The sequence below is a fragment of the Pinus tabuliformis genome, chromosome 8, assembly GCF_031772625.1.
Source record: "Pinus tabuliformis cultivar Carrire ecotype Pingquan chromosome 8, CPIR1, whole genome shotgun sequence".
Lineage (NCBI taxonomy): Eukaryota > Viridiplantae > Streptophyta > Pinopsida > Pinales > Pinaceae > Pinus > Pinus tabuliformis.
This window is the reverse complement of record NC_142294.1, coordinates 1,894,383,986-1,894,672,343: the sequence shown is the minus strand read 5'-3', so window position 1 is coordinate 1,894,672,343 and position 288,358 is coordinate 1,894,383,986. Positions and strand designations below refer to the sequence as shown.

The 288,358-nt window shown below is 40.3% G+C and overlaps 1 protein-coding gene and 1 pseudogene across 2 annotated transcripts; both read right to left on the bottom strand.

Moving 5' to 3' along the window:
* Positions 1-62,228: 62,228 nt before the first annotated feature.
* On the bottom strand, positions 62,229-284,544 carry LOC149243957 (uncharacterized). 2 transcript variants are annotated; one of them, XM_089374681.1, is made up of 7 exons: positions 284,192-284,544; positions 204,113-204,222; positions 93,059-93,272; positions 92,699-92,808; positions 92,251-92,386; positions 63,406-63,498; positions 62,229-62,757 (listed from the first exon to the last, which is right to left on the bottom strand). In XM_089374681.1, exons 1-7 carry the CDS (start codon positions 284,429-284,431, stop codon positions 62,527-62,529), a joined length of 1,134 nt encoding a protein of 377 aa, XP_089230807.1. In that variant the 5' UTR covers positions 284,432-284,544; the 3' UTR covers positions 62,229-62,526. The 2 variants fall into 2 exon arrangements, with proteins under 2 accessions (XP_089230807.1, XP_089230808.1); XM_089374682.1 differs by lacking the exons at positions 204,113-204,222; positions 284,192-284,544 and adding an exon at positions 104,192-104,741.
* Positions 284,545-285,819: 1,275 nt separating this feature from the next.
* On the bottom strand, positions 285,820-286,098 carry LOC149243956 (large ribosomal subunit protein eL43 pseudogene; annotated as a pseudogene).
* Between the last annotated feature and the right edge of the window lie 2,260 nt (positions 286,099-288,358).

Sequence of the window (288,358 nt, the reverse complement as noted above, 5' to 3'; positions counted from 1 at the left end):
TTGGAGTGCATGATTGGAGTTTTTGAAATATTGATGGCACTTGTATTATCACATAGAATGGGGATGGGTGGAGTATATGTGATCTAAATGTCTTTCAATGTTTGCATCATCCAAAGTAGTTGTGTGCAGCAAGATGCAGCAGCCACATATTCTGCTTCAGCTGTAGATAAGGAAATCGAACTTTGTTTCTTGCTGAACCATGACACTAACCAACAACCCATATAGAACGCACATCCACTAGTGCTCTTTCGATCATCAACACTTCTTTCCCAATCTGTGAAGAGTAAGGTCTATATCTTTAGGATACCATAGTCCAAGGTCCTGAGTTCCTTGAAGATATTTGAAGATTATTTTGACTGCCAGGAGATGTGATTCCTATGGATTTTCTTGGAACCTTCCAACAATTCCTACTGCATGCATGATGTTAGGTCTGGTACCTGTTAGATAAAGCAGACTTCCAATCATAGATCTGTAAGTTGGTTGGTTTACTATTGGTGATTCATCGTTAGAGCTGAGACTGCATCCTGTTACCATTGGAGTACATACTGGTTTAGAATCTTCCATCCCGTACTTCTTCAAGATCTGCTTGAGATATTTGGTTTGTGAAAAAAAGATACCATCTTTTGTTTGTTGTACTTGTAGACCAAGAAAATAAGTAAGTTCACCAAGTAAGGACATTTCAATTTTTTGTTGCATTACTGAAGCAAACATCTAACTCATGGATTCTTCATTGCTACCAAAGATGATATCATCAACATAAACAACAATAATTAGCCATTTATCATTTTCAATTTTTGTGTATAAATTTCTATCAGCAGAACCTTTTGTGAAACCTTGTTGTTGTAGATATTTGTCAAGGCGGTAATGCCAAGTCCTTGGACCCTGTGTCAGACCATAGAGAGTCTTTTTGAGCTTGCACACGAGTTTTTCATCATTTCCAAGAATGAATCCTTCTGGTTGTTCAATATACATTTCTCCTTCTAAATCTGCATTAAGGAAGGTTGATTTTACATCCATTTGATATACTTTGAATTTTCAAAAAACTAGAAAGGGCAAGAAACATCCTTATAGCTTCAATTCTAGCAACAGGTGCAAAGGTTTCTTCAACATCTACACCTTCTTGTTGAGCATACCCTTTACAAACAATTCTTGCCTTGTTTCTAATAACTTCTCCATTTTCATTCAACGTATTCTTAAATATCCATTTTGTTCCTATAACATTTTTATCATGAGGTCTAGGAACTAATTCCCAAGTATCATTCTTTTAAATCTGGTCTAATTCTTCATCCATGGCCTTGACCCAACATTCATCTTTGCAGGATTCATATACATTCTAAGGTTTTGTGGAGGATAGTAATGCTAGATAACTTGTGGTCCATATAAGAGTTCTTCTTGTCTGTACTCTAGACCCCTTTTCTCCTAGAATTTGAGGTTCTGAATTATTCTTCTGAACATACATGGATGGAGTCTTCTCCCTGTCTGTTGTATCTTCTTCTAGTGCTTCATTGATTTCTTCTTCAATATCATTTTGATTTGATGCGGGAAAGTATTCCCCATCTTCCTCATTGTCATGTTCATCTGTTCCGAATTTTTGCATGCTTCATCAACTACAACATTAATGCTTTCAACAATTTTCCAAAGTCTTTTATTATAACATTTGTATCCTTTACTTCTGGATGAATAACAAAGAAGAATACCTTCGTTTTCTCTAGGTTCAAACTTACCAAGTTTTTCATCAGTCCTTTTGATAAAACATTTTCTTCCAAAAACTCGAAAGTGTTTTACAGTAGGAGACTTACCATATCAAAGTCTATATGGAGTTTGGTTGCTATTTACCTGAACATTCGCTTTGTTGAGAATAGTCATGGCAGCAAATGCAACTTCAGCCCAGAAGGTTGCAGGAGTTCCAGATTCAATTAGCATAGCTCGAGTCATTTTTTGAACTGTTCTGTTCATCCTTTCTACCACACCATTTTGCTGAGGAGTTCTTGCGGTGGAAAATTCCCTTTTTATTCCATGTTGTTCACAAAATTCAAAGAATTCATCTGATATGAATTCTCCCCTTTGATTAGATCTGAGACATTTGATTTTTCGATCTGATTCATTTTCTACTAAAGCTTCGAAGACTTTAAAAATTTCAAATGCTTCATCTTTATGCTTTAAAAGACCTATCCAACACATCATAGAAAAATCATCAATAAACAAAATAAGTATTCTTCTCCTTGAGGAGACTTTTTCCTTGTTGGTCCACATAAATCAGTATGGATGACTTGAAGAGGCTTACTTGATGACCCTTCCTTTTTGATGAAGAGAACTCTAGTTTGCTTACCGATTTGACATGGTTTCAGATGGTATTTTGTAGGATACTGATATCTAGAAGATCATGAACTGCCTTGAGCCTGCATGCTTTTCTTATTTGAGAAAAGCTTAGATGTCCCAATCTTCTATGCCACAACCAGTTTTCATATGTTTTGCTCAGATAGCATTGTTGTTGTCCTCCTTTGAGTATGTATAAGTTGTTTGGAGTTCTTGTACCTTTGATCACGATTTTTCCTGTATCAAGCTCATGAACGACACATCTATTTGATGGAAACACCACTTTATTTCCTTATTCACACATTTGACTGAAACTCAACAGGTTGTGCTTTAAACCATCTACATACATGACATTTTGAGCTTTAACCTTTTTTTTTCAAGAAAACAGAACCTTTACTTTTAATGACAGCTGGAGTGTCATTTGCAAATGAGACATTCTTTTCTTTTTCTAAAGAATTATATGAATGAAGTTTCTCTATATCACCTGTCATGTGTTTGGAGCATCCACTATTGATGTACCACTGATTTTTTTGTCCTTCTGCATACAAAGCTATACCACATCTTTTTTATTGAGATTCCTTCCTTCTCCATATCTTGGGATTTAGTGGTGCTTGCTCATTTTGAAGTGTTGGCTGAAACTTGCTTCTGCATTCAGATTCTTCATAACCAAAGTTGTTACAAATTGAGCATTCTATTTCATTTTCAAGAGGGGAAAAGTTATTATAGGAATTTTTCTTGATCCTTGTTACATCCCTTTGATTTCGTGCTTCTCTAGTCATGATGGTTTTGTAAGCAATGCATTGAGCAGCCTTGTGCCCAAAGTTATTGACATGAAAAACATTGCCCATTAAAGAAATTTCTGCAATCATAGGACCTTTTGCCATTGTTTACCTATTGGTTGCGATTTCTACCGATATTCATTATTGGAGTAAATTGAGTATGATTTACCTGATGAGTAATTTTATGCCTTTGCTAACGATTGACATAATGTTCACTGGTCTTTGCTGCATCAAGATAGCTTCTGGTGGAGGTTGACAGCTTTTGTGATTGAGATGATTCTTCAGTAGATCCAAGACTTGTCTTTATCAGAGGAAAACGCTGAACTTTGATGATTTCATTTAAAGTTTCTGATCCTTTAGCAAATCTAAGATTAAGAGATTTTGTTTTCTCAAGATCTTTTCTTAGACTCACAATTTCACATTCTAGATTTTCATTGTGTTTTTCTCTTTCAACAAGTTGGTGTGTCAAAGTATCTATGATCATATTCTTTTCTTCTACACAGAATTTGAGTTTAGTGATTTCTTTAAGATAATATTCTTCTTCTAATGCATCCAAAAAATCATCATTGTCATAGGCCATGAGTAGTCTATAATCTTGCTCAGTTTCAACTTCATCACTATTAGATAAACCATCACTATCTTCATGTGTATAGTAACTCCTTTTATTCACAACCTGTTTTTTATTGCCTTTAGCATATTCCTTTCCCTTTTCATATTTATCTTTATGAGGACATTTTGCGGCATAGTCACCAAATCTACCACAAGAAAATCTTTTGAAAGGTAGCTTACCTCTGAATCTTCTAGAACCCCGTTGAAGCTTCTTGACAAAATTTACCTCATCCTCTTCTTCTGAAATGTGTCCTGATTCATTGTGCTCCTCCTTTTCTTTTCCCCTTGCTGATGCTTTAAAAGCGGCTTCTCTCATATCTAATGGACCTCCTTTTCTCATTTCAAAGGTAGTTAGGATTCCATGGAGTTGAGTCACTGTAATAGTTTGAAGATCCTATTTTTCCTCTATGGCAGACACTTTTGACTCAAATTTAGAAGACAAAGATCTCAAAATTTTCTCCACTAATGTAACTTCCTTTATCTCTTCACCCAGATTCTTCATACAATTAACAATCTCATCTATACATAAGAAGTAACTAACAACACTCTCATCACTATGCATCTTTAGAGTTTCATACTAAATTCTGAGAGTTTGAAGCTTAACACATTTTACTTGAGAGTCTCCTTCGTAGCTTTGAATGATTTTGTCCCATATTTCTTTGGTTGTCTTGAGCTGCATGACTTTGACAAATTATGATTCTGACAGGCTTCCCAATAATGTGTTGACAGCTTTGGAATTGGTTTTGTATAGCTTCTTACCTGAAGAGTCTGTAGGAATTGCTGCTGGAAATTGATATCCTCCTTCAACAATTTCCCAAACATCTGCTCTAAACGATTGTAGATAGGTTTTGGTTCTTATTTTCCAATATACTAGGTTGCTCCCATTTAAGATTGGTGGTCTGACGGATCCATGCCTTATGATTATTCATCTTGAAAGATCTTCCTTCAATTGATCAAGCTTCTTCAGAAGGATCTACTCTGATACCAATGGTTGGAAATAATACTAAGAGGGGGGTAAATCAGTATTATTTGATCAAAAAAAATTATTTTCTCAAACATATTTAAACATGCTACTTCTGTGAAGTGAACTAGCGTGTACACACAACTATGATTAGAAAAACCAGCGTACACCCAGAAAGCTTGTGATTTAGATAATTTAACATGTGTTGATCTTTAACCAGTGCATCAGTAACTTATTAAACAGAGCAATAAAAACAAAATAAACCATCACACATAAGCAACACACATGAACACCAAGATTTAAGGTGGAAACCCAATGTGGGTGAAAACCACCCACTGTTGTCGTCTTTGTCTTCTTTTAATAGTAAGAAAATTTGTTTACAAACTTGTACTGGTGCAGAATAATACCAATATGCAGGCACCCACCTACAAAAGGCTACAACCTTCTCTCGTTTTCTAGCTTCTACTGAAAGGGAGCTGCAACCCCTTAGCTCTTGTACTAGCCAATGTGATTACTAGTACGTAAGGGTCAGCCTACATAAGGCTACAACATTCTCTCTTCCTCCAGGGACCACGTTTCATAAATTTTCAGACTGGATGCTCCTGGTACACAACAATACACATAAAGTCCTCATTTCATCAAATTTTCATATTAGCCCCGTCAGACTTTGAAACTTAATCTGCATCAACCAACATTCAGTTAATTTGAACAATCAGATCACTGTCACCAAAACATTATGCTGAACCTAGAAACTTGCATCATCATTCAGAACCAGTTGTAATCTCAAAAATCATGCATCAGAATGTACACACTACTTTACTGAACCTAACCTACATGTATACGCCACTTCCTGTACTCAAACATGTGTATACGTTCAAAACTATTGAAACATAAAACTTCTTAATCAAGTTTGTACCAACTAGCAATATACTGACCATAAGTTGTCTATTTATAGAGATTTACACAGGCTACAATAGAGATCACCCTTCTCACTTATATAATCAATCAATCAGACACCAAACTCCTTATGCATTCAATTTTACATTCAAATCTAAGAAAACTTCATTAACAAACAACAGTAAAACAACAGAATTGAACAGATAGATCAGTCAAATCTATAGAAAAAGGATTTTCTTTTGTATACGCTACTTGGAAGAGTAGACACTGCGTGTACACGCGCTTTTACCGAGACAAACCAACGTACAGATCTAAAAATATTGGCTCATAACTTTGTTGCAATTCTGGACTTCAGATAAACCCAGATCATGACATTTAAAGAATAAAATAGGTGTACATAATCATATCTAGCCCAACCGATATCAAATCATTCAATGATAAGTCATTTCAAGTCTCATGATCCTGATCCAACATTGAATTCAAGGTGCACATAAATATTTTAGATCAAATCACCAACATAGCCCCTACAACATAAAATATACTTCAGATAGAAGTATTCCTTAGAAACCCATTCACTTGCACACCCTGGCCTAATGATCTTCTCCTCCTTATATATTTTTAGGCCTTTCTCAATACCTCGGACCAAAACCACTTAGGACCAATACCTTAGACCAAATATCTCAGACCAATACCTTGGATCAAATACCTCGAACCAAATACCTTGGACCAAAACCTTGATTTTCCAACCTGTACGCACTTTTCCTCTTGTGAGAGTGCGTGTATACGTATACGCTCTTCTTGTTCTATGTACCAACATGTATACACCGTTTTGACTAAGTGGCCCTGCGTATAATTCTTAAACTACTTTACATCAACCTTTTCCTTCACCTTCTTTATTCTGATTAGTAGACCTTAGTTCCATCTTCATGTTCTTATGTATCACTGCCCTGTTACCTCTGAATATTCTTGTTGTACTGTGAGTTGCCTTTTATCAAACCTGAATTGCCCTGTGAGTGAGTTGCCATCAAGGACAACACTTATATCATAATGCCAACATGGACCATTGGCCTACAGACTTGCGCTGTCGTTGACAGTGAAAGCCCATGATGTTTTCTATGTTTCATTGCTTAAAAAACATGTGAAGGATGTTGATCATGTGATTGACTGGTTTGTATTGCAGGTGGAGCCAGAAGGAGAATTCCAGCCACAACCTCAATGCATATTGCAGCAGAAACAACTCTTGCTAAGGAACCGAGCAATCAAGCAAGTTAAAGTGCAGTGGAAGAACTTTGGGTCTAATGAAACTACATGGGAGATGGTTGATCAGATACGGGCTATGTATCCTTCATTATTTTCCAGTTGAGGCAAAAGAATTTTGGTATATGTACATATGTATGTATAGTTTCTATTGTAAATACCATAATGAATTGTGTTATAAAGCTCCAATAAGCGGTATGGTTGTCATGTTGGTTTTGCTTTTCAGCAGGTTGTTCATTGTAAACACTACATCAAGCTAAGTTCTAAAGTTCCATAGGCAGTATGTTTTGGTTTTTAGCAGTTTTGTTGGTCATATGTGTCATAGAACATAGAGGACGTTGTTCCCCAGGGGGGGAGTTGTAACAACCCCGTGTTAAAAGTTCATGTAATAAAGTTAATAAAGGAAAAAGAATAAGACCAAATTCTGTGAAAAATTAGTTACCCGATTCCTAATGCAGCAACTGATGCTAATTCTTCTAATTGTTAATTCGATTAAATAATTTACTTGTTGTGTGTTGTGGAAAATATCGAATTAAATACATTGTTGTTGGCATTATGATACATATGTTGTACTTGATGGCAACCCACTCATCTCAGATGATAAATTATAGTGCAGCAAAGTTCACGCACTTTCATGAAGATAAAAGTTTCTTTCATGTAGAGAAAAGTTCACGCACTTATATGCAGAGAAACGTTTATGTAGAGAAAAGTTCACGCACTTTCATGCAGAGAAAAGTCCCTTTCATGAAGAGAAAAGTTCACGCACTTATATACAGAGAAAAGTTTATTTCATGTAGAGAAACGTTCACGCACTTTTATGCAGAGAAAAGTTTATTTCATGTAGAGAAAAGTTCACGCAGTTTTATGTAGAGAAAAGTTTATTTCATGTAGAGAAAAGTTCACGCACTTTCATGCAGAGAAAAGTCCCTTTCATGAAGAGAAAAGTTCACGCACTTTCATGGTTGGCTCATGGTATTAGTTCGACAGTTTTTGATCCTATGGTTTTGGTCCGTGGTATTGCATCCAAAAGTGTTGATCTCACACACTTTCATGGTTGGTTTATGGTATTAGTCCTATAGTTTTTGATCCTATGGTTTTGGCTCGTGGTATTGCATCCAAAAGTGTTGATCTCACGCACTTTCATGGTTGGTTCATGGTATTAGTCCAACAGTTTTTTGATCCTATGGTTTTGGACCGTGGTATTGTGGAAGGCCTAAGACTATAAAAGAGGAAGGAGATCATTTGGCAAAGGATTATCGAATAAATTGAATATCTAATAAGTGCTAGATCTGAAATATTTGTGATTGGGTTATGGTGCAGATCTGGATCTGAATGAAGGAGGAACCTTAGCGCATAAAGAAGGATAAGTTCTATTGATGGGTCATAATATTTATGCTTGAATAATAGTATCTTTTCATGATTTTGATCTGTTATATGAGGCGCATGCTTGATCTATAAATCTGACAATCTGGGTTAATTAGTGTATGAATATTTGAAAGAAGGAATTATCCTTTATAGATCTGCACGCAGGTTTCAGGTTGTTGAAGTAGCATATATCTTTAAATTATGATCTAGCTGCCTCTGTCTATTGCTGCAGTATTCTGGGTTCAGAATTTGGTGTGTGGTTACTGTTACTATGTTCTGGGTACAGCTGTCAGAGAAGTGTTTACTTGATTCAGTGCTAATTGGGAAAAGGAGATTGTTTGATGCAGATATACTTGATGATTGATTGATGTTCATGGATCCAGTCTGAAAATTTATGAAACGTGGTCCCTGGAAGAAAGAGAAGGTTGTAGCCTTCAGTAGGCTAGCACCTACGTACTAGTATCTTGGCTAGTACAAGAGCTAAGGGGGTTGTAGCTCCCTTCCAGGAGAAGCTGGAGAACGAGAGAGGGTTGTAGCTCTCTGCAGGTTGTAGCCTGCGTACTGGTAAAGGACTGCACCAGTACAAAATCATTGTAAAAAGAGTTTCTAATTGAAAGAAGATAGAGACATATTGTAGCAGGTGGTTTTCACCCACATTGGGTTTCCACTTTATATCTGGTGTTCTTTTGTGTGACTATTTGCTTTTCTTGTTCCTGCTCATTATTTTATGACACTGACATACAAAGTAATGATCAATATTTGAAGAATTATTCAAAGTATAAATAAGGAAGATAGATTGAAAAGAATTTGATAATACTGATTCACCCCCCCTCTCAATATTATTTCCAACAATTGGTATCAGAGCCAAGTTCTTCTTAATAAGCTTGATCGCTTGAAGGAAGATCTAACATCATGAGCAACTACGAGAGGGAAGCATCAATCAGGCCACCGATATTTGATGGAACAAACTTCGTATATTGGAAGGTAAGAGTTACTACCTATCTTCAATCTTTGGGTAAAGAAGTATGGGACATTATAGAAACAGGGTATACTTTTCCATCAGTTACTCCTACAGATTCAACTGAGAAGAAGAAATATGAAACAAATGCAAATGCGGTTAATACGCTTCTAGGATGTCTATCTCAATCTGAATTCGTGAAGGTTATGCAATATAAATCCGCAAAATTAATATGGGACAAGATTGTTTTGAGCTACGAAGGAGATGAACAGGTAAAACGTGCAAAACTTCAAACCCTCAGGATTCAGTATGAGAATCTCAGAATGTATAATGATGAAAGTGTGGCTAACTATTTCCTTCGGGTAGATGAGATTGTTAATTGTATGAAAAACTTGGGTGAAGAAATAAAAGAGGTTGTTGTGGTTGAAAAAGTCCTAAGATCATTGTCCCCCAAGTTTGAATCTAAAGTGTCTGCAATAGAAGAAAAGGAAAATCTAAGAACTCTTACTATGTCTCAGCTACACGGAATTCTAACTGCTTATGAAATGAGAAAAGGAGGTCCATCAGATAGGAGAGAAGTTGCTTTTAAGGCTTCAGGCAAAGGAGACTACTATGAATCAAGTCATGTGCCAGAAGAAGAAGAAGAATCAAATTTTGTCAGAAATCTTCAACGGGGTACTGGAAGGTTCAGAGGTAAGCTACCTTTTAAATGCTTTGCTTGTGGAAGAGTAGGTCATTATGCTGCCAAATGTCCTCATAAGGATAAGATTGACAAAGGAAAGGAACCTGCCAGATGGAACAAGAAACAGAATGCAAATAAGAAAAGCTACTACACTCATGAAGACAGTGATGGTCTATCAAATAGTGATGAAGATGAACGAGGTAATGACTATAAACTTTTAATGGCATTTGAAGATGATGATTACATGGATGTTATAGATGTGGATAGTTTTTATGAAGAGATTTCTAGACTTAAGACATGTATAGAAGAAAAGAATATGATCATTGATACTCTACAATTTCAAATTGATGAAAAAGAAAAATATCTTGAAAAGTTAGAAGGTGAAATTGTTGGCCTTAGAAAAGAAATTGAGAAAACAAAGGCTATTAATCTTAAGTTTGTCAAAGGATCTGAAACTCTGGATGAGATCATCAATGTACAACATTCTCCGCTAAACAAGACAGGTCTGAGGTATAATGGAGAAACATCTCAAGCATCCACCTCAAAGAGTTATCTTGATGCAGCAAGAAGGAATGAGCAAAAGCACAATGGAGATCACCAGGTAAAGCAGGGACGAATTACATCAAGAACGAACAAATACTATCAGGTAAACCAGGGGCAATTTGTCTTAAGGATGAACAAAAGCTACAACCAGCCACAAGTAAAATCTTCTCAATTTGCTTCAAGAATGGATGACAATAGAAATTACAATCATTTGGCCGGTAGATTTGATAATCGCAGAAGTTTCTTCAATGGGCAATGTTTCTCTTGCCATAACTTTGGTCACAAAGCAGCTCAATGTGTTGCATATAAAACAATCATGACTAGAGAAGCTCAAAAACAAAGAAGTATGATCGGGATTACAAAAAGGACCTATAACAACTTTTCGGCTCTTGAAAATGAAGTTGAATGTTCTATTTGCAATAACTTTGGTCATGAAGATTCTGAATGCAGGAGCAGGTTTCAGCAGACAAAGGAACAAGCCTCAAGCACCAGAACATGGAGAATAAAGGAACCACAAACAGAAAGATGTGGGATAGCATTTTATGCAGAAGGACAAGAAAATCTATGGTACATTGACAGTGGATGTTCGAAACATATGACAGGTGATAAAGAAAAACTTGAATCATATTCTGCTTTAGAAAAGGGAAAGAAAGTCTCTTTTGGAAATGATACTCCTGCAGCTATAAAAGGAAAAGGCATTGCTCAGTTAAAAGAAAAGGTCAAAGCTAGAAATGTTTTGTATGTTGATGGATTGAAGCATAATCTTCTAAGTGTCAGCCAGATGTGTGATCAAGGAACCGAGGTGATATTTAGATCAAACGGATGTCGTGTTCGTGATCTTGATACAGGTGAAACAGTGATCAAAGGTAGAAGAACTCCAAATAATCTATACATATTTGAAGAAGGACAACAACAATGCTATTTGAGCAAGGATGATGAACACTGGTTATGGCACCGGAGGTTGGGGCATCTAAGTTTTTCACAAATAAGGAAAGCATGCAAATATCAGGCAGTTCGTGGTCTTCCAGATATCAAAATTCCAAACAACACCATATGCAAATCATGTCAGTTTGGAAAGCAAACTAGAACTAACTTTCCAGAGAAGGAAGGATCAGCTAGCATGCCTCTTGAGCTAGTCCATACAGATGTATGTAGTCCATTTAGGAAAAGGACACCTCGAGGAGAAGAATACTTGATATTATTCATTGACGATTTCTCCAGGTTTGTTTGGTTAGGACTTATGAAGCACAAAGATGAAGCATTCAAGAAATTCAAATCCTTCAAAGCCTTGGTTGAAAATGAATCAGGTTACAAAATTAAGTGCCTCAGGTCTGACAGAGGTGGGGAGTTTACCTCAAATGAATTTTTCGATTTCTGTGAAGAACATGGGATAAGAAGAGAATTCTCTACAGCTAGAACTCCTCAGCAAAATGGAGTGGTGGAAAGGATGAACAGAACAGTCCAACAAATGGCTCGTGCTATGCTGGATGAGTCTGGAACTCCCTCAACTTTCTGGGGTGAAGCCGCATATGTTGCGGTTGTTATTCTCAACAAAACAAATGTCCGAGTGAACAGCACTCAAACTCCTCATGAGCTCTGGTATGGTGAGACTCCTTCGGTAAAGCACTTCAAAATCTTTGGGAGCAAATGCTATATTAAGAATACTGATGAACAACTTGGCAAACTTGAACCTAGAGCAGATGAAGGCATTCTTCTTGGTTATTCTCCACACAGCAAAGCATATAAGTGCTACAATAAAAGACTTGGAAGAATTGTTGACAGCATTGATGTAGTGGTTGATGAAAAGGATACATTCCTAGGCAAGTAAATCATGAAAATATCGAAGAAGATGAAGACTACCCTCAAAGACAGAATGATGAAGAAGAAGAACCTCAAGAAGCACCAGAGGAACAGATAAGGATAGAAGAGAAGACTCCATCCCGGTACGTTCAGAAGAATCATCCAGAATCTCAGATTTTGGGGCAGAAAGAAGCAGGTGTACAAACAAGAAGAACAATTGCAGAAGCTTCAAGCTATTTGGCATTACTCTCCTCCACTGAACCACAAAATGTAAAAGAGGCATGCAAAGATGAATGTTGGGTCAAAGCAATGGATGAAGAACTTGAGCAGATCGAAAAGAACAACACTTGGGAGTTGGTTCCTAGACCAAAGGATAAGAATGTTATAGGGACAAAATGGGTCTTCAAAAATAAGTTGAATGAAAATGGGGAAGTAATTAGAAACAAGGCAAGACTTGTTTGTAAAGGGTATGCGCAGCAAGAAGGAATAGATTTTGAGGAAACTTTTGCTCCTGTTGCAAGACTTGAGGCCATCCGAATGTTCCTTGCTCTCTCAAGCTTTCAAAAGTTCAAAGTATTTCAAATGGACGTGAAATCAGCCTTTCTGAATGGAGACTTAGAAGAAGAAGTATACATTGAGCAGCCAGATGGTTTCATTCTTGGAAATGATCCAAATCTTGTATGCAGACTGAAAAAGGCTCTCTATGGTCTTAAACAAGCTCCAAGGGCTTGGTACTATCGTTTGGACAAATATCTTCATCAACAAGGTTTTTCAAAAGGATCAGCAGATAGCAATCTTTATATAAAAGCTGAAAATGACAAATTGCTAATACTTGTTGTGTATGTAGATGACATTATCTTTGGCAGCAATGAAGAATCTATGAGTCAAAGCTTTGCCTTGGTGATGCAGAAAGAATTCGAAATGTCCTTGCTTGGAGAATTGACATATTTTCTTGGCCTGCAAATCCAACAAAATGAAGGAGGGATCTTCTTGTCTCAAACCAAGTATCTCAAGCAGATTTTGAAGAAATATGGCATGGAAGATGCAAAACCAGTATGTACACCCATGGTCACAGGATGTAGCCTCAGTGCAAATGATGAATCAGCAGCAGTACATCAACCAACCTACAGATCTATGATTGGAAGTCTACTTTATTTGACAGGTACCCGACCAGACATCATGCATGCAGTGGGAATAGTTGGAAGATTTCAGGCAAATCCAAAGGAAACTCATCTTCAGGCAGTAAAGAGAATCTTCAAATATCTTCAAGGGACTCAAAATTATGGCTTATGGTATCCTAGAGATACAGATCTCACACTTCATGCTTATACTGATGCAGATTGGGCCGGAAGCGTGGATGACAGGAAGAGCACAAGTGGTGGTGCATTCTTTATGGGTTCCAGATTAGTATCTTGGTTCAGCAAGAAACAGAGTTCGATTGCCTTGTCTACAGCTGAAGCAGAATATGTTGCTGCTGCATCTTGCTGCACTCAACTCCTTTGGATGATGCAGACCTTGCAGGATTTTCAAATCACTTGTACACCACCCATATCCATCTTATGTGATAATACAAGTGCAATCAGCATTTCAAAAAACCCAGTCATGCATTCAAAAACCAAGCACATACCAATCAAGTATCACTTTCTCCGGGAACAAGTGCTTGAACAAAAGGTCAAGTTGGAGTATGTTCCTTCTAAGGAACATGTTGCTGATATACTCACCAAACCATTGCCTAGGGAGACCTTTGAATACCTCAGGCAAAAGCTGGGGGTTTTTGATGCATCATCTTGTTGTTGAATCTCTTCTGATTGTTGGTTGTACGCAAGGTTCATCTGAAGTATATGCGTACATGTGCTGGGTTGCGGATTGGTCAAAGATCGAATGGCACAGATTCAGGGGGAGCATATCATGCATTGTTGGCATTATGGAGGAAGTACAGAAGGAGATCATGGACTCTGGTCTAAATATTGTTGCAATACATCTCTATCTCTTTCATGGTCATTTATGGTGTTTGATGGATTATGGTTCTTCTTTGCAGATCTGGTTTATAGTCAGGGGAGCATGTTCTTAGGGGGAGCATAACCCTTTGCCCTTGATGTCAAAGGGGTAGAGTGATTGGTTGTTGTTGCCATCAAGTCCAAAGGGGGAGATTGTTGGCATTATGATACATATGTTGTACTTGATGGCAACCCACTCATCTCAGATGATAAATTATAGTGCAGCAAAGTTCACGCACTTTCATGAAGATAAAAGTTTCTTTCATGAAGATAAAAGTTTCTTTCATGTAGAGAAAAGTTCACGCACTTATATGCAGAGAAAAGTTTATTTCATGTAGAGAAAAGTTCATGCACTTTTATGCAGAGAAAAGTTTATGTAGAGAAAAGTTCACGCACTTTTATGCAGAGAAAAATTTATTTCATGTAGAGAAAAGTTCACGCACTTTCATGCAGAGAAAAGTCCCTTTCATGAAGAGAAAAGTTCACACACTTATATGCAGAGAAAATTTTATTTCATGTAGAGAAAAGTTCACGCACTTTTATGCAGAGAAAAGTTTATTTCATGTAGAGAAAAGTTCATGCACTTTTATGCAGAGAAAAGTTTATTTCATGTAGAGAAAAGTTCACGCACTTTCATGCAGAGAAAAGTCCCTTTCATGAAGAGAAAAGTTCACGCACTTTCATGGTTGGCTCATGGTATTAGTCCGACAGTTTTTGATCCTATGGTTTCGGTCCGTGGTATTGCATCCAAAAGTGTTGATCTCACGCACTTTCATGGTTGGTTCATGGTATTAGTCCTATAGTTTTTGATCCTATGGTTTTGGCTCGTAGTATTGCATCCAAAAGTGTTGGTCTCACGCACTTTCATGGTTGGTTCATGGTATTAGTCCAACAGTTTTTTGATCCTATGGTTTTGGACCGTGGTATTGTGGAAGGCCTAAGACTATAAAAGAGGAAGGAGATCATTTGGCAAAGGATTATCGAATAAATTGAATATCTAATAAGTGCTAGATCTGAAATATTTGTGATTGGGTTATGGTGCAGATCTGGATCTGAATGAAGGAGGAACCTTAGCGCATAAAGAAGGATAAGTTCTATTGATGGGCCATAATCTTTATGCTTGAATAATAGTATCTTTGCATGATTTTGATCTGTTATATGAGGCGCATGCTTGATCTATAAATCTGACAATCTGGGTTAATTAGTGTCTGAATATTTTAAAGAAGGAATTATCCTTTATAGATCTGCACGCAGGTTTCAGGTTGTTGAAGTAGCGTATATCTTTAAATTATGATCTAGCTGCCTCTGTCTATTGCTGCAGTATTCTGGGTTCAGAATTTGGTGTATGGTTACTGTTACTGTGTTCTGGGTACAGCTGTCAGAGAAGTGTTTACTTGATTCAGTGCTAATTGGGAAAAGGAGATTGTTTGATGCAGATATACTTGATGATTGATTGATGTTCATGGATCCAGTCTAAAAATTTATGAAACGTGGTCCTTGGAAGAAAGAGAAGGTTGTAGCCTTCAGTAGGCTAGCACCTACGTACCAGTATCTTGGCTAGTACAAGAGCTAAGGGGGTTGTAGCTCCCTTCCAGGAGAAGCTGGAGAACGAGAGAGGGTTGTAGCTCTCTGCAGGTTGTAGCCTGCGTACTGGTAAAGGACTGCACCAGTACAAAATCATTGTAAAAAGAGTTTCTAATTGAAAGAAGATAGAGACATATTGCAGCAGGTGGTTTTCACCCACATTGGGTTTCCACCTTATATCTGGTGTTCTTTTGTGTGACTATTTGCTTTTCTTGTTCCTGCTCATTATTTTATGATACTGACATACAAAGTAATGATCAATATTTGAAGAATTATTCAAAGTATAAATAAGGAAGATAGATTGAAAAGAATTTGATAATACTGATTCACCCCCCCTCTCAGTATTATTTCCAACAATTGTAGCCTATAGAAATAAAAATTGCATAAAATAAATACAACACAGGAGAGAAATAATCATCACACACATCTACACAATTATTTTTGGACAAATGTCCCCGGAAAAACCAAATGTGGGAAAACCAATGCAGTAGTTGAGGGTTTGTATTATTAAGCAATAGTTTTCTGAATACAATCTATGGATGCCTTGCTGGCTATCCAGTACAAAGAATATGGCTAACAGAAGACTAGTGAGAAATGCCTCACACTGTCACTAGCGATCCCAACTGATCCATCCACAGAATGGCTTGTCCCTTGTTGCTTTTGTATTGCCTTTGCACAGTCACTGCGTAGGCCCAATGTCACAACTGCTAGGGATAGCGTCACCCATTCTGCTAATCGATTTTCCTCTCTGAGACTTCGATTATGTCCTCCCGGTCTCACACCCTAGCTTCTGACTTGAGAAACCGATCTCTCAGGCAAAAATATGGATCTCTTCAAGGCTTTACATTGTCCATCGTAACCTCGACGATGCCTCTCCTGAATCTCTCTCTGCCTCCTTTGTTGAGTATTCCCAGATCAAGAGAAATATCCAACCGGAACTATCCATGCCCCTCACTACAAGAAATCACTTTGAACTTCTTTCCCGCAACTGTTGCACTGCTCTCTTCAGAAATTCGATCTTTGATCTCCCACTCGATGTATCTTCCAAATGCCTAGCAAGCCTCCTCTTATAATCTTCTCATTGAGAACCAACAACCCAGATTAGATTTTAATCAATGGCTCAGGTCATTTTGGCTTGATCCTCATCTTCTTCTAGAATTTTCACCCACATTTTGATTAATACCCTTTAATTATTTTAATTTCCTAAGTTTAGACTTAGGCACCCATTAAAAGTAATTAATTATTTTAATAAAACCGATTCCGGGTGGAATTTCGCAAAACAATTTCTAAGCATTGTGGAATACTTGTGTCCAAGCTTCCCTACAAATTTTGAGGCTTAGAGCACATTCGTTGCTACCAGAAATCAACACTCCCTCTTGGCGATGAATGTGCTCTAGTAATGCAACCATGTTGAAGCATCACCCTTCTCTGTAACATCTCCCTCTACGATGTTGATGTCTGACATCGCCACCCACCAACTATTACGCAAATGTTGCATCTGTACTATTGCTGACACTACCACTGGCAACACTGCATCTGTACTACGACTCTCTCAAATTATGCATCTGTAATGCTGCTAGCACTGCCAGTGCCAACACTGCACCTTCACTGCAACCTTCTCCAATTGTTGTTGCTACTACATCAGCAATGGAAAATCATCCAAAATTATTGAACAAGTGTTCAGCATGATGCATCTTTTGTTGGAGTTATGACTATTGCTAGTCTCTGCGTTGACCCTCTGAAGCCTCTGTGTTGTTGCTAACTGTGCACTATGCCAACTGCACCGCTGCCAACTTTGCTCTGCACTACTCAATCTCCGGCGCTCCTACCCATTGCAACTGCCACTTTGGCACTGCTCTGTGCCAACTGACATTGATCCATCCTGTTACTTCTGATCTAGGCTCCCGTAGCAAGGTATTAATCCATGAGGTGGACTCCTTAAGGATCCTGCCCATCTGTAGTTATTTCGAACTACAATTCTATATCACCCCATCTCTGGGTAATCATGGCAAACTCCTCCTCCTCAATCTGTGTGGATGCAGCCTTTGGATCATGCTCCTTGCCCTTGTACTTCTTGAAAGGACACTATGTAGCGTAGTGACCAAGTTCGCCACACCTGAAACACTTGATCTTCGAAACATTTTTCTTCTTTTTCCGCTACTCCTGTTGCCCCTTAGATGCGAGGGTTGCATTCTCATCCTCATCCTTTGGCTTCATCCCACTGCTACTATTGCTGCTATCAATTTTGCACTTGACTAAGTCTATCATCATCTCTTTCTCCTGAAGAGCAACCCACATCCCTTCCCAATCTGGAAATCTCTCTCTGCCTAGGATGCTCTGGAAAAACACTTTCCATTCTTCTGAGACTGAAATTAGGACCAGCTTCACCATCTCGATAGGCTGAGGTGTTGACCCCATAGCTGCCAACGAGTCTTTGATCTCTTGAAGCTTCATTAGGAATGGATCAATGCATTCCCCCTTCTTCATCTACGTGGATCTCATCTTCTGCTCCAAGTACATCTTCCGTTGTTCGAAAGATGCTTCGTATAATGTGGCCAAAGCTTCCCACATCTGTCGGGTAGTATCCTTGTCAGCAAGTGACACACTGCATGATCCCTCACTCTGTCGAGGATCAATCTCTTGGCCTTCGCCATCTTGGCCTTGTACTTCTTGAGTAGATCTAGATCCGCGAGTATAGCTACCATACTATTGGCGTATGTCTTGAGATCGTGCTCATCCAAAAGGCACAAGATCCTTGCCTTCCAGATCATTTAGTTGGATGCTCCCTCCAACCGATCCTGATCTCGCAACCCATTAGCTGCCATCTCTACCAAAGAACTGTTGAACTACCTCCTCACTCCTCTGCACAATACCAAGTTAGCCTACACACTCTGCTGGAGTTAGTAGATCAACTCCTCTCTGTTTCTGCTCAGCACTTGCGAAATCGGACTTCTTGGCTGGAAGTCCTCTAAGGAAGAATTCCCTCAACAGTTTCTCTCTCCCCCACTGACGTTATTCTTCCAGCAACTGTTGCAAAATATTTGCATCCTCGATGAATATTTTCTCTACAAGGAAAAATACGATGTTTCCTTCAGCCTCTAGAAAGCTTCGATCAGGAGATTGAATTTCTCTATCGACTCACTCAAAGAAATCGATTTCTCCTCAAAACTTCGACCTTCTAGCCCAAGGACTACGCTACCTGCTAGGGATTCGAATTGTTGCCTCCACAGTAATTTCGAACTCTTCTTCCTTCCTACTTCTGAGCTCTTCTACTCACGATCTGTGTTCTAATACCATGTGAAAAAACGATTACCTGATTCCTATTGTAGCAACTAATGTTAATTATTCTAATTGTTAATTCGATTAAACAATTTACTTACTATGAGCTGGGACAAATATCAAATTAAATACACTATAGTATACACAAATAAAAAATGCGGAAAATAAATATAGCACAGGAGAGAAATAATCATCACACACATCTACACAGTTATTTTTGGACAAATGTCCCCGGAAAAACCCAATGTGGGAAAACGGTGCGGCAACTGAGGGTTTGTATTATTAAGCAGTAGTTTTCTGAATACAATATCTGGATGCCTTGTTGGCTATCCAATACAGAGAATATGACTAACAGAATATTAGTGAGAAATACCTCACACCATCACTGGCGATCCTGACTGATCCAGCCACAGAATGGCTTGTCCCTTATTGCCTTTACGCTGCCTCTACGCAGTCACTACGTAGGCCCATCGTCACCCATTATGTTGATCGATTTGCTTCTCTGAGACTTCGATTTTTTCCTCCCAGTCTCACACCCTGGCTTCCGACTTCATAAATCGATCTCTCCAACAAAAATGCGGATCTTCTCAAGGCCCTGTGTTGCCTCCGCATCAATCTACACTTCCCAGCGTAGCCTCTGCGCTGCCTCTCCTAGATCTCTCTCTACCTCCTCTGTTGAGTATTCCCTGATCAGGAGAAATCTCCAACCAGAACTATCCCTGGCCCTCACTGCAAGAAATCACTTTGAACTTCCTTCCAACAACTATTGCGCTACTCTCTTCAGAAATTCGATCTCTGATCTCCCACTCGATGTATCTTCCAAATGTCCATCAAGCCTCCTCTTCTAATCTTCTTGTTGAGAACCAATGGCCCAGATTATATTCTAATCAATGGCTCAAATCATTTTTCCCTGATCATGGTCCTCTTCTAGAAGTTTCACCAACAGTTTGAGTAATACCCTTTAATTATTTTAATTTTGTAAGTTTAGACTTAGGCACCCATTAAAAATAATTAATTATTTTAAAAAAATTGATTCTGGATGGAATTTCCCAAAACAATTTATGGGTATTGTTGATATTTAATGTAACCTGGGACAAGTGGTTTCCCATGGGTTAGTCTCTACCTAGGGAAAAGTGTCCAAAATAATTATTTTGCTAAGGGTGACTTTATAAAGTGAAAGTGACTTTATAAGTGGTAAAGTCAATGTTAAATTATAAAGTGAAAAGTGCCTTTAGACATAAAGTGCAATGTGGGTACTTTATTTAATGGGTGAGTTAAAAAATAGAAAGTGAGAATTAAATGCACATTTATTCTTATCCCTCGATCTAAATGAATCTGAGCCATTAAATCTCAGGGTTACCCAAAATTCATTTATGGAAATGAAAGGGGAAAAAGAAAAGAGAGATTGCATTCATTCTTCATGAGCAGATTGGAGAAAGGAGGCTGAGAGCTGAAGAAAAGTTCTGAATGAGAAATTTGTTGCAGTAAGTTGAAGGAGTGATTTCTGAGCAAAGATGGGCACAAAAATCAAGGCATATAAGACAATAAACGGTACAGTACGAACACCATTTAATTTTCTAAGCTACACGTCATTCGAGAGAAGTTTTTGAAAAAAAAAATGAAAAATTTGTATAGAATCCATACAATACAGTCCGTACAGTATGTATTTGTACAGTACATATTTTCAGCTTCAAGTGGGAATGGAAATCGAGACAAAGTGGGCATGGTTTTCAAGGAGTATTGGGCTAAAGAGATAAGTTGTATTTTTTTGTTTTGTTTTGTCTACAAATGTATTTTTCCTTAACTTGAAAGATAAATAAATTTGAAGAGCTCTCTAACAAGGTTTCCCCAAAGAAAATTGAAGGGGTTTTGTCTAGGTCTAAGTTGACCAAAAATCTGTGTATTTTTATGTGTGGTACTAGTTTGTTTATGTCCATATTTATTTTCAACATGTGTTGATAGTCCCATGTGTTTTAATCTAAAAATTTCATTTCCAGAATTCTATATGTTGAATGTATGTTTATGGGAAAGGATTGGGAGCGATAAGGTGAAATTAAAACCGAGTTGGGATTGTAAGAAACTTTTGTCATCAAATTTCAACATGGTATCAGAGCTACAGGCTGAAAATTGCAATTTGAACAACAGACAGTAGTTTGGGACAAAAAATAGTGGTTTGGACAACAAACTAAATTTTTGGACAGCAAACTAATATTTTGGACAGCAAGGTGAAATTTCACACACACTGAAATTTTGGGACAGCAAGGTGTGCTGGAAAGTTCATTTCTCCATTTTCTTGTTTTCGTAATTTTTGGACAGCAGTCATGGCCATGTTCTTAATGATAGATGACAGACTGGATGGGATATCCAACTATGTCGTTTGGAAGGATAGAATTCAGACAGTGTTTGAGGAGGCAACAGTTTGGGACATAGTGTGGAAAGTGGTTGTACCTCCGACTATTGCAGATGAATTTGCTGAATTCACAACAAATAATGCAAAGGAAAAAAGGATTTTGATGGGTAGTCTAAAGGATCATGTGGTTCCTCAAGTGAGAGGAAACACATATGCATATCAAATGTGGACAGCTCTAACCACTCTCTATCAGAGTACTAACGAGAGCAGGAAGATGGTACTCAAAGAACAATTGAAGAACATCATGATGACAAAGGTTGGAAGTGTAGTTCATTATCTTAGCAGGGTCAAATAGGTACGTGGTGATTTGACTGCTATTGGTGAAGTAGTTTCACCCACAGAGTTAGTGAGGATAGCTATAGCGGGACTTCCTAAGTCTTGGGAGGTCTTTGGAAATGTTGTTACCTCTAGGGAGAATCTTCCCAATTGGGACAGATTCTGGAATGATTGTGTGTAGCATGAGATACGGAAGACTAGCAGTGGTGGGGTGAAGATAGCGAATGAGAAGGATGTAGCCTTGACAGCCAAGGGGAAGAACAAAGGGAAGGCCAAGAAAGGGGCCTCATCAAATGGGTCTAAGGAAAAGGAGAAGAAGAAGAAAAAATATACGGATATGTCCAAAGTCAAATGTTGGGCATGTTAGAATATGGGACACTATGTTCCTACATGTCCTGAGAGGAAGAACAAGGGGAAGAACGGTACTACAACTTCAGCAAAGGTGGAGCAGTTTGCTTCACATTTTGACAAGGAATTTGCATTTTTTACTTCTACATCTAGTAGGAGTACATCATCTGATGTGTGGTACATAGACTGCGGGGCTTCCTACCATATGACAGGTGCACAGGAGTTCTTTTAAGAGCTTGCAGAGAGGGCACTCGATATTGAGATTGTACTAGAAGATGACCGCACTGTGAGAGTTGTTGGTGTGGGGATTGTGACCTTTGAGAGTGAGTCTTTGCCTCCTTTGAAGGTCATGGATGTTTTGTATGTTTTGGGGATGAAGAAGAACTTGATTTCAATGTCTGTTATGGAGGAGAAGGGGTTTGACGTCACTTTCTCAGGAGGGCAGGTATTGATGCATCCTAAGGGAGCTTCCATCACTTTGGCCAAAGTGGTTGGAGTCCGCTCTAAGAAACTATACATGTTCAGTTTTCAATCAACAGGAGCATTGGTGAGTAGCACATCTAATAGAACTCACATTAGTACCACCAGCATTAGAGACTTGTGTGAGTTATGGCACCGGAGGATGGCGCATATGCATCATGGAGTTTTGAGAGTACTGGGGGAGATCACTACTGGAGTTCCTGATTTCAATGTCGATCATTATGAGGTTTGCAGAGGGTGTGCTTTGGGAAAGTACACCAAGTTACCATTCCCAGTGAGCGACAACAGATCTATAAGTATAATAGACTTCGTTCATACTAATGTTAGTGGTTATATGTCTCGTGTGTCTTTAGGTGGTTATGAGTATTATGTTATATTCATCGATGACTACTCTAATAGGACTTGGATATATTTCCTGAAGACCAAGGGTGAGGTCTTCAATCGCTTTAAAGAGTTCAAAGCTCTTGTGGAAAAGCAGACAGGTAGGAAGATTCGGTTCTTGAGGTCAGACAATGGTGGTGAGTACATCGATGGTGGGTTTTCTGACCTCTATGTATGGGAGGGCATTAGGAGAGAGTTCATTGTTCCTTACAATCCTCGACATAATGGGGTGCCTAAAAGGAAGAACGAAGCTATTGTTGGGGATGCTAGAGCAATGATTCATGATCAAGGGTTGTATTTGTTTTAGTGGGTTAAGGCCTACAATACTGATGTTTATCTTCAGAACAAGAGTCCTCATAGAGTATTGGGGAATATGACTCCGGAGGAGGCTTTCACTGGAGAGAAGCCTCATGTGGGACATCTTCGTATCTTTGGATGTCTCACATATTCTTATATTCCCAAGGAGCAGAGGACAAAGCTGGAACCCATGGCAGAGAAGGGTTCTTTATGGGATACGAGACTTCGAAGGCCTATCGGATCTTCATTCTTTCTAAACGGAGAGTCGTGATTAGGAGGGATGTGAAGCTCGAGGAGGAGAGGACCTATTGGAGATCACGGGAGTATGATGAGAGAGAGTCACAAACTTCTCCTCAGTAGGGAGGTCAGATATAGGGAGCAGGATCTTAGGGTCCTGGATTGACTGGTACAGGAGGTACTTCAGTGTCAGTGATATCTTAGGCACCAGCGGCAAGTTCACCGAGCACTTCTTTAGGGAGTCCACTGGTACAGAGTTCACATGGCACTTCAGCTGACACAGGCACAGGTGCTGGTATAGGTTCTTCGAGGACAGGTGTTGGTACAAGCACACCAGGGTCAGTTAGCAGACCTTCAGGTTCACCAAACTAGGGGCAGAGGATGAGGTTCCCTATGGGGAAGCTTCTTCAAGGAAGAGGAGGCCCAAGTGGCTTCAAAACACTTTGAAGGGAGCAAATTTCATTGGTCCTCCGAAGAGGGTGAACAGGGAGAGTGTGCCACCTGAGCGGTTTTGCAATTATGTAGCCAAGGCTACCAGCGTTGTTGACTCTAAGCCTACTATCTATGAGGAGGCTGCCAGCCAAGAGGTATGGAGAGAGGCTATGGTGGAGGAGTATGTCTCTATCATTAACAACAATGTCTGGGAAGTGGTGCCTAGCCTTGAGGACAAGTCAATTGTGACTTCCAGGTGGCTCTAAAAGATCAAGCATGTTGCGGATGGCAGCATTGAGAAGTTCAAGGCGAGGTTTATGGCTAGAGATTTCTCACATATAGAAGGAGTTGACTATGATGATACCTTCGCTCCCGTAGCTTGGTACACTTCTATCCAGTCTCTTATTTCTATTGCTGCAAAAATGGGTTGGCAGATCCATTAGATGGATGTGAAGACCGCATTTCTGAATGGAGTTATAAAGGAGGTGTATGTTGAGCAGCCACAGGGATTTGAGGTACTTGGGTGGGAGACCCATGTATGTCAGTTGAGGCGAGCATTCTACAGACTTAAGCAAACTCTGAGAGCTTGGTATTCGAGGATTGATACTTACTTGCAGCATATGGGTTTCATGAAGAGTGATGCAGATCCGAACCTATACTACATTATTATAGGGGATGATCCACTCATTCTTGTGTTGTATGTTGATGACTTGTTCATTACTAGGGCAGAGAGATTGATTAGTGGTTGCAAGGAGGATCTTTCTATGGAGTTCGAGATGAAGAACATTGGGTCGATGAATTACTTTTTGGGGCTTGGGGTGTGGCAGGAGGAGGGGCATATCTTTCTAGGGCAAGGGAAGAATGTTGTGGATGTGTTAAGCAGATTTCCCATGGCATACTATAGACCCATGTCTACACCTATGATCACCAACTGGAAGAAGCTTCATGCTTCAAATTATAGTCTGGTGGATCCCACATTGTATAGGAAGCTTATTGGGTCCTTGATGTATCTGGTCAACACTGAGTCAAAAATATGCTTTGCAGTGAACACACCTAGCCAGTTCATGGTTGAGCCCAGGAGGGTGCACTAGGTAGCTGCAAAGCACATTCTTCACTATGTGCAGGGGACTATTGATTATGATCTGGACTATAGGCAGGGAGATGGAGTGAGGTTGGCAGGTTACATAGATTCAAATTGGGCAAGGTGTGCTTCTGACACGAAAAGCACTTCAAGGTGTTGCTTTGGATTAGGTTCGGCAATTGTCTAGTGGTTCAGTCAAAAGCAAAAGTTAGTTGCTTTGAGCTCTTCTGAGGCTAAGTATATGGTTTCTAGCCATGCTAATTGTGAGGCCATTGGCTTCGCACGTTGTTGTATGGCCTATTTTATCAGGAGTTGAGATCGATGGTTATTCACTATGATTATTAGAGTTGCATTAAACTCACGGAGAATCCAGTGTTTCATGACAGGTCTAAACACATTGACATCAAATATCATTTCATCAGGGACTATGTTTAGAAGGGGGCAGTGAAGTTGGAGTATATATCGACAAATGAGTAGGTGGTCGATGTTCTCACGAAGCCCATGCCAAGAGGCAAGCATGTCCATTTCAGGGACAAGATGGGTGTGGTGAGAAACACTTTTCTCGGTAAGAGAGAGTGTTGATTTTTAATGTACCTAGGACAATTGGTTTCCCATGGGTTAGTCTCTACCTAGGGAAAAGTGTCCAAAATAATTATTTTCCTAAGTGTGACTTTATAAATGGTAAAGTCGATGTTAAATTATAAAGTGAAATGTGACTTTAGACATAAAGTACAATGTGGGTACTTTATTTAATGGGTGAGTTAAAAAATAGAAAGTGATAATTAAATACACATTTATTCTCATCCCTTGATCTAAATGAATCTGAGCCATTAGATCTTAGGGTTTCCCAAAATTCATTTAGGGAAACAAAAGGGAGAAAAGAAAAGAGAGACTGCATTCGTTCTTCATGAGCAGATTGGAGAAAGGAGATTGAGAGCTGGAGAAAATTTCTGAAGGAGAAATTTGTGGCAGCGAGTTGAAGGAGTGATTTCTAGGCAAAGTTGGGCACAAAAATCAGGGCATAGAAAACAGCATACGGTACAATACAAACATCATTTAATGTTGTGAGTTGCACATCATTCGAGAGAAGTTTTTGAAAAAAATAATTGAAAAATCCGCACAATTCGTATTCATACAATACATATTTTTAGCTTCAAATGGGCATGGAAATCGAGACAAAGTGAGCACAATTTTCAAGGAGTTTTGGGCTAAAGAGATAAGTTGTATTTTGTTGTTTTGTTTTGTCTGCAAATGTATTTTTCCTGAACTTGAAATATAAATAAATTTGAAGAGCTCTCTAACAAGTTTTACCCAGAGAAGATTGAAGGGGTTTTGCCTGGGTCTAAGTTGACCAAAAATCTATGTGTATTTTTATGTGTTGCTAGTTTGTTTATGTCCATATTTATTTTCAGCGTGTATTGACAATCCCATGTATTTTAATCTAAAAATTTCATTTCCAGAATTCTATATGTTGAATGTATATTTATGGGAAAGAGCATTTAACTGAATGGGAGTGATAAGGTGAAATTAAAACCGAGTTGAGATTGCAGGAAACTTTTTAGTCATCAAATTTCAACAAGTGTTGTGGAATACATGTGTCCAAACCTCCCTGCAATTTTTGAAGCTTAGAGCACATCTGATGCTACCAGAAATCAACAAATTCAAGGGACACGTATTCCAAGTTGAATGTTGGGGAAAACATCCAAGTGGGTGTCACTTTCGGTTTCTTATGGCTAAGGAAATTGGCAAAGGAAAAGAGGCATTAATTGGCATTTTATTTATGAAAATAAAAGAAAATAGGAGAAAAGGGAGATGAAAGGTCATAAATTTGCATGAGAGGAAAATTGAAGGAAAATAAAGGTCTCAATGATAAAAAAGATAATGATGATCAGTTCACGGCTTTTTCCAGTTCATTTTTGGAGCTCTCTCTATTCTCTCATACTATTGCACACTTAGAGCATTCTTGGAGCACTCTAGCATTGGAGAAAGAAAGAAAAGGAAAGACGAGGAAAGCAAAGGACAAGAAAGGAAGGTTGGATTAAGAAACTTCAATAGGAAGACTTGCAGGTAAAAGGTTACACGTGTGATTTCCTAGCTAGTTTGGGAATGCATGGCACATGTGTTTGTGTATTTGGTTCTCTTGTTGTCATTGGAACAAGTTTTATTGGGTGTGATAGTGGTTCCAACCTTGCCTTGCCATTTTCGGATAGCCATGGTGTGATGGGATTCTTTTCTGGTTGAGCTTTGGATTGACAAAAAGTTTTGGAACCGAGTGAGGTGGTTTCGGGAAAATTCCCAAGGCTTAGGGGTGGAGGTGGTTTAATCTCCATGAAGCCCTCAACAGGTTGGTGAAGACAACAAAATTCCTCAAGGTATTGGTGAAGAAACTTACCTTAGTGAAGAAACTCTGAGGCATCCAAGCTTGTTTTGGGTATTGTGATCACTTGACCAGTTTTGGCGAGGTCGTGGTAGCCTAAGGGTGGAGAAGGTTCAATCTTCAGGAACCCATGGTTGTTTATGTCTTGAGATCCCAAATTAATGCTTGGAATATGGCATGGAGTGATTGGCTGAAACAAAGATTTGGTTCAGCTAAATATATGGTTGGGTGGTACGTGGAAGTCCTTGACTTGGTTGGCTTTTGCACCAACTAATAAGAGTTATTTTCCTATTGTATTTTATGAGCATTTGTACTTATTATTATGGTGATTTGATGGTTGCTATGTCATGGTTAATAATTTGGTTATATGTTGGTTATAAGCATGGATTTGCAATGTACTCTAGTTATGTCTTGTTCAGGATTTGATAAGTATCTTATGGTTAATGAATGCATGGGCTAAGAAATGTCCTACACCTAAATGAGTCTGTGAGCTTCAAAATAAAAGTGGGACTAGGGAGAGGCACTAACAACTTCGCGAAACTAAACAGTCTCAGACACCTCCTTCTCTTTGCCAAGGAAAAACACTGCCACAACATTCAAATATTTGGAGACTCTCAGCTCATCATAAACTGGATAAATGGGATCTATAATTGTCACTTGCACACACTCAGAGACTTGGTGGAGGAAGCCATTGATTTGAAATCACAGTTTGAGTCTTTTGTCTGCTCTCATATCTACAGGGAAAGGAATGAAGTCGTTGATCTTCTTTCCAAAGAGGCCACGCAGCTGACCAGAGGACAGTGGATGATTCAGGAGTACAGGGATGGAGACTTTTTCCAGATCTACCATAGGCCTTTCATCGAAGAGGCGGTTCACCTACAGGACTGATCAATATGATCATCCTAGTTTTTTGCTTTCTGTTTATTTTTGCTCTACAGTCTTTAACATTGCAAATACAGTCATGGTTTTTTGACCCTTCAAGTTTAATGAAGGAAATATGTAAATATAATGCTCATAACATCTGGACTGACTTACCTGCTGATAGTAGTGAAAGCATTGCTCTAATGTTGGCATACAACTTGTAATTTTCTTTAAAATCTTAATGAAAATTACGCATTTTTCCGCGGAAGAAAAGAGGGGTATTAGACCTTCTTGGTGATTCTCAGATAAGTTTCAGACTCCTATGTTCAGATATGCATTCATGACCTGCAGATTACATGTTCACTATGTGTTTGACAACATGACTATCATGGTTAGGCCTGGTTAGGTCAAGTATTTGATCAAGTTTTGAATGTTTAGTATTTTCTTCAAGTCTTTTATCATTCTGGAAAGCCTCAGAAAGTTCTGGGTAGTGGTCTGGAGGCTACCCCGGAATTGTGGCTTAGATCTCGGGATCGTGAGCAATGAATAGAGGATTTTGGGCCACAACCGCACTCAGGAAACATGCATGCAGTTGGAGGGTCACAACCAAACTCATGCAGGCTTGTGCATGCGATTAGGATGTTAGGTCATTGAAATAGAAGCTTAGCTCAGGTTTTGGTCACCTGGGGTGGTCCTCTAGCCCTTGAGTGTCCTGTAAGCCCTGTAGGATGTCAAGTTGTGGTCAGTAAGTTTCAGTTGTTAGCCCCACTTCCATAACTGAAGTTTGGAGGCCGGCTCATGTCATAGTAACTCTTTGTCTCATGTTTACCCTGGAAGACCAGTGAAATTGGTTAAATGTGGGAAGGGGTGGCTACAACATAGAACAACCTCAAGGTTTTGAGGTTCATGGAAGAAAGTATCACATTTGTAGATTGAAGAAATATTTTTATGGACTTAAGCAAGCACCTAGAGCCCGGTACTCTCGAATTGACAGTTACCTAACAACTCTTGGTTTCTCTGAAAGTGATGTTGATCCAAACCTATACTTCAAGGTTGAGAAGAATAAACCTATGATCCTATTGTTGTATGTTGATGACCTATTTCTAACAGGTGTGGAGCATCTCATTATTCGATGTAAGAGGGAGTTGGCTTCTGAATTTGATATGAAGGATCTTGGGTTAATGCACTACTACTTTGTTGAAATTGTAACTAGGTTGGGTCTTCATGATGCATATTTATCATTAATGTATTTATTATATTTTTGTCATGCATGTTCTTCATGCTAGAGTTAAAAGAATTTGTTTTGATTCAAAATAAAAATCATTTGTATCATCTCCCATTTGGACATTTAAAATAAATAAAAATTATGTTTTTTATTTTAGAGTCTATAAGTCCACAAGATGGCTAGGTCGACCCTTCTTGGACAAGTCGGCCTAGCCCTCCAAGTGGCACCTATTTGACCCTCTTGGACAACTATATATTGGAGACCTATTCAACCTACTTGGAGCTCACTCAATCATCACATCACAAGAAGTATTTCTGAACCATGCAAAGGAAGAAGACGCTGAGTCAAAAGAGAGAGAAGACAATGTGAAAATTTCTAAAACAAAATTCTACTACAGTAACTGATTTTTTTCTCCTACTTATTTCCCACAATAAGTTATTTATGAAACCCTTCAGTAAATATTAAAATAAATTCTATTGCAATTATCACATAATTACATAGACAAAATAACAGTGATATACAAGCACAAGAATCAATCACATCAACATAGTTGCTTTTGGACAATTGTCCCCGGAAAAACCCAATGTGGGAAAACCCATGCAGCAGATGTGGGTTTATTTATTAATCTTCAGCAACAATCGCTTTACAAGGAATGATTCTACAAAAAATTTAGACACTTCTGAGAGAAACACCTGAGACAAAGTTTCTCCTCCTCCTAGAGAAATTCTAACACCCTGGAGACCCTTCACCCACTTCTGTGTCAGCCTGGGTGAGGACTGTGTCTCCAATGGTGTTGTCTCCCTGCTCTTCCCTCTGCGTTGTCTCTCAAATTCCCTACGTCACCTCCTCCTCAGTCTCTAATTGTTGTTGATGCCCTCCTCTTCCTTCACCCTGCAACTCTGCCTTTGAAATCGAGCTCCTTCTCCTTGAGAATTAATTTCCCTCGAGTTACTGAATATTTGTCCAGTGTGTCTCCAAATGACTCTCAAGTCTTCTCTTCTACTTTTCCTGTTGATGAATCAACGGCCGAGATTAAGTCTCTAATCAACCTCTAAGAGTAAAATAGACTTGATCCTCATCTTTTAGAAGCTTCTCACCCATATCTTTATCAATACCCATTAATATTTTTATTTTCCTAAGTTTAGACTTTCGGAACCCATTAAAAATATTAATTATTTTAATAACTCCTCATCTGGATGGAATTTCTCCAAACAATTTCTGGGTCTTGGAGATCTCATGTGTTCTAGTCCATCCACAAAAATTTTGGAGCTAGAGCACATCAGATGCTACCCAAAATCAACACTCCCTCTTAGCGAGGAATGTGCTCTAGCAACACATCCCAATAGAAGCATCACACTGATCCATAGCATCGGTCCTCTTCATTGTTGATGCTCAGCCTACTACCCCTCATCCACTACGCTACTGCAACCTGTATTGTTACCCATGACATTGAAATTATCACTGCTACATCTATACTGCAGCTCCCTCTGAATATGATGCATTATGTTGCCCAAAGCACTGCCACTACTAACTGTTGCACTGTAACTCCTTATACTATCTGCTTCTGCTATTGAAACGGATTCTTCACCATCCCCATCTTCTCCCTGAAGTAAACAAACTTTGTTCTTCCTAGAGTCTTGGTGAGAATGTCTGCCACCTATTCTCATGTTGGGGTGTACCTCAATTGTATTGCCCCTCTTTAGACACAGTGTCTGATAAAGTGACACATGATATCAATGTGCTTCAACCCATCATGAAAGACTGGATTCTCAAAGAGCTTGATGCAACTCTGATTATCACACAAAATACTAGTCGCTTCCACCTTTCTCCTGAATAAATTCACAAGCAATTTCCTAAGCCATATGGCTTCGCATGAAGCTGTGCTAGCTGCCATATATTCAGCGTCAGTTGAGCTCAGAGCCATAGATTTATGTTTCCTACTACACCAGGAGGTCATTCCTGATCCAATGTTAAAACAGTGCCCAGTGGTACTTTTCTGATCTACTGAACTTCCAACCTAATCTGTGTCAATGAACCCACTCAACCTGATGTCATTGCCTTGGGTGTACATTAGTCCATGCTCGATTGTTCCTCGTATATATCTGGGAACAGGCTTGCCTGTTGCCCAGTGCACCCTCTTTGGTTCCACCATGAACTGACTGAGGGTGTTGACAATGTAACAAATGTCAGGCTTGGTATTGACCAGATACATTAGGGACCCTATGAGCTGCCTGTACAAGGTGGGATCGACTTCTTTATCTTCGAATGCTTCAATCTTCTTCCAATTGGTTCATTGGAGTAGCCATAGGTCTATAGTCCTGCATTCTAAACCTTTTCAAAATATTTGTAGTGTATCTCCCTTGCCCAAGGAAAATTTCACCCTTTTGCTACCAAACTTCCAACCCAAGGAAATAATGCATCCGTCCCAAATCCTTCATGTCAAATTTTGTGGCTAGGTTCTTGTAATCTTTGATGAGCCTGGATGAGCTTATCAGAAAGAGATCATCCACATATAAAACTAGGATTAGAGGCTCATTCTCTACAACCAGATAGTAGAGGTTAGGATCTTATCACTCTTAACGAATCCCATCTTCTGCAAGTAGCCATCAATTCAACCGTACCATGCTCTAGGTGCCTGTTTAAACCCATACAGGGCTTTCTTCAACCTGCATACATGAGATTTCTTCTCATGTGTCTCAAAACCCTCTGGTTGTTCAATGTATACTTCTTCTTCTATCACCCCGTTCAAGAACGTCGTCTTGACATCCATCTGGTGAATCTCCCACCCCATCTGTGTTGCAAGGGATATCACGGATCTAATAGAAGTATACATGGCTACTAGGGCGAAGGTTTCTTTGTAGTCTATCCCTTCCTTCTAAGCAAGCCCCTTAGCCAAAAACTTGGCTTTGTATTTTCCACACTGCCATCTGTAGAGTATCTGACTTTGTAGAGCCATCGGGACCCTATAACTAACATGTCCTGAGGCCTAGGTACCACTTCCCAAATATCATTGACCATTATGGATCTCTATTCCTCCACCATAGCATCTACCCATACTTGATGTTGAACAGCCTCTTGAAAACTGGAGGGTTCTCCAACCTGAGCCACCAAAGCTTGGTATTTGTCTTGCTGTCTATGCTCCCTATTCTCATTCTTGGGCACCCCGACGAAATCCTCTACATCTCGTAGTATCTGTCGAAGTTCTTGGCTCCTTCTACCCTTGGTAGTGGGTATATCTATCTGCTCCTCCTCTTCTTGAGGCTCCACCTCTGGAGTGTTTCCTTTAGGAGAAATACTAGTGCTAGTTTCTGTTGGTCGAAGTGGCTGAACCAATAGATCATCCTTTGACTGCTCTTCGAAAGGCATTTATCGGGATTTCTTGAAAGCTCTGTCCTCCATGAACTTTACATCTCGTCGAATTACGATCTTCCTATTCCCCGGAAGATAGACTCTATATGCCTTAGCATTCTCGCTATATCCCACAAGATATCCTTTCTCCGCAGTCTGATCTAATTTCTTCCTCTTTTCTTCAGGTACATGGCAGTATGCCAAACTCCCAAATATCCTAAAATGACTCACCTCTGGCTTCTTACAGGTGAAGACACTCTCCGAAATAATCTTACTTGATGCCCTGTGAGGAGTCCTGTTCTGGACATACACTGTCATGTTGGATGCTTCTGCCCATAGAAACTTGGGCATATCCTGATCATACAACATCGCCCTGGCTGCTTCAACAATAGTCTGGTTCTTCCTTTCTGCTACTCCATTCTGCTCCAGATTATAGGGGGTTGTCCACTCTCTTTTCATGCCTTCCCTTGCACAAAAATCAATGAAGTCCTTGTCGATGTATTCTCCACCATTGTCTGAGCGCAATATCTTTATCTTCTCTCTTATCAAATTCTCAACTAGAGCCTTGAACTCTTTGAGTTGATTGAAAACCTCATCCTTAGTTTTAGAAAGTAGATCCAAGTCTTTCTAGAATGGTCATCAATGAAGGTGACGAGTATTCGACACCACTAAGAGCTTTTGTGGACATGGGTCAACAGATATCTAAGTGTATCAATCCCAGAAAAATCTTAGCCCTATTGTTGCTTCTGGAAAATGTTTCCTTGTCGTACTTGCCTAATGTGCATCCTTTGCATACATCATCTCGTTCAGTACTTAATTTTGGAACTCCTAATACTTTTCTCCCGAGAATTCTTAGAGCCCCATGGTGTAAGTGTCTCATCCTCATGTGCCATTCAAATATTTTTCCCCACTGCTGCCTATCAGTGCCATTGGAGATTCTAGTTGTAATCTATACAACTTGTTACTTCTAACTCCAATCTGGGCCTTCTTTTTCCAACTCGGGTGTTTAACATATACTTTCTCCTTAATGAAGAAAACTTCATAGCCCTTGTTTTGAAGCTGAGATACAAAGAGTAAGTGTGAAAATTTCTAACACGAAATTCTACTACAGTAATTGATTTATTTCTCCTACTTATTCCCCACAATAAGTTATTTACAAAACCCTTCAGTAAACATTAAAATAAATTCTACTTCAGTTATCACATAATTACATAGACAAAATAACAGTGATATACAAGCACAAGAATCAATCACATCAACACAATTGTTTTTGGACAATTGTCCCTAGAAAAACCCAATGTGGGAAAACCGGTGCAGCGGATGAGGGTTTATTTATTAATCTTCAGCAACAATCGCTTTACAAGGAATGTTTCTACAAAAAACTAAGACACTTCTGAGAGAAACACTTGAGACAAAGTTTCTCCTCCTCTTGGAGAAGTTCTGACACCTTGGAGACCCTTCACCCACTTCTGTGTCAGCCTTCATGAGGACTGCATCTCGAATGGTGTTGTCTCCTTTCTCTTCCCTCTGTGTTGTCTCTAAATGCCCTGCGTCACCTCCTCCTCAGTTTCTGACTATTGTTGATTCCCTCCTCTTCCTTCACCCTGCAACTCTCCCTCTGAAATCGAACTCATTCCCTCTGAGAATCGATTTCCCTCAGGTTACTAAGTATTTGCCCGTTGTGTCTCCAAATGACTCTCAAGTCTTCTCTTATACTTTTCTTGTTGATGAATCAACGGCCAAGATTAAGTCTCTAATCAATGGCTAAGATTAAAATAGACTTGATCCTCGTCTCTTAGAAGCTTCTCACCCATATCTTTATTAATACCCATTAATATTTTTATTTTCCTAAGTTTAGACTTAAGAACACATTAAAAATATTAATTTTTTAATAACTCCTCATCCAGGTGGAATTTCTCCAAACAATTTCTAGGTCTTGGAGATCTCACGAGATCTAGTCCCTCCACAAAATTTCGGAGCTAGAGAACATTTGATGCTACCCAAAATCAACACTCCCTCTTAGCGAGGAATGTGCCCTAGTTATACCTCCCAATAGAAGCATCACACTAATCCATGGCATCGGTCCTCTGCGATGTTGATTCTCGGTCAATTGCCCCTCATCCACTGCGTTGTTGCAACTTGTACTACTGCCCATGATACTGCAACTGCCACTGCTACATCTGTACTACAACTCCCTCTGAATATGTTGCATCATGCTGCCCATAGCACTACCATTGCTACTTGTTGCACTGCAACTCCTTATACTATCCGCTTCTTCTACTGAAACGGATTCTTCACCATCCCCATCTTCTCTCTGAAGTAAACAAACTTTGTTCTTCTTATAGCCTTGGTGAGAATATCTACCACCTGTTCTCCTGTTGAGGTGTACCTCAATTGTATTGCCCCTCGTTGGAAACAGTCTCTGATAAAGTGACACCTGATATCAACGTGCTTCGACCAATCATGAAAGATTGAATTCTCAGAGAGCTTAATGCAACTCTGATTATCACACAAAATATTGGTTGCTTCCATCTTTCTTCTGAATAGATTCACAAGCAATTTCCTAAGCCATATGGCTTTGCACGAAGCTGTGTTAGTTGCCATATATTCAACTTCAGCTGCGCTCAAAGCCATGGATTTGTGTTTCTTACTACACCAAGAGGTCATTGCTTATCCAATATTGAAACACTACCCAGTGGTACTATTCTGATCTACTGAACTTTCAGCCCAATCTGCGTCGATGAACCCACTCAACTTGATGTCATTGTCTTGGGTGTACATTAGTCCATGTTCAATTATTCCTCATATATATCTGAGAACATGCTTGGTTGTTGGCCAGTGCACCCTCTTTGGTTCCACCATGAACTGACTAAGGGTGATGACAACGTATCAAATGTCCAACCTGGATTGACTAGATACATTAGGGACATTATGAATTGCCTATACAAGGTGGGATCGACTTCTTTATCTTCGGATGCATCAATCTTCTTCCAGTTGGTGATCATTGGAGTAGCCATAGGTCTACAGTCCTGCATTCTGAACCTTTTCAAAATCTTTGTAGCGTATCTCCCTTGCCCAAGGAAAACTTCACCCTTCTACTGCCAAACTTCCAACCCCAGGAAATAATGCATCCGTCCCAAATCCTTCATGTCGAATTCTATGGCTAGGTTCTCCTTGCAATCTTTGATGAGCTTGGATGAGCCTGTCAAAAAGAGATCATCCACATATAAAACCAGAATTAGAAGCTCATTCTCTACAACCAGATAGCAGAGGTTAGGATCTACGTCACGCTTGACGAATCCCATCTTCTGCAAGTAGCCATCAATTCGACTGTACCATGCTCTAGGTGCTTGTTTAAGCCGATACAGAGCTTTCTTCAACCTGCATACATGATATTTCTTCTCATGTGTCTCAAAACCCTCTGGTTGTTCAATGTATACTTCTTCTTTAATCAACTCTTTCAAGAACGTCATCTTAACATCCATCTGGTGAATCTCCCACCCCATATGTGCTACAAGGGATATCATGGGTCTAATAGAAGTATACCTGGCCACTGGAGAAAAGGGTTCTTCGTAATTTATCCCTTCCTTCTAGGCAAACCCCTTAGTCACAAACCTAGCTTTGTATTTTTCCACCCCGCCATCTATAGCATATTTGACTTTGTAGAGCCATCTCGACCCTACAATTGACCTATCCTAAGGCCTAGGTACCACTTCCCAGACATAATTGACCATTATGGAACTGTATTCCTCCACCATAGCATCTACCCATACTTGATGTTGAACGACCTCCTGAAAACTGGAGGGTTCTCCAACCTGAGCCACCAAGGCTTGGTATCTGTTTGGTTGTCTACGCTCCCTTTTCTTGTTCCTAGGTGCCCCAACAAAACCCTCTCCATCTCGTAGTATCTGTCGAAGCTCACGGCTCGTTCTACCACTGGTAGTGGGTATATCTATCTACTCTTCCTCTTCCTGAGGCTCCACTTCTGGAGTTGTGCCTTTAAGAGAAATACTAGTGCTAGTTTATGTTGGTCGAAGTGGCTGGACCAACGGATAATCCTTTAACTGCTCTCTGGAAGGCATTTCTCAAGATTTCCTGAAAGCTCTATCATCCATGAACTTTACATCCCATCGAATTACGATCTTCTTATTCCCCGGAAGATATACTCTATATGCCTTAGCATTCTCGTTATATCCCACAAGATATTCTTTCTCCGCAGTCTGATCCAATTTCTTCCACTTTTCTTCGAGTACATGGCAGTATGCCAAACTCCCAAATATCCTGAAATGACTTACCTCAGGCTTCTTACCGGTGAAGACACTCTCTAGAGTGATCTTACCTAATGTCCTGTGAGGAGTTTTGTTCTGGACATATACTATTGTGTTGCATTCTTCTGCCTATAGAAACTTGGGCATATCCTGATCATACAATATCGCCCTGGCTACTTCAACAATAGTTTGGTTCTTCCTTTCTACTACTCCATTCTGCTCCGAATTATAGGGGGTTTTCCACTCCCTTATGATGTCTTCCCTTGCACAAAAATCATTGAAGTCCTTGTTGATGTATTATCCACCATTGTCTAAGTGCAATATCTTTATCTTCTTTCCTATCAGATTCTCAACTAGAGCCTTGACTTCTTTGAATTGACCGAAAACCTCATCCTTGATTTTTAGAAAGTAGATCAAAGTCTTTCTGGAATGGTCATCAATGAAGGTGACGAAGTATTCGGCACCACTATGAGATTTTGTGGACATGGGTCCGCAAATATCTGAGTGTATCAATCCCAGAACACTCTTAGGCCTATTGTTGTTTCTCGAAATTGTTTCCTATACATCATCTCGTTTGGAACTTAATTTTGGAACTCCTGATATTGTTCTCCCAAGAATTCTTAGAGCCCCATGGTGTAAGTGTCCCATCCTCTTGTGCCACAGTTCATTCAAATCTTCTTCCCCATTGTTGCCTATCAGTGCCATTGGAGATTCTCACTGTAATCTATACAGCCTGTTACTTCTGACTCCAATTTGGGCCTTCTTTTTCCAACTCGGGTGTTTGACATATACTTTCTCCTTAATGAAGAAAACGTCATAGCCCTTGTTTTGAAGCTAAGATACAGAAAGTAATTTCATCCCCAATCCTAGCACATGCAACACATTGGTTGCTCGAAGCCAATCCCCTGCTTATGTTTGAAAGACTAAAGTACTTGTTCCTAGGGGGGTACATTTTGACTTATTTCCCATGGTGATCTAGAAGTTCATCCTTTCTTCCTAATAATTCGAAAAACATTTTTGTATTCCTATCATATGCCAGGAAGCTCCACTATCTATATACCAAACCTCAGAGGAGGCAGAACTTACTAGGCAAGCGAATTCTTCTTCCAGTCTGGAAGCTAACATAAAATAATCATGATCCATATTCTTTGTGCTCTCTTCTTTCTCTAGAGATCTACGTGAGTCCCTCTGAGTAGATGCTTTGACATCATGCTTTTGACTCATAGAAAATTCTTAATCATGTTGCCCGATCTTTGCTCTGATACCATGTAAAAATTTCTAACATAAAATTCTACTTCAGTAGCTAATTTATTTCTCCTACTTATTTCCCACAAAAAGTTATTTACAAAACCCTTCAGTGAACTTTAAAATAAATTATGTTGCAGTTATCACATAATTACATGGAGAAAATAATAGTGATATACAAGCACAAGAATCAATCACATCAACACAGTTGTTTTTAGACAATTGTCCCCGGAAAAACCCAATGTGGGAAAACTAGTGCAGTAGATGAGGGTTTATTTATTAATCTTCAGCAACAATCGCTTTACAAGGAATTATTCTACAGAAAACTGAGACACTTCTAAGAGAAACACCTGAGACAAAGTTTCTCCTCCTCCTAGAGAAGTTCTGACACCCTAGAGAGCCTTCACCCACTTCTCTGTCACTTCTGCGTCAACCTGCATGAGGACTGTGTCTCCAATGGTGATGTCCCCCTGCTCTTCCCTCTGCGTTGTCTCTTGAATGCCCTGCGTCACCTCCTCCTTAGTCTCTGACTATTGTTGATGCCCTCCTCTTCCTTCACCCTGCAACTCTCCCTCTAAAATTGAATTCCTTCTCTCTGAGAATTGATTTCCCTCAAGTTACTGAGTATTTTCCCTGTGTGTCTCCAAATGGCTTTCAAGTCTTCTCTTATACTTTTCCTGTTGATGAATCAACGACTAAGATTAAGTCTTTAATCAACAACTAAGATTAAAACAGACTTGATCCTTGTCTCTTAGAAGCTTCTCACCCATATTTTTATTAATATCCATTAATATTTTTATTTTCCAAAGTTTAGACTTATGAACACATTAAAAATATTAATTATTTTAATAACTCCTCATGCAGGTGGAATTTCTCCAAACGATTTCTAGGTCTTGGAGATCTCATGTGATCTAGTCCCTCCACAAAATTTCAGAGCTAGAGCACATCCGATGCTACCCAAAATCAACAATAAGTTCATCCCCAATCCTAGCACATGCAGCGCATTAGTTGCTCAAAGCAAATCCCCTGCTTTTGTTTGAAAGACTACAATACCTCTTCCTGCGAGGGTACATTTTGACTTATTTCCCATGGTAATATGGAAGTTCATCCTTTCTTCTTGATAATTCGAAAAACATTCTTGTATTCCTGTCATATGCCAAGAATCTCCATTATCTATATACCAAACCTCAAAGGAGGCAAAACTTGCTAGGCAAGCAACTTCTTCTTCTAGTCTGGAAGCTAACATAGAATAATCATGTTCCATGTTCTTCGTGTTCTCTTCTTTCTCTAAAGATCTGCATGAGTCCCACTGAGTTGATGTCCTAGCATCATGCTCCTGACTCATAGCATATTCATTAATCTTGTTGCCCGATCTCATGTGAAAATTTCTAACACGAAATTCTACTACAGTAACTGATTTATTTTTCCTACTTATTTCCCACAATAAGTTATTTACGAAACCCTTCAGTAAATATTAAAATAAATTCTAATGCAACTATCACATAATTACATAGACAAAATAACAGTGATATAGAAGCACAAGAATCAATCACATCAACGCAGTTGTTTTAGGACAATTGTCCCCCGAAAAACCCAATGTGGGAAAATCAGTGCAGCAGATGAGGGCTTATTTATTCATCTTCAGCGACAATCGCTTTACAAGGAATGATTCTACAGAAAAACTGAGACACTTCTGACAGAAACACATGAGATAAAGTTTATCCTCCTCCGGGAGAAGTTCTGACACCCTAGAGGCCCTTCACCCACTTCTACGTCACTCTGCGTCAGCGTGCGTAAGGACTACATCTCCAATGGTGATGTCTCCCTGTTCTTCCCTCTATGTTGTCTCTTGAATTCCCTGCGTCACCTCCTCCTCAGTCTTTGACTGCTGCTGATGCCCTCCTCTTCCTTCACCCTCCAACTCTCCCTCTGAAATCAAACTCCTTCACCTTGAGAATCGATTTCGCTCGAGTTACTAAGTATTTTCCCAGTGTGTCTCCAATTGACTCTCAAGTCTTCTCTTTTAATTTTCTTGTTGATGAATCAACGATTGAGATTAAGTCTCTAATCAACGGCTAAGATTAAAACAGACTTGATCCTCGTCTCTTAGAAGTTTCCCACCCATATCTTTATTAATACCCATTAATATTTTTATTTTCCTAAGTTTAGATTTTAGGAACCCATTAAAAATATTAATTATTTTAATAACTCCTCATCCGGGTGGAATTTCTCCAAATAATTTCTAGGTTTTGGAGATCTCATGTGTTCTAGCACCTCCACAAACTTTTGGAGCTAGAGCACATCCGATGCTACCCAAAATAAATAAACAAGTCAAAGCATAGAAGAATATTTCCTCGTTGATCGAATTTCTGACCTATTACACCTCACTGTCATGCGGAAAGAGTCAATTTTGCGGACAAAACCAACCTCCCTAGAAGCTAAGGCTTTCTAGTGACAAACAAGACAATCAAGCACTATCTTTCCCTAAATATGCATTTAAAATAAAAGCAACCAGGTGTTTAAAGCATACCTTTAGTCCAACGCTGTTTGTAGCAGTCCAGCCTCTCCGATCCAGATGAACTCCTCCTTCTCCTTGAAGCCTGCATTCACTAACAAGCAAACGATTACATAGCACCTGAATAACTCATATAATAAAACATATTCATCATAAAGACCAAGGAGTATATGAAACAAATTATATATAACAACTTGTTGAGAAAAATGAACTTAATTGTATTAATTGGAAACAAAAGAAACCATTACAACCAGTGCCTTGGTGTTGTGCAGGTCCCTCCTAGGGTCCAGCAAGAGTTCTCCTTTACTTTGATCAGCTCACCCACTTCCAAATGAAGCTAAGAAAGGATGGGAATCTCTCCTCTCAAGCTCTATAAGGGAGTCCTAATTTCAGCAGCATCTACCCTTAGGAATGTTCAGCTTTCAACCTCCCCTCCCTCTGGCCCAATGCCTGTATTTATAATGCTTTGGAGGAAGTTAATCAGGTCCACCATCAATGGGATAGGCCCCTCTTTCAATGGGATAGCTCCCCTCTTGATGGGATAAGTTCCTCTTTCATAGGGATGCATGAACCATCTGGAGGCGCTCAATACACGTCAAACCATCTTCTAGAATGCTCTAGAATCGACCACAACTAACTTTTTTGAAGTAAAACTCGCGCCTTTTGACCTTTACAGGAGTACGCACCCACCCCTTTACAGACAGAGCGTACAAGTACGCAGGTATTATAAACTTGAGGTGCGTACACGCAGGTAAGGGTAAGAGAAACTGCGTAACCATAGTTAATTGACTTTTTAAGGACTTTCTCTCTTTCTTGGAGTTTGACATGAGGAGCAGAGGTATAAGACTTGCCAAGGAGGACAGTATGACAGTTGATGGAGCCATACCGACTGCAAATAGTCATGGTGACAAATTTTAGTGTAACAGATTGCCCCCTAAAGTGCGAAGCCTGTAGTAGATTAGGGTTTCATATCATCTAGGAAGGGTGAAGCACTTTATCATTTCAAGGATTATCTTGTGGAGAGCCCAGTTGGAACCTGCAAATATTCAACACAAAATACATATATAAGATCATATCATCGCTGAGGTAGGCATTCCCATACTCAGATTGAAAACTTTAACTAACAAACTAACTACTGCTCTGATATAGGAATGATTTCGCAGTACATCATAATCATAGACTCATGTAGACACAGTATGGACGCAGCCATCTGTTTATGATTAGTCTACTGTATAATGAATACAAAACTCCTCGCAGCCTGGATGGTGGAAACTAGATCCAGGGTCTTCATTTCTACTTCCCGAAATAGTACGATTCTATCCATGCGAATAAATGAGTTGATGTCGAACATGGTAGAAACCACTTGATTGCCAGTCGATGATGTAAACTGTTAACAAGTGTGAGAGAGACCACCAGTGATGTCAATGGTTCCCAAAGTACCCAGTACAATCCATGAGATATGAATGAATGTGTTGATGTCGAACATGTCACGGATTCCTTCGATCGAAAGTCAATGATGTAAATTGTCGTCAAAGGCGAGAAACCTGCCATTGATACATGCAGATTTCAAGGTACTGACGATTTCTAGGTCATCTTTCTAGATAATGTGTTGATGTCGATAGAAAGCGACCCGTTGCAGGTAAGCCCACAACACGAAATCATAGATCAAGTTGAAGAAATGTAGCTGTAAGGACTGACTCAGGGATGGTCAAGATAGATGACGGGTATTTTGCAGATGAATGGTTTATTTGCAGTGACCTCTTGAACACATAACGACACTACAGATGGCTTGGTGACAATTGACCCAAAGTTAATACCCGGAAACCGGCTGAAGATTTTCAATGTGGTTTGATCAACTGTTAGGCAAAGGATTTCCCAACCCAAGTGAATGAAAAGTGTCGTGTTCAAGAGTGGTGATAAGGTTTTTCTGAGACAAAGGATAACAAATAGGCTCATTTTCCTCTCTTTTCCCCCACCATTTCTAGCAAGTACCTCTTTATTTTTTACAAGCTTGAGGAGGATAACATATGCTTGATTATAAGCTCATCCTTCGGATGAGCCCAACTTAGTTTAGATTCGAACCCTAAGAAGGAGTGGTTCGTTCCTGTTTGTAATCGAACAGGTCCTTTACTGTGAAATTTTAACGAGTCCAGTATAGGAGAAACTCGGCGTTTTTCAATTTTAGAGAGTCTGAAAAACTTAAGAAGACTCCAGGGTTGACCTTTTTCGTAAATTTGTGTCTCCCAAGCCCGAAAAAGTATAAAATAATACTTGAGAGAACCGCTTGATCTTTATGACCAAGGAGTACTTTCATGATTAGTGTCTCTGATCTGAAAAGTAAAAAGCGATCAAGGACACGTCGTTTTATTTCCAATATTGAATTTGAAACGACAAAAATCCGGCAATCTTTTCATGTTTTTACGGTCAGAAAAGGGCTGTAAGAGGACCGTCTTTTAATTTCGTTTTAACGAGTGTAAAAGAAACGCTCGGCAATCTTTTCATGTTTTAGGAGTCATAAAAGGGCTTAAAGATGACTCTGATGTTTTTGTTTGTAAAAAATGACAATTTTCCTTGAAAATCCTTTATCCTGCACAAAAACCAACACATTACTCATACCTGTTTAAGATAGATAAAAATACTTTGAAAAATACATTTTCATGGTGAAAAATAAACAAATTTACCATTTATTTACCCAAAAAACCTATAAAAAGGGCTTTTACCAATTCATTTTTACCATTTTACTGTTGAGGAGAGAAAAAGGGCTTTTGGCAAGAAACTTCCCGTGGACATTGCGGAGAATCCGACCGTCGAAATCGAACGCCGTCTCTTTCAGGTATTCTACAACATCCTCCTCTTCATTTTCATCCGTTTAGAATTTGTTTTTAGGCCCTAGATTTTATTTTTGGAGGCTTTGGGGTTTCAAGATCCGCCTTTCGGGATACGCAGGTGCCACACTAGGGACCCGTGTACCCCGACATTTTCTCAGTTGGGAAAATGCCGGGCGTACGCACCTTGCCTTAAGGGAACCTGCGCACGCACGCTCTGTTCCTAATTGGACCAAAATTTTTTGATTTGATGGATTCTAATGGATATTTTCTGGTGTGTAGATTGTTCACCATGCTTGATTGGCGCGAGAGAGAGCACGAAGATGTTGATTTGGCCGCCATTAGTCATCAACCGTCAATTGATGCTTTGAAGGCATGCGACCTTTACAAATATTGGGCCATACCTGGCATGAGGGCCCAAGTGCACTTTCTAGAGTGGCTGGTAGAAAGATGGAACGTTCACAACCAGTGTTTTTATATTGGAGGGCACCAGCTCGAGATAGAGCCCTCAGATATCTACTTTCTCACTGGTTTGCCCAAGAGAGGCGAACACTTGACTCTATTCGGGACTAGGCCGGGTGGCCAGTCCATCGCTAGTCTCCGACTAGAGTGGTGTAACACTCAGACTCAGGAAAAGGGGATAGAGATCAAAACTATATCCCGCCCTGAACTTATGGTGATTGCTTTTACAGTTACCAGACTTTGCGGGGCTGCCGCTTTACACATTGCCACTAGATCCCAGATGCAGATGGCGATTGATTGCTATCGAGGTACCATTTTCAACTGGTGTGATGCTGTGTTGGCCAATTTAAAAGGCCAACTGACTAGAGCCAAAAACGGACAGCTAAAGACTTTTGGTTATGGGCCTTTAGTTGTGAGTTTTGGCTTAGAGAGGGTTCCGATGCTGATCCCACAGCAGCTCACTGTTGAGGCTGGGCTTCCCCGAGAGCCCAAATTGATGCGATGGGTTGCGGTTATGGCCCGTCATCCTGATGAGGGCATGGAGGTTGTCCGATTTACTCCGGAGTACTTTCACTGGTTAGAGGACCAGGTCTTTTCTATACAGGATTTTCCTTATGCCGGAGTTGATTTTCGTGGAGATTCGAACATGGTTCTTCCACCGGGAGAACAATGGGATGATACAGGTAATTCATTTTCCACAAGTTTTTAAACTATCTATTTTTTTTTGTTTTTATATCGTCTCAAAACTGATAGTAATAATTTTCAAAATGCAGATGTAGGCCCACGTCGTCCAGCCAATCTCCGGCCTTTCGAGAGGAGACTACCAGTTGCAGCGGCACCGGCCCCACAGGACGAGGCCACAGAGACTTTAGCTGAGTTGGAACAAGACCTAGAGCGTCTTACAGCAGATATACCGGAGACTACTATAGACGATATTCCTATCAGGCTTCAGTGCTATGTAGTCGCAGTCCCAGGACCTTTTAGAAGGTTCTTGTGTAGGGTAGCCCGTGCAGTGGTGTCATATAGAGATCATCACCAGTGATTGGATGGTCGTTTTGTAGACACATGTGACATTTTGGTTTTTTGTACTTATCATTTTTGCCGATCATAAGGTGTTTTTCAACCTATGATCGAAAACGATGTATTTTTTGACACTCTCCTATCTATATATATCATTATTACCGGCTTATCTTGTTAAACATATGTGATGAAATGTTTTTAAATTTACATGTATGATTATTGCAAATCTCTATTTAACATTCGAGAAGCAATTGCATCTGCTAATGTATTTAAAGACCTTGGAATATGTTGATATTCAATGTAATCAAATTCACGTTCCAAGAGACGCACTCTCAAAAATAACCATAATAACACTAGATTTCTGATGGCATATACTCTATTAAGCTGTAATACAACGAGTTCAGAATCTAACCTCACTATCAAACTCTGAATCCCAAATGAAATAGATTCAGACAATAACTCAATCACTGCACTGTACTCTGCAATGTTGTTTGTTGTTTGACCGAGGCTCACCCCATGCATAGATACTAACTCGTCAGAGGGCGAATAGATAACCCAAGCTGCGGAAGAGATATTCCGTGTACTACGACAAGCACCATCAGCAAATCCAATGTATGTTTGGAGAGGCATCGACATCTGCAACATCAAGAGTAAAACCAAGATAAGCAGAATAACGACGAAAAACACACTCTCTAAGCTAAGCACACTGTCTAAACTAACAAACACACCAGCTAGAAAGAAAAACTAACCTAACTAAAAATTCTCCATACCCATCTTTTAAGCATAATACCTCTTTAGGTAAAGTCCATTTCTGGGTTTACCCAAAGAGTCCCCGTCAAAGTCTACCAGCTCATAGGCCCCTTTTGCTAGCTTTCGCTTGACAATATAGGGCCCATGCCACATAGGAACGAATTTTCCAGCACCTAATTTATCATTATCTTGATCATATAATAACACTAGGTCTCCTTCCGGAAAATTTCGAGGGGTCACATTTCGATCATACTAAGCTTTCATACGTTTTGCGTGAGTCTCGATCGCCAATGTAGCATCACGTCGAGTCTCATCTAATTGAGCTAAGTATAATAAACGCTTTTCCTCTTTGGAAGTAACTCGATGGCCATTTGCAGTGACGGGATTTCGCATTCAATGGGCAGCACAGCTTCCAAACCATAAACTAGTTGGAAAGGAGTGAACCCTGTTGATGTTTTCACTGAGGTTCGGTACGCCCAAAGCGCTGAAAATAACATGTTGTGCCAATTCGACCGATGAATACCAATGATTCGTCGAATCATGATAACTAAAACTTTGTTGATTGACTCAACCAGACCATTCGCTTGTGGATAATAAGGAGTTGAACTATCGTAACGCAAACCAAGCTGGCCTGTAAGTTCTGTCATCATAACGTTTCGAAAATGGCGCCCATGGTCAGTGATTATCACTTGTGGGACACCAAACCTAGCAATTATATGATTGAATACGAAAATTGCAGCTGTCTTGCCGTCTGCCTCAAATGTAGGCATCGCCTCGGCCCACTTAGTAAAATAATCTACCGCAAGGATGATATACGCATGCCCCCCGGCCGAGTGAGGGTTACATGTAATAAAGTCGATACCCCATTTGGCAAAAGGACCAACGGCAATTATAGGGTGGAGAGGAGCAGGTGGAGCGCGCATCTTTCGATCAAACACTTGACAGTTGTGGCATTTTCGGACCGCAGTAATACAATCTTTAAATAAAGACGGCCAGAAGTAACCAGCGCGCAATATCTTTTGGGCTGTGGCATACACAGACATATGACCGCCACACGCTCCAAAGTGACAGTCATTCAGAACCCTTTCAGCTTCTTCGTGTGTTAAGCAACGTCAAAAAACCAAGTCTGCCCCACGGCGATAAAGAGTATCTCCAATAATTTTGTACTGTTGGGACTGGAATCGAATTTTCCGACGTTCCGACTTTGAAACTTCGGGCTGAAAGGATTGGGTCTGGAGATAGACAATGATATCCCCATACCACGGATCTAAAGTGCTGATGAGAAACAAAGATTCGTCCGCAATGGGCTCCTCTGCCACAGTTTCCGTGTCAGCACGCGGGAAGTCACACATTAACTCTGCAAAAACTAAAGATTTTTTAGACTTAGATTTCTCAAACTCCAAGTCGAACTCTTGCAGGATAACGATCCATTTAGAGTACTTGCCCCCTAGCAATTGTTTAGTCAAAATATAGATCATAGGGTTGCAATCCGAAATGACTATAGTTTTACGGAGTAGAATGTAGTGACGAAAACGTTGGACAGCTTGAACAACTGCTAATGCCAATTTCTCCACATGTGAATATTTGAGCTCAGTTGGATTTAACATCCGACTAAGGTAATATATCACATGTTCCGTTCCGAATTCGTCTTCCTGGACTAAGACCATCCCAATGGTGGAATGGGAGGCGGCGAGATACAAAAAGTAATCTTGGTTGTAATTGGGAGGATGCAGCAACGGTGCATGGGTCAATGCGTGCTTGAGTGCATCAAAAGATTTCTGAGCTATCTCATCCCAAGAGAATTGAGCATTCTGTTTTAACAACCGTGTAAAACCCTTTGTAACCTTGGCGTAGTTAGGAATGAATCGTCGTAAAAAGTTTTCTTTCCCCTGCAAACTTTGGAGTTGGCGAAGACTCGAAGGAGGAGGCAATTTGATGATAGCTTCTACCTTCAAGGGATCGACGCGAATGTCGGCTTTCGAAACTACAAATCCCAGTAATCGACCCACTTCTATACAGAAGACACATTTGTGTGGGTTCAACCGAATACGATAATACCTACACCTCATGAAGATTGCTCGTAAATGGACAAGGTGATCAGCTCGACGTAATGAATGAGCGGGCAAATCATCGAGATACGGTTGAACAATGTGTTTGATGTCATGAAACGCATAAGACATCGCCCTTTGAAAAGTTGCTCCGGCGTTCTTGAGCCCAAAAGGTAATTTGCAATAAGCAAATGTCCCCCATGGACAAATGAAAGCCGTTTTCGGTTGATCGGCAAGTAGAATATTGATTTGATTGTAACCAGAAAAACCGTCCATAAAGGAAAAAATTTCGCTGCCGGCACAATCATCAATTATTTGATCGATATAGGGTGTTGGGTAGTTGTCCTTTGGACAAACTCGATTAATGTCCCTATAATCGATGCATATTCTTATTTTTCCCTGTTTTTTGTTAACCGGAACAATATTCGATACCCAATCCGTTAACGGGATCGGATAAATGAAACCTGCTTTCAACAGCTTCTCAACTTCTGCTTTAATTGCAGCCGCTTTTCGTGGGTGAATCTGACGCAAACGTTGTCGGACGGGTTTAGCGTCCGGGTAAGTCTTGATCTCATGAACAACAATCGCGGGATCAATTCCTGGCATTTCCTCATAAGACCAGGCAAACACGTCACGGAATTATTGAAATAGGGCCTTGTATGTCTGAATTTCGTCATCTATACACGAGGCACCTATATGAATGTTCTCAACAATTCCAGGCTTGACTGAAATGTCAATGGGAATAGTTCGAGAAATGTTTCCTAAATTCAGCTCTGAATCAGGATGTGTCATTGGATTCTGAGCTTCTTTGACATATTCAGCTGTAAAGATTGATGAGAAATCATTTTCAAAACGATCATCCTCAGGTAAAAATGAAGATCTATGATGGAGATCTTCCCATGGTAAATCATCTACACACAGGACTTCACGAAGTTGCTCGTCAGATGACACAACTTCGGGAAACGTTATTAACTCCGAGGTTGATGTGAAAAGTGATTCCTCACGAACCACATTCATTTGGTCGATTTTGGTTGAACGCAGGTCGGTAAAAGACTGCACAGCTTCATAGGCAATTTCATGTGGACTCAAAGGCATAGCATCACCAAATGAGTCTATCTCAGATTCAGAAGGAACAATCCAAGGATCGTCATAAACAATGGTGTCTGATGTAATCATATGAATGGATGCAAACGAAGACAATGCGTTGATTGGAGGAAAAGGAAAAGTTCCCAGTAAACCGGCATCTTTCACTAATCCTACTCCAACATCCTTGTATGGGATAGTCGTTTTACCGACATGCTGAATACTCTCGGAAGAGGCTGGGTCAGATGAAAAGTAGGCCAGCTGGTCTATTGTTACGATCTTACCATTATGTGGAAACTTTATTACTCGGAAGACCGATGAAACGACCGTTGTCATAGCGTAAGACCAACTTCGACCCAAGAGAAGGTTGTAGTCTAGAGGGGCATCAACCACCTCCACATCTAGACTAACGGTTTTTCCTTCAACCCCTATAGGCAAATCCTGTAGAATGCCAAAAGGATGGAACCCACGGCCATCAAAGGCCTTAAGAATTGTCGGGGATTGATTTAGTGAAGGAGAACCAAGCGATCTCCAACACTGTATCGACATAATACACGTGGAAGCTCCCTCATCAATTACAGTCCGATGAATAGGCCTGTTTTTTACTATCACTGGGATCTGGAAAGCCATTTGATGAGGTAAACGCGGTGTACTATTTTCTAGATCGAAGATTATTAGGTTCGGGTCCTGAACATCAACAGCTCCTATAGCCGACAAAAGTAATTTGTGTTGTGCTGGGCATGATTGCAGCACTTCCAAAGCCGACATTGCTGAGGGTGAAACAGCTAAGTCCTCAACAATGTTATAATTCTGGGCCGCTCTCGCATGTGGATTGAAAGCAGACTTTCGAAGTATACCCTTGGCGGGCGGTTTGATTACTAAGTCCGGGTTAGGTTTCTCGATCTGTAGTGGATCGGAACCGAGAGCTGAGGTTGATGGATTAGAATGAGAAGATTCTGCTTCTTTGCCATCAACAGGACTTTTACTACCATAATCTTGTGATCGAGTCGCAATCCTTACATGAGACATCATCAATATGGGTTCTTCACTGGCACTCGAGGAAGAACCTATCATCTTACTCTCCTGCTTTGGAAATGGATCTTTCAAAACAGCAGGAGTTGGGGAACCTTTGACGATTTTCACAACCTCTGCCCGATGAGGGCAATCTCTTGTAAAATGATTCTCTTCACAAATAAGACAAGGATATCGAGGTTTGCGCTTTTCGTCATTGGTTTCCGACTTTTCAGTTTTCTCCTTTGGAGTTTTGTCTGCTTTATTCTTCTTCTTGCCTTTCTTTTTCCCACCGGATTTTGATTTAGCCGTAGATGACTCTACAGCGTGAATATCGGCGGAAACCTCAGCAGAAGAATCTCTTGTCGGGGAATCAGGTAAGGTTATAATAGGAGAAGAGTTCTTGGAAGACTTCTTCTTACTTTTAGTGTTCACCGTACCAATCATGCCATCAGCAGCATGAGATCCCGAAGGAGCAGCAGCGATTTGATTTGACTTAGGAAGATCTGGGATCTTTTCGTGTAATGTACCTGACTGAGTGTAAACTAAGTCAAGGTACTGCGCTTGAGCAATCACTTGCTCCTCAGTAACTACTCCGGCCTTAGCTACGTCTTCAGTAATCTTCGGTAACAATGATTTAACAAACCATTCAGCTAAGATCTGGTCCAGGATAAAAACTTTCACTAACCACCTTCGACGTCTTCATTCATGAATATGATCGGAAATATATGTGGACGTCGATTGTTTTAATGAAGTTAGTAACTCGGTGCCATTATCATATCTGACCGGCAACTGAAAATGAGTTAAAAACGAGGTAGCTAACTGGCTAAAATTATAAAAAGAGGCCCGTGGTAACTCAATGTACCACTTGGCCGCAAGACCAATGAGAGTACGCTGGAAAAGACGTAAGCGAATCGAATCATCCAAGATGGAATTAGAGGCACACCAGAGGTGGTAAGTCATCACATGATTCGACGGGTCCTCTCCAGACTTACCTTCGAACTTGGGAATGTCACTGTGGAACTTATTTGGCATTGGCGGCCAAAACGGAAGATAATTTATTGGATCGTTCGTTAGGCGCGACAAGTCTGGTAAATCCAAAGTTGCGATAAACGGTAACTGCCGATTAGGATCCCTAAAACTCTGGGTCATGAGACCAGTCCCAGGAGGAAGATATCCAGGATAACTTGGAATAGGAATCGCGTTCGGGATATTGTATCGTCCCGGAAAACCAGGATTAACCGGACCGTACTGGGGTTGTTGTGATTGTTGATAGGTGTACCCAGGATACGGTTGATACTGGTAAACTGGTTGCTAGACAACAGGACCGAATTGGTACTGTTCCTGGTACGGTTGATAAGTGAATTGCGGTTGACTAGTGACAACCGTACTTAAACCAGGTTGTCCTACAGGCATCTGAACCGTAGTTTGAATCGTGGATCCAGACGATGGTAAAGATGTCTGAGGAGTGGTTACAGAGACAGTAGAAACCGGAGCTGTCGATACTCCAGAAGTAAGTGGGGTAGATTGAACAGATGTTGCGGTAGTTGTAGCAGTCGTTTGAGATGGAGTACTAGGTGCAATAGGCCCAGACTGAGAAACTACCGAAGGTACAGAAGTTTGAATATTAGACTGGACTGGTTGCTGGGGTGAACCAGAAACTAAGGGTTGTACAGTTTGAGATGACAACTGTACGCTTGGCTGCAACACCTGTTGAATTTGCGATGGATCCCACACTATGTTCATTCCGGGGTATTGACCCATAACAGGTTGAGGATATTGAGATCCATAACCGGATTGAGGGTAGGATTGATAATTGAAAGGTACGTTTCCTATACCTTGAACATAAGATTGACCTTGGGGTGGCTGGAAACCTTGACTCGAGTACTAACCTTGGGGTAGATACCCTTGAGGTAGGTACTGATACTGGGGTTGACCTTGAGGTATAAATTGATACTGAGGTTGACCTTGGGGTACATATTGAGTCTGGGGTTGACCTTGAGGAATGTATTGTACCATAGGCACATACTGTCCTTGAGGTTGCCCCCCAGACACAATTTGTGTACCTTGAGGTTGCCCCCCAGGCGTTAATTGAGGCTGCCCCCCAGGCGGTAACTGGCCACCTTGAGGTTGAGAACTGGGAATTGAACCTGACATCATGTAAATGTCTCCTACGCTCAACGGTTTATTACCATTGTTTCCAGTTAATAACCCATGTTCAATGGGTTGAGGAGATGCTCCCGCAAAAGTACCAGAAAGTGACTGATACCCAGAGGGAACAGAAGGACCGCCGTACAAAAAAGATTCAGGCGATTGAGTAAACATGGACGACTGACCAGACATATTTACAGGAGTATAAAGACCTCTAGGTGGATAAGGAGCACGAGGTGGAGAAAAACTTAACCCTGAGTTGTCCAAATAATTAGTTAAAGAAAGATACCAAGTAGTACTTCTAGGTGGACTATAAAAAATGGATTCACGCTCCCTTAGATCAATAGTAGGTTGATTTTCAGGGATAGGGACGCCTATTTCTTCTTCTGGAGCAAGTCTTCAATAGCTATCAAACCAGAAGGAAGATTTTCGATGATGACTCTTTCTACCCTAGGTGAATCAGGAGCTCTAGAAGTTGGAGAGACTAACCCCGATGTTGGAGTAACAGGTTCAGATATCTCAAGTTCTTCGCCTATATCACTAGTAGATGAGAAACTACCAGCAAGCTCGGAAATTGCAATAGCTTCAAGATTATAACCTGTTTCTAGAGTTTGGTAATCAGGATGAACTACCAACGAAGACTCTTCTTCTTCAGGTGAACCTACTTTACTGCCACTGGGAGTTACGAGAACTTTCAAACCTTCGTAATGACCCGGGACGTCTTCAGGAGGTTGGCCCCGAAGTCTACGGGACTTCCTCAACAAATCGGCCACGGTTACAACCTCAGGAGACTGGCCCCGAAGTCTATGGGACTGTCTCGGTAATTCAGCGACAGCTAAAAACTTTTAACTACTGCACACGCAAACAAAGTAAAATCTCAAAGCAAACCGCCTAAAGTCTCTAAAGAACCAAACAAATTCGAATCACGCCTAAAGAATCTAGGGCGTCAAACCATACACAAATAGTAACCTTCCGGACCGAAAACACTAGTTGGTGATGAAATCCAACATCGCAGAATTCAGTACAGAAGTGGCGGGTGGAACAGTTACCATGGCAACCTGCTTAATGAATAGACTGGCACAAGTTCCTCCACTTTAACTGTCTCGAGTGAAGTGAACCCCCCAGAAAATCCAAGTGAGTCTAGTCGACGTCTGCTCCAGGTACAGTGGGATCTTCCCTCGTCACCTCGGGTAGAATCCTAAAAATAATAGTCACTAAGGTCACCAACAGCAACAAATATACCTGGGGGAACAGTCTACGATCCAATAGCACGCAAGGGCAGAGTAACAAGCTCAATCCCCTTGCCGGCTCCTTGACAATAATCCAAGGTTTACCGACAAGTGACCCCAGGCTCCTCGACAATGGTCAATCCGAGGTTTACCATTTGTAGTACGTGCGTATCTGGCATCGTTCCCAATGAAGGAGGATTGATCCCCTCACTAGTTCGGACACGATCTCGTGCTTCTCCTTTAAGAGGAGCTTTTCCAGAGCATAAATGTAACTATTAGATTTATCCTACCACAAGATGAACTACTTGTTTGGTTTTGCTGTCTTGGAGAGTTAATTACTCTCCTACTCCAAGACACTAGCCTGATCTGTCTTGGAGAGTTAATTACTCTCCTACTCCAAGACACTAGCCTGATCTATATTGGTGTTTCAGAGCCCTAGTAAATAAAAAGTTACTAAGTAAATTTTACTTTAAGCATTAATTTTATGGCTTTTCTTTAGGACAAAAGGTAGTGGAGATGAAACTGATGGTGTGTAGACTCGACTCAAATCCACTAAAAAGATGCACCTAGGATGATTTAAACTATTTTTCCTTTTCAATGAATTCCCTAGCTAAGAGAGTTGGAGAATGCAAAATTTATAAAGACAACTTTCTTCGCAATGAAAATCAAAGAAACAATCTCTTTATCTTTTCCAAAGCACACAATACATGATCACTAATTATTTGCACGAAAATTTCATTTCTCTTTTCAAAGACTTCAAACGCTACTTAAACAAACTTTCCTCAAAAGAGATTTTTGTATTTTTCCTATTTTAACAAAGCATGTAAAACTACTTAACAAAAATCAATTTTAAAATCTATGAAAATCTAAGAGAAATTTACCTAAAAGCAAATCTAAGAGAAATTTACCTAAAAGCAAATCTAATGAGGTAAAAGCCTACAAAATATAATTCCAAAATGTTTTACTCAGTTAAAATTCAACCAAGGACTAATTCATGCAGAATCATAAACCAGTCAAAAACAAAAATAAAAAGCCTTTTGTTCTTTTTCTTAAAAATGAAATTCACAGCTTTAACCAACAAGCCTTCTCGAAATTCCGCAAAGAGACAACACAAAGGTAGGTTTCTCACAAAGGTGGATTTTATGAATGGTCTGACTCCTAAGAAGACTGAAAAGACCAGGGATATCCAAGGTTTTTACAACTTCTAAAGCCAAAGTCACTACAAGACCAATACAAAAATCAAACCTAGGGCTAGAATTTCTATGAACTTCACTAAAACCCTTGATGCTAATGAAACAAGCTTAGATGAAAACTTTTGACAGGTAACCAGTGGATCTGGGCAGCAAAAAACAAATTATAAACAAAATCTAAGAGGCAAAAAGGAAAAAAATTGAAAATTTCTAGACTTTTGACAGGGTACGCAGGCAGCCTGTTTGCACAGGTGCGGCCACGCTCTGTGTACAAAGCAGAAGTGCGTACAGGTACGCACTGTGTTTAACGCAGAGGGTGCATACTGCTCTCAAAACCAAGAAAAATAAAAACTAACTTAACCCTAAGCTATTCCACCCAAATTCACAGTCAATCAGTCAAAAACCAGAAAGAAATCAACTTTCTCAAATCAAAGTATCAATCAAAAGAGAAATCAATCAAATCCATGGATTCCCCAGCGGAGTCGCCATTTTGTCATGCGGAAAGAGTCAATTTTGCGGACAAAACCGACCTCCCTAGAAGCTAAGGCTTTCTAGTGACAAACAAGACAATCAAGCACTATCTTTCCCTAAATATGCATTTAAAATCAAAGCAACCAGGTGTTTAAAGCATACCTTTAGTCCAACGCTGTTTGTAGCAGTCCAGCCTCTCTGATCCAGATGAGCTCCTCCTTCTCCTTGAAGCCTGCATTCACTAACAAGCAAACGATTACATAGCACCTGAATAACTCATATAATAAAACATATTTATCATAAAGACCAAGGAGTATATGAAACAAATTATATATAACAACTTGTTGAGAAAAATGAACTTAATTGTATTAATTGGAAACAAAAGAAACCATTACAACCAGTGCCTTGGTGTTGTGCAGGTCCCTCCCAGGGTCCAGCAAGAGTTCTCCTTTACTTTGATCAGCTCACCCACTTCCAAATGAAACTAAGAAAGGATGGGAATCTCTCCTCTCAAGCTCTATAAGGGAGTCCTAATTTCAGCAGCATCTACCCTTAGGAATAATGTTCAGCTTTCAGCCTCCCCTCCCTCTGGCCCAATGCCTGTATTTATAATGCTTTGGAGGAAGTTAATCAGGTCCACCATCAATGGGATAAGCCCCTCTTTCAATGGGATAGCTCCCCTCTTGATGGGATAAGTTCCTCTTTCATAGGGATGCATGAACCATCTGGAGGCGCTCAATACACGTCAAACCATCTTCTAGAATGCTCTAGAATCGACCACAACTAACTTTTTTGAAGTAAAACTCACGCCTTTTGACCTTTACAGGAGTATGCACCCACCCCTTTACAGACAGAGCGTACAAGTACGCAGGTATTATGAACTTGAGGTGCGTACACGCAGGTAAGGGTAAGAGAAACTGCGTAACCAGAGTTAATTGACTTTTTAAGGACTTTCTCTCTTTCTTGGAGTTTGACATGAGGAGCAGAGGTATAAGACTTGCCAAGGAGGACAGTATGACAGTTGATGGAGCCATACCGACTGCAAATAGTCATGGTGACAAATTTTAGTGTAACACTCACACATGTGGATTATTTTCTGTGTAGGAGGCCAAATTTTCTGAATTTATTACAGGTCAAATTTCAGCCCTAATTATAGGACCAAAATGTTTTGAGTTTGACCAAATTGGAGCAGATTTTACCAGCATTGACTTTGACTTTTTGGAGGTGACTTGAAGGAGGGTTTGACTCGGTATCTTGGTGACAGTCTAGTATTGATTCTTGGCTCAGATATCTCTCATTTTGATTTGATTTTATAAGGAAAGGATCGTTGGGTTTTCCCCTTGTGGGTTCTGCCTTGGCCACTGGCCTAATTTCCGGTGTCCCTTGTCTCATTGTGATCTCTATTTTTCTTGAATGATTGAACAAATGTATAGTTGTGTGATGAAGAAGACATAGAGAAGTAATAAGAAGGCATCTAATTTTTCACAAGTAATTATCAAGAAGAGGAATTAAGTGTTAGTCAACATTAAACTTGGTTTCTCAACATATTTGGGGCTAGAAGTATGGCAAAAGCCTAGTGAAGTCTTTCTTGGTCAAGGAAAGTATATTATCAAGATTTTTCAAAAAAATGGAATGATGGACTATAAATCGATGTTGACTCCCATGATGAAAAATATGAGAAAGTTGAGAGACTCTGAGTCAGATTTGGTAGATCCTTCCATGTACCGAAAGTTGATTGGCTCGCTGATGTATTAAGTTAATACCATGTCAGACATTGGCTTTGCAATGAACATGTTGAGCTAGTTCCAGTTGGAACCAAGACATGATCATTGGATTGCAGCAAAGCAAATATTGAGATATTTGCTTGCTAAGGTTGACTATGGTTTGAGATATGTCCCAAACGATGATATATAGTTGCGGGGCTATATAGGTGTAGATTGGGCAAGAAGTGCTAACGATAGGAAGAGTACATTCGGAGGTTGCTTCATTTTAGGCTCCATTATGGTTTCGTGGATGAGTAGGAAGCATGCATCTATTGCACTTAGTATTGTCGAGGCATAATATATTGCAGCTAGCTTAGTGAGTTGTGAAGTAGTGTGGCTTCAGAAGTTACTCATGGGCTTGTTTGAACATGTTTAGAATCGATCGTGATGTGTTGTGATAATCAAAGTTGTGTGACACTAACAGAGAATCCAGTTTTCCATGACAAGTCGAAGCACATCGAAATCAAGTATCACTTCATTTGTGACATGGTACAGAAGGGAGCAGTGAAGCTCTAGTATGTCTCTACTGATGAGAAAATTGTTGATCAGAGAAGCACTTGAAATTATTAAGCATCCTTGTAATCTGAACAGAGACAGTGGTATGGAGATTAGGGGGAGTTGGCTTCCCCTGATCATGGAAATCAAAAAGCGTCAACCCATCCCCAGGTAAGCCTTCAAGCAGGTAAGTTTTCCCTCCCTCTCCTATCCTATTATTATTGGTCAGTACTTTTTATCTTTATCATAATTAGAATTATTAACATAAAAATACTTTAATATATTAATTTCTACATAGCGATTAATTAATATATTAATTATTATATTAATTAATTATAAATATCAATTATTTAAAATTGTTAATATAATTTGGTTCATATATTAATTTAATTTATATATAGAAATTGATATATTCCCTAGTATTTCTTTAATAATTAATTTATGATCCCTTCATTTTATTAAAATAGCTCCTTTAACCTAATGATATATTCCCTAGTATTGATATATTCCCTAGTAGAAATTGATATATTCCCTAGTATTTCTTTAATAATTAATTTATTATCCCTTCATTTTATTAAAATAGCTCCTTTAACCTAATAATTAACTTTTTTAATACTTTAATATAATAATTTCTATATAACTATTAATTATTATATTGATAAATTATAAATATTTATTATTTATAATTATTAATATGAATTAATTTAATATATTAAATTAATTTATATAGAAATTAATATATTTTAGTTCAATCTATTATCGGAAAATTTTAGTATCAGTTCATTTTCCTTTTTAATCTATAGGTTATAAACCTAATTATTAAAATTAAAAAATTTTATAAAAATTTCAATAAAATAAAGGTAATTTATTAAAATTAAAAATAAGAATAAAATTAAAATAATTTCAGATTCAAGCCGACCATGTGCTGTTCCTTAATCCTCTTAAGTATTTATTCTATCCATTATGCTCTTCTTTTATCATCATTCTCAAACCCTGATGATGGATCCCATTTAGGATTTGAAACGTTGGTACAAAAATACTCATACTGTGGATTCTCCGGTCAATGATTCGAAAAGTACAAACCACAGATCTCTTAAATCCAAAATTGTTGATATTCTTACAAACCCTCTTTCCAGAGCGATATTTGTATACTTCAGGGACAAACTTGGACTTGTTGAGAATGTCTCTCTCATTGAGAGGAAGTGGTGATCAAATAACGTCGTGGGCTAATATTCTCCATGTTCCATATATGACCGAAATTAGGGAGAATGGTCTGACAAAGAACATTCATTCTTCTTGTGTCAAGTATATTATAACAGCCTCGAGTTAAAAGTTCATGTAATAAAGTTAATAAAGGAAAAAGAATAAAACGAAGGTCATGGGATACGTATTCCAAGTTGAATGTTGGACAAAACATCCTAGTGGGTGTCATTTCGGTTTCTTATGGCTAAGGAAATTGGCAAAGGCAAAGAGGCATTAATTGACATTTATTTATGAAAATAAAGGAAAATAGGAGAAAAGGGAGATGAAATGTCACAGGTTTGCATGAGAGGGACATTGAAGGAAAATAGAGGAAATTAAAGAAAATAGAGGCCTCAATAATAAAAAGGTTTTTGAGGATCAGTTCACATCTTTTGTCAGTTAAGCTTTTGTTGGTTTAGCTTTTGTCAGTTCAGTTTTGGAGCTCTCTCTATTGTCACATACTATTGCACACTTTAGCATTCTTGGAGCACTATAGCATTGGAGAAAGGAAAGCAAAGGAAGGGCAAGGAAAACAAAGGATAAGGAAAACAAGGGACGAGCAAGGAAAAGTTGGATCAAACAGCTTCAGCAAGAAGACTTGCAGGTAAGAGGTTGCATGTGTGATTTCTTAGCTGGTTTGTGAATGCATGGTACATGCATTTGTGTATTTGGATCTCTTGCTATAAATGGCATGGGTTTTGTCTAGTGTGACCATGGTTTCAGCATTGCCTTGCCATTTCCGGATAGCATGGTGTGATGGGGTTCTTTTATTTGGTTGAGTGTTGGATTGCTTGAAGGGTTTGAAACTAGGTGAGGTGTTCTAAAGAAAATTCCCAAGGGTTGGGGTGGACGTGGTTTAATCTCTAGGAATCCCTCGACAGGTGGTGGAGACAAACAAATTCCTCAAGGTATTGGTTAAGAAACTGAGGCATCCAAGCTTGTTTTGGGATTAGTGATCTCTTGATCGGTTTTGACGGGATCGCGGTAGCCTGAGGGTGGAGGTGGTTTAATCTTCGGGAAACCCTGATTGTTTATGTTTTGGTTTGCGTATGTGATCTCTTAACCGGTTTTGGCAAGATTGCGGGAGCATGAGGGTGGAGGTGGTTTAATCTCCAGGAAGCCATGTTGTTTATGTCTTTAGACTCCACATTCATGCTCGGAATATGGCATGGGGGTAATTGGTTGAAAGAAATATTTGGTTCAGCTCAATCTATGGTTGGGTGGTACGTGGAAGTCCTTGACTTGGTTGGATTTTGCATATGTTAATAAGAGTTATTTTCCTATTGTATTTTATGAGTACTTATACTTGTTATTATGTGGCTTTGATGGTTGTTCTATCATGGTTATTATTCTGGTTATATGATGGTTATAAGCATGGTTCCATAACAGGTTCTAGCTATGGCTCTTGATATGTTTTGATTAGTTGATGAATGGTTAATGAATGCATGAGCTAACAAATGTTATTGCAACTATTATGAGAGGGCATTAGACCTTCTTGGTGAATCTCAGATAAGTTTCAAACTCCTATGTTCAGATATGCATTCATGACTTGTAGATTACATGTTCACCATATGTTTGACGAAATGGTTGTCATGGTTAGGCCTAGTTAGGTTAAGTCCTTGATCAAGTTTTGTATGAATGGATTTGTCCTAATGTTATTTATCATTCTAGAAAGTCTCATTGAGTTTTGGGCAGTGGTCTAGAGGCTAGTCTTAAATGGTGCCTCAGAATTCGGCACTGCACGCTCTAAACTAAAAAATTTGGGCCATAACCGCACCTTGGTAGGTTTATGCATGCGGTTGGAGCCTGTAATAGCATGGAGGCCTTGTCATGCATGCGTTTGTGGGCCCAGGTCACTAAAAAAACAGTTTAGCTCAAGGTTTGGGCACTTGGAATGGTTGTTTAGCTCTTGGGTGTCATGTAGCTCCTGAGGAAGGTCAGTAAAGTTCCATTTTTTCGACTCCACTCCCTTAACTGTACTTAGGAGGTTGGGTCATGTCATAGTAGCCCTTAGGTCATGTTTACCCTGACAGGTCTATTAAAGTGGGTAAATGTGGGAGGTGGCATTACAGATATTGACCAAAATTAAGAAGAATGGTCTTAGAGGCCCAAAATTACTCAAATAGAGTGTGGCCTTTCAACATCAAGATCCTTTAGCATTAGGCCCATAATTACTCAAGTAGAGTGTGGCCTTTGGGGTTCACCATATGTCAGGTACCAACCAGAATGATGGTGAACCAAGACTACTCTATGTACCATGTGTCAGATAAACCAGAATTATGGTGACTAGTTGATGCTAATGATGTACCATGTGTCAAGAGTACTAACCATAATTATGGTGAGAATGCACCATGTGTCAGAGGTATTGACCAGAATTATGGTAGCCTGTTGATGTTGCTGATCCACCATGTGTCAAAGTTATTTAGCCAGAATTATAGTAGTTGAATGATGCTAATATTATTGATGATTTGTTATAACCTTTTTCTTAGAGAAATTTGTCAACATGAAGAATATTTGTCTAGTCATTATGAATACCTCCCTAGCTAAGAGGGAGTGTTGAATTTTGTAGCTATGGTCAGTCTTCATAATTTCTATTTTACCCCTTGTAATGTACAAGGTAAATGTAAGACACGTTTTTCATGTCATTTTTATTGATTATCCCTTGAAAGAATTATTGTAAAACATGTTCTTCATGTCATATTTAAAAAAGAAATTTTTGAATTTTGAATTTTGAATTTTTGGCTCCAAACTAGTCAAGTTTCCCCTCCCTCAAGTCAATTCGGCTCCAGTGAAGAGAGACAACCATTCACAAAAACACAACACTATATAAAGGCATTAGAATTCCTCCACAAAGACATCATTCAAGGTCACACAAGAACGACATCTTCTAGGCATCCAAGCAAAGGACAAGAAGGAAAAGAAGGAAGAAGATCATCTCTCTAACTTGCACATGTGGATTTCTCTCTCTTCTAGCTCGCACGTGTATTTCTGGGCAGTTTTTGGGCAACATATTCTGGGCAGGCCGAGTTACTGGGCATATTCTGGGAGGCCAAAATTCAGCCTAAGCATATCAGAGAGGGCTGAAGTTTTTGAAAGACTTGACTTGACTTGACTAGAGGGCTGCTTGACCAGGTTTGACCATAGCTTGTTGATTAGTTTGATCTCATAGTTGACTAGTAGCATTAGATGTATCTATTGTTGAACTAAAGAATTTCTCTAAGGAAAAGGATGTTGGGTCTTTCCCCCAAGTGGGTTTTCCCAGGGTAAATCTTGTGTTTTCCTTGTGAATTGTGATCTCTATTGTCCTTTATCTTTATGGTTGAATTTATGAAGTGTAATTGCTTAATGATAAATTGGGATTGTTAAAAGAAGATTTACATCATTATAAGTAATTATCGGTATTTCAAAAATTTGTGCAAACATCTATTGCACTTGAAAAATCAACAATCCCTACCCTGTGTGTACCCATCTAGCAAGGTTGCTAGGACCTTAGCAACCCTACTAATTGGATTGGTAACACCTCCTATGACAAATATTGTAGTCTTGAACTTTTAAATTCAGTATAATGAAAGATAAGAGACTTGACATTTGAATTCATGAGTAATTATTGTCAAGCACGAAAAAATAAAATAAATTGGATGAAAAAGACCATATGGCATAAATCTAAGGAAAAAATAAAGTAATACTAGAATCTCAGATATTTTTAATTGCTACTAAATATTGTAGTTTGGCATTGAGTCAATGCTCACATTGTGAAGTAGAAATAACAATAACAACTAATTTTCAACTATTATTTTACATCTTTAACACATCATTACCCATATATTCTGCAATTACATTTCTTTTTTAAAAAAGAATCTCCCAAGCTTATTTAATTTAGTTTGAATAAGAAATGTCAGTCAGCTCCATGGTGTGGGTCACCAGAACCCAGATATCTACTAATCTCTTTTGAAAAGCTTAATAGGTTTTCTGTGGCCTTTATTTGGCTGCATTCTTTTGAGCTGATTTAAGCCTTTCTTTTAATGTATCCATCCTTCCAGATGTAGGAAGTTCCCGAGCTATTAAAGCTTGCCTTATTGAAATCTTGTCCATTTGATCAATCTCTTCGTGTGTTAAGAATCTAGATAATGACTCTGGTAATGGAGGTGGAGCAGGCTCTGATCCTCCTGCAATGCGAGGAGGTGCTTTCCATGGTATTCTTTTTCTAGCCTAAAATTAAGAAATTCAAAAAAACATGCTTATGTCAATTCCATGCTAAAAGATAATCATAACAACAATCCTCAAAATATAAAAAGGAAACCCTCCTATTATCTCCACATTGATGTTCGAATTACTTGTAAATTAAAGACAAGGGAAACCTGGAAAAGTAAATGAGAGAATCCGACATGAAATACAGATCAATAAAGAAGAAAAAATCATAGTAAATCCTACTTATGCTTCAATCAGTAGTTTGTAAACCATATGCATACATACCATATACAGTTTCTAGAATAATAATTTTTTATAGTCCTTGATATGGGCATATGTAGTGACATATACAGAAGGCCTTAAGCACAGATGTACTTTTCAAATAAACATGAATTGCCGGGAGATGCATAGTTATTGATAATGGCACTGCACTATATAATTCAAGTATTGAGATAATGGCTTCGCTTCAGCACTAAACTCAAAGAAAACATGCGAGTATATGGGAGAAAAAGATGATAAAATACAAGGTTAGATTTCGTTTTAGACCCAAGCTTTGGAAAGAAAGTAATCTCTAATCAGAATCCATGTCAATCGCATTATTATTTTCTTTCTATTGCACTAAAGTGTATGAAACTAGAAACTAGTTATCACACAGAGCTGAGAGCTCACCTCAGTAACAAGTTGTTCCAACTCTTTATAAGTCGGTTGCTTTGTTGTTGTGCCAATTAGGTCACTTGTCCCATCCCATGCCATTAAAAAAATCTGCAGCAAAGGACCAACTCTTAATTTCACATTCTTTGAACCATCTTACAATGTCACTGATATCACAGTTTTCTCCTTACTGCTGCGATGTTCAATATCGACTTTCTCACCAGAAGGTTATTGGTTAGGTGTGTTCACAGACAAATCTTAAAATTATACGACATAACGGAAATAAAAAATACCAAAGGTAATTTTCAACATTACAGACATCCAATGATTATGTGAGAGGTGGCAGGCCATGGCCACTACTCAATTCAGATGTTATCTTGTGTCCTGAATTCAGTGAAAAAACACATAGTACTGGACCATACCAATGATACCATTGAGTCCAAGCAATATTTCCACATATAGAAAACCGAAATTCATGGTGACAACATGCATGGTGATATAAGCACAAAAAAGCAATGCGAAATACAACAGAAAATCGAAGAGATTCAAGCAAGCAAGTAGAGAAGATATTGCAGCAATGTACACATACGTTGTACATTCATTTGCATCAATGTCTTGGATATCTGCAATTTTTTTCCAAGCTTTTCAGGTGGTCAATTTCTCTGAGTTTTTAAGTGTTTCTCAGGTCCAAGTTCTTGTTTGCTATTTTTCACTATATTTCCATTAAGTTTCTTTCTAGGTTAACTGTAAATGGCTCTTCAATTCAATTAATATAGAGTAGACATTCCATTCACACACACATAATAAACAGAATAACTATGAACCACTTCTCTTTGCAACCAACGAAAGTATGACAACTCAACACTCGCTCTTCTTTGCATCCAGCACCTAGATAAGTAACTCAGCACTCATAGCTAATCAATGTATGTGTTTGAACATAAAAATAAGAGTGTAGTACTCTATTCATGTTGAGTGATAACATTATCATGAGCAGAGACTATGAAACTTACTCTGGCCAGCTAAAGGCAACTCCCACGCAATCCAATACTAAGGAGGACACTCAATCAGCAAAAAATTATGTTGACCGGCAACAAGGAAGTGCCCAGCCAAATTAATTAAGTCAACCAGCAATAGGAAAATGTCCTGCCCAGCAAATTAAGTCAACTAGCAAGGGAAAACATTCAGGATGAGGAATGTGTGGCCTTCAAGAGAGAGAGAGAGATGCATATGAGGCAACATATGGCCTGTGGGTTGAGGAAAGAACACTCAGGAAGCATCAGAACACTGTGTATGGTCTGTGTACAGCCTATGGGCAAAGGAAAAACACCCAATCAGCAATAGAACACTGAGTATAATCTGTGTACGGCCTATGGGCAAAGGAACAACACCCTGGCAGCATTGAAACACTGTGTATGGCCTGTGAGCAAGGGACAAACACCAGCAAGCAAAAGAATGTTATGGATGGCCTGTGGGAAAAGGAAAAATGCCCAACAATACCGATTTAACTCAAGCAGTGAGACAAACCAGCATTCTCTTAAATCAATGAACAAAACAAGGTGCCTACACAGTGTTTACAAGACTGAGACTGGTATAGCTTTCATGAAAACATCCATAGCCCAGAGTGCTTAAGCACACAATAAATTAATAAACTCACACCAGAGCGATGAAATTGAAGCAGTTACACAGATTTCAACATTTAATGTGCATTTTATTAAGCTCAGGAGATAAATATAAAGGAGTGAGCTATATAGTATTCACAGATGTGATTATTACTCAGACAAAAAAAAAATTATAGATGGCCATGGCTTAAAGGCACCTTCACTCATCATGGACAAGCTCCTTGACTCCATCCATTGACATTCAAGCAGGGTGACCTCTTCAAGCCCTCACTTTTACTACTATTCTCCCTAGTTCTCCTTGCATCTCCTTGTGGATTGCTTCACTAAAGCCTTCATTTTTTTGAATGGACTGCCTTTGGAAGGCCAACCATCACAATGGTTTGTTTTACGTTCCAATTTTGCCAAAAAGACAATAAATAAAACAAACAAGTTAATGTTTATTACAATTTACAAAATATTTTAGGCAAGGATCCAATTTGGATCACTAGGTCCTCAGCAATATATTCTCCATATGATATTTGCTAAATTGATTTGTATTAATTGTATATAGAGTACAAAATTGTGGGAGTGTAATCAAGTTTGACCATCTCTCCAATAATAGACAATAAAATGTGAACGATTAAGCATTTTTTGGACGATGCTTCTTATTACACTGTAATGACAAGCATCTACCACCCATCAAGGGATGGGATATTGCTTACATTGTTGGGTGTCCACCTGGACTGATGTAAACGACCATGATGGCTCAAACAATAAGACAGCCCCTTGTGAGAATGTGCCAATCAATTTTTTGAGGATTCAAACCTTGGTGAGGGATATAACAACACTCCACTTTAACCAACATGACTTACCTGTCATGGCCATGGGTGATTGAGTTCAACCAAGTCACCTATGAATTATTTACAATGTGATAGGAGAAAGATAAAAGTTCAAGGTGTAGATTACAATTAAAATATATAGTCTATCTAATTCCATTAGGAACTTACAGACTAAGTCTCATCAATTTCACCCTACTAAGCAAAAATCGGCCCCAATTTCTATTGATCGTACCCGCTTTCTAGCAAAGGACAGTTTATTCAATAGGAGAGCTGTGTGTTGGCTGGAATGTCCCAATGGAATACTAAGAGGTGAACTGCTGTTGGAATGTGACCAAGTGCTGCTTGGCAAGAAGAAGAAATGTCATTCCTATTGAAAAGTCATGCTAACTATGATTTGTTGAAGGGTAGGTACAAAATTTATAACCTGAAGATAAGCATGGGAAGGGAACCAAGAACAGGGGGTTCGGGAGAAAGATGCAATGTCATTTGCTTCAAAGATAATAATGTTTTCATAGTAGCAGATGCGGCAACATGAGGAGTGGGCTGTGGATGCAATGCTTGGAGTGGAACCTTTGTTGAAGTCTAAAGTTTGAAGCCTATGTGAAAGGATGGTAAGGTAGACATAGAATTCAGAATTTGTGGAGATCAGCTTGCTTAACTTGTTCCCTTGTCTAAGGAGGAGAAGATGTGATCTAATTGCTTTTATCATCTTTGTGAAGTCAGTCAGTGTTGAAAAGCCCATCATACTATGTCCTTTTTACAAATCAATAAGGCTTGCCAAGAAGCATGTCACAACAATCCAATGATGTGATACTACAATCAACTATATCAATGAAAGGTTTAATGGAAAAAATGACATAACAGTACAGATGAGGTGTGGATGGCTTTACTTCCTCTTCCCATCCAACATGATATGGTCAAGGATGTGGTGTGGTAGGGAGCTACAATGAGTTGAACAATTGCTGGAGAAACCAAGTGCTTTTGGTTGCCGCTATCATAAGTTGTTTAAATCTTTTCCTTACCCACCATTTTGGTTGGGTACTAAAATTTTTGCAAATAATGAGGAAGCTAGAGAGGCTGCTATCATGATGAAGTTACAAATGCTATAATTCGCATCTCTCTCATCGCACACTTGGTGTTATGATCCAAATGTTAATTTTCCAATGTTCTATGCTTAAGACTCACTTATTCCAATTCTTCTTCAATTAGTAATCAATTTATCCATCATAATTCAATCTTTCATCAACAATAAGCAATTGTAGATAGAACAGTAAACCAATGCACAACAGAAGACAGCCAAGAAAGAGAGACATAGTATTTGGTCAAAAGCCAGGGCAAAACCCCGCAAGGGGGAAAACCCTTTTCAAAATTCTTCTTCTATTAGATTGTCATCAAATGTTTAGCAGAGAGATACAATGTTCCAATTTATCAACGAGTCAAAGTCAACCCTTTGACTATCCCAAAAGTCAACCAACCAATATCCAATGAAAGATTAGCCCAATAGTCAAATCTGGTCAACAAGTCAAATCTGCAATTCTGGTCAAAGTCAACAGCAATAGCGGCAGCCCTAACCAGTCCAGATGTCAACGGTTAAACTTCCTTCAAATCTGATCGGTCAACAGTCAAAAGATGTGGCCTTCCTTACTGATCAAAGTCCAGTCAAAACAGTCAAAATTCTGCCCATACAAATTTGATCAAAATCAACCTTTAACCTGTGGAAACCCTAGCTGTAGGTCCACATTCAACACTGGTCAAACAGCCCAGAAAAGCTTGGTCAAACTGCCTTTGACCTCGACCTCTCAAAACAGATCCAAATCCAGTCAAACCAAGTCGAAATGTGCCAAGTCAATGTTGGTCAAAGGTGCCAAACAGAAGATGAATTTTGGCCAACAGAAAAGACTCTCTTTCTCCTTTGCACGAGTGAAAAGAACCTACAATTTCAGAAGTAGTCGAACCAATCCAAGAGAAGACGTGATGTGATGATGATGCTCCGAAGTGATGTGACATGCGCTCTATTTATGTGTCTCAAGGGGGTCAAATTAGCTTGCCCAAGCCGACTTGTACTATTGTGCACGTGGGTTTCACCTTAAAAAAAAAATTCTTTGACCAAATTAAATTCTTCCAAGGGCTATGAGGGGCTTCTCAAGATGAAAAAGACTCTCCAATGGAGGGAATTTATCCATGAGCTGCCAAATTAACAGTGCCCATCTCAAATGTCTCATCATTGTCATCAAGTCATATCTCGTCTCTGCTCATCTGTTGAACATTCTCGAATCTAAAGAAGAAGAATCATCATCATAGGGGAGTTCCAGCTACCACCCTATATGCAAGGACAATAGGCGAGATACAACTTACTGAGTTACTGAGTAAGGATCACAACCAGCCCATTGTCTAAAGAAAATAGGTGAGGTACAACTTGCCATGAGAGGTAAGGATCACATCCATCCTATCGTATGTTGATCTTCCCATCTTGATCCTCAAGAATCAAGTGGTAAAACACTTGCATCCCAACACTTTAGCGAGATACCACTTGCCATGAGAGGCAAGGATCACATCCATCTCAAGTATCCTCACCCATTGGCCAAATGGGTCGTAATCCCAACAAGCCCAGCTTTTGGGTAGGATGCATATTGGGGTATATTATGTCAAGTCAAAACATGATAGGGGGAGATACCCAACTTGCCATAAATGACAAGGATCACACACACCCTATAGTGACAATAGGCGAGATACTACTTACCGCAAGGGGTAAGGATCACAACCATCCTATTATCCAAAGATCCCTCAACCCCAAGAGTTGACCGGCTCAATTCCTCTCCCTATGAGCTCAAACAAGGAGGAAGAGCATAGCTTAGTGTTCTTGATCAACTGTTGGCCTTACCCAAGAAGGTCACATCCATCAATCTAATCTTCTCTTTGAAGACCAAGAACTTCCCTTTTGGCAAAGCCTTGGTAAGAATATTTGTTATCTGCTTTCCTGTCGAAATGTGATGGAATCTTACGGCTTCTCTCTATACCATGTCTCGAATATAGTGCTCCTTGATCTCAATATACTTGGACTTGTCATGGAACACGGGATTTTCTACCAATCAAATCCCACTCTAGTTGTCACTGTATATCATTGTCATATCCAGAACCTGCTCAAACAACTCTCCAAAGAGCTTCCTCAACCATACTGCCTCATAGCTAGCTATGCTAGCCGCAATATACTCTTCCTCAGTTGTGCTAAGGGCAACGGACTTCTGCTTCTTGCTCATCCAAGATGTCATAACAAAACCCAAACTAAAAAAAAACCCTGATGTGCTCTTCCTATCAATAACATTTCCAACTCAGTCAGCATCATTGTAACCATGAAGTCTCACATCTCTAGCAATATATCTTAGACCAAGATTAATCGTCCCATGTAAATATCTCAATACATGCTTAGCAGTGACCTAGTGTGCATGTAGAGGATCAATCATAAATTGACTCAGTGCTAACTGTAAAACATATGTCTAGATGAGTGTTCACAAGGAACATCAATTCCCTAATCAATTGTCAATACTTAGAGGGATTCGCCAAGTCAATGTTGATTTTGTATAGCTTGGGAGGTACTCCAAGCCCTAGGGTTTGGGGTTTGGAGGTTGGAGCACCACAATAGGGCATTGTGGGCTTGGAACCCAAGGTTGGCGTTTTGCACCCATTGATGTTTTGGACCAAAACCATGAGGCATTTTAGGCATGTGATGGATGGAGATGATAGAGGACATTGAGGAGAGTCCAAAGCAACAAAAATCATCAAACTCCGAGTTGTCTATGATGAGTTATGAATTTTTGAAGGTAATGATTGGTTTTTGGGCATACAAGTCATGTAGGCTTGAGGTAGAAATGTCCAAAAGACATGTTGCTTTGTGAATTCATGGAGCCCTTGTAAAGAGTATAAATACAAGGTGATTTGAAGTCATTTTTACACATCCAAGTGCAACAAAATCACAAGGAACACATATGTTTTGGGCCGCATATCTAAGGAGAAAACTTCAAAAAAGAATAGAGGAGTCATGGGTGATCTCTTGTGACTGTTGAGGGCCGAGTTTGATCTGTGGAGGAAGCCGAGTACTTCTGGGTCAGTTTGTGCGTAGTTTTGATGGCAGATTTCCTATTTTGAAGGGCCGAGATACTCTATGTGCAGGCTGAGGCAATTATGGGTAGACTGATGTGTTGTTAAGTGTGGACAGATCTCCAAAAGGCATTGCAATCCTATACATTAGTTGGATAGGAGGGTCAAAGCCCTGTACCTTAGTTGGAAGGTGGGCGAAAGGCCTAAATAGTGGTTGGAAAGTGCCTTAGATGCCAGCGTATTGGAGCATGAGCATAAGGAAGGGAGGCCGCAGTATTTAGGAGGTTGTTGGAGCATTTTGGAGAGGGCTAATAGGCTGTTGAAAGCCCTAACCAAGAGCAAAGGATACAACAGAGAAACATCAACCCTAAGGTATGTATTGATGATGTGCTCAAGGGTGATTTGTTGCTAGGTGGATGATCCAAGTGTGGACAAATTAGGTAGCCTATGGAAGCCAAGTGGAAGAGGGATAACTAGGGTGGTTAGAATTCCTTTCCTAGGAGTAAATTTCACAGTGAAATTTTGACAGTTGTATTGGGCACTTAGAGGTTGGAGGGCAACAAGAAAGTGTCCAAAGTATCCCTAGGGCAGCAAACAAGGACTTTGGACTATTGCATGTTTGGGTGAAGATTTGAGCCTATGTGTAGCTCTTTGATGGATGAAGGAAGCTACTAAGAAGGCAGTTGGATAGCTCAAGTATTGGCCGACCTAGAAGAGCAAATTAGATTCACCCATGTTCATTGTAGGACAAGTGACTTGCATCAATGATAGGTGGCAGCCCTCCTGAAGTCTCTATGTGTTGTTTCTTGATGGACTAAGGGGTAGCTAGAGAGCAGATCAAAAGCGAAGGACCAACAAGACGAGATACAACATAGATGTTATGATTAAGCGAGATTGTCATTGTATCTTGTATTCTTGTACTTATGGATATTTGAGGGTCATTATCCCTTGTACGGGAGCCCTAGACTGTTGTATTATATGTTGATAATATAACGAAGTTGGGTTACATATATTGTTGTTATTATTCCTCTTCTGCACGCAATTGATCTACTGCATTATATTGTTCTGCTACACAAAGCAACTTTGTTGAGATTCTTGGTTTGGTAGCTCAGAGATTTTAAGATTCTATCCCAGACACCAAGGTCGTGGAAATTCAACAATCGGGTCCAACAACTTCTCCACATAGCTTCTTGAAGTTCATCTCTGTGGGTGTAGCCATGGTTTTGCATTCTACCATTCCAAATTTTTCCAATAGATTCACCACATATTTCCCTTGTGAAAGGAAAATATCACTGGGTCTCTGCCACACTTCTAAGCCTAAGAAATAGTGCATCAATCCAAGGTCTTTCATTTAAAGTTCAGAGACCAACTGCCTCTTGCACTCGAGCATCAGAGGCTCACTACCTGTCAAGAATAAGTCATCAACATATAATACCAAAAGGGGCATACCTTATGTTACCCACCACTAGTGGGTGACCCCATAGGAGAAATTTTCTCCTAGAATTGTCTTTAGTCAGCAGCTAGCAGCCCCTTTTCCAGCCACCTGATAGCTTTGACACGCTACTTGTCTCCACCACTTGAGCCAGCCATCATGTACCCTCGCTCATTTGTCATGATCATATGTTTGTACGTGGGAAATCTAATCCCAAAGTTAAGATTTTTTGTTATGTAATTGGGTGTTTATGCTTGTTTTTCTTGGGCACACTTAGGCATGGATTATTGGGTGACTTGGAAGAAGGAAGACCTTCGACTGTATTCTTGTTCTCTTACCTCAACTAGGGGGTTAATCTTGTATCCTAGTCTCTTGGGATCTCCTTTATTGGCTAATTAGCTTTAGGAGGGGAACTAAATGGGAAAACCTGATTTTTGGTGCATGGTCCTACTTCCCAATACCATTTATCTCACTCCCCTCCCTTCATTACAATCTTTTTTCACATTATCCTAGCTGGGTACACATTTGTCCATTGGGTATGTTTTTTTTGGGACAATAACGGTTATATTGAAATGGGCGGTAAACCAGCTACCGCGTGCTTTACAATTCTGAAGAGTCCATTACAGAGAACAGGGGAATATAAGAAATTGCAGATCGAATCCGATAGAGATGCTGGTCAAATCGAGGTTCTGAACTGAAGAAATAAGCTACTTCGGTATATTGATGGTTGTAGATGAGACGGCGCCTCATGCAAAGTCCTCAAGCGGATCATGAGCTAACTATAAATCAAACTTCGCTTCAGATGGGCTGCCTGCGAATCTGTGAAGTGCCATTCCAGCAGACATCCTTGGCTCAGGACTGAATGACCGCAGAATGAAGGGAAGGCTTCAACAACTGGAATTGCCAACGCAGAGTTTGGGAGAAGTCACCGATGCTGTTTCCCAGGGAAGACCGACTCTGAGATTTCTGTTCCAAACCGTCAGAAGAGAGAGACATAGGTAAAGCGAGACTGAGCTTGGATACGCCCTTTAGGAATCGTTAAATTCGCTAGGGAAACAGAGACAAATCAGTTAACAGAAAACAAGCTCGGAATCTGGATTCAGTTTTGGATTGTCAGATTACAAAATTGATTGAACAGAGAGCCCCTATTTCAAATAGGAAGGGAGGATCGAGCTGGAAATTTAAGGGATTGAGCAAGATGATTCGGATGAGTTTATTACCAGGGATCTTCGAGAGCAGAGGACACCAAGGTTGGCCTCATTATCGGCTAGGGAGTTGAGGTTCCTTAAGATATGATAGAAGGAAATTTTGTTAAATTTGGGGAGCAGAAGTCTGATTTTCCTAATGATGGGGGCTAGCTGAACCTGGTGAGAGTTCTTAGGACGAAGCATGGCCTGGATGATGAGTCTTGAGTCTCCGAAGACTGAGAGAGAAAGGATATTTCTTTTGATCGCCTGTGTCAGCCCTTGCCACAATGCCAGAGCCTCCGCTCTGTTGTTAGTTTCAATTCCTAGACCCCAATGGAATCTCAGTTCCGGAAAGCCTCCAGGGCTCAATAGAACTCCCCCACTGCCAGCAACCCCAGGGTTTCCTTTAGAAGCCCCATCGAAGAATAAACAGTGATCTTCCAAGGCCGATCTCCACTTGATAAACTCTTGTTCTTCCAGCCTAATCTCCCAACTGGAATGAGCGGGGATAGAATGAGGGGGCCTTTCCTTTAGCTTTGGAACTAATTCTTTGAACCAATTCTCTTCTTCTATGAGCAGTCTTGTTTCGTTCCTTGATGAAGTGTTGGCTTCCAGAGCCTCTCCCAACAAAGCTTTTATTTTAGAGATGACTCTTATTGTAGTGCAACTTTCTTCTCGAAAAATTCTGTTGTTTCTTTCCAGCCATAATTTCCAACAAATAAACTTGGGGATCCACATCCAGCTGGTTTTGAGAAGACTTTTATTTTTAAGACAGAAGGGAGATAAGTTGGCCCAAGTTCTGAACAAGGCAGGAATGTTGTCTGGGAGAGCAAGGATAGTGGGCTCTAACAGAAGCACCCCCCTCCAGACTTCTTGAGCAAAGGGGCATAGCAGCAACAGGTGATTGGTAGTTTCTTCATCAGACCTACAGAGGGGACATCTGGAAGGTCCTTCCATCCCTCTTCTTCTCAAATTATCTCTGGTGAGGATGCTTTGATGTGCCACAGTCCAACAGAAGAAGTCTATTTTTGGAAGAGCTGGAAAGTCCCATATAAATTTCCATTGGGCCGGATTTGGAGGAACATGAGGAGCAGCCATAATTCTTTTATAACCTTCAGCAACAGTATATTGGCCAGATATGGACCCCCAGCCTCTTTTGTCTTTAGCAGTGGCTTTTGAAGGAGATTTTCCTTGGAGCATATCTAGAAGTAAAGAGGCTTCCCCTTGCAGCATTATGGGGACCTCCCCCAGATTCCACCCATCCCAGGTTCTGTCAGGAGCTTCTTTCCAGTTCGAAATGTCCCACAATGTGTGCAGATTACGAGACTGAAGCCAATCTTTGATGTTTGCAAGACCATTCACATGCTTCATTGGCTGGTCTCCCAAGATCGAATCATCCCAGATATTGATTTTCCTTCCATTGCCAGGGATCCAATATAGGTATTGGCTGAATTGCTCCCTTGCAGCATTGCAAAGATTGAATATTGGTGAACCTTTTAGAGTTCTTGGGGGCTTATCCAGGCATCTCAATCACTGCCCATGGAAGTATTTCTTCCAAATGACTCTTTTGCTCCAGCTAGTATTTCCAGAGACTAAATTCCATAGGATCTTGGATCCCAAAGCAAGATTTTGAGCAGCCAAATTGCGCATCTGGAGGCCTCCTTCCTGAAATGGACTCTTGAGGATTTCCCAGCTCACTAAATGGATTCTTCTATCATTGTTATTCCCACCTTCCCACAGAAATCTTCTCAACAGGCTATCTAACTTACTAAGAAAGGTTTTTGGGGCAAGGAGGATTGAGTTTTGGAAAAGAGGCATGCTTATTAGGACCGATTTCATGAGGATGACTTTCCCTGCATTGTTCAACCATGAGGCACCCCAGGCTTGGATTCTATTCTTTATTTTGTCAAGCAGCGGCAGCCAGTGAGCAACTTTAGGCTTAGTTTTGAAGATTGGTATCCCGAGATATTTAAATGACTCCCAATTTCGGATTCCTTCCATTTCTAAAAGTCTTGCTATGTCAGACAGTTCTTTAGTCGAGCAATTCCAGCCATAGATAGAGCATTTTCTATAATTGATTTTGCTGCCCGAGATCAGCCTGTAAATGTCCAGTTCCCTCTTGAAATGTCTGGCAGAAATCAAGCTGGCTCCTCCAAGCAGCAGAGTGTCGTCAGCAAATTGGGCATGATTAATGTCTTTCACCTTGTGAGTAGTTCTGAGGCCAGGCAGTGTTTGAATTTGCTGATTATGATCTAGTTGGAAACTTAACACCGAGGCTTGGACAGCATATAGGAGCGGAGACAATGGGCATCCCTGTCTCAGGCCCCTAGAAGCTTGGAAGAAATCAGTAGAACGGCCATTAACCAAGGGCGCAATCCAAGGCGAGGCAATACAGGCTTTCACCCAGTTGATGAAGTTTGTTGAAAAGCCTAGCTTCTTCATCACAGCAAACAGAAATTCATGTCTCACCCTGTCAAATGCGTTAGCCAAGTCGAGCTTAATCACCATGCCTTTCTCCTTTCTTTGGCAACTAGAGTGGACTGCTTCTTGGACCAGCACAATATTATCCAAAATCTTTCTGCCTTTTATGAAACCGCCTTGATTTTCAGGGATGATGTCTGGCAAGATGTTTTTCAGCCTGTTGGCTATTATTTTGGAGACCAACTTATAGCTGGAATTGCACAATGATATTGGCCTAAATCTACTAAAGTCAGATGCGCCTTTCTCTTTTGGGATCAGAGCTAGGAAGGCTGAGTTGATGCCACCACCTATCTTTACACAATTCTGGGATTTTCTGACCATCCTCAGTAGATCTTTTTTTATTATTGACCAGCAAGTCAAAAAGAACCTGACAGAGAACCCATCTGGCCCTGGGGCTTTATCAGGCTCCATGTTGTTCAGTGCCTCCTCAAGCTCTTCCATACTAATCGGAGCTGTCAGCATATCGTTATCCGATTCCTTGACACAATTGGGAATTAAATTGATCGGATAAGAGTGGGGATCAATATCTGGTTCTTCAGGAGCCGAATACAGGTCTTGGAAGGAGTATGCAGCTCTCTTGATGCCTTCGAAATCCTTGATCACAGTATTTTGGTGTTGAATCTCTGAGACTGATTTGAAGTTCTTTCGGGCTTCCGCTTGCTTATGAAAAAAGCTGGTGTTCTTATCGCCGGATTTCAGCCAGAGCATCCTAGACTTCTGCCGCCAAAACTCTTCCTCCTCCCTGCTTGATCTATGAACCTCTTTTTGGAGCTCGACTTCTTTTAGTAGCATACTTTGAGAAACAGGATTTTGCTCCATTTCTAGTTGATGGGCAGCAAGCCTATTTGTATTTTCTTTTCTTTTGGATGTGGGGGATTGCAGTCTTTTAGCCCAGTCTTTTAGATTTCTTTTTAGAATCCTGATTTTCTCTTCCCACACAAAGAAAGGAGAACCTTGGACGGGCCTATTCCAAGAGTCGGAGACCACATCTTGAAAGCCTTCTTGCTGGATCCACAAAGGGCTGAACCGAAAAGGGATGGGGCCAAGATTGCAGTCAAGGGAAAGCTCGAGAAGAATTGGCTTATGGTCAGAGGTGAGATTTGGGAGAATTTTAGAGGATGCCATAAGACCGCTGGTTAGGAAGGAAGAATGGACAAGAAATCTGTCCAGGCGGGCAGCAATATGATTGGGGCCTGTTCTTTTATTGGACCAAGTGAATTTTCCTGAAGAAGGTTTAATATCCTCCAGGTCCCAGCCCAGCATGATGTCTTCAACCCATTCTCTGGCAGGATCCCTGACAATGGAACCTCCCTTTTTCTCATCAATATCAAGGGTGACATTAAGGTCACCTGCAATTATGATATTCTCGGGGTTTTGCTCTAAAAGAAATGAATGAAGCGAATTCCAGCAGATTTTTTTCTCACTTGACAAAACAGGAGCATAAACATTAAACATACTTACTTGCTGACCAGAATCCTTGTGGAGTAGCTGAGTGAAGAGCCAGTGAGGGCTGCTTTTTTCTTGAATAAAGTCATATATGGTGCTGTTCCAGAAGGTGGCTATTCCACCAGAGGCACCTCTTGCACTGACCGCTTTTCCATGGCCTTTGTTCCAAAAAACTTTACTAGATTTGAGGAGGGAAAGATCCTCCAGCTTTGTCTCCTGGATGAGGAGGATTTCAGGCGAGTATATTTTCACTAAATCCTTCAGGGCTTCCTCTTTCGACCTGCTGCCTAAACCTCTGCAGTTCCAGGAGACGTATTTCATTATTTACTTTTGAGGGGAGAGGAGGCTCCCATTGGAGCCTTGTTGCTTTTGCGTCCAGATCTGGTATTCATCATTGATTTGAGAGTTTTTTGGGATCCCTGAAGGACATCTTTGTAAGTTTCTTCCTCTCTCTGTTTCTTCTTGGATTTCCGCCCTCTAGTCGTCTTGATTGGAGTGGCCAACGAATTGTCAGATTCAGAATCTCTCTCTTCTGAATCGCCTTCAGAGTCTGAGGCTAGACTAATGTGTTCTTCATTGCCTTCATTTCCTCTCTGACACTCCTCGGGTGTGGGAACTGTTGATTCTACTTCATTTGTTTTCCCTTGTTTCTCCATATTTCCGGTTTCTTCTTGGTTCTCCTTATCATCCATCCTTTCTCCAGATGGAGATCCGTCTTTAGAGGCAGCAGCGGCTTTTGGGTTGATGTGAGGATTTCCCGATGGGGCGGTAGTTTTCTGTCCGGGAGGCTTTGGGATAGCCTTTCCCTTTCTGATTTCTTTCCATCCTTCTTCTTCAACTGTGCTCCCTGATGGGGCTTTTGGGCAGTTTCTCTGGAAGTGTCCATGCTCATGACAAGTTCGACATTTGAAAGGCAGCTGCTCGTAGTCCAACTTCTGGTAGTGCTGCCATTCTCCAACTTTGAGTTTAATCGCTTCTGGTAGCCCGGCTTCCAGATCGACTTCTACGCAGATTCTGGCACAAGTATATTGGCCCTTGTGATCAGCTTTGTCAATGAATCGACCCAGCCCATTACCGATCTTCTGCAGAGATTGATAGCTCCAACAGTGAAGAGGGAGATTGGGTAAACGAACCCAGACCGGCGCCTCCTTGGGGACATCAACGGATGGATCAAAATCAGGACTCCATTTATTGAGATACAGTCCCTGGTTTCCCATAAAGTACGGCCCGTTTCTGAAAACCAGGTCGCGATCTTCCTTGGTGGTAAATTCAAAAATGAAATAGCCTCGCCCTACAGCATAACAGATCACATTATTTTCCAGCTGCGGTCTCCAGTTTCGTTGTATCCAATCGTCCGTGGTCTTAGTGGACGGCCATCGGCCCATAAACTGCCCTACCAGGCCTCTGTCAGACAATGCTAGAGCGATTTTAATCGATTGCTCCTCTGGGAGAGCTATCTCTGGAATTTCGTCAAGCTTTTTAATGAATTTCGGCACTTCAACGTGCTGGTGCTTCTTCCCTTTCTGTGTTAACAGCCTTCTGAAGGCATCTGCGGTGGATAGAGGAGGGGTGGGAGCAGACTCCCCACCCCCGGGACCGCTCATGGCAGCGTCCAAGAACTTGTCGGCGGCAACCTACAGGCGTCTCCAGAACAGCAGCGCGCGCTCTAGATATCAGGAATTATACTCTTCCAATCATTACTTTCAATAAACCTAGTGTTATCTAACTTTGTCCATTGGGTATGTTACCCACCATTTTGTGGGTAATATCCCTAGGAGAATTATTTTTTCTCCAAGATGGTCCTCAGCCGACAACCAACAACCCCTTGTAGCCCCCAGCTAGCTCATTATGACATTTCTCCACCACCTAAGCTAGCCATGTGGTCCCTTGCCCATTTGCCATGATCATATGTTTGAAGGTGGGCCTCCTAAACTTAAAGGTATGCCTTGTCATTTGGAAATTGAGTATTGTAGTTTGTTTATCATGAACACTTCTGGGTATGGATTAATGGGGGGATTTGGCGGAAAAAATGGGCTAGGTCTGTGCTCTTGTCCCCTAGATCCCTTTTAGGCATTAACCTTGGATTCTAGTCCCATGGGATCTCTTTAACTGACCATTTGGCTCTAGGGATGGTATTTCACAGGAAACCCCAATTTTGGTTGTGTGGTCCTGCTCCCTTATCTGCTTATGTTACCCTCTTTCCATTTATTACTAACCCATTCATCATTTCTCCCACTTGGGTCCACATAGGGTTAGCATGCTCCTTGCCCACACCTTGGGTCATGGCCTGGAATGAAGCCCAGAGGTTCATGGAGCTAAAAAGAAAGACAAAAGCATATATGGCTACATTCAATAGGAAAATGTACCACAAAATGCAAAAGATGGTTAGGAAAAACACATTTAGCACATGGGCAAAAGCCAATACATGAGCTCTACCGCATCATCATGGCCATCACCCTAGTTCCTACAAGTTCTATAAACCTTCTTCATCATATAGGAACCCATGATTGTCCCAACCCCTGGTGGGCGATGAACCACCCCACCTTAAGAGGGAGGGATTCACTGCTACATCTTAAACATCATGCTCTACCCCCTTGAGCCCCGAACAACTAATCAAAGAAAATCATAAAAATGCAAGAGGCATATAAAGAAGGGTGGAAAGATCAAGGTTGGGGCACCTCATGTACCATGATTTCTCCCTCCTACACATTACAAACCCAAGTGTGGGCTTCCATCTTGTTAGCTACCATTGTACCCCAGCATGTGACCTAGTGTTGCCACTTCTCTTTCCCTACTTCATTCACCTATTTGTCACATGCTACCACCTTTTGAAGGATGTACCTTGACTATATTAACCCTTTAGAAGTAGAAACCACCTAATAGGATTATTGGTTAACCCCATTTGGAGTTTAGGAGACATTGGCACATCTCAAAGCCCATTATGGAAGGGCAGGCCATTATGAAATCCCCACCTGTGATCCATGATTAGGTAAGCTCATTTACTCGATTTCCCTAATGACTTGTTGTACTGGAAGGCTAGGGGACGCATTGGATCTTATGCAATATTGCAAATGGTTTCCATCTTGGGTTTGGTCTCCCTATACGAGGTCCCAATCCTCCAGAGGGCTACAATGGCACATGTAGGGTGAGCATTGAGAGCCATGAGCCTCCACAGCAACAAATCGCAACCTATGGATCCCCACAGTCGTTCATAAATTGCTCGTGGTTCACTCATTGGATGAGGAGGATGCACCTAATCCATCATGCCCAGCTGGCCCCATATTTACAACATACACTTGGCAGATAATCCAGGACTTACACGATGATGTGGCATCACCTACACCATCATCCTAACCCTTGCAGGCGATCTACAGGCATCTTCAATTTGTTTGGAGACCCATGAGACACTTGTGTGCCCCCAGATGTCATTTGGAGCACCACAGGTTATTACAAGGGGCCAACCCCTAGTCCACTGCTTTTTAGGGTCCTATTCTTCATTATGGCACCCATGGACCTCATTAGGCCTCTTAGAGGGCCCTATGACATGCATAGATTATTATTTGACCTCTTGAGAGGCTTACTTTTTCATTTATGAACTACTTTGGTGAGTTTGTCGCCAAAAGTTGAATTATTAGAACATTATTTTATTTTTGGGGCTTATGTAGGCCAAGGAGGCTAATTCGAACTCCTAAGTTGTGTATAAATACAAGTGAGATGAGCTCATTTGCTCATCATCACTTTGGATTGGATCTCTTCTCTCTTTTGAGAATTTCGCACTTTTTCTTAGTGGATGAATTGGAGCTTTATAGATGAATTTTGATGTGTGGATATTGGTCTATCTTCTCTTGGAGCTTCTCTCTTGTCAATTGTGAATGGTTGGATATACTCTGTTACATGTAAGTACATGTTTTTTGAAGTTATGCTAGTTTACTTTTGTCATATACATTTGACTTGGATTTTCTTTGTTCTAGGGATAATTGCTGCATGCATTTACTACTTCAAATTGTGGAATTTGTCTCCATTATAGCATCTCTCAATGTATGGGCCATGTAATATGAGCGAAATCTTCTAGGGGTAATTCTATTAATGAATTTGACCTTGATAAATCCATTCCTTTTTCGCATCGAAGTATAAAAGTTGCAAGGTTGCTTCTTCTTGACCTAGAAAGGCTAGCGAAGTGATCTTGAGGCCTCCTTGACTAGAAACCACGAAATCCTACTCATATTCATCATATACTCCATTCTCCCAAAGATTAAGGCACTAATCTACCAAGGGTGGTCACTAAAAATCATATTCTTTCACCTCCTTCTAGGTCTAGCCAAGTTGGGGTACCTAGGGCATCAATTTCCCAACAAGCTAGCCACCAAAAAAGTTTGATCTCCTAGGGTCTCCTGCACTGGCCTTTCCTCAAGCTCTCCTCCAATTTTGAAGCCATTCTGATGATGGAATTAGGAGAAAAGCCAAGCCCTAGCTCTGGGATCAAAACTTGCCCTGCCATCCCCAAGGCTAGTACCTCATAGGGTCAAAACAACATCTTCAAGTGAAAATTATTTCTTTGATCCTTTCCCCACCTTTGTCTAGGGTAATAATATCGCTGGTTGCTACATTCTTTCCTCATACCCTAGACTAGGTCCACTTGGCCCCGTGTGGTCCCATTCCTTTGAAAGATCATTCTTCAAAAACCATTCAGGATACCAATTCTAATAAAGATTTTAGGGATTGGGGAACTCCTTCACAAGCCATATCCTATAAACCTAACCCTCAAATCCTCCCTTCCTTTCCTTAGAAGGCATAGTACCTTGCTTAGAAAGCAAGCAAGCTCTATCCTTCTGACTCTTCTAGGAAAGGGATTATTTGAGTCACTCCACATCCTTTTATTAACTTATCCTTCACCGGTGACTCCATAATATACTGGGTCTCCTCCCATCGGTGAAAGTCCATAAATCGAAGGGAGCCTTAGCTGAGGTGACAGTGGGCTAAGTCTCCATTTGTTTCCCTTGCCTAGCATTTTCCCTTTAGGGATCCCCCTTAGGTCCCCTGCTAGTTTGAACAGTAACAAGGTCCAAAAGGTGTTAGCCTCCCCTTTCCCTTGTCCACACCCTGGGTCAGGCCGGGAATGATGCCCTGGAGGTTGATGCAGCTAAAAGAAAGATAAAAGATACAACAAGAAATTTACCACAAAATGCAAAAGATGATCAGGACAATAAAATTTAGCACGTGGGTAAAAGCCAAACATGAGCTCTACCCCCTATCATTATGGCCATCACCCTAGTTCCTAGGGTCCCTATGAGTGACCCTTGCATCATTAAGCAACCCATGAATTTCCCAACCCTTGGTGGGCGATGAACTACCCCACCTTAAGGGAGTAATCACTGTTATATTTTACATATCATGCTCTCATCCCCTTAAGCCCTGAGCAGTAAAATGTAGAAAAAACAATAAAAGGAAAAAAAGAAAATAAAGAAGGGTGGAAAAATAAAGGTCGAGGTAACTCATGTACCATGATTTCTCCCTCCTTACATTCATATACCCAAGGTGTTGGCCTTCCTCATCATAGCTATCCTTGTACCATGGCATGTGGCTTAGAGCCTTCCCTTTGTCCCCACTGCATTCCATCATTATTTCACATGATACCTACCTTTTGAATGATGTACCTTGGACTTGTCATTCCTTTAGAGGTTGAAACCACCTAATAGGGTCCTTCATTAGCCTCTCCTACCCAAGAAGGTAACACCACTACATGTTCAAAACTTCAAACCCCAAATTTGGAAGGGAAACCCACTACGAAGTGTCCACTTTTGTCCTTGATTAGAAAGCTTATTTACTCAATTTCACTAATGAATTATTATATTGGAAGATGAGACACATTGGACCTTATACAAGATTGTGGGCGGGTTTTCATCTTGCTTTTGGCCTCCCTATGGGATTTAAGCCTTCCAGAGGATCACAATGGCATTTGTAGGGTGAGTGTTGAGATCCATGGGCCTCCATCCATGCAGAGCATTGATTGCCACACCATGGGCTTCTTCAGCACCACCATTTGCTTGCTCGTGCCCTAGTTATTCAGAGATGATGATGCACTTGGACCACGTTGCCCCAACTGGCTACACATTGCACCCAACACTTGGTAGTTGTTCCAAGGCCTAGAGGAGGTTATGTCTTTCCTAGGGAGACATGGGAGGGAATGTGTCATCTTCTAGCCCTCATTGATGGAGCATCGACTTGATCTTGAGCCACTTGGAGACCCATGAGACCCATTTGGAGCCCACAAATCCCAAATAGGGGTTTGGAGATGTTTTGCAGCATATGGAGGGCATCCCCCTCTTCATCATCATTTTTTAGGCCCTCTCTCACATTTTTAGCACATGAGGCTTCAACATTGCCCCTCTAGGCCTCCACACATGCATGATGTCAGCCTTGCATGGGCTTAAGAGGGAAATTTGATTTAATTTTTGAGCTATCATGGTTGGCTTGTAACCATGGGTGGGTTACTTAGCACATTAGGCACAAAAAGGGGCTTTGTCTTTCATAATTTGAACTCTTAACATTTGTATAAATAGGAGAGACCTTGTCTCATCCTAGCATCACACTTGGGATTTTCGATACCTCTTTTGAGATTTTCGGACCTGCAATTTGAGGACGAATTTGGATGCTTTGGATGAATTTTGATGTTGGATAAATTCGCTATCTCTCTTGGAGCTTCTTGTTAGAATTGTTATGGATGGATATGTTCTTCATTATCTTATAAGTGTTATTTGATGATGAATTTCTAATTTTTTATTATGTCTAATGCATGGAATATTGTCCCATGGTTATTAATGTGCCCTAATTAATGAAATATTGTCTATAAATTATAATTATTGGGAAATTTTGCATGTATTACTCATAGATAGTGAATGAATGAATGTTCCTAGGGGATTTATTACATTTGCATCCTTGAAACTCCATTAAAAATTGTCATCAAAGTATAAATACTTAGAAGTGTTGTGAAGCTACTTCCATTAAGGGTAGCAAAGCTGCCTCTAGGTCTCTTTGAAGAGTGAGTTGCCATATTGAGATCATCTTCGACTCCAATTCTCCCAATTGTTAGGAACTGGTATTAAATCCTATTGAGAAATCTAGGGCATTCAATGTTAACAATTTCTCTGCTTGATCATTGCTTGTGATATGCTTGTTTTGTCTTTGACTTATCATCTTTTACTTTGATAGCTTATTAGAGTGTTCTTTTTCATCAAGACAATTATCAAAATAAAGACAAGTGACACAAAATATAGGCTTCTCTAGCCAGGGCCAAAACCTCTCACCTCTAGAGAGGAAAACCCAATAAAATTCTTCTTCTAGATCTTCAAATGATAAGTAACAAGACCATGACACTAAACCCTTGACTATAGTATCCTTCCCCACAAGGACTACGATGCCTCTACGTCAGCACTGCGTAGAACAACGTCAGCCTTCCTCTAGACGTCTTTCTGTTCTACCTCTGCCTTGTACTCTCCGGAAATTCCTTCTCCCGGATTCTCACTGCCCCTCTACTGCAAGATCTCCTCAATTGATTTTCCTCCTGAGAACTTCTCACTTCAGAAAATCGATTTTCTCAATCTCTCTGTGTGTTTTCCAAATGACCCTCAAGCCCCTTCTTATATCTTCCTGTTGGACAACCAACGGCCTAGATTAAACCATAATCAAAGGCTTAGATCGTTTTGGCTTGATCCGTGGCTTTTTCTATAAGTTTCACCCCTGAATAGATTAATACCCATTAATATCTTAATTTTCCTAGGTTTAGACTTAGGAACCCCATTAAAAATATTAATTATTTTAATAAAATCACTTCTGGGTGGAATTTCCCAAAACGCTTTCTGAGTTCTTTGGAATACTTGTGCCCAAGCCTCCCTGCAAAATTTGAGGCTTAGAGCACATCCGATGCTACCCCAAATCAACACTCCCTCTTAGCAAGGAATGTGCTCAAGCAATACATTGCCTCTCTACATACTGCTCTGACTCTAAAGCATCGTCTCTGCACTACTGATATTTGACCTGTTGTCCACCAACTACGTGTTGTTGTTATCGTACTGCTGCCTTTGACATTGCCACTGCCAATGCTACATCTTTACTGCAACTCCCTCTGCATCTGTGTTGCTGCTGGTCCTTCCTCCCAACACTGCATCTGCACTGCAACTCAGTAGCTGAGAGAAACAATTGAAAATACCCAAAACTAGAAAGTATCCAGTGGATACTCTTTAGTGCTGAAATCTTGACTGTTGCTAGTCCCACTCTGTCTCTGAAGCCACTACGCTGCTGAAGCTTTGCACTGTGCCTCCTCGCACTATTGCCTCTCTACTCTGCATTCCTCACATTCTGGCTCTACTAACCACTGCATCGTTCGAATCAACACTCCATGGCACCAACTGAAACTCCACCATCCCGCTACTACCGATCATGGTCTCCCTTAGTAAGGTGATGATCCAAGAGGTGGGCTCCTTAAGGATCCTGCCCATCCATAGCTTTATCAAACTCTAGTTCTATATCAGCCCACCTCCCTCCTGGAGCTATCTTGGCTGTCATGGCGAACTCCTCCTCTTGTTCAATCTTTGCGGTTGCAACCTTGGGATCATGCTTCTCATCCTTGTCCTTTTTCTTCAAAGAATATTGGGATGCATAGTGGCCCATCTCGCCACATCTAAAGCAGTTCACCTTGTAGACATCCTTCTTTAGTCTCTGTTGCCCCTGTTGTCCCTTTGATGCAAGGGTTGCGTTATCCTCTTCCTCCACTTTTGGCTTCGACCCACTGTTGTTGTTATGAAACCAGCTCAAGAAAAGATAGAAAAGATAGATCAACACCTTAGAATTCAGCCTCTTCGAGGGGGAAACCTCCTTTACATTACATAACTGAACAATTCTTGGATGATACAAATGAAAAGACCTCCTTTCTATATATAGGAGTCTAAGGGGTCATAACATAATCAGAGCCGACATAACAATAATAATGTAAGGGCACAATAATAACAATAGTGGGCTTCTATGTGGCACAATAGTAACAATATGGGCACTACATGGGTACATCAATATAATAAGTGGGTTGTACTAATAACAATAAGGGGTTACACTAGTAGTATAGGGGCCTAACAGTTGTTGCTGCTCTCGTCAAGTTTAACCTTGAGCAGGTCTCTCCTCAGCTCTTCTTGTTCCAGAGCTCCCACATCTCGTCCCAATTTGGCAATCTTGCTCTACCCAAAATACTCTGGACAAAGATTTGCCAATCATCTGAGACGGAATTTAGAGCCAATCTCACTAACTCTTGAATCCTCAAGTGTATGTCTCGCAGCTGACAGCTCATCACGGGTCTCCTTCAATTTCGTGAGGAACAGATCCACACATTCTCCCTTCTACATTTGAGCAGATCTCAACTTGTTCTCTAAGTACATCTTCCGCTGCTCGGAAGATCCTTGATACAATGTGGCCAAGGCATTCCACATCTCCTTAGTGGTCCCTTTGCTTGCAATATGACACACCACGTGATCCTTGACTCCATCCAGGATCATCCTGTTCGCCTTAACCATCTCAACTCTATACTTCTTCAGTAGATCTACATCCGCTAGGACAGCGACCACATTATCAACATAAGTCTTGAGGGCATGCTCATCTAGAAGGAAGGTCATTCTAGCCTTCTAGATGGCATAGTTGGAAGCCCCGTCCAACTTGTCCTGATCCCTAAAACCACTGGTTTCCATATCCTCCGAAAACTGTCGAACAGTTCCCTCTTTCTCCCTACTGCGTAACTCCTAGGCTGACTTACGCACTCCTTGATGGACTTGGTAAGCTCCTTACGCTGAGGCTCAACGCTTCTCCCTCTGCCACAACAAAATTCGAACTAGAAGCTCTTCCTCTCCGTCAACTCACTCGGAGAAAGACTACCTTGAATTTTTGGCCCTTCGACTAGAACTGCGCAAATCCTCTAGGGTTTTGACTTACTGCTTCCTACAGCTTTTCGATTTCCCCTTCTGCTCAGCGTTGGGGTTTTTTGTTCTACTCTTCTTGTCTCGCCTACACTAGCTTGGGTACCATGTGAAAAATCCTAAGCCGGAATCCCTACTACAACAAACTGATGTTACTTCTCCTACTTGTTAATTCATTCAAGTTATTTATTGTGTTCTATGGTAAATATCAAATCCAATACCTCTGCAACCTTCACTTAATAACATATATGCGGAAATAGAATATTGGGCAAGAAAGAAAAATACAACACATAGGACATAGTTATTTTTGGACAAATAGTCCCTGGAAAAACCCAATGCAAGAAAACCAGTGCAGCAGCTCTGAGGGTTTATTATTATGCAAGAGAAATTCTGAGTACAATTCTAGGATGCTCAACTAGAAATCCACTACAAAGAGAATACTGAACAAAATACTAGTGAAATGATCTCAACCTGTCACTAGAGAATCAATGACTGATTCTGCTACTCTAGAGGCTCGTGTCACCCTATCTGTGGCCTCTGTGCAGAACTGTGTCACCCCAGGCAATTTTTGCGTCACCCGTCCTGGGTATTATGCTACCTCTCCTCTGGATCCTTTGTTGGCTGATAAATCGATCTTTTGCCTCCCAGACTCACACCTTGGCTTCCAGCAACTGAATTTCGACTTCACTCAACAGGAACTCGACTTTGTTGATTTGGGGTAGCACCGGATGTGCTCTAAGCCTCAAATTTTGCAGGAAGGCTTGGGAACAAGTATTCAAAAGAACCGAGAAAGCGTTTTGGGAAATTCCACCCATAAGTGATTTTATTAAAATAATTACTATTTTTAATGATGTTCCTAAGTCTAAACTTAGGAAAATTAAAATATTAATGGGTATTAATCTAATCAGGGGTGAACCTTCTAGAAAAAGCCATGGATCAAGTCAAAATGATCTGAGTCTTTGATTATGTTTTAATCTAGGTCGTTGATTGCCCAATAGGAAGATATAAGAAGGGACTTGAGAGTCATTTGGAAAACACACCAGGCAGATACTCTGTTGCCCAAGAGAAATCGATTTTCTCACTGGTCGAAGTTCAACAAGATAAAATTGATTCAGAGGGAGAATTGCAGGTGGAGGAGAGATAGAGAGGGTTCAGCATCAGTCAGGGAGACAGGGACGAAGACACAGAGCAGTAGAAGGAACAGCGTTGGGCAGATCGATGTTGGGAGAGGTAGCACTAGCCTGAGTGGCGCAGGCATTGCGCAAGCCAATCCAGAGGCTGGAGAAATTGACATTGAGCAAGCTAGGGAGATGCAGAGGGTCAAGGAACCTCTCTCTCAGTTCAAACACTCGTTCAAGAATGTATGTAAATATTTCTCAGTTCTATACTGCTGGGTGAAATTTTGTACATGTTGATTTTTGCTTAAGAATAATAAAACCCTCATTTGTTAAACCGGTTTTCCCGCATTGGGTTTTTCTGGGGACAATTGTCCAAAAACAATTGTGTTGTGGTGTTTGTATATGTGCTGGCATTTTTCTTACAGTTAATTTCTGCAATGTTTTAATTGTGAAGACTGCAGTAGAATATGATTCGATATTTACCGTAAGAATACAGTAGATAACTTATCTCTGAAATAATAAGTAGAAGAAGTCATATTAATCACTACAGTAGGATTTCTATTTTAGAAATTTACACAGACTTCCCCTCAAGGACTACGTTGCCTCTGTGTCAGCGCTGCGTGGGCCAGCGTCAACCTTCCTCTAGACGTCTTTTTGTTCTCCCTCTGCCTCGTACTCTCCGGAAATTCCTTTTCCCGAATTCTCACTGCAAGATCTCCTCAATCAATTTTCCTCCTGAGAACTTCTCACTTCAAAAAATCTATTTTCTCAATCTCTCTGTGTGTTTTCCAAATGACCCTCAAGCCCCTTCTTATATCTTCATGTTGGACAACCAATGACCTAGATTAAACCATAATCAAAGGCTCATATCGTTTTGGCTTGATCCATGGCCTTTTCTAGAAGTTTCATGTTAGTTTTTGATAGCATCGGATGTGCTCTAGCCATAAAAATTGGTGGAGAGACTAAGACACGAATTCTAAAGAACCCAGAAACCATTTGGTGAAATTCCACCCGGAATGTATTGTATTGTATTAAAATAATTAATATTTTTAATGGGGTTCCTAACTCTAAACTTAGGAAAATTAAAGCATTAATGGGTATTAATTAAAATATAGGTGAAAATGTTCTAGAAAGAGGATCAAGTCAAGATTTAATCTTAACCATTGATTAGAGACTTAATCTCAGTCGTTGAAGTCTCAACAAGAAAAGTATAACAAGGAGGCTTGGGGTTCATTTGTGATACATAAAGAGTTGGTCAGTCAGTTCGATTTTCCTAGGGCAGGGTTTGCTAAGGAATTCAAACAAGTGATCAAGTAGTGAGGATCAGAGGCAGTACTAGAAGGAAGTGATTTCCAGTTCCAGTGAATATACTTCAGAGAAGACAGTAAAGGATCAAAGAGCCAGTGAAATGCCAAGGAGGGACAGCACAGCAATTGGAGTAGGTTGACGTAGAGGTTGATGAGGAATTGTTGGGGGATTGCAGAGATCAGTGCCAGGAATCACTGTGGGTAATTGGCAGAAGAAATCTCGATTTCTCAGCAGCAGAACCAGCAGCAACTAGGGTGACGCAGTTGGAGGGAGTCTCCACGCAGAAGCCACGCAGTGATTGTGTAGGCGCATGCAGAGGCTGCGCAGTGGGTCATCCACAACCTGGGGCCAATGTAAAATCTCCAGATTCAATGTGAGAAAATTCTCACTATTTATCTATTAGTTATCTTATCTTAGTGGATTGCCATTTTCTCTAGGGCATCCAGATTGTATTCAGAAATTTACTTCCAATAATAGAAACCCTCAAATCTGTTGCATCAGTTTTCCCGCATTGGGTTTTTTCGGGGACGATTGTCCAAAAACAAGTGTGTCAATATGATTGTTCATATGCTGGTGTTTTTCTTGCCTATTTAATTTTCAGTTCTTAATTTGTGAAGTCTGCAGCTGAATTTATTTTGATATTTACTGAAGCGTTGGTAAATAACTTATTATTGTAAATAAGTAGGAAAAATAAATCAATCATTGCAACGAAATTTTCACATTTCACCCCTAATTAGATTAATACCCATTAATATTTTAATTTTCTTAATTTTAGACTTAGAAACCCTATTAAAAATATTAATTATTTTAATAAAATCACTTCTGGGTGGAATTTCCCAAAATGCTTTCTGGGTTTGGAATACCTGTGCCCAAACCTCCTTGCAAAATTTGAGGCTTAGAGCACTTCCGACACTACCCCAAATCAACAATTTTCAGTTGTTAAAGATTAGATTTAATCATGGGTATTTCTGCTCATAAAATCAGATTGAATGTGTTTAGTTTAAAATGCATTATGAAGTTTTTATTGGAGATAGGAATCAGAGTATTGGCTAAGTGTTTGACAAAAGTCCTACAAGAGAAAACTAGATTGTAGGTGAAATTTCAACACTTTTTCCAGTGATGGACAAGCCTTCTAGGGGGAATCTCCATCCGAAATCATGGGCTATTGGTGCTATACTTTCTACTTTGGTTGGCGCATCTCAAATGGGCAGGTCCTCCTAGTGAACAAGTTCAACGATAAAAGAGGGGGATAGTTTCACCCCCCAACTCCTCACTATTTAATCGCAAAAGACAAGGATTGACAAAAGAAAAGTTGTGATCATGACTTTACAATATAGTAAAGAAAGAAGGCAACGTTAAAACTCCCTCTTCAACCCCATCTATTTTTAAAAATTTTAAAATAGGTTTTTCTCCCTTTATTTTATTTTATTTTACTAACTTGCTCAAATTTTCATATATTTTAGCTAATACAACCCTTGAAGTAGGGGTTTAAATTCATATTTTAGCCAACGGAAAGATATATCTGTTACCTTGAGGTTTATTTACTACATTTTACATGGGTATATCTAGTTTCTGTGTGCAAATCTGTAGGGATACCTTTCTGTAACAAAATTTCATATTTTCAGTGTCACCAAGAAGGTATTCAACAAGACTACATCTTTCAAAAATTTATTTGCAAATTTGCAGCCCTGTTAAATAGGATAGCAACCATAATTGTTCAACAACTCTAACCAGGTATCAAATCATAGAATAGATTAATTTTCTGGTTATTATATTTCAAGTACATTAATTTTGATTATTTACTTGCTAAATTTAATCAAGTTTTGGTGTACTTGTAGGATAGTTTAGTTAAATTCATATTGCAGTTTTTTACATTAAGCCAATAGAACAACAATATAAAACTGCTCCCTTCAGCCAATTAGACCCCATTATAAGGCACTAGTCTTGTTGTGGGTTGGTTGTAGTATCTCAAGGGAAGCCTCCCATGGCCCTGTGGTAGGAGTTGAGGCTTAAAGAGTGGGAACTTATGCCGAGGTGACAGCGGGCCCTTGTCCTCTGCGTGCCAACCATAATGGATTGTACAATCTTCAGCAATTCACTGAACGGAGTGGTAACAGGACCAAGCATAAAAGAGTGGTAAAACTCTAGAAACAGAATATTAGTAACCAATGGCCTCTGCAATGGAGATTACAATGTAGTCAAATAAAATTTTATGCATAAAGATTGATGGACAAACATTTTCATTTAGTACAAACTTCAAAGCAGCCAAAACACAACGAGAAGCAAGCAAAAAGTTATTGGATAGGGTCCAAGGAGTCGGCAACTAAAGAAATGATCACATTTGAGGAAAGACAAGTCCATATGTAATATAGGTCACCTTAATATACACAAAAGGTAAAATATATAGGAACAAAAACAGAATGCTGAATCACATGATGATGAAGGCTATTAGTGAAGAAATGGGATGCTTTAGGTCTCATTTCAAAAGCTTAATATGCTATTGTCAACATGATCAAGGTATATGTGCCCAATACATGGATGTTTCACACCAGACTAACCTAGATCTGACCATAAGAAATTCAGTCAATTTACTAGCCAAATATTTGTTGGACCAAACATGCTAGCATTGGCATTATGTAACCATTTTAGTGGTTGTGTCATATAATGTTAGTGTTATCATATGTGACCAATAAGGAACACTAGTTAGTGACAAGTGCCACGTTGTTAAACTGCCATAACTTCCTAAAGTTGCCATAAATATGTAATATGAGATGGCATATGTGAGAATGTGGTGTGCCTGTGACTTTATTGCCCAATTCACAAACAATTCATTAACATGGGATAAACACCAAGTTTTCCCTCTAACAGCACACTGGAAAGAATTTCAATGCCAGAAGCACAATCAGCAAGTTTAAGTATGCAAAATGAGTGCCAAAATCAGGTTTAATAAGGAAATAATCGCGCCACAGCAGAGTTTTTCCAATAAATTGTAAATAACTTGCCAGGTTTGCAAGTTTGCTGAAAAAGCCATGCATGAGGTGAGTTATTTAAAAAATTACAATGTTTTCACTTTGATTTGTTGTTTTAGGTTGTACTCACCGAAAAATTGAAAACTCACTGGTTTTTTGGTGATTTTTACAGAATTATATAGTTTACAGTGAAATAGCTAAGATTATTGTAATTTTCTGTTAAATTATAATATACAGTCAAAAATGAGGTTTGCAATGCCCCTCATAGTAAATTCCCCCCTTGTTTAAATGTCAAAATAGTACAATAATTATTAAATCTATTATTAAAAAAACCAGTGGAAATAGATCCAATGCAACCACAACTCAATCTTGCTCTGAAAGCTCTAACAGTATCTGAAAGGGTTAAGGTTGGAAGGAATATCAATCTTCAAACTTACATTCCAATCTGATGGGTAGCATCTTAATATTCTCACAACCCCTCCTGATCCTGAGACTATATTTGATGCTTCACCAATACGCTGCTCTAGCAGCACATAAACAGGTTCAAAAGTGGAAAGGAATTCCTCCGCTTGTCTGTCAAGACAGAATGTATACTTAGATTGTTTCTTCTTGCTTTCTGACTTCTTGAGAAACACTTTAATGTTTAGAATCTTGAAAGAATGTATAGAAGAAGAGCTCAAAGGATATCTCTATAGATCCAATCTAGTGATCATATTGTTCGTGCTGATTTGATATAAAAACTCATTCAGAATAGTGATCAGTAATAAAGATTAAAACATATAATCTTTTAGTGTAATCCTCTAAAGACTACACTCCTAATTCCTGTCTAGTATATATAAATTAAAATAAAAAAACAGTTCAGAGTTTGCAAAAATAACCAATGACCTCTTCCAAGGACCAATGCCAAAGTCAGAAACAATTTGACCAGTTGACCTCCATTGTGGGTTGACTAGAAGCAAAGGCCTGCTCTCGTCATCTTTTGCAAGTAGTCTAATCTGAAAAGAAAATATTAATCATGAATTCAGTAGGTTGTTACAAGGTCACCTAAAAGTAAAATATCAGTTTATCATCTTCCATCTAATCTCTAGCTAGGGAGAATTCTCTATTTTTCATTTGCATAGGGATGGCATAGAAAACTGAAATATAGGAATGGCAAATTAATACTACCCCAAGGCAAAAGGAACAACCTTATATAGCTTGGCACTATTGAAATTCAGGAAGCTGGTTTGTAGAGAACAAAATAACCTGTTTCAGAGTATCTGAAATAGGAAACACAACAGCAGCCACTGATTTATTTGAAGGATACATCACAGCCATGGGGTCCATCTCATTGTCAATTTCTCCAAAGGGTTTTGACAGTATCTTAGCATTCTCCCCTGCCACTTGTAAACCTTGAAAAATGGATGCCACAACCTTGGAGCAAGCATTAAATTCCTCTCTTATGCCACAAGGATAGTCCCTGTAACAGACCATGTGTGTATCAATCAATATCTGATTAGACACATAAACCAAATACTATACAATGATCATGTGGATAGGCAACCAGATAAATCACATGTCAGAATACTAAACATAGTTGGAAAAGGAAAGGGAAGAAAAAATGCATGAAAATAACCAACTTGTGTAGTACACTGTAATTATTAATATAAATACGGGTGGTCAGTTTTTCTTTCCACAATAAAGCACAAACAAAGCTTGGAACATTTAGAATTTAAGAAATATAAATGTGGTGAAATTAGGCCTGTCAATCTGTACATGTGATGAAATCAACAACAGGAAATGAAAATGCATAGAGACTTGAAAGAGGTGGAAAAACAAATTCATGGTGAAGCTAGCTTTCAAATGAAAGAGAAGACAAAACTGAGAATTCATACGTCGTTTTCAGCTTCCTCCCAAACTTGCACTCAAAGATATTCGAGTCCCTGAATGAAATGCAACCCTTGAGACAATTGGAAGGTTGTCCATTATCACTACAACAACTTCCTCTCACTTTAGGCCTGCTCTCCTCCAACACAAAGGGAAAATCATAGAAAAGAATGTTTCAAGATTTCTTTAGAATAAAAGGGATGGCAGATTGCCAAGACCAGTGCCTATCCAATGGGCAATAGAGTCAGAATCAACAACCAACGGAATTTGAACATGAATGGAAGAAGGCATAGTTAGATTGTTATAAACATGCTCCAACCAGCCACATGAGTTTACTTCAATATGCAAAAGATTAAAAGAGGGCCCTTCCAAAGATGTTTCTTACAACAAGCACAAAATCATTCAAGTAATAATGTGCAACAATGAACAATTAAACGACAACTACATATGAAAGCATAAATGAAATAGACAAAAGCAGGATGCCCTCTTTATAGAATGAACAGCCAACAATAGATAATTATTCAAGCATGTGTTCGAAAAAGGATCAATGGGATCTAAATGTGACACACCTAAATTTCTTCATTAGCTAAAACAACCCTCCACCCAAATTTTATTTAATGATAAAAGCAGAGTTGAAAATATCGGTATCGGCAAAATATCAGCGAGGGTCCTGAAAACATCTTATCGGCAATATCAGCGAGGGTCCTGAAAACATCTTATAGGCAATATTGGCAAAAACGCAAAATATCAGAAACTATCGGCAAACATAAAAAAATGCATAATATATTCAGATTTTCAGATTTTTAGACATATAAAACAATAACAACATGAAATAGGCACATTGGCACATAAATATGAAAAAAGCATTGTTATAAATGATGTAGTGGATGCAAAATAAAAATGATACATCAAAGGCAATACCAAATCCTATTGATCTTTGATAATTGTCCAATCAAGGACTTAAATGTGGAGAACCAATACAAAATAACATCACATATATAAAAGTATCTTATCATCATGAGTTATATGTAGCAAAACAAATAAAACTAGCAACTAGTTATCTGAGATCAGTGCCCTCTCCCCCTTTTACAGGAAAACATGACGGGTTATTTGCTAGGCCTACCCCTAGAAGTAGAAGGCCTTGACCCTGCACCTAATGTCAAATAATGATTGTTGGGAATGGAGTTGTTCTCTCCTATATCTAGAGCAGATGGTGTTGACGTTGGCGCTTCCACAGTCTCCTCCTCCTCCTGCTCCTGCCCTGAGTCCTCTTGCTACCCCTATTCTAATGGTTCCTCTAACCATGTAGGTGACACCTCCAAGATGGGCACCTTAGACTCCACCCTCCACTGAGACAATACATCAATATTGTCTAAGGAAATGGCATCTGGATCCATTGCTTTTTCTATTTGCCTCACTCGAAGTCGGAGATTTTAGGTCCCTATAATACTAGTGTATCCCCCTTATTGTTATTGTTAGAGTAGCCCCCTATTGTTATTGTTGTGCTCATGTATCCCCCATATTGTTATTGTTGTGCCCCACAGAAGCCCACTATTGTTATTGTTGTGCCCATACATTATTATTTTATGTAGGCTCTGATTATATTGTGACCCCTTAGACTCCTATATTTACCAAGGAGGTCTTATCATTTGAATCATCCAAGAATTGTTCATTTATGTGATGTAAAGGAGGTTTCCCCCTCAAAGAGGATATTTCTCAAGTCGTTGATCTATATTTTCTTCTATTTGGTGAGCTGGTTGCATAACATTTGGTATTAGAGCTTTAGATTCTAGGGTTTCGCTACTGCAAACAGGTCATCTTGGCATTTTCGCTATAATTTTTTTCTAGGAAAGTTCAGACGCTAAAATTGCAACCACGTGAAGGTGAAATCTTGATGCACTTCCTGTAAAAGTTCAGATCTTGGTTTGCTATATTTTATGAGATATGGTCTGAATAAGTTAGGGTTTCTGCATGCTCCAGAATTCAGTCTCAAACAAGAGACCTTGGGAAATTCGTCGTTACCTCTTCTACGAGCATCGGATTTAAATTTCGTAAAAAGTAACTAAAAGTGCATGGGCTGTAGTTTTTCGTGTATAATTTTCAGGGCCAAAGGTTGAAACAGTGACACGTGGAATCCCTTACAAATTCACTCTACTGAACTAGTCCATAATCAAGTCATTGTGGGAGATTGGGAATAACATTATTTTGAAGAATCCAATTTTGGTCTGACTTATGGCAATGGAAAGATGACTCAAAGGGCTACTACAGGACAGAATTTCAGACCTTGGAGATATGAAATTACAGAGATACAACAGTTTCAATAAGGAGCTCATAAAAAGCAAGAAAAAGGTGGGTATTTGGACAAAATTTCAAACCTTGGAAATCTGAAATTACAGAAATACAACAGTTTCAATAAGGAGCTCCTAAAAAGCAAGAAAAAGGTGGGTATTTTTTTTTTAATTGCATAACTTTTGTTTGAAAAATCAGTTTGATATGATTCAAAAGGCATAGTGAAGCATAGATATCATTGTTTAATTCCAAAATGCCTCAAAACAAAAAAAAATGGACACATCTAGTAAGCAACCTGAAAGCTCTAATATGACGCATGTAGAAGAGGAAGAAATGTAACATGATATATCAAAATTACAAGACCAATTGCAACAAATTTTGCTCTCGCAAAGAGTAAACAAAAATGAATTGGAAGATAAGATGGATGGTTTAAAAGCAAATATGGGATTTTTTAAAGTAGACATGGATGCGATGAATGTCAAATTGGAAGGGTTGACAAAGTTGCTGCAAGAAAGGCTTCCTAGTGGTGACAAGGTAATCCATGAAAATCATGATGAGGACAAAAGGAATATGAATTATGATTTTAGAGACTCCAATGTTGGGTTTAAGACCCACCACATTCCAAAGATTGACATGAGGAAGTTTGATGGCAAGGATCTGGTAACATGGATACTACAGATGGAGCAATTCTTTGATCTACATGATGTGTTGCACACATAAAAGGTACGCATTGCATCTTTATATTTAGAACAAAATCAGTTTGTGTGGTATCGATGGCTTTGTTCTCGTAAATCAATTGTCACTCAGACAATTTTTGCAAAAGAATTGGTATCGCATTACGAAGATACAAAGAGCAATACCTTCTTTAGCCAATTGATTAATCTCAAACAAAAGGGTTCAATGGTGGAGCACATTGAGGACTTCCAAGATTAAATATCAAGGTAAATGATATTTCAGAGGAGCATAGAATTGATGTCTTCATAGGGACTTTAATGGATAACATCCAACATGAGGTTCATCTTTAGGAACTGATTCATTAGAGAAAATATTCAAGGTGGCAAGAAAAGTTGAAAGCAAAATTATGGCAACAAGGAAATCTACCACTCGCAACTAAAAAAGATGGAAATGTTGTTGCTCCTAGCCTCCCACAATCTACAAGGTTGACACCACAACAACTAGAAGAAAAAAGATCAAAAGGACTTTGTTACAGTTGCGATAGAAAATATACTAAAGGTCATAAGTGTGCTGAGAAGAAATTATTTTACATATATTGTGAAGAGGAGGAAGAAAAGGAACAAGAAACATCAAAAGAAGAGGATATACACCAAGAACCACCCTAGAGAAAGAAGAAATGAATCTGACCATATCTTGTAATGCATTGGCAGGAATTACCACTCCTCAAACTCTCAAGATAGAATGAAATATCAAGAAGAAAAAAGGTAATAGTGTTGATTGATTTGGGTAGCACCCATAATTTTATTCATTGTAAGATAGCCAAGGAATTGAATTGCTTCCTATATCCAGCACCAGAGTGTCAAGTGATGGTGTAATACCCGCAAATTGGAAAACAGAAAACATGTAAATATTCATAAACTGGAAAACAGTAAGCTTAAAAACTTAATTTTTGCACTTACCTGAACTGCTAGCTGATCCTGTGAAGCTGTCGATACTGTTGCTGTTTTGTTCTGCTGCTGTTTGCTCCAATTACTGCTCCAATTACCCAGGGAGACCAATTCCACCCAACCTGATTGAGCAGAGGCTGGCTGCTCAATCCAGCAAGCTTCTCACAGAAGCCCACTGTCCCCCGTGCCCAGAACCTCAGTCGGATTAAAGCTCATCCAATAGTAAATCTCTGTCACTGCTAAATTCTGCTCCACCTCCTCTGGTTTTACTGCTCCATTTTTTTCTGATCTCGGTTCACAAATTCGGTTTTAACCCCGGGCCTGGCGGTGGCCGCTCTCCAGCATGCAACCACCGCCTTCCCCTGTCCCGACATGCCTTCCACGCTCTGAGTCTCTCTCCCTGCTGTCAAAGCACTCTGAAGTTTATCCTGGAATTAAACGTCCCCGTACATGAGGGTCTTTATTGTTATATTATTAACTTTTATAAAGGTCACTTATACCTCACAACGTTTAACTTATAATTTATATTTTATAAAGTTACTTTATATATTGTAAGGTTTAATATATATATATTTTATAAAGTTTATAATTATATTTTATAAAATTAATATATATATATATATTGTAAAGTTTAATATTTATATATATTTTATAAAGTTTAGAATTATATTTTATAAAGTTTACAAAAATTATATTTATAAAACTTTAAATAACTTTATTATTTAAAATTCATCACATTTGTTTTTATTATAAAGTTTGAAACTTTATATAGTGGATTAGTTTAGATGGGCCGTTACATACACTCCCTCTTCTGTAAACTTCGTCCCGAAGTTAGAGTTTTAGGTTTAAGGTTTTAATGGATATGACTTTTTCTATCCAGGTCCCCAAGCTATCCTCAAATCATCCTATCCTTCCTAATCTCTTCCGCTCCCATCCTATCCGTCCTCTACTGGAGTATGCCATGGCGCCAGTTTTACTGACCCGACCATTCATAAACTCTAAGGTGACAGCGTCGGTTATACCGACCTGATCCCTAGTAGGCATCCGGCAGTCATCATCACACGTCTAGGGGAGCGTGACTCGCACAGTCCTCCCATGACTCCAGGGTTCGGAGGATAAACGGTGGGTAACACCTCCACCCCTCCCAATAGAACTCAGGGTTAACACCCTATCATAGAATCACTTGGAGCTTTAATTTTTCTGAGGTTCTGTCATCACGTGGTCATCCCGGTAACTGTCTATTACCTGCAATCAAACGCTTATCCATGCATTCGTAAAACGTGCATCAGCATATTCAAGTAGCTCACTTATTATCCCTTTATGAGTTAATCTATGATACTATAGTACAACATATTTTTTTCATATTCCATGCATGTCTTTGGACGTTTATCTAGAATGTATTCACTTCCTGATTTCTATCCCATTGATCATATTGACATAAATAAATAAATCAGATCTATAATATCTTAATTTCTATCAGAGGAAAACTTATTCAACTGTCTTAACTTTACTTCAACAATTTATGATTTAGTAAAATAAACCACATATATTGTTTTGGTATCCATGTACCAGCAGGAATTAAACATATATTACTTTGGTATCCATGTACCAGCAGGAATTAAACATATATTATGCCACAAAATTTCATGTTTATCCATAATCATTCAAAATGCTTTTGAGTCTCTGATTGTAGTGAAGTAAATATATACTAAACATAGTGTAAGGTTCTTCAAAATGGACATAAATTAAGGTATCTCTAGCATATGTCCTCTGTATCTTCCCAAGTCGTTGATCCAGGGCTATACTTGTCCCATTGGACCTTAACTTGGTCCACCAGGCGGTTCCTCAGCTGTCGAACTCTACGTTCCAGTATACGTAACGGTTCGACCGTTACGATTCCCTTGATCCATACCTGAAGATCCCGCTATAGTAGGTTGATGCGCTGCTTGGTCGTTGCTGATTACTGCATGAATTCTATGATTATCTTGATTTCTTGGTATTGGTCCCTCTCCAGTCCAACGCGACATATTCGACGAAGCTTCAGGGCAATCCCGTTGAAAATGCGGTCCCCCACATCCCCAACAATTTAGCAGCATTGATCCTCTTGACTCAGGACGTGAATTTCTAGAGAACAAGCTTCGTCCTCTCATGCTGATTTCTCTCGAATTTCTACCTCTGCTGGTAGTCCCTTGAGATAGCCATGACCTAGCGTTCGATGGTTCCGAGGCTATAGTGTTTACTGCCATGGGAGCTCTTGTTACAATATTTCTAGAGGTAGACCCGTTATCGTAAGGTGGCCTTGAGCTACCTCCGTTGATAAAGTTTCGAGGAGTCTTTCCAGGAAATCCTGATTGTAAAGGTTCTGCTAGCCCTATCTCATTTCTGATTCCAAGGTGCTCTTCTGCATAACGACCACACTCAACCGCCTCGGCTACTGATGACGGTTTCCACATGCTTACCAGGGCTCTAATGCGAGGATTTAACCCAAATATGAAGCGTTCAGCTTGACGTTCATCAGAATCTAAGTAGTGAATGTATTTTACCAGCTCCATAAACCTTATTTCGTACTCTTCCACCGTTTTATTTCCCTGAATTAATGTATGAAAGGCTCTCGCTTGCTGTTGTTGAAAGTATGGAGGTAAATACTTTGCGCGGAACCTTCCCTCAAATAGCTCCCAAGGGACATTATCCGATGTAAGGTGCAGCTGCTTCTCCAGATTTCCCCACCAAATTAAGGCACTCTCCTTTAATTGAAACACGGCAATTTTTGTTTTTGCCGAAGGCAAATATTCTCTTAACCTAAAGCATCGGTTCATTCCTTCCAACCATGCTTCAGCGTGTTCACCTGCTCGACCTCCTGAAAATTCTGGGAGTCTAATTTTCTGAAGCTCTCTAGAGATGTCTTCTCTTGATCTTCTGGGCTCCAAATTATTTGGTTCCGCTGAACTGGTGGCTACATGCTGAATTTCCTCTTTGGTTTTAGCCTTAGCTGATTCCTTTAATGTCTCCAATAAGGCTTCCAAAGAGTTCATTATCACAGTCAACTCTGGCGCTGGAGCGTTTGATGTTGACGGTGGTCTTGGTGGTGATGAAGGTGATGGGGATGATGATGGCGACGGTGGCGGCATTAATGGTGATGATGCTGCCGGGTCACGTCGTCGTCGCTCATACTTCCTTACCATTGCAATGGTTCCTGAACACACATAATAAAATTCCGTCAAATTTTGAGGTGGATAACCGAATTTTAACACACAATTTTCTTTTGCAACATCACATTCCTAAACGGGTATAGTTTTGCTATTTATACCCGCTAGGCGGATCTTACTGGTACCGAGGTCAAGGAGGGTGGTCTCGCGACCTCCTTGTCCTAATGCAGGGTATTCTATCCTAATATGAATAATGCAGAAGTAAGGTTATTAGCTCCAAAGGTAAGACATCTAAGGTTTATTTACCTAATAACATCTACAAAATGAAAATGTTAGATGTCTCGTTTACAATGCACATCGGTAACACACATGTCATACCTCAATCTGACTATTACTTTTAAGGGGGTCATATATATCTATATCCCGAATATATTACTTGGATATGGGTTAAATCCATAAAATAAGGGTTGTTTTGTTTCCATTTTAGATTAACCTTTAGATTTTTACCATAGACATGTCCTGGTTTATGATTTCGATACTTTAATGGTTGATGCAAAACGCTTTTTGACTGTAATAGGATTTATAGAGGATTCATACACATTTATAATTCTAAAGTAACGAAATCCTTTTATTCACATTCAACACTGATGTACTTAACAGTCCCAGGAGACTCACTTTATTTCTTCTTTACAAATCTGGAATCACAGAAGTTCACCCTATTCCAGATCTGCCCTCAGAACTAGAAGTCTAGATACACTGTTTTCATACCTAAATCCTAGACTAGAGTTTGAAGCTATAAAACTGCAAGTTGAACCTTCTGACAGCATACTTTAAGACTCAAGAGCAGATTTATATGTGTGAAAAAAATCTGTCTGTCAAACAGATAACAGAACCAGAACCTTGAGATCGTACCTTCATCCCTGATCATTTTTAGCCCATAACACAAGTCATACTTATCATCCCATTTGAATAGGTTGATACATATATATACTGAGCTAAATGTCATTCAACCTAAGACCCATTTCATAGTACCATCTAGATGCATGCAAGTTGTAACTACGAATATTTTATGACCATGCTATTGACATACTATAAGATGAATTATATTTGTCATCAAGAAAATGTAACCCAATTTATTCAAGTGTCACGCACCAAAGGGTTATTCCATTAGTGTTTGTACCCTTAAGGGATTAGAGCATATATATAATTGTATCAGTTTATTTCTTCTTGCTAAATCCAATTTTATCCAGTCTTAGTACCGTCAAATTTAATTGAATGAAACATGAATAGGACTACTGGCAGGATCAACCAGGTAATCCGCAGTTTCAGAGTATGAACTAATATTTTATAAAGTTCTCTCAACTCAGTCACATTCTGGGGGTTGGCCAGTGGAGAAATAAGGAGAAAAAATTCAAGAAATAAGGAATGAAATGAAACAAGCTCTGGGTGATTGAGAAAATTACCAGGCTTTAGGCTCCTTGGCACAATTTGATAGGAAGCAAACTAGCCGCTTTTCATTCTAAATATATTGTCCTTTATACATAGAAAATAGTGAGAGAATCAATTGTAGAAAAACTTAAGTTACTAATAAATTCATTCAGGTTCATCTTCTGTTATAAGTATTTGACAGATGCTTGAGTGTAACCCCTCTGTAGCCTCCAACGATCCTTATTAGTAAGATCATTGAGATGTGCCATGGCTTTCAAAACCCATTGGACCATTTAGTATTATGCGGTTCACTGTACTGTTCCATTATGTTCTAACTTCTGGTCTATGCCATGGTTCCCCACGGATTTAACATCCTTAAAAGGCCTATGTAAAATAAAATCAGTATTTACATTAAAATCTAAAGCATCATTATTACATTATGTAATAATAATAATTGTTTACTTTCAATATTAAGAAAGAAGAAGAAAACACAAATTGCAAATATGAGTCTGGATTTGGCATACAGAAGCTCTATTAAAAGCACATAATGCCAATGACTTCCCTGGAACCATTTCATGCATGCAATTTAAGATAACTTTTGAATGAACCTCTACACTTTCTCTGTTTCCCATTATTCTGTTTAAGCATAAGGCAATTATGAAGGATAAATTCAGCCAAATTTTATTAGTTTTCCACATTTTTGTCAAGGTACATATTGACGTTCTTTAAGATAATTTGTTACTGTTGTAAGCTATCTTGCTTAACCTATCTTTAGTATGTTCAAATGTAACAGCCAGTGCAACATGGCCATTAAAAGAATACGAAAGCACTTCAGAAAATTTATCATGCTTATGGTTGTTATTAAATATATTGTTATAACCGGATAAGAGCCCATGCAAAATGACCTTCCATTGAACTAAACGTATAGCCAGTTATAAAGCAGCTAATAACCAGCTTTAGCAAATATCTGAAGTTATATTGACATGAAATACCTGAGTCTCTTTTACCAGTTTGTTTACTTAGTTGAAGGTCCTAGCAAGTACAAAAGTGGTCCTAGATCAAGAACAACAGTGATAGCATAGGCTAAACACTAGAAGTTGAGAATTTATAACTTTATAGAAATAATATATTTTTATTAATGTTCACAAATAACCAAATTATAGATCAATGGGACTACAGATTAAAATCACTAGACAGTGGGAGTGTCTAAAACACTCATAGAGCTAAAATGTTATTGACATACAAGAGATATAAATGACAATAAAGAAAGAAGAAAACAACAGCTAGGAAAACCTTAAAACGACTGAGGCCCTAGCTCAATATCAGTGTCATAAGTAGGCATAAAAAACACAAGGAAAAGGTTCCCCAGAAACATCCAATGAAGATAATTAAAGATACGACAACAGAAGATGCGGCCACAGAGAATCAAGAGGAAGCCCCTTTTTCCAGCTTCATCAAACATAGCAAACGCCATAGCACATTAATCATATAATGCATTCAACACGATGAACCGTTGACAGCAGGGAGTAATCAAAGAAAATAGAGAAGCGTTAATCTCGAAACGTGAGATCCCACAAGAATCCACATGAACCCACTTAAACTTAATATTCCAAAAATTCCCCGCAGCCAAAATTAACCGGAATAGTTGCCCGGAAAAAGCGAAAAAAGTCTAACGTTTAGACTACATCATAAAAATCTGGCAGTAGCGAAGCCCAACTTGTTTCCACCATAAAATGGGTTTTAAAAAAAATGAATTTATTTTTAAGAAAATAGGCTTTAAAGTAGCCAAACCGTGGTACACAGCTCAGAAGGTTTCTATGGCCATACCCAATACTTACAAAAAAAGAAGTATACTAAACAATGTTCATTGTGCGTAATCCAAGCTGGAAACTGCTATGCCCACTCGTAAAAACTGTAAACACATATAGACATATATTTCCATGGATAGCGAGGTTCCCATACCCAGGGGATGGATACACAATGTATATACAACCAACATTCATAAAAAATGAAATGCATATACATACCTTGTCCCGCCAAGAAAACGTACAGTTTGCCTTTGTCTGACGAACTCCACGAAGCACATCTCTGGCAACAACAATCAGACCATCTTCCCGCTTTTCTAACTCTAACACTCGGATTCTCCATTACAGAACTCACGGCTTGCATTGAATTCCGCCCAGACTTTCCTTTGCCCAAATATTTAGTAAGATTCTTCACCCAGCAGACCAAGTCCCTTACAGTATTCTTCCTATAATACAGAGTTTCAGATACATTTTCTGAGTTTACGGAGTTGATGAATGGGTGTGAGCAATAGCATGGACTCCAATGTTTCTCCAGTAGATAATCGGTCAATCTGTACACAGTACAAAGTATAAAATCTAACACGTCTAACAATTTAAAAACAACTAAACTGAGTACTGCTACGAGAGCTTCCATGAACTTCACTCGAATTCTTGCGGAAACTGTATCGCCCATGCTATACTCTGGGAATGCGACTTTCACAACTATTCTTAGCTGCTATTGTAATCTTTGAACAAGCTTTGTTGCCATATTTTTTTTTTATATCGAAAAAGGCCATCAAGCTCGTGATTGAGGATAACGCCGTAACACAATTGGGCTTAGAATTTACTCACCTGTGAATTCAACGAGTGTGGTTTACTCACCTGTGAATTTACTCACCTGTGAATTTTCAGTTATTGCATCGTGAATATATGCAGATGCCAGCCGACTCCACAACGCAAATGCTCGATTTGGGGAATCGACGTTGAACGTATTTGCCCCCCCTTAAATAAGCCTATCAAAATTTCAAATTTATGTGCCAATTAATGTAATCCCAATGAATTTCATTTACCCCAGTCCGCCGAACACGCATGGATGAAGGATTGCATATATTACGGCAGAACAATCTCGCGGTTCCTAAGGGAAATTCGTCGATCTTACTGCCTGGACTGCCGGAATGAATAATTGCTCTCCAGAAATATCACGCGATTAAACTAGGAATATTGTATCCACAGAACTTTTATAACAAAGTACTGCCACAAATTTCTTTCAGATTCATTAATTGGGCCGATGCGTATGCCAAAAGAGGAGGAATTGAGATAGTAGGGCCTGTGAGGTCGCAGGGTTTGAACGACCCTCTGATACCATATGTAATACCCGCAAATTGGAAAACAGAAAACATGTAAATATTCATAAACTGGAAAACAGTAAGCTTAAAAACTTAATTTTTGCACTTACCTGAACTGCTAGCTGATCCTGTGAAGCTGTCGATACTGTTGTTGTTTTGTTCTGCTGCTGTTTGCTCCAATTACTGCTCCAATTACCCAGGGAGACCAATTCCACCCAACCTGATTGAGCAGAGGTTGGCTGCTCAATCCAGCAAGCTTCTCACAGAAGCCCACTGTCCCCCGTGCCCAGAACCTCAGTCGGATTAAAGCTCATCCAATAGTAAATCTCTGTCACTGCTAAATTCTGCTCCACCTCCTCTGGTTTTACTGCTCCATTTTTTTTCTGATCTCGGTTCACAAATTCGGTTTTAACCCCGGGCCTGGCGGTGGCCGCTCTCCAGCATGCAACCACCGCCTTCCCCTGTCCCGACACGCCTTCCACGCTCTGAGTCTCTCTCCCTGCTGTCAAAGCACTCTGAAGTTTATCCTGGAATTAAACGTCCCCGTACATGAGGGTCTTTATTGTTATATTATTAACTTTTATAAAGGTCACTTATACCTCACAACGTTTAACTTATAATTTATATTTTATAAAGTTACTTTATATATTGTAAGGTTTAATATATATATATATTTTATAAAGTTTATAATTATATTTTATAAAATTAATATATATATATATATATATTGTAAAGTTTAATATTTATATATATTTTATAAAGTTTAGAATTATATTTTATAAAGTTTACAAAAATTATATTTATAAAACTTTAAATAACTTTATTATTTAAAATTCATCACATTTGTTTTTATTATAAAGTTTGAAACTTTATATAGTGGATAAGTTTAGATGGGCCGTTACAGATGGTTGCAAATGAAGGAACTATAAATTGCTCTGGAAAGTGCCATAATATCAAACTAACCATAGGGGAATATGTGTTGAATATTCCAATGCTTTCTATTCTAATGGGTGGTGTTGATATTGTACTAGGAGTCCAATGGTTACAATCTTTGGGGAAGATAGCTTTTAATTTTCAAGAACTTTTCTTGATTTTTTTTTGGGAAGGAAAGGAAGTTGAATTAAGGTGTATCACAAGAAAATCGAAAAAGATAATCAACTCTAATGGCATGAAAAAGTTTTTGAAGAAAGAACAACGGGGCGTAATTTCATAATTATGTTCACTAGAGGTTCAAACATTAAAATCATCTATTTCTCTAGATTTCCAAAAAGTATTGGACAATCATTCCAAGGTATTTGAGACTCCCAAAGGCCTCCCACCTATTCGTGATCATGATCATGCCATTCATTTTATTCCAGGGAGTGTTCCTCCAAACATCAGGCCTTACAGATATCCCTATGCCCAAAAGAGTGACATTGAATGTATGGTTGCAAAAATGCTAGAGGCCTGTATAATTCAGCCTAGTCAAAGTTTTTTCTTTGCTCAAGTAGTATTGGTGCACAAGAAGGATGGATCATGGCATATGTGTCTGAATTATAGGGAGCTCAACAAGCTCACAATTAAAGATAAATTTCTTGTTCTTGTCATTGATGAATTATTGGATGAATTACATGGAGCAATTTACTTCACCAAGTTGGATCTTTATTCAGGATATCATCAAATTAGAAGGAAGACTGAAGACATTCCAAAAATAGCATTCAGAACTCACGAGGGTCATTATGATTTTTTGATCATGCCTTTCGGCCTTACTAATGCACCTTCCACGTTTCAAGGTTTGATGAATTCCATTTTCAAATCCTTCCTTAGAAAATTTGTGTTAGTATTTATTGATGATATATTAATCTACAAGTCTTGGAAAGATCATGTTCAACATGTTGACAGGGTGTTAAAACTGTTTGAGGAGAAACAATTTTATGCAAAAACCTCCAAATGTTTCTTTGGAGTACAGGAGGTGGAATATGTTGAAATTTCTAAGTCTAACCCGTTAGAAATTCTTCCTACCCTATTTGGTTTATTTCACCTTCTTGTTTAATTACTTAACAAGTTATTTAACCATATAAATACTAAAAATAAACACAAGTACAATCTCAACCATCTACAAATCATCAACTGAAAGAATAGACAAACACACAAGGGACACTGTTATTTTTGGACAATTATCCCCGGAAAAACCCAACTTGGGAAAACCGGTGCAGTAGTTCTAAGGGTTTTATTATTAAGCAGCTTTCTTGAGTACAATTGGGTGCCAAACAGGCTCACCCGGCAGATAAATCAATTTGGCAATAATACCTCTCTTTGGAAGCAGATATTTGGCAAGTTTGCTCCACAAAAATCTCTCCAACGCCTCTTTGAGGCTCTGCGTCAGCCCTCCTGGCCTCGGCGTCAGCCTTCTAATGTTTTGTGCTGGCTCTATGGCCCTCTGCGTCACTCACGCAGGTCCTGGTAGCCTATATGCAATCCCTCTGGTCCTCTGCGTGGCTCCTGTTGACTCTGCGTAGCCTCCTCTGCGTCAGCGCTAACCCTTCGACACTATCTCTGCCTCTCTGCTATGCACTCACTGCCCCTCACTGCAACTCTGATCACTAGTTCGATTTCTCTCAGCAAACCCCGCTTTAGAAAATGGAACTAACTAATCAATCTTGGTGTATCTCCAACTGACCCTCAAGCCTCCTCTTATACTTTTTCTGTTGAGTCTTCAATGCCCGAGATTAAATCTCTAATCAACGGCTAAGATTAGATTTGGCTTGATACATGTCATTTAGAACCTTCTAACCCAGATTTATATTAATATCAGTGTTCCACAGGGACGCGTCCCCCAGGGTCGAGTGCGCACACCCCACACACCTGGGACGGGGGGACGTCTGGGGAAACGTTTCCCCACGTCCCCCTTTTGGGGAGACGTGGGGAGATGCAAGGGGGGACGTTTCCCCAGTGTGGGGGACGCGACTCCCCAAAGGGGGGATGTTTAGGTGTCCCCCCTCAAAATGGGTTATGCATCCCCCTTAAATTTGCTTGTAAACAATGATTATGACATGGAAAACATAGTATTTGACCATATTTCCCTACTAATGCTATGCAATTCATGGTAATGTTAAATTCTTAAAGTAAAAGTGGCATTCTCCTTTATCTTTCAATTTCATCCTTTTACTTAAATTTTCAACATTACCATGAAACGACTCAGGATGTTTGAAAGTGGTTTCGACCTCATTGGATTTCATATGGAGAAAGTAGAATTTTAGATCTTACTCAAAATCCAGCAGACTTAACAGTTTTTCAAGAATTTAGGATTCGATGGATTGCAATGTTTCCATTGCATTTTGTCATGTACAAGGGTATGGAATTAGTATTTAATCAAGAGCACCAAGCCCTTTGTGTATTTTAGAGTGACTTTTAGACTCATCACTCCACTATTTTTGAGTTTTAGCTATATCAATTTACTATTACAGACTTTAGATTTCCGTATCTATTAAGTCTATTTTTCTTGGTGCTAATTATATTCTAGGATGATGAATGATGAATTTAAATTTTAAATCAATTTAGAATCTAGAATGATGAATTTAATTTTTAAATCAATGTAGATTCTAGAATGGTGAATAATGAATAATGAATATGGATCAGAGTATTTCATTATTGAATCTCGTGGTCTATGGATGAATCATGTATGTATTAGTAAGGATGAAGAGTATGGATCAATGTATTTCATTATTTAATTCAAATATGTATGTATTATTGTATTTATGCTTTCATTATACAATGTGAATTTGATATATATATATATATATATATATATATATATATATATATATTAAAAGGGAAAAAAATTATATACCCCGACGTTCCCCCATCCCCCCTAAATTTCCCTAAAATTTGAGGGTACTCTCACACATCCCCTTTGTGCGTCTCCCCGCACCTGCGTCTCCTCGTCCTGGAGTCTTGGTGGAACATTGATTAATATCCATTAATATTTTAATTTTCCTAAGTTTAGACTTAAGAACCCATTAAAAATATTAATTATTTTAATATCTCTCTAATCGGGTGGAATTTCCCCAAACCATTTCTAGGTCTTGGAGATCTCATGTGCTTTAGCCTCTCCACCAATTTTCATGGCTAGAGCACATCCGATGCTACCCCAAATCAACAGAATATTTGAGTCATATTGTATCTCATGAGGGTGTTAAGGTAGACCCTAACAAAATTAAAGCCATCAAGGACTAGAAAATCCCCACAACCATAAAGCATCTTCGAGGATTTCTCAGGTTGACAGGATATTATTGCAAGTTTGTTGAGAATTATGGGAGAATAGCAACACCTCTAACAACATTACTGAAGAAAGATGCATTTTCTTGGACTCCAGAAGCAACTAAGGCCTTTGAACATCTTAAAGAGGCAATGTGCCAAGCATCGTTCTTAGCTACACCAAACTTCACAAAAACCTTTACTGTGGAATGTGATGCCTCAGGAAATGGAATTTGTGTTGTTTTAATGCAAGCAGGAAGACCCGTTGCTTTTGAAAGTCATCCAATCAAAGGAAAGTATTTACACAAACATATTTATGAGAAGGAAACGTTGGCAATACTACATGCACTAAAGCAATGGTGGCCTTACCTAATGGGAAAACACTTCAAAGTAAAAACAGATCATGATAGTCTTAAATACTTTTTGGAACAAAAATTATCTTCAGAAGAGCAGCAAAAATGGGTCACAAAGATGTTGGGTTATGACTTTAAAATCATCTACAAAAAAGGGAAACAAAATGTTGTTGCAGATGCTCTCTCAAGAAAAGATGAGGATGTGGAAGCATTGTTTTGAGCCATTTCTATTATCCAACCTGATTGGATAACAAAAGAAAGAGATGAATGGAAGAATGACTAAGAGGTGTGGACACTCATTCAAAAGTTGCAGCAAGATCCCAATACATCTGATACATTTCGCTGGAAAAATGATTCATTATGGTACAAAGATCAGTGTTGCGAAAATCGTGATTTTATCATGATAACATCAAAAAATCGCGATTTTTTCATTTTCCCAATAACATCGCGCGATTAATTCAATGATTTTTTCAAAAAATCGCGATTTCTTGGGAAAAAAATCTTGAATTTTATTTTTTTTTGGGCCGATTTTTTGCCAATTTTTACGATTTTTTCCCCTCGCTGATTTACTCCCAATAGCGATATTCGCAACATTGACAAAGATCGCTTATATCTTTGTAAGAATTCTCAACTCAAACAAAAGATCTAATTGGAATTGTACACCTCCCCTTAGGAGGGCACTTAAGATTTTTAAAAACTTACCACATGGTCAAGAAGGAATTTTTTTTGGGATGGCCTTAAATCTAATATTCAGAAGTTTGTGGCAGAATGTTTGGTTTGCCAACAAAATAAGTTGAGACAATTAAGACCTCGGGTCTGTTACAACCTTTATCCATTCCAAGTCAGCGTGGGGAGGAGGTCCCAATGGATTTTATCACAGGTTTACCCAAGTCCGAAGGAAAGAGTGTCATCATGGTAGTAGTTGATAGACTTACCAAGTATGTACACTTTTGTGCATTATCTCATCCTTTTAAAGCCAATACAGTTGCTATTGCATTTATGGAAACCATTCAGAAGCTACATGGAAACCCAAAGATTATTGTAAGTGATAGAGATCCCATTTTCAATGGAAAATTTTGGACGGAATTATTTTCCTGTCTTAGTACTCATTAGCTCATAGTTCATTTTATCATCCTCAATTTGACGAGCAAACTGAGATAGTGAACAAATGTTTGGAAGGATATTTTCGTTTCTTTGTATCTGATAAACAAACACAATGGATCAAGTGGTTACCTCTAGCTAAATGGTGTTGTAACACTTCCTTCCATACTGCAACAAAAACGACCCCATTTATGGCACTTTATGGATATCATCCACCATCCATCACATCATCTTTAAGAGAAAATTCTAAGGTTCAAGCAGTGGAAGATCACATCGAGCATCAACAACAAGTTCTCCAACTCTTAAATGATAACCTCACTTTGGCGCAGAATCAAATGAAACAACAGGCAAATCAACATCGCAGTGAAAGAAGTTTTGATGTAGGCGACTAGGTATTTTTACGGCTACAACAATACAAACAAATGTCCCTCAAGCAAGCTAAGAAGGATAATAAATTATCACCCAAGTACTATGGTCCTTACAAGGTGTTGCAAAAGATTGGTACTATGGCATACAAATTGGAGCTGCCTGCATCTTCCCAAGTAAACCCAATTTTCCATGTTTCATTCTTAAAGAAGGTTATTGGTGACAAGCTCCTAGTTCAAATAGTGTTGCCTATTACCCACCATTTTGTGGGTAATATCCCTAGGAGAAAAAATTTCTCCAATATGGTCCTTAGCCAGCAGCCCTTTGCACCCATCAACTAGCTCATTGTGCCATTTTCTCCACCACCTGAGCCAGCCATGTGGTCCCTCGTCCATCTGCCATAATCGCATGTTTGAAGGTGGGCCTCCCGAATCTAAATGCATGCCTTGTGATTTGAAATTGAGTATTGTAGTTTGCTTATCATGGACACTTCTGGGCATGGATTAATGGGGAGATTTGGCGGAAAGAATGGGCTAGATCTGTGCTTCTGTCCCCTAGACCCCTTCTAGGAATTAACCTTGGATTCTAGTCCCGTGGGATCTCTTTTACTGACAATTTGGTTTCAAGTGTTAAAAATAGCAACAATAAATCCTAATTTAATTTGTCCTTGAATTAGATTTGGAATTAAATCGAAATTCTATTCTCGTAGCTACTTGTAATAGTTAACTAAGTTAATTTGAATTAGTTGGCTTAGGAAAATCGAGTTGGAAGTCTATTTAAAGTCATGTAGAGTGATCCCTAAATTTTAGGGGCCCAGGTTGAGTTCTTTCGAGTTGTAATTAATTAACTCAACCTAACTGAGTTAAAGTTAGTTAAACTACCTCAAATAGTTGGAGGAACTAATAGGAGGTCTAGTAGGAGAACTAGTAGGATTTCTTGTTGCCAAGTGTTGGAAAATTGGCTAAGTGTTGGTTTGAGCTAGTTTGTGAAGCAGAGACATAGATTGTACTTGTGCGGAGATTGTTCGAGTTAAACAAGCATTGTTCTTCTCAGATCTTCTGGTTAATGCAATATAGATAGTCGTGATTTTGAGCAGTTGCTTTCCCCCAAAAAATATTGTGTTATGTGCGATTGATATTCTTCCTTTTCTGCTTATTGTTTTCATTGATCAATTTTGGTTTCCGCTGAAGAGTAGAGTAGATTCTTGTCTTGTGTTTTAGCATATCACATAAGTTGTTGAATCTACAAGTAAAAATCTACATGGTATTAGAGTTGAAGACAATATAGAAGAGGAGAATTCGAGTTTGTTGTGCAAGTGAAATCGAATTTGCAAGTTCATACTTCAGAGTCAGCAATATGTCATTCTACGGTTTGAGACTTGAGTATGCCTTAGAGGGCAACTCGAATTACATAGCTTGGAAGGACAGGATGGAGGCAGTGTTGGAAGACAACGGGCTCAAGGAATTCATAGATCATGATATTCCAAAGCCTCCAACATCTGATGCTAAAGATCTAGCGAAGTGTGTGGCAAAAGCGAGAAGGATTATCCTAGAAGGAGTTCGAGATCACATTGTCTCGAATCTCCATGGTAAGGAAACTCCATTTGCAATGTGGAAGGCATTGACGGACCTGTTTCAAAATAGTAGTGACCATAGGAAGTTGGCACTAAAGGACAAACTCAAAAAGATCAAGATGGAGAAGGGCGACTCAATTCTGAAGTACTTGACCAAGTTCACCCAATGTCGGGATGAGCTTGGAAGTGTTGGGATTACTATTGCTGAAGACGATCTGGTGAGCCTAGCACTTCTAGGACTTCCCAAGAGCTGGCACAATTACCAAGACTCAGTTAATGGGAGGGAGAAGCTACTAGAGTGGGAGCAGTTGTGGTCCAACTTGGTACAAGAAGAGATTCGGCGGAACACCAGAGATGGATCCTCATCAAAGCATGATGATGAGGAGAATTGTGCCTTAGCGAGTAAGGCAAAGAAAGGGAAGGGGAAGTCATCCCATTCCAGATCAGATTCTTGTCAGGGCGGCAAGAAGGACATGTCGAAAGTCAAATGCTTTCACTGTCACGAGTTGGGACACTTTGCCACAAAGTGTCTGCTCAAGAAGGTTGGTAAGAAGCCCTCAGGAGGAGCGGCAGGTGAAGCTCTTGCTTCACAGTTCGAACTGGACTTTACCCTCATTGCTTGTATGGTGTCATCGATGATGGGTAGTGTGTGGTACCTGGACAGTGGAGCTTCTTTCCACATGACCAGTAACAAAGAGCTCTTCAATAACTTGGAGGAGAAGATCTCTAGATGCATATCGAGATGGGTGGTGATGGGAAGTATAGCGCTACCACATTGGTATAGTTACCTTTCAGAGGGAGTCAGGTTCTCCCCTCACTTTGCGAGATGTTATGTATGTTCCTGGTTTGAAAAAGAACTTGGTATTTGTTGCCATGTTGGAGGATAGAGGCTATGATGTGATATTTAGTAAGGGAAAGGAATTCCTTCGTCACATGTCTTGTGAAGAGGATAGGGGTTCGAGTGAAGAACCTCTACAAGTTGGAGGTAGAAGATTGTGCTACCTTGAGCACTAAAGCAAAGAAGGTGCAGAGCTGAGACATCGATGAGTTGTGGCACAGGAGATTGGGTCACTTGCACCATGGCGCTTTGAAGATCATGCAGCAAATTTCTACTGGTCTTCCCAAGGGTACACTAGAGCAGGTAGACACATGCAAAGGGTGTACATTGGGAAAGTACACCAAAGCTTCCTTTCATGACAAATACAGTCGAGCACAGGCGATCCTCGATTGAGTTCACTCAGATGTGTGTGGACCGTTCTCGACAGCATCCACGGCCAAGCACAGGTATTATGTGATATTTGTTGATGATTTTTCTCGTAAGTGTTGGATCTTCTTCATGCAGAAGAAAGATCATACTTTTGCTAAGTTTTGTGAATTTAAAGCACTTGTCGAGAAAGATATTGGCAAGAAAGTTAAAGCTCTCAGGAGTGATAATGGTGGAGAGTATGTGTCGAATGAGTTCAAAAACTTATATGCATCAAAAGACATTCAATAGGAGTTGATAGCACCTCATAACCCACAACAGAATGGGGTGGCTGAGAGGAAGAACAAGAGCATTGTGGGAGCGGCACGGGCGATGTTGCATGATCAGGGCCTACCATTACACTTGTGGGCTTAAGCATGCAATGTAGCTGTTTATTTGCATAACAGAAGCCCTCATAGAATTCTCGAGATGAGTACACCAGAAGAGGCTTTTTCAGTGAAGAAACCAGATGTGGCACACTTCAGGATTATTGGTTCATCAGTCTACTACATGTAACCAAAGATGCATGAAGAAAGCTTGAGCAAACAGTGGAGTTGGCCATATTTGTGGGGTACACTGATACACCTCACAACTATTGGGTGTACCTGACAACCAACAAGATGACAGTGGTTCGCAGAGATGTAAAATTTGATGAAGAGAAGGCCATGAGATGTTCCCTTGAGAGGGAGCTTCAACTACATGTGGTTGAGGAGCTTTTAGCTCCAAAGGAGGAACCTTAGGATGATGTGGAGCAGCCACATGCATAGGAGCAGGGAGTGGAGACACCCACTCATGCAGAGTCTTCCAGAGATGGGAGAAAGCGCACCAAAGAGGCTAACAGGTTATTGCATGATGCTAGAGAGAATGTGGGAGCACCCACATCACAGCACAGGCAGAGGAGGTCACCAGAGAGGTACACTAGCTACATCGCTGATGAGCAAATGTGTAGAGATTGAGCCATCCTCTTTTGAGGAAGCAGTGCAGCAACTAGTTTGGGTTGATGCCATGGTTGAGGAGTATGACTCCATTGTCAGGAACAGTGTTTGGGATGTGGTCCCAAGACCGGCAGACAAGTTAGTGGTGAGTTCCAGATGGCTTTACAAGGTAAAGAAAACAACAGATGGTAGTGTGGAGAAACACAAGGCCAAGTTTGTGGCCAGAGGTTTTTCTCAGGTGGAGGGGATTGATTACGATGAGACTTTTGCTCCTATAGCAAGGTACTCATCAATCAAATCCATTCTAGCACTGTCAGCACAGATGGGATGGAAGATACATCAGATGGATGTAAAGACAACATTCCTCAACGACATGATTGAGGAAGAGGTGTATATTGAGCAGCTTGAAGGATTTGAGACCTTCAACAGAGAGTTGCATGTGTGCAGACTCAAGCAAGCGTTGTATGGACTGAAACAAGCACCCCGTGCTTGGTACACCAGGATCGATAACTATTTCATCGGGTTGGGCTTCACCAAAAGTGAAGCAGATGTGAACCTTTACCATATTGTGGTTGAAGGTAAATTGTTCATTATTGTTTTATATGTCAACGATTTGATTCTGACAAGTGATGATAAGCAGATCAAGTCTTTCAAATAGGATCTTGCAAGAGAGTTTGAAATAAAGGCACTGGGGCTCATGCACTACTTTCTGGGAATGGAAGTATGGCAAGGAGATGAGGAACTATTTGTCTCTCAGGGCAAGTATGCCAACGAGATACTCAAGAAGTTCCACCTAGAGAGCAGTAAACACATGGAGACTCCTCTAGCTGGTAACTGGAGGAAGGAGGATGCTGCTTCTGGTGAAGTAGTGGAGACTACTATTTATAGACATCTTGTGGGTTCACTCATGTATTTGGTGAACACACGACCGGACATGTGTTATGCAGTTAACCAGCTTAATCAAGCAATGGTTAAGCCAACCAAGTTGTATTGGAAGGCAGCGAAACATGTGTTGAGATACCTCAGAGGTGTTGAAGGAAATGTAAATAGGTTCGGTCTTCATAATGTACTTTTGATATTTGTACTTATTCAAAAAAAGAAATATTATTTTTATAATATATGTCAATGAGTTTCTTGCTCATTGAAATAGGTCTAACACATGTTAAGTGCTATAGGTGAGTCAAGGAGTCAAAAGAAAATGTTGAAGACCCTTAGAGGGCATATTACACTATGTATAATATTGTATAAGGTCAAAGGAATACCTCCAAGACAAGTGCAAGTCCTCTCCATGCAGCAACATCCTCCAAAAGGAAGCTAAACGATGAAAATGATGAAGAAATAGACAAGTCGGCCTACAGTCATGATGTCAGCCTCAAGTCGGCCTAAAGGAGGGACAGTCCTCTATATATAGAGGTTGTCCACTCCCTCACAACGTCAACCAAGCAACTCTGAAATCAGCAAAGTATATAAGCCGAGAAGAAGTGACAAAAGGACAAGTTTAAGGGTCTCCTAGTGCAGCGAAGGAAGGAGAAGAAAAAGCGAAGTTCTAGGACTATTTCTAGGGAAAGAAACAGTCACAGGTGCAAAGTAAAAGAGGATGTTTGCAGGTATAACAGCAGTAATATCACAGTTCAAAATTCGTTAGTGTTTGGGCTAAATATTAGGCCTACAAGGCCTCCCAAGTCAAGCGAAGAAGTCCCTCTCTCTAGTGAAGGTAAAAAGGACCCTAACTCTCTAAGGGTACCTTCCACATATGGGAAATTAGAGTTGTTGTTCAGTCACATCAGTTTGCAGACATATCTCAAGAAGAATCCCGTTGGATCAAGAGAAGGGTGTCTCCACAAGTAAAGAACATCTCTAAGAAGAGAAGAAGAATGTCGTATCAAGAAGCTCACATAAGCAAGGCATATCTCTAGAAAAAGATCAAAGAAAGAAGACGAGTGTTGGAGAGCAAAGTGTCGGAAGGAAGAAGTCTATGTGTCAAGGAACCAAGTGCAGAAAAGAGGAAGGACTTGACTTGTGCTTAGAGGACATCCTAGTCAAGGGTCTAGGGTTTGGCAGTGATTAATAAGAAGCTTCAATAAGAGAAACTTACTGAAGGGTTTTCTTCTCTAAGAGAGAAAGGTTTTGGCCCTAGCAGAGAGCCAACATCTGTATTCTTGTCTCTATGTTTTTGGTAGCAGTTTGATGAAACGCACACACTATTAATAAGAAGAAGATCAAGCTAAGATAATTGTAAAAGTGCTTCACAAATTGTTATCAAGCAATGAAGAATCCTAACACACACCAGTGCCCCTCATTCTTCCACAAGAGGCACTACTCAGTATGGTCTTTGGTACAGACGGACAAAGGGAGTGAAGCTTCAAGGCTTCACCGATGCAGATTGGGTAGGGAGTCCATCCGACAGGAAGAGCACATCAGGTGGGATCTTCAATATTGGGTCAGCAGTTGTTTCTTGGTACAGCAAGAAACAGAGATCAGCTTCACTCAGTTCAGCAGAAGTAGTGTACATGGCTGCTAGTCAAGTATCTTAAGAGGCTATCTGGAGGAGGAAGATTCTGGTTGGTTTGTTTGGTCAGTAGATGGATCCAACTGTGATTTACTGTGACAATCAGAGTTGTATCAAACTCTCTAAGAATCCAGTTTTTCATGATCGGTCCAAGCATATTGATATCTGGTATCATCATCTTCGAGATTGTGTGCAGAGGAGAATTATGTTGTTGGAGTACATTCCCACAGAGGAGCAGGATGCAGATATTTTGACAAAGGCTTTGTCAAGATGCAAATTCGAGTTTCATAGAGGTAGGATTGGGGTAGCAGATAATCCCTTTCTTGTTGAGAGGGAGTGTTAAAAATAGCAACAAGAAATCCTAATTTAATTTGTCCTTGAATTAAATTAGGAATTAAATCGAAATTATATTCTCATGGCTACATGTAATAGTTAACCAAGTTAAATTGACTTAGTTGTCTTAGGAAATTTGAGTTGGAAATCTATCTAGAGTCATGTAGAGTGATCCCTAGGGGCCCAAATTGAGTTTTTTTGAGTTGTAATTAATGAACTCAGTGTAACTGAGTTAAAGTCGGTTAAACTACTTCAAACAGTTGGTGGAAGTAGTAGGCGGTCTAGTAGTGGGGACAAGCACCAATGTAGCTTCACTACTCTACTAGTTAAATGAAGATTCACTCATAAATAACTCATGCATGTCAGTTCAGAGGAAGACCCAGTTGAAATTAGAGTTCAGGGACAGTGTACTATCAGTTGTATAATTTTCCGAGTTGTACAGATGGTGCATGGAATCAGTTGAGGGCCTATGATGGATTGCACAGTTATGGAGATTGAATTTTCCAATTAAATATGAGCTAATTCTCTCAGGAATTGCGCAAGGAAGTAGGGGCTTGGCAGGCAGCAAAATTGGCTAAGTGTTGGCTTGAGCTGGTTTCTGAAGCAAAGAGAGAGATTGTACTTGTGCAGAGATTGTTTGGGTTAAACAAGCATTGTATTTCCTTCTCATATCTTCTAGTTAATGCAATAGATAGTCGGGGTTTTGAGCAGTTGATTTCCCCATAGATATATTGTGTTATGTGCGATTGATATTCTTCCTTTTCTGCTTATTGTTCTTATCAATCAATTTTGGTTTCCACTGAAAAATAGAGTAGATTCTTGTCTTGTGTTTTAGCATATCACATAAGTTGTTGAATCTACAAGTAAAAATCTACATCGGGGATGGTATTTCACATGAAACCCCAATTTTGGTTGTGGTCCCACTCCCTTATTCACTTATATTACCCTCTTTCCATTCATTATTACCCCATTCGTCATTTCTCCGACCTGGGTTCACATTCCTCCACTGAGTCCACATAGGGTCAGCTTGCCCCTTCCCCTTGCCCCCACCTTGGGTCATGGCCTAGAATGAAGCCCGGAGGTTGATGCAGCTGAAAAGAAAGTTAAAAGCATATATGGCCACATTCAATAGGAAAAGTACCACAAAATGCAAAAGATGGTCGGGACAAAAACATTTTAGCACGTGGGCAAAAGCCAATACATGAGCCCTAGCCCACTATCATGGCCATCACCCTGATTCCTACAGATTCTATGAGACTTCGTCATCATATAGGAACCCATGATTGTCCCAACCCCTAGTGGGTAAAGAATCGCCCCACCTTCAAAGAGGGATTCCACTGCTATATCTTACACATCATGCTCTAACCCCTTGAGCCCCGAGCAGTTAATCAAAGAAAATCACAAGAGGGAAAAGGCATATAAAGGATGGTGGAAAAACCAAGGTTGGGGCACCTCATGTAACACAATTTCTCCCTCCTACACATTATAAACCCAAAGTGTGGGTTTCCCTCTTATTAGCTACCCTTTTACCCCAGCATGTGACCTAGTGCTGCCCCTTCTCATCCCTTACTCCATTCACCTATCTGTCACATGCCACCACCTTTTGACGGATGTACTTTGACTATATTATCCCCTTTAGAGGTAGAAACCACCTAACAAGGTGCTTGGTTAATTCATTTGGAGTTTAGGAGACATTGGCACATCCTGAAGCCCATTATGGAAGGGCAAGCCATTATGAAGTCCCCACCTGTGGTCCATGACTAAGTAAGTTCATGTACTCAATTCTCTAATGACGTGTTGTACTAGAAGGCTAGGGAATGCATTGGATCTTATGCAGGATTGCAAATGGTTTCCATTTGGGGTTTGGTCTCCCTATACGTGGTCCTAATCCTCCAGAGGGTTACATTGGCACATGTAAGGTGAGCGTTGAGAACCATGGGCCTCCACAGCAGCAGATTACACTCCATGGTTCCCAACATCCATTCAGAGATTGCTCATGGATCACCTATTAGATGAGGGAGATGCACTTGATCCATCATGCCCAGTTGACCCCAGATCTACACCACACACTTGGCAGATGATCCAGGACTTCCACGATGATGTGGCATCACTTACACCATCATCCTAGCCCCTGACAGTGACCTACAGGCATCTTCTATTTGTTTGGAGACCCATGAGAACACTTCTATGCCCCCAGATGTCAATTGGAGCACCACAGGTTATTACAAGGGGCCACCCCCTTGTCCACTGCTTTTGAGGGTCCTTCTCTCCATTATGGCAGCCATGGACCTCATTAGGCCTCTTAGAGGGCCCTATAACATGAATAGAATAGTATTTTACCTTTTGAGAGGCTTATCTTTTCATTCATGAGCTAGTTTGGTGGGCTTGTCACCAAAAGTTGTATTATTAGCACATTATTTTATTTTTGGGGCTTATGTAGGCCAAGGAGGCTAATTTGAACTCCTTAGATGTGTATAAATACAAGTGAGGTGAGATCATTTCTCATCATCACTTTGGATTGGATCTCTCTCTTCTTTAGAGAATTTCGCACTTTTTTCTAGAGGATGAATTGGAGCATTTATGGATGAATTTTGATGTATGGTTATTGGTCTATCTTCTCTTGGAGCTTCTCTATTGTCATTTGTGAATGGTTGGATATACTCTACTGCATGTAAGTACAAATTTTTGATGTTATTCTTGTTACTTTTGTCACATATGCTGGATGGGATTTTCGTTGTTTTAAAGCTAATTGTTGCATGCAATTGCTTAATATTGTGGGATTGTCTCTATTATAACGTTCTCTCCATGTATTGGTCCATGTAGAGTGAGCAAAATATCCTAGGGGTAAATATGACCTTGATAAGCCATTCCTCTTGTACATTTGAAGTATAAAAGCTACAAGATTTCTTTCACTTGACCTAGAGGGGTTTGTGAAGTAATTTTGAGGCCTCCTTGACTGGGAACCAAGAAATATTACACATAATCAACATAGACTCCATTCTCCCAAGGATTAAGGCACTAATCTACCAAGGGTGGTCAACAACACACTCATTCTTTCACCTTCTCCCAAGTCTAGCCACATTGGGGTGCTAGGGCATAAATTTCCCAACAAGTTAGCCACTGAAAAAGTTTGATCTCCTACGGCCTCCTATGCGGGCCTTTCCTCTAGCCCTCCTCCAAATTTGAAGACATTCCGACAATGGAGTTGGGAGAAAAGCCAAGCCCTAGCTCTGGGACCAAAACTTGCCCTGCCATCCCTAAGGCTAGTACTTCCCAGGGTCAAAGCAACATCATTAAGTGAAATACTTTCTTTAATCCTTCCCACCTTGTCTAAGGTAAGAAAATCATTGATTATTTCATACCTTCCTCATACCCTAGACCGAGTCCACTTAGCTCCGTGTGGTCCCGCTCCTTTAAAGGACCATTCTTCAAGAACCATCTGGGATACCAATTCTAACAAGGATTTTAGGGTGTGGGGAACTCCTTTCAAAGCTTATTCCCATACACCTAACCCCCAAGATCCTCTTCCTTTCCTTGGAAGCACATAGTACCTTGCTTAAAAAGCAAGGAAGCTCCATCTTTCAAAACCTTTTGGGAAAGGGTTTGGGTCACTCATATCCACTGACTTATCATTCATTAGTGACTCCATACATATTGGGTCTCCTCCCATTGATCAAATTCCGTAAATAGAAGGGAGCCTTAGCCAAGGTGACAGTGGGCTAAAACTTCATTTGTTGCCCTTGGCCTAGCACTTGCCCTTTAGGGATTCCCCTTAGGTCCCCTACTAGTTTGAACTTTGAGCGGTAACATTGCCAGAACTTGACGAAGAAGGAAAAATCATATTTGAGCCTGAAGCAGTCTCGGAAACAAGAACCTGACAATTATGGAATCGATTAATTTCAAAGTATCTCATTAAGTGGAAGAACTTACCTGTTGAAGATTCCACATGGGAGGATGGAATTTTATACAGAAGCATCCGAAACTACTCAAGCGTTGAGGACAACACTTTTTTGAAGGAGAGAGGCGTGTTAGGTCCCTATAATACTAGTGTATCACCCTTATTGTTATTGTTAGTGTATCAGCCTATTGTTATTGTTGTGCCCATGTATGCCCCATATTGTTATTGTCGTGCCCCACAGAAGCCTACTGTTGTTATTGTTGTGCCCTTACATTATTATTTTTATGTAGGCTCTGATTATATTGTGACCCCTTAGACTCCTATATATACCAAGGAGGTCTTATCATTTGAATCATCCAAGAATTGTTCATTTATGTGATGTAAAGGAGGTTGTCCCCTCGAAAAAGCTATTTCTCAAGTCATTGATCTATATTTTCTTCTATTTTGTGAGTTGGTTGCATAACACTCTAAATCCTTCTCCTTCTCCTCGTGTTGCTCCTCCCTTGAGTCCTCCTCTTGCTGCCCCTGTTCTAATGGTTCCTCAAACCATGTAGGTGCCTCCCCCAAAATGGGCACCTTAGACTCCACCCTCCACTAAGACAATACATCAATATTGTCTAAGGAAATGGCATTTGGATCAATTGGCTTTTCTATTTGCTTCACTCGAAGTTGAAGATTGTAATGCACATACACTAAAACATTGAGGCGTGAGAACTCCAACCTGTAAGAGTGTCATAAAAGCTAATGAATCTTGACTCTTGACACTTAAGGGTCATAAAGTAAAATTACAATAAATGTAATTGCTTAATTGAAGGTTGAAGCTCAAAGTTATACCTATTGCGCTTTTTTGAGTGTATTTTCTCAAATACACTCCAATTGCGCTCACACCCTGAAGAGCTAAATGTTTGACTCAAGATTCTTATGGCAAATTTCTACAAATTTGGTGCCCTTGAACCATAGCTTCACCACCAAATATCTACAACAATATAAAGAAATAAAAAAGTTAAAAAGTTAAAACCTAATTAAACTTTCAAATAAAACACAATTGAGTTTTAAAAATCTAGAATTATAAATAAGTAAATTCTAAATTGAAAATTCTAATGAGTCATGACTTGTCACTTATGTGGCATGAAGAGATTCATTTCCCTAATAGCATCATCAAAGCCAAATAGGCCAACAGAATTCCGATAAAACTGTATATTGCGATTGATTTTGCTACGAAGCTCAGAATCAGATATCATCCTATGAATACAGGAATGGAACACTTCCATCACCTCTCCATCAAAATCAAAGTCGCATTTGTATGAAAATGCGGGGTTGAGGAAGAGTGTTGCTGCATAAATGGGTCGATGAAGCATCCTTGTCCACCGACTATCAATCACATCCCATAACATCATTTGTCTATTAAGCCCAACAGAACCCTTGTCTGCATAATAAGCATGAATGGCCTCCTTGGACCTGTTACCCACTACCTGTGGGTAGTATGCATAGGAGAAAATTTTCCTCCTATATTGTCCTCAGTGAGCAGCGAGCAGCCACCAGATAGCTCGATGTGCAAATGTGTCTGCCACCTGAGCCACCATGTGGTCCCCTGCCATCTGTTATGATCGTATGTTTGAAGGTGGGTCTCCCGACCCCGAAGGTATGGCTTTTCATTGGAATACTTGAGTAGTTTTCCCTACTTATCATGGACACTTTTGGGAATGGATTGGTGGGAGGATTCGATGAAAAGAGTGGGCTAGGTATGTACCCTTGTCTCCTCTGCCCGATTTGGGCATTAGCCTTGTATCCTAGTCCGTGGTATCTCCTTTATTGACCATTAGCTTTAGGGTTGGCACTACATGAGAAATCTAGACTTTGGTCGCATGGTCCCACTTCCCCACACCATATACATCACTCCCTTCCACTCATTTTAACCCCATTCATCATTTTTCCCATATGGGTCCACATAGGGTTAGCCTCCACCTCCCCTTGTCCACAACTTGGGTTGGGCCTAGAATGATGCCCTAGAGGTTGATGCAGCTAAAAAGAAAAGAAAAATCATAATTTGGCCACTCTCAACAGGAAATGTACCACAAAATACAAAAGATGGTTGGGACATACAAATTTAGCACTTGGGAAAAAGTCAAACATGAGCTCTACTCCTTATCCATGGCCGTCACCCTAGTTCCTATGGACCCTAGATGAGCCCCCTCTACATAAAGGAACCCATGATTGTCCCAACCTCTGGCGGGCAATGAAATGCCCCACATTAAAAGGGGGTACTTACTACTATATCCTACACATCATGCTCTCATCCCCTGGAGCCCCGAGTAGTTATGAAGAAAAATCAATCAAAGGCAAAAGATATATGAAGGGTGGAAAAACAAAGGTCAAGGTAACTCATGAACCACGATTTACTCCCTCATACACTCATATGCCCAAGTGTGGGCTTCCCTTATTATAGCTACCCTTGTACCATGGCTTGTGGCTTGGAGCATTCCCCTGACCCCCACTATGTTCCATCAGTATATCTGTTATCATTTGCCCCCTGCCACCTAATGGATGTACCATGAACATGTTACTCCCTTTAAAGGTTGAAAACACCTAATAGGATTCTTGGTTAACCCCCCTTATTGAGATTGGAGACACTTGTATATGGCAAAACCCGCTATGGAAAGGCATGCCACCATGAAGTGCCCCATTGATTCCATGACTGGTAAGCTCTTTTACTTGATTATTCTAATGATTTGTTGTAATAGAGGGCAAGGGGATGCATTGGATCTTATGCAGGATTGCAGGTGGGTCTCCATCTGAGGCTTGGTCTCCCTATACAGGGTCCTAGCTCGGGTCTCTATCTAGGGCTTGACCTACCTATACAGGGTCCTAGCCCTCCAAAGGGCCACATTGGCACTTGTAGGTGAGCATTGAGAGCCATGGGTCTTCACCATAGCAGAAAGTACTTCATGGATCCCTAGCACCTCTCATTGATTGCTCATGTTCTACCTTTTTGGATGAGGATGATGCACCTGGTTCACCATGCCCAGTTGGCTCCACACTTGCAGCATACACTTGGCAGATGTTCCGGGGTCCATATGAGGATGTGTCTCAGTCACTGTTTTAAAAAATGGCCGAGCTGACCGAGCCATACCCATGGCTGGTCCAGCTCAGCAAAAAAACCGGCCTGGTGGCCGGTTTGTTACTGAACCAGCCGAGCCGGTCACTGACTTCGTCTGTTCGGTAACAAATCAGTCGGCTCAGCCGAGTCTGAGTTAAACCGGCCGAACTGGCCAATGATGCCCAAAGACACCCAAATGTTTTGGAGGGAAAATCAAACCCCAAACATAATTCTAATTTGGTTTTAGGTTTTCTTTAAGGCCATCTACCTCTTCCAAGCCTATAAAAGCTACCCAACCCCCTCACATTTCCTCACAGCTATCTCATTGCACTTGGTGAGAATTTGTAAGGAGTTTGTGAAGAGTTGTGGAGTTTGTTTTTGGAGTAGCAATGAGGAACTTTTTGGGTAGCCATTGGAGCAGCATTTAGGAGTTGGTTTATTGGAGCAACATTGAGGAGGTGGTTTGTGCCTAGAGGCATTTTTTTTTCACTTCCAAAAATTGTTTTTGCTTGATTTTTTTGTGCAAATCTAGAAATTGAAGAGTAATTTTTGTAAAAGAAATGAACATTGAAGCATTGTTTCTTTTTTTTCATTTTCAGATTTTTTCCTTTCATTTCCAAGTCCAAATATCAAAAAATGGTTCCTAGAATGAAAGATGTTGCTTGGGCATATATTGAAATGATTGATAACCAAATGCATCGCAAATTTTGTCATAGAAAAATTAACGGGGTGGAAGGGGCATTCATAGACTGAAACAACACTTGGCTGGTGTTAGAGGCCAAATTACTTCATGTGAAGCACCATCAACACAAATTGGGGATATTAGGAAGGAGTTGCTAGATAAATTTGAGAAGTTTGAAGAAGAAAAAGCTAGGCAAAAAAAAAACAGAGGCTAAAATTGGGAGGAAGAGGAGTATAAAACAAAAGATGACTACCAACCCCAATTTTGATTATGAGAGCTCTTCATCTATCCCTTGCACTGATGCATCCAACCCCTTTCGCTATGTTCCTCCCTCTTTAGAGTCTATTGAAGAAAAGGGTAAGGGTAAAATGAAAAATAAGGGTGATATCAAAAGTTATTTCACACCCTCCTTTCCCTCGGACAATGCATATGGTCCTCAAGCTAATAGAGATCAAATGCAGCCCACTTTAGATGACCATTGGAAGAAAGAATTGAGAGAGACTCCCTATGATTACATAGATAGCGGCATGATGTTGATATCCCCTTCAATGCTTCTCGTTCACCATATTATGAACCTAAGTTTGATGCCATATTTGTTGCTAGAAAGGGCTTCAAAGGCCCTAATATGCATGAGTTAAGGGGATCTCTTTTGCAAAAAGAAGTTTCCTCCATTGATGAATATTTGAAAGATTTAAAAAGCTAATAGGCAAAAACAGGATATACCATCATGTCAGATGGATGCACTGATCAAAGGAACCGTACAATCATAAACTCTCTTATCTTTTGCCCATAGGGAACCATGTTTATAAAATCAGTTGATGCATCTGATAGAGTGAAAGATGCACACTTGTTGTTTCAGCTTTTGGATGAGGTTGTTGAAGAGGTGCGGGTGGCTAATGTTGTTTAAATCATCACAGATAATGCCTCTAACTATGTTCTTGTTGGTAAAACGTTAGAGGAAAAGCACAAAACCATCTTTTGGACCCAATATGCTGCACATTGCATAGACCTCATGCTTGAGGATATTAGCAAAATAGATTGGGTCAAGAACACTGTAGAGCATGCCAAAAGCATATATCTACAATCACTTATGGATTTTGAGCCTGATGAGGAAACACACAGGGGACAAGGATATTATTAAGCATGCCATCACTAGATTTGCAACTCATTTTTTGGCATTGCAATCTATGTTTTCCCAACATAGAAACTTGCAAAGGGTGTTTTTCAGTGATGAATGGAATGAATGTCAATGGTCTTGCAAACAGGATGGCAAAGATGTGAGAAAGAAAGTTAATGAAGAAATATTTTGGAAAAAGGCAGCAGAGATTGTGAAGGTTGTTGAGCCACTGGTTAAGGTGTTGTGGTTGGTGGATGGAGAAAGATTGGCTATGGGCTTTGTTGACCACTATGTGTCAATGACCCATAGCAATACACCCCCCTTTTCGCAAAAGGGATAGCGCCTGATCGATGTGTTCCTGCCATCCAGCTATCATCATCAGCCTAAGAATCGTCTTATAATGTAAACCCAGTCTGCATGTATATAATGTAAATAATCTCAGCAGATTTGTGTCGTGTATGTAATCACCTAGGTAAACCTACTTTTCCGGTGACAATCTACATTCAGGGAGGTCTTTTGTCTCACCGATCCATTCTCGGATGGTCGGCAGAGTTTTCCTTCAGCATTACCCCAAAGCCGGAGTGGATTTTGTCACTGGGATCTTAGGGGAGTCCTAGTGTTCTAGATCAAGTCTATGTAGAAATGATTTGGGAATAATCCTAACTATTTGGTTAGGTTATTTTATTACAAATTGCTTGATCTGCTAGATTATATTTGTGTCGCAGAACTAGGTACTCTATGAGGGTCTTTTGTAAATGGGTTTTTGCCCTTGAGATGTAAAAAATGTAAAAATCATGATGTAAAGTGTCTCGAGGGTTAGAAAAATATTTTATCCCCTCAAAGGTTAATTAATTAAATTTTCTGGCCAAAATTAATTAAAATCCTAAGCCAGAAATTTAATTAATTATAGGCCCTAGGTAAATTTAAATTTTACAAAGGCAAAATTCGTGGGTCCTTAAAATTCAAATTTTAAAAGGCTCAGGGACTAAGGTAAATTGATTATTTTGCTAAATTTTAAGCCTTTGGTCCATGGGGTTAAGTCAAAGTCAAAATTTTGAGGAAATTAATTCAAAATTTTAATGTTTGAATTAATTAAAATACATTTAATTGAAAAATTCAAAATTTCCTCAATAATGAAAATTTTGACGGATGAAATTGAAAGAAATTTTGATCCTAATCAACGGTCGAGATTACTTTGGCAATGATAACTCAAACTAGCCGTTGGAAGATTTATCTTTAAATAAGAGGTTAGTTGTCAGTTGAGATAATCCAATCTCTGGATCGTGTACTAAGCTATCAATCTCTCTTGTATACCTTTTTGAATTAATGCAAAAGTCTTTGGGGTTTCAACGTGTTGTAGTGTTGCTCTTCATAAATTTATGGTTACATTGTTTTAATTTCTGCTTAATATTATGTGAAAACTATCAATCAATAGCTCTCTTAGAATAATCTGAATACAGGTATCTTATTTAGTTTGTTGGATCTAGGGTAACATTTTTAATTTTGATTGAAGTAACAGATATCTCTATTTCTTCATAATTTTATTGTTGTTCTATTTCTCTACTTGATTTGATGGTTGATTTAGTGTTTGCAGAAGATCTCTCAGGTTTTCATTGAGAGTTTGGTGATAGTTGTAGTGGCCGAACTAGATAAAGAGCCATTACTGAACTGTGAAACTGTAAAGATTACTGAACTGTGAAACTGTAAAGATTACTAAACTGTTTGAAATGGTATTATTGATTTGATGAAGTACTTACCTGGCCTGCTACGGCTGTTGCGGTGAGGGTGCTTCAGAACTGCTCCAGCGCTCTCATTACCGAATGACCAAAACCACCCAGCCAAACCGAATATACCTAGATACTCGATCCAGTATGCTTCTCAACCGATGCATACCGTTCCCCCGTGCCCAGAAACTTCTAAAACAAGCAAGGCTCAATAGTTCCGAATCATATCCAGTATGTATAAATTTCTCCTTCCTCCTCCAACAGCACCCGAATCAGTTTTTCCCACTCACAGCAAATAGCCTCTCAGGCCAAGAACACGGACCCCCTCTCCTCCCTTTCGGCCTCTCCTTATGTACCATTTATTAGCAGTGGTTGCTCTCTCCACCTATGAGCCCACCGCTTCCCTTCTCAACGACACCTCTCAACATGCAGAGTCGTATCTTTTCTTAAGGATATTTTGACATGTGCCATTTCACTTTGATTAAGATTTTTATATGTTTAATTAAAAAGTCCTAAGTTCATACATAGGGGCTTTGTTTTGATTTAATTTATCTCTTTAATAATTCATTCACATACTTTATTTAAAAATTGCTCAAATAGATAATTATATAACCTGATTTTTAAGAATTTACATAATTCTTTACATTTATTTTCTTTATAACCCTTTTACTTTATACTTTTAAACTTAATATCATCGCTCATTAATCATGAGGCATTAAGTAATATGTGTTAATGGGTGAATGCGACTTTTCTATATGAAGGGGTGTCAGGATATTTAATATTTTAGGTAATTTAGAATATAGCTACTAGTGCAGTGCATGCGATACATGCATATGTAGCTATCATATGCGTGCATCGTATGCATGCTAATATTCTCGTGCTCTCTATATTAATGATGGGTCACTACATACACCCCTCCTTCAGAAAACTTCGTCCCGAAGTTAGAGTTCAATACTTATAATAGTGATTAGTACATTCTTGTTCGGATTTGCGTATTGAGGTTAAAATTTTTTTTTACTTAATGAGAGAACACTATAAAATTGGTGTTTTGAATACTTTTAGGTTTATAACTTAATGATCATGTCTTACTTCATCAGGCCCCCCAGGCTATCACTACATCATCCTATCCTTCCTAATCTCTTCCGCTCCCATCCTATCCGTCCTCTACTGGAGTATGCCATGGCGTCAGTTATACTGACCTTACCATTCATAAACTCCAAGGGTGACAGCGTTGGCTATACCGACCTGATCCCTAGTAGGCATCTGGCAGTCATCATCACACGTCTAGGGGAGCGTGACTCGCACAGTCCTCCCATGACTCCAGGGTTCGGAGGATAAACGGTGGGCAACACCTCCACCCCTCCCAGTAGAATCAGGGTTAATACCCTATCATGGAATCTTTTTGAGCCTTAATTGTTCTGAAGTTTCTGTCATCACGTGGTCATTGGTAACGGATTTTATCTGCAATCATAAACACTTGTCCATGCATTTATAACATGTGCATTACTATTTTCAAAAACACATAGCTTATGTATATTTCATACATGTCATCTAAAGTATAACATACCTTGCCATAATCTATTCATGTCATTAGCTTTCATATTACACTATAATCATTCTTTCGTGTATTGTTTGTGCATAAAACTCATGACTTTAGATTGCTAACTGACACTTGATATTTGATCTTACGAGCACATATCGTTATGTTCCAAACATTCATTGATCTGTATGTGTTTGTTCCAGTAACAACTAACTGGGTTATTGTCTTACTTGGTAACAAAATGCATCATACCGACAGTCATTAGTAAAGACAAATCTCAATTCCTTATTTTTAACAATACTGTTATTTGTTGTGTTCTTTTATGTATAAATTGTTTGAAATACCTAGCTCAAAGTATGGTATGCAACACATTTTGGGAACATATTTTGTACTCAACATTTCCTTTAACAATAATACACCGAACACTGCTCTATGTTTAAATGGTAGTACTCTTTCAACACCTTGGCCCTATAGGTTGAATTTATGCTCATGGAACCTTTGCTCAGGTTGTATTCATCACTTATCTTATTGCTAAATTAGGTCTGAATGTTGCGTAGTATCCGTTCCTATAGACTGTTTCACTACCAAGGAGTTGATATTCATGCCAAGTGAACTACTGTTTCCAGATCTTTTGCCAGCGCACATTCCAGGGTCCGAACTTAAGTTCTTTGCATTATACCAGTTATTTATATGCCTCTATATGAATGAGTTAATGGTTGTTTGCAATTCTGAGTTAGTTCCTCATCACATGGCGTTTAATAGCAGTGTAAATTGTGAATGGTATATATAACCGCTTGAGCTCAATTGTCTGGTTCTGTTATCATTTAACTGGAAGTATAGTGGAAAAACTGTTCATCAGAGTTCAATTGAAAGCTGAGACACGTCACTTTAGATTGTCTGAATGCAACAAATCAAAAATGGAAATAAAACCTGTTTGCATCCTAATATTCCTGATATTAACCTTCTATTATATATCTGACCACTGTGTTGCAAAATATTAAAATGCAGAATAAAAAGGGCATGATATGGCTTTAACGTCCTTGAAAAATATTTGAATATCGATAGATATAGATATGACATTCTTCGAACCCACACCTCTGTCACAATCTGAACCTGATACAGAGGAAAAAGGACTAACCAGTCCGGTGAAACAGAATAACCATCAAAATTTGCAGAACATGCGCTTCCATCAACATTCCAAAATATGGCAATCGTTGCAAACATGACCATTGGAAGGCCAACAAGGTTTGCACGTTCTTGAGAAGCCTACTTTTTATTTTACTGACAATATCTCTAGGAGCATCAGACACTTGTCAATGTCAGTTGACCAGATAAGCACATAATCATGTCCTGCTACAAAAAAAAAAATTAATGCCAGTCCACTGTGCTCTACAATATCAAGAACCCTAGAAAAATAATAACCTGACTCCTGCGATTTAAGCACAATTCCTATTCTCAATTTTGTATAATTTACATCTCTGGACTTGGTATAAATAATTGGATCACAGTGCAAGTAGATTAGAATGTTATTTGGTTCGAGAATATCGTCAGCAGCACCTATGATTGTACTTGTTCATGACTTTACTTCAGATAAGATAGACTTTTTTTTGTGGTAGGCCTGCTAACCAGATAGAAAACTTCATGTTTTGGCACACTCCTATGAAGGCATATGTCAACTCTGGACAAGTTACACAACACCATATTTCGCAAATTTTGTAATTTGGGGAGCTGATTCTACTTTCTTTCAAACAAAGCCACCTTTGACAAAGGCAGATCAAGAAATATGAAATTGGTGATTTTGCTTCATCTATCATAACATTAGATATATCTGGTATTTTTTTTTTTTCAAACCCCATCCATATTCCAGTAGCTTTAACAGGGTTAAATGACTGGCCTTTGAAATTGTTTAAGGACTCAAACAGTTTAAAACACAATAGGAACCAATATGGTTTTGTAACAAAGATTATCTTTATCAGCCTTTGTTTCCATTTTCGTTTCAAGCAATGCCATGATACACGAACTACAGCTTACAGATAACAACCGATGTGCAAAAAGGGGATCACTGTAACCTTCACACAACTCAGAAATTTACCAGAAATTAAGAGAATATACAGGAGGGAATCCTACATCTTTTACTGTGGTATTGTGATAATAATATGGCTAAATTATGTATAACAGCTGGGGTAATTTTGAGTAAGGAAGATATTATATGTGACTCTTTAGAGGTTTAATTGTCTACTGAATATATATATTTTCTGAAGTAAAAACTATTTAAGAAAACACCTACAGAAGTTTTCATACTAACTTGAAGAAAGGTCTCATAGAAGAACTTTATACAAACTCAATTATCAAAGAGGGATATCTACGTGGTTGACAGGTACAGAGGAGTGAGTCCCCTAGTAATTATAAAGGAGGGTGACTAAACATTTAAAATGAATATCTAGAAGTTGTAAGAATATAAACATCATTACCAATTGTTTGTTATTGGAGCATAAATAATAATAAAAACGAATCCATCCAAGCAAAATTTACAATTACAAGAGACTAATAATAATTAAAAGCATAATATCAAAATATTCAAGAAAGTACTTATCTCTAGAGAATACGTCAACTCCTCTTTGTTCAACTCTTCAAGGAGTTAATCTCGTCCATATTATCATCATCAGGAAGTCCATATCATCAAGGAATTCACAGCATCAAGGAGTCCATATCATCAAGGAATTCACAGCATCAAGGAGTCCATATCATTATCGGCAGGAAAGGCCAGTTTGCATCATCAAGTGGAAGATCCTTCAACCACTCTAGGTCAATGCTGCCAATGTCTGTGTGAAGCATCTCAACAAACCGTTTTATTCTCCCTGCAAGAACATTGTTCATCCCTCGTTCCTTGATGGCATCAGTATGACACCCCTCTTGAGAAAAATTCTCAAGGAAATCATATATAATGGATTCTGAAGAATCATTATATCCACCATAAACAACACAGTATTTGTCAAGAAAACCAACGCTAATTTTGGCTCCATCCAAAGGCCCCGCTTTTGGATATGACAAGGCCCTGTTGTGGCAATCCACGCCATGGCTTACATCATAATAGGTAGAACAGTGTTCATGGTTTACTTCAATGCCAATTGATATCATTTCATTTGCAGTCCGGCAAAATGCGTCCTTTGGCTGGAATCTCTCCAATTCCATGCCATCATATGGAGCAACTTCAGTGTTTTCAATATGAGGGAACCGTAAAGCAAGCGATATAAATGCTGAACTTGAAAGATGATCAGATACATTTTGAGTTAGGAATGCCCCAACAACAGAGTCCACGACTGATCCTTTCCACTGTGAAAATTGACGATCTCCTTGTACTTGAGGCAGGCAAATTATGAAATTTTGAGCCCGTTCTTTAAAAATGTGCCTCTCCATTTCCCAGTGTCTTTCTTTGTCTTCTGGATCATCTGTATTGTTTGCTTCAATCACTCTCTTTCCCATCAACAAATTCCAAACTCTCATTGTTTCTGAATCCAAAACCACTCTTGGCCGAATCTTCCTCTTTTTCAATGGATCAAAAGAGCCTTCGTATAGGACCAAATCACGGCATTCTTCACCTGGGACAGTTTTGTCCTTTGTCTCAAAAGGGCTTATCTCCTGTCTCTCACTTACACTACACTTATGCATCTCGTTAAGACTCAGAAGCTGTAATCTCTCCTGGATTTCATCTACTGGATCCTTGACAGATTTGTATGACTGACAAGATAAACTGGAAGTTTCAATCCCCAGTAGAGGGTTGCTGCTTTGGCAGGCTTGAACAATATTCTGGGGGATCAGAACTCTATTTGAAATTTGAAGAGTTTTGTCAGCAAAAAGCTTCTGAAAATCACAATATTTATTTATTTATTTATTTTATTATTATTATTATTTTTTTTTTCTTTTTAAGCTAAAAAGAAACTCAACATGTATATCAAGCCACTCTAATTAATTTTCTTGGGGTTATAAGGTATGCTGTGTTTGCCCTCTGCTGGTTCTAAATGTCATCCCTTTAACGGTCAATGACAATTCCATTTTACTTTTTCTAATTATTCCTCTCTTCTAGCTAGTTTAAAGAAAATAACTTTACCTGATTTATATTGTACTTAGTAAGGGGTGGCTTACCACATCCAGCAGATTAAGATATTAAGTTCAATTAGAATTTGTCCAGCTTATTACGTGAACACTCTTTTATGATAAGTCCATAAAGTTTGATTCAGTCCAACTAATTTTAACCTGAAAAAAGTAACAAAGTATACTTTTAAAAACCATATTATTGCAGCAACATTAAATCCTTGGCAAATCTGTATTGCCTTCGAAATATTATACACTGTAAATAATAATAATAATTTTATGGAAAATGTTTGACCTTTTTATGTTTTATCTATTTTATGGAGCATACGCAATATTTTTAATTTAACTCATTAATTTTGCAACCATAAGGCATGTCTCCCTTTTCAATTGATGAATCTTTCTCTAGAAGTCTGCCAAATGGAGTACTTTAATTTAGCAAGGTAGAAATTTATTAAGCATGTCAAATTGATACAAGGCTAACAGACCTCAATCTTAACAAATTCACCTGTTTAAAAAGGTTGTCCAAAATGACCCTAAACCAGGTGAATTAATTTTCCAGGAGACTAAAAGTAGACCCGCAGTAGCTAGTTCACCATGTCCTTCAATACACTTATAAGTCTGCAAATTCAGTCTAAATATAGTTCAAACCACACTTACAGAATGCAATGTGAAGCTACAAATAACCCAGACAAAAGATGGTAAAATCTGGATGTACCCACTGAGAAATTACAGAAACATAGGTGAATCAAGAAGAGATAGCTATTACCTCATACTATCTGTATCTTTCAATATGATAAGGCATAGGAACAAGGGAACAACTAAAATGAACCCCTTATATTGCTCTATGAGAATGAAGATGACTAATTTGAAGCATGTATCTCTAGATACAACAGAATCATGTGTCACTAACCATCGCTATGTCACAACGGTGCCACCCTTTATGACAGGGAAATCATTGTCGATGAAATACAACATTCATTAATAAAACTAACACGATCTAAAATCTATAGACTATGAGTGCATCAATCCACAATAAAACCAGTATTTGCAGGGGATAGAAGAGTACATATGGTTAATGTCTAGAATTCAGAAACGAACAGTGTGCTCTAACCAACGTTTCTCAGTAAAGACTGGTATAAATTATGCCCACAAGGCAAATGAAAATGCACGAATACATACCTCACTAACCCTGGAAGGGTGAAAGACGGGAGTTTCAGGTGACCCAAAGTCAGCAGCCATGCATTTTTCCGGCCATACAAAGGCCACTTCCACCGGTGCATGAATTGGATTGGATAAAGCACATCGCTGTTCTTATATCAAAAGAAAAACAGAAAAATCCTGCTCACTTCAGATTGGCTCATAAATAATGAAAGAAAATCTGTCTTTTAAACTTCCCCGTGAATTAGCTTTGATATGAATTTACCGACAGAATGCATCTCTTTCTTTGTGAAAGAAAGAGAAATCTGAAATCGAACTTTGAGATTTGTATAGATTAACTTCAATAGATATCACTTTCAAATCGAACTGCATTTCGAATTTCGCCAGGAATTAAGGCCGTAAATGTCACTTCAAATTTTTATCTAATAATAAAAAAATTCCCTAAATATTACATAATGTACCTAATGACCATTAAAACCCCAAAAACGATTGCATGCTTCATTGCGAATGCAATAACTTTCAATTTCGTGTATATAAATTTTAAAGATGTCATTTTTAAAGTCGAAATGCAATTTGCATTTTACTATGAATTAAGTATGAACTATCAATTTAGCTCCCCGCATTTAAAATTCCAAAATATCATATAATGGGCATAACAAAATCCAGAAAATATACTTCTAGATCTCTTATACCTTAAATTACTGCTAAGCATATCACAAAATTTCAAGAGAAAATCGATTTTACAGTTCTGAGACATGCCTGGGGGCCGAATGACAAAATTGATAAACTGCTCGATCATCTTCTCGTCTTTTTAAAGACAACGCCGAAGAAGGTAATTCGGCCAGATGCAATTATTATAATCCCCAATATTTATCCGCCCGCAATGCATTCTACGCATAATACAAACCCTGAACACTATTATCCCGCAAAATAAAAATTTAAATTTTATATGCAAATATATTCACGCCCCAAAAGCCGACTCTCACCCGAGAGACCCGAGTTCGAAACGCACCAACGGAATTTTACATTGCGGGTCTAAATGTATTTGCATGACACAGCTGGGATTTAAATGTATCTGTAAAAGAGATCATAGAAACGCGGGTTCTGGTATTTTAAACTGAGGGTTTAGTCGCGGCACTGGAATAACGGCAGCATGGAGTTGCCCGAGTAAGGAGTGTGAAAGACTTTGATCCCGTGGCAGCAAAGAAACGCTTTTTTTTTTTAAATTTACCTCAGGAAGTATGCTAGGCCAAATTCTGGACTCGGATACCCAGGGTCTTTGGAGTTAATTCTGCAGTGCAAAAATGAAATAAGTCTGAGGGTTGCGGTCGCATCAAGTGCTGATCGAATAGAGGTTAATGCAAACTTGGCAGCTGCAGGTTTGCGTCAATCAAACTTTGATGCGATTGTATCAGCTGATTTATTTGAGAACCTGAAACCCGCCCCAGATATATTTCTAGCAGCTGGCCAAAGGGTAAACTGAGTCTGAGCTTTCGTGCAGCACAGAGGGATGCGCAGAAAGCCAGGGATAACTAGAACCCTGATTTTAACTACGCTGCAGAATTTTAACAAGCAATTATATATATTTTTGGTTGTGTAGGGCCTGTGAGATCCCGAAGGGTTTGAACACAGCGCTCTGATACCATGTGTAGTGGCCGAACTAGATAAAGAGCCATTACTGAACTATGAAACTGTAAAGATTACTGAACTGTGAAACTGTAAAGATTACTAAACTGTTTGAAATGGTATTATTGATTTGATGAAGTACTTACCTGGCCTGCTACGGCTGTTGCGGTGAGGGTGCTTCAGAACTGCTCCAGCGCTCTCATTACCGAATGACCAAAACCACCCAGCCAAACCGAATATACCTAGATACTCGATCCAGTATGCTTCTCAACCGATGCATACCGTTCCCCCGTGCCCAGAAACTTCCAAAACAAGCAAGGCTCAATAGTTCCGAATCATAACCAGTATGTATAAATTTCTCCTTCCTCCTCCAACAGCACCCGAATCAGTTTTTCCCACTCACAGCAAATAGCCTCTCAGGCCAAGAACACGGACCCCCTCTCCTCCCTTTCGGCCTCTCCTTATGTACCATTTATTAGCGGTGGTTGCTCTCTCCACCTATGAGCCCACCGCTTCCCTTCTCAACGACACCTCTCAACATGCAGAGTCGTATCTTTTCTTAAGGATATTTTGACATGTGCCATTTCACTTTGATTAAGACTTTTATATGTTTAATTAAAAAGTCCTAAGTTCATACATAGGGGCTTTGTTTTGATTTAATTTATCTCTTTAATAATTCATTCACATACTTTATTTAAAAATTGCTCAAATAGATAATTATATAGCCTGATTTTTAAGAATTTACATAATTCTTTACATTTATTTTCTTTATAACCCTTTTACTTTATACTTTTAAACTTAATATCATCGCTCATTAATCATGAGGCATTAAGTAATATGTGTTAATGGGTGAATGCGACTTTTCTATATGAAGGGGTGTCAGGATATTTAATATTTTAGGTAATTTAGAATATAGCTACTAGTGCAGTGCATGCGATACATGCATATGTAGCTATCATATGCGTGCATCGTATGCACGCTAATATTCTCGTGCTCTCTATATTAATGATGGGTCACTACAATAGTCCTCGGTTGGACCAGCCAATTCTCAACACATTTTCTTAAGAGCCTACTTCATATAAGCCTCAAGATTTATCTAACGATAATCTTTTTTTTTTCTTTTTCTTTTTCTTTTTTTTCTGCAGGGTGTTTTTGGACTAGTACCTCTCTAAAATTTCAAAATCTTTTAAATATTTTGTGGAAATTTTGATAGATCTAGCTATTAAGAGCATTAAATTATCATATCTGGGAGCGGAGCTAGACTCATACTCCTTAGATCTGATAGATCTGTGAATTATTTGTATAGATCTGTTATTTACTTGTGTAGATCTGAAATTTTGTAACATAATTTTAACACTTGGGTTTTTGGGATTTTCTCTATTTTTGTACATATTAGGTATTGGGTTTTTCTCTTTTCACTTGTGCAAAAATAGATCTGAGAAATCAACCAAGAAAATCTTTAGAGCTAAGCTAGATCTAGACCCTGGAGGGCAAGATCTGGGCTCAAAGATTGTTTGCAGGAATAAGTCTGAGAAATCAGCTAAATAAATCTTCAGATATGAGCTAGATCTAGACCCTGGAAGGCAAAATCTGGGCTCAAAGACTATTTGCAGGGATAGATCTGAGAAATCAGTCAAGTAAATCTTCAGATCTGAGCTAGATCTAGACCCTGGAGGGCAAGATCTGAGCTCAAAGATTGTTTGCAGGAATAGATATGAGAAATCAACCAAGTAAATCTTCAGATCTGAGATTTTTCAAGCAGATCTAGGGGTTTTGAGACAGATCTAGGCCATGGAGGGCAATATTTTGTCCCAAATATTTTTGCAGAGCCAACCATTAAAAATTTTGCAGTAAATCTGAAGATCTGAAGCAAAATATTTTTTTTTAAAACAAGGGTTTCAAGTTTTGGGGCTCTTAAGCCCAGATCTGCCTTCTCTTAGCACAACGCTAGTTCTATTGGGCCTAGTGCTAGCTCTCATTGGCCCTAGATTCCCTTGCTCCATTTCTGATTTGAATATTTAATTTTCTGAAGCTAATCATTGGTGGCTTTTTGCAGAAAGTTTGGTAAAAAATTGTGTTTCAGGTATTGAAATTTTTTTGGGCAACCTGGGCAAGTGATCTTCAAGGCCTAAGGGTTTGATCTCTAAACTATCTTTTTCCTCACTGTTTGTTACAACAGTCATTTACCTTTCTAATAGTGGTGAAAAACATATCTAAGTGGTTTGAAATTAACTAAAATATTGCTAAATACATTAATAAGTCATTTATGTTTGATGTGTATCAAGAATTTGGCCTAAATCTACATTTTGAGTCACTGTTATCTCTGAATAATTCTGTTTCTGAAGCCTGAAATATAAAAATGGAAAAATTTCATGTGGGTTAGCCTAAAATCAGTTCCTAAGTTATCTAATACATTAAGGAATTAATTTCTTGAGTTGGGCATTCATCATTAGGCTTATTTCATGTTTTAATTGCTGGTTGTAATAAGTATATCAGATCTAATTTCGGAAACCACATCACAACAGACTGAAAATTTTTTATAATTCATGTGGGCAAGTTAGGAAAAATTTCAGTAAATTTTTGGCATAAAGATATCATTGATAGCTTACTGTTTTCATTGTCATATTGCTGCCGTCATAAAGTTTTTCTTGCTGCTGTCCTAAAAATTAATTTCTGAAAATTAAGTATTCTCTCATGGAATTGTGATAAAATGCATATCCTTTGTTTCATAAACTGAGTATTTTTTTGAGCATCTGCTGACATTGATATCGAATTGCAAAGTTGTTTTTGTTCTCTTTGAGCTAAATTGTATCAAGAAGATTTGAAATAAGTTGGTGTTTTACCATAGTATCTTCAAGAGTTTATTTTCTAAGTTTTCATCTAAAAAAAGGCGAGCATTTCATTTGGGTAATTGAGGGCTTTTGCGGCATAACTGTTTTCCCATTCTCGAGTCTAACTTCATCTCATCTTCCGATGCATTTGAATGTAAGTTAACTTTGCATAGATAAAATTTACTTCCAAGCATAAGCTTGGTCGATAGACAGATAGATATTCATTTATATTTTCTTGAGAAGCTTGTTTTAATAGTACATAAAACGGTGACCTTGCAGTCATCAGAGCCACAGTTATCTGCAGTGCCGGAGGCACCGGGTATGTTAGAATTTCAAGAAAGGTGTTGTTAATCACACCTTAGTGTGCTTCTCTACCAATTACTATGAAATCAGGCTCAACACAGAAATGATTAAAGGGTTCACATTTAAATAGGCATTTAACTAAAATTGACCAAGATTCTTGCATCTCACATTAGTTTTAGGATCTGCATTTCATATAAAATAGTCATTGATCTAAGCAACAGTTGCTAATCGATTACTTGGTCTTAATTTCCCTAGCAAGATCGTTGACTCCATAAAGCACTGGTATCAATCGTTTAAAATCTAATCAAATCCTATAAGTATTGCTAAATGTTAATCAAGTGCTTGATCGCTTCACTGTGTCTCCCGAACTCACTGGTTCCCTACTAGTTCTTCTTCATTCCACTTTTCCATAGGGTCTACCCCCCTTAGCCTGCTGTAGGAAGACAGCTTAAACGGAGAGATTGGGGATCAGGGTGACAGCCCCCGATCTGAGCCGTTGTCACAGTGCCTAGACATTTTGTGCGACAAGAGGTTTCATTTATAAGACTACGGATCAAGCAAAGGAGAAAATAAAGGCAATATACAAGGATAGAGTGGCTAAGTATGGGCCCATTTGGGAAATCATTGATCAAAGATGGAACAATTAACTCCATAGCCCTATACATGCAGTTGGGTTTTTTCTGAACCCAAAGTATCATTATAAATCTCTAGAGGCAGAAGCTTTGACTGGGGAGGTTAGAGATGGATTGATTGACTGCATTGACCGCATGGTCCCTAAGGAGAGTGAGCAGCTGGAGATACACCGACATATCACTTGTTTCAACAGAGCCACGAGTACCTTTGGCAAGAACCTAGCAAGGATTGCAAGGGAAGCAGATGAGCCAAGTAAACAAAAATTTCAATATGCAAATTCTTATTTTGTTAAATTGTTTAAAATTTGAAAGTTGGATATAATTTGTTGAGCTAACTCATTACACAACTATGTTTTTGGCAACACAATGGTGGGAGGCTTTTGGTAGCCATTGTCCTCAACTATAGAAGTTTGTAATCCGTATTTTGAGTCAAACTTACAATGCTACTAGGTGTGAACGCAATTGGTCCGCCTTTAAGAGGATTCACACGAAGAAGAGAAATCGTTTGGAACAAAAACGGTTAAATTATCTAGTTTATGTCCAATACAACCTCCAACTAAGACGCAACCAACTGTTGAACAAAAGACCTGATGAAGATCCCATTGTGTTGGAAGATATTGATCCAGCATCAGATTGGGTAGTGGAGAGTCATCCAACAGAGTTTGATTCTGATGAGGATATTGGTCTTGATTTGGATTTACAGATGGAGACATTAGTTGAACATAATGTTGCCAGGCCCAGCCCCAAGTCCTCCAGTTGCATGCACTTCTTCTACTCAGCCATGACAGAAGCGTATATCTCGTCTATCTCAGCGTGCAGCTGTTGCGCCTGCTAGTGCTACTACTTCTACAGTTGCAGTTGGAGATGGTGATGAGGAGGAGGAGGAGCCATGGGTTTCCCTGTCTGACTCTAATTCAGAGTCTGAGCTAGATGATGTTGGCTTCTCTAGCAGTAGCTAGTAGTACCATAGTATTCAAAACCGACCTTACTAACCGATTACCAGTCTAACCGGCCGGTTAGTAGGCCCATTTCTCCATTTTTTGGCAAAAACCGGTCCTAACCAGCTGGTTTAGGATGGAACCGGCCGGTTTATAGCAAACTAGCCGGTTCCATCCTAAACCGGTCAGTTAGGAGGCATGCCCACCGTGAGCTGGAAAAGCGACTTGCTGAGTGTGTTTTAGGGGTTTTGGGGGGAAACTAAGGGTGCTTTCCCTCCAAAAACACCCTCTCTAAGCCTTTAAGAGGCCCCTCTCACTCTCATTTGTCTCACACATTTGATTTGGAGTGTTTATGAGTGTTTGTGAGTTTGTTTGTGAGCTTGGAGAGTGTTGAGTTTTTGCTGAAGTAGTCATCTTGGAGTTGGAGTTGGAGCTATTTTGGAGATAGTGTGTAGCTGTCAGTGGAGGAGACTACTTCAAGAGGAGGCTAAGGAAGCTAGTTTGCATTTCCAGGTAAGGATTTTCACTTGAAAATTCCTCATTTGACTATTGTCCATGCATTAAAAAATTTTGTGTTATAAATTTATAAACTTCTCACTTCTATCATCTATGTTATGAACTCCTCTATGTTATCAATTTTTTTAGCTTGCATGTGCATTTGTTTTCCTACATTTATCTTTGGTTTTCCATGTTGCTTAGCTGCAATTTTTTTTTTAAATGGCAGATTTCTTTGCAAATTGTTATTATTTAAAACAAACATGGCTCCAAAAGGAAACGACAGTGCATGGGCTCATTGTGATGTAATTGATGGAAAAATGATATGCAAATTATGCCATAAATCTATTGGAGGTGGGGGTATTCTTAGCTTGAAACAACACTTGGCTAGGATAAGAGGCCAAATAAAGCCATGTGATGCACCAAATGCACTGTTAGGTCCTATTAGGGCATAATACATTTCCAAGCTTGAAAAGTTTTATGAGGATAAGGCTAGGGAGAAGACCATCCAAGATGACATTGCAAGGAAGAGAGAATTATTAGAAGCCATGAAAGACAGTGGGTATGATGATTATGAGACTCGAGACTCCTCTTTTATCCCTTCCACCAATGACCCCTTTCACTATGTTCATCCTTCTTTTGGCCAACCATCAAAAGGAACAAAGAGAACAAACATCCAAAGTTATTTCTCATCTTCTGCCAACATTGCCTCTTCTAATCCCACTTCCTCCCAGCGAAGTTCTCAACCCACTTTGGATCAACATTGGAAAAGACAATGCAAAGAAACTTCTCATCAATACATTGCTAGATGGTGGTATGATTCAGATATCCCATTTAATGTTGCTCGCTCACCTTATTACCAAGCTATGTGGGACTCTGTTATAGCTGCAGGAAAAGGCTTCAAAGGCCCTAGTCTGCATGACTTGAGGGGAGCTCTTTTGCAAAAAGAGATATCTTCCATTGATGAGTATTTGGTTGAGCTTAAAGATTCATGGCTCAAAACAGGTTGTTCCATCATGTCAGATGGATGGATCAATGGAAAGAACTGCACTATCATTAATTTCCTTGTTTCTTGACCTCAAGGAACCATGTTTTTGAAATCAGTTGATGCATTTGATAAGGTAAAGGATGCAGCCCTTCTATTTGAGCTTTTGGATAACATTATTCAGGAAGTTGGGGAGCAGCATGTTGTGCACGTCATCATTGATAATGCCTCAAACTATGTTCTTGTTGGAAAGATGCTTGAGACCAAATATAAGACCATATTTTGGACTCCATGTGCTACACATTGCATAGACCTCATGCTTGAGGATATAGGCAAAGTGGAGTGGGTAAAAAACACCGTAGAGCATGCCAAGTGCATTACAAAATACATTTACAACCACTCATGGGTATTGAGCCTAATGAGGAAAGACACTGGGGGCAAAGAGCTTGTTAGGCCTGCAATTACGATATTTGCAACTCACTTCCTCATGTTGCAATGTCTCAATGGTCAACATAAAAACTTGCAGAAAATGTTTTCCTCTGAAGAATGGTCTGAATCTCGGTGGGCTCGTAGACCAGATGGAAAAGACACCAAAAAGAAAGTGTTAGACACTTATTTTTGGAAAGGGCCTCTAGAGCTTGTGAAAATTACCGAGCCCCCTATTAAGGTGCTAATGATGGTGGATGGGGAAAGATTGGCCATGGGCTACATTTATGAGGCTATGGATCAGGCAAAGGAGCAGATACGGGCAGCTTGCAAGGACAGGTTAGCTAAATATGGTCGTATATGGGAGATCATTGATAACAGATGGAACAATCAACTCCATCGTCCTATACATGCAACTAGGTATTTTTTGAACCCAAAGTATCATTATAAACATCGGCTAGGAGATCTGCATGATGGGGAGGTCAGAGCTGGATTGATTGATTACTTGGAGCGCATGGTCCCTAGCCATGTAGACGAGTTGGAAATACATAGACAGCTTACTGTTTTCAATATGGCAGGGGGTACTTTTGGCAAAAACTTGGCAAAGATGGCAAGAGATGTGGACCAACCAGGTAAGCAATTCCAATTTCCAATTTGTTTTTTTTTTCAAGTTAAAATTGTTTACGTTCTTTACAAATCAAATTATAAACTAAGTTACTAATTAATGTCTTTTTCTTTGCTACACATTCGTGGGAGTCATTTGGTGGCCAGTGTCCTCAATTGCAAAGGTTTGCAATTAGAGTCCTCAGTCAAACTTGCGGTGCTTCAAGTTGTGAAATTGGTCTGTTTTTGAGCGCATACACACGAAGAAGAGAAACCGTTTGGAACAAAAACAGTTAAATGATCTTGTTTTCGTGCAATAGCCTTCGACTGAGGAGGAACCAAATGATGAGCAAAACACCTGATTTAGATCCCATTGTGTTGGACAATATTGATCCAACATCAGAATGGGTGGAGGAGACTGAAGATCCTGTGCTTGAGGCTACTTTTGATATCGACATGGCTTTAGTGGGGGATGAAGCAGATTATGTGGCGGCATCAGAACCAGGATCAGTAGCGGCATCAAGGAAAGGCAAAGAACCAATGGAAGGCACTAGTTGTCCAGGTCGACAAACTCGTGCTTCCATTAGGTCCACTTCTATTGTTATTGGTGGGATTGATACTGAGGTCGCAGATCAGGTTGAGGCATCCTCAGACTCTGAACCAGATGATGTCTATGTATCTCCTGATGATGATCCTGTGGCTAGTAGTGGTGATGAACTTGATGATTGATCTTGTGTACACTATAGAATTGTAGTAGGCCAATGGCCTCATAGCTTGCAGCATTGTTTCTGGACTTTATAGGCCATTTAGAGCCTCATTGCTTATGTATTTTGCTATTTTGTCGATGATATGTATTGCACTCTGTTAGCGCTCAAATCTGCCTCAGGCTGAGGAAGGCGAAACTCAAGGCAACATCAAACCAAGCTCAGCCTCGTAGCTAGCCCTACGAGGACAGGAGAGGGCTCTCTCCGGGTCTATCTCGGCAAAAGGTCTTCAAAGGGGCTGAGATGACCGATATGAATACTGATTTTAGGCTAGTAAATTGATAAAGATAGTTTGATTTAAGATTTTTAGGGTTTTGTTGGAAAACAGGGAAAGGCAATTTTGGGTGTGGGGATGTGACACAGTTTTTGCAGAGGTCTTTTTGGGGCAAGGTAGGCAATCGTCCTGATGTATTTAAAGGAATTGAATGGATAGATATGACTGGTGAGGAGCTAAGGAGAGCGAGAAACTTTCAGGAGTTCTCCTTAAATAGATGAAAACATAGATATTAAACAAACTTAAAGGCAGAGCATACAAGATTATGAATTCTACCTCATCACTTCATTTGTTTAATTTGCAGAAGAGAATAGTAGGAAAATGATACACATAACAAACTTACAAGTACATGAGAGAAACACACCATCAACACAAATAACCACAGGAATCCCAAATAGTGCTGCAAAACCCTGGTCTTTCCTTTGCCAAAATTGCAGAGATACAATGTGTAATACAGTCTAAGCTTATCCCTCCAGAGTCCAACCATGAAAATGACTAAGAAAATGCATAATATAGGCAAGCTAACACATTCCCTTGCCTCTAGGGGTCGAGCTCATCATCCTAGGAGCTGTTTCAACCAATTCTAAACTGAGCACTACAATCTAGGCAATCAAAACAACTTGCCTCTATAAGCTAGGAAACCAATTCATTCATTAATTTTTTGCCATTTTATGAATGAATCTTCTAGAACACGTAAAAAAAAGTGTCATGTCAACATGAAAATACATTAATTACATCAAAGAGGGTGAAAAATCCCATGAAAAGTCAAAACTGGTCAAATAGCTGCGTTGTCCTGTACTGTAGATGAAAAACTGGAAAATTTCCCTGATGCGTAGCGCGCCAAATCTCTACGCGTAGCGCGCCTTTCAGCCCACTTTTGGGGCACTTCCCGGCATCCAAATGAGGCTCAGGTGGGCTTGTTGGAAAGGTCTGGATGTCTACTTTCCAACCCAAGTGGAATTTCTCAATTTGGTGCCCATTTGCCCCTCCAAAAATGAATTCTCCCAAGACTGCTTCCTGTGTGTCCAAAAAGGGGCAGAAGGTCATTTTTTGCATGTTTTTTGACCTTTTGGGGGCCCAAAACTTGATGAAATGTCTTAGCAGTGGCTGAGCAAGTGTATTTTATCATTAAAAATCCAAAAATGCAAACCTTTCTTGAATTGGGCCTCCCCATCTTCAGGGTAGCGCGCGGCGCGCTACGCGTTGAGGGCAAAAACCTGTTTTCAATACAAAAATTTCAAAATTGACCAAAACTTCTCCAAATTTTTTGAGATTTGAGCTGGGGGTGTATCATCAAGTACCATGCTCCTTCAAGGAGGCTTCGGCCAAAATTTGGAGTGGATCGGGCCTTTTTCGCCGTTTTAATGCCTTGCTCAATCGCCTCTTAAGGATCTTCATTTTCGCTTTGCAAACATGCATGCGGGCCCAGTAATGATTCTTCATATGGCGGAGCATATCTTTGTCTCTGTTTGCCTTGGCTAACAATTTCTCTAAATGAGTGTTCACCCGGATGAGCATAGACCCTTGCTCAATAGGTGTCAAATCACCGGGTCTCTTGCAGGCCAAGTTTCGGTCTTTTCGGATTCGCCACAACTCATCAAGAGTGTGTTCATCTTCTAGCTGCTTGTTACGCTGCTCCAAGTAGTTGATTGTCCAATTGGCCGTTTCCAATTTCTGTTGCAACAAGCGATTTTCAGCCTTCTGTTGCTGAATGATCTCCTTTAGCTCCGCGCTAGGAGAGCTGATATCAAGGTCGATAATATCTATGTCCGGATCTCCTGATGGTCCCTCATCAAACATGGGTTGCTTGCCTCTGTCCTGTACCTGTACCTGTGCTGCTGTCGAAAGCGAGGCCCCTTCTACACGAAGTGGAGATAACACTCGTTGTGCTGATGAAGAAGGCGAGACCCCTTCCACCTGATGTGGAGATAATACTCGCCGTGCAGATGCAAATAAGGCCCTGTGGCCTCTCTGATATGTAATACATGCTGGAGTGCTGACATGCTCGGGCTCTGGAATGTCAAACTGATGTGAAAGCCCTCCCTCATCATGGACAATCTCAGGAGGTGGCCTTGGTACCGTGAAAAAGTCACGAGAAATGAAATCCTCCCAAGCAATACCCTGTTGTGCCAACTGATGCATCACTATGATTTTAATCAGTGCATAATGATAAATACTCTTGTGCTGCTGTGCTGGGCTCTTCCTTTGTACCAAGGGCACCATCCTTTCTATATTGCGACACATGAAAAAAGGAATGTTCATCATTCGTACCCTTGTGAAATGCATCAACAAACGAATATGGTACGAATAGAGACGTGAAAATCTGCCCTCACAAGTGAAATAGCGAATAATGAGTCTCATCAACGGTGCATACTCATCCCTTAGGAATCTGAAAGGAAAAACAACAGTTAAGTGTCTCATACATCCGGGCTTAATATATGGCTCATAGTAATATCTGTCTCACTGTTGGCGTTTACTCCATTCCTCCCCCACATTTGGTATCCCGGTGGCTTGAGCAACAATCTCGGGTGATAGGGTGAAGTCCACTCTTGCAAGGTTCACATGACCATTCTGCAAATGGAGGACAAGCAAGCGAGCTAGTTCTCTGTGATGTTGAATTTGTGAGATCCGCTCACAATATCAAAAACATGATTGGTACTGAAAACAGTTCATTGCAAGTGGACAAGCTTGCAAATGAGCCAAAGAAGTGGGCTCCTCCCTGACATGCCGACCACCTTTACCGCCCTTGTGATGCCTCCTTGGCACTTCTATCTCTGGTGTTGAATCACTGTCATAACTCTGCTCATAATCTGATTCGGTTTCTGACATAGTTTTGAAGACAGGATGGCTGAAATGTATATGCTGACTGTGCACACAATTGATTGCTGTTTGACTTTTTCAAATGTTGTTACCAAGGGGACATAAATACAAGGGAATTGTTAGGGAAAGGGAAACATGAGGGAATTAGGGGTAATGAAAATAAACAAGGAATTTAGGGAAGGGAAAGGGCATAGAAATTATGATATTGTAGGGTTTGGGGTGAAGTAGGATTTGGGATTTTGTGGAGGGATAGTGTAGAATTTTATGGGGAATTTTAAGGGAAATGCTGGTGAATATGGGCGGGAAAAGAAGCACTAAAATGGGAAAACCTTGGGCAGCATATAACTTTGAAACCCTAGCAAACTAGGCCTTTAAATCCACACAGCAACTTAGGGTTTTTACATTTAATTTTCATGGCATACTTATTATAATTCTTTCACATTAATCTTACAAAACCAAAACCAGCCATGGAAATGAAGCCTACCTGTAGTTTGCTTGAGCTAAGAAAGGATTTGAATGCTTGTTGGCAAGTTTCTAGGCGAAAAACCCAACACGTAGCGCACCTTGCCCAACGCGTAGCGCGCCTCTGGTGCATAGCGCACGAACAAATTAACACAGGAAAAATCGTGCTGATGCGTGGCGTGCCCTGGGTGCGTAGCGCGCCCAACCTGATGCGTAGCACGCACCCAGCTACATATTGCATTTTGCAGGAGGCTTTTGGAGGCCTTCCCGGTGTTGAAATCGGGCGCAGGATAGCTCATTGGAAAGGTCTTTGAGTCTACTTTCCAACACAACTAGAATTTTTCAATTTGGAGTTCATTTGTCCTGTCAAAAATCAAATCTCCCAAGACTGGTCAAAATGTGCCAAATGAGGCTGCCTCAAGGCAGAGTGCTGTTGCAGTCAACTTTTGAATGCCTTCCTCAACTCCAAATTGAGCCCATGATAGCTCATTGGAAAGATCTTTGTGTCTAGTTATCATTTGACTCATCAAGAAAGTCATTTGGCCAGCCAAGCTAGGAGAAAACTTGATTTTCCCAAGGTCACTTCAAAGGTGCATTCGATTCTCCTGAGGCAACGGTATTTTTTACATTTCTATAAAACCATGACGCCTGTGTAAAAAGTGAAGGAGGTTTTTCTTCCTTGGCATGTTGTGAACAAAAACCTCTCTCAGTTTTCCAAAATTCATCTTTGATTGCTCTGAAACAGCTTTTGAGTGAAACTTATCCCGATGTGTGGAACAAGGGATGTTGTCGAAATGAAGCGAAATGAAGGGGATAAGGGGCTTCTAAATTCTTGGGGAAATTTTTGGAAGTAGGGAGGGATGTTAGGAAGCAGGGGAAAGTGGAATCTCAGAGATCGAGCGAGGGGAAGGGGTCCAAAAGGGCAAAACACAGGCCCAACCTAGAAAATTGCCAAGTTGTAGCAAGAAACTAGGGTTTGCGCGAAAATGAGGAATTTGGGGGATCTCAGTGATGGGAAGCATTTGATAAGGTACTTTAAGGATAGGGGAAGGTGTATGAACATCAGGATACAAGTTTTGCCGATGATTTGACCGTCCAAGAGAAATTAGTTTCAAAACCCTAGGAGAGGGAAATGACCTTGCCTAGGTGCAACTGAAGCATGAACAAGGTGTAGAATGACCCATTGGAACTTGACATGATGATGACAACCCTATGAATGATGATAGACTCAGCTGAATAGTGACATAGATTGGCATTTGGGCAATTTTGAAAAGAGTGAAAGCAAACCCTAGACCTAATGCCTAGTGACCAAATTTTGCTTGAAAACTCACTTAAATGACAAAATTTGACCTTGACACTCTGAGACCACTTTGTAAGAGCATATTTGATCACTGGAGGAAGGCTGGAAAGACTGACACTAACATTGGCTCCAATGGGGATGGTAGCTCCTTGGAGGTGCCAAGAACGACAGATCTCTGGAAGAGCTAGACAGTGCCTTCTTCCATTGGGCAATAGAGTCAAAAACTCAAGCTGAAATGCATGACATGAAAATTGATGACTTGACAACACAAATTGACTCTCACTCAACTAAAAACTGACTCAATACTTAAACACAACCGACAAACTGGAAATGATGCTCAAAGGGGAGCTTATTCATCACAACCTACTCTAACAGTTTCATTCATCACCTGATCAAGTGAAATGAAACAACCAGTGCAACCAAGTAAGTATTCTGTTTGCTGTTCGAATTCTCCGCAAGTGCTCACTTATGAACAACAAGAGAGAACTACTGAAAGGCAACTCCCATGACAACTTGGAAACAGATCCGTAAAATGATATGAATTCTCTCTCCACCTCCAAAAACACTGCATAAGGATCTTGAAATTCAAGCACACTGGAACCTAGCTCATCTAATGGATTACTTCTCGTTTCCTCATACCATGAATGCAAACTTTGATCTGAGCCTTGTGACGAGACCTCTGTTGAAAATGAGAAAGAAACCGGCTGCCGGATCAAATTCATATCAGCACATGTTTCAAGCTCACATGTAGTCAATGGAGAAAGACTTTGACTGCAAACCTCATCCAAAACATCAGCTATTGGATCATGAAAAACTTGAAAAGACTGTTGTAATGTATCCATTGAAAATGTATGACATCCTTCTAGCTGTTCATCTTTTTCTTGAGAGATTTTACGAAGATTCTGCCTTATAAACTGAAATGCTTCGAAACAAAAGGGTATAGAATCTTCCTGCATCATCGAATCATGTATTTCGTCTTCCACAGCTTCATCTGTAATCTGCCCTTCAATTTCATTTGGTGGCTGCAAATCTGATGCTACAGGCTGCTCAAGAATTTTGTTATCTGTCTCATCCTCAACATTAACACTGAGAGATTGTTGATTTGTTATAGGTTGTTCATTTGAAGATTTACTATGCAATCTACCCTTCAAAAACTGAAATGATTCAAAACAGAATGGTATGGAGTCACCTTGAATCATTAAATCATGTGTGTCCACTTCCAAGTCTTCAGCTGCAACTTGACAATCAATGGCTTTCGGGGGTTGCAAATCTGAATATGAGAAGTCTTGAACAAAATTTTCATTGCTCTCAAGATGATTCAAATCAAGACTTGTTGACATTTGATTTCTGATTGCATGGAAGTTGTCTCTGATGAACTGACATGAATCAAAACAAAAAGGCAAAGATCCTTCACTTACTTCAAACTTTGCTGCACTTTCCTCGTCAATGTCATAGCTGATATGCATCATTTGATCATTGTACTCGAGCTGCTGTAAGTGAACTTCCTCCTCGCACAAACTAGCTGCTGATTCGTCTGCAAGATTAGCTTCTTTTTGGAGAACATAATCATCATCATACTGATCAAACTGAGGCAATTCATCATCAAACATACACATGATATCAACAGCTCTCTCTTCTTCACAATGATCTATAAAACAATCACTATGACAACTGGGATCAGAAACAAAATGTTTTGGGTCAGCAACTTGTTCTTCTTCAATCAGCGAGCCATGAGCTTGAACATCATAATCATTCCTTGGGGTGATCCTTTGCATCATCTCTTCTACTGCACTTACCAAAATGTCAAGCTTTACCTCTAGAGATGTTGATTCGGCTGGATCTATGTTTTTCATCTCTTCTTCTTTCAACCTTGCCCTTCGGATCAGTAGATGAGCCTCTACATTTACTGCACTATTTTGCATCTCGTGAAGTGTTGCAATATTCCTTTCTCTCAGCTGAAACTCCATTTCCGGATCAAAGGCACCCGGATAGTGCAAGAGAGCAGATCTAGGAGAAGGTCTTATATCAACTAGCATCGAATAATAAACTTGGTTAAATCTGGCTGAAAACTGTTGTACTGTCTCCCCTGGCAATCTTTTCAGCTGGTTATACTCTTCTACAATCAAGAAAAGGTTCCGCCCGATCATCCACCTGTCGAGAAAAACTTTGACAAACTGCTGGAAATCTGAAATGCTTGCATCAGGCAGGGTTTTGAACCAACTCTTCACTTTGGCTTGCAAAGAAAGAGCAAAAAGCCTAATACTAACATCTTCGCTATCAACTTCAAAAAGGTCTAGAAAAGACTCAAAATTCTGCACATGTTGCTCAGCGTTGACATTCTTACTTTCACCATCAAACCTCGGCAAGTATAGATCATAGTTTTTGGGGAAAGCATGGAGAACAGAAGGTAAAACAAGAGGTTTATACCGATCTGGAATTTTACAAGGTGTAGGGGTATGTACAGCAGGTATAGAATTAGTCTTGGTCTCTTGAGACTCATCAATCTGAAGATGGTCATCACAAAATTTAGAAGAAAGGTCTTGATCAAGCTCAAAGGTATGCAAATCTTTGGTATTCACAATCTTCAAAGGGAAAGAATCAACTGCAGGCCGAGGATCTCTTCTCAAACATAGTATACTTTGCAAAGCCTTCTTGACATTCTTGGGAAAAGAGAAGAAATAATTTATGACAAAGAACAAAATGTCTTGGATGAAATTCCAACTTGAATACCTGATCTGTCCATGTTGTCCTTTCATGTTTTTGCTGGTCGGGATCATCCTCTAGTGGAGTCTTTGGATCTGATCTCGAAACTGATTTAGAGACACCAGGTGAATGATTTCAGCCTTGCCAGTGTATGATCGTTGTCCACCATCAACAATCAGATCTAAACTTGATACATGTACTGGGGCAATTAACAAGTTAAATGTCACAGTTACAAGCTAGACCGGAGATTGACTGAAGCAGCGTTTATCTACTTTCGCTTATGCAAAGCAAAAGCGTTTCGAAGGCTACCTGGCATAACTTCAGGCTCCGTCTGTAGCTTATAAAACAAATGACATCAACAAGTAAACCATTTGTTCTTCCCCAGTATGGTCGCCACTATGTTAGCGCTCAAATCTGCCTCAGGCTGAGAAAGGCGAAACTCAAGGCAACATCAAACCAAGCTCAGCCTTGTAGCTAGCCCTACGAGGACAGGGAAAAGCAATTTTGGGTGCGGGGATGTGACACAGTTTTGCAGAGGTCTTTTTGGGGCAAGGTAGGCAATCGTCCTGATGTCTCTAAAGGAATTGAATGGATAGATATGACTGGTGAGGAGCTAAGGAGAGCGAGAAACTTTCAGGAGTTCTCCTTAAACAGATGAAAACATAGATATTAAACAAACTTAAAGGCAGAGCATACAAGATTATGAATTCTACCTCAACACTTCATTTGTTTAATTTGCAGAAGAGAATAGTAGAAAAATGATACACATAACAAACTTACAAGTACATGAGAGAAACACACCATCAACACAAATAACCACAGGAATCCCAAATAGTGCTGCAAAACCCTGGTCTTTCCTTTGCCAAAATTGCAGAGATACAATGTGTAATACAGTCTAAGCTTATCCCTCCAGAGTCCAACCATGAAAATGACTAAGAAAATACATAATATAGGCAAGCTAACACATTCCCTTGCCTCTAGGGGTCGAGCTCATCATCTTAGGAGCTGTTTCAACCAATTCTAAATTGAGCACTACAATCTAGGCAATCAAAACAACTTGCCTCTATAAGCTAGGAAACCAATTCATTCATTAATTTTTTGCCATTTTATGAATGAATCTTCTAGAACAGGTAAAAAAAAGTGTTATGTCAACATGAAAATACATTAATTACATCAAAGAGGGTGAAAAATCCCATGAAAGTCAAAACTGGTCAAATAGCTGCGTTGTCCTGTACTGTAGATGAAAAACTGGAAAATTTCCGTGATGCGTAGCGCGCCAAATCTCTACGCGTAGCGCGCCTTTCAGCCCACTTTTGGGGCACTTCCCTGCATCCAAATGAGGCTCAGGTGGGCTTGTTGGAAAGGTCTGGATGTCTACTTTCCAACCCAAGTGGAATTTCTCAATTTGGTGCCCATTTGCCCCTCCAAAAATGAATTCTCCCAAGACTGCTTCCTGTGTGTCCAAAAAGGGGCAGAAAGTCATTTTTTGCATGTTTTTTGACCTTTTGGGGGCCCAAAATTTGATGAAATGTCTTCGCAGTGGCTGAGCAGGTGTATTTTATCATGAAAAATCCAAAAATGCAAACCTTTCTTGAATTGGGCCTCCCCCTCTTCAAGGTAGCGCGCGGCGCTCTACGCGTTGAGGGCAAAAACCTGTTTTCAATACAAAAATTTCAAAATTGACCAAAACTTCTCCAAATTTTTTGAGATTTGAGCTGGGGGTGTATCATCAAGTACCATGCTCCTTCAAGGAGGCTTCGGCCAAAATTTGGAGTGGATCAGGCCTTTTTCGCCGTTTTAATGCCTTGCTCAATCGCCTCTTAAGGATCTTCATTTTCGCTTTGCAAACATGCATGTGGGCCCAGTAATGATTCTTCATATGGCGGAGCATATCTTTGTCTCTGTTTGCCTTGGCTAACAATTTCTCTAAATGAGTGTTCACCCGGATGAGCATAGACCCTTGCTCAATAGGTGTCAAATCACCGGGTCTCTTGCGGGCCAAGTTTCGGTCTTCTCGGATTCGCCGCAACTCATCAAGAGTGTGTTCATCTTCTAGCTGCTTGTTACGCTGCTCCAAGTAGTTGATTGTCCAATTGGCCGTTTCCAATTTCTGTTGCAACAAGCGATTTTCAGCCTTTTGTTGCTGAATGATCTCCTTTAGCTCCGCGCTAGGAGAGCTGATATCAAGGTCGATAATATCTTGTTGAAATTTGGTACCGGAGGACAGGTGGTTCCCTTAGGCTTTGATCTTTGGCCTTAAGGAAAAGTGTTCAAAAGAATTTAATTTTTCTCCTAAAGTGACTTTATAATTTTATAAAGTTAAATCTAATTTAAAAGTGACTTTAAGTGATAAAGTTATTAAGTCTAATTTTAAAGTGACTTTTATAAAGTCAATGAAAAATTAGAAAGAAAAAGTGACTTTGGAAATAAATGACTAAGTGGGTCTTTATTAAAGTGGGTGAATTAAAAAATAGAAAGTGAGATTTAAATGAGCATTTAATCTCAGCCATTGATCTAAATCTATTTCAGCCATTGGATTTAGAGATCACCCAAAAGTCACTTGGATCACCCAAAAGTCACTTGGAGTTATATTAAAGGAGGAAAAGGTCATTCATTCTTTCATGAGCAGATTGGGAGAAGGAGAGCAAGAGAGCAAGAGAGATTTCTGAGCAGGGAGGAGAAGGAGACAGCAGCTTGGCACACATTCCAAGGCAGCAGTTGAGCAGATTTGTACAGCTGATTCAACACATAGTGAAAGGCAGATTTTTGCACAAAAATCGAGGAGCAGTTTGTTGATTTTTCTGCACACAAAACGGAGGCCGTACAGCATTTATTGCTGTCCTGTTTGCTGTAATTTCCAGATTGCTGTGAGGCACGGGAAAGGAGATAAGTTGTAAATTTGTTTGCTGATTTTTTGCTGAATAATTCTCATTGTAAAAAGACAATTTTCAGAAATAAAGAAGAGCTCTCAAACTAGTTTTCCCCAAGAGTTGTAGGGGGTTTTTCCAGGGTCAAGTTGACCAAAAATATCAGTGTTTTAATGTGTTTTAATGGCTGTTTTTGATTGCTGATTTTTAATTCTGCAATTTCTAGCATTCTGAAAAATTTCCAGAATTTGTGTTTTCAGCAATATTTATTTTTTTCAGTCTATTAAATGTATGGTTATGGGAATGGGCATTTAACTACATGGGAGAAATAAGGAGAAACTGAAAACCGGGGTGGGAAAACAGAAATTTCTACATGGTATCAGAGCTTGAGTGCTGAAGGGCAGTTTGGGACAGCAAAAGGAAAAATTACAGTTGCTGATTTTTCACTCAGAAAATTCCAGCAAGCTGATTTTTTCATAAACAGCAGTTTTATCTTTACTACAGCAGTGCTATTTTTCAGTTTTAAGACAGCAGGATATCATTGGGATTGAGGGTGGAGGATAGGTTGGATGGGCATACAAATTACAGTGTTTGGAAGGAGAGAATGCAAAGTATCTTTGAGGAGGCAGAAGTCTGGGATATCATGGTGCATACCGCACAGAACCCTGTTGTTGTGCCCACTGATGTTACTCAGTTGGCTGAGTATAAAAAGAAGAACAATAAGGGTAAGAGGCTGATTCTAAACGGAATCAAAGACCATTGCATTCCTCATGTGAGAGGAAAGAGCAATGCCCATGAGATGTGGACAGCATTGTCCAATCTCTACCAGAGTACCAATGAGAACCGGAAGATGGTCCTGAAGGAGAAGCTGAAGAACATTAAGATGGGGAATGATAGTGCAGCTGGATATCTCACAAAGATTACCAATGTGAGAGATGAGTTGGCAGCGATTGAAGAGGCCATTCCATCCACTGAGTTGGTGCGGATTGCAGTGAATGGCCTCCCCCGTTCATGGTTGAACTTTGCTGATGGGGTTTGTGCACGTGAGACCCTTCCCACATGGGAGAGGTTTTGGGATGATTGCATTCAGACAGAGATCAGGAAAGGTCAACTTGGGGCAACCAAGCCAGTTGAGCAGGATGAGGATGTAGCACTGGTGGCAGGAGGCAAGAAAGGCAAAGGTAAAGGTAAACAGGGGAACACACAGAAGGACTATTCCAAGGTGAAGTGTTGGAATTGTCAAAAGATGGGACACTATGCAGTTGTGTGTCCGGAGAAGAAGAAGAAGAAGGGGAAGAACCAGGACGTGGCAGCTTCAGCAGAGATTGAGGACTTTGCTGGTCGTTTTGACCGAGAGTTTGCGTTCACTACGTGTGAGTCCTCTAGTGCAGGATCACCTGCCGCACAGGTTCAGAGGGAGCATGCTTTTCTCTCGATTAGCGGAGCATCTACAGGTATCTGGTATGTGGACAGCGGGGCTTCACGTCATATGACAGGAGTCCGTGAGTACTTCTCAGAAATTTCAGAGAGTGGCACTGATATTGAGGTAGTACTCGGTGATGACAGAGTTGTTAGAGCGGTCGGGGTGGGGACAGTGACATTTCAGAGGGAGTCCAAACCTCCCTTGAAGGTGTCAGAGGTTCTTTATGTGCCAGGGATGAGGAAGAACCTCATATCCGTCTCAGCTTTGGAGGACAGAGGATATGAGGTACTGTTCAGGGGAGGACAGGTGTTGATGTATCCCAGGGGCACTCCAGCTGATTCAGCTAGAGTGATAGGTGTACGCCATGCAAAGGTGTACAAGTTTGCATTCCAGCCCCTTTTGGCATTGAGCAGTAGTACCGACAGCAGAGCTAGCAGTTCTGAGCTGTGTGAGATTTGGCACCGCAGGATGGGACATATGTATCATGGAGCCTTGAGGACATTGCGGGAGATCACTACAGGTGTGCCAGATTTCAGTACTGATCACTTTGATACTTGCAGAGGTTGTGCGATGGGCAAGTTTGCCCAATCCCCTTTTCCCAGCAGTGACAGCAGAGCGACGGGGATACTTGATTTGATTCATTCCGATGTGAGCGGTCGGATGTCTCATGTTTCCTTGAGTGGATATGAGTACTATGTGTTATTCATTGATGATCACTCCAGGAGGACCTGGATTTATTTTTTGAAGACCAAGAGTGAGGTCTTCAAGCGGTTTCAGGAGTTCAGAGCTCTTGTGGAGACTCAGACAGGTCGAAAGATCAAGTCCTTGAGGTCGGACAATGGAGGAGAGTACACCCTTGGAGAGTTTGTTGACTATTGTGCGGAGGCAGGCATTAGGAGGGAGTTCACTGTTCCTTACAACCCCCAGCAGAACGGGGTTGCAGAGAGGAAGAACAGATCCATCATAGGGGCTGCCTAATCCATGTTACATGATCAGGGGTTGCCATTGTTCTTGTGGGCAGAGGCCTGCAACACAGCTGTTTACTTGCAAAACAGGAGTCCGCATCGTGCCTTGGGGCACATGACTCCGGAGGAGGCTTTCTCTGGGAAGAAGCCTGATCTTGGTCATCTTCATATCTTTGGATGCATTACATACTCCTATATACCAAAGGAGAAGAGGACCAAACTAGAGCCCACCGCAGAGAAGGGTATCTTTGTGGGCTACAGTGAGACCTCAAAGGCCTTTCGGATTTACATCCCTGCACAGAGGAGAGTTGTTGTCAGACGGGATGTGAAGTTCGAGGAGGACAGGGCCTTTAGGAGGTCACGGGAGTTAGAGTATCTGGATCAGCCAGACCCTCAGCAGCAGTTGAGTCAGTCGCAGGGATCCAGTGGGCAGGGATCAGGAGGATCAGGAGGTACATCTATGAGGATGTCAGGTCCGTCAGTGAGCAGTGGCTCATCGAGCCAGAGGGGTGGTGCTCCGGGCAGCATGCAGAGCAGTTCACAGAGCAATTCACTAAGGAGTCCACTGATGGACAGTTCACACGGTACCTCAGCTTCTACAGGTTCAGGTGCAGGCAGGAGGACAGCAGACAGACAGTCAGGAGTTCAGGCTACTGATGATGATGAGGAGGAGTTTCATTCTCCGGTGGGAGAAGTGCGCTCAGGGAAGAGGAAGCCCAAGTGGCTTCAGGACACCTTGAGAGATGCCACATCTGTTGCTGAGCCGAAGAGGCCGGTCAGAGAGAGTAGACCACCTGAGAGGTTTTGTAGCTATATGGCGATGGTTACCAGCATCCTTGACTCTGAGCCTTCTAGCTATGAGGAGGCAGCTAGCCAGCAGGTCTGGACAGAGGCCATGCAGGAGGAGTATTCTTCTATCATGAAGAATGATGTTTGGGAGGTGGTGCCGAGGCCTGAGGGCAAATCCGTGGTTACTTCCAGATGGCTTTACAAGGTAAAGCATGCTGCAGATGGCAGCATTGAGAAATTCAAAGCGAGGTTTGTGGCTAGAGGGTTCTCCCAGGTAGAGGGAGTTGATTATGAGGAGACCTTCGCTCCCGTGGCTCGATATACTTCGATCTGCTCCATTATATCGATAGCAGCAGAGATGGGTTGGAAGATCCACCAGATGGATGTGAAGACCGCATTTCTCAATGGCTTCATACAGGAGGAGGTGTACATTGAGCAGCCACAGGGCTTTGAGGTGCATGGGAAGGAGTCCCATGTGTGCAGATTGAAGAAGGCCCTTTATGGCCTGAAGCAAGCTCCCAGAGCTTGGTACTCCAGGATAGATGCATACTTGCAGGGGATGGGTTTCACAAAGAGTGAGGCAGATCCGAACCTTTACTTTATTGTGATTGGTGAGGAGCCTCTCATTCTGGTGCTGTATGTGGATGACTTGATCATTACAGGTGCAGAGAGACTCATAGAGCACTGCAAGAGAGATCTTGCGGCGGAGTTTGAGATGAAGAACATTGGCTTGATGCATTACTTTTTGGGTTTGGAGGTGTGGCAGGAGGAGGGGCATTTCTTCCTGGGGCAGGGGAAGTATATTGTGGACATCCTTAGCAGATTCCACATGGAGGATTGTAGACCCATGTCAACACCGATGATCACCAACTGGAAGAAGCTTCATGCTTCGGATTCCGAGTTGGTGGATCCCACATTGTACAGGCAGCTGATTGGTTCCTTGATGTATTTGGTCAACACTAGACCAGATATCTGTTTTGCAGTCAACACGATGAGTCAGTTTATGTGTGAGCCTAGGAAGGTTCACTGGGTGGCTGCAAAACACATTTTGCGGTACTTGCAGGGGACAGTGGATTATGGTCTGGACTACAGGCAGGGAGATGGAGTGAGATTGGCAGGGTACACTGATTCTGATTGGGCAGGTTGTGCTTCTGATAGGAAGAGCACTTCAGGGTGCTGTTTTGGGTTGGGTTCAGCAGTAGTGTCATGGTTCAGCCGGAAGCAGCAGTCAGTAGCACTGAGTTCAACGGAAGCAGAGTATATGGCAGCCAGTCTAGCTAGTTGTGAGGCCATCTGGCTTCGCAAGATGTTGTTTGGCTTATTTGGTCAGCCGTTGAGACCTTCAGTGATTTACTGTGATAATCAGAGTTGCATTAAACTCACGGAGAATCCAGTATTTCATGACAGGTCAAAGCATATCGGGATCAGATATCATTTCATCAGAGACTATGTTCAGAAGGGAGCTGTGAAGCTTGAGTATATTTCCACTGATGAGCAGGTTGCAGATATCCTTACCAAAGCCTTACCACGGGGCAAGCATGTCTACTTCAGAGACAAGATGGGTGTGGTGAGGAACACCTTCCTCGGTAAGAGGGAGTGTTGAAATTTGGTACCGGAGGACAGGTGGTTCCCTTAGGCTTTGATCTTTGGCCTTAGGAAAAGTGTCCAAAAGAATTTAATTTTTCTCCTAAAGTGACTTTATAATTTTATAAAGTTAAATCTAATTTAAAAGTGACTTTAAGTGATAAAGTTATTAAGTCTAATTTTAAAGTGACTTTTATAAAGTCAATGAAAAATTAGAAAGAAAAAGTGACTTTGGAAATAAATGACTAAGTGGGTCTTTATTAAAGTGGGTGAATTAAAAAATAGAAAGTGAGATTTAAATGAGCATTTAATCTCAGCCATTGATCTAAATCTATTTCAGCCATTGGATTTAGAGATCACCCAAAAGTCACTTGGATCACCCAAAAGTCACTTGGAGTTATATTAAAGGAGGAAAAGGTCATTCATTCTTTCATGAGCAGATTGGGAGAAGGAGAGCAAGAGAGCAAGAGAGATTTCTGAGCAGGGAGGAGAAGGAGACAGCAGCTTGGCACACATTCCAAGGCAGCAGTTGAGCAGATTTGTACAGCTAATTCAGCACATAGTGAAAGGCAGATTTTTGCACAAAAATCGAGGAGCAGTTTGCTGATTTTTCTGCACACAAAACGGAGGCCGTACAGCATTTATTGCTGTCCTGTTTGCTGTAATTTCCAGATTGCTGTGAGGCACGGGAAAGGAGATAAGTTGTAAATTTGTTTGCTGATTTTTTGCTGAATAATTCTCACTGTAAAAAGACAATTTTCAGAAATAAATAAGAGCTCTCAAACTGGTTTTCCCCAAGAGTTGTAGGGGGTTTTTCCAGGGTCAAGTTGACCAAAAATATCAGTGTTTTAATGTGTTTTAATGGCTGTTTTTGATTGCTGATTTTTAATTCTGCAATTTCCAGCATTCTGAAAAATTTCCAGAATTTGTGTTTTCAGCAATATTTATTTTTTTTCAGTCTGTTAAATGTATGGTTATGGGAATGGGCATTTAACTACATGGGAGAAATAAGGAGAAACTGAAAACCGGGGTGGGAAAACAGAAATTTCTACATATCTATGTCCGGATCTCCTGATGGTCCCTCATCAAACATGGGTTGCTTGCCTCTGTCTTGTACCTGTACTTGTGCTGTTGTCGAAAGCGAGGCCCCTTATACACGAAGTGGAGATAACACTCGCTGTGCTGATGAAGAAGGCGAGACCCCTTCCACCTGATGTGGAGATAATACTCGTCGTGCAGATGCAAATAAGGCCCTGTGGCCTCTCTGATATGTAATACATGCTGGAGTGCTGACATGCTCGGGCTCTGGAATGTCAAACTGATGTGAAAGCCCTCCCTCATCATGGAGAATCTCAGGAGGTGGCCTTGGTACCGTGAAAAAGTCACAAGAAATGAAATCCTCCCAAGCAATACCCGCTGTGCCAACTGATGCATCACTATGATTTTAATCAGTGCATAATGATAAATACTCTTGTGCTGCTGTGCTGGACTCTTCCTTTGTACCAAGGGCACCATCCTTTCTATATTGCGACACATGAAAAAAGGAATGTTCATCATTCGTACCCTTGTGAAATGCATCAACAAACGAATATGGTACAAATAGAGACGTGAAAATCTGCCCTCACAAGTGAAATAGCGAATAATGAGTCTCATCAACGGTGCATACTCATCCCTTAGGAATCTGAAAGGAAAAACAGCAATTAAGTGTCTCATACATCCGGGCTTAATATATGGCTCATAGTAATATCTGTCTAACTGCTGGCGTTTACTCCATTCCTCCCCCACATTTGGTATCCCGGTGGCTTGAGCAACAATCTCGGGTGATAGGGTGAAGTCCACTCCTGCAAGGTTCACATGACCATTCTGCAAATGCAGGACAAACAAGCAAGCTAGTTCTCTGTGATGTTGAATTTGTGAGATCCGCTCACAATATCCAAAACATGATTGGTACTGAAAACAGTTCATTGCAAGTGGACAAGCTTGCAAATGAGCCAAAGAAGTGGGCTCCTCCCTGACATGCCGACCACCTTTACCGCCCTTGTGATGCCTCCTTGGCACTTCTATCTCTGGTGTTGAATCACTGTCATAACTCTGCTCATAATCTGATTCGGTTTCTGACATAGTTTTGAAGACAGGATGGCTGAAATGTATATGCTGACTATGCACACAATCGATTGTTGTTTGACTTTTTCAAATGTTGTTACCAAGGGGACATAAATACAAGGGAATTGTTAGGGAAAGGGAAACATGAGGGAATTAGGGGTAATGAAAATAAACAAGGAATTTAGGGAAGGGAAAGGGCATAGAAATTATGATATTGTAGGGTTTGGGGTGAAGTAGGGTTTGGGATTTTGTGGAGGGATATGGTAGAATTTTATGGGGAATTTTAAGGGAAATGCTGGTGAATATGGGGGGGAAAAGAAGCACTAAAATGGGAAAACCTTGGGCAGCACATAACTTTGAAACCCTAGCAAACTAGGCCTTTAAATCCACACAGCAACTTAGGGTTTTTACATTTAATTTTCATGGCATACTTATCATAATTCTTTCACATTAATCTTACAAAACCAAAACCAGCCATGGAAATGAAGCCTACCTGTAGTTTGCTTGAGTTAAGAAAGGATTTGAATGCTTGCTGGCAAGTTTCTGGGCGAAAAACCCAACGCGTAGCGCGCCTCTAGTTCGTAGCGCACGAACAAATTAACACAGGAAAAATCGTGCTGATGCGTAGCGCGCCCTGGGTGCGTAGCGCACCCAACCTGATGTGTAGCGCGCACCCAGCTACATAGTGCATTTTGCAGGAGGCTTTTGGAGGCCTTCCCGGTGTTAAAATCGGGCGCAGGATAGCTCGTTGGAATGGACTTTGAGTCTATTTTCCAACACAACTAGAATTTTTCAATTTGGAGTTCATTTGCCCTATCAAAAATCAAATCTCCCAAGATTGGTCAAAATGTGCAAAATGAGGCTGCCTCAAGGCAAAGTGTTGTTGCAGTCAACTTTTGAATGCCTTCCTCAACTCCAAATTGAGCCCATGATAGCTCATTGGAAAGATCTTTGTGTCTAGTTATCATTTGACTCATTAAGAAAGTCATTTGGCCAGCCAAGCTAGGAGAAAACTTGATTTTCCCAAGGTCACTTCAGAGGTGCATTCGGTTCTCCTGAGGCAACGGTATTTTTTACATTTCTATAAAACCATGACACCTGTGTAAAAAGTGAAGGAGGTTTTTCTTCCTTGGCATGTTGTGAACAAAAACCTCTCTCAGTTTTCCAAAATTCATCTTTGATTGCTCTGAAACAGCTTTTGAGTGAAACTTATCCCGATGTGTGGAACAAGGGATGTTGTCGAAATGAAGCGAAATGAAGGGGATAAGGGGCTTCTAAATTCTTGGGGAAATTTTTGAAAGTAGGGAGGGATGTTAGGAAGCAGGGGAAAGTGGAATCTCAGAGATCGAGCGAGGGGAAGGGGTCTAAAAGGGCAAAACACAGGCCCAACCTAGAAAATTGCCAAGTTGTAGCAAGAAACTAGGGTTTGCGCGAAAATGAGGAATTTGGAGAATCTCAGTAATGGGAAGCATTTGATAAGGTACTTTAAGGATAGGGGAAGGTGTATGAACATCAGGATACAAGTTTTGCCGATGATTTGACCATCCAAGAGAAATTAGTTTCAAAACCCTAGGAGAGGGAAATGACCTTGCCTAGGTGCAACTGAAGCATGAACAAGGTGTAGAATGACCCATTGGAACTTGACATGATGATGACAACCCTATGAATGATGATAGACTCAGCTGAATAGTGACATAGATTGGCATTTGGGCAATTTTGAAAAGAGTGAAAGCAAACCCTAGACCTAATGCCTAGTGACCAAATTTTGCTTGAAGACTCACTGAAATGACAAAATTTGACCTTGACACTCTGATACCACTTTGTAAGAGCATATTTGATCACTGGAGGAAGGCTGGAAAGACTGACACTAACACACTCAATGCCATTTTGATATATTCACCTTTACATGGTATATAAATGAGCAAACTTTGTATATTTTGTTTCTATTGGCTTGGAATCATGGTTTTACATCTTGAAAATAGTTTTGTTTCATTAAAAATTAATTTTTTAATGTATTTTTTTAAAACCGGTTCGTTTAGACCAAATCAGTCTAGGTTAGACCGGTTCCGATCGATAAACCGGTTCATTAGGTGGACTGGTCCGGTCACCGGTTCCAGTTTTAAAAACACTGAGTAGTACTGGTGACTAGTGATGTTTTACAGTTTATTTTTTTTGTGGAGGCCATTTAGAGCCGCCTTGGTTATGTGTTTTTGTTTTGATCTCTATATCATGTATGTATTAGACAGTGCATTGGGTGCCATTTTGATATAAAGGATATATTCATGAGCCTACTTTGATCATATGTTGTCTTCTCTCTATATTATAATGCTTTGTGTTTAGAAACATGAATGAAAATCTTTAAAAATATGTGTTTCATAAAAAAATATATATTTAATGTATTTTTTACAATGATCGAGCCATTGAAATCAAATTGGCCAAGTTGATACCAAGTTGGAGTCGGAGTCGGAGCCGACCCTCGGTCGATTCCGAACCCGAGACGGAGTTTTAAAACATTGGTCTCACTACAAGAGAAAAAGGGAGGGCTTATGTCATCATCCTAGCCCTTACAAATGATTTATAGGCATTTTCAATCCACTTGGAGACCCATGAGGATGTCCTTGTGCCCCCACATCCACTTGGGAGCACCACAGGGACTTACTTGGAAAACAAGGGGCCAACCCCTTGTCCACTATGTTTGAACTTTGAAGTCCATTTCCTCACCATGGCACACTTTGGACTTCATTAGGCCTTCTCAATGGCCCAAGGACTCATTATTTTGATTATTCTTCCCTCTTGAGAGGCTTATTTTTTATAATGTTATTAGGCTATCTTGGTGTGATTGTCACCAAGGGATGATATTATTGCACATTATTTTATTATTTGGGGCTTAATTAGGCCAAATAGGCAAATCGAACGCATTAGAGATGGTATAAATAGATGAGAGGTGTTTCATTTCTCTCATCATCACTTGAATTGGATTTAGTAGCTACTTGAGAATTTCACATTCATGTTTGGAGGACGAGTTTGGATTGCATGGATAAATTTTAATGTATGGATTCTATCTTCTTGATCTTGGAGCTTCATTATTTGCATAATTTGATGATTGGATATACTCATTTGTACATGTAAGTGATCATTTTCATGCTTATTCTTGTTATTTACTTTGTCACATGAAATGTTGTTGGGATTTTCACTATATAAGTCTAAAATTTACTACTTTTTTATGCGAAATTGTGGAAATTTTGATCTTTTGTAGCGTTGCATCATTACATGGGCCATGTATGAATGGGTGAATGTTCCTAGAGATGATTGTTGTTGAATACATGTTGATAAGTCATCAGTTATTTCATATCGAAGTATAAAGACCTTAAAAAGTTGTTCTCATGCCCTAATGCCATGCAAAGTTGCTTGAAGGCCTCCTTGATTGGGTAAATCTTTTCCAAACACCAAATTCTCTTTGACTCCATCTCTCCCAAAGGATAAGGCACTAATCCTTCCATAGGTGATCACTTTTAAAGAATATTTCTCTCACCTCTCTTTCTCTTTCTAGGCCTAACCTACATAGGTCACCTAGGGCATTATTTTTCTCGCACTATGCCATCAAAAAAGTTTGATCTCTTTTCCATAATTGCGCTAGGGTTTTCTCTAGAGGCCCTCCAAATTTCAAGAAATTCCGACAATGGGATCTTGAGATATAGCAAGCCCTAGCTCAAGGATCGTTTCTTGCCCTAGGTTTCCCTTGGCTAGTGTCCTCATTTGGATCATTGCATTCAATTCCCGAAAGAAGAATTGTCCTTTGATCCTCTTCTCTTCCATAATTATGTTAAGCCCCTCCTTGACTAATCAACTCCACATCCTTGACCTAATTTTGGGTCCACTTGGTCCCATGTGATCCTGCAACCTTACAACTCTAATTTGACAAAGATCACATAAAGGCTAATTCTCCCTAAGGATCCTTATGCTTAGGAAGCTCCTTGTTAAGGCATATCTTCCAAACCTAGGCTCAAGAATCCTCTTGGCCCTTCTTAGATAGCCCATCACCTTGCTTTCAAAGCAAGCAAGCTATCTAATTGAGTCTCTCTTGTGAATAGGCCTTAGGAATCACTCCTCATCCTCTCATTGATTCATTCATCTAGTGATTCCCCTTATACCAGGTATCTTCCCATCGATGAAAGTCCGTAAAGAGCGGGGAGCCTTAGCTGAGATGACAGTGGGCTATCGCTCCATTGTTGCCCTTTGACCTAATAGTTGCTCCATAGGATCCCCTCCTAGGACCTTTGCTAGTTTGAACAGTACCATTTTGGCGCCATTGCCGGGGAATGAGACGTGTGCCTTGTTTCCCTTACGACATCATTGACATATCATTCTTGGCAACTCCATTAGAATAACAAAGCCCTAATTCTTCATTGAACTTCAAAGTTAATGGTTGTAGGGTGAAGCAAACATCTATTGAGGCATTCAATTCACCCCAACGACTCCATTTTAATACTAACATGCAAAATCATACATGGAACATTGCCAAGACCTTTAGGAACTACAAAAATATAAAGACCAATATGTTGAGCTTTATGAAAATATGTTGGAGAACGCAAATAAAGAATTCATGCTTAGGTTTCATGGGAGTTGGGACAACACAAAAACAACTTTACATAATAATGTGTGCCTATGAGAAGGATCCTAGTGGTCTCTTTGAATTCGTTGGCCAAACCTGTGCTTTTAACATTTTGACTGGCCTTATTAATGAGAAATATTATAGTCAATCATAAAGTCCCATAGAATGTAATCAGTTGGATGATCAGGGTGACCTTGAAGAAAAATCAGATGTGTAAGATGATAATGAAAATGTTGATTTAGGGTAGGATCGGATGTGCTCTAGCCACGAAAAATGGTGGAGAGGCTAAGGCACATGACACCTCCAATACCCAGAAATGGTTTGGGCAGATTCTAAACAGTTTGGCAGGTATTAAAATAATTAATATTTTTAAAGGAGTCCCTAAGTCTAAACTTAGGGAAAATAAAATATTAATGTGAATCAATATAAAACTATGTTAGAAGGGTCCAAAAGTCATGGATCAAGCCAGAGTTAATCTTAGCCATTGATTAGGGACTTAATCTCGGCTATTGATTTGTCAACAAGAAAAGTATAAGAGGAGGCTTGAGGGTCACTTGGAGAACACACACAGAGAGATCAAGAACTCAATTTTCTGGGGCTGGGTTTGTTGAGGAAATTGAGTGAAGTGATCTGAGTTGTAGTTGAGGGGCAATGAATACAGAAGCAGGGAGGCAAAAAGAGTACCAGAGGATTAGTGCAGAAGCCGAGACAGAGAGACACAGAGCCAGCCAAGAGCTGCGCAGTGCCAGAGAGAGCCTGCGTAGGTGATGCAGAGGCTCTAGAGGTTGACGCAGAGCAAGGAGGGGTGACGTTGGGTTGATGCTAAGCTAGAGAGGCTGACGCAGTCCCTAGAGGCAGACGTTAGGGATTTTCATGGGGCAGAATGGAGCTGAGAGCTCTGAGTTGCGCAGTGCCAGAGAGAGCCTGCATAAGTGACGCAGAGGCTCTAGAGGCTGACGCAATGCCTCCAAAGGCTGACGCAGGGCAAGGAGGGGTGACGCTAAGCCAGAGAGGCTGACGTAGTCCCTAGAGGCAGACGTTGGGGATTTTCGTGGGACAGAATAGCTGAGAGCCCTGGGATTGGTCATCCGAGGTTTTAGCCGGAATATCTGCTTCCAAATAGAGAGGTACTACTACCGAGATTATTCTATGTTGGGTGAGCCGGTTTTGGCACCCAAATTGTATTCAGAAACTGCATAATAATAAAACCCTCAGATAGCTACACCAGTTTTCCCGCATTAGGTTTTTCTGGGGACATTAGTCCAAAAATAACTGTCACTTGTGTGCTTGTTTTTCCTTCAGTTGATGATTTGTAATGTGTTGAGCATCTACTTGTATTTATTTCTAGTATTTACATGGTAAATAACTTGTTAATTAACAGAACAAGTAGGCAGGAATCAATCAGTAAAGTACATGAAGGGTTTCTAACAGTTAGACTTAGAAATTCCAACAGAAAATGAGGAATATATGGAAGAATGGGATCCATCTAAAGAAGATCTTGATGGCCATAAGACCGTAGAGGGCCTTCATGATGCAAATTTAAGGATTGAGAATGTCCATGACATGAGTGAGAACCCTATTGAAGTTTATGAGGATGAACACAATGAAGTAGGGACCTTAATTCAAGAAAGAAGCTTTGAAGATATGAATATTGTCCCTGCGAAGGTGACATTTCTAATTTCTTGTGCATTAATCAGGGAGGATGGGATATGGGTAGCTATCATTTTGACAGTGACCCTATTTATGATACTGACACGAAAAAGAGGTTGAAATTCATTCTCCTTTTTTGTAGGACATTACTCATAATGATATGACTACTCACACCATTGAAAGGAAGGGTCATTGTTTTCCCATGCATGAAGAAGGTTTATTGGAAATAGCGGGCCCCATTAATGATATCAATGATGATATTGACAAAAGCCTTGTTTTCCCATGCCTTCTCCAGGATCCCAATAGCATAGTTACATTATTGTTGAACTCTCACCCTGGCCATTCTCACATTGTCCCAACTATTGATGATCCCTTTCCCTCTCCTACGCATAATGTTGAGGAGTTATCCATTAGATGTACCTTTCCTTCCCCATCATACCTTCAGGATTGTGAATATGACCATCATGAACAACCTTCCTTTTGTGTCATCCCATGTCATCAGTCTCTCTTTCCTCCCAATCATGGCCTTATGGTGTCCATGAAGCATGATATTGATGATAAGGACCATGATGGGGATGATATTCCTGAGGTTGCCATCCATCAGAAGTTTATGACCTTGATTGTTGATATCTCCGTCTTTTGGTTGGAAGAAAGGATCATGTGTAATAGATTACATCCCTTTGCTCTCTCTTCCCCCATGATACTCCATGATTGGTTACTTCATTTTCCCGCCTCCCGCCCTTGTGACCTTCCATGTAGTCATTCCTGCCCTTGCCTATGGATCTGTTGCATGAGTAAGCAAAAGGTCAATGGTTTTCATATTGACTGGATGATATGTTGGTTGCATTGGATCTATGATTACACTTAGTATTCGAGTGATGTAACATGCATGTTAGGGTAGGATGCATTGTATGTTGATTTTCTCATTAGAGCTAACATCACATGATATTATCATGTTAGATTAGTTGAATTTGGATTAAGATTGCATTCAAAATTTTGTTTAAATTTTATTTACTAGTTGGTTTTTAGTGTCTTAATATAAGCATGTGCAATCATGAGACTCTGCGAAAGCATGCTGCCCCGTGTGCTTGATTTGTGATATGTGGAGGTAACAAGTCTATGGTACCAAGAGATTGTAGGTGTTCTCATGACCTCCCATTCAAGTTGATTTGCACACCTTTCCGAGAGCTCACATCCTAGTTGGAGCCAGATGTTGCCCACTACCTGTGGGTAGTATGCATAGGAGAAAAAATTTCTCCTAGATGGTCCTCAGCTGGCAGCCAGCAACTCCTTGCAACAACCAAACAACTCGATGTGCCATTGTCTCCACCACTTGAGCTAGCCATGTGGTCCCTCGCCCATCTGTTATGATCATATGTTTGAAGGTGGCCTCCTAACCCCGAAGGTATGGTTTTTCATTGGTATAGTTGAGTAATTTTACTTACTTATCATGGACACTTTTGGCATGGATTGATGGGGGGACTCGGTAGAAAGAGTAGGCTAGTTCTGTACCCTTGTCTCCTCCACCTGATTTGGGTGTTAGCCTTGTATCCTAGTCCTGTGGTATCTCCTTTACTGGCCATTAGCTTTAGGGTTGGCGCTACATGGGAAATCTCGATTTTGGTCGCATGGTCCTGCTTCCCCACACCATATGCATCACTCCCTTCTACTCATTTTAACCCCATTCATCATTTTTTCCATCCAGGTCCACATAGGGTTAACCTCCCTCTCCCCTTGTACACACCTTAGGTCAGGCCTGGAATGATGCCTCAAAGGTTGATGCATTAAAAGAAAAGAAAAAGCATAATTTGGTCGTTCTCAACAAGAAATGTACCACAAAATGCAAAAGATATCTAGGACATACAAATTTAGCACGTGGGCAAAAGCCAAACATGAGCTCTACCCCTTATCCATGTCCATCACCTTGGTTCCTATGGGCCCTAGATGAGCCCCCTCCACATAAAGGAACCCATGATTGTCCCACCCTTTGGTGGGCAATGAGATGCCCCACCTTAAAAGGGGGTACCTACTGCTATATCCTGCACATCATGCTTTCATCCCCTAGAGCCCCTAACAATTATGAAGAAAAATCAATCAAAGGCAATAGGCAAATGAAGAAGGGTGAAAAAACAAAGGTCGGGGTAACTCATGAACCACAATTTGCTCCCTCCTACACTCATATACCCAGGTGTGGGCTTCCCTTATTATAGCTACCCTTGTCAGATGGCATGTGGCTTGGAGCATTCCCTTGACCCCCACTCTGTTCCATTACTATATCATTGGCCACCTACCACCAGATGGATGTACCATGGATGGGTCGCCCCCTTTAAAGGTTGAAACCACCTAATAGGATCATTGGTTAACTCCTCTTATTGAGATTGAAGACACTTGTACATGCTAAAGCCCACTATGGAAGGACATACCACCATGAAATGCCCCATTGATTCCATGACTGGTAAGCTCTTTTACTTGATTATTCTAATGATTTGTTGTAGTAGAGGGCAAGGGGATGCATTCGATCTTATGTAGGATTGCAGGTGAGTCTCCATTTGGGGCTTCGTCTCCTATACGAGGTCCTAGCCCTGCAGAGGGTTGCATTGTCACTTGTAGGGTGAGCATTGAGAGCGATGGGCCCCCACTATAGCAAAGAGTATTGTTAGTTTTTGTAGCATCGGATGTGTTTTAGGCACAAAATTTGGTGGAGAGGCTAGAATACATGAGATCTCCAAAACCCAGACACCTCTCCTCTCGAAGTGGAGAGGTTTTGGCCATGGCTGATCGCCCATATTCAGTGTCTCTTGTCTCTTTATTGTTTATGCATTGGTAGGTGTTTGATGAAGAAAACATAATAATAATCTAAGAAAAGAGAAGATCCTAATCTAAATAAGTAAAAAGCATTCACAAGTAGTTATCATTATAGATAAATCACCTAATCTTGATGCCCTATATTTCTCAACATGGTATTAGAGCTAAGGTGACAAAGTCAAGGAAGGGCATCTTATCAAGGGACACTCAAGGATCAAATCTCGAGAAAGACATCAAAGCAAATCTAAGAAGATCATCTTGGAGTCAAGATCTACAAAGAAGTATCAAAACCCTAGATCGAAGAAGAAGTCTACACCAACAGAAGTCTTGGGATCCTCAAGTCATCAAAAGGACCACAAAGACCCTACTCAAGATAAAGGGACTTATAAATCAAGTTTCTTACTAGAGAAACAAGATCAAGGACGTTGTCATCATCTTCAAAAGTTCTAAGGCAATTTCCTCTCGTTGAAGCAAGGACCCTACCATTGAAGAAGATCATCCAAGAAGCATCAAGACATCATCAAGAAGTCATCATTATCAACAAGGACAACACAATCAAAGGATCTAAAGTGATCTCCTTCTTTGTGGAGTCAAGGATCACTCTTGAAGAGATCTATCTTCACCAAGGAGAAGTTCTCTATCATCTATATTATCATCAAATTCAAGGAGGCAGCAAGCGGAAGAAGCATCTTTACAAGTAAGTATATTTATGTTTGAATCTATCAAAATGTCTTTTTGTAAGGAAAACAAGAAATTGGTTGGGGCTTCAAACTATCTTGCATGGAAGAAGAGGACAGATATGAATCTCATTGAAAATGAGGTTATGGATCATTTCAAAGGATCTATCACCAAACGAGCGAAAGATGCTCAAGCACTTGCAAAGTTTATGAAAGGGGAAGTGAGGGCTCAAAGGATTCTCAAAGAATCCATCAAGGATCCGCTCATTCGATATGTATCTAAACTCAACACCTCAAAAGAAATATATGATAAATTGGTAGAGTTGTTTTCTATAAGCATTGCAGGAGAAGTTATCTCTCTAAGGCCAGAACTCTACAAGCTAAGGATATCAAAAGAAGAAGGGATAGCCTCATACTTTATGAGGATATCTGAAATAAGGGATCAATTTCAAGATCTGTGAATAAATGTTTGACAAAGAGATGACCGCTGTAGTACTAAATACACTACCAGAGGAATGGGGTAACTTTACTTCAAGCATTTATGGGAAGAAAGAAGCTACTCCATTCCAGGATCTATGGTCTCTATGCAAAATTGAAGAAACCAAACTGAAGGCAAAAACTGATGTAGGATCCAGTGAGCAAAATCAAGCATATGCTGCTATGGCAAAGAGAAGAGGAAAGTCTGGGAAATTTGGTCCTCAGAAAAAGAAGAAGAACCTGGCTAAGGTTCAATGCTATGGATGTCAAGAATATGGGCATTACAAAAGAGATTGTCCTAAGCTCAAGAAGGAAAATAACAAAAGAGGTAGAGAAGAAGCCCATATCACCGAAGAAGCGGAGAAAGATGAAAAGAAGAAGTCCAAGAAAGACGAAGTAAGTGATCTCTACTATGACTGAGATAGTCTTCCTCACCCAGTTCTTTTCAAGTTCCTGTTTTCAAGCTTTTCTATTGTAAGATATGGCTATCACTAAGGAAAAATGGTAGGATGCATCATGGCATCATAGAAGCATTAAAGCCAAGAGCTCGTGACATCATCATAGAAAAGCGTGAAAGATAGTTGAAGTCTATGGCAGTCACCCATGGAAGGATAGAACTCTTGGTAACCTCATTAGAAGCATAAGCAGCACTTATGGGAAAAGAAGAAAAAGGTCATCCAGCACAAAGCTCATCATACATCAGTCAAAAGGGAACGTTTACTAGATGAAGATACTTAAGATCCTCTATTGGAATCTTCATCAGAAGGTTCGCCATTCAAAAGGAAGCAAGAGCTTCATCAAGAATTCCAACTTGTGGAATTCATGGGATGATGGTATGATGAAAAAATAAGTGAAGCAGATCAAGGGATTGAAGTTCTTATATTCGATATTATAGAGTCACGTCATATGGTTGCAGGTAGCATGGATAAATGCTCTATCTCGAAAGCACGATCAAAAGAAAGGATCTCCTCCTTTGAAAGGATGCAAGAAGGCATGGGTCACACATTGTCTAGATGAAATTGACATTAAGTATCCTCATATGGAATATGAGGTGCTTGAGAAAATTGAACTATGACTGGAAGTTCCTAGAAGGAAATGTGTGAAGAAAGAAGAAGAGATCATGAAATATGCAACTATGGAAAAGGCATCAACATCCGAGGACTGAGAAATTTGACTAAGATATCTCCATGAAGGATATGAAGACTTTGATGAAGTCTGAAAAAGAAAGAGACCCTTAACAGTATATATCTTTTGGAGATGTGTCAATGTGTATGCAAGATGTTGATGCGAACTAGAAAATGTCATGATGAAAGACGGTCACAAAGGTAATTTGATTTAATGTTTATTCCTTATTTTTGAATGATATCTGGATGGGCTTAGGCAGGGCTACCAAGGGAAGAGCTATGGACATCTTCCACCACCGATGTTCATGTAGTAGGATGAAATGTCCTTAAGGAAACATGGGATGCAAAAGGCAGCTTGGCATGAAGGAAGGCTAGATATGAACTGATGGATCACTTTCTGATGAAAGGAATAATGACATGACTAACTCATGGATGAAAGTAATGAATGGTCTATGCCCTAAGAAGAAGTCCCAAAACATGAAGACTCTTGAATAAAGAAATGAATTTCATGACACCGTGAGGAGTTCCTCAAGAAGTTGGTTGTCCCAACATCTCCACCTAAAGAGTTGTTGTAGGTCCCTAATTAAGAGGGAACCTGGAAACAAGTTTCTAACTTGGTAGAAACTTGGAAGCAAATTCCTAAGCCAAGAGGGAGCTTAGGTACATTCCTTCTGTAGGAATGAGTACATTCCTTCATTGGAATAGATATATCCTCCCTAAGTAAGAGGGAGAGATAGACACATCATTCTTGTCTTCACTTGGGAAAACAGAATGGAGGATTGGGTAAACATATGGCATCCGATACTCTTTTAAGGATGAGTTAGGGCATCCAAGATAAGAGTAGTCGTAGAGGACCGATATTCTTTGAGGGTTGGGAATCCAAGATAAGAATAGTCCTGGTGGAACATACTCTAAGAGAACTCGGGTGGGGTATGTTCCGAGAGAGACAATGATGAGGGTGTCTATACATCATTGGTCTCACCAACATTGAGCTCTGATCTTGTGGAGAGATAGAGTTGTTAGTTAAGGCCTTGCTATGTGATAATGTTGGTTGATATGATGCTATACAGATGGGTTACTAATCCAACTCTTCATATGAGAATTCTTCAAATTGAGAATGTCTAAGTACCTTGTATGGATTATGAATACCTCCCTAGTTAAAAGGGAGTGTTGAAAAGTGTAACTTGGTCTGGTATTCATAATGACATGTGTAATTGTGATTTTATGTAATTGATGCAAAGAAGAAAAATAAAATTATTTATGTAATACTTGTCTCATGGGTTTCATGAGAAAGGAATTTTATTTTAGTTAAGGCTCCCATTGTGAGCTTGTAGGGTTGATCTATGAAAATTCAGAAACCTGAATCCTATTGTAGCAACTAGAAATAATTCTCCTAATTGTTAAATTAATTTTTAACAATTTATTTATTGTTTGCTACAACAAATACTAAATCAATCACACTGCAACCAACACAAATAAACTGCGGAAGAAATACTAGCACACACACATAAAATGACAGTTATTGTTGGACCAATGTCCTTGGAAAACCCCAACTTTGGGAAAACCTGTGCAGCAGCTGAGGATTTTATTATTATGCAACAGTGAAATAATCTGAGTACAACTAGATGTCGAAACTGGCAATCCTACAAAGAAATACTGGCAAGAAAAATCTAGTGAGGAATTTCCTCACCCCACAAGCAATTTCCCAACACCACTTCACTTCAAAATTTTGGCCTTCTGAGGCACTGCGTTAACCACTGCGTAGCTGGCTGGACAGCTTGCCTTTTGCCGGATTTTGATGAATTCATTATGCCTTCTGCTGACCAAAAAGACGCTTCTCCGGCACTCTAGGACTCCTTCATGGCCTCTAGACTGAAAACGTCAATCATCCTCAGCAAATCGACTTTGCCTCTAGAGGCTACTGCACAGCCCTACGTCAACCTCTCTATGGCTCACTTGCCTCTCAAAAAATGCACTCACCGGATATGGAATCCTTCCTCCGGCTCCACTGACTCTGCCCCTCTCCCACTGCTTCGATCTCACTAGCTCTCTCTCCAGCAACTAATTGCTGCCACTCTGGAAATTGATCTGCTCATGAAATCGAACTCTCCAAGTGATTTCTCCAAGCCCCATCGACTTCTTATAATCCTTTGTTGAGACTTCAACGGCCAAGATTAGATCTTAATCGATGGCTAGGATTAACTTGAAGTCGATCCGTGTGAGTTTCTAGAACATTCACACAATAACTTAATTAATTCTGATTAATTAGTCATATTCCCTAAGTTTAGACTTAGGAAATATTTAAAAATTGACTAATAATCTAATTAAGTTATTTCTAGGCAGAATTTCCAGAAACGATTTCTGGGTTTTGGAGATCTCATGCATTCTAGCCTCTCCAAAAAATTTCAAGGCTAGAACACATCCGATGCTACAAAAACTAACACTCCCTCTTAGCGAGGAATGTGTTCTAGTGTTGTTGCCCCCTGTAGCAACACCCTGTCTCTACATCATCTCCTGTCACGCTATTGTTGCCCACAAACTACTGTGCAACTCTGATAAGTGTTGCATCTGTGCTTTTGTTGACTTTGTTGAACTGCTGCCAACATTGCATCTGCACTGCAATTCCCTCTCCATCTGTTGCTGCTACAACTGCAACATCTGCAACTGAAAAGCATCCTAAATACTAAATCAAATGTGATCAGTGTGATGCATCTGTCCGTCGAGTCTTTGACTGTTGCTAGTATCTGCGTTGTCATTGAGACATACACGTTGCTACTGACTCTGCACTGTGCCAACTGCAATGCTGCCAATTCTGCACTATGCTCCCCAACATCTGACTACAACTAGACTCTACCTCTGTCACTCTGGCGTCTGAGTGCATCTACTACCACTGATCCATCTTGCTACTGAAATATTGTGGGCCCCTATAGCAAGGTATTGATTCAAGAGGTGGACCTCCTCAAGAATCCTACCCATCTGTAGCACTCTAGGGCTACAGTACCAAATCTCCTCACCTCACTCCTGGAGGTATATCAGCAAACATGACGAAGTCTTCCTCCAGCCTGGAGGACAGCCTATCGATCTCTGTTGATATTGCCTACTGGTCCTGCTTCTCCTCTTCGTCCTTCTTCTTGAGAGGACACTATGTGCTATAGAGACCAAGCTCACCACATCTGAAGCACTTGACCTTTGACAAGTCCTTCTTTCATTGCTCCCCTTGTCCCTAACTGGGACCCTTCGATGCGAGGGCCACATTCTCCTCCTCCTTCACCTGCTTCGATCCGTTGTTGCTGCCACTGATGGAGCTCTTCACTAGGTATCATCTCAACTCCTGTTGCAAATCGGCCCACATCCTATCCCACCTTGGCAAGGTTTCTTTGCCCAAGATACTTTGGACAAATACCTACCACTCCTCTAAGACACTGTTGAGTGGCAATCACACTAGCTCTGTGGGTTGAAGCGCTGCCCCAACAACGGTAAGCTGGTCCCGGATCTCCTGAATCCTGGTGAGGAAGGGGTCTAAGTGTTCCCCTTTTCGCATCCTAGTGCATCTCAGCTTCTCCTCTAAGTACATATTCCATTGCTCAGAAGTGCCCTCGTACAGCGTGGAAATTTTATCCCACATCTTGGCAGTATCTTTGCCAGCTATGTGAGAAACAATGTGATCTCAAACACCATCAAGGATCAACCTCTTCGCCTACGCCATCTCCTTTTTCTACTCCTTCAGCTGATCTGCATTCGTGGTGATAGCTACCACTGCATCTATGAATGGCTTCAGGCCATATTCATCCAGAAGAAAGGACATCCTTGCCTTCCAGATGACATAGTTGGAAGCACCATCCAACCTATCTTGATCTCGAAGTCTAGCAGTGGCCATCTCAAACAATGTCGAAAATATCCTCTTCCCTTCTGCTCAGCTGCTACTAGACTATTCGCACTCCCTTCTAGAGTGAGAAACTCTACTCACAACGATTGCTCATCTTCAAGGAAATCAAACTTCTTGAGACTAGAAGTTCCCTGAGGAAAATTTTCCCTCAGTGTGTGCTCTTCTTCCACCCGATGCTAGTTTTGCTCTAGAAAACTGTTGCAAAACTACTATATCCAGCTATATATCTATTCTGCAAAAATACTGGTTGGTCGCTCTACCTCTAGAATACCTCGATATGGAGAGATCGAATTTTTTTGTCCCTCTCTTGGAAAAATCGATTCTCCTCAAGAAATTTGACCTCTTGGCCAAGGTGATTGCGCTGCTCTGGGGTTTCGATCTACTGCCCCTCAATAAACATCGAAACTACCTCTTCCTTCACTACTAAACTCTCCAACTGATCATCTATGCTCTGATACCATGCGAAAATTTGGCAACCCAAATCCTATTGCAGCAACTAGAAATGATTCTTAAATTAATTTTTAACAATTTATTTGTTGTTTGCTATAGCAAAATACTGAATCAATCACACTGCAACCTACACAAATAAACTGTGGGAGAAATAAACATTGGAAGAATTACTAGCACACACATAAAATGACAGTTAATTTTGGACCAATGTCCCCGGAAAAACCCAACTTGGGAAAACCGGTGTAGTAGCTAAGAGTTTTATTATTATGCAGCAGTGAAAAATAATTTGAGTACAATTGGATTCTGAAACTGGAAATCATATAGAGAAATACTGGTAAGAAAAATCTAGTGAGGAATTTCCTCACCCCACAAGCAATTTCCCAACACCACTTCACTTCAGAATTTCAGCCTTCTAAGGCACTGCGTCAGCCATTGTGTAGTTGGCTGGATAGCTTGCCTTCTGCTGGATTCTGAAGTCATTATGCCTTCTGATGACCAAAAAGACACTTCTCTAGCACTATGGGACTCCTTCATGGCCTCTGGACTGAAAACGTCAATCTTCCTCAGCAAATCGACTTTGCCTCTAGAGGCTACTGTGCAACTATGAATCAGACATTCTATGGTTCACTTGTCTCTCTACAAATGCACTCACAAGATCTGGAATCCTTCCTCCGGCTTCACTATCTCTGCCCCTCTCTCACTACTTCGATCTCACTAGCTCTCTCTTCGACAACTAACTGCTACTACTCTGGAAATCGATCTGCTCATGAAATCGAACTCTCCAAGTGATTTCTCCAAACCCCATCGACTTTTTCTTATAATCCTCCGTTGAGACTTCAACGACCAAGGTTAGATCTTAATCAATGGTTAGGATTAACTTGAAGTCAATCCGTATGAGTTTCTAGAAATTCACACCATAACTTAATTAATTCTGATTAATTAGTCATATTCCCTAAGTTTAGACTTAAAAAATATTTAAAAAATGACTAATAGACTAATCAAGTCATTTCTAGGCGAAATTTCCAGAAACGATTTATAGGTTTTGGAGATCTCATGTATTCTAGTCTCTCCACAAAACTTCAAGGTTAGAACACATTTGATGCTACAAAAACTAACATGGGGATCAAGTAATAGAGTTTAGAGAGTCATTGTCATGTACTGAAGACATGTTACACATAAAAGGTTATCTTGAAGAATGTAAATTACCCTCCAAGACCTTGTCACAAACTCACCTTCAAGTCGGCCTAAGGAGGATTCTAGAAAGGACATGCCGGCCTATAAACTCAATCAAGTCAGCTTATTTCTCATGGGCAAACCACTATAAATATGCAGCTCAGCCTCCATTTGGAAGAAAGAATTTCAATCAAGGTCTGAAGCAAGAAGTGCTAGAATCTCACGAGAGGAGCCTCCATCCAAGCGAAGAAGAAGGGACTAGAAGCCGAGTCAATTTTGGATCTGTTTTAAGGCTATTTACTACCACACGTGCGAAGAGGAGAGGCCTCATCCGCTACAGGAGAAGCCGAGAATATTGCAGTCATCTTAGGTAACCGAATTAAGGAGAAGACAAGTTAAGAAGGAAGTCGAGTTGAAGAAAAGGGAGTCTACATCTAAAGCGAAGGAAACAAAGGCACAAACTAGGAGGTGACACTTCCCACGTGCTGTAACTAGGTGTGAAAATTCTATCACTGCAACCACTGATTTATTTTACCTACTTATTTCCCAATAAGTTATTTATGAAAATCCTTTAGTAAACATTAAAATAAAGTATGCTGCATGTATCTCACCATAATACAGAAACAAACACATGCACAAGAATCTACACATCAACACAGATATTTTGGACAACAGTCCCTGGAAAAGCCCAATGTGGGAAAACTAGTGTAGCAAGGGAGGATTTTATTATTCAGCAATTCTTCAGTATAACTGGGTGCCAAACTAGCTTACCCAACAGAGAGAAAATTCTCCAGCACTTCTCCCAGTCTCAACGTCAAGCTAGCTAACCTCTGCGTAGCTCCCAGACCCTCTGCGTCAGCCCCTACCTCTCTGTGGCAGCACTGGGCCTCTCTGCATCACCCACACAGGCCCTCCAGTGACTGCACAGTCTATTGCCTCTGTGTCTGCCTCTCCAACCTCTGCGTTGGTCTTCTGGTGATGTTCTCGACTCTCTATTCCGTACTTGCTGCCTCCTGCTGCTCTCCAGACCACTAGTTCGAATTTCTCAGCTAAGCCCGCTCCAAAAATCGAACTGACTGGTCTCCCTCAGTGTGTTCTCCAACTGACCCTCAAGCCTCTTCTTATACTTTTCATGTTGGTGCTTCAACAGCCGAGATTAAATCTCTAATCAACAGCTAAAATTAAATTTGGCTTGATCCATAACTTTTGGAACCTTCTAACCCAGTTTTATACTAATACCCATTAATATTTTATTTTTCGTAAGTTTAGACTTAGGAACTCCATTAAAAATATTAATTATTTTAATATCTCCCAAACCGGTTAATATCTTCCCAAACCATTTCTGGGTCTTGGAGATCTCATCGGCTTTAGCCTCTCCACCAATTTTCATGGCTAGAGCACATCCATTGCTACCCCAAATCAACACTCCCTCCTAACGAGGATTGTGCTCTAGTAATACTCCTCACTGAGCATTACCCTGATCATCCAACACTAGTACCTGTGCTAATGCTAGGCCTCCCCGCCCAACATCCTCTGCACTGTTGCATCCTATATCGCTGCCCATGGCTCTACCTCTGCCACTGCTACATCTGTACAGCAACTCCCTCTGCATCCGTGTTGCTGCTGGTCCTTTCTCCCAACACTCCATCTGCACTACAACTCCCTTTGCATCCGTGTTGTTGTTGGTCCTTCTTCCCAACACTGCATCTGCACTGCATCCTCTTCTCATTATGCTGCATTGTGCTACTGCACTGCAACATTCACCCCTATTTCTGTTACTAAAATGGATTCTTTATCATCCGCATATTTTCCTGAAATAATCAAACTTTGTTCTTCCAAGGGCTTTGGTGAAGATGTTTGCCACCTGTTCTCTTGTGGGGATGTAGCTCAACTGTACAGCTCCTCGTTGGACACAGTGTCTCACAAAGTGACACTGGATATCAATATGCTTTGACCAACCATGAAACACTAGATTCTCAGAGAGCTTGATGCAACTCTGATTATCGCACATGATCCCAGTCGCCTCCATCTTTCTTCTAAATAGGTTCAAAAGCAATTTTCTAAGCCATATGGCCTCACACGAAGCTATGCTCGCAACCATATATTCTACCTCAGCTGAGCTCAGAGCCACATATTTATGTTTCTTACTGCACCAGTAGGTCATTCATGATCCAATGTTGAATCAGTACCCAGAGGTACTTTTCCAATCCACTGAACTTCCTGCCCAATCTGCATCAGTAAATCCACTCAATCTGATATCCTTACTCCTAGTGTACAAGAGTCCTATTGGTGCACAGATTGTCACGAAAACACTCAGACCGGGGGCTGTCACCTTGATCCCCGATCTCTCCGTTTAAGCTGTCTCCCGAGGCTAAGGGGGTAGTCCCTATGGGATAAAGGAAGACCAACTGTGGACCAGTTGGGTTGGGAGACACAGCAAGGCAATACCAGTACTTGATTGATTTTAGGAATTAATGTACCAGTGCCTTGTGGAGTTAATGATTAAATGATTATTTATTAAATGTTGCAGAAATATGAACCTTGTAAAACAATCATTTATCATCGAATATTCCAAGCAATACAAGCTATTCAATAAACTCAACGCTTTAATAATGATCCGGCAATTAAATTTCTAAAGATTAAATGCTTTAAACAACTATACAATTTAAATGCCAACCAATTACCACTTTCATATAGCGAACTTTTAAATAAACATTTAAGTGCATTTAACTATAAAGAAGTGGAACATAGATACCACAAAAGAAAAAGACATTAAAATGAATTATCAATTTTTAATCAGTCTTTTTCAAAAAAATTAATTTTTAAATATATTTTTTATTATTTTTTATGAGACTTTTTTTTATAATTTTTTTTATTTTTTTAATTCTAAAAATAAAATAAAACTAAACTAAAGTTTAAATAAATAAAATTTAAATCTAAATAAATCCTAAAGACTAACCCTTTTTTAACTTCTTTTATTTTTATGAATTTTTTTTATTTTTCATGAATGAAATAAAACAAAACTATCCTAAGTAAAAACTAAAGTAAATAAAACATAGAATTATTAAACTAAACTAAATAAATATATACAATTAAAATGAAATTTAAAACTAAAAAAATATTAAAAATCTAATTCAAAAAAAAAAAAAACTAAATAAAGATTATAAAAAAATCTACACTAAATGAATCAAACATTTTATGGCCTTATATATATATTTTATTTTATTTTTTTATAAAATTTTAAGTCTAAAAATAAAACAAAACTAAAATTAAACTATAACTAAAAAAACTATAAGCTAAATAAAAATTAAAACCTAAATAAAATTAAAATCAAATCTAAACTAAAAGAAATTTTTCTATGCCTTTTATGATTTTTTTTAATTTTTATGATTTTAAAATTTTTAATTTAAAATGAAACAAAACTTAAAATTTAAATAAAATCTAATTTAAAACAAATGAAAATCGATTTTTATATTTTTTATAAAGATCAAAATTTAAAATAAAAATAAAACTAAAATCTAAAACTAACAATAATCTAATTCTAGAAATTTAAAAAAAAAGCCTAACCTAAAACAACCAATGCATATATAAAAAAGAGAACAAAGAAGAACTTACGCATATCAATTTTTATTTTTATTTTCGTTGTTTGATGTGTTTGCAGGTGCGATGGGCAAAGAGGAAGAGCAGGCTTTGCGATGAATAGCAGCGATGGAGGATTAGGAGATGCGAGGAAGATCGATGAACTATAGATGATAAGCAGACAGTAGCTATGGATACGCCGCAAAGAGAGCTGCGTGGAGAGTAAGAAAAAAGGTGTAGAATAGATTTTGGAGGCTGCGGATTTGAAGTTTTTGACTTAGCTGTAGGTGGAAGGAGCCGCAGATTGAAGACTTCAACGCAGAGCTGGATTGGAAAAGGAAGTAGCGTGTGAGGGTTTGAGGGACGTGGGAAAAGAACAGAATGAGGAAGGGCAAGATTTGTTTGCAGGTTTTGGTGCAACGAAGGGGAGCTGGAGCATTTGAGGGTAGTGGACAAAAATGGAACGCACAAGCAGAGGGACGTAGAGTTAGCACGCAGGATAGAGAAGGGTGCTAGTTTGACAGCAATGGCTGCGGAGATACGATGTGCAGAGGTGACCCAGGATGGCACGTAGTTTTGAGGCAGCGTGGAGCTGCCAGAGGAGTTTGTTGTGTATTTGCAAGTCTAGCGGAGAGGAGAAAACCTGGGTAGTGGCAGCGGATTACAGGTTCTGGCAGCAAGGAAAACAGTGGGCCCTAAAAAAAAAATTCAAGATTTTTCTGCAGCAGTAAAACCCCAGGCAACAGTGAAAAATGAAGACACAGATAGCAAACCTGTAATCCAGAAATTTAATCAAAATTTTAAATCTTTCCTGCTCCAGATTGCTTGATGGAAACCCTGAATTTTTTATTTTTTTTAAATCTGTACCTGCAACCTGCAATTGCAAAAAACAAAACACCCGAAAATAATATATGCAAAGATTAAGCCTAAAAAAGAAACCCAAAAAACCAGCTAAAGAATTACAGTATTTACAAATTGAAGGCTCTAGGTACCCAGATTTATCGCTATGCCACAGAAATATTTTCAGAATTTAAATTTAATGTGAGATGCTTCAGAAAACTCTTCATGCATTCATAAAAAAAATTAAATGATAAGCCCGAGATTGAAACTGGCTAGGCTCTTTCAGAAAACACAATCTGGGAGTTGGCTGGTTCAGCCGAGAACTTTCTCGAACGCCTGGAAATCTAAAAAAAAGGACTTCCTGCACAACTTAAAATCAACCATTAACATAGCGGGAGAAAACAACAGTGAAATTTAGATCAAATGGAGATATCTGCCATTATATTCAGAAATTAAACTATCATCCAAACCCCAGAGATCAGACAAGATACCTGTGCCTAAATCAATCTTCAGTAAGCTATCATCAATGGCTGAAAATAAAATTATGCAGAAAAATAAAACATCTTACAGCATTTCCAAAAGAGTAACACCAGCAAAATTTCAACCCCAAAGTCTTTCTTTATTGCACAAAAAAAAAAAATGATTACAAGAGAGCTTTCTTTAGCACACGACTCTAAGATTGAATGATCTCAAATGACCCCTAACACCCTATTTAAAGGAAAATTTCCCAAGGGCTAGTTCGAGTGATCCATGTCAAAATAATCTCGACCGTCGATGAGGATCAAAATCTCTTTTAATCTCATCCGTCGAATTTTTAAATGCATTTTAATATATTAAAAAATTAAAATTCTGCATTTATTTACTCAAAACTTTGACTTATTATTATTTTATTATATTATTTTATTTTTCAAATTTTTTATTTATTTTTCATTTATTTTTAAATTTTTTTTTTTTTTAATTATTTTTTAATTTTATTTTTTATTATTTATATCTTTTATTTTTTATTGTTTTTTATTTTTTATTTTTGGAGCCTCGAACTTAGCCTTTGGAAAAATCACCTAGGACCCAGGACTTAGGACTTATGATGGGACTAGAACATTTCCTAACCCTCAAGACACTTTATATCATGACTTTTACAATTTTACATCTCAAGGGGGAAAACCCATTTGACATAGACCCTCATAGACCACCCAGTCTTGCGACACAAATATAATCTAGCAGATCAAGCAATTTGAAATAACCTAACCAAATAATTAGGATTATTTCCAAATTACTTTTACATAGACTCTAAGCACACTAGGATTCCCCTAAGATTCTAATGACAAAATTCATTTCGGCTTTGGGGTTAGGCTGAAGGAAAACTCTGCCGATCATGGATCGGTGAGACAAAAAACATTCCGGAACATAGATTATCACTAGAAAATTAGGTTTGCCTAGGCAGTTTACATACATGACTCAGATTTGCTAAGATTATTTACAATTTACACATGCAGACTGGGTTTACAACAGAACAAGATCGGGCTGATGATGACAGTCAAATAGCACGGACACGTCGATCAAGCGCTATCCCTTTTGCGAAAAAATGGGGTGTACTACTATGGACAGTTGACACGTAGTGGTCAACAAGTCCATAATCGATTGTTCCCTGTAAATACCTAAGAACATGTTTGGTTGTTGCCCAGTGCACCCCCTTCGGCTCCACCATGAACTGACTGAAGGTGTTGACAGTGAAGCAAATGTCTGGCCTGGTATTGACCAGATACATCAAGGACCCTATGAGCTGCCTGTATAAGGTGGGATCAACATCCTTGTCTTCTGATGCATCAATCTTCTTCCAATTGGTGATCACTGGAGTAGCCATGGGTCTATAGTCCTCCATCCTGAATCTCTTCAGGATTTTTGTAGCATATCTCCCTTGCCCAAGGAAGATCTCCCCCTTTTTCTACCAAACTTCCAACCCCAGGAAATAATGCATTCGTCCCAAATCCTTCATGTCAAATTCTATGGCTAGATCCTTCTTGCAGTCCCCGATGAACCTGGATGATCCTGTCAAGAAGAGATCATCCACATATAATACTAAGATTAGAGGCTCATTCTCTACAACCAGCTAATAGAGATTTGGATCTGCGTCACTCTTGACAAATCCCATTTTCTGCAAGTAGCCATTGATTCATCCATACCATGCTCTAGGTGCCTATGTTAGCCCATACAAGGCTTTCATCAATCTGCACACATGAGACTTCTTCTCATGTGTCTTAAAGCTCTTTGGTCCTTCAATGTATACCTCTTCTTCTATCACTTCGTTCAGAAATGATGTTTTGACATCCATCTGATGAATCTCCCACCCCATCTATGTTGCAAGAGATATAACAGTTCTAATAGATGCATACCTAGCTACCGGGGCGAAGGTCTCTTCGTAGTCAATTCCTTCCTTCTGAGCATACCCCTTAGCCACAAACCTGCCTTTGTATTTCTCAACATTGCCATCTGCAGCGTATTTGATCTTGTAGATCCATCTCTGTTGATTTGGAGTAGCATCGAATTTGCTCTAGCCATGAAATTTGGTGGAGACGTTGAGGCACATGAGATCTCCAATACCCAAAAAGGATTTGGGCAAATTCTAAACAGATCAGGAGATATTAAAATAATTAATATTTTTAATGGAGTCCCTAAGTCTAAACTTAGGGAAAATAAAATATTAATGTGTATTAATATGAATCTGTGATAATGTGGTCCAAAAGACATGGATCAAGCCAGATCTAATCTTATCCGTTGATTAGAGATTTAGTCTCGGTCGTTTAGATGTCAACAGAAAAAGTATAAGAGGCTTGAGGGGCACTTGGAGAATACACTGAGGGAGACCAGTCAGTTCAATTTCTGGAGCGGGGTTTGCTGAGAAATTGAACCAATGGTCTGGAGAGCAGTCAGGAGGTAGAAAGTACGGAACAGAGGGACAGGAGATCAGTGCAGAAGAGGTAGACGCAGAGCCAGAGGAAGCCATGCAGAGGCAGCAGAGACTGCGCAGAGCCAGAAGGGCCTGCGTTATCCACACAGAGGCTGCGCAGAGCCTCAGTAGGCTGACGCAAAGGGTTTCAGGCTGACGCAGAGGGTTTCAAGCTGTAGCAGAGGTCAGTAGGGCCTACGCTAGGTTTAGGAAAGTGCTGGAAGTTTGTCTATCTGTGGGTAAGCCAATTTGGCACCCTGTTGTACAAGAAAATTGCTGAATAATAAAATCCTCCCTTGCTGCACAAGTTTTCCCACATTGGGTTTCTCCGAGGACATTAGTCCAAAATAACTGTGTCAATGTGTGCATATTTTTTTTTGTTTCTATATTACAATGTGATATCTGCGGCAATATTTATTTTAATGTTTGTTGAAGTAATTTCATGAATAACTTATGATGAAATAAGTAGGAAAAGTAAATCAGATGCTGCAGTGATAGAATTTTCAAATGGTATCAGAGCAAGTAATCAGAGACAGAAAAGGAAAATCAGTTATGGGTCAAGACCACGATGCAGAGGTAGCCACCTCAGGGGACTTGTAGATTTTCAGAAGATTGCACAAGAGAGAGAGATTTCAATTTCTTTATGTTGGCTTCCAAGTTGGAAGAAGAAGTGGTGTGCATGACTAGTGCTGCATCATCAAAAGTATGGTATATAAACAGTGGAGCCTCGTGGCATATGACGGAAATCAGGGCATGTTTCTCAGAATATTGAGAAGAGAAGATGAATTTTCAGATCACCATGGGGAAGAAGGCAAAGTGTACTCCAGTAGGAAAGGGTACCATAGTTTTTCAGACAGAATCGAGAGAGCAGTTCCAAGCCACAAATGTGCCGCATGTGCCAGGATTGGGGATGAACTTACTTTCCGTGTCACAACTACAAGGCAAGGGTTATGATTTCTACTTCATCAAGGAAAAGGTATACATCAAACACCCGCGCTGGAAAAAGAAAGTGCAGATCAGGATCAAAAGTAATTAGATTACAACTAGAATCTCCAATGGCACTAATAGGCAGTCATGGGGACAAAGACTTAAACGAACTATGGCACAAAAGGATGGGTCACTTGCACCATGGAGCTCTGAGAATTCTCAGGAGCACTATAGCAGGAGTTCCGGATCTGAGTACAGAATGAGATGATGTATGCAAAGGGTGCGCTCTAGGAAAGTATGCCAAGGCGGCATTTCCTAGGAGCAACCACAAGGCCAAGAGTGTACTAGGATTGATACACTCAAATATATGCGGACCTATGTCCGTCAAAGCTCTCAGCGGTGCCGAGTATTTCCTTACCTTCATTGATGACCACTCGAGGAAAACTTGGATCTATTTTTTGAAAACCAAGGATGAGGTTTTCAGTCGATTCAAGGAGTTCAAGGCTCTAGTGGAGAATTTGACAAGTAAGAAAATAAAAGTCTTGCACTCAGATAATGGTGGAGAATATGTCGATAAGGACTTCACTAATTTTTACGCTAAGGAGGGCATCAGAAGAGAGTGGACAACTTCCCACAATCCGGAGCAGAATGGGGTGGCAGAAAGGAAAAACAGGATTGTTGTAGAAGCAACTAGGGCCATGTTGTATGATCAGGATATGCCAAAAGTCCTGTGGGTAGAAGCATGCAACACAGCTGTCTACGTTCAGAACAATGCTCCTCATCGGGCATTGGGCAAGATTACTCCAAAGAAAGTCTTCACTGGGAAGACACCTGAAGTTAGTCATTTCAGGATATTTGGAAGTTTGGCATATTGTCGCATACCCGAAGAAAAGAAGAAGAAGCTGGATTAGACTGTAAAAAAGGGGTATCTTGCAGGGTATAGCGAGAACGCTAAGGCATACAAGATCTATCTTCCAAGGAGCAAGAAGGTAGTAGTACGACCAGATGTAAAGTTCATGGAGGACAGAGCTTTCAAAAGATCTCGCGAAATGCCTTCCAAGGAGCAGTTGAAAGAGTATCCGTTGGTCATACCTCTTCAACCAATGGAAGTGAAGAATCCTTCCTCAGATCAGGAAGATTCTCAGGATGAGGAAGAGGAGCAAACAGAAGCACCTATTGGCAGAGGAAGAACCAGTAGGGAACTTCGTCAGATTCTGCGTGATGCAGAGAACTTCATCGGAGAGCCAAGGAATAGTAAAAGGGAGCGAAAACAGCCAGACAGGTATCAGGCGTTAGTAGCTCAGGATGGAGAGCCTGCCAACTTCAAGGAGGCAGCTCAGCATCAGGTCTGGCTAGATGCGATGGTGGAGGAGTATAACTCCATAATGGTAAACGATGTCTGGGAGGTGGTGTCAAGGCCTCAAGATAGATCTGTGGTAGGTTCAAGATGGATCTACAAGATCAAATATGCTATGGACGGCAGTATTGAAAAATACAAGGCCAGGTTTGTGGCTAAGGGGTATGCTCAAAAGGAAGGGATTGACTATGAGGAAACCTTCGCTCCAGTAGCCAGGGATACATCTATTAGGACCGTGATATCTCTTGCAGCCCAGATGGGATGGGAGATCCATCAGATGGATGTCAAGACGACATTTCTAAACAAGGTAATAGAAGAAGAAGTATACATTGAACAACTAGAGGGCTTTGAAACTCATGAGAAGAAGTCTCATGTATGCAGACTAAAGGAAGCCTTGTATGGGCTAAAGCAGGCACCAAGAGCGTGGTATGGTTGAATTGATGGGTACTTGCAGAAGATGGGGTTTGTCAAGAGTGACGCGGATCCGAATCTATACTATATGTTCGTAGAGAGTGAGCCACTTATCTTAGTATTATATGTGGATGATCTCTTCTTGACAAGATCATCCAGACTCATTGAAGAATACAAGAAAAATCTAGCCACAGAGTTCGATATGAAGGATCTGGGACGAATGCACTATTTTCTAGGGTTGGAAGTTTGGCAGCAGAAAGGAGAAATCTTCCTTGGGCAAGGAAGGTATGCTACAGAAATTTTGAAAAGGTTCAGGATGGGAGACTGTAGACCTATGGCTACACCAATGATCACCAACTAGAAGAAGATTGATGCATCAGAAGACAAGGATGTCGATCCCACCCTATACTGACAGCTCATAGGTCCCTGATGTATCTAGTCAATAGTAGGCCAAATATATGCTACGCTATCAACACCCTCAATCTGTTCATGGTGGAACCAAAGAGGGCTCACTAGGCAGCAGCCAAGCACGTTCTCAAGTATTTACAGGGAACAAATGATTATGGGCTCTTGTACAAAAAGGGGAAGGATATCAGGTTGAGTGGATTTACTAATGCAGATTGGGCAGGAAGTTCAGTGGATCGGAAAAGTACCACTAGGTACTGTTTCAACATTGGATCAGGAATAAACTCCTGGTGCAGTAGGAAACAGAAGTTCGTAGCTCTGAGCTCCTCTAAGGTAGAATATATGGCAGCAAGCATAACTTCATGTGAGGCCATATGGCTTAGAAAACTGTTGGTAAACCTATTCAGAAGAAATATGGAGGCGACTAGGATCATGTGTGATAATCAAAGTTGCATCAAACTCTCTGAGAATCCAGTATTTCATGATAGGTCAAAGCATATTGATATCCAGTGTCACTTTGTCAGAGATTGTGTCCAACGTGGAGCTGTACAGTTAAGCTACACTCCTACAGGGGAACAAGTGGCAAATATCCTCACCAAGGCCCTTGGAAAGTCAAAATTTGACTACTTCAGGGAAAAGATGGGGATGGTAAAGAACCCCTTTCAGAAGTAGTGTGTTAGCAGCACGAATGAAGAGGGAGTTGCAGTGCAGATGCAGTGTTGGGAGAAAGGACCAACAACAGCACAGATGCAAAGGGAGTTGCAGTGCAGATGCAGTGTTGGGAGAAAGGACCAACAGCAGCACAGATGCAGAGGAAGGTGCAGTGTGGATGCAGTGCTAGGAGAAAGGACCAACAGCAGCACAGATGCAGAGGGAGTTGTCGTACAGATGCAGCAGTGGCAGTGGCAGAACCATGGGCAGCAGTACAGGATGCAGCAGTGCAGAGGATGTTGGGTAGGGAGGCCTAGCATCAGCACAGGTACCGATGTCGGATGATCAGAGTAATACTCAGTGAGGAGTATTGCTAGAGCACAATCCTTGCTAAGAGGGAATGTTGATTTGGGGTAGCATCGGATGTGCTCTAACCACGAGATTTGGTGGAGAGGTTGGGGAACATGAGGTATCCAATACACAGAAAGGATTTGGGCAAATTCTAAACAGATTAGGAGATATTAAAATAATTAATATTTTAAATGGAGTCCCTAAGTCTAAACTTAGGGAAAATAAAATATTAATGTGTATTAATATGAATCTGTGATAGAGTGGTCCAAAAGACATGGATCAAGCCAGATCTAATCTTAGTCGTTGATTAAAGATTTAATCTCGGTAGTTGAGATGTCAACAGAAAAAGTATAAGAGCAGGCTTGAAGGGCACTTGGAGAATACACTAAGGGAGACTAGTCAGTTCAATTTCTGGAGCAGCGTTTGCTAAGAAATTGAACCAGTGGTCTAGAGAGCAATCAGGAGGCAAAAAGTACGGAACAGAGGGACGGGAGATCAACGCAGAAGAGGCAGACGCAAAGCCAGAGGAAGCCACAAAGAGGTAGCAGAGACTACGCAGAGCCAGAAGGGCCTACGTCATCCATGCAGAGGCTGCAGGAGCGACGCAAAATCCCAAAAAGGCTGTGCAGAGCCTCAGTAGGCTGACACAGAGGGTTTTAGGCTGATGCAGAGGGTTTCAGGCTATAGCAAAGGTCAGTAGTGCCTACGCTGGGTTTAGGAAAGTGTTGGAAGTTTTTCTATCTGTGAGTAAGCCAGTTTGGCACCCTGTTGTACAAGAAAATTGCTAAATAATAAAATCCTCCCTTGCTGCACCGGTTTTCCCACATTGGGTTTTTCCAGGGACATTAGTCCAACATAACTGTGTCAATGTGTGCATATTTTTTTTGTTTCTGTATTACGATGTGATACCTGCGGCAGTATTTATTTAATGTTTGTTGAAGTAATTTCATGAATAACTTATGATGAAATAAGTAGGAAAAGTAAATCAATTGCTACAGTGATAGAATTTTCACAATCTCGAACCTACCACTGATATCATTCACCATTATGGGGTTGTAGTCCTCTACCATCGCATCCAGCCAGACCTGATGTTGAGCTGCCTCCTGAAAACTAGCAAGCTCCCCATCCCGAGCTACTAATGCCTGATATCTATCTAGTTGTTTTCACTCTCTCTTATTGTTCCTTGGTGCACCGATGAATTCCTCTGCATCTCACAGAATCTGACGAAGTTCCCTGCTCATTCTTCCTCTGCCAGTAGGTGCTTCAGTTAGCTCCTCCTCATCCTTCCTAACCGAGGAAGAATTCTTTTCTTCTGTTGGTTGAAGAGGTTTGACCAACGGTTCCTCTTTTGACTGCTCCTCGGAAGGCATTTCTCAAGATTTTTTGAAAGCCCTGTCCTCCATGAACTTCACATCTCGTCGAACTACTACCTTCCTACTCCCTGGAAGATAGATTTTGTATGCCTTAGCATTCTCACTATATCCCACTAGATATCCTTTCTCTGCAGTTTGATCCAGCTTCTTCCTCTTTTCCTCGGGTATGCGGCAATATGCTAAGCTCCCAAATATCCTAAAATGACTGACTTCAGGCATCTTCCCTATGAAGACTTTCTCTGGAGTAATCTTGCCCAATGCCCGATGAGGAGTTCTATTCTGAACATAGACTATTGTGTTGCATGCTTCTGCCCACAGGAATTTTGGCATATCCTGATCATACATCATGGCCCTCACTGCTTCTACAATAGTCATGTTCTTTCTTTCTGCTACTCCATTCTACTCCGGATTGTATAGAGTTGTCCACTCTCTTCAGATGCCCTCCTTAGCGCAAAAATCAGTGAAGTCCTTATCGACATACTCTCCACCATTATCTGAGCACAACAATTTTATTTTCTTCCCAGACAGATTCTCTACCAGAGCCTTGAACTCTTTGAATCGACAAAAAACCTCATCCTTGGTTTTCACAAAATAAATCCAAGTTTTCCTTGAATGGTCATCAATGAAGATGAGGAAGTACTCGACGCCACTACGAGCTTTAGTGGACATCGGTCCACAAATATTTGAGTGTATCAATCCTAGTACACTCTTGGCCTTGTTTTTGCCTCTAGGAAATGTTGCTTTGGCATACTTTCCTAGAGCACATCCTCTGCATACATCATCTCATTTCGTACTAAGATCCAGAACTCCTGTTACAGTGCTCCTGAGAATTCTCAGAGCCCCATGGTGTAAATGTCCCATTCTTTTGTGCCATATTTCATTTAAATCCTTGTCTCCATGACTACCTATTAGTGCCATTGGTGATTCTAGTTGTAGTATGTACAACCTGTAATTTTTGATCCCAATCTGCACTTTCCTTTTCCAGCTCAGGTGTTTGACGTATACTTTCTCCTTGATGAAAAAAACGTCATAGCCTTTGCCTTAAAGTTGTGACACGAAAAGTGAGTTCATAACCCAATCCTGGTACATGTAGCACATTGGTAGCACGAAACTGCTCTCCCGTTTCTGTTTGAAAAACTATGGTACCCCTCCCTACTAGAGTACACTTTGCCTTGTACCCCATGGTGATCGTAAAGTTCATCTTCTCCTCCCGATAATCTGAGAAACATTCCCGGGTTCTTGTCATATGCCAAGAGGTTCCACTGTCTATATACCATACCTATGGTGATGCAGAGCTAGGCACACAAGCCACTTCTTCTTCCAACCTGGAAGCCAACATAGAGAAATCGAAATTACTTTCTCTTGTGCAATTTTTTGAAAATCTGTGCGAGTCTCCTGGCATAGATGCCTTTGCATCATCGTCTCGACCCATAATTGAATTTCCCTTCCTATCTCTGATTATTTCCTCTGATACCATGTGAAAATTCTATCACTGCAACAACTGATTTATTTTACCTACTTATTTCCCAATAAGTTATTTATGAAAATCTTTCAGTAAACATTAAAATAAATTATGTTGCAGATATCACACCATAATACAGAAACAAACACATGCACAAGAATCAACACATCAACACAGATATTTTGGACAATAGTCCCCAGAAAAACCCAATGTGGGAAAACCAGTGCAGCAAGGGAGGATTTTATTATTCAGCAATTCTTCAGTACAACTAGGTGCCAAACTGGCTTACCCAACAGAGAGAAAATTCTCCAGCACTTCTCCCAGTCTCAGCGTCAGGCTAGCTGACCTCTGCGTAGCTCCCAGACCCTCTGTGTCAGCTCCTGCCTCTCTGTGTCAGCACTAGGCCTCTCTGCGTCACCCATGCAGGCCCTCGAGTGACTGCGTAGACTGTTGCCTTTGCATCTTCCTGAGAGGTTATGTGTCTGCCTCTCCAACCTCTACGTTGGGCTTCTAGTGCTGTTCTCGATTCTCTATTCTATACTTGCTGCCTCTTGCTACTCTCTAGACCACTAGTTTGAATTTCTCAGCTAACCCCGCTCCAAAAATCAAATTGACTAGTCTCCCTCAGTGTGTTCTCCAACTGACCCTCAAGCCTCTTCTTATACTTTTCATGTTGGTCCTTCAACGGCCGAGATTAAATCTCTAATCAACGGCTAAGATTAGATTTGGCTTGATCCATGATTTTTGGAACCTTCTAACCCAGTTTTATATTAATACCCATTAATATTTTATTTTTCCTAAGTTTAGACCTAAAAACTCCATTAAAAATATTAATTATTTTAATATCTCCCAAACCGGTTAGAATCTTCCCAAACCATTTTTGGGTCTTGGAGATCTCATTTTCTTTAGCCTCTCCACCAATTTTCATGGCTAGAGCACATCCAACTAGGGCTTCTGAAAAAGGCCGAAGGAGGTCGAAATCTAAAGAGTAGCTGAGAAGGAAAGGAAAGTCAGTTGTTTGACCATCATTGACTCAAGGAAGAAAAGGTCAAGCTAAGAAGCATTGTTACTTGGTCTTGGAGAGGTGAATAGGTCAAGGGTCTGGGTCTTGGTATTCGTCAATTGAAGTCTCTATAAGAAGAAGGATTCGTTTGGGTTTTCCTCTAGAAGTGGAGAGATTTTGGTCCTGGATGATCGCCTACATTCTGTGTTTCTTGTCTCTTTATTGTTTATGCATTGGTAGTTGTTTGATGTAGAAGAACATAATAATAATCTAAGAAAAGAGAAGATCCTAATCTAAAGAAGAAAAAAGCATTCATAAGCAGTTATCATTATAGAGCAATCACCTAATCTTGATGCCATAAATTTCTCAACAGTTCGGACCCACTGTTTGCCTCAGTATCGGCATTTTTTTAGAGTTGACTCAAGACTAAGTTCAAACTTGTGTTCAATGTTGCCTTAAAACACATGTAAGATCCTTTATGGAGCAAACTTGGAGCAACCTTGTTTTAGGCCTATATTGAAGGCTCATTTCTAATCTATCTTGGAGTGTTTTGAAGATTAAGGCTCATAGATCTGGTAAGAAGGCCAAGATGCTAGATTGACAACAATTGAAGAGAGGTATGTACATGTAATATACGACAGATCAAAGGATTGTTGACAGGTTGGTGCCTGAGGAGGGGATTGGTGTCCTCATTTGATTGCCAGGTTGGAGCCTGGGCTTGCTCAAGAGAATTGGTGTCTTCACTCTATTTCCAGGTTGGAGCCTGGGCTTGTACAAAAGGATTGGTGTCCTCATTTGCCAGGTTGGAGCCTGAATTTGTAATGGAGGATTGGTGTCCTCGTCATTGTAGAAGTTTAAGGTGAGCTAAAAAAACATTCAAGTGGTTTTTCACTTTAAATTCTTGTATCCTTGCATGGTTTATGTTTTGTGATTCTAATTGCCTAGCTTATGTTTTAAACCAATAAAATTGATGCTTGGATGAAATACAGATTCACCCCCCTCTCATTATTTCTAACATCTCCTATCTTTATTTCCACTTCTAGAACCATGTAACTAGCATCTGGGTTTGCTCTTGTCATTGCCTTTGTGTCGTATAATGTTTATGTTGGTGGATTTGGATCTTGACTTGGTAGTCAATAGTGGTGGGTGCTACTAATCAATGGCATAATCTACTAAACCAACAACTATTTCATGGACAACAAAAGAAACAATAGACTCTGTTGGATTTGGAAGGAATGCTAAGCGAGGCACTGAATAAGCTAGATATACTATTGGTGTTGGATCATGCTCACGAAGGTTGGGCTCTTCCTCCCTATCATGAAGGTCAGAATCTAGCTCACTAACAAGCAATCTCTACCGCCAAGCTGCCCTTCCCTCGCTCAAGCAATCAAAAGAACAAGCAGTAGATCTTCCATCGCTCAATATCATATTGCACTTTTACCTAGTAGCACACCAGCCTCGTCGTCGCTAGCTCCCGCCATTGCTCAAGATCATTACAAACAATTCTATACAAAGCAAACGATTAACAAATTGAAATGATTAAACACTAACTTTGACTATCCCACCACAACTATCCCGCTTCTTTCCACCACTATCCTAAACTTTTCATCTATATTTCTTTGGATACTGGCTCATTATTAATACAACTTATACAGGCTTAAATGTGTAGCGTTCCTGCTACATCAAATATCTTCCTCAATAATTAGTATTTTGAAGTGTTTAAAGGTTCAGTTGATTGATATTTCAGTATACCAACACTTCCAACCCATAGTAACATCTTTCTTGGTCATTTTAAGACTTGCAGGTGGCCCTAAAGTGGGTTGTACCTTGTTGGTTTCTGCATTTTATTGCATATTTGCAGGGCTGCAAGTTCATAACAAGAAGTTTAATCTTCAGTTTCAACCACATACCAAGGTTGATATCGAGGTATTTTATCCCAAGATTGGTAAGGGGCTCTCACACTCAATTCTTGTGCTTTTCCAAGGCTTATTCCTTCATTTATTGAGTGTTTTCTTTGTTGGTCCGAATTTTTTGCAATAGAATATTTTATATCAGACCTAATTTATTAGTTTTCTTTAAATTCTAACCTTCATCATTTGAATGTTTATAGACCAATGTTACTTGGGAGCGGGAGCAAAAGCAGGGAGTGGGAGCGAAAACGGGTGCGGGTGCGGGAGCGACATTTTCAGAAGCTCCCGGTTTGGGAGCAAATCCCGGAGCGTTTTTTATATAATATATATATATTTTTTATATTTTTATATTTTGATACATATATGTCAACAAAAACATGTAGAATGATGAATTAGATATAAAAAACATAAAAAAAACATAGATTGAACCATATAAAAACAATCATCTAGAAGTTATAATCTTCATCAACCACGTCCACAAGTTAGTAACATAGTAGCATACAGCATATTGAGTTTCATGATTCATCAATCTTAAAGTTTCAAGCTTTCAAAATTCAATATATAACATTTATCATCATTGATCACCGAAGTTGTACTTGTAAGCTAAGTGTAACCATTACAACGAATAATATCTAACATGAAATGAAATGTTATAAAATGAAATGAAACAACTTTCAACTTTCATGAAGCATCATATTCATAATTCATTACTAATGAGTTATAATTGCCAACTTCAAACTTAAATTGTCATATATTGTTTAAAAAAATATCATAATAAATATGAAAGAGTCAATAGTTATAAGAACTACTAGAAACTAGAAAAGACAAGTAAATCTATTATCTATTGCTTATGCTTGGGCCTCTTGCCACCACGAGAAATGTCTAATTTTTTAGTCTTGTTGGAAAACCGGGATCTTTGTCATTAATATCACCCTTTAAGCATTAATATTCAAAGGTATCTTTGTCATTACCTCTGTATCTGTATAGGGATCTTTGTCATTAACCCTTTAAGCATTAATATTCAAAGGTATCTTTGTCATTACCTCTGTATCTGTATAGGGATCTTTGTCATTAATATCACCCTTTAAGCATTAACATAAGATAGAAAAAGCATAGCATGTCAAGTCAAGATTTTGTTTGAGTGATGCGTACATTTTTAGGAGGGTCATGATAGAGGAGTTCGACAACCCATTATGTCACTAACATCAAGGTACATAGAGGGATTGGTGCTCTTGATTAAATACGAGTTCCATACCCTAATACATGACAAAATTCAATAAAAACATTGCAATCCTGAAATCCTGAAAAACCGATAAGTCTGCTAGATTTTGAATGAAATCTAAAATTCTACTTTCTCCATATGAAATCCAATGAGGTCGGAACCACTCTCAAACATCCTGAATCATTTCATGGTAATGTTAAAAACTTAAGTAAAAGGATGAAAATGAAGATTAAGGAGAATGTCACTTTTACTTTAAGAATTTAACATTACCATGAATCACATATCAATACTAGGGCAACAGACTTGATCATTGAGCTGCCCCACTCAAAACTTTTCTTTGAAAAAGATTGCATTTGGAACATCATTGCAATATTTTTTTGCAAAATAGGCAAAATGTTCCCAAAAACGCTCCCGAAAAGGCAGGGAGTGCGCTCTCGACCCGCTCCCAAGTAACTCTCGCCCGGAGCGCGGATTGGGAGTGGGATCGAGGGGGGGAAGCGCTCCCCCGCAACACTGTTATAGACACTGATAATTCTAAGATCATTGTTTTAAGTGTGTACAATTTGGAATACCCCCATGGCATTCTAGGAGATTGCCAAAAGTGAGAGGGGAGTGAACCGAGGTGACAATGGGTACATCTCTTATGTGCTTACCATTTGGTAGGTCGTGTTGAAAAATGCGTAACTAGGTTCGGTCTTCATAAATATGAAATGTACTTTTGATTCTTGGATATTGTAAGATGAAAGAAAATTATTATTTTTGGAGCATGGGTTTCATGCTCAAAGTCTTTGATTTTATAGGTCAGGCACCCATTCAGTGCTTCAAGGGTTTGTCCCAGGTCAAGAAGTCAAAAGAGCATTGTCATAAGTTGAAGACCAAATTGGGCACATTGTAACTTGTAAAGAAAATTATTTTTGTCATTAAAAGTGTCAAAATACCCTTCAAGACCAAGTCAGCTTGGCAGCTAGGAAGTCAACCTATTTTGAGGAGCCACGTCCACCTTGAGAAACCTCTATAAAGAAGGGAACTCAACCTCCTTGAGACACATCCATCACTCTCTCATTCAAGCACAGGAGGAAGAAGAAGAAGGCCGCGAAGAAGGAAAAGGACGAAGGAGACTTGTCTTTGGGCTATTTTTCTCTCATACGTGCAAAGGAAGGTTAAGGTTTTTGCAATTGTTCTAAGGTTTTCTTCTGCAGGTTCAATCTTGAAAAAGGAAAGGAAAGAAGGTCAAGTGAAGGTCACAATAAGTCATCCTCAAGCTCCAGAAGGAAGAGAAAGTCAAGCGAAGGTCCGAGGAAGTCTCTAGAGGCCAGAAGAAGCTCACACGTGTCGCAGCAGCAACTACAGGAGGGCCGAAAATTTCAAAACTACAATGGAGGCCGAAATTTTGCAACTAGGGGTCGAAGTTGTGCTACTAGAAAAGATTTGTTTGTGTTTGACTTGGTCAAGGAAAGCACATCATCTGGCAAGGTTGGAATTGGTCTTGGTCTAGAGGTCTTGGAATTCATCAATTGAAGAATCTATAAGAAGAGAAAAGATTTTGCACGTTTTCCCCTCAAGTGGAGAGGTTTTGGCCTCGGCTTGCAACCTATATTTTGTGTTCTTGTTCTTCTTGTTTTGGTAGTCGTTTGATGATACACAAACATAATAATAAGTAAGAAAAGGAAAAAGACATCACAAGCAGTTATCAAAGATAAGAGAAATCACTCTAATCATTTCCTTATAGATTTCTCAACAGGTCGAACCTTGTCGAGGCTACTAATCTAGGTGATAATAGGTCACATGAATGCTTCTCACTCAAAGCCATCTCGTCATCAACAAGTGTACATAATTAAACAAAACCCTCCTCATCAAGGTATCACCATCAACCAAGCCCATGTTATCACTCTAGGCCTCATGAGGGTGATGTCAAAATGCTAGGGCATGATGTCATCATCCAAAAAGATGCACCATCCCTTCCGTAGGGATCTCAAGTCATCATCATCATCATCATCAAATTGGTCTAGGAACAAAGCAACATCCATCAAGATCGTGCAATGCTAGGTTGCAAACATCCTGTGTTCTATGGAGCAAATCTTCTTTCAAGGCAATGGCATGGCTTCAGTGAGCAGCATTTCAAGCTCTGGTGGGAGAGGAGAATGTCATCATCAATGTTGGAAACACTCCAAGATCAACGTTCTTCTCAAAGTGGTCAATTTCCTCACTACAATGTCTTGAAGTGTCATTAAGTGGGTTAGGACATCCTCTTTGAAGTGTTGGAGAAGACAAACAATCCCTCAAGGGATGGCAATTGTACTTGAGAGAAATATCTGAAACATACTCTCAAAATCGAGTGAGATTCTAATCATATGTAAGTAACCATAAAAGCATCAAAGTGTGCCATATCTCATGCAAAGGGACCAAAATACTTCAAACAATCATCATCATCAACTGGCTTTCTAGCTTAGGGTTTGTAAACAAGTTACCATGATTAAATATGGGAGGGTTCTCCAACGATCCTATTAGGTGCTTCCAATCCTAAGGGGAGGAGTTCCTAAGGCTGACACATCAATCAACACGTGCAAGTGGATAGTGGTATGGTGGGGTTTACTTCATGGAAGATGCCACCATTTGTTTACTAGCTATAAAATACCATCATTCTTGAGCACTATAATGTGAAAAGGGAGCAATCATGGGACTTGAATTATTCCTTTCCTTAGTCTATCTTTACCAACTCCCTTGTGTGCCTAGTTCTTAATGATTTTATTTTTCTTGTATAACTAATCTGAAATGGGGGCACTAAAGGCTTCTTGTCAAGCTTACAAGAACCTCTCCCATTCCAAAGCTTAAATATTCCCAAGATCTAGCTTATGATTAACCAATTGCGGAATTAAAAGTGCTTGAAAATAGGTGTATGCTTGTGTTTGTTTTTAAATTGTTTATGTGCTTTAAGTTGATTTGCTTAAACTGATATAAAAACATATAACAATGAAACAGTGCAGCAAATAAGCATTACACATAACAGCAATATAATATGGAGTTCACCCAAACCTCTTGGGCTACGTCTCCTTGAGCTCTAGTCAACTCAACTAGGCTCTCTGGCATTATGGCTTAAATTCTTTTACAAGCTCCACGCTCAACTCCATTGGTTTACAACTAAACCTATGGGTTTAGAATGCCATCTTACCCTTGGCTATCCTTACTCTGGAGACAGATATAGGCTCCTCTGGACTTGACTCCTTCAGTCAATGCTCTGAGTTTCTTGAGCTTCTAGCTTCTCTGACTCCCTCAGAATTCTCTTAACTATCTCTAGAACTCCTTCTGTCTCCAGCACACTCTGGACGCCAACAACCGCTTGATTATTTGATCTCTTTGCTATTCTGCAGCTTCATTACAACTCCATGGCTCTTAGAAGTCTGTTGTGAGCTCTTTGGCTCTGGTTCTGGCTCTGGCTCTAGCTCTCTGGCTCTCACAAGCTTCTGGGTTCGCTCAACCTCCAAGCGACCCTCTATCAATTCTACTCTCTGTGTTATCTCTCAGCCTCTGTGCGCATTCTCAGCCAACCTTCAGCATTTGTGCTCTCTATGTATTTGTAACACATTGGTTACAGCCCTCCATCATGGAAAACTCAATTGTTTCACCACAAGAATCCATTTACAATGGAAAGGAACCGTCAGCATGGGAAACCCGATCATTTTTCCTTCCTCTGGCCGAAATAGCCAAATAACGGAAATACACAGGAAAACGCACGCAAAACACATCATGGGCCTTTAGCCCGGACTTCAAATAATATAGAATCGCATCTATAAACCCATTGGGTCCGCCATTCTATTGCAAATCGCAATCGCATAGGCGTATGGCCAAAAAACCCAATACACGGGAAATACACAGAAATCTCGTAAATCTGAACTTCAAAAGTTATGAAATCGCGCTTATAATCCCCATCAGGTCCACCTTTGGTCGCCATATCGCAATCGCATTGTTGCATGGTCAAAACCCAAATACATGGGAAATATAAAGAAAACCCGAAATTCCGGATTTCAAATATTATGAAATCGCGTCCATAATTCTTATCTGGTCCGCCTTTTATCAGCATATCGCAAGTCACAATCACAATGTGCATTGGCCCTGGTATCGAGGGTTTGCTGATTGTCGATCGCCGATATCGCCGATCGACCCATCGAAACATCGCAATATCGCTTATCGCATTGGCCCTTTGTATCGGGGATCACCGATCGCCGATCACTCCGATCAGATCCTAACCATTGATTCTGCTCCTCGATCCGACGGTCGATATTGCACATCGCATATCACTATCGCAACGACCCCAAGGGTCTTCCCTTTGACTGTGCCGATCGCCGATCACTCCAATCAGATCTTGACCGTTGATCCATGACCTCTAATCTGACGACTGACAGTCATTTCAGGCGCATAACTTACACAGGGATTAACCACCTGAAAAAGCGGTTTCCTCTCTCCTCCTGCGTGCTACGTGTCGGCCAATGTATGGAATCGGGCGGAGCCTGTCCAATACTGCTTACTGCTTGAAGCCCGCCCGAAATACCGCTTACTGCCCTCCTTTCGGAACTCAAAAGGTTTAGTCTATTTTCTATAAATTCTTCGGGTCCGCCTGGCTGCTACTGCCCACGTGCTTTATCCGAATTTCAATGTAAAACGTGCTTTTATGAAGGTTTAGCGCTTAACAAAGGTTTTTAGCACATAAGGCTAATATTAACCCTTTAGGCCACATTTAATAAGAAATGCCTCCTTTTCTAAGGACATTGGGCAAATCTTCTTTTTACAATAACTCCTTCGTCCAGAGTCCGTTTTGGCCCGTTCAAATTGCGTTGGATTCAGAATGAAACAATCTACAAGATGAGACTATTTTCAAAATCATCCAATGACTTTCATTTTTCCTCTATGAGGAAAATTTATAGACTTAGAAGTCTATGTTAGATCCATTTTGGATCAATAACTTGGGTCACAAGCTTTTATTTATGCATCAATTATGCCTTAAAGATGAAGAGGTTTATTGTTCATCAAGGTTGGGATATTAGACTTCCTTTCATTTAAATTTGCTCATGCATTAGCCAAGCACTAGGTGAGGGCTAATGAAGGGGCTAGAGCTCAAGCTAGACTTTTGTCTGTGTACTTTATTATATCCTAACCAATCTTTTTGTATTTTATAATCATGGCTCATGCTATTTCTTTTCTTTTTGCAGCATCAACCTCTTAGGGCAAAGTTTTCAGGCCCCTACTCAAGAATGAGGAAAACAGGGAACCAATACTAGTGATAGATAGCAATCAACTCGAAGATGGGATGTGGATATAGGGGGCATATGGAAAGCGCCAAGCATTGATTACCATTGACATGCAAAATCAATCATTGCCTCCAATTTGTGCCCCTCTTGGACAGTGGAAAGAAAGGCCTCAAAGAAAGTTACACTAGACTAGGGATAGGGGTTAACCACTGAGGTCAAGCATGGAACAAGAATACAACCAAAAGCAGTCAATTATCCAATCCAAATTATGATCCATACTAGAATGCCCTTAAACATTAAATGAAAGAACTTGATTACAAAAATGGTTAATGTACCTTATAATGTATGACCAACCTTCATCTGATAAGTAAGCTAGATGTCACAAAGCACTAACTAGAGCATAGATGGACGGCCTTTGAGGCTAGATATATATAGATCACATAAGGCTGCTGGTTGGTAAGCTGATCACAATGGGAGAAATTTTCTCCCAGTTACCCACCTAGGTGGGTAATAGTCCATGTGAGGAATAAAAGATCGGTGCGCTAAAACAATTGTGATGGGTGTTTCCACCCTTAAATAATGTGATCACCTTTACAAGTTTAATACAAGTATTCCTTTAAGCCACATGTCCTAATAGATCCATCTCCATGATGCCCGAATACCAACTCAAGACATAAGCATGTCCATCAAGGCAGGGAGTTACTACCCACCAGGGGGCAGTTAGCAAAGCCATAAAACCAATCACCATGAAGAAACTAAGAAGACTGATCACAAATGTCCACCCAGGGGGAACTAGGATGCACTTTTACACTTCATTCCAAATGGCCTACAGGGCCAAAAGATTGCACACATTTGGGTTTACAAATGGCATGGTCCTTTGCCAAAAATTTTGGGGTACCCCTCCAGTCTCTCCTCGCAACCTGTAATTGCCACTAAGCTCCAAAATACTTTTATTGCATTTGTGAGGGAAGAAAGCCATGAAAATGGTGGATTAAGACATGCATTTTCAAGTGGTAACACACATAAACCAACCAGAATACAATGATTTTTGTGGACTTGCAACCAGATAAATCACATCTGAATCCTTAACATGGTAGGACAAGGAAAGGGAAGAGAAAATCCATGAAAATAACATAACTGTGGGGTAAGCTATAATTATCAATACAATTCAGATGGTAAGTTTTTTTCCACATTAAAGCACAAACAAAGCTGGCAACATTTGGAATTTAAGATAGATAAATGAGGTGAAATTAGGCTTCTAAATCTGCACATGTGATGAAATCAACAACAGGAATCCAAATACATATAGAACTGATAAAGTTATTGGAATGGAAACTCATGGTGAAGTTAAAGAGAAGACAAAAATGCGATCTCATATATAGTGATCTCACTATGTTTTTTTTAGATTTTGAAATAGAAGGAACAATAAAAAAGACCTTGGTTCTGTGTCAAGAAAGTTGAATTGGCGTTGATCTACTGGTAGCAATAGTTGTAATAGTTGACGCGACTTTCCACCTTTAAGACCATTTTCAAGAGCTTTTGTTGCCTGAGATAAGAAACAAAGAAAAAATGCTTATAAACTGTCATGCAACTAATTCAATAAATGCATATTAGCAATAAGCTAAGTGTCGTATATTCTTTCCAATTCATCTTAAATTCATAAAATTCAAAGGCTTCAGTCTTGACCTCTATTACATGCTTCAACAACAATTCTCTATGAAGTTTAAGATTCCTTTAGCTTCACGATTGAGTCTGCTAGTAAGAAAGTGTGATTAGGATTCTCTTATGTCTCCCTAAAGCCTTGTAAAGTATAACTAAGGTAAATATTTGGCTGTTTTACTGATTGAAACTGCACTTAAGCTAAAAGGTCAGTCCCAAAAGCAGTTGCAAGCCTAAACATCCCTCTGTTTAAAAGGGCTATCATTGTCGCCACAATAGCACCTTTTCTTATTTAAAGCTGGTTCTCCTCTGGCACAAGGGGTTATCCCTAGGATTAGGATAAATAAAGCTCTATGCAATGGAGGCTAAGGTGAAAAGAAGAGCTGCTTTGATAAAACATAAAATTAGACGATTTATTAACTTTCTACTTTATGGTGGTTGAAGGTGAGTGACTAGTGTCAATAACCTAATTGGGCATATAGAGTCTTGGGGTTTCTAGGAGGGCAGGAAGTTGTAAATGAATAGAGGTAAATATGTTGTTCAAACATGTGCAAATTTACTTACGAATGCATGATATGATGGCTGGAAATTAACAGATTTGTAGACCTTTCTTAGGTGATCTATTTATGCACATGCTAAAACAAGGAGAGATTTTACTTCAAGCTGAGATAAACCATGTACTCCTCCAACAAAATGACATACATTAGTGCCTCAAACTTGGAAGTAAAAACAACAAGAAGATGAATAGATGGCACCTCATTCAATCCCCTTGTTCAATGGCAGATCTACCCTATATGTGTTGAGAAATCTAGGGCATTCAATGTTAACAATTTCTCTGCTTGATAATTGCTTGTGATATGCTTGTTTTTTTTCTTTGACTTATGATCTTTCACTTTGTTAGCTTATTAGAGTGTTCTTTTTCATCAAGACAATTATCAAAATAAAGACAAGTGACACAAAATATAGGCTTCTCTAGCAAGGGCCAAAACCTCTCACCTCTAGAGAGGAAAACCCGATAAAATTCTTCTTCTAGATCTTCAATTGATAAGTACCAAGACCATGACACTAACCCTTGACTCTAGTATCCTCTTCAAGAACCTTGTCACCAACCTTGTCCTTTCTTATCCTTCCTTCATTTTCTTCTTCTAGAGAAACTCGGTCTCTACTTCTTATGTTGCACCTTCACTATTACCCTAGAGAATCTCGGCCTCTAGGTCTTCTAGAGAAACTCGGTCTCTACTTCGTATGTTCCAGAGGATTCCTTTCTTCGCTATCCCAGAAGAAACCTATTCATTGCCTCCCAGAAGATTCCTTCTTTGTTGCCCCAAAAGATACTGCTGCCCCAGAAGATTCTACTGCCCTAGAAGAATCTACTTGCTTGTCCCAGAAGAATCTACTTTGCTGCTCCAGAAGATTCTACTTCGATTTACGCAGAAGATTCTTCCTTTGATACCCTAGAAGAGTGTCCCTTTTACCTTAAAGAAAACCCTCTCTTGCTGCCTCCTTTTCGCACTTCTTCGCTGGAATTGAGTTCGAACTTGATGCTTAGAATGGAGGTTGAGTTCCCCTACTTATACCCCTCTTCTCTAGGTCTTTAGGCCGACTTGATAGCTAGATGTAGGCTGACTTGTTCTGGCAGCTTCTTTAATGTTTGTAGGCCGATTTGAAGAGGTTTGGTGACAAGTTCTTTGGAGGATACTTTACATAGACAAGATGACCTTTTACAAAGTGTAACATGACTTCATTTACATGACAATGACTCTTATATTTTATGACTAGATGACAAATAAATCCTAAAGACTCTCAATGGGAGTCTTGACTCAAAAACAAAATCCTTGCTCATGAAACCCATGAAGCAAGTCAATATAATAATTTTCATTTTTCTTATTTACATCTCTTTACATAAAATCATAATTACATGTCATTATGAAGACCGAACCTAGTTACATCTTTCAACAATATGAAGTCCTTGTTACCCACCACTTTGTGGGTGATATCCCTGGGAGAAATTTTTCTCCATGATGAGCCTCAGCCAGCAGCCAGTAGCCCCTTGATGGCTCCTACTAGATCATTGTGCCATTTCTCTGCCACTTGAGCTAGCCATGTGGTCCCTCACCCACCTGTATTGATCGTATGTTTGAAGGTGGGCCTCCCGAATCCAAAGGTATATCTTGTCATTTGGTAATTGAGTAGTGGGTTTACTTATCATGGATACTTCTGGGTGTGGATTGATGGGGGGATTTGGCAGAAAGAGTGGGCTTAGTTTGTACTCCTATCCCCTTGATCTCTGTTGACCACTACGTGTCAACTACCCATAGCAGTATACCCCCTTTTTTCACAAAAGGGGTAGCGCTTAATCGACATGTCTGTGCCATTTGACAATCATCATCGACCTAATCATGTTATGTTGTAAACCCAGTCTGCATGTGTAAATTGTAAATAATCTTAGCTATCTGAGTCATGTATGTAAATTGCCTAGGCAAACCTAATTTTCTAGTGATAATCTACGTTCCGGAAGGTTTTTTTTCTCACTGATCCATGACCGGTAGAGTTTTCCTTCAGCCTAACCCCAAAGCCAAAATGAATTGTCATTAGAATCTTAGGGAAATCCTAGTGTGCTTCGAGTCTGTGCAAAAGTAATTTGGAAATAATTCTAACTATTTGGTTAGGTTATTACAAATTACTTGATCTGCTAGATTATATCTGTGTCGCAGAACTGGTGGTCCATGAGGGTCTATGTCAAATGGGTTTTCCCCCTTGCGATGTAAAGTTGTAAAAGTCATGATGTAAAGTGTCTTGAGGGTTAGGAAATGTTTTAAGTCCTAAGTCCTAGGTCCTAGGTGATTTTTCCAAAGGCTAAGTTCGAGGATCCATTTAAAAATAAAAATTAAAAATTAAAAAAATTAAAAGATATAAATAATAAAAAATAAAATTAAAAAATAATTAAAAATAATAAAATAGAATAAAATCTAAAAATAAATTAAAAAATTTAAAATAAATTTAAAAAATAAATAAAAATTCGATAAAATAATAATAAGTCAAAATTTCGAGGAAATAAATGCAAGATTTTAATTTTTAATATATTAAAATGCATTTAAAAATTTGACAGATGAGATTAAAAGGGATTTTGATCCTCATCGACGGTCGAGATCATTTTGACATGGATCACTCGAACTAGCCGTTGGGAATTTTTCCTTTAAATAAGGTGTCAGGGGTCATTTGAAATCAAATTGGATCTAAGAGTCTGGTGCTAAAGAAAGCTCTCTTGTAGTCATTTTTTTTGTGCAATAAAGAAAGACTTTGGGGTTGAAATCTTGCTGGTGTTACTCTTCTAGAAGTGCTGTAAGATGATTTATTTTTCTGCATAATTTTATTTTCAGCCATTGATAATAGCTTGATGAAGATTGATTTAGGCATAGGTATCTTGTCTGATCTCTGGGGTTTGAATGATAATTTAGATTCTGAAATTTAATGGCAAGTATCTCCATTTGATCTGGATTTCACTATTGTTTTTTCCCTCTATGTTAATGGTTGATTTTAAGCTGTGCAAGAAATCTTAGTTTTGAGTTTACCAGACGTTAGGGTAAGTTCTCGGCTGAACCAGCCAACTCCTGGATTGCGTTTTCTGAAAGAGCCCAGCGAGTTCTTGATCCCGGGCTTATCATTTGAAATTTTTTTTTTTATGAATGCATGAAGGATTTTCTGAAGCATCTCACATTAAGTTTAAAATTCTGAAAATATTATTGTGGATTATTGACAAATCTGGTTGCTTAAGAGTCGAAAATCTGTAATTATTTAACTGGTTTTTAGGGTTTTTAAGGTTACATTATTGTATATTTTGCTTATGGGTGTTTGTTGTTGTCATTGCAAGTTGCAGATCTAAAGGTGAGATTCAATCTTGAAGCCAGATCTAGGGCCTGGAGGGTAAGATCTGGCCTCAGGATCAATTCTTGCAGTTTTTTTTGAAGAGATCCAAGGCTCTCCAAGCCATCTGTTGGGGTTTCATTTCCGCAGGAAAATTTTCGTAAATTTTTTTTTTAGGGAAGCTCCTGGATTGTGCCAAGTTTCAGCACTGCGTTTTTTTTGCTCAGCTCCTTCCCTCAGCAATCTGCCCAAGTATAATTGTCACACCTCTGGCCAGTCTCTACCTACAGATCTCTTCAAATTTGTGACAAAATCCTGTTCATCTTACGCTGCTCCTACCTCTGCCAGCTTCTTCCATTATCGCAGTCACGTTTTTCTCTGCCCATTCTCTACGCTGCCAGAAAGCCTTAAATCCGCAGCAGCACGCTGCCCTCATTCATCGATCTGCGTCCATTTTCTTGTACGTTGCTACACTTCCTTGCTGTCATCCCTTTGCCATCACATTCCATACAGCCGTCGAGCCCCACCTCTCCATGTTGCATTAACCCTATCGCTGCCCAGTTTAACAAATCCGCTCCTTTTTGCTGCCTTTCTGTTGCCATTCGACCCTTCAAAACTGCGTCTGGCTTCCATCATCGTACTCCTCTCGGTTACCCTTGCAAATCCCTTCCCTTGGCTGCCTGTCCTCTACACACAGCCTCCTCCAAACCTGCGTACTGCACTCCCTCCGCTGTCGACTTGCACAACAGACAAAAAAAAAAAACTCCACGCGTGCTCTCTTTGCCATCTTTCCTTTTTGCCAGTGCTCTCTCCATCCTCACGTCATCCCCTTGCTATCTGCAAACCCTCGTCCATCAAACCTGCAAACTACAATCACATCCCTTCACCATTCTACCATGCTATCCCCATCCCTGCGTTTCTTCTCCATTCCATCGAGCTATCCCTGTACGCCGTCGATTTCTGCCTGGAGCAAATAAACAAATCATTGGAATTTTGATGCTATTTTATTTTATTTTTATTATGAATATGTGTGTAAGTAGCTAGCATGTATTTCAGTTAGTTGCATTTACTTTTAATTTAGTTTATGTATATATGTTAGTTTAGAATTTAGATTCTATATTGTTTCATTTTACGTATGTAGATTAGGTGTTAGTTTTTTATTTAGATTTTAAATTGTGTTCCATTTTAAGCTTAGAATCTCATAAAGAAATAAAATATATATGTATATATATATATATATATAAAAGCATAAAAAAATTTCTATTAGGTTTTTTTTTTTATTAAGTCATTAAATTAGATTTTGATTTTATTAATCTAAGTTTTAGTTTAGAATTAGATTTTTTTTTATTAGTTTTGTTCTATGTTAGTTTTAAACTTAGAACTTTATATCATAATAAAAAATTCAAAAAAATTATTTATATATATATATATAAATTCAAAAAAATAAAAAATAAATCATAAAAGATTTTAGCTTTAATGTTTTGGTTCATTTTTTTTATTTTAAATTTAAATTTTGATAAAAAAAAAATATTAAAAAATAAAAAATCATAAAAAGTTTTAGATTTTCATTTTTTGCTTTGATTTTAGGATTTAGTTTTTTTTAGAATTTTATAATATATATATATATATATTTAAAAAAAATTGAAAGATTATGAAAAAAGACTAATTTAAAATTGGAAATTCCTTTTAAAGTCTTTTTTCTGTTGTCCTATAGTTAAATGTGCTTAAATGTTTATATCTGAAGATTAACTATTTGAATCTCGTTAGCATTTAAATTTTATGGTTGTTTAAAGCATTTAATCTTTAGAAATTTAATTTCCGGATCATTATTAAAGCATTATGCGTTTATTGATAATCTTGTTGACCTAGGTTGTCATTGATGTCAATATGGCAATATTTTGGATACTAGAGGATGACATGAAGCCAAGGGGATGCAGACAAGATTCATGAAGAGACAGGAGCAAGGCCAGCCGAGCCATGTATATATATCATATATATATGCAGAAACAGACATATATGCAAGAATGTCTTTGAAAGACACTGCCAAGCTAGAGGAGCAGATGGAGACGAGAGGAGCTAACAGAGCATGAAGCACCACCATCGGAGCCATATCGGAAGAGTGCTGCATGTAATACATGCCCACGAAGAACCTACAGGAGTAGCCACATATATATATATATATATAAATATATATATGCCAAAACAGAGTTAGCAGAGCTACAGGAGCAAACAGAGCAAGCAGAACAGAGCATATATATATGCCATATATATGCCAAAGAAGAGGAGCAAACGGAGCATATCGGAGCAAGAGGAGCCATCGGAGGAGCAATGGATGCATTTACCACCAGTGGAGCCATACATATATATATGCCATATATATGTCAATGAAGAGGAGCACACAGCTATTGGGAGCCATGTATCCATGGGACGCAGCAATCACAGCTATCGAAGCAACAGTGCCAAAAGAATACTCTATTGGAGACAGACGTGTTAACGCTATCGGGCCGTAGAACCCATGTAGCATTGCCTCCGTGTATTTATCACCGAATGCTTTTTACACAGAGAAATCACGCTAAACACTTCGCTGATTCGGGAAAGCGGACTTGAAAATATATGCACAGAATATTTGGGATCCTATCGGGTCCGGCACATCGCATCGCTATAAGCGAATGACCTATGTTAACGGTGAGCCCTGCCCCTCTGCGATCACCGATAGCGATCATCGCATCGGGAATTCGGAGCGGAAGTCACATAATGTTAAGCTGCCCCTTTGCGATCGCCGATTGCGATAAGGCTGCGGACCCGACGAGAATATTAGCTATGGTTTAATACCATATCGCATCCGCCCATCGCTATGCTACACAGAGGGTTGTTCAACTTGCGATCGCCGATTGCGATAAGCATGTGGACCCGACGGGCACATAAATTATGGTTTAATACCATATCGCATCTGGTCCATCGGATCGGCCATCGGCCATCGGCAGAGTCATGGGTGCTGATATATAAAGGGCCTCACGAAACCTCCGATTGCGATTTAAGCTCCAGACCCAATACAATTTAGATGTGGGTGTAATACTGCTTGAAGTCCGCCCCTTAGTCTTTTGGACTGTTTTTGCTCATATTTCCTATGTAATTAAATATTTGTATATATTGCCGTGCGCTGGGTTCTGAGGCAAAAATACATTAAGGAACGGTCCCGATATATCAGGAGGCTGAACCATGCCGGTTGCCATTGCGATCAGGACGTGGCAGGTCTGTTAAATAATGCCATCCCTGTGTATGCCTGCAATCATTGGAAAAGCAGCGCTGTTACAGTTTTAACCGGGAAGATGTGTTCTTCGGTGGATCGCTTGGACATGTCCATTGATTGAACGTGTCCTATGAATATTGGAATGCTCAGATAGACAGAGGAAACAGAAATTCGGGAAGCCGAAGAAGCAAGCAAGCGCAGAGGAAATGACAATGACCGAGGAGGAAACTGACAGGATAAGCGAGCGTTGAGGAAGCCAAAGAGCCTGCGGAGAAAGGAAGCCAAACAGCCAGTGAGAAAGAGGAAACGAATGGACAAAGGGATGGAATGTATAAAAACAGCAAAAATAGAGGACTGTGGATGTTGTTGGTGTTGCAAAGAACCAGAGTGTGAGATAGCATAAGCAACAGCGGTGAATGTTGTTGAACACTGTGGAAATAATCTGGAGGAGACAGAGGCAACGAGAGGATCCAGCGGAACGGAAAGAAGGCTGAAGGGCCGACAAGACAGCAGACAGTCGAAGGGGAGAAGTAGCCAGCAGAGAACATAAGCTTGAACAAGAAGTTGTTCTTTATGCAGAGCTTAGTGGAGCTAACAGTAGACTAACTAGAGTTGTGTGAAGACATTATCAGAGAGCATGAAGGCTATTGGAGACTATCTGTGGGCAGTGTGCAGAGTTGTAAAGAGTCATCCATAAGAAGACATGGTTGTCATTGATACTGTAGTTTGGAGACTACAGTGAAGTTGTAAATAGACAGAACTCAGCAGAGAAGAGTTCTGAGAGCAGAACTGAACAGGATTGGAGTCCTTGGGGCTGGTGCCTCAAAAGCAAGAAGGATTGGAGTCCTTAGGGCCGATGCCTCAGAAGTAAGTAGGATTGGAGTCCTTGGGGTTGATGCCTCAGAAGTAGGAAGGATTGAAGTCCTTGGGAGTTGGTGCTCCTAAGTCCAAGATTGGTGTCTTGGCAAAATAGAGTTGGTGCTCTGGAGGTTGGAGCCTCACCAAAGTCCAAGTTGGAGCTTGGCAACTGATTGTAACCATCTATATATTGTATATATTTTACTGCATAGTTTATATTAATAAAAGCATTTATTCCTGTTATTCATCTTGTGTTCTGAATATATATGTTTTAACTGGTAAAACAATAGTGGGAAAAAGAAATACTGATTCACCCCCCTCTCAGTATTTCCAACAATTGGTATCAGAGCAGGTTCCTTCATTCAAAGCTTAACAGCTTGAAGGTTGACTCTTAGAACACAAATGGCGAGGTCAAGGAAGAAAGTCTCCAATCCTCCTAAGGATGTGTCTCCCTCTACTACTAAAATAGAAGACAATGAATTTGAGGAGGCTCCAAGGCTCAATGGGAACTTTAATATATGGGAAGCAAGAATGAGGAATTTCTTACAGACTCAAGGCATTGAAGTCTGGAAATCAGTGATTGCTGATAGCAGGATGGATGAGGAATCCAAGGAGTACAATGCAAAAGCAGTAAAGGCAATCTTGAATGGGCTACCTGATTCTGTAAAGAACAATCTAGGAAAATGTTCATCAGCAAAGGGTATATGGGACAAACTTCATGACCTTCACTCAAAAGGAGCATTGACCATGAACATCAGTCAAGAAGATGATGGAAATCTAGAAAGAAATCCAGAACCCATCATAGAAGTTGAACATGAGAATGATGATATCAAGGTTAAAACAGACTTAGAAGATGAAGAGAATGAAAAAGACTTTGTAGAAGAACTCCTTGCTCAACTTATGACTGCCATGGAAGAGATTAACAATTTGAAAAAGGAAAATGAGGCACTTAAGAAGATAGCTCCAGTTGGTAACCAAGATCAAACAAGGAAGAAAGTTGACCTCATCAAGCTTCAAGTACAAGAAAGGGATGAAGAGCTTGCCAAGCTTAAGAAGGAATAATATCAAAGCAAAAGAAAGCATCATGAAGAAGTCATATCCATGACAAATCAATTGGATAAAGCAAAGAAGCAGGAAGATATCCTGTCAGGCCAACTTGAACAAAGGCACAAGAGCTTGAACAAACTTGAAGAAGAAATTGGTCAGTACAAGGTAGAGGTCTCCTCCCCTAAGTCTCAATTACAAGAAGCCAGGAAACAGGCACAAGGAGCTGAGAAGAGAATGGAGAGCAGTCAAGTAAAGAATGAAGAAATCTTCAAAATGAAGTCAGATATCATCTCACTTAAAATAGTAGCAGATGAAGCTACTCGTAGCAAGGAAGAAACTGAGAAACAACTTGCCAAAAAGAATAATGAGTGTGAAAGATTGGAAGAAGAGATTGTCTTCCTCTGAAAAAAGGTTGAAGGGATGAACAAAATCTTGAAGAGCTCTCAAGCCTTGGATGACATGCTCAGCTATCACAGATGTCCATCTAATAAATCAAGTCTCGGATATGTAGGTGAATCCTCAAACAAGAATGAAAATGCTTCAAACAAAAGAGATGTGAAGAAGCTAGAAAGAAATAGTGATGCTCCCAGTTCCAGCAAAGGCAAGGAGAAAAATCAAGGCTACAATAGACCAAATCCTGCTCCAAGAAGAAAACCAGCTCCAAGAAGAAATGTAGATGATGACAAAGATGCGAGAGGCAATGGTTATCATCAAAGGATCTCAAGGAAGAAAGGCTTCAGAAGTACATCAATGAAACCTCCATCTCCCAGGTACCAAAGTTCATTTTTTGGTTATTGTTATTCTTGTTCAAACTTTGGTCACATGGCAAAAGACTATAAAGCATATCATAAAGATAAATGTTATGGTGCCCAACCACTCCATAGAGATAGATGTTATAGTCTCCTACAACCTCCAAGAAACAATTTTGCAGGAAGAAATCATGAATTCTTATTCATGAACAATGTAGAATGCTTCAAGTGTCATAACATTGGTCATATGGCACGTGATTGTAACTTAACATGGGCTCTTACACAAGCTAGAACCATGCAAAAGAAGAAAGTTACACAAGTATGGAGAAGGAAGGAAATACAATCCAAAAGTCCCTTGAGTTCTTCAGCCAACAGCATATGTCATTGGCCTGAATTTTGACAATCTAAGCATTAGATGGGAAGACTCTGCCCAAAAGAGATGATGCATACAGTTAGGGGGAGCCTGTAAGTCTTGATCACTATTGCAGAAGCTATTAGTGAAAAGGGTCCTGATGAAATCCTTGTTGAGCTATATTAACAATCATTCTTTGATGAAGATCATGTCTCAGGAGCACTCCATTGAAGCATATGATCCTGTAACCATTCTTTGGACTGTTGTTAAAGAAATAGGGCAAACAACCATGGTGCTATTATCACAGAAGTTTATGTCTTAACTCAGGAATTTAATGTGAGAACAGATAAATTCTGGACACTAATAGAGGCAGTCTTCAAACAAACAGATACATCTGGAATGGAGTTTGAAGTAAGAGCAGCTGGCAGCATATAACAAAACTGAAGCATTGCATGAAGATGCAAATCAATAGAAGCAAATCAGCAGAACAAATTTAAAGGACAGTCACAGATTGGATATCTGAATCTGGAGAGATATGTACAAGAACACAAGGAAAGGATGGCAGTGAGTTAAGAAGAAGCAGAAAGACACAAATGAACTCATATCTGAAGAAAGACACAAGAAAGACAATCTCAGTGGTAGTTTCCCTTGATTCGGACTATGAAGGTCTCTCAATTCTGCTTATGAAGACAACAATATGGACTGAGGCATCAAAGCCTAGACTTGGACACTTGGTGTATGGTCGTTTGCAATCTAAATGAAAGCATTAAAGTAGAGCATCCTTAAGCATTGTTGAAGCCATGATAAAGTAGTTTTGAGACATGAAGAGGGAATAATGTGCAAATTGATGATAAAATATCAATCCTTCTATCTTGAGTAAAAAGAAGAAGAGCACTATGACAGGGGGAGTCACAGACCCGTGAAGATCTACCATTCATGAAGAACAAAAGCAGTTTGATAGGGGGAGTCCTAGAGCACTCCTTTGCCATTGATGTCAAAGGGGGAGAGAAGAAGAATATTGCCATCAATAACAAAGGGGGAGATTGTTGACCTAGGTTGTCATTGATGTCAATATGGCAATATTTTGGATACTAGAGGATGACATGAAGCCAAGGGGATGCAGACAAGATTCATGAAGAGACAGGAGCAAGGCCAGCCAAGCCATGTATATATATCATATATATATGCAGAAACAGACATATATGCAACTCTTTGAAAGACACTGCCAAGCTAGAGGAGCAGATGGAGACGAGAGGCCAGAGGAGCAGATGGATACGAGAGGAGCTAACAGAGCATGAAGCACCACCATCGGAGCCATATCGGAAGAGCACTGCATGTAATACATGCCCACGAAGAACCTACAGGAGTAGCCACATATATATATATATATATATATATATATATATATATATATAAATATATATATATGCCAAAACAGAGTTAGCAGAGCTACAGGAGCAAACAGAGCAAGTGGAACAGAGCATATATATATGCCATATATATGCCAAAGAAGAGGAGCAAACGGAGCATATCGGAGTAAGAGGAGCCATCGGAGGAGCAATGGATGCATTTACCACCAGTGGAGCCATACATATATATATGCCATATATATGTCAATGAAGAGGAGCACACAGCTATCGGGAGCCATGTATCCATGGGACGCAGCAATCACAGCTATCGAAGCAACAGTGCCAAAAGAATACTCTATTGGAGACAGAAGTGTTAACGCTATCGGGTCGTAGAACCCATATAGCATTGCCTCCGTGTATTTATCACCGAATGCTTTTTACACAGAGAAATCACGCTAAACACTTAGCTGATTCGGGAAAGCGGACTTGAAAATATATGCACAGAAGATTTGGGATCCTATCGAGTCCGGCACATCGCATCGCTATAAGCGAATGACCTATGTTAACGGTGAGCCCTACCCCTCTGCGATCACCGATAGCGATCATCGCATCGGGAATTCGAAGCAGAAGTCACATAATGTTAAGCTGCCCCTTTGCGATCGCCGATTGCGAGAAGGCTACGGACCCGACGAGAATATTAGCTATGGTTTAATACCATATCGCATCCGCCAATCGCTATGCTACACAGAGGGTTGTTCAACTTGCGATCACCGATCGCGATAAGCATGTGGACCCGACGGGCACATAAATTATGGTTTAATACCATATCGCATCTGGTCCATCGGATCGGTCGTCGGCCATCGGCAGAGTCATGGGTGCTGATATATAAAGGGCCTCACGAAACCTTCGATTGCGATTTAAGCTCCGGACCCGATACAATTTAGATGTGGGTGTAATACTGCTTGAAGTCCGCCCCTTAGTCTTTCGGACTATTTTTGCTCATATTTCCTATGTAATTAAATATTTGTATATATTGTCGTGTGTTAAAATTGGCAACCAGAGAAAAACTTCATGTGGGTCATCTTATTCATGGCTGATAATATTTTTATTAGATTCCTCTCGTCGAGAGGTGTAGGATTGATATAAAGATCATCCGATTCCGATAAGTATTCATGGGGACATGAATTTATTTTGATTATGGAATTATTATCAAGCCGACCTACAACTCATGTAGGCTCAAAAGCCCAACAGTCGCATCTATTCACCCACCAACATTGTGTATAAATATAAGAGGACTTTTCCTCATTTAGACTCACTCATCTCATCACATCTCTCTCTCTACTGCGCAAATATGAGTCTCTTCTCTACTGCGCTGAAATGGGTCTCTCTCTCACACATGTGAAGCCGGAAGCTGTTGAATTTGAAGCTGCAACTGCAGAAGTAAAGATTGACTTGCGTGACCTAGAAGATCTCCTCTTTGGAACTGCGTTGTAGGTTCATCTGAATCTCCTTTGAAAGCCGCAACTTTTGGTGGTGGAATGAAGTCAATCCGACGAACGGTTTGCAAGATATCGACTGCCCTAGTTTGAAGCCGGAAACTGCTGAAACTGAAGCTGCAACCTCAGAAGTAAAGATTGACTTGCGTGGCCTAGAAGATCTCCTCATCTGAACTGCGATGTAGGTTCATCTAAACCTCCTCTAGAAGCCGAAACTTTTGGTGGTGGAATGAAGTCAATCCGACGGTCGGTTTGTGAGATATCGTTTGCCCTAGTTTGATAATGAAGCCGCTAATGCTGATGCTGCTGATCTAGGGTTTGCTACTGCTGATATGAATCAGATTTATTGTACTATTTCTCTCTGCTGAATTATTGAAGATAAAAGAAGATTTGATCAAAGGGTTTCCCCACACATTGTGGGGTTTGTCCCTGGCTGGCCGCCACGTCTTGTGTCTCTTGTCTTGGCTTGTTTTCTGTCGATCGTTTAATGTTCTATTTGCACTTTACTTTATGTACATGTGATTGCTAATCGGTGGAATATAATAAGAAAAAGAAGTAAATTGTTATAAGCATAGAACATACCATAACCTAACATGGTATCAGAGCTGAGGTGAAGACAAAGCCCGAGCAAGAGCAAGAGCAATCATTGAAGAGAAAATTGGCAAGGCTATCCTAAAAGAACTATGGGGTCCTCAACACTCTTTCCTGCCGAAGACAAGCTCCGTGAGAAAGCTGACTATCACGGATGGAAGATGTCTATCGATCTAACCCTTGAAGATCAAGAGTGTTGGACCATGTAAGAGGCAATATTGTTGAGCCTTCATCAAATGCATCTGCTGCTGCCTAGAACAAATGGAAAAATGGAGAAGTCAAAACAAAGAAGATCATCCGGGACTCTATCGACAAGCGCTTGGTGGCCTACATCTCTGATCTAGACACCTCCAAGGAAATCTATGACAGACTGGTGAATTTATTTAAAGTTAATGATGCAAATCAAGTTTTGTTTCTTAGAAATAAGTTGAGGGAAATCAAGAAGGGTAAAGATGAAAGTATGCAAGCATACTTCTTAAGAATCACCGAGATCAAGAACGATCTCCTATCTATTGGGGAAACCATTACTGACAGAGAAATGGCACTCACAACTCTCGGAGGATTCCCATCTGAATGGTATGTGTTCAGGACTACTCTTCTGAACAATAATGTAATTCCTAGTTTCGAGGAATTAATGGCTAGATGCATTCAAGAACAAACAAGGGTAGAAGAGCAGGAAATGCCCTTGCCTAAAGGTCCTCCTGCTGCTTTTTCTTCTCATGCTAAGAAAAGAAATAATTCTGGGTCTAAATCAAAAGGAAAGGCTGGACCTAAGGGTGGAAGAAAAGGATGATGTTACATCTGCGATAAAGCAGGTCACTATGCAAGGGAGTGCCCTGATAGAAAGGACTCACACCGGGACAATGATCAAAATCCCTCTGATGGCAAATCAAAGGAATGACAAATTCAACAGCAAAGGTAAGAGGAGAGCTGGGGATCGAGGAAGAGGACAACCATTCAAGAAGTCTAGAAAGTCCAGGATGTATTAAATGCACCTGACCTCAAAAAGAACCTAGTGTCCATCTCGGCAATGGAAGACAAAGGCTACAAGGTAACCTTAGCAATGGCAAGGTATGTATATGGAAATGCCTTTACTCTTGGGTTTAGTGTTGATTCATCATATCAGGTCGATGGAAGTCGGCTAGGTGTCATGTCTTGTGACACAACTCTTCAGTCCGAACTTTGGCATCAGAGGTTTGCCCACCTTCATTACAAAGCTCTACTTGGTGTAAAACAAATGGTGACAGGGATGCCCGAATTCCAAGTAGAAGGTGTATGTCCGGGATGTGTCGAAGGAAAGCTCAAAAGGGGACCGTTCCCCTCAAGCCAAAGCAAGACCTCCGATGTATTACAGTTGGTTCACTCAGGCATATCTGAGGCCGGCATTAAGAGGGAGACTACTACACCACATACTCTTGAGCAGAATGGTGTGGCAGGAAGGAAGAACCACACGATGATGGAAGTTGTCCGGGTCATGCTACATGATCAAAGACTTCCAAAGTTTCTATGGGCCTAAGTTGCAGGAAACGTGGCCCTAGGGGTCGTTTCCCCAGGGGAAACGAAACGAAACGTGTTTCCCCGTACCGTACGGCCTGGAAACGCGTTTTCGGCCGTACGGCCACGTTTCCCGAAACGGAAACATGCCCGTACGGCCTGGAAACGCGTTTTCGGCCGTACGGCCACGTTTCCCGAAACGGAAACATGGCCGTACGGCCGGAAACGCGTTTCCAGGCCGTACGGGCCACGTTTCCCCAAAAAAACAGTTGTTTTTTAATTTTTTTTTTAATTTGTTTTTAAATTTTTTTAGGGTTTCCAGGATGTTCTAGAATTTAGGGATATGCAATTCATGGTAATGTTAAATTCTTAAAGTAAAAGTGATATTCTCCTTTATTTTTCATTTTCATCCTTTTACTTAAATTTTTAACATTACCATGAAATGACTCAGGATGTTTGAGAGTGGTTTCGCCCTCATTGGATTTCATATGGAGAAAGTAGAATTTTAGATCTCACTCAAAATCCAGCAGACTTGTTTGTTTTTCAGGATTTCAGGATTGGAGGGATTGCAATGTTTCCATTGGATTTTATCCTGTACTAGGGTATGGAACTTGTATTTAATCAAGAGAACCAAGCCCTCTATGCAGGGGAAACTCCCAATAATCAAGATCATGTAGGGTACTAGGGTATGAAACGTGTATCTAATCAAGTCAGCACTAAGGTCGTTCGACTATGTAGGAGGAGACTCCCAATACAATAGTGGTCCTTCTAAAGAATGGGATGTGGATGCAGAAAATCTTGATTTGGATATCTCTCTTGCAGCCTTATAGTCTTTATTGTACTTGCAGCCTCATATATTAATATAAATAAAGGCTGATTTTGAGATTTGGATATATAATAAAGGTTGCTTTTGGATATTCCGATATTTTTATTTTCATTATGTGATCATTCATGAGTAAATGTGATGTAAATTAAATCGTAATGTTTAAGTGTAATAAATTATAATGTATCATTTATGCTTTATGATTGCACATATATATATATATATATATATATATATATATATATATATTTAAATATTTTCAATATATATATATATATATATATATATATTCGCGTTTCCCCGTTTTCAAAATTTGGGGAGGTCGCGTTTCGTATCGCTTCCCGTTTCGGAAACTCGTACCCGTTTCCCCGTTTCGTGCAACTTAGCTATGGGCTGAAACTACAATCACCGTCGTATATGTACAAAATTGATGCCCTCATCAAGCATTGGGTTCCTAAACTCCTGAAGAAATGTTCACCACCGGTCAAAGGGAAGTCTTGATTAGTCATGATGTCACCTTTGACAAAGATATGGCTCTCAGCAAGGTGGACAATCTGCTGATTTTGAGTAGCTCTTAAGAAGCTGACACGAGGGAACCGAAAGAAAAGGATGATGAATCAATGCCTGATGTAGAAGAACCCATGGATCCGATTGATCCTCATTCTCATGAGCCTTCCTCTTCTAGGAAGAGGCCTTCATGGCATAGGGGGATACTTGATGATGCTGAAGGACATGCTGCGCCCTGAGGAACCTTCCATCAAAGTAAGAAACTTAACAGGTATCAGGGATACCTGACCATCATGAGCACGATCATACAAAATGAACCTTCATCATTCTCAGATGTCATCAAGCATTAACTATGGAAGGATGCTATGACCATAGAATATGAGTCTATTATGGAGAATGATGTCTGGGAAGTAGTTCCCAGACCCTGGACAAGACAATTGTTACTTCAAAATGGCTTTACAAGATAAAGCATGCAGCAAATAGAAGTATGGAAAAGTATAAGGTTCATTTTGTTGCTCGTGGTTTATTCCAGAAGGGAGGTATAGACTATGATATTTGCACCTGTTGCCAGATATACGACCATGCGCTTGATCTTAGCCCATGTGGCTTCACAAGGATGGAACCTACATCAGATGGATGTTAAGACTGAGTTCTTGCATGGTTCTATCAAAGAAGAGGTCTATGTGGAGCAACCTGAAGGATTTGAGATTTATGATTGAAAATCTCATGTATGCAGGTTGAAGAAGGCTCTCTATGGGCTGAAGCAAGCACCCCGAGCATGGTATGAGAGGATCGATAGCTACTTGATGAAGTTGGGATTCACTAGGAGTGAAGCTGATCCTAACCTTTACTTTAAGGTTGAAGATGACAAGCCTCTCATACTGGTGTTGTATGTGGATGACCTATTTCTAACAGGTGCAAACCCTCTCATTCACAAATGTTAGAGGGAGATGGCTTTTGAATTTGAAATGAAGGACCAAGGACTTGAAGTGTGGCAGAAGCCAAGGGAAATTTTCCTATCTCAAGGAAAATATGTGGTAAATATATTGGAAAGATTCGGTATGATGGACTGCAAGCCTGTGACTACCTCGAGGATCTTAACTTTTGGAAGTTATATGGTAGTGATGTCGGACCAGACTTGGGAAATGCCTTTGAGTTTCAAAAACTCATTCGCATTGGTGTTCTTGGTGAACCTCCGTCCGAACATATGTTTTGTAGTTAGCATTGTGAGCTCATATTTGGTTGAGCCTCACTGGATTGATGCCAAGAATCTTCTGAGATGTCTTCAGGACACAATCTCTCATGGATTAAGATACACTGCCGGAGATGTGAGACTACTTGGATATACTGATGTTGATTGGGCAGGCAGTGTGGTGGACCATAAGAGCACTTCCGGGTACTGTTTCACCTTGGGATCTACTTCGATATCCTGGATGAGCAGGAAGCAGAAGTCGGTGGCTTTGAGCACCGCCGAAGCAGGATATATTGTTGCTAGCATAACCTCGTGTGAGGCAGTCTGGTTGCGAAAGCTCTTCAGTGAGCTGTTTGGATTTACATTGGATACCACTGTGATTCTCTGTAACAACCAGAGGTGGGATTCGATTATTGAGGAATCCCATATTCGTCAATTGCTCCAGCAGATAGACATCATCTGGGATATGGTAAGTTGATGAGCAAGGAAGCTCCATCACATTAAGATGATGTACAGGTTGATACACCTTGTCAAAGCCCCGAGGAAAGATCTAATCTGTGATTTTCCAAAACGACTTGGAGTCGGCAAGAAACCTTTGTACAAGGGTCCTGCATGTTGCATACATTGAGCTCTGGGAGCTCTAAGGGCTTGCGGTTCCTACTGGAGCAACATATGACCACAGGGTGACTCACCCCCCCTGGTGGTGCACACTGGAACAAGATGATTCGCTCTCTTGTGGGACAAGATGATTCGCTCTCTTTTGGAACAGGATGATTCGCTCTCCTGTGTAGCAGGATGATTAGTTCTCCTGTGAGGCCTGGATTGATGTGTTCTCCATGGCAATTGTAGCAGGATTGATGTGTTCTGCTGTGAGGCCTGGATTGATGTGTTCTCCACGGCGATTGTAGCAGGATTGATGTGTTCTCCTGTGAGGCCTGGATTGATGTGTTCTCCATGGCAATTGTAGCAGGATTGATATGTTCTCCTGTGAGGCCTGGATTGATGTGTTCTCCATGGCAATTGTAGCAGGATTGATGTGTTCTCCTGTGAGGACAGGATTGATTAGTTCTCCTGTCGAGGCATCCTACCCATGCAGTCTGGGACTCATGGGAAGTACCTCTCATCTGATCAATGAGCAGGGAAATGAAGTTAGGGACCATAGTAGTACCGATGGACGCATCGTTGTAACTACCGTACTCCCTACGCTAGGATGACCTCCATTGATCTGGGATCAATGATACTGGTCTGGGACCAGTGGTAGGAGTTGTACCATACTATGACGCTGACTTCGGGTCGGTTGAGACTGGTCTGGGATCAGTGGTACATACTCTGAGACTGACTTTGAGTCAGTGGAGGATGATATTGGTCTGGAACCATTGGAGTTGTACTCACTATGACGCTGACTTTGGGTTGGTTGAGACTGGTCTGGGACCAGTGGTACATACTCTGAGACTGACTTTGAGTCAGTATGATACATCCTCAATCATTTCTTCTTCTTCATAATTCGGACAAAAGCAGAGCAGAACAGAATAATGCAAGAGCAGAGCAGAATAGAGCAAAACAGTACAGATCAATGCAGGGCAGAACAAGACAAAGCAGAACAGGCAGAATAGAGCAGAGCAGGGCAAGGGTCAGGCTGTATAGGGTAGTGCATTTGATGGATGAATAGTAACGACCGATAGACAGATTGCAGATGAAGTTCTCCATGGTTGAGAGGAAGTGTTAAAATTGGCAACCAAGGAAAAACTTCATGTGGGTCATCTTATTCATGGCTGATAATATTTTTATTAGATTCCTCTCGTCGAGAGGTGTAGGATTGATATAAAGATCATCCGATTCCGATAAGTATTCATGGGGACATGAATTTATTTTGATTATGGAATTATTATCAAGCCAACCTACAACTCATGTAGGCTCAGAAGCCCAACAGTCGCATCTATTCACCCACCAACGTTGTGTATAAATATAAGAGGACTTTTCCTCATTTAGACTCACTCATCTCATCACATCTCTCTCTCTCTACTGCGCAAATATGAGTCTCTTCTCTACTGCGCTGAAATGGGTCTCTCTCTCTCACACATGTGAAACCGGACGCTGTTGAATTTGAAGCTGCAACTGCAGAAGTAAAGATTGACTTGCATGACCTAGAAGATCTCCTCTTTGGAACTGCGCTGTAGGTTCATCTGAATCTCCTTTGAAAGCCGCAACTTTTGGTGGTGGAATGAAGTCAATCCGACGAACTGTTTGCAAGATATCGACTGCCCTAGTTTGAAGCCGGAAACTACTGAAACTGAAGCTGCAACTGCAGAAGTAAAGATTGACTTGCATGGCCTAGAAGATCTCCTCATCTGAACTGCGCTGTAGGTTCATCTGAACCTCCTCTGGAAGCCGAAACTTTTGGTGGTGGAATGAAGTCAATCCGACGGTCGGTTTGTGAGATATCGTTTGCCCTAGTTTGATAATGAAGCCGCTAATGCTGATGCTGCTGATCTAGGGTTTGCTACTGCTGATATGAATCAGATTTATTGTACTATTTCTATCTGCTGAATTATTGAAGATAAAAGAAGATTTGATCAAAGGGTTTCCCCACACATTGTGGGGTTTGTCCCTGGCTAGCCGCCACATCTTGTGTCTCTTGTCTTGGCTTGTTTTCTGTCGATCATTTAATGTTCTATTTGCACTTTACTTTATGTACATGTGATTGCTAATTGGTGGAATATAATAAGAAAAAGAAGTAAACTGTTATAAGCATAGAACATACCGTAACCTAACATCGTGCGTTGGGTTCTGAAGCAAAAATACATTAAGGAACGGTCTCGATATATCAGGAGGCTGAACCATGCCAGTTGCCATTGCGATTAGGACGTGGCAGGTCTGTTAAATAATGCCATCCCTGTGTATGCCTGCAATCATTGGAAAAGCAGCGCTGTTACAGTTTTAACCAGGAAAATGTGTTCTTCGGTGGATCGCTTGGACATGTCCATTGATTGAACGTGTCCTATGAATATTGGAACGCTCAGATAGACAGAGGAAATAGAAATTCGGGAAGCCGAAGAAGCAAGCAAGCGCAGAGGAAATGACAATGACCGAGGAGGAAACTGACAGGATAAGTGAGCGTTGAGGAAGCCAAAGAGCCTGCAGAGAAAGGAAGCCAAACAGCCAGTGAGAAAGAGGAAACGAATGGACAAAGGGATGGAATGTATAAAGACAACAAAAACAGAGCACTGTGGATGCTGTTGGTGTTGCGAAGAACCAGAGTGTGAGATAGTAGAAGCAACAGCGGTGAATGTTGTTGAACACTGTGGAAATAATTTGGAGGAGACAGAGGCAACGAGAGGATCCAGCGGAACAGAAAGGAGGCTGAAGGGCCAACAGGACAGCAGACAGTCGAAGGGGAGAAGTAGCCAGCAGAGAACATAAGCTTGAACAAGAAGTTGTTCTTTATGCAGAGCTTAGTGGCTAACAGTAGACTGACTAGAGCTGTTTGAAGACATTATCAGAGAGCATGAAGGCTATTGGAGACTATCTGTGGGCAGTGTGCAAAGCTGTAAAGAGTCATCCATAAGAAGACATGGTTGTCATTGATACTGTAGTTTGGAGACTACAGTGAAGTTGTAAATAGACAGAACTTAGCAGAGAAGAGTTCTGAGAGCAGAACTGAACAGGATTGGAGTCCTTGGGGCTGGTGCCTCAAAAGCAAGAAGGATTGGAGTCCTTGGGGCCGATGCCTCAGAAGGAAGTAGGATTGGAGTCCTTGGGGTTGATGCCTCAGAAGTAGGAAGGATTGAAGTCCTTGGGAGTTGGTGCTCCTAAGTCCAAGATTGGTGTCTTGGCAAAATAGAGTTGGTGCTCTGGAGGTTGGAGCCTCACCAAAGTCCAAGTTGGAGCTTGGCAACTGATTGTAACCATCTATATATTGTATCTATTTTACTGCACAGTTTATATTAATAAAAGCATTTATTCCTGTTGTTCATCTTGTGTTCTGAATATATATGTTTTAACTGGTAAAACAATAGTGGGAAAAAGAAATACTGATTCACCCCCCCTCTCAGTATTTCCAACAAATCTTGCATTGCTTGGGTTTTTTTATGATAAATGATTGTTTTACAAGGTTCATATTTTCTGCAACACCTAATAAATAATCATTTAATCATTAACTCCATAAGGTACTGGTACATTAACTCCTAAAATCAATCAAGCACTGGTATCGTCTTGTTGTGTCTCCCAACCCAACTGGTCCACAGTTGGTCTTCCTTCATCCCATAGGGTCTACCACCCTTACCCTCGGGAGACAGCTTAAACGGAGAGATCGGGGATCAGAGTGACAGCCCCCATCTGAGCATTCTTGTAACAATTTGTGCGACAACAATCTCTTTTGGTTGCTACCCTTGGATCTTAGTCCCGTGGGATCTCCTTTATTGACCATTTGGTTCTAGGGTGGTACTACTTGGGAAACCCCGACTTTGGGTGCGTGGTCCCACTCCTTTATCCGCACATATTACTCCCTAATACCTATCCATCACTATACCCACATTCATCTTTTCTCCCACTTGGGTCTACATTCCCATCTTGGGTCCACATAGGGCTAGCCTCCCAATCCGCTTGCCCCTACCTTGGGTCAAGCCTAGAATGATGCCCCAGAGGTTGAAGCAATTAAAAGAAAAAGTGAAAAGCATAAATGGCCACATTTAACAGGAAATTGTACCACAAGATGCAAAAGATGGCCCAGACAAAAATAATTAGCACGTGAGAAAAAACCATTACATGAGCTCTGCCCCAATCATTAGCCATCACCCTGGTTCCATAGGCCCTAGATGAGCCTCCTTTATCATTCAGGAACCCATGATTGTCCCAACCCCTGGAGGGCAATGACCTGCTCTACCTAAAATGGGGTAATCACTGTTATATCGTACACATCCGGCTCTTGTCCTTTGAGCCTCGAGTAGTTAATTAAAGAAAATTCATAAAAGGCAAAAGGTATATGAAGAAGGGTGGAAAATCAAGGTCGTGGCACCTCATGTACCATGATTTATCCTTCCTATACATTACATACCCAGGTGTGGCCTTCCCCTTATCTAGCTACGCCTATGCCCCACTATGTGGCCCTGGATTGCCCCTCTCATTCCCTATCCCATTCCACTTATTTCTCACTTGCCACCCTCATTAGAGGGATGTACCTTGGACATACTATCCCCTTTAAGGGCTGAAACCAACTAATAAGGTACATAGCTAACCCCCTTTGGAGCTTGGAGACACTAGCACATGCCAAAGCCCACTACGAAAGGGCATGCCATTATGAAATGCCCACATTGCTATCCATGATTTGTAAGCTTTTTACCCGATTATTTTAATGACTGGTTGTACTGCAAGCCTAGGGAGCGCATTGGAACTTATGCAGGATTACAGGTGGTTTCCATTTGGGTTTGGTTTCCCTATATGGGATCCTAACCCCCAAAGGTCTACATTGGCACATGTAGGGTATGCATAGAGAACCATGGGCCTCCACAGCAGTAGATAGCACTCCACGGATCTTCATGGATGCTCAGAGATTACTAGTGATCCACTTTTGGGATGATGATGATATGCTTGGTACATTATGCCCAACAGGCCCCCACAAGAGCCCCACACTCTTAACAGGTGTCCCAGGACTTGTATGATGTCATGGCAGCATTCATTCCACCACTTGGATCCTTGTAGAGGATCTCTGATTCATATGGAGACCCATGGGGTCATCTATGTGCCCTCATACCAAATGAGAGCACCATGAGTCTACTACTTGGAGAACAAGGGGCCACCCCCTCGTCCATCATATTCCGAGGAATTCATTCCTCATATGGCACCTCAGGATATTATTGAGCCTCTTGAGGGCCCTACGACATGCAATATCATTATTTGGGCCCTTGTGGGGCTTGTTTCTAAACTTATGAGCTAGTTTGGTGGGCTCGTCACCAATAGGGGTTTTATTTGCACATTATTTTATCATTAGGGGCTAATGTAGGCCCATAGGCTAATTTTATTTCTTTAGGAGGCTATATATTGATTTTAGATACATTCATTTGTATCACGACTTGACTTGGGATCTCTCTAATCATAGAGAATTTCCGCACTTTTTCCTTGGTGGATATTTTTGGAGATGGATGAATTTTGATGTATGGATTTGGGCTATTTCTCTTGTCTTGGAGCTTTATTGAGCAAACGAAATGTTGGTTGGATATAATCTATAATGTTGTAAGTAAATTTTGATTCTATTATTCTTGTTGCTGCATACTGCTAAAATTAGGGCTAGTTGTTACATTATTGAAATGTGGAATTGAGCATGTTTTAGCTAATTTAATGTATGGGCCAATATTATATGAATTAAATGTCCTAGAGATTTATTTATCTCGAGAAGCTTGCATCATTTGCTTTGAAGTATAAAGGCTTGAAGGTCACTTTTCTTTTCTTTCTCTTAACTTTGGACGAAGTGGACTTTCTGGGCCTCCTTGATCAAGAAACCAAGTTCTTACTCATCATTATCCTTGACTCCATATCCCCAAGTGAACTAGGCACTGATCCCTCAAAAAGGGTGATCATTTCAATCCTCTTTTAGCCATTTTCCCCTTTTTCCCAAGTCTAGACCCATTAGGTCACCTAGGGCATCAATTTCCCGAGAATTGACCAAAAGAAAAAATTTGATATCCTATAGGCTACTGCCCTAGTGGGTCCCCTCCCTCTCCTCCAAATTTGAGGCAATTCTAACAGTGGAATATCCATGAATCTCAAGCCCTAGCTTTATGACCAAATTGTGCCTAGGCATCCCAAAGGCTAGACCTCAATAGGATCAATTCAACCTTTTGAAGAAAGTATTCTTGTTTGGTCCTTTCCCCTCACCTTGTCCAGGATAGGAACATCATTGGTTGCTACATTCCATCCCCGAACCTGGGCTGGGTCCACTTGGCCTCGTGTGGTCCCGCTTCTCAATAAAGACTATTTGTCAAGGACCATTTGGGAATCCAATTTTCCCAAGGATTATAGGGATTGAGAAACTTGTTCATAAGCCTATCCTTTCTCCCTCAACCCTCCAATCCTCACCCCTTATCCCTGGTGGACCAAGTCCCTTGCTTAAAGAGCAAGCAAGCTCCATCCTTGGGAAAGGGTTTTCAGGGTCACTTCTCGCTTATCCATTGACATATACTTTACTATTGGGACTCCTCCCATCAATGAATGTCCGTAAAGAGCAGGGGGACTTAGTTGTGGTGACAATGCGTTGAGCCTCCACAATTGCCCTTGACCTAGTAGTTGCCCTTTTACGAACCCCTTTAGGTCCCCTGCTGGTTTGAGTGGTAACAGTCCTTATTGTAGTAGAAATAACAAAAGTTTTCAGCACATGTTATCAGCAAGATGAAGATAATGGGCAACCACATATATGTAGAAATCACTTTGAAATTTGAATCACATAACCTTCATTAGAAACAAGTATAAGCCAAGCACAAAAGTTCTTTCTCCAATTCTCATACAACCATTACAATGTGCCTATGTCGTAGGAAACACCCCCTAACATGGCGTACTGGTACTAGAAACGCCCAAAAATAACGAAACATAGTCGAAACATTGCCAAAACACCATCAATACACCTATAAGGCATTTCCTAATTTGGAAATGACAATAAAAAATTTTGGCTGAGTTTCGGCCTTCTTACCACAAAATCTAGCGAGTCTTGGAGAGAGAAACCCTACAAGACAAAGAGCTAGACTAGGTGCTAACAAAAGGACAATGGCCCACTATCACCACAGCCAAGGTCCCCTGCTCTTTATGGACGTTCACCGATGGAAGGAATCCCAATAGGATGATAATCACCTTTAATAGATATTCTAGGGTTTGAGGTGCAAGGTGATGGATTAGGACCTCTCAAGGAATGCTCAAGGTTATGATATAACGCTTCAAAAGGAACTTCGCTCCCTATGAGAGACCTAGAAACAAGTTGCACAAGGCCTAGGGTTTCATGAATTATCGTGGATAAAGGAACTCCCAAGATCAAGGCAATAGAGAGAAAGGGATTATGATATACGCTACCAAGTACCAAGTTCATACAACCCTCAAAGAAGTCCCTAAGTTGAGGAAAACTAGCTAGGGTTTCCCTCCTAGGGCAACGCTTAGGGGAAGAGATTTTATGGACAAAATTCAAGTGAATACCCACCAAAATTTAAGGTCAATTAGTCAAAACCCTAGGCTTGATGTTTAGGCTCTTAGAATCCCATATAACCTTCTCCTAAGCAATTTGCTCTAAGCCCTAGATAGTCGTCCTACCTTAAGAGGACCGAAATTTGGAGAGAAATATATATGGAGGAGAATTGAGTTTGACCACCAAGGACTTGTATTAATGCCTTGTCCTTTGTGCATATGGAGTCTTAGGAGGATTAAGATTAGCTAAATCGTCTCTAAGGAGGCCTAAAATTGATGCCCTAGGTACCAAGTTTAAGCATTTACCCACTTCAAGAGATAATGGAGTTTGATGGAGAGTTAAAGGATTCCTCCACTAGGAACATTCATTACATGCCATACAATGAATAACATATGCAATACTTAACTAGAAAGCCTTTTCAAAAATTAATTTTCAATAATTAGGGCACAATTAGCACATTCTAGAAGCAACAATTCCATACATTAAACAATTTCAAGAGAAAAATTCATCAACATAGAGCACTTACAAGATGACATGCAATATATCCATCCATTATCCAAGAAATATCTCCAAAGACAAGATCAAACTAGCTCCAAATATCAAAATGCATCCAAAATATTCTCCAATAGCCAAAGAAACAAGTGTGAGTTCTTCACAAGAGATCGAATTCCAAGTGTGATGATGATGAGAGACTCAAATGAGCTCTCATCTATTTATACATGTCCAATCAAAATCTAATATTAGCTTAAAGCCCCTCTTAGTTGTCAAACGGAGGGAAAAAACTAAGTGTGGTTACAAGCCAACTACATAGCCAATATAAAATCATAAAGATAAACCCACAAGAGAGCCAAAATGTTGATGTCATCACTGCATGCGCCTCTTGGAGGCATGTTTTGAGCTCTCTTTGTGCAAAAATGATTCAAGAGGGCTCCCAATATCATCCTCTAGGGATTGGACCCTAGATATCTATGTGAATCATCAAGCGGACCCCAATTTTGTGTTTGGAGCACAAAATGGGTCTCATGAGTCTCCTGGTGATAGAAAAGTTTGTATCTGCTCCAATGTTGAGGGCCCAGAAGATGGTGCTAGCCCTCCCATGTCCCGATAGTGAGACAAACCTCATCTAGGCCTCAAATCAGCTACCAAAACCCACATATACTGCTAAGCCAGCTAGGGGCACACTAGTCCAAGTGCATCATCTTATGAATAAATTAGGGCAAAGTGCAGACTATTGGGGGTGTTGAAAGTGCCCATGGACTGAAATGGTGCTCTGCAAGTAACAGGAGTCCCATGGCTCACAACGCTTCACTTGTAGGGTGTCATATGCTCCTCTAGTGGACTTAGGCCCCAATTAAGTTGCCCAACCCATGACGAAACCAGTTGCCAATCACACATAATGTTCAGTGTTACATCTTCACCATCAATTACAATTAATCATTAGTGCATCTAACTAAACCAAGCTTGTTAGTCAAGGGCATATTGAGATTTCATATGGGGCTTCTCTTCTAAATTTGGGGCTTTGATCTAGAAGTATTGTTACCTCCCTCGGTAGAAGTGGTTAATAAATGATTCTATTAGGTGTTCTCAGCCCCTAAGGGGAAAGAAATGTCCCTATTACATCCTTCAATTAATCGGTGGCATGTGAATGATGATGAAATGGATCGGACACAGGGGTCTCAAGACCAAATGCCATGGGTACAAGGGATAGCAATGATGAGGGAAGTCCACATATTGGGAACACATATGTGAGGAGGGAGAAATTGTGGTTACATAACTTAACCCAGGCTTTGTTTTTCCACGCTTCTTTATTTGCCTTTTGCCTTTTTCTTTTCTTTGTATTACTGCTCGGGGCTCCAGGGAATGAGACCATATTGTGAATGATGTATCACAGTTATTACCCCTGTTGTAAAATGTAACTAGGTTTGGTCTTCATAATGACATGAAATTATGATCTTTGCAAATGATGAAGAGAAGTAAATAAAATTAATTTTGTAATGCCTTGCTTCATGGATTTCATGAGCAAGAGGTTTATTTTAGATGGCTCCCATTGAGATCCTTAGGATTTGTCAAAGAGTCAATGTCATGTATAAAGATATGTCAAATGTATTCTAGCAAAATAGCCCTCCAAAGACAAGCACACATTGATTTTTGTAGCATCGGTTGTGTTAGTGTCGGTCTTGAAGCCCTCCATCAGCGATCAAAGCTCTTTGCATTTGCATAGGTACGTGTCTCATCAGTGTCAAGTTTTGCATCCCGTTAGGCATGCCATAACCCTGATGGAGGAGCTGGTCTATTTATACCCCTCTTGGCTTTGCTGGATCAGGTCATATCAGTCATTAAGCTCTTTCAAGCTTGTCTTGTTTTGTCTTGAGGTCAAAGTCCTAGGTCTAGGGTTTTGGTCATTTATCTCTGCAAGGTCATGTCTCTGAAAGTCCATGAGTGCTCAGCAAGCCAGAGGGAGGATTGTAAACATGTTTCTTCGATATTTTTATCTTGTACAGTGAATTTTCACCTTGGATTTAAAAAACTCTGTTTTTAAAGCCAAGGTCATTTTTTTTTAAATTTTTGTAAAAAGTGATGAAATTTCAAAAGACTGCGGCGGACATCATGAAACCCTGGTCCCCTTGCCGAGATCCCTCAGATGATCTACCTGCAAAAAGAATCAAGAAAAAGCACTAAAAGAGTCGATTTCAGGGCAAAAGGAAGCCAAAAAGTCAGTTTTATAAAGTGTCAAAGATAAACTTTAGAAAGTGGGTTTGAGCATTAAATTTTTTCAAATGGAGTTTATAAAAGTTCAATTTCCCTCCTATTAGTCTCATTGTGCATCCAAAGCATGGTTGAGAGAGAGTGAGCAAACATCAAGAGCATTGGGCGAAAATTGGTCAAGGTTCGAGCTCAAGACAGGCGCGCGACCCGTCAGGCCAGGCGCGCGACCCGTCAGAGGCCATCCAGCAGTTCAGTTTTTGAACGGGCACGACCCGTCAAGCGCGCGCGACCCGTTGGGAGGGGCGCACGACCCGTCAACCTGTTCTCTGCAATCTCCTTTCAAATTTGCTCAATCTTCCTCCAAGTCATCGAATTTGTTCAAGGTAGGCTCTCTACACATCATTTTGGTGGTTGGTTATGAATGTAAGCCCTCATGCTTGTGTTTTAACCTCAAATCATGCAAGTGAAAAGACATTATATGGTTGCATTGTTAATGTTTAAATGTGCTAGGGTTTGTGTTGTTTCAAGGTATTTCCCTTGGTAAATTGTTTCCCTCCTTCCCTTTTTACTCATATTTGCATTCATATCTATTTTCCCATACTATTTTATAAATAAAATGCAAACCCTCCCTTCTCCCTAATCACTAAAAATGCAAACCCTACCCCTCTCCCAAAGCATCAAAAAACTCAAACCCTAATCTTGCTGCACCATATGCATGTGTAAACACAAGAATTTGTTGGTGAATATGTAAAGAGTTTTGTAAATATGTTTCCCTATCTTTCCCTGTTTATACATGTATTCCTATATGCAGTGATTTTGTAAATAATTCCCTATATCCTTGTTATGTACATGTATGCCTGTATATATGCAAATATTTGTTTGCAATGTATTCCCTAAATTCCCTGTTATTCATATATTCCCAATTCCTTGTGCAAGAGGTCCCTCCCCTAACATTTCCCTCATGTCATTGTCCCCTTGAAACAGCATAGAGTTCATCACTTTTACAAGCAGAAACAGCAGTACATTTTGTCCACTCTGCTCCTCAAACATGTCAGAAACCGAAACATATGAGCAGAGTGATGACCAAGCATCAGTGTCAGAGGTTGAGGTACAGAGGAGGCCACATAGAGGTGGAAAAGGTGGCCATCACAGGAGAGAGGAGCCTACTTCTTTGGCAGGTCTACAAGCTTGTCCTTTGGCAGTTTCTTGCTTTCAGTACATGTCCTGTTATGAGTTTTGTGAGAGGATCTCTCGGATTCAACATCACCGAGAGTTGGCCCGCCTCTTTGTCTTGCACTTGCATGAGGGACATGTTAACCTTGTTGGGGTGGATTTCATTTTGACACCCGAGATCATTGCACAGGCTACAGGGATTCCAAATGTCGAGGAAATTTGGAATAAGCGTAAGGTATTGGATACAGTTCACTTTGAGCCTTTTGTCCGGCCACCATTCATGAGACATTTGGCCGGTGTGTTTCCTTTCAGGTTCCTCCGGAGTCAGTATGCCCACATGTTGAGACTCATTATGCTTTATTTCACCTGTGAGGGCAGATTTTCCCAGGTATACTCATATCACATTCGCCTCTTGATGCACTTCACTCGAGTGCGGATGATGAACATCCCGGTCTTCTTTTATCAGAACATTGAGAGGATGGTCTCCGTCATGCAGAGGAAGAGCCCGGCCCAACAGTACAGGAGCCTATGTCATTATGGTTTGATTCAGCTCGTAGTCTTGCATCAGTTGGCTCAGCAGGGCATCTCATGGGAGGAGTTCATTTCCCATGAGTTTTTCACAGCACCACCCCAGCCACATCCTGAGGTCATTCAGGAGGAGGGAGGACCATCTCAGCAGCCTGATATTCCGGTCACTCGACATGTTAGTTCCTCACCTCAGCTCACTTATCAGAGAGGCCAGAGGGCCTTGTTTGCAGCAGCTCGGCGAGTACTATCTCCACAACAGGTGGAAGGGGTCTCGCCTTCATCATCGACTCAGCGAGTGTTATCTCCACATCAGGTGGAAGGGGCCTCGCTTTCTTCACCAGCACAGGTACAAGAGAGGGGCAAACAGCCCATGATTGATGAGGGTCCATCAGGAGTTCCCGATATTGAGTTTGTTGACCTTGAGGCCAGTTCTCCTAGCCAAGAGGCAAAGGAGATCATTCAGCATCTCAGAGCTGAAAATGATGCCTTGCAGAGTAGATTAGAGGGGGCACAATGGACCATCACCTACCTTGAGCAGCGCAACAAACAGTTGGAGGATGAGAAAGTCCTTGATGAGCTATGGAGGATTAGAGGAGACCGAAACTTGAACAGAAGGAGGCCCAGTGACCTATTGCCTGCTGAGAGGGAGTCCATGCTCATCCGGGTCAATGCACACTTGGAGAGGCTGTTGGCTAAGGCCAACCAAGAGAAGAGATTGCTAAGGAACATGAAGAATCATTACTGGGCAAGAATGCATGTGTGCAAGGCCAAAATGAAAATGTTTCAAAGGCGGTTGTCCGAGGCCCTTAAACGGAAAAAGAGGACCAATCCACTCCGTATCTTGGCTGAGGCTTCCCTCAAAGATCAAGGCACTAATTAGCCCAGCCACAGCACAAAACCCAAAAAATTTTGAGAATTTTGGGTGAATTTTGACATTTTCAGGCAATTTGCAGGTTTTTCCCATTAACGGGTCTCACCCCCCGCGCGACCTTTCATCATGGCAACTCCTTTTGGCGAAAACTCAGCATTTCTAGATTTGTCATGCAAAGTTACATATGCCCATGGATGGACTTGAGATTTTGTGCAGTTTTGGTCCCCCAAAAGGTCAAAAAACTACCAAAAAATGACTTTCTAGCCCTTTTTTGAGTTGCAGAAACCAGTCTTGGGAGAATTAAGTTTTGACAGGGCAAATGACCTCCAAATTCAAAAATTCCAGTTGGGTTGGAAAGTAGACTCACAGACCTTTCCAACAAGCCCACTTTTGCTCAATTTGGACACCTGCAAGTGCCTCAAACATCGCTCCAAAGGCGCGCGACCCGTCAGGCAGTTTTTGCCAGATTGCATTGTACAGCCCAGAAAACGCAGTTTTGACCCAGTTTGACTTTTTGGGGTGGAAGATGATTATCTTTGATGTAATTATTGTAACTCTAAGACACTTTTACTCTTGTTTAACACTTCTAGAAGATTCATTCATGTAAAGGGTAAATATTTAATGAATGGATTGGTTTCCTAGCTTATAGAAGCAAGTTGTTTTGACTGCCTAGATTGTAGTGCTTAGTTTAGAAGTGGTTGAAACAGCTCCTAGGATAGTGAGCTCGACCCATGGAGGCAGGGAAAGAGGTTAGATCATCTATATTATGTACTTTCTTGCTCATTTTCATGGTTGGACTCTTGAGGGAGAAGCTATCATTGTATTATTTCACTTGTATCTCTGCAATTTTTGGCTAAGGAAGACCAGGGTTTTGCAGTCCTTTTTGGGATTCTTGTGGTTTCATGTATTGATGGAGTGCTTCTTAATGTTCTTGTAAGTGTGTTATGTGATTCATCTCCTTTCTTTCCTTCTGCATATTAAACAAATGAAGTCTTAAAGTAAGAATTCATGCTTGCTATGCTCTGCTTTTAAATTTGTTTAATTTCTATGTTTTCTACTGTTTAAGGAGAATTCAAAGTATTATTTGCTCTCCTTAGCTCCTCACCGGTCTTTTCCATCCACTCACCTCAATCAAAGGCATCAATACGGTCTCCTACCTCGCCCCAAAGAACCCCCTGCAGAAACTGTGTCAAATCCCCGCACCCAAAATTGCAATTCCTCAATTTGCCACCAAAAACCCAAAAAACCCCAAATCAACCTTTTTAATCAGTTTACTAGCCTAATATCAGTGTTACCTTGTTGGTCATCTCATCCCATTGAAGATCTGCCGAGATTGACCGGAGAGAGCCTTCTCCTGCCCCGTAGGGCTAGCTACGAGGCTAAATGGTTTGATGTAGCCTTGAGGTTTACCTTTCTCAGCCTGAGGTGAAATTTCAAGCGCTAACATACTGGCGACCATACTGGGGAGAACAATTGATCATTTGTTCATTGACGTGTTATTTCATAAGTCTTAGACGGAGCCTGAAGTTACGCCAGGTAGCCTTCGAAAACGCTCTTGTTTTACATCAGCGTTAGTAGATAAACGCTGCTTCAGTCAATCTCCGTGAGCTTGTGAATGTAGCGCTTCATTGACACTTTATCCCAGTATAATTGTGAACTCTGAGCCGTGGATGATAGGTTGAGAGTTTTCACAGGCTGAATGGTTTTTCTTTCCTAGTCTTTTTGAGAAAAACAAGCTGGCTACAGATCCTAGACCCATTTTCAGATCTCATTCATGCCCAGCTATTTTTTATTATCTTGAAGATTTAGATTTTGACGAAAGCTTTGAGTTGTCTCTGTTTAAAGCCAAGTCTGAAAGTGCGCTCGATTCTCTAGTCCTTGACCCTGATTTTGCAGCGGCTATTGAATTTGAGAGACATAACAAATTGGTTGAAAATTTCATCTTGAGACATCTTCAATCACGTGTTCAAGCTACCACCCTTGCTGATTTTGTTGAGAATATTTCTGATCATATTGGATCCACTATCACGGCTCACGAAGAATCTTATCCTCCTTATGTTTCAGTTTCGCCTATAATCACATATCCCGAATCCACAGTCGGTTCCCCTCCTACACCCCATACTCCTACTTCTCCTACCCCTCCGACTCCCCCAACTCCACAAACTACACCTCCACTTATTATAGTCCCTGCCATCACAGCTCCTCCTCTTCATACTCATCCTACTCCTCCTCCTAGAGCAATGGTTGCTCGGTTTGCCCCACTTGTTTTGCCTGCAAATCTTCATGATATACCAGCTGATTATCAAAGTAAAATTCCTATGTTTGATGGCACTCCGCAAAGTATTACCGCTCAGCAACATATCGACAAAATGACCACCTTCTTCGATCTATATGAGTTAGATGAAGAAGATGTTACCATGCGGTTGTTCGTGCAAACATTTGCAGGAGAAGTTAGAAAATGGTTCAGAGGATTGACAGCTAACAGCATTGCCACTTTGGAAGCACTTCAGAATCAGTTTTTAGATCGATGGGAAATCAGAAAAGATCCGCTTTAGATTAATGCCGAATACAACAACCTCAAGCGTAATCTGGGTGAGTCAGTTCAAGATTACATAATTAGATTCAATACAGTTTACAATGCTATTCCTGATGACTTGAGACCGTCAAGGAAATCAGCTCTCCTTAAATTCCCGGATGGCTTTGATCCGGAGATGGCCTACTCATTGAGAGACAGAGATCCTCCTACCTTGGAGGATATGCAGAAGATTGCTGTTAGCGTTGAGGCAAATTTAAATGATAAAAGGGCGAGAATGAAGGCTGAAAAGCGAGTCACAATCAAGGAGGAGGCATCCACTTCAAATCAGCTTCTTCGTGAGGTTGAGCAGCTTAAGAAAGCAGTTGAGAATGTTTATATTGGCAAGCCGGAACCGCAGATCCGTAATCCTAATTTCAGAGGTCAACAACAGCAGCAATATAGGATCAAGCAGCGTGAAACAAAGGCACAAGAGGCAACAGTTCAGCAGCAAATGAAACCTCCTTTCCAGCAGAATTTTGTTAGCCAAGAATCAGAGGATGAAGGTGATAATGTTGGAGAGGAAAATCACTTCTTCACGCCCGATGATATGCCCACTTATATTACAGAAGAAGATGAGTTGGTGAGTAATTCTATCATTCCCCAAGATGAGCATTATATTTTGTCAAATGATGCAATACTTGAAGAAGAATCCGAGGAGTATCAAAGAGGATATTTGCATGCTTTATCAACTCAGCAAGGCCAGCAAAGGCAATTGAGAAACCGAGCTATTCCCATAAATCCCATTCAGAAAAGGAAAGATACATCAGCAAAGAATGATTCGGTTTCCTCACACACAAAAGGAAAAGACATAGTCGGTCCTTCAACAAGTCAATCATCACCAGCAGCTAAGACGGATCAGCCATCAAGTGCACCAAAAGATAAAGCTGAAAAAAGAGATAATCCGGCTAAAGAAGGTGAGAAGGTTTCAGTTTTCAGTTTGGAAAATGAGATTGCAAAGTTGAAAGTGCCCATTCCTTTAACGGAAATCATGAAGAATAGCACCTACCGAGGCCAGCTCTTTAAGATGTTGAATTTTGATCCAATGCTAGACACGGTGAATGTACAAGATGATCAGCCGGAATTGATTTTTGGGCCAGCTTTAAATGGTGAGTCTCCTGAAAGTGATGTTCCCCCATTCTATATCAGTTTACGATTGCATGAGTATGTGTTGCACAATGCCATGTTTGACTCGGGAGCTTCACATAATTTGATGCCGAAAGCGATTATGGAGAAGCTGGGACTTGACATCACAAGAAAGTATCATGATTTGTATTCATTTGATTCCAGCCGCGTGAAATGTATTGGCTTGATCAAAGACTTGGTGGTGAGTCTTGATCAAATTCCAGCGAAGAATGTTTTGATGGATGTGGTAGTGGCGGATATCCCTCCGCGGTTCGGCATGTTGCTTTCGAGATCATGGGGAGCCAAGCTCAAAGGTACACTTCAGCTTGATTTTTCATATGCCACAATTCCAGTTTTCGGTCAAATGAGGAAGCTATATCAAGAACAAAAGATGAGATACATGATCACCAGTAAGGAAAAGCCAATCAATCATCCTGTAAATTATGTACAAACGGATTTAGAATCTTTTGTTTTGTTTGCGGATAATTTCAATGAGGTAGATAGTCAGTTAGTTCAAGTAGAAGATATACCAGACATTTCAGAAAATTTCAGAGAAGTTTTGAGAAAGGAAAGTGAAGAAAGGTCTGCTGTCATAAAGCCAATTGCTGATACAAATGGGCAGCAAACAGAAAATGCATCAACATCACATTTGCAGCACTTAGAAGATGATGAGGATGGTCTTTGGACCATGGATTTTGATGGCGCAGTGGGCAGCGATGGTGCTGGTATAGGTGTGTGGATTCGAAGCCCATTTTCAGTCCAAAACCAAGTTCCAAGCAAGGTACGGGTATGTTCTTACAAGTTGGCATTTGATTGCTCAAATAATGAGGCGGAATATGAAGCTCTTATTGTTGGTCTGAAAATCCTTCGGAAGTTGAAGGCAAACAAGATAGCGGTATATGGCGACTCCGAGTTGGTTATCAAGCAAGTGAAAGGTGAATTTCAGGCCAAACATCCTCGTATGCGAGCATATCGGAATGCTGTCCTAGATATTTTAAAGCGGTTTTCAGAACATACTTTGACATGTGTGCCCCGGATTCAAAATGGTGTTGCGGATGCATTGGCAAAGGCAGCAAGTAATCTGAAAATACCCATGAATTCCAGCAATAAGTTTGAGATATATGTGAAGCATCGTCCTATAGTTCCAGATAATCAAAGGTGTTGGCAAGTTTTCCAAGATGATGAAGAAATCAAAGATTTTCTGCAAATTGAGGGTAAATTCGAATACATTTCAATAGACACGAAAACTGAAGGAGTAAATCAGATGGATGTATTGCAGCTCAAGGACAATTACATTCCTAAAGGATTAATTCCTTTGGAAGAATTGTTCGATCAAAATGATGTGGCCCGCAAGCCAACTTTGAGGCCAACGGACGAAGGTGTTGAAGATGTCAATCTTGGGACAACCGAAAATCCAAAGATGGTGAAACTATCCAAAGCATTATCTCCCAAGGTAAAGAAGGAATATATCATATTGTTGTCTTCGTTTTCTAATGTTTTTGCATGGGACTATTCAGATTTGAAAACTTATGACACAAGCATCATTCAGCACACCATTCCCATAAAGCCAAATCAAAAACCTTTCCGACAAAAATTGAGAAGAATTAATCCTAAATTGCTACCATTGATCGAGAAGGAAGTCAATAGGTTATATAAGTCTGGAATTATAGTGCCAATTCGATTTTCTGATTGGATTTCCAACTTGGTGCCTGTGAGAAAGAAGACCGGTGAAATTCGCTTGTGTATTGACTTTAGAAATCTGAACAAGGTGTCATTAAAGGACAATTATCCGCTGCCCAAAATGGATCATATATTGCAGCGGGTAGTGGGGGCATCAAGGATGTCATTGCTTGATGGTTATTCCGGATATAATCAGATTTTGGTGCATGAAGATGACCGTGACAAGACAGCATTTACTACTCCATGGGGTACATTTCATTACGCCAAGATGCCGTTTGGATTGAAGAACGCGGGTGCCACATTTCAGCGGGCAATGGACATGGCCTTTGCAAATGAGAAGGATGTCTTTTTAGTTGTTTATCTTGATGATCTGACCGTGTTTTCTAAATCAGATGAAGAGCATTTGTTTCATTTGACTAAGGTGTTTCAAAAGTGCAGAAAGTATGGCATCTCATTGAATCCGAAGAAGAGTCTTTTTGCTATGAGTGAAGGCAAGCTGCTGGGCCATATCATTTCTAAAGATGGCATTCGTATAGATCCCGCACGAGTGGAAGCAATTCAGCAATTAGAGCAGCCCCGGAGCAAGAAAGAAATTCAGTCCTTCAATGGCAAATTGAATTTTCTGCGTCGCTTCATTCCCAATCTTGCCGAACATCTTAGAGAGATAACCAACATGCTCAAGAAGGACAGCGAGCTCAAATGGACCGAAGAGGCGGTAAAGTCTTTTAATTTGGTAAAGGTAATCTTATCTTCAGCCCCAACTTTGATCAGCCCAGATTATACACAGGATTTTATTTTATTTTCATTTGCTTCTGAGCATACGTTGGCAGCTGTGTTGATGCAAAAGAGAGATGGGGTTGAGAGGCCCATCGCTTTTTTCAGCCGTATCATAAGGGATGGAGCGCTGAATTATAATATTATTGAGAAGCAAGCCTTGGCACTGATCAAGGCCTTGAAAGATTTCCGGGTATACATACTGAATTCTCATGTTTTAGCATATGTTCCCAATGCAGCTGTAAAGGATGTTTTAGTACAAACGGAACCGGAAGGAAGGAGGGATAAGTGGATTGCTACACTATTAGAGTATGATGTAGAAATTAAGCCTACCAAGTTGATTAAAGGTCAAGGTCTTGCTAAGTTGATGGCTGAAACAAATCTCCACGTCCTTGACATCAATTTGATTGCTGCCTTGTCCGATGAAGACGAAGAAAACTCAGCTCTACAGGTATCCGATATCTTTGTGTCTTCTCCTTGGTATGCTGATATAGTTTATGTGCTTCAAAATTTGTCTTCACCCCCTGGGATGTCTAGAAACAAAGCTAGAACATTGAAGCTAAAGGCTGCCAAATTTTGCATCATTAAATCTGCACTTTATTGGAAAGATCCTGGTGGCATATTGCTGAATTGTTTAGTCGAAGAAGAAGCTAAGGCAACAGTGGAAGATTTTCACAAAGGTGACTGTGGGGGTCACTTGTTTTGGAAGACTACGGCTAACAAGATCTTGAGAGCTGGTTTCTATTGGCATTCTTTATTTTCTGATGTGTATAAAGCGGTAAAGAGCTGTATGAATGTCAAATTTTTTCAAGGAAAGCAAAAATTACAGTCGTTGCCTCTCAAGCCCATAGAAATCAGTGCACCATTTCAGCAGTGGGGCTCGGATTTTATTGGCGAAATCCACCCAGCATCTTCCGGGCAGCATCGATGGATCTTGACCGCCACAGATTACTTCACAAAGTGGATTGAAGCCATTCCTACTCGGCAGGCTACAGATTCGGTAATTATTTCTTTTCTTGAGAATAATATCTTGTCACGTTTCGGCTGTCCACACAAGTTGATTACAGATAATGCAGCAGCGTTTAAGTCGAAGAAAATGGTTGATTTTTGCTACAAGTACAACATCAGCTTGGGGCATTCGACGGCCTACCATCCGCAAGGTAATGGGCTGGCCGAATCTTCGAATAAATCTCTAGTGAACATCATCAAGAAGATGCTGGAAATCAACAAGAAGAGCTGGCATAAAAAGTTGGTAAATGCATTATGGGCTGATCGGGTAAGTCAAAAGAAGTCAATTGGTATGTCACCATTTGAAATACTCTATGGGACTGATGCAGTTTTTCCAACTTCACTTAGTGTTCCGGTCGCAAGGTTGCTTCAAGAAGCGGGTGATGAGGAGGATCCAATGCAAAGGCGGATCAGTCAAATGATTCATTTACAGCAGACACGAGAGGAAGTTCATCACAATTCCTTGAAGTTGCAAGAGCGCATCAAGAAGATCTATGACAGAAAAGCAAAGCCAGATGATTTTCAGATAGACGATGTTGTTTTGAGATGGGATGCCCGAAATGAGGACAAAGGGAAACATGGTAAGTTCGACAACTTGTGGAAAGGTCCCTACAAAATTGCAGCATACCGTGGTCCAAATGCCTTTCTTCTCAAAGAGTTGAACGGTGATGATTGTCCCAGTGGGTCGGTGAATGGCCGGCTGCTCAAAAGGTATCATGCTTGAGCATTTTCTGCTCTAATCACTCTCATTGTAATTACCATTTTACTTTCATTTTGCAGCAAGTGTGAAACTGATCTCTCATCTTCAGTTTGGGGCCCGAGGTGAAGGCTATAATTCTGAAAATGATGATTAGTTGGTGTGGATTTTTTTGAAAGTTGTTTTAGTCAGTCAATTTTCTGCATAAAGTGAGTCAAGTTAGTGTCAAAGTTAATTTAAATTTCAGTCAAATGTCAAAGTCAAATAAAGTTGTCCAAATTTGGTCACATGTGTAAAAGTTGACTCCATTGCCCAATGTTAAAAAAGCACTGGTCTACTCTCCCGGAGGTCTAAGGTTCTTGGTACCTCCAAGGAGCTACCATTCCCATTAGAGCCAATGTTAGTGTCGGTCTTGAAGCCCTCCATCAGCGATCAAAGCTCTTTGCATTTGCATAGGTACGTGTCTCATCAGTGTCAAGTTTTGCATCCCGTTAGGCATGCTATAACCCTGATGGAGGAGCTGGTCTATTTATACCCCTCTTGGCTTTGCTGGATCAGGTCATATCAGTCATTAAGCTCTTTCAAGCTTGTCTTGTTTTGTCTTGAGGTCAAAGTCCTAGGTCTAGAGTTTTGGTCATTTATCTCTGCAAGGTCATGTCTCTGAAAGTCCATGAGTGCTCAGCAAGCCAGAGGGAGGATTGTAAACATGTTTCTTCGATATTTTTATCTTGTACAGTGAATTTTCACCTTGGATTTAAAAAACTCTATTTTTAAAGCCAAGGTCATTTTTTTTTAAATTTTTGTAAAAAGTGATGAAATTTCAAAAGACTGCAGCGGACATCATGAAACCCTGGTCCCCTTGCCGAGATCCCTCAGATGATCTACCTGCAAAAAGAATCAAGAAAAAGCACTAAAAGAGTCGATTTCGGGGCAAAAGGAAGCCAAAAAGTCAGTTTTATAAAGTGTCAAAGATAAACTTTAGAAAGTGGGTTTGAGCATTAAATTTTTTCAAATGGAGTTTATAAAAGTTCAATTTCCCTCCTATTAGTCTCATTGTGCATCCAAAGCATGGTTGAGAGAGAGTGAGCAAACATCAAGAGCATTGGGCGAAAATTGGTCAAGGTTCGAGCTCGAGACAGGCGCGCGACCCGTCAGGCCAGGCGCGCGACCCGTCAGAGGCCATCCAGCAGTTCAGTTTTTGAACGGGCGCGACCCGTCAAGCGCGCGCGACCCGTTGGGAGGGGCGCGCGACCCGTCAACCTGTTCTCTGCAATCTCCTTTCAAATTTGCTCAATCTTCCTCCAAGTCATCGAATTTGTTCAAGGTAGGCTCTCTACACATCATTTTGGTGGTTGGTTATGAATGTAAGCCCTCATGCTTGTGTTTTAACCTCAAATCATGCAAGTGAAAAGACACTATATGGCTGCATTGTTAATGTTTAAATGTGTTAGGGTTTGTATTGTTTCAAGGTATTTCCCTTGGTAAATTGTTTCCCTCCTTCCCTTTTTACTCATATTTGCATTCATATCTATTTTCCCATACTATTTTATAAATAAAATGCAAACCCTCCCTTCTCCCTAATCACTAAAAATGCAAACCCTACCCCTCTCCCAAAGCATCAAAAAACTCAAACCCTAATCTTGCTGCACCATATGCATGTGTAAACACAAGAATTTGTTGGTGAATATGTAAAGAGTTTTGTAAATATGTTTCCCTATCTTCCCCTGTTTATACATGTATTCCTATATGCAGTGATTTTGTAAATAAATCCCTATATCCTTGTTATGTACATGTATGCCTGTATATATGCAAATATTTGTTTGCAATGTATTCCCTAAATTCCCTGTTATTCATATATTCCCAATTCCTTGTGCAAGAGGTCCCTCCCCTAACATTTCCCTCATGTCATTGTCCCCTTGAAACAGCATAGAGTTCAGCACTTTTACAAGCAGAAACAGCAGTACATTTTGTCCACTCTGCTCCTCAAACATGTCAGAAACCGAAACATATGAGCAGAGTGATGACCAAGCATCAGTGTCAGAGGTTGAGGTACAGAGGAGGCCACATAGAGGTGGAAAAGGTGGCCATCACAGGAGAGAGGAGCCTACTTCTTTGGCAGGTCTACAAGCTTGTCCTTTGGCAGTTTCTTGCTTTCAGTACATGTCCTGTTATGAGTTTTGTGAGAGGATCTCTCGGATTCAACATCACCGAGAGTTGGCCCGCCTCTTTGTCTTGCACTTGCATGAGGGACATGTTAACCTTGCTGGGGTGGATTTCATTTTGATAGCCGAGATCATTGCACAGGCTACAGGGATTCCAAATGTCGGGGAAATTTGGAATAAGCGTAAGGTATTGGATACAGTTCACTTTGAGCCTTTTGTCCGGCCACCATTCATGAGACATTTGGCCGGTGTGTTTCCTTTCAGGTTCCTCCGGAGTCAGTATGCCCCCATGTTGAGACTCATTATGCTTTATTTCACCTGTGAGGGCAGATTTTCCCAGGTATACTCATATCACATTCGCCTCTTGATGCACTTCACTCGAGTGCGGATGATGAACATCCCGGTCTTCTTTTATCAGAACATTGAGAGGATGGTCTCCGTCATGCAGAGGAAGAGCCCGGCCCAGCAGTACAGGAGCCTATGTCATTATGGTTTGATTCAGCTCGTAGTCTTGCATCAGTTGGCTCAGCAGGGTATCTCATGGGAGGAGTTCATTTCCCGTGAGTTTTTCACAGCACCACCCCAGCCACATCCTGAGGTCATTCAGGAGGAGGGAGGACCATCTCAGCAGCCTGATATTCCGGTCACTCGACATGTTAGTTCCTCACCTCAGCTCACTTATCAGAGAGGCCAGAGGGCCTTGTTTGCAGCAGCTCGGCGAGTACTATCTCCACAGCAGGTGGAAGGGGTCTCGCCTTCATCATCGGCTCAGCGAGTGTTATCTCCACATCAGGTGGAAGGGGCCTCGCTTTCTTCACCAGCACAGGTACCAGAGAGGGGCAAACAGCCCATGATTGATGAGGGTCCATCAGGAGTTCCCGATATTGAGTTTGTTGACCTTGAGGCCAGTTCTCCTAGCCAAGAGGCAAAGGAGATCATTCAGCATCTCAGAGCTAAAAATGATGCATTGCAGAGGAGATTAGAGGGGGCACAATGGACCATCACCTACCTTGAGCAGCGCAACAAACAGTTGGAGGATGAGAAAGTCCTTGATGAGCTATGGAGGATTAGAGGAGACCGAAACTTGAACAGAAGGAGGCCCGGTGACCTATTGCCTGCTGAGAGGGAGTCCATGCTCATCCGGGTCAATGCACACTTGGAGAGGCTGTTGGCTAAGGCCAACCAAGAGAAGAGATTGCTAAGGAACATGAAGAATCATTACTGGGCAAGAATGCATGTGTGCAAGGCCAAGATGAAAATGTTTCAAAGGCGGTTGTCCGAGGCCCTTAAACGAAAAAAGAGGACCAATCCACTCCGTATCTTGGCTGAGGCTTCCCTCAAAGATCAAGGCACTAATTAGCCCAGCCACAGCACAAAACCCAAAAAATTTTGAGAATTTTGGGTGAATTTTGACATTTTCAGGCAATTTGCAGGTTTTTCCCATTAACGGGTCTCACCCCCCGCGCGACCTTTCATCATGGCAACTCCTTTTGGCGAAAACTCAGCATTTCTAGATTTGTCATGCAAAGTTACATATGCCCGTTGATGGACTTGAGATTTTGTGCAGTTTTGGTCCCCCAAAAGGTCAAAAAACTACCAAAAAATGACTTTCTGGCCCTTTTTTGAGTTGCAGAAACCAGTCTTGGGAGAATTAAGTTTTGACAGGGCAAATGACCTCCAAATTCAAAAATTCCAGTTGGGTTGGAAAGTAGACTCACAGACCTTTCCAACAAGCCCACTTTTGCTCAATTTGGACACCTGCAAGTGCCTCAAACATCGCTCCAAAGGCGCGCGACCCGTCAGGCAGTTTTTGCCAGATTGCATTGTACAGCCCAGAAAACGCAGTTTTGACCCAGTTTGACTTTTTGGGGTGGAAGATGATTATCTTTGATGTAATTATTGTAACTCTAAGACACTTTTACTCTTGTTTAACACTTCTAGAAGATTCATTCATGTAAAGGGTAAATATTTAATGAATGGATTGGTTTCCTAGCTTATAGAGGCAAGTTGTTTTGACTGCTTAGATTGTAGTGCTTAGTTTAGAAGTGGTTGAAACAGCTCCTAGGATAGTGAGCTCGACCCATGGAGGCAGGGAAAGAGGTTAGATCATCTATATTATGTACTTTCTTGCTCATTTTCATGGTTGGACTCTTGAGGGAGAAGCTATCATTGTATTATTTCACTTGTATCTCTGCAATTTTTGGCTAAGGAAGACCAGGGTTTTGCAGTCCTTTTTGGGATTCTTGTGGTTTCATGTATTGATGGAGTGCTTCTTAATGTTCTTGTAAGTGTGTTATGTGATTCATCTCCTTTCTTTCCTTCTGCATATTAAACAAATGAAGTCTTAAAGTAAGAATTCATGCTTGCCATGCTCTGCTTTTAAATTTGTTTAATTTCTATGTTTTCTACTGTTTAAGGAGAATTCAAAGTATTATTTGCTCTCCTTAGCTCCTCACGGTCTTTTCCATCCACTCACCTCAATCAAAGGCATCAATACGGTCTCCTACCTCGCCCCAAAGAACCCCCTGCAGAAACTGTGTCAAATCCCCGCACCCAAAATTGCAATTCCTCAATTTGCCACCAAAAACCCAAAAAACCCCAAATCAACCTTTTTAATCAGTTTACTAGCCTAATATCAGTGTTACCTTGTTGGTCATCTCATCCCATTGAAGATCTACCGAGATTGACCATAGAGAGCCTTCTCCTGCCCCGTAGGGCTAGCTACGAGGCTAAATGGTTTGATGTAGCCTTGAGGTTTACCTTTCTCAGCCTGAGGTGAAATTTCAAGCGCTAACAGGTTGTGTTCTAGCCACAAATTTTGGTGGAGAGGCTAGTATACATATATTCTCCAAAACCCAAAAATCATTTCTGGAAATTCCACCTAGAGACGACTTAATTAAAATAATTAATCTTTTTTTTGGGTGCCTAAGTCTAAACTTTGGAAAACTGATTAATTAAAGGGTATTAATTAAGTCATGGTGAAATCTTCTAGAAGAATACATGGATTGAGTTCTAGTTAATCTTAGCCATTGATTATGTTTTAATCTTAGCCGTTGAAGCCTCAATGAGAGAGATAATAAGAAGAAATTCAATGGGTGTTGGAGAACACACTTGAGGAGCAAGGAATTCGATATTGCTGGGGAATCAAACTCCAAAGTAGCAGCTGTGTGTTGTCGGAGGTGATTAGTAATTTCAAAGCAGTGAGAGAGGGGCAAGAATAGTAACGTCTAAAGGAAGTTTTTCCAATCCAGTGAGTGCATAGCAGAGAGGCCGTGAGTGCCACAAAGAGGCAACGCAAAGCTTCAAAGGGAGATCCATATTTTGTTGAGGAGAAGTCGAAATTCAATGCCAGAAGCCGAAGTGGGAGTTCGGAGGCCAGGACGATCGATTTTCCAGATAGCAGTTGATCATGTAGTGAGAGATGCTCGTCTGAGTTGTGGGACGTAGATCTGCGTATGCTGACGCAGAGGCAGTGCCAAGGCAACAAGGGGCAACTCATCTTGAGCCAAGATTAGTGTCAGATCACCAATGGGAGTGAGATTTTTCTCACTAGATCTCCTGCCAGTTATTTCTCTGTATGGAAAGCTAGATTTGAGCTTCCATAGATTTGTGCTCAGATTTACCACTGCATAATAATAAAACCCTCAGCTGTTGCACCAGTTTTCCTAAGTTGGGTTTTTCCGGAGACATTAGTCCAAAAATAACGGTGTATTATTATGTGTGTGCATCTATTTTTCCAGTGTTTTTTATTTCTTCCGTAGTATTTATTTTGTGAAGGCTGCAGTGTATATGTTTCAATATTTGTCGTAGGAAACTGCAAATAATTTGGCTGATTAATCTAACAAATAGAAGAAACATTATCAGTTGTTGCAGTAGGATTTGGGGTTTCCAATTTTTCACAACACATCCTCCTCTTCCTATGTCAGTCTCAAGATAAAGGAAGGAACTCATGTCGGCTCACATTATGAAGACACATCAGTTCATAAACTCGTGTCGACTTATATATTCAGACAGACCACTATATATAGCAACCTCGGCCTACTCCACAGTTAGAATTCAGATATCTTTTCTCTCAGTTTTTCATTGAAAAGACAAAACTTCGCATGGAACAGAGGAAGAATATAATTTGCATATCTCTGTGATTTCGAATGGGTATTACATAGATTAGTTCAGATATCTAGGACAGAGATGAATTCAGATGGAAGGGACAACAAGGAAGATGATAAGGGAGCAGATAAGTAGTCTGTTAACAGTGGCTCGGATTTCTGAAGTGACTAGAAGTTCGGATAGAGGAGGAAGGGACAGCAAGGAAGAAACGAAGGGGTAGTAAGGGTTGATCATGGTCAACAGAAGTTTGGATTTCTTTCCGAGTTTCGGATGAATACATTGCAGTGACAAGAAGAGAAGTAAGTTCGAATCACAGTGACAAGGACTCATTACTGTGACAAGAAAGAAGGTCTCGATGGCACTAAAAAGAGGCAGTGACTTTGGTTCAGAATTTGGTGTTACTGCTGAAGGAGAAAGTTTGGTTTCCTTGACAAACATAGTGATCATAGTTGGGTGTCATCACATATGGTGTGAAATCTCAAGCAGAAGGAACCGAGAAAGAATGAACGAGAAGATGGAAGAGGACTTGTGTCTTGGTCGTGGAGGGGCTACTAGGTCAAGGGTCTTGGTCTTGGTATTCGTCAATTGGAATCTCTATAAGAAGAATTTGTGTGGGTTTTCCTCTCAAAGAGTGAGAGGTTTTGGCCCTGGCTCATAGCCTACATTCTATGTCTCTTGTCTATTTATGTTTGTGCATTGGTTACTGTTTGATGAAGAAGAACACTAATAATCTAAGACAAAGAAGATTCTAACCTAATGAAATAAAAAGCATTCACAAATAGTTACTAATATAAGAGAAATCACCTAATGCTAATGCCCTAGATTTCTCAACATGGTATCAGAGCTAAGGCGACAGTTAAGGAAGGGCATCTAATCTAAGAGACACTCAAGGATCAAGTTTCAAGGAAGGCATCAAAGCAAAGTGAAGTATCTACATTGAAGAATCAAACCCTAGATCAAAGAAGAAGTTCTACTTCAGAAGAAGTCTTGGGATTATCAATCAAGGCCAAAGCCTTATTCCTACTCAAGGTAAATAGATCTACATATCAAGGCAACTAGAAGTCTACACCAGCAAGAGTATTGGATCCTATAATCTTTAGCAAAAGATCACAAAGACCCTCATCAAGATGAAGAGATCTACAAGGCAAGGCAGCCCAGAGTATAGAGAATCATTTCTAGGACTAAGATCACATCATCTTGGAAGCATTTTTTATCTGCATTCAGTCACTACCAAAGAAGTCGAAGTCAAGAAGGTATTATCATTTTCAAAAGCTATAAGGCAAGACCCTATCATTGCAACAAGGATCTCATCCTAATCCTTGAAGAAGATCATCCGAGGAAGCATCAAAAACATCCTCATCAATCACCATCAACAAAGGAAGCTAGATCTAAAGGCATTGACATAATAAAAGGAGCAATCTCCTTTATCGAAGAAGGGCTTTTCATTTGGAAGAAGATCATCCAAAAGGAGCACTAATACATCTTCTTCATCCACCATCAAAATGATCAAGAAGATTTCATCTTCACTTGTCAAGTAAGTATCTTTCATTCTATAATCAAATTTGGTAAAATGAATTCGTTTTGCAAAGGAGATCTATAAGTTGGTTGGGTCATCGAAATTCCTTGCATGGAAAAGGAGGATAGTCATAGTCCTCAAAGAAAGTGAAGTAATTGAACATATCAAAGAAAAGGTCACCTATGAATACATGGAAAGGGGTTCTTATGGAAGGTCTCCTCATATAGCAGTATTAGAGACATCAAAGAGATGTATATGATAAGCTGGTAGAACTATTCTCTAAAGTTGTGATAAAGAAGATCACATCACTTAGATCTGATCTACACAAATTGAAAGTATTAAAGGATAAAGGGTTATCTTCATAATATCTCAATTGCAAGATCCGGGATCAGATAATCTTTATTGTTACACTAACTGATGAACAAGGTAACAAATGTCTATGAGGATAAGAAGGTTATCCCATTCAACAAAGTGTGATCTCTATTCAATATAGGAGAAGACAAGTTGAGGGCAAAAAGAATTCAGACATTTGTCCAAATGAAAGGAAGAAGTCATCCAGGACAAGGCTCATCATACATCAAGTCAAAAAGGAAACATTTGTTGGATAGGGATATACAAGATCCTCAAGATTCTCTGATAGATTCTTCATTGGAAGATTCACCAATCCAGAGAGAAAGTAAGTGCTTTCATGAGGAACTTCAACTTGTGGAATTCATGGGATGATGGTATGATGACATAAGAGATGAAGCAGATCAAGGGGTTGAAGATATTTTTAATCAAGGAAGTTGTTGAAAGAAGGTAGATGACCTAAAGGTAAATGAGGTATGTATGCTTATATTTGATTTTATAAAGTAATGTTGTATGGTTGCAGGTGTTGATTTGGGGTAGCATCTAATGTGCTCTACCCACAAAATTTGGTGGAGAGGTTGGGGCACATGAGATCTCCAATATCCAGAAAGGGTTTGGGAAGATTCTAAACAGATCAGGAGATAGAATAATTAATATTTTTAATGGAGTCCCTAAGTCTAAATTTAGGGAAAATAAAATATTACTGTGTATTAATATGAATCTGTGTTAGAGTGGTCCAAAAGACATGGATCAAGCCAGATCTAATCTTAGTCGTTGATTAGAGATTTAATCTTGGTCGTTGAGATGTCAATAGAAAAAGTATAAGAGGAGGCTTGAGGGTCACTTGGAGAAGCACACCAGATGATCAGTCATTCTATTATCTAGAGTGGGGTTGCTAAGAAAGATAGAATCAGTGATCGGGAGAGCAGCTGAGGGGCATTGAGTATAGAGGAACAGAGAAGGCAGAGATTATGTCGGGAGAGCAGCGCAGCAGCCAAGGAGGGTGGTGCAAAGCCAGCAAGGGCTCATGCAGGGCCACGCAGAGGCAGCCAAGTGTTGCACAAAGCACCAGAGGGGTCAGCGTAATACATTTGTAACAAGTTTATCTCTACACAATTTTGCACAATGTTGCCAAGGAAAAGGACCCAGCAGTTTCGACCTAGGGACTTAAGAGAAATTCAGCCATATTAGTTTGCTAGTGGAAGGTGGGGGCCACCCACACGGGAATTTGAACTAGGCAATTCGAATAGCTTGGAGGGAATTCGAATAGCTATTGGAGGGGCCCACATGAGGCAAAGGAAGGCCCATGAATTCATAAGGAGAAGGAGCCACTCACTTGGCCATTCATTCACTCTTTCATATCGAATTTTACTTTATTGTTTTCTCGAGCTGCTTAGCCGAGTCAACTGGATGTTCAGCCACAAATCTCTGAAGTGGGATATTCGACCTTATCTTCGGGGGACTTCGAAAGTTCGAGTGCCACCCTAGGAAGGTAGTTCCACAGAATTTTCAGGAGTTCCAGCGAGTATCTACAGCATAGTCATTCAACTGTCTTCAAGGAGTGCATATTTCTAGGCCAGCAGTGAGAACACGCAAAGGAAGAGAGAGCTACCTTGGATCAACGATTAGCCAGAGGAGCCAAGGAATCTGAGGAACATTATCGGGCCAGCACTCAAGCCTAGAGGCTCTAGCTCCGATGGGATTGTGCTTGGATTTAGGGTGCATGGTCTATACAGGCTGACGGGCAAGCCTATGGATCATGGGAAGAAGGAGGTGCAGTAGGTGCAGGTTCCAAAGAAGCAGATGTAGGTGTAGGCTTTAGAGGAGCAGGTACATGTTCCCAAGAAGAAGGTCTAGGTTCCAGAGGCTCAGAGGGAGTCAAGTTCTAGCAGGAGTTTGCAGATTCAGAGGGAGACTTTGCAGCCCAAGAAGACCGTGTGGTCAGTGTGAATCAAGAGTACTTCCACATCTGGCAAGAAGGAATCATGGAGGGATTGGAAAGTGATACAGGAGAAGAAGAATAAGCAGGATGCTTCTAGTGATAGCGACACTTCCGAGAGAGGTGTAGTTCATGCTTCAAGGATTGTTGCAGTGGTGAGCGCCAAGAGTTGGGCGAGTGTTGCGAGTAGTGATGATGATGATGAGTTACTTCCTAGTCTTGGAAGTACCTCCCTCGCTAAGAGGGAGTGTTGATTTTTGAGTAGCTTGGGAGGTACTCCAAGCCCTAGGGTTTAGGGTTTGGAGGGTGGAGCACCACAAGAGTCACTTGTGGGCTTGGAACCCAAGGTTGGGGTTTTGCACCCATCATGATTTGGGCCAAAACCATGAGCACATTTCGACATGTGATGGATGAGGATGATAGCTCTCATTAAGACGAATCCAACGCAACGAAGATCATCTGATTCCGAGTTGTAGAAATGGAGTTATGAATTTTTGAAGTATATGGTTGGGTTTGCACAAAAGAAGTCTAGGTCAGCTTGAAGATAATAAGCCATATGACAATTGTACATGCCCTAGAATGAAGTTTTGAGAAGCCCTTCTATTGTGTATAAATAGGAGGTGATTGTGTCTCATTTAGGACATCCATTTGTGCAACACAAACATAAGAAAGAGCTCGTTGGAGGAGAAAAGAATTATGTTTTGGGCCGTAGGCAAATGAGGGCAGACCAGCAAGGTGGAGATGGCAGTTAGGGCATTTCTCTAGGCTATTTGGGATCCAAATTTGCTCTGCAGGAGGGCTGAGTAACAGAGGTCAGATTCTGGGCTAAGTTTGGAGGTGTTCAAGGTGGACAAACCCTTGGAAGAGAGAGTCACAGGCCGTACCAACCTAAAACAGGGTTGCGTAGGGCAATTTTGGGGTTGGCTCATGCCCAGATCAGCAGCATTGGTGGAGAGGAGTCTTCCAAGGGTAAGCCATAGTGAATGAGGATTGTTTGGGTGCTTGGTTAAGGGTTGTTGCAGCATGCTATGATGCCCTAACCAGTCACAGTTATAACAGCAAGAGTACAACAGACTTGGAGCTACATTTTGTCTTGTGTTGGGTCATAGCTTTGACCAGTTTTGGATTGGTTTCTATTGCAACCTGTGGGATCCAAGTTGAAGGCTTGATTTGGTGATCGGGAGCCTTCATAGGAGTAGATCTTGAAGTGATTGGATTGGGCTCCATTGGACTGGTGGAGGGCAACGTGCTGGCTACCCAAAGTAACCTGTGACTAGCAATCCTAAAGGAGGTGTGACAGGTGAAGGTTGGGTGAAGTTTGGTGCCTAATGTGCAACACTTTGATGGACAAAAGTGACTACTAGATTGGCAGATTGGAGCTCAAGGATTGGCCAGCCTAGAGAGCAGATTGGATCAGCCCGTGTACATGCAGCAGAAGTGACTTGCAGTAGTGTTAGGTGGTAGCCCTCCTAGAGTCTCTATGTGTTGTCCTTTGAAGGACTAAGGGGCAGCTAGAGAGCAGTATGGAAGTGAAGGACCGGCAGGACAAGATACGACATAGAGTCTACGCAGCGTGATTGTCATTGTATCTTGTATACCATAGACTGTTGTATTATTCAGATTGGTTTAATATAACGAAGATTGGGTTGTACATTATTGTACAATATTTTGTTAAAATTTGTGTATACTTGTGCATATGTGATTTACTGCTTTATATTTTCCATTGTGCAAAGTAGTTCTTGTTGAGATTCTTGGTTTGGTAGCATTAAAGATTCTAAGATTCTATCCTAGACCCAAGATCATGGAAATTCAACAGCGTCCATAGGGTCAAATTGCCCCAAACAAGGCCAACTTCATTATGGTAAGGTCGACTTGGTGAGGAGGTGAAATATGATTGTTTTGACTCAAAATATTTTTTCTTTACATGATACAAAAGCCCAAGAAGGGTCTAATAAATATGACAATGACTCTTAAGACTCAAGAAAAACCTAGAAGCCTGTAGTGGAGGCTTTGACCTAATAAATAAGTAAAAGGAGCATGAAACCCATGCTTCAAAATAATTTTCTTTTTCTTCTTTTTCAATTTTACAATAAATACATAATGATAAAGTACAATAGCAATTATGAAGACCGACCATAGTTACATTTTCAACACCATGTGGTGCTTTCTATGAAAAGGAAGTTGTGAGATCACTTGGACAGTGGATTCAACCTATTAAACTGAGCAACATCCCTATATGGACCCTGGGTCAAAGCCCTATGGTTAATTTCAGAGAAGTGGGTCATTGTGGTGCTTGCAAGTTGTTGTATAGATGTTAACCACATGGAAAGGGAAATTTGAGTCACTCTGGTGCTTGCTAGAGAGTTGTTAACCACCTGGACAGTGGACTACAGACCCCTATGGTGCTTGCAATGAAAATACAGTTGATAAACCACCTGACAATGGACTCCATCTCGTGAGTGTTTGACCAAGCCATTGGTGTGAAACTCCCTTGTGCAAGCATCCCCTCAGACTCTACATCCGGCTCAAGGGTGGTCAACTGCAAGAGAGATTGTAGTGTAGCTAGCATACGGTTGGGTGGAGAGCGGAAGTCCCTCCTTTAGTTGTCAGCGATTCTAACAACTCAAATAAATATAATGGTTTATGCGTATTTAGATTATGAACTATGACAATCCTTGTTATGTTATTGATTGATGTATGGTTGTGTATTGTTCATGAAAGAATGATTGATGTATAATCCTGTATTATTCATGAAAGAATGTCTCAGGTCACTGTTATATTCATCATTGACAACTAACTTAAATTTCTATGGTTATAAGGAATATTTTGCATTGTTAAGTTTATTGCCATATTTGGGATTTACAAGTTATTTTATATGTTGAAAGTTGAATAAATATTTGATTTGTTCTGATGATTATTTAGTTCATGAACGATGTGATAAATTTGTGGGTTTGTGCACACTCATATTATTGTTGTCATTGAGAATTGTAACCAACTTAATATCCTGAGATTTGTTGTTTAAAACATGTGTCTCCATGAAGGTGAATGAAGGAATCCTATCTCACTGAAATAGTTAACTAACTTGCTATAGATAAGAGAGTTGGATGAGTTTGCATATTTCACCTTTTCCGATATTGAATTTGGGGAATTAGCCTTTGGAGCCACTCTTACTTTGGATTTGGTGTAGTTTGGGTCTTACTATTACCCCTCTTCCTCACTCTGGACAGGGTAAAATATGTTGAGAAATATAGGGCATAGTAATTAAGTGATTTTTCTTCTATTAGTAACTGCTTGTTAGTGCTTTTTACTTCTTTATATTAGGATCTTCTTTTACTTAGGTTATTACTATTCTTCTTCATCAAACAACTTCAAATGCATAAACCATAAAGAGATAAGAGACACAAAATATAGGCTATCAACCAAGGCCAAAACCTCTCTCTTTGAGAGGAAAACCCGAACAAATTATTCTTCTTATAGAGATTCCAATTGAAGAATACCAAGACCAAGACCCTTGACCTATCTGCCACTCTACGACCAAGACACAAGATCCTTAGTCAACGATAGTCAACCTTCTGCTCCTTCCTCCTTCTCGACTTCTTTTTCAACCTTGGCTTGCTTTAGACTTTCAGCCTTCCTCCACTTCATCTCCCTAGGAGGACTTCACCACTGCTGCAATAGACTTCTCCTCTCCTCGACCTTCACTGTTGCAATATATTAACTTTCGGCCTTCTTCCACTTCAGCTCCCTTGTAACAGACTTCTAGTAACATACTTATTTTCATCCTTACTGTTGTAACAAACTTCTAGTATGGATAGGTGTTTTCTGCCCTTGAAACAGTCCCATAAAGTACCCTAAGAACCTCGCTCTTCCTGTCCTTTACTTCGCTGGTTATGAGAGGCTTCTATCTCCCTTTCTCACACTTTTGTCCACCGCAGACCATCACAGAAAACTTCACCGAAATATGCCTTCTGAAATGAGGCCGAGCTGCCTATAAATAGTTGTTTTCCTCTGTATATGAGCCGACATGAGTGTATGTGAGCCGACATGTCCTTTAGGGAATTTACATTATTCTTTTTGAAGCCGACATGAGGAGGATACTTTGCTTGGTCTTGGAGGGCTATTTATACTTATCTAATGACTCATATAAAATGTAGTATGCCCAAGAAGGGTCCTTCATACATGACATAGACTCAAATTGACTTTTATGACAAATCCTAAAGGCTCTCAATGGGAGCCATCACTAAAAATAAAATTCCTTGCTCATGAAACCCATGAGACAAGCATAATAATAATTTTATTTTTCTTCTTTTCATCAATTACATAAAATCACAATTACACATGTCATTATGAAGACCGAACCTAGTTACTTTTCAACACTCCCTCTTAACTAGGGAGGTATTCATAATGGTACTTGGTCATTCTCAATTTGAAGAATTTCTCATAAGAAGAGTCGGATTGGTAACCCATCTCTTTAGCATCATATCAACCAACATTGTCACATAGCAAGGCCTTAACTAATAGCTCTATCTCTCCACGAGATCTGAGCACAATGCTAGAGAGACCAATGATGTATAGACACCCTCATCATTGTCTCTCAGAACATACCCCTCCTGGGTTCTCAGGGTGTGTTCCACCAGGACTATTCTTATCTTGGATTCCCAGTCCTCAAAGAATATATGTCCTCAACGACTACTCTTATCTTGGATGCCCTAATACATCCTCAAAGAGCATCGGATGCCAGATGTTTACCCAATCCTTCATTCTGTCTTCCCAAGTGAAGACAAGAATGATGTGTCTATCTCTCCCTCTTAATTAGAGAGGACATATCTATTCCAATAAAGGAATGTACTCATTCCTATGGAAGGAATGTACCTAAGCTCCCTCCTGGCTTAGGAATTTCCAAGTTTCTTCCAAGTAAGAAACTTGTTTCCGAGCTCCCTCTTAATTAGGGACCTATGTTGATTTGGGGTAGCATCGAACGTGCTCTAGCCATGAAAATTGGTGGAGAGGCTAAAGCACATGAGATCTCCAAGACCAAGAATTGGTTTGGGCGAATTCTAACCAGTTTGGGAGATATTAAAATAATTAATATTTTTAATAGAGTTCCTAAGTCTAAACTCAGGAAAAATAAAATATTAATGGTTATTAATATAAAACTGGGTTAGAAGGTTCCAAAAGTCATGGATCAAGCCAAATCTAATCTTAGATGTTGATTACAGATTTAATCTTGGTCGTTGAAGGACCAACGAGAAAAGTATAAGAGGAGGCTTGAGGGTCAGTTGGAAGTGACACCAGAGTGATCAGTCATTCTATTCTCTAGAGCGGGGTTTGCTAAGAGAGATAGAATCAGTGATCAGCAGCGAGGGGCAGTGAATACATAGCAGAGAGGCAGAGTTGGTACCAGAGAGACAGCGCAGAGCCCGGAGAGGTTGACGCAGAGGCAGCTAGGTGCTACGCAGAGGCAGCTAGGAGCTGTGCAGAGCCAGGAGAGGCCAACGTGTGTGACACAGAGGGTCTAAGGGCTGACGCAAAAGCTTCAGAAGCTGCACAGAGGCTAGCAGAGCTGACGCAGGGCCAAGAGGCAGCACTGGGAGGATTTCGTGGGATAGACTGGGAGCTGGTGAGCCGGGTAGGGTGACGCAGTCCCTATCAGAGTGACGCAAAGCAGTGGGAGCTGCAATTGTTGCTGTGGGATTGTTCATTCGGTGATTAATCAGCCGGAATATCTGTCTCCAAGGAGAGGTACTACTATCGAGGGCATTCTTTGTTGGGTGAGCCATTTTTGGCACCCTAGTTGTATTCTGAAAACCGCATAATAATAAAACCCTCTGAATAGCTGCACCGGTTTTCCCGCATTGGTTTTTTCCAAGTACATTGGTCCAAAAATCACTGTCACTTGTGTGCTTGTTTTCTTTCAGTTGATGATCTATAGATGTTGATATTGTACTTGTGTTTATTTTCAGTATTTACATGGTAAATAACTTGTTAAGTAATTAAACAAGTAGGAAGAAATAAACCAGAAAGTACAAGAAGAATTTCTAATGAGTTAAACTTAGAAATTCCAACATGGTATCAAAGCGTGGTTGCAGATCACAAGATAACTGAAGGCATCAGCCGAGCAGAGCATTAGAAGTAGAATCAGTTGTCTCGAGTGACAGAGTTGATCATTGAAGAAGGCGACAGAGGAAGGAGTGACGCAGAGGAACTGCGTCATCACTTCGGGCCAGAGAGAGGCAGCACAGAGGCTAAGGGAGGCAGAACCAGGCTCACGCAGAGCCACGCAGAGGCCAGGAGGGTTGACAGAGTTGGATGGAGGAGCTGATTTTTCGGTGTGGGGATTGCACAAAGCCAAGTAGCTCAATCCTTCAGTTGCTAAGGCATAAGAGGATGTGGGTAATTTGCGGAGCGACGCTGGTGGGGTACTGAGGTCAGAACAGTACCTAATAGGGCAAGACCAAGGAGGACGGAGTTGCTGCCGAGGAGGATTTCTGGCCAAGGAATCTGGATTGGTGGTGCAGTTGCACAGACGATCGGAGTGGGGCAACTCGATGTTGGCAGAGGAATTTTCGGAAGGGAAATCGAGACTCAGAAGGAGTCAAAATAAGAACTTCCAAACGGGAAGTTGAGAGACTCAGCAGGAGTCGAACACAGGACTTCCAAGAGGGAAGTAGAGAAACTCAGAGGAGTCGAAAGAAGAGCAACAAGATGGTCTTGAATGGGCTGAGAGATCAAGATAGGCTGGATGGAGCCTCCAACTTTGTGGTCTAGAAGGCCAGGATCTTGTCCATTCTAGAAAGGCATTGCCTCAAGTACTTTGTCTCAAGAGTGATAGCTATCCCCGTTGACCGGTAGCTAATGAAAGGTACGAGGATGCAATGGCTAAGGCTAAGTGCATCATCCTTGATGGGGTCAAGGATCATGTGGTACCACATATTACCGACAAGGAAACCGCAAAGGAGATGTCGGACGCCTTGAATACATTGTACCAGCATACTTATGTGTAGAGGAAGATGCTCCTAGAGAATCAGCTAAGGGCATATCAGATGCAGAAGGGAGAGCAGATAAATGTCTTCCTAGGTCAGTTGAAGGAGATCCGTGACCAACTAACTTCCATAGGGGCCACACCGAATGAGAAATTGATGGTGAGGACAGCACTAAAAAGCAGTTTCCGAGGATTGGGAGGTATTTGTCCAAAGCACACTGGGCAGGACCAGTCTTCCATATTGGGAAGAATTGTGGGCGGCTCTTCGTCAAGAAGAGATCAGATCGCTGACCAAGGGAGGGAGTAGCGGAAAAAGGGTCAGGATCAAGAAGGAGGAAGAAGAGGATGCAGCTCTAGCATCTGCGAGAAAGCAGGAGAAGAGGAAGAAGGACCTCTCCAAGGTCAAGTGCTTCGATTGTGGGGAACTGGGTCATTTTGCAAACCAGTGTCTGAGGAAGAAGAGCAAGGGAGAGGCTTCTGAGACCAAGGCAACGCCAGCGAGGGCGGAGAAAGAAGTCGAGGAGGATGACAGTTGTGCCATGAGTGCTCATGTGCCACTTGAGAAGAAGTGGGGAGACATTGAGCTATAGTCAGGAGGACTGCAGGCGATGAAGGGCAGGATCCTTGAGGTACCCAACCTCTTGGATTATACCTTGCTACGAGAGCCCCGAAGAGGAGTAGCAGGATTGGCGGATGTCGGTAGAGACGGATGCAGATGAAGAGGCAGAGAGTGCTACAATGCAGAAGTCCCCGAGCAGAGCGAGGCTAGTAGGCTGCAACAGTGCGAGAGGCACGGGAGTATTGCACCAGTGCAGGTGTGGAGTACTGAAGAAGGTATGTTTTTAGTTATTATTTTGTCATCTTTTCTTTAGAACTCGTAACCTCTTTGCATCATGAACTAGGTAGATAATAAGAAATCATGACAAAATCTATAGGATTTATACGCAACACGAAAACACTAATAATTGCTATTTCTTATGCAGGAAAAGGGAAAAACGAAAGATTGTCGTTCCAAAGAAAAAGACAGGGCCAAGTTAACTGTTGTCCCTTTGGCGGGGAACCATATGCAAACAAGGCAATCTAAATTAAAACATATCAACCAAGGAAAGGAAAAGGAGATATCGACTCGGCGCAAGAAAACAAACAGATAACTGGGAATTAATAGTTTGGCGAATCCCTTAGGATCCTTTGATCCTGAGGGATCGTTGCCTTAACTATTTTTGCATCCTTGATATCTCCGCTTTAGCTGTTATAAAAAGGGGCAGCACTGCTAGCCCGGGCGACGATCTGCTGTTATTTTTTCTATGTAACTTTTCTCTGTATTTGAAACTTTGATCATTGACTCTCGTTGAGAAGTGATTTGTTGTAACTCTGTTTTAATGCTTTAATATAAATTTGGTTGTTGTTCCGTCTTTGATCTTGGAGTAATTTCAAGCAGTGTGTCCCTGGAGGCTAAGGGCCCGGCCCTGGTGGAACACTTGCTCCTGTATCATTATCTTTAGTTCGTGCGTGGTTTTCATTATCAGCTTTGTTCGGTAATCTGATGTGTTTTGTTATTTTACATCACGACTCTATTATATTTGATTCATTTCAACGAAGTAATATCGTTCTCTGTGACAGGAATGTCGGATTGTTCATTCTGACTCGCTAACACATTGTTGTTCCTTTAATCATTAATATAACATTGCCGGTCTTTACAAAATGCTATTGTTGTTCAATTACAGAGTACCCATGTTGTAACAGTCATAAATTGGTATTACTGTATTCATCTATAGATTACATTTAATTACGATTGTTGTTTCAACTGATATTGTTGTTCCATTACGAATTACAATCGTTATTCTTTATAACTAAGATTGATATTAGTAGCACCGAAATCAGATTACTATTTTTCTCAATACTAAGGTGTGTCGTGTGTGTTATTTATCTTAGTTTACTGTGCATTTACATTTGGTTCCAAGTGTTGTTCTATATTTCATTACTAATCAGTTGTTGTTCTATTTCCGTGTGCTGTCCGATTTATTCCTAGAGTAAAGATTGCTATCTGATTTCTGTAGGATACGATTGTTGCACTTATTCCTGTAGATTAAAGTGTTGCTATTTATAAGAATCAGTTGTTGTTACATTTTCTAGTTGTTGTTCCATTTCCTAGTTGTTGTTCCATTTCCTGTTATTTGCGTTCTCATTGCTTTGGTGTGCAGAATGATCTGAAACTGTAGTGGGCATTGACATTTGTTGTCTAGTTCCCAGATTGATGATCTGTTCCTTGATTATCTTTAATTACATCAGTTTACAGAGGGATGAGTTACTATTACTGGACCCTTGACTGATAAACCGCTTAGTTTTCTGAATGCATGATTTAGGCTTTAAAGTGCTTTGCTGTAAGTAGATCTTGTTTTAAGCATCCGTTTACTCTTGTATTCTGAGCACTATACTACTAGCATTACTCTGGCAAATGACAACCTCAAACTGAGTACACTCTTTGAAATAACAAATCGTTCCTGGATTGACAAGTTAATGTGAGGTAATTAGAGGTGAAAAAGACCCTTTTTACGGCTCGATATTTTGGCATCGTTGCCGAGGAAGAGTGTAGCCATTTGTCTCTTTTCAGAGTAGTGTAAGATCCTGTTAGGAAAGGATTGGGTTTTAAAAACGGAAGGTAAGAACCTGCATGTGGAGTATGTAATAGCCCTGCTCCCCTGCCCGCTTTCCTGCAGATTTGTTGCTATTCTGTTTGGGTAGAACCTAGCAGTTGATTTGTGTGCATGACTAAGCAGAAAAAGCCTAAAAAGAACCCTAAACCTCTACCCAAGCCTAATAAAGCTAAGGGCCCAGTGACCCTTGGCCGATCGACCTTTATAGGCGAAATCATTTTTCCATGAAGCAAGTGAAGCATTAAACAAATCTTCATTTACTCCAATGTTACATTGTGCCTCAACATAGTGAGCGGATTCAGGTGCTTTACCTTTGTCTGTATCATCAGTTTTACCTTTCTGTTGGTTTCTTTTCTGCTCAATTTTGTCCCATGGTAGCTTGCATGTAGAGGCATCATGTGATCCATTTCTTTTGCAGCGAATACAGGGTAAATCTGCCTTTTCTCCTTGAGAATGTCTACCCCTCTGCCTCTGAAATATCTTCCTCTTCCTCTTCGTCCACCTCTTCCTCTTGTAGAATCTTAAGCAGGATGCTCTTTTTTATGAGCAAGGCACACAGTCTCTTCAGAAGATTCAGGGGCTGTCTTCTTTCCGAAAACTTTCTCTCTTTCAACAAACTTTTTCACAAGAGAGTCAAAGGTTATATCTTTGGGATTTCCATTTGCTTGCAATGACTCTGTTGAAATTTGGTACCGGAGGACAGGTGGTTCCCTTAGGCTTTGATCTTTGGCCTAGGGAAAAGTGTCCAAAAGAATTTAATTTTTCTCCTAAAGTGACTTTATAATTTTATAAAGTTAAATCTAATTTAAAAGTGACTTTAAGTGATAAAGTTACTAAGTCTAATTTTAAGTGACTTTTATAAAGTCAATGAAAAATTAGAAAGGAAAAGTGACTTTGAAAATAAATGACTAAGTGGGTCCTTATTAAAGTGGGGTGAATTAAAAAATAAAAAGTGAGATTTAAATGAGCATTTAATCTCAGCCATTGATCTAAATCTATTTCAGCCATTGGATTTAGAGATCACCCAAAAGTCACTTGGATCACCCAAAAGTCACTTGGAGTTATATTAAGGGAGGAAAAGGAGGAAAAGATCACATTCGATTCAATTCTTTCATGAGCAGATTGGGAGAAGGAGAGCAAGAGAGCAAGAGAGATTTCTGAGCAGGGAGGAGAAGGAGACAGCAGCTTGGCACACATTCCAAAGCAGCAGTTGAGCAGATTTGTACAGCTGATTCAGCACACAGTGAAAGGCAGATTTTGGCATGATTTTCAAGGAGAGGTTTGCACAAAAATCGAGGAGACCGTACAGCATTTATTGATGTCCTGTTTGCTGTAATTTCCAGTTTGCTGTGAAGCATGGGAAAAGAGATAAGTTGTAAATTTGTTTGCTGATTTTTTTGCTGAAAATTTCTCACTGTAAAAGACAATTTTCAAAAATAAAGAAGAGCTCTCAAACTGGTTTTCCCCAAGAGTTGTAGGGGGTTTTTCCAGGGTCACATTGACCAAGAATCTCAGTGTTTAAATGTGTTTTAATGGCTGTTTATTACTGCTGATTTTTATTTCTGCAATTCCCAGCATTCTGTAAAATTTCCAGAATTTGTGTTTTCAGCAAATTTATTTTTTTCAGCTTGTTAAATGTATGGTTATGGGAAAGGGCATTTAACTATATGGGAGAAATAAGGAGAAACTGAAAACCGGGGTGGGAAAACAGAAATTTCTACATGGTATCAGAGCTTGAGTGCTGAACGACAGTTTGGGACAGCAAAAGGAAAAATTACAGTTGCTGATTTTTCACTCAGAAAATTCCAGCAAGCTGATTTTTTCATAAACAGCAGTTTTATCTTTACTACAGCAGTGCTATTTTTCAGTTTTAGGACAGCAGGATGTCATTGGGATTGAGGGTGGAGGATAGGCTGGATGGGCATATAAATTACAGCGTTTGGAAGGAGAGAATGCAGAGTATCTTTGAGGAGGCAGAAGTCTGGGATATCATGGTGCATACCACACAGAACCCTGTTGTTGTGCCTCCTGATGCTACTCAGTTGACAGCTTATAATAAAAAGAACAACAAGGGTAAGAGGCTGATTCTAGACGGAATCAAAGACCATTGCATTCCTCATGTGAGAGGAAAGAGCAATGCCCATGAGATGTGGACAGCATTGTCCAATCTCTACCAGAGTACCAATGAGAACCGGAAGATGGTCCTGAAAGAGAAGCTGAAGAACATTAAGATGGGTAATGATAGTGCAGCTGGATATCTCACAAAGATTACTAATGTGAGAGATGAGTTGGCAACAATTGGAGAGGCCATTCCACCCACTGAGTTGGTGCGGATTGCAGTGAATGGCCTCCCCCGTTCATGGTTGAACTTTGCTGATGGGGTTTGTGCACGTGAGACCCTTCCCACATGGGAGAGGTTTTGGGATGATTGCATTCAGACAGAGATCAGGAAAGGTCAGCTTGGGGCAGCCAAGCCAGTTGAGCAGGATGAGGATGTAGCACTGGTGGCAGGAGGCAAGAAAGGCAAAGGGAAGAAGCAGGCTTCCACAAGCAGTGGTGGGGGCAAAGGCAAAGGTAAAGGTAAACAGGGGAACACACAGAAGGACTATTCCAAGGTGAAGTGTTGGAATTGTCAAAAGATGGGACACTATGCAGTTGTGTGTCCGGAGAAGAAGAAGAAGAAGGGGAAGAACCAGGACGTGGCAGCTTCAGCAGAGATTGAGGACTTTGCTGGTCGTTTTGACCGAGAGTTTGCGTTCACTACGTGTGAGTCCTCTAGTGCAGGATCACCTGCCACACAAGTTCAGAGGGAGCATGCTTTTCCCTCGATTAGCGGAGCATCTTCAGGTATCTGGTATGTGGACAGTGGGGCTTCACGTCATATGACAGGAGTCCGTGAGTACTTCTCAGAGCTTTCAGAGAGTGGCACTGATATTGAGGTAGTACTCGGTGATGACAGAGTTGTTAGAGCAGTCGGGGTGGGGACAGTGACATTTCAGAGGGAGTCCAAACCTCCCTTGAAGGTGTCAGAGGTTCTTTATGTGCCAGGGATGAGGAAGAACCTCATATCCATCTCAGCTTTGGAGGACAGAGGATATGAGGTACTGTTCAGGGGAGGACAGGTGTTGATGTATCCCAGGGCACTCCAGCTGATTCAGCTAGAGTGATAGGTGTACGCCATGCAAAGGTGTACAAGTTTGTATTCCAGCCCCTTTTGGCATTGAGCAGTAGTACCGACAGCAGAGCTAGCAGTTCTGAGCTGTGTGAGATTTGGCACCGCAGGATGGGACATATGTATCATGGAGCCTTGAGGACATTGCGGGAGATCACTACAGGTGTGCCAGATTTCAGTATTGATCACTTTGATACTTGCAGAGGTTGTGCGATGGGCAAATTTGCCAAATCCCCTTTTCCCAGCAGTGACAGCAGAGCGACGGGGATACTTGATTTGATTCATTCCGATGTGAGCGGTCGGATGTCTCATGTTTCCTTGAGTGGATATGAGTACTATGTTTTATTCATTGATGATCACTCCAGGACTAAGTCCCAGGACACGTCCTCCAGGGTCCCGTGTCCCGTATTTTACGTACTGGACACGAAAACGGCCCTAATACGTGTCGAATACGATTTTTAACGTGTCCTGAAAAATTGAATACGTATTCTCCGGTTTTCGTCGTGTCCTGAATTTAGAAAACGCGTATTTCGTTGGTAGAAAATGTGGCCCTAATGTATTTCGACAGGTTGAATACGTACCCCGCAAAAAATGTAATTTAAAGCCTACGCGATGGATTTTTCCCGGTTATTTTCGTCCTGCTGTCGTCTGGAGCTGTCGTCTGGAGCAGGGCGTTTGAAGTTAGCATTGAATTTGGAGTCTGGAGCAGATTGTGGTGCGGCTGGTGCCCGTGCCGATTGTTGTGCAGCGTTCAAAACCGGCCCGTAAACCAGTAAACCGGAACCCCTAAACCCGTGTTTTATCTGTGCATTTCTTTTTTTTTGTCAAACGAATGGTATATTACAAATTACAATTGATATTTTAGAGCAGAGACAATCCCGCACACGCGGGAGAGCATTTGGATTCGGCTCTCAATCAGAACTTCTTTCTTCAGGCTAGAATAAAGAACGATGACAAAAGGGATATCAACCGCATTTGCAACATAGCCATAGCATTCATAAACAATTGGTATTTTTCTCCATTCAGCGGAGATCCCAGCAAGTGTAACCCCAAACAAACAATGTAACACACTGATTTCAATCACATTTTGCTATTTGATTTTTGGACATCACTGTTGTCACAAATATACAAGGGTACCAATATTAAAAGGGGGACAAAGTATTGAGTTGTCTATAGAAATGTAAGAAGGCAGCATTGAGTAACCTACAGGAGTGTAAGAAGGCAGTCAAAACTATGATAGTAGAAGGCATTGACATTATCACAATTAAGGACTAAAGCCTATCTACATTGATAAGTAAACTTTGCAGTGTATACAATTAATGTGTACAGTGATGACAAATGAACTGTGACTATTAAAAGTGAACGATATATGATAGAAGTTTTTGACTTGACAAACAGTTCTCCATTGAGTGGCAGTGAAATTTGACCATACAATGAACCTTGACAGTTCTAGCAGTTTACCCATATGATACTGAATAGTTATTGTTGGCAATAAGATACATCATACGACCTTTGTGTGTTTAGACTATAACTCTTGCTTAGATTGTATGACCATCCGAATTATACTTCAAGACCAGGTGCACTTGCTCAGGCAAGGCCAAATATTTGAAACGACATCATGTGATATACATAGCACTGTGATATGCGAAGAAACTGAGATTGAAACTTGAAGATCAAAACCTATGGTGACACTGTATCATACGAATTCAAGGCATACCTATTTGAGTTTTGTAGCACACAAAGTCTGAGTTTTGAGGTACACACATATTCGAGTTTTGGAACACACATATCCAAAGTTATGAAAACACCTACATCTGAAATTCTTGAACGAGATTTTGAGGAATTGTTCGTGCAAAGATCCCGTGGCATTATTTTTGTACTAGGCTGAAATAATGAACAAAGTTTAAGCTTTTGTTGAGGACAAATATTTGGCTTTTATGGACAGTCTTGTGGACAATGCCAAGTCTGCATCAAAGCTCTATTTACACATTTGAAGCACTCCATATTACATCCAATTCGAAGAAGGACTATTGAAGGATGAAATTAGAAGTTACAATTGATCTCTGCTAGCACTCATAAAGATCAAAAGACCAAGAACATTCATGATATCTAAGTAACCAAAGTATTGTAGCTGACATCTATTATTGTTCAAGTTCGGAGGTTCTGTGGCACTTCTATGAGGTCTATCTGAAACTTTATAAGGCAACTCGACTCATTTGGAGACCATCCATTTTTGACATCCAAAAAGATCATCATCTTTGTAATCAATACAAAATTGTTGACAGTAATCCTTGACATGATAGTGATGTTTGTAACTGTAATGTGACAGTGATAGATTATTGTGACCTTTGACAGTGCATAATTATTGCGGTTTGTGACAAACAGTAAGAAACAACAAGACTGCATGTTATCAACAGCTCCATCTCTGGGGCAATTTGAGTTGTTTTGCTCAATTTGTATGCAGTGTGCACATATTGAATCATATAACAGTTCTGAGTTAACTTTATAAGTTTATAAATTATAAATTATAATTGTTTAACTTTAATTGTTTTTTTTGTAGGTGAAGGTGTGTGGACTTTATAACAGTGAGAAGATTAATGGCTCAATCATCCAAGGCAGCCGGCAGAGGTCAAAGGAAGGGTGGTGCTTTTCGTGGTCCCCCCCCTCCAAGTGTTTCTGTTTCACCTTCTCTTGGTCATAGTGCCCCAAGTGCTTCAAGTGAAGCTGTAGGTGCTTCTCAGCCAACATTAACATATGATGTTGTTGCAGCAAGACAACAAGCACAACTAAAAAAATACCCTCTCTGGAAGTATGTAACCAAGAAGCAAGGGCCAAAGGCTGGTGCGGGAGGGAATGTGCTTTGGTCTTGTAATTTCTGCAAGGGTGAATTTAAGAGCACTTACTTTCGAGTTAAGGGCCATTTGTTGGGCCTTCCTTGTGGAATTGGAGCATGCAAAAAGATCAGTCCTAGAGAAAAAATGGATTTGGAAAGGGAGGATGCAGCTGGCTCTGGGAATGTGGTGGCAGCAAGCAGGAAAACTAGTAAAAATGAAGATCCTCTTCCATTCTTGAGGAATGCTAATAGTAGTAGATTTGGGAGAGAAGAAATTCAGCCAACAAAAAAGAGGGCAGCCCAAACTTATGGTGCTCCAATGGACAAGATTTTTCGGCGTGAGCAGCGAGATGAGGTTGATCTTACATTGGCATTCTTTTTCTATCTCAACTTCATTTCTTTTAATGTTGCACGGTCTCCTTTGTTTATTGAGGCTTGTCGAGCTCCAGTTGATAGGGCTCTAATTGGGTATGTGCCTCCAAGTTCAGAGAAACTTAGAACCACGTTGTTGGTTAAGGCAAGGAAGGAGGTGGATAAAATTCTACAACCTGTTAAATCATCATGGATCTCATCTGGTGTCAGTATTGTTTCTGATGGATGGACAGATACAGCGCGCCATCCTCTCATCAATTTCATGGTATATTCTCAAAATGGACCGGTTTTCTTGAAAGCAGTTGATGCTCTTGGACAATACAAGGATGCACAATATATGGGTGAGCTGCTTATTAAAGTTATTGAAGAAGTAGGCATTGAAAGTTGTGTGCAAATCATCACATAATGCCCCTGTTTGCAAAGCAGCTGGCTTGATTGTGGAAACTAAATATCCACAAATGTTTTGGACACCATGCATTGTTCACTCTTTGAATTTAGCACTCAAATCTATTGCTTCAGATGTGACATGGATTGGCAATCTCATTGAGGATGCACGCGATATCCGAAATTTTGTGCAAAACCATACCAATGCCCTCACAATATATAAAGAGTACACATATCTATCCTTGTTGAAGATTGCAGATACTCGATTTGCTTCCTCATTCATCATGCTTAAGAGGTTGAAGGAGGTGAAGGCCGCTCTTGGGGCCATGGTTATTTCAGATCTTTGGTCTTTTTGGAGAAAGACGGATCAAACAGCTTCAAAAAAGGTAAAGGACACAGTGTTAGATGATGGTTGGTGGGAGAGGGTGGATCTTACCATAAAGATCATGAACCCTATCATTTCTTTCTTGCGGTTTGCAGACACGGACCAGCCCATCTTAGGAGAGGTTTATGAGGGTTGGGATTCCATGATTGAGTCTGTGAAGACTATTGTTATGGAGAATGAGTGCCCTGCATATGAGACATCAGCAGAGAGCTTATGGTCCACCACACAAAATATTCTTATCTCTAGGTGGGATAAGAATTGCACACCTTTGCATTGCTTAGCTCACTCTTTGAATCCCAAGTACTACAGTCAAGAGTGGCTTCGTGGTGGGACCTCACACAGATACCCTCCTCACATGGATGGAGAGATTTCACAGGGGAGGAAGATAGCATTCAGAAGGATATTTCAGGATAACACATCTTTTCTTGAGGTGGAGGAAGGCTTTGTAGAGTTCTCCACTGGCACCAGGAGATTTGGGGGGTATGATGTACTTGGAGATAGGGGGGTCAAAAGTGCCTATGCAATGGTGGGCAACTCATGGGGCGGCATGCCCTATTCTACAACAATTAGCCTTGAGGGTCCTCTCTCAAATTACTTCATCTTCTTGTTGTGAGAGGAATTGGAGCACTTACGGGAATCTATATAGTTTGAAAAAGAGCAAGCTTGAGCAATCCAGGGCGGAGACAATGGTGTATGTGCACACCAACCTTCGTCTTATTTATAGGCAGAGACAGGAGTGATTGAAGGGAAAAACAAAGATGTGGGATGTGTTTCCTAATGATATGGGCTTGGACGACAGTATTGAGTTGGCATTAGCCAACATGGATCTTAATGACCTAGTGCTAGAGCCAGTGACTTTTGATGATGAGACACAGCATCTTGAGGGGTCATCCTCCACACCAACAAATGTAGCAGCAGATCCTGGATTGGGCATAGAGGAGGAGGATGGAGTACAGTCAAATGGCAGTGGCAGTGATGGTGACTATGACATAGAGGACATGGACTATTGATAGAGTGATGAGTCATGACTCATGGCCCAGTATCGAGCTATGATATTCCTACTTATTTTATATCTACTCTTTTGTATTTTCCATTGGCATTCTCTCAGGAGTCAGTATCTACTATGATCTATCTATGTACATTGTAAACACTGAACAGTGATACATTTTGATTTTGACGACTTAAAGGAAAATCTGCATTTTATGGTTTTAATATCTAAGTTCTAAATTTATAATTAGTAGTTACTAGTAAGTACTTACTACTTAGTTTCTTATGTGCTTGTAAGTTGTAAATTTTGATTCTATTTATTTTTTTAAAGTGAACTATGAACTTTGAGAAGTAATTATATTTTAATTTGATTAGATACGCTGCAACCTGCAATTTAATATGGATAAAAAACTATATTTCGGTATATATATATTTTATTAAATATATATAAAACGTGTCCCCCGTGTCCTGTTTCCAGGTCGTTGCGTTTCGTATTGAATACTCGTATTTACGTGTCCTCCGTGTCTCGTGTCCTTGTGTCATGTGACTTAGCTCCAGGAGGACCTGGATTTATTTTTTGAAGACCAAGAGTGAGGTCTTCAAGCGGTTTCAAGAGTTCAGAGCTCTTGTGGAGATTCAGACAGGTCGAAAGATCAAGTCCTTGAGGTCGGACAATGGAGGAGAGTACACCCTTGGAGAGTTTGTTGACTATTGTGCGGAGGCAGGCATTAGGAGGGAGTTCACTGTTCCTTACAACCCCCAGCAAAACGGGGTTGCGGAGAGGAAGAACATATCCATCATAGGGGCTGCCAAAGCCATGTTACATGATCAGGGGTTGCCATTGTTCTTGTGGGCAGAGGCCTGCAACACAGCTGTTTACTTGCAGAACAGGAGTCTGCATCGTGCCTTGGGGCACATGACTCCGGAGGAGGCTTTCTCTGGGAAGAAGCCCGATATTGGTCATCTTCATATCTTTGGATGCATTACATACTCCTATATACCCAAGGAGAAGAGGACCAAACTAGAGCCCACCGCAGAGAAGGGTATCTTTGTGGGCTACAGTGAGACCTCAAAGGCCTTTCGGATTTACATTCCTGCACAGAGGAGAGTTGTTGTCAGACGGGATGTGAAGTTCGAGGAGGACAGGGCCTTTAGGAGGTCACGGGAGTTAGAGTATCTGGATCAGCCAGACCCTCAGCAGCAGTTGAGTCAGTCGCAGGGATCCAGTGGGCAGGGATCAGGAGGATCCGGAGGTACATCTATGAGGATGTCAGGTCCGTCAGTGAGCAGTGGCTCGTCGAGCCAGAGGGGTGGTGCTCCAGGCAGCATGCAGAGCAGTTCACAGAGCAGTTCACTAGGGAGTCCATTGATGGACAGTTCACACGGTACCTCAGCTTCTACAGGTTCAGGTGCAGGCAGGAGGACAGCAGACAGACAGTCAGGATTTCAGGCTCCTAATGATGATGAGGAGGAGGAGTTTCATTCTCCGGTGGGAGAAGTGCGCTCAGGGAAGAGGAAGCCCAAGTGGCTTCAGGACACCTTGAAAGATGCCACATCTGTTGCTGAGCCGAAGAGGCCGGTCAGAGAGAGTAGACCACCTGAGAGGTTTTGTAGCTATATGGCGATGGTTACCAGCATCCTTGACTCTGAGCCTTCTAGCTATGAGGAGGCAGCTAGCCAGCAGGTCTAGAGAGAGGCCATGCAGGAGGAGTATTCTTCTATCATGAAGAATGATGTTTGGGAGGTGGTGCCGAGGCCTGAGGGCAAATCCGTGGTTACTTCCAGATAGATTTACAAGGTAAAACATGCTGCAGATGGCAGCATTGAGAAATTCAAAGCGAGGTTTGTGGCTAGAGGGTTCTCCCAGGTAGAGGGAGTTGATTATGAGGAGACCTTCGCTCCCGTGGCTCGATATACTTCGATCCGCTCCATTATATCGATAGCAGCAAAGATGGGTTGGAAGATCCACCAGATGGATGTGAAGACCGCATTTCTCAATGGCTTCATACAGGAGGAGGTGTACATTGAGCAGCCACAGGGCTTTGAGGTGCATGGGAAGGAGTCCCATGTGTGCAGACTGAAGAAGACCCTTTATGGCCTGAAGCAAGCTCCCAGAGCTTGGTACTCCAGGATAGATACATATTTGCAGGGGATGGGTTTCACAAAGAGTGAGGCAGATCCGAACCTTTACTTTATTGTGATTGGTGAGGAGCCTCTCATTCTGGTGCTGTATGTGGATGACTTGATCATTACAGGTGCAGAGAGACTCATAGAGCACTACAAGAGAGATCTTGCGACGGAGTTTGAGATGAAGGACATCGGCTTGATGCATTACTTTTTGGGCTTGGAGGTGTGGCAGGAGGAGGGGCATTTCTTCCTGGGGCAGGGGAAGTATATTGTGGACATCCTTAGCAAATTCCACATGGAGGATTGTAGACCCATGTCGACACCAATGATCACCAACTGGAAGAAGCTTCATGCTTCGAATTCCGAGTTGGTGGATCCCACATTGTACAGGCAGCTGATTGGTTCCTTGATGTATTTGGTCAACACCAGACCAGATATCTGTTTTGCAGTCAACACGATGAGTCAGTTTATGTGTGAGCCTAGGAAGGTTCACTGGGTGGCTGCAAAACACATTTTGCGATACTTGCAGGGGACAGTGGATTATGGTCTGGACTACAGGCAAGGAGATGGAGTGAGATTGGCAGGATACACTGATTCTGAGTGGGCAGGTTGTGCTTCTGATGAGAAGAGCACTTCAGGGTGCTGTTTTGGGTTGGGTTCAGCAGTAGTGTCATGGTTCAGCCGGAAGCAGCAGTCAGTAGCACTGAGTTCAGCGGAAGCAGAGTATATGGCAGCCAGTCTAGCTAGTTGTGAGGCTATCTGGCTTCGCAAGATGTTGTTTGGCTTATTTGGTCAGCCGTTGAGACCTTCAGTGATTTACTGTGATAATCAGAGTTGCATTAAACTCACGGAGAATCCAGTATTTCATGACAGGTCAAAGCATATCGGGATCAGATATCATTTCATCAGAGACTATGTTCAGAAGGGAGTTGTGAAGCTTGAGTATATTTCCACTGATGAGCAGGTTGCAGATATCCTTACCAAAGCCTTACCACGGGGCAAGCATGTCTACTTCAGAGACAAGATGGGTGTGGTGAGGAACACCTTCCTCGGTAAGAGGGAGTGTTGAAATTTGGTACCGGAGGACAGGTGGTTCCCTTAGGCTTTGATCTTTGGCCTAGGGAAAAGTGTCCAAAAGAATTTAATTTTTCTCCTAAAGTGACTTTATAATTTTATAAAGTTAAATCTAATTTAAAAGTGACTTTAAGTGATAAAGTTACTAAGTCTAATTTTAAAGTGACTTTTATAAAGTCAATGAAAAATTAGAAAGGAAAAGTGACTTTGAAAATAAATGACTAAGTGGGTCCTTATTAAAGTGGGGTGAATTAAAAAATAAAAAGTGAGATTTAAATGAGCATTTAATCTCAGCCATTGATCTAAATCTATTTCAGCCATTGGATTTAGAGATCACCCAAAAGTCACTTGGAGTTATATTAAGGGAGGAAAAGGAGGAAAAGATCACATTCGATTCAATTCTTTCATGAGCAGATTGGGAGAAGGAGAGCAAGAGAGCAAGAGAGATTTCTGAGCAGGGAGGAGAAGGAGACAGCAGCTTGGCACACATTCCAAGGCAGCAGTTGAGCAGATTTGTACAGTTGATTCAGCACACAGTGAAAGGCAGATTTTGGCACGATTTTCGAGGAGAGGTTTGCACAAAAATCGAGGAGACCGTACAGCATTTATTGCTGTCCTGTTTGCTGTAATTTCCAGTTTGCTGTGAAGCATGGGAAAAGAGATAAGTTGTAAATTTGCTTGCTGATTTTTTGCTGAAAATTTCTCACTGTAAAAGGCAATTTTCAGAAATAAAGAAGAGCTCTCAAACTGGTTTTCCCCAAGAGTTGTAGGGGGTTTTTCCAGGGTCACATTGACCAAAAATCTCAGTGTTTAAATGTGTTTTAATGGTTGTTTATTACTGCTGATTTTTATTTCTGCAATTTCCAGCATTCTGTAAAATTTCCAGAATTTGTGTTTTCAGCAAATTTATTTTTTTCAGCTTGTTAAATGTATGGTTATGGGAAAGGGCATTTAACTATATGGGAGAAATAAGGAGAAACTGAAAACCGGGGTGGGAAAACAGAAATTTCTACAGACTCAAGATAATTGGAGTAAGTAGGATAAAGTGCCTTGAGAAAAGCAATAAGAGGAATATCCAATTCAACCTTAGTGGATTTGATATCATGCATTATAGACATTACTTCAGATGCAAGAGCAAGAGGATCATTATTTTGCAGTTCAAGAGTGAAGAGTTTAATCATGAGTTGGACAACTTCAAGTGCAAAATGTGAGTCATAGAGTTCTTTCAGCTTTTGCAGGGCTTCAAAGGCAGTTGAATATGACGAAATATGGCGACTCACCTCTTCATTTACAGATGCTGCGATTAATGCATAAGCTTTGTTGTTCTTGTTTTCCAAATGACGAGCTCTTTGTCTGAGGTAGGTTGTATTGGGTCATTGAAACCTTCTCTGACACACACTCCTTTCCACAACTCATTGAAGATGAGGATGTGTTTTATCATCCGGGCCCATTCAGGATAGTTCTCCTTGCCAGTGAGAACTATTCCTACCATGGAGATGATTGAATGCATTCTGTAAGAAAAAATTACTTCTGCTGATAGAAAACAATATATATGTTATACCTTCCACTTCTCAAATATATATGCTATACCTTCCATATACCCATATATGTTTTTTTTTTATACCATATAGCATATCGCCATAAAAAAACTTAATGAATTTCATGTCACGTTCACTTTTTTTTCCATTCAAAATAATATATTATCACTCCATATAATATATTATTATTCTTATTACACATTAATCACGGCCTTCACACATGAACATATGTTTTCATGTAAAAATGTATCGCACCAAACTGAACAATAATTTAAAAAACTGCGCTGGTAACCAAACCAAAACAATCACCAGAGAGTATGTCGATTACGCCAGACAGCATTCAAAACTTATTTGAAATAGCAGGCAGCGTTCAAGATTTATTTGAAATAGCAGGCAGCGTTCAAAACTTTCATAACCAGCGTTCATAGCCAGCGTTCATAACCAGAGCAGGAGCGTTCATAACCGGCGTTCAGGAGCTTTGCCACGCCAAGCTATGATACGACCTTCCGTGGAGACCTGGGCACACACACCATTCCGCTGCATTGATACCATTCGAACTTGGGAAGAGACCTGGGCTCACACACCATTACGCCATGATCCAAGCACAATTTCCCATTGCAATCAAGCAACACGAATTGCAGTCAAACGCATACCAATTGCAGTAAAACGCAATACCAATTGCAGTAAAACACAATACTAATTGCTATCAAACGTAATACCAATACGCCGAAAACGTTTAACGCGTTCTTTTGGTCCACAAAACGTAGAGGCGTTCTTCTGGTCTGCGAAACTCAGAGAATCATTTGACAAACAAATCCAGTAGCGTTACTATACCAAAAACGCAGACGCACCAGCAGCGTTACTATGCCAAAAACGCAGACTTTACAGGATTCCTCGGATCAGAGCAACGCAGCGTTACAATACCAAAAACGCAGTTGGGTCAGTCCAAACATTCGAGAGATATTTCAGAGGACAGAGGCATTGAGGCAAGTAGGACAGCGTTCAGGGGAACATTTTATTGTTTTATGACAGCACTCAGTCAGGACAGTGCTCAGGTCAGGACAGCGCTTAGGAATAGGAATGCATATGACAGACCAGCATACAGCCCACAGTAGCAAAAATGAAGGGAGTTACAACTATTTTGAGAACTGGCTCTGATACCATGTCAGGCCAGGCAGTAACTCCAATAGGCAGTAAAACTGATTCAATCTATTCCATTAGGTATGTTATTGTTATATACAAAAGGGTGTGACTGCTCAGTTCATCTCCTGATGACTGTTCACATTCCTAATTTAATTATTTACATAAATTCACCCAATCGTGAGGATTAGGTGTCAACATTACTTTAAGAATTTAACATTACCATGAATAGCATAGCCTTAGTAGGGCAATTTGATCAAATACTAGGGTTTGGGAGAAGGGAATGGACCCCAAAGACCAGCAAACTAATTCATAAACCCCTTTGGAGTACCCCACACTTAGAAAAATTAAAAATAAATAAAAAAGGCGTGTTTTTATGGTTCACTGGCCACTGTCAGCTACCCGGCCGAGTAGTTACGGATCCGGCCGAGTCGACCGAGACGGCTGAGTTATGACTGACTCGGCCGAGACATGCTATGACTCGGTCGAGGTCATGCTATGACTCGGCCGGGTCTGTCATAACTCAGCAGAGGGACACTTCCACCTTGGGACGAGATGTGGGTAGCTCTTCGCCAGGAAGAGATCAGACGACAGTCAAAGACAGGTAGCAGCAGCAAGGGGATCAAAGTCAAGAAGGAGGAGGAAGATGTGGCCCTAGCATCTGAGGGAAAGCAGGAGAAGCGGAAGAAGAAAGATCTCTCCAAGATCAAGTGCTTCCACTGTGGGGAGCTGGGTCATTATGCGACCCAGTGTCCAAGGAAGAAGAGTAAGGGAGAGTCTTCTGAGACTAAGGCAACGCCAGCACGGGCAGAGAAGGAAGTTTTGACAGACGATGACTGTGCCATGAGTGCACACGCACCACTTGAGCGGAAGTGGGGAGACATCGAGCTGTAGTCAAGCGGACTACAGGCGATGAGGGGCAGGATCCTCGAGGTACCTAGCCTCTTGGATTAGACCTTGCTACGGGAGCCCCAACAAGGAGTAGCAGGACTGGCTGAGATGGGTAGAGACGGATGCGGATGGAGCGGCAGAGAGAGCTACAGTGCAGGAGTCCCGAGACAGCGCGAGGCTAGCAGGCTACAACAATGCGAGAGGCACAAGAGTGTTGCACCAGTGCAAGACGACACAGAGAGGTGTGCAATGGTACGAGATGCAGGGAGTTGTTGCAGCAGCGTAGAGGTCAAAGAGGGAGCACTTGTCAGCAGTAGAGGGAGCTTCAACATCAGTGGGTGTCTCTAGCCCAACAGGGAGGTCAATTGGGAGATCAGTTACTTACTTCTCAATAACTGAGTTGCAGTGCAGCAATGGGCAGCACGATGCAGCATGATGAGAGGAGGCGCAGTGCGGATGTAGTACTAGGAGAAAGGACCAGCAGCAACACAGATGCAGAGGGAGTTGTCGTACATATGCAACAGCGGCAGTGGCAGAACCATGGGTAGCAGTGCAGGAGGCGGCAGTGCAGGGGATGTTGGGCAGGAAGGCCTAGCATCAGCATAGGTACCGATGCCGGATGATCAGAGTAATACTCAGTGAGGAGTATTGCTAGAGCACAATGCTCACTAAGAGGGAGTGTTGATTTGGGATAGCATCGGATGTGCTCTAGCCACGAAAGTTGGTGGAGAGGCTGGGGCACATAAGATCTCCAACACCCAGAAAGGGTTTGGGCAGATTCTAAACAGATCAGGAGATATTAAAATAATTAATATTTTTAATGGAGTCCCTAAGTCTAAACTTTGGGAAAATAAAATGTTAATGTGTATTAATATGAATCTATGTTAGAATGGTCCAAAAGACATGGATTAAGCCAGATCTAATCTTAGCCGTTGATTAGGGACTTAATCTCAGCCGTTGAGATGTCAACAGGGAAAGTATAAGAGGAGGCTTGAGGGTCACTTGGAGAAGTACACCAAAGTGATCAGTCATTCTATTCTCTAGAGCAGGGTTTGCTAAGAGAGATAGAATTAGTGATCGGGAGAGCAGCTAAGGGGCATTGAGTACAAAGAGACAAACAGGCAGAGATAGAGCCGGGAGAGCAGCAGAGCAGCGACAGAGAGAGACGCAGGAGCAATAAATGCACACGCAGGGCCACGTAGAGGCAGCTAAGTGTTGCGTAGAGCACCAGAGAGGCCAGCATAGCTGACGCAGGGCCTCCTGGGGCTGACGCAGGCCAAGATAGGCTGACGCAGGGCCAATGCTAGGCTAGGAGAGGTTGACGCAGTCCAGATTGGGCAAACGCTGGGATTTCTAGGGCAGATTGGTGATGAGAAGCTGTCGGAAGGATTATCCGGGGTTTCAGCCAGTAGATTTGTTAGAAACCGAGAAATATTACTGCCAAGGAAATTCTCTGTTGGGTAGGCTAGTTTCGGCACCCAATTGTACTCTGATATTGCTTAATAAGAAAACCCTCAGATAGTTGCACCGGTTTTCCCAAGTTGGGTTTTTCCGGGGACATTAGTCCAAAAATAATGGTGTCATATGGTGTGTTTGTTCTTGTTTCTTTTAGTTGTTGATCTGTAATATGTTGAGCATGCACTGATGTTTATTTTCAGTATTTACATTGTAAATAACTTGTTAAGGAAAAACAAAAAGTAGGTAGGAATAAATCAGATAAAGTGCATGGAGGGTTTCTAACTAAGTAAACTTAGAAACTTCAACATGCGACAAAAAATTTGTGAAAAAAACAAGGAGCGAATTGTTTTTTGCGGGAGTGCGACGGGAGCGAATTTCAGGGGCGGGAACGAATTTCGGTAGCGCACTCCAGGAGCAATTCAAAGGGGGGGTAGCAACTTCCCCACAACCCTTACTCGACCTCCTAGTTTTGATAAATAATTGGAACCACTGATTTCGAATTGCAATGTAAATGTCTTCTTTAAAATGAGCATATGGGTTCCTCTCATATTTAATCCAACCCTTCTATAATTTATGAACACATTCTTTGGCAATGGCACAAGAGAAGTGTGAATTTATCTTCGGCACCTTGAGCACAACAAGATCTGGAAATTGCAAACGATTACTCCTCCTTGAATCTGAGCAACTCGGCCTTGTGGATATGGCAACAAATTCGGCCTTGTGGATATGGCAACAAATTCGGCCTTGATGCAATTCTTCCTTGAGGAAAAACTTCAGAATCGTTCACCCAACCTTTGATATTCAGCCCTACTCAAACGATGGACTTGCCCCTCCTCTTAGAGATGGTATGACCTTGCAATAAGTTAAAACCCCAATGTTGAAGCCTCCTGCAATAATGGTGATTAGATCTTCGGGAAATGAATTAAACAACCAAACCAATAAAACAAATGGAAGATCTGAGATAATCTTCCCCCAAGAGCTAACTAGGGTGGCACTCGAAGTCCATAGAAATTAGCTTGAGTTTCGCTTGAAACTCTTGAACTCGCTTGAGCTCCTTTCAATTTGTCAATGAGATAGATAGGAATAGAATGATTTGCAATTGAGCCCATCCTCTATTTATAATTCTCCATTGAGCCTCCTTCTAGCTTCTAGATTCTCCTTTTTCCCTATTATTTTATTGGTGGGCCCATTTTCCACTAGGAGACTTTTTGCCGCCATTTTAAATAAAATAATAATTTGCCTCCTTTCTCAATAAAATATTATTTTGCCACCATTCTCCAATAAAATAATAATTTTCCTCCATTCTCCAATAAAATATTATTTTGCCACCATTCTCCATTAAAATAATGATTTGCCTCCCTTCTCCAATAAAATATTATCTTGCCTCCATTCTTCATCAAAATAATAATTTCCGCCTTTTCCCCACAAAATAATATATTTTCCCTTTTTATTCAATATTACCAGAAATTGGCAAAACTCCTTAGTGATTTTTGCACTCACAAAATTGGAAACATTACAGAACCATAGCATTAGAATATCCTTCTAGGTGATTTAGGGAAGCCTCCCTTGTGGTTTGATTCCAGCGAAGCACACGAGAAACATTGTTGAGGTGACAGCGGCAACCCTTTCTTTTGTTGCCATAAGGTCTGGCCCCACCTAGTGAGGCGTTGCATTGGAGCTGCTAGATTTTGCGGCAACAAGGACTTTTATTTTAAATCTTGCTATATTCACAACCTCCCCCACCCCCCCCTTGCCCGACGCCAACACACTTTTATAATAATCAATTCTTCTAATTTATGCATGTGAAGCCCATACAATGTGGGAGAGAGGGGGCAGCATTTCTTCACTTCTACATTGTTGTTGAAACTCTAAGGTAGTCCTTTTCTTTGATTTCAGCACTGACTTATTCATGAGCCCTCTGTATCATTGCCCTCCACTCATCTGAAATTCCCATTTCCACAAGCCCTATGATTTTTCTCCCGGGGATCTGCGAAAGCCCTTTCCAAAGTCCACTAAACAATACCACAACTCTTCATCCTTGGTGTCCTTTGTCTTCTCTATCATGTGCCTTAAAGTAAGGCAGTGGTCAATGGTAGAGTGTTTCGGTGTGAATCCAATTCGTCCCTTTGTTGATTTTTCTTTCAAGGATTCTCCCGGTCAGCTTGCCAAAGATGGGTTGATCATTATGGTTTTGTAGTTTCTTAATCATTATTTTCTTCCCCCTTTAAAAATGAGCAAAACAAGGACTGTTGTCCATACTTTTGGGAAACCCTCTATTATCATTTGATTGAGTAATACTGTGAATGTGTTGGCTCAGAAATACCTGCCTGCATTTCAAATGTTTAGAGTGGAGCCCATCTATGTCCTTTGCCTTTTCTGATGCTAGCCTCTTGATGCCCTTTTTCAGATCTTCTATGAAGACTATTTCCTGTGTTGATTTTCAGAGGGATTTTTCTCTCAGCAAGACTTTTGTGAAGTCTTCCGGTGTGAATCAGCCATTGTTCTGTTGTGATATCACTTTCTTCTACCTTTTTCTTCACTTGTAGCTCTTTCCAAAATTAATTTGGTTTCTTCCTTTCCATTTCTAGTAGTTCCTCTACAAACTTGCTTTTTTAAGCTACTTGCTTGTGAACGTTCAGGTTCTTGTTGTTTTAATGTTGTTTGTAATATTTTTTGGTTTCTTTGCATTCATCGTTGAACCAAAGGTGACAGAGATGCTGTTGGAGGCTCTTCTTTCTATTGTTGGCCCTTTAAGGTGGCAAGTTGCAATGTGGAATTGAATAACCGTCATCAACTCACTACATATATGTTTGCAAATCCTGGTTGTGTGATAATTTCTCTCTCCTTAACTATTTCTTCATTTGAGCTCCACAAATAGAGAGTCATGGTCTGAAGTCATTTCTTCACAACATTTGTGGATTGATAAGTGTAAGAGCTGGTCCATACCACTGGTTGAAAATATAACAGCCTACCACACTTTGCCCATTGTGAGTGAAGCAGGAGGCTTTTCTTAATTCCTGCCAGCGAGCTATTCCACTGCATATCACTAAATTATGGGCATTGCACATGCGCAATGTGTCTTCTCCAAAGTGGGTAGTTTTTTGTTTGCATTTGATGAGTTCCTTTTGCTCAGATCCTCGTCCACAACTAGCGAAGGTGGGTGTCTGTTTCTTTGTAGCTCACAATCTGTAAATTTCTTATCCTTCCATTTCTTCAGCCAGCATCATTTTTCCTTTATCCTTAACATTTCTTATGTCAATCAGCAGGTAGTAGTATTGCTCTCCATTAGTGAGACCGTGTTTGAAATCTGATTTTATGAGGCAAAATAACCCACTGCAATAAAAGAGATAGCACTACAATATTTTGGTTCCAGCCAACTGCATTGGTTGCGTGTGTCCATTTTTCTCAGGGTTATGCAGTGGTCCACGTCTCTTTCACTACGCAAGTAACTCCTCCATCACTGAGTCTTTGAGCTCCATAAAGGTTATCCATGGTCAAATGCACTATTTCTGCAAGTCTTTGTTGTATGATTCCAGAGAGATGTTTATATAAAATGCAGATGCAGACAGGAGGTCATATCTGGAGGAATTGGAGATGGAAATGTGGGAAACCTATTTATATCTCTGAAATGAAGGATATTTATGAGTTGGTGCATCACTTCTCTAACTTAGGACTCCGTTTAAATAAAAAGTGGGGTCTTGGAGATCCAGAGGCGAGATCTCTGCAGCAGTGTCAGTCCATTTGGAAGGCTCATGCCTCCTTTTAACATAAAGTTTAGGGTTGGTTATTGCTTCATCATGAATTAGCTGTTAAAAGTAGGTTGCACAAAGTTGGCATTACTAGTTCAGCATGTGAGTGGTAAGGAGGAGACTGTAGAATGTTTTGGAAATGTCAGTCTGCCAGAGTATTTTGGTCATGGTTTCAGGCTGAATTTCAGTCCATGTTTGTAAATCCGCTCTCTTAGAAGGGGCCATTCCTAGGGTACACTTCAACGGTAAGGAACAGCTGCAAATTACTTTGACTTTCAGTTAGTTTGGTTACAATAGGTATTTTGTGGAAATACCGTTGTAAAGTTACTTTGAATAAGGTTCTCCATCTGCTTTCTCTTGGGGATTTGCAGATTTTGAGTAGGCTTTGGCTCTCCTCCTCTGAGTTTACCGATCAGCGACATGCTTTCTGCTGTGATGTGTGATGTTGAGTCCCTCCTCATGACGGGCCAGGCTCATATGATGGCCTTTTTAGCTTTCTAGACCGGGATTTTTCTGATTCTCATGTTCTCTGTGTAATGTAGCTATCTTGAATTCTGTTGTAATTTCTTTGAGGTAACGTGTGAAGCATTTTCAAGAAAACCAAGCAACGCCTCCATGTCCTTCGTGTTTCTTTGGTATTTGGTTCCATACTCACCATTTTTGTATCCGACATCTGTTATGCTTGTGTGTTTGACAAGAATAATTATATAGTCTTGTAGCTGTATGAATTACGTTTGACCCCTTAGCTTCACTCCCTCAAAACCAAATTCAAATTAACGAACGGATGTTTCAGAATCTACGATGCAGCAATAGTTTTGCATTAATCGCCCTTCCCAGTGAACAGAACTTCGGTTGGCTGGGTGAAAATTTATTGCTTTTGTAACGAAAGAAACAGTTGAAAACAACTACTAACTATCCTTCACTGACCTCGTAAAAACGAAAAGTTTCCAGTACACAAACTGTGTTTACAGTTGCATTTCTTCTCATGGTTTTGTTAAAAAAATAGAAAGGAAAAACCCAAATTAATTTTCAGTAGCAGTTTAAAACTACTACCAACTATCCTTTCCTCTCTTCAGTGCCCCAATTGGGTTTACAGTGGCAATGCTTCTCATGCTTTTGTTTAAAAAATGCAAAAGGAAAACCCCAAATTTGTTTCGGTATTGTAACATACCTGCTGTATCATTTCTTGTAATGTTCTTGGGTTTGGCCATTCATGAACTCCAGACTGGTCTGTGTCCTCTGACAAGGCCATGGAAGGCCATCTCTTAGTTACTCTGTTTCTCTTAGTTCTGAATGATAGTCGTAGGTTTGGTTGAAATTCAGAATTTGTCCATAGGTGGTGTCTTCTGGAGTTATCGAAATTGTGTGCATCACAGTACAGAATGCATGGGTAGAAAGTCAGTGCTGCCATGTTTTACCGTCGTTGTCTTAAAGCATGAGGCTTATGCATCACAGTGTAGAATGAAGGGGTTACATGAAGCGTGCCTAAAAAATGAGGCTAATCTCGTGTTTTGGGATGACGGGCTTTAATTGCATAATAATGGATTGGGCTGAGGATAGAAAAGGGTAGCAATTTACCAGAGGTAGCAATCTACAAAGGTAAATGAACGACATTTTTTTATCTATGTTTTTTGGTTACTAGATTCATGTGATGGTGAATCTCTCAACACACATTTAAATTCACGTAAATGTGCTTGCTTCAATTCGAACCGATTTGAACACATGTTGGACAGTTGGAGCCGATGCTCATTAGACCATGTTGATATTGATTCTGTGGTGTACAATGTCCGAATCATGAACTAGGTTGAAATTGATAAATAATTTATTTGGTTGATATTTGGTTATTACATACGAAGAATAGCTTACTAGGTTCTTGACATTGAGTTATTATAGATGAGGATTAATTTAATATAAAAAAACCATTAAAGAAAAATGAAAGATTTTATATATAAAAGATTTTAAGGATGATGGGTTTGGGTAAATAATTTTATTTTATTTTTATGGGTTTTTTGGTAAGTGAGTTAGTTATTTTATTATTATAAATATTATCTATTATGCATTAAGTTAATCATTATTAGTTTGGTGTGTGATACTATGATCATATAAAAAGATATGATCGGCATATATATAATTATTGATTTCCTTATATGTTTATCGCTTTGACTTTCATGGGCTCCATGGCTTCGATGTAGTTAATGCAGGCGGTGATAAGACAACTCCGATGTATTTAATGCAAGTGGTGATAAGACATTCACTTATATGCATTCAATGCCACTCCACAACTAATTTCAAACTCAGCAGTTGCATGGTTGAGGGCATTATGTCTATTGAATACAAACAGTGTATGTCACTGGATCCATGTGATGATACAGAAAATTTAAATTTTGAAATTTGAAATAAGACGAGTTTCCAGCTCAGGTGGGCTATGAACGTTTTAAATAGCATAAATTTTTTGAAAGTGTGATCTTAGTTGTAGAGAAGAATAAGGAAAACGTAACTTGCTAACCTAAGAGTGATTCATGCATTACCACTGGAAATCTCTGAAAAATATGGTCGCTTAATAAGGGTGATGCCTTGCCAACAATTCAAAAATTGTCAACAAATCCCCACACCCAATCCCTTCTAGACTCAAATCAGGATTTGATATATAGAAGCTATCCAGTGAGGTCAGATGTTGCCCATACGAATGCAAGCATGTGAGGTGCTCCATTCTTCAAAATTATCAAGCCTCCCCTTCTGCAAAAGCCTAATTTAGATTTGGAGAATGTAATATGAGCATGAATAGTTGAATTGTTAATATTATCCTTTAGTATGCTCCCTCAAACGTTGAATGGTGCTTTCTGCAGTCACGACACTCGAAGTATTAAGAGTGTATGCACCACCTGCCTTAACCTTTTCGCAGCCTTTGTATCCCTAAATCCCAACTGCCATTCTCTTCACAACAAACTTGCCACAAAATTCATAGAAGAATTTGGAATTTTGATTGACTTCCATTTTCTTAATCTATTTTCTAAAGTTGTCACCATATTTGGTACCGTATTTCCCCACAATATCGACCTTCTTCGTGTGTTTCAGCATTTTTGTAGTTAAGTTGAGAGTTGACGATTTCTTCTCCCAATAACCACCATGACTGACCTCTCGAGCTAAAATATTGCAAGTTCATTAATGTGAAATCGCATATAAATCCCATTTTATCATCTGAAAAAGTGGTTGTTTGAATAGGCTTGAATTTTGGGCATGGGAAAGGTGAAATTCTAGGTTTGAGGATGGAATTTGGACTTTAGTGGAATAGACTCTTGTTGTTGCAAGTGATATGCATCTATTGAGATCCAATAACATGCATCGTTCATATTCATGGACACAAATCCCTCCACCATGCAACTATTGAGTTCAAAACTGGGTGCAAAGTGGCATTGAATGTGTATAGGTGGGTGTCTTATCACCACCTACATTAACTACATCAGAGTTGTCTTATCACCACATGCATTAGGTACATTGGATTTGTGTTATCAACACCTGCATTAACAACATAAGAGTTGTCTTATCACCACCTGCATTAACTACAACGAAGCAATGGAGCCTACAAAATTCAGAGTAGTGGAGATATTGAAAAATCAACAGTAATGTATATGTCCATACATATTTTTTTGATGAAAATGTAGCAAGAAAAGTCTCCTTTTTTATTTTTCCTTAATCAAATTGAGGAAAATTGAAATTCCACATTAGCAAACAATTTGGAGGAGTTAACTGAGGTGACATGACTCTTGTCACTCAATTAAGAACACTCAATTTGAGTTAATTTGTTGAAGTTCAGATTGCTTGAGTTGATTCCTAAAAAATAAGGATCTATCTCAGTTAATTCGAGTTAGGGGCATGAAGTTCAGTTGTGTGCAATGGTTCCTAAATTTTAGGTGCCTAGGTTGAGTTAATTTTAGTTGTAGCAATTTAATTCAGTTAAATTGAGTTATGAGCAGTTAAACTAGTTCCAACTATTAGAGGAACGAGTGGAGGTCAAGTTGTCGAAGTGGAACTTCAACCACACAAAGTGATCAACTAGTTAACTAATCAATCAGCCCAAAATAACCGATGTATGCAGAGAATTCGAGTTACCCAGTTGAGACGGAGATTCCAAGGTGTGTACTATTCGTTGTAGACTATTCCCATGTGTATGGGTGGTGCATGCAGTCATAGGAAGGACCTAGAGGAATTGCGCAATCCAATTGAGGAATTTTCCTAATTAATAGGGGCTTAATTCCTCTAGGAACAATGCAAGGAAATAAGAGCATAGAGGGCTTGAAAATTGGCTAAGTGTTGGCTATAGTCAGTTAGTTAGGCAGAGAGATAGACTATACACTTGCAGGTTGTGCTCAAGCTTGAACAAGCATATGTATTCATCTATATTCTTTGATTATGCAATAAAAATAGGAAGGCGTTTTGAGCAATTTCTTTCCCTTAGATAAATCTGTGTGCATGTGTGATGTTTCCTTTTGCATGTCTATGATTTGTGTTCTAGACTGTGAATTATATTTCATAATGCAGTAGAGTGTGAAAATTCCTAGACTGGAATCATATTGCAGCTACTGATATTATTTCTCTGAGGACAGATATTTTAGTGGATCCAGCAACTGGATGAACAAACCCCACAGGTGATTGTGTTTTCCCCAGTGCTATGCAGCGATGGTTGCTCCCATCTTTGTGTTGGGATTACATCACCTCCTTTAGGAGCTGTGTCACGCTCCCGGTGAGCCTTCCTAGCTCAGACATCGATATGCTGAATTGATGCCCAATCTGCCGCATAGAAACCCCAATGTTGCCTCTATGTGACTGTGTCAGCTCTCCAGCCTCTGTGTCACCCTCCTAGAGTTGCGCTGACTCTCCCTGGTGCTGCAATGCCTCTCTGCTATGTATTCTCAGCCTTGGAAAAAAGTCCCACTGTCGAACTACCACTCTTTACACTAGAAGCTTACTCCGAAATTCTCAGTAAACCACGCCCCAGAATTTTGATCTAGCTCAAGTGATGCTCTTTGTGTGTGTTTCCAATTGACCCCAAGCCTTCCTTTATACTTTTCCTGTTGATAAATCAATGATTGTGATCTAATCTCTAATCAACGACTAAGATTAAATTAGACTTAACCTCGTCACTTAAAAGCTTCTCACCCATATTTTCATTAATTTACTTTAATTATTTTAATTTCCTAAGTTTTAACTTAGGCACCGACACCATTAAAAATGATTAATTATTTGAATAACATGCACTCTGGGTGGAATTTCTCCAAACAATTTCTCGGTCTTGGAGATCTCATGTGTTCTAGCCCCTCCGCAAAATTTCGGAGCTAGA

Coding starts and splice junctions, on each gene's coding strand:
- LOC149243957 (XM_089374681.1), bottom strand. CDS start 284,431: ATGGCAGCACTGACTTTCTACCCATGCATTCTGTACTGTGATGCACAC. Junction 92,809..93,058: donor TTTCAGATACTCTGAAACAG/GTTATTTTGTTC, acceptor TTTTCTTTTCAG/ATTAGACTACTTGCAAAAGA. Junction 62,758..63,405: donor TGGAACAACTTGTTACTGAG/GTGAGCTCTCAG, acceptor TCTTAATTTTAG/GCTAGAAAAAGAATACCATG.